Source organism: Pogoniulus pusillus, chromosome 9, assembly GCF_015220805.1.
Source record: "Pogoniulus pusillus isolate bPogPus1 chromosome 9, bPogPus1.pri, whole genome shotgun sequence".
NCBI lineage: Eukaryota > Metazoa > Chordata > Aves > Piciformes > Lybiidae > Pogoniulus > Pogoniulus pusillus.
The window spans coordinates 10,227,211-10,472,500 of record NC_087272.1 but is presented as its reverse complement, the minus strand read 5'-3'; the positions used below and the strand labels follow the sequence as shown (position 1 = coordinate 10,472,500).

At 42.6% G+C, this 245,290-nt stretch overlaps 1 long non-coding RNA gene across 4 annotated transcripts; it reads right to left on the bottom strand.

Moving 5' to 3' along the window:
• Nucleotides 1-23,724: 23,724 nt before the first annotated feature.
• On the bottom strand, nucleotides 23,725-215,404 carry LOC135178421 (uncharacterized). 4 transcript variants are annotated; one of them, XR_010303519.1, is made up of 3 exons: nucleotides 215,313-215,404; nucleotides 162,289-162,370; nucleotides 23,725-23,810 (listed from the first exon to the last, which is right to left on the bottom strand). It is a non-coding gene; the product is annotated as an uncharacterized LOC135178421 (long non-coding RNA). The 4 variants fall into 4 exon arrangements; XR_010303518.1 differs by lacking the exon at nucleotides 23,725-23,810 and adding an exon at nucleotides 110,651-110,731; XR_010303516.1 differs by lacking the exon at nucleotides 23,725-23,810 and adding an exon at nucleotides 152,809-153,187.
• Nucleotides 215,405-245,290: the final 29,886 nt, after the last annotated feature.

Genomic DNA, 245,290 nt, shown 5'->3' with positions numbered 1-245,290 from the left:
TCTCAATACAGCTACTGGAGAGAGAGCAACAGAGGGGCACGGAGAGGATGAGAAGGCACTGGAGCATCTCTCTTAGGAGGAGAGGCGGAGAGAACTGGGGCTGTTTAGCCAGCAGAAGAACAGATTGAGAGGGGATCTCAGCTTATTAATATCTAAAGGGTGGAGGTCATGAAGGTGGGGTCAGACTCTTTAAGTGGTGCTCAGTGACAGGACAAGGATCAGCGGGCACAAACTAGACCACAGGAGGTTTCACTTGACCCGAAGAAGAAACTTCTGTACTTTGAGAGTGGCAGAGCACTGACCAAGCTGCCCAGAGAAGCTGTGCAGTCTCCTTCTCTGAGGATGTTCAAAGTCTACCTGGATGTGTTCCTGGGCAAAGCACTTTAGCAGGGAGGCTCTAACAGATGATTTCCAGAGGTCACTTCCATCCCCCAGCACTCTGTGATTCTGTGCTCAGGGGTGGCCAGAGCTCTCAACAGCAACATTAAGAAACAATATTAATTCTGGAAAATATAATCTCACATCAATTAATTTCCCCTCCCCAACATCTAGGACATTAAGAATGCTGCTGTTTGACCTAATACCATACTTTGCCTTTGTAGAAGGAAATACTGTGGGACTTCAGGGTCAGACAAGTGTGGTCTCTGTGCATAATGCAGGAAACAAAGCTCATTGAGTTGAACTGTGGTTCTAAACTGTGCATGGCAGTGTCTGACCAACAAGCTCGGAGGCTGAGCGTATTTCATACAATCTTTGAACCCCTTCCAAAGCAAACAATCCAGGCAACCTTAGAATCATAGAAGCAGCCAGGTTGGAGAAGACCTCCAAGATCATCCACTCCAACCTAGCACCCAGCCCTAGCCAGTCAACTAGACCATGGCACTAAGTGCCTCAGCCAGGATTTTCTTGAACACCTCCAGGGACTCCACCACCTCCCTGGGCAGCCCATTCCAATGCCAATCACTCTCTCTGGCAACAACTTCCTCCTAACATCCAGCCTAGACTTCCCCTGGCACAGCTTGAGACTGTGTCCCCTTGTTCTGTTGCTGGTTGCCTAGCAGAAGAGACCAACCCCCACCTGACTACAGCCTCCCTTCAGGTAGTTGTAGACAGCAATGAGGTCACCCCTGAGCCTCCTCTTCTCCAGGCTAAACACCCCCAGCTCCCTCAGCCTCTACTCATAGGGTTTGTGTTCCAGGCCCCTCACCAGCGTTGTTGCACTTCTCTGTACACCTTCCAGCACCTCAACATCTCTCTTGAATTGAGGAGCCCAGAACTGGACACAGGACTCAAGGTGTGGCCTGACCAGTGCTGAGCAGGAAGGGAAGAATAACCTTCCTCATCCTACTGGCCACACTGCTCCTGATCCAGGCCAGGATGCCATTGGCTCTCTTGGCCACCTGGGCACACTGCTGGCTCATCTTCAGCTACCATCTACCAGTACTCCCAGGTCCCTTTCTTTCTGGCTGCTCTCCAGCCACTCTGTCCCCAGCCTGTAGTGCTGCTTGGGGTTGTTGTGGCCAAAGTGCAGAACCCTGCACTTGGCCTTGTTAAATCTCCTCCCATTGGTCTCTGCCCACCCATCCAGCCTGTCCAGGTCCCTCTGCAGGGCTCTCCTACCTTCAAACAGATCAGCACCTGCTCCTAGCTTGGTGTCACCTGCAAACTTACTGATGCTGGACTCAATCCCCTCATCCAGATCACCAATAAAGATGTTGAACAGGACTGTTGCCAGCACTGCTCCCTGGAGAACACCACTAGTGACTGGTGTTCCCTTAAAACATTCCCCTTCCCTTCTCCTGATGATGTGCATTATGTAGGTTCCATTTTGATGGGACCCTATCAAACAGGTAGAAAGGAGTGAATTAAAGCAGGCTCTAACAAAAGATAACCATGCATATCATGCTTTCCAGTTTAAGCAACACATCTCTTCAGACTAATGCCTCCCATGCCTGTTCAAACTACCTTAAGATTTTCTTGAATTCAACCATATTCCACTCACAGGTCTGTAAACAGGCATCATTCCTGAATGTTCTCTGCTCTATGTTCATCACTACATATCAATCCAGGGTTTTTTTTTCCCCATGTGCTGTCTGAAGTGGAAGTTTCTCTCAATTATGCCTCCATACATCCACAATTACTTAAACACGCAAAGAGCCATAACTCTATTAAAGTGACAACCTAAATTTATCCTCTGCTTATTAGACATAACCATAACACATTCCTAGATAAGAAGGGGCATTGGCTTGGCCTGGTGTGCTAGTTTGAAGCAAGCTGGAATGTTTTGGTAAAAGAACTAGATAACAGGCAGTGAAATGAAAAACAATTGTGTCTACTTCTCTCACAGTCACGCTGAGAACTCTGGGAAGAAGAAAGACTTTTTTCTCCATTTTGTTTCTCACTCTTGCTTTTGCCTTTGACCTGGTCACATCTCATTAACCCTGCTCCTACTAACCTTGCTCCCTAACCTCTTGGCTGCACCTCTTTTCTTCCTGAGAACTGGGGTAAGGTTGAGAGGGGCCGGGGGGAGGTGTTGGGGTGGTTTGAGAGCCCCTCCTGGGGACTCAGGTTTCTGGGAGGGGAGTTGTGCTTTTGTATTGTTTATCCTTTGTATATTTCTGTATATAATTGTATATAACTGTATATATTGTAAATAGCTGCTTGTAAATTCTGCTAGCTGTAAATAAATTGCTTCATCTATATTCCCAGGGTCTGTCTGAGTTAGCTGGGGCAAGTACAAAGTGTGGGGGGGGCGGGGTAACCCCCAAACCATCACATTTTTAATTGGCTTTCCCAACGTGGGGCTAGTTATTTGAGTGACTGGAAAATTAGCTCTGGGAATTAAGATGAAGCTAATCAAGCAGCTATTGTACTTGGTGGGGATTGCTGTGTGGCCTGTTTTCTGGTTTTTTGTGTACAACTGGATCAAAGATCAAATTGGTTATTTCTTGCTTCATGTAGTTTTTAAGAAGGCTAAAGTTAAGCTTTCAAACATGTTCTGGAGCTGGGGTGATTTCATTCTTGGTTATGCTGGTTTTAGTGTCACTGAGAATATTACTAGTGATATTACAAGAGTTTTTGTCAATAATGTTACAATCAATCGAGAGTCTGCTTTATCTACTGCTCTCATGAGGGTCATCCAGCCCCAAACTGAAATGCCAAATCCATGCAAGGATTTCTACTCGAAACAGAGCATGGCAGGGATGCTGGGCATTATACTGGCTCTTGTAGTTTTAAATTTCATATTAATTTTGGCATTATGTGTGAAAAATTCAAAACCAGCTTCTGTAAGAGCTAGGAAAATTTCTGTGTCTCAGAAGCAGTCTCTTTCACAGCAAAACAAGGGAACACAGTTATCGGCTTCCCCCTTGCCAGCCTCTCCACCCTCCTCTGTAGGTTCTGGGAACACAGCCAGTGTTCCCGCCACTAATGTAAACAATGATAAGGATAACCAAAACAAGCCGCAGAGTTCAGCAGGAGCCTCAGGAGCACAGGCAAATACCCAAAATCAGAATGTTCCTAGCAAAAATGAAAACAAGTCAGGGTTGGCAGGCATCCCAGGAGGACAGGCAAATAATCCCACTAATGCTAACACTACTAGTGCTAGTAACGCTAGCCCAGTCAGTCCAAATCCTAATGACACCAGCTCAGCCAATTCGAACCCCCAGCCAGTAGACCAGAACCAAAATCCTTCTGTTAAAAGCAAGGCAGATCTGAACTCAAATGCTCCAAGTCAGACCTCCAATAATTCAAATGCTCCAGGTCAGACCCCTAAGGATTCAAACCCTCCAAGTCAGACTCCTAAAGATTCAAATCCTCCAGCAGACACATCCAAGTCTGTTGCTGCTCAGGCCCTTCTGGCACCTGCTAAGGCAAAAGCTAAGACAAAGAGTGGTTCGCAGGAGGATGTAAGACAGGGGACCTCTGGTGATCAGCAGCAAGAAGAAGAGGAGGAGGAGATAGTTAGTCTGCGAGACCTTGTAGATGTGCTGAGACAACAATACTCAAGTGAGAGGAGTGCTGTGAGGTTAGCTGCCAAGAGAGAGGATGGTTCCAATGAGTTTAGGAATGCTATGAGGAAGATTGTGTTAGGCCCGGCGCCACCAGAACAACAGGAGGAAGAGGAGGAAGATGACATCCAAGGCTCCAAGGATCCACTCAGAGAGGTCAGGGAAGTTAGGAAGGAATACACAAGGGAATCAGGTGAGCCAATCCTAAGCTGGCTAGTGAGATGCCGTGGCATTGGTGCTAATGCTCTGCAGGTAGGAGACAAGTCTGCCAAGCAGCTGGGACCACTCACTAAGGAGAGTGGAGTGGACAAACACCTGGCAAGTCCTCTTGGTAGGGTTAGCTTGTGGACACGCCTTCTGTTGGCTGTGGCTATGAGATATCCTTCCCGAGATGATTTGCCATGGGCTGCCAAGAAGTGGAACACCGTTGAGCAGGGAATTAAGCTTCTGAAGGAGTTTGCTGTGAAGGAAGTGCTTTATGGAGATCATGGTACTCATGAGCCTGACGATATTCCTTTGGGAACAGGTCTCATGAAGAAGCTGATTAAGCTTGCTCCTTCATCCTATGCTAACATCTTGGCCAGTAAGTTTCTAGCAAGGAGTGATAATGGAAGATCTTTCACTGTTGGTGAGTTCACTGATCAGCTCAGGCAGATAGAGGACAGCTTGTCACATTCTGGTATAATCTGTGCCATACAAACTATGACTGCTGAAATAAAGGGCATGAAAGATGGCTTTGAGAATACCATGAAAGAACTGAAGGAGGACCTTACAACCTCAATTTCCAATCTGGTAAAGGATACCATTCCTGCATCATCTGAATGGGTGCATGTTTCTGCAGTCAGGAACAGACGCCCACCTCCTGCAAGGCAATTCCAGCCCAGGAGGAGACAAATTCCACCCAGACAGCAGCAATCACGTGCGTCACTGTGGATACTTCTGCGTGACACATACGGGGAGAACATGAACAAATGGGATGGTAAACCTACTTCAGCTCTTTCAAAGAGAGTCAAGGATCTGCAGAGTGGCAGAAACAGAGGCAATAATGCCCGAAAAGTAGCTGTCACTTCTTCAGCTCCCGAGAGCAGCTGCAATTGTTCCAACAGTTGCAGTTCCTCTCACAACACCACCAATCATTGTGTACACCCTACATGCCATGTTCAGCATTAGGGGTGCCCTGCCTCCAGCCAGGAGGAGGAAAGGGATAGTGGAGAGAACCGAATCTATTGGAATGTATTCATTAGGTGGCCTGGCAGTTCAAGAGTTCGGAAATACAGGGCTTTAGTTGACACAGGTGCTCAGTGTACTTTATTGCCATCTAATTGCAAAGGGACAGAGTCCATATCTATCTTTGGAATCACTGGTGGATCTCAAGAGTTAACTAAGGTACAGGCTGAGATCAGTTTAACTGGTAAAGAGTGGAAGACACATACTATTGTAACTGGTCCTGATGCGCCTTGCATTCTGGGAATTGACTTTTTGAGACAAGGTTGTTTCAAAGATCCTAAGGGTCATAAATGGGCTTTTGGAATAGCATCTGTAGAGATTGAGGATGATAAATTGAAATTGTCTATTAGACCTGAACTTTCTGATGAATCTGCAGTTGTGGGACATCATGACATAGAGGACCTGGAAGTGCCAATTGCAACTCAAACTGTTCATCATAGGCAGTACAGAACTAACCGTGACTCTTTGTTGCCCATTCATCAGCTGATTCGTCAATTGGAGAGTCAGGCTGTCATCGAGAAAGCTCATTCACCTTTCAACAGTCCCATCTGGCCTGTGCGTAAACCTATGGGCGACTGGAGACTGACAGTTGACTTTCGTGCCCTCAACGAGGTGACGCCACCCATGAGTGCAGCTGTGCCAGACATGCTGGAACTCCAGTACGAGCTGGAATCGAAGGAGGCTAAGTGGTATGCAACCATAGACATTGCTAATGCTTTCTTCTCTATTCCCATAGCAAAGGAGTGCAGGCCTCAGTTTGCATTCACCTGGAGAGGAATCCAGTACCAGTTCAACCGTTTGCCTCAGGGGTGGAAACACAGCTCAACCATCTGTCACTCAGTCATCCACAATGCACTGGAGAAAGGTAAAGCTCCAGAGCACATCCAGTACATCGACGACATCATTGTGTGGGGCCAAACTGCTGAGGAAGTCTTCGAGAAAGGTAACAAAATCATTGACATTCTGTTGCAAGCAGGTTTTGCCATTAAGAGAGACAAGGTCAAAGGACCTGCCAAAGAAATTCAGTTTCTGGGAGTGCGGTGGCAGGATGGTCGCCGTTACATTCCTCAGGATGTGATTAACAAAGTCTCCACCATGGCAGTTCCCACCAGTAAGAAGGACACACTTTCTTTTCTTGGTGTGGTGGGATTTTGGAGACTACACATTCCTGGTTTCAGTCAGATTGTCAAACCTCTGCATGATGTGACTCGTAAGAGAAACAATTTCGAGTGGGGACCTGAACAACAAGCAGCCTTTGATCAAATCAAACGAGAAGTGGTCCATGCAGTGGGCCTGGGACCTGTGAGATCTGGTCCGGACATTAAAAACATTCTGTACACGGCTGCCAGTGACAATGGTCCAACTTGGAGTCTCTGGCAGAGAGCTCCAAATGAGACACGTGGTCGTCCTCTTGGTTTCTGGGGACGTTGTTACAGAGGTTCAGAGACAAATTACACTGCAACAGAGAAAGAGATTCTAGCAGCCTATGAGGGAGTGAAAGCAGCTTCTGAAGTAATTGGAACTGAGTCACAATTGCTTTTAGCTCCTAGACTGCCAGTTCTAAACTGGATGTTCAAGGGCAAAGGTTCATCACCACATCATGCCACAGATGCAACCTGGTCTAAATGGATGGCTTTGATAACCCAACGAGCACGAATGGGTAATCTTGACCGACCTGGTCTGGTGGAGGTGATCACCAACTGGCCGGAAGGCACAGACTGTTCCAAACCTCCGGAGGAGAAAATAACTCGTGCTGAGGAAGCTCCTCCCTATGGTGATCTCTCTGATCAGGAAAAGAACTATGCTTTGTTCACAGATGGTTCCTGTCGTCTTGTTGGGAACAAGCGAATATGGAAGTCAGCAGTTTGGAGTCCAACCAGGAGAGTTACCGAAACGAAAGATGGCGAAGGAGAATCCAGTCAGTTTGCTGAGGTAAAAGCTGTTCAACTTGCTCTTGATGTGGCTGAACGTGAGAATTGGCCTATCCTTTACCTCTACACCGACTCGTGGATGGTAGCCAATGCTCTATGGGGTTGGCTAAAGGACTGGAAGAAGAATGGTTGGCAGAGGAAAGGAAAGCCTATTTGGTGTGCTGATCTATGGCAGGACATTGATGCACGACTGGAGAGAATTCCAGTGAAGGTGCGGCACGTAGATGCACACATGCCTAAGAGCAGAGCCACTGAGGAACATCAACATAATCAGAAGGCAGATCAAGCTGCTAAGATTGGTCAAGTTGATACCAACTCTGATCTTGACATTGACCTTGATTGGAAACACCGAGGTGAGCTGTTCTTAGCTCGGTGGGCCCATGACTCATCTGGACATCAAGGCAGAGATGGAACATACCGATGGGCTCGTGATAGGTCAATTGACTTGTCCATGGACGCTATCACCCAAGTCATCTATGACTGTGACATTTGTGCTGCTATTAAGCAGGCTAAGCGAATCAAGCCCTTATGGTATGGTGATAGATGGTCAAAGTACAAGTATGGTGAAGCCTGGCAGATTGACTACATCACTTTACCTCGATCTCGTTCTGGCAAGCAGTATGTGCTAACGATGGTAGAAGCCAGCACTGGATGGTTGGAAACCTATCCAGTTCCACATGCTACTGCACGTAACACCATTGTTGGTTTGGAGAGACAGATCTTGTGGAGACATGGAACTCCAGAGAGAATCGAATCAGACAATGGTACTCATTTCAAGAACAATCTTGTGAAAAACTGGGCCAAAGAGCATGGTATTGAATGGATCTACCACATACCCTACTATGCACCAGCTTCAGGGAAGATTGAGCGCTACAATGGTTTGCTGAAAACCACCCTAAAAGCCATGGGGGGTGGAACTCTGAAAAACTGGGACAAACATTTAGCAGAAGCTACCTGGTTGGTAAATAGTAGAGGTTCAGTAAACAGAGCAGGACCTGCACAATCAGATTTGGTCCAAACAGTAGACGGTGATAAAGTTCCTGTTGTACATGAGAAGAATCTGTTAGGGAAAACTGTTTGGGTATTTTCTCCTTCGGGCGAAGGGAAACCTGTCCGAGGGGTGGTATCTGCTGAAGGTCCTGGTCATACCTACTGGGTAATGCAGGAGAATGGTGAAATCCAGTGTATTCCACAGAGAAATTTAACCTTAGCTGAGAGAGTTTAAATTCAAGCTGTTAGGAGTTTTCTGTTCTATGTAACATCGGCGCCCAACACTGAGAAAAATCTACAGTATGTGAGCACGAACCCAACATCACCTGGGAGTCCCTGTTCTGAGCTTTTGAATCACCTACATCTGATTGAAGTGTGAACTGAACGTGTATATGTAGTTTTGGTGTAAATATTGGTTTAGATTAGATTGGATAATTCTCAGCGATACTCTGAGCGAAGTAGACAAGGGGTGGATTGTGCTAGTTTGAAGCAAGCTGGAATGTTTTGGTAAAAGAACTAGATAACAGGCAGTGAAATGAAAAACAATTGTGTCTACTTCTCTCACAGTCACGCTGAGAACTCTGGGAAGAAGAAAGACTTTTTTCTCCATTTTGTTTCTCACTCTTGCTTTTGCCTTTGACCTGGTCACATCTCATTAACCCTGCTCCTACTAACCTTGCTCCCTAACCTCTTGGCTGCACCTCTTTTCTTCCTGAGAACTGGGGTAAGGTTGAGAGGGCCGGGGGGAGGTGTTGGGGTGGTTTGAGAGCCCCTCCTGGGGACTCAGGTTTCTGGGAGGGGAGTTGTGCTTTTGTATTGTTTATCCTTTGTATATTTCTGTATATAATTGTATATAACTGTATATATTGTAAATAGCTGCTTGTAAATTCTGCTAGCTGTAAATAAATTGCTTCATCTATATTCCCAGGGTCTGTCTGAGTTAGCTGGGGCAAGTACAAAGTGTGGGGGGGCGGGGTAACCCCCAAACCATCACACCTGGTTAAAGGAGTGATATTTTTCAGTTGGTTTAACCTGACAGCACTTTTAGGCCAGAATAATGTGGCAGTTCTCTCAAACTGAAGGCTTCCAAATGGTATGTAGGCAACATGCAACTCTTTTCCCTAGTTAAGATGTTATTGATTCAGACAAACAGACACTGGAAGATATGCACCAGTCTTTATCCAGAATGACTGCTTCTGAAGTTTAGGGAAATGGCTTAGGCTTTATCAAGAGCAAATGTAAATTAATTGCATGCTTTCTGATGCTGGACAAATCACAACGTAAGTAAAATCCAAGGCAGTCTTAACACTCATTTCTCTGGAGTTGGAAGTGAATTTCCCTCTCACTGTACATATGTCTAAATCTTGGGGCATGCATACTCAGGCAGAATGCCTTGCAGGGATTTTTAGACATGAGCATAGCCTCTGAACATTCTCCATTGGGAAGTTCTTTCCCATTTTAGAGATGGGAGCATGCCAGGAAGTTAACCACCTAATGCCAAATGGCATTTTGACGCTGCAAGGAGGTGTTAAGAGAAATTTAAGTGCATGGGATAAAAACCTTTGTGAACTGCTGGTTAATTGGCACAGCTTGCTCATCTTAACCTTGTAATTCCTGAAAGGGTTGGGGCAGTGGGTGCTCTTGGAGAAGGTATACCAGCAGATCACAGCGTTATCTGTTTCTTAACGACCCCTCGTTTAGTAAGCAAAGCCCTTGTCCAGACTGCAGACTTATCTACCATTAATTCCCAGCACTGACTGAAAAAATCACTTCACAGTATCATACAGTATCACATTATCATCAAGGTTAGAAGAGACCTCACAGATCATCAAGTCCAACCCTTTACCACAGAGCTCAAGGCTAGACCATGGCACCAAGTGCCACGTCCAATCCTGCCCCGAACAGCTCCAGGGACGGCGACTCCACCACCTCCCCGGGCAGCCCATTTTCCTGGGTAAAAGATAGGGCAGGACCAGGAATTGTGACTGCAATGTCTCCAGAGTACATCTCTCTTTCCCCAAAATGGCAGCTAAACCAACAAATAATATCAGAAATTACCAGTGCTGCCTGGGAGTAGTTTTTATATATTCAGATATGGGGAGAGTTGATTATATCTTCACTTAAGGGCAAGCAGAAGGGCAAAGAAATATCTCTTTCTGCTCTCCACAAGGCAATAGAAGAATCATGGTAATTCCCCAAAGCCCATCTCCTTCAGCTCTCTCTGAAGTGATTAATACTTCTTGAGGCACACCCTTATGAATAGAATCAGGAGTGATTCTAGGCCATTCCAAGTTGGTATAGCTCAGTTTTCCCTTCTATCCATTAGCTTAGACACTACAACCACCTAGAGCCTTCTGGTCAGAAAACACATCTCAACAGATGCCCCAAGGCACAGGGTCAGAGTGGAGTCTAACTGAAGTAGGGAGCTGAGTGAAAAGTAAGGGCATGGATGGCACAGCAGCAAAGATCAGACTCCTCTCTGCAGTTGACTACTTTGCATTTCAGTGAGGCTTGTTGACTGAAGTTGCAATTCATGTTGCTCTAATGTTGTGGCTTGAGCCCATCCAGCTGGCAACTAAACACCACAAAGTCATTCACTTATTTCTACTCCATTTTGGGGAGATGGGGAGGAGAAAATACCAAAAAGAATCAAGGTCAAGATAAAAGACAGGGAGGACTCACTCACTGATTATGGTCATGAGCAAAAGACAGGCTGGGCTTGGGGAAACAAAATCAGTTTCACTTAAAGAAAACCACCACCAATTTGCCAATTGAGTCAGAGCAGGACAGCAACAAATGCAAGCAGATCTTAAAAACACCCACACCTTCTGCTCCTCCTGGCCCCAGCTCTGCTCCTGATTCTCTACCTAATGGGGGTTGTGCTCAGACTGTTCCATTTTGTTTCCCTCACTCCTTCCTCCTCTGAGGTATAACTCCTCACACTCTTCCTCTGACTAGCATGGCACCCCACTCATGGCAGGCAGTCCTGCATGAACTTCTCCCACCAACAAGGGTCTGTTCCACAGGCAGTACTCACAGTGATGGACTGCTACAGCAGAACCATGGGCTTCTTCAGCTCTCCACTGTGGGGATCTCCATGGGCTGCAGAGAGCATTCCTCTCCACCACTAAGCTCTAAGGGTTGCAAGAGCTTGGCCAGACATCTTACCATGGGCTTTCTAAAGGGGAATGGCTGCTCTGGCTGCACTCCTTCCTCACTGATGTGGGTGTCCACAACATGGTGGTCCTACTCTTCTCTTAAAACAAAAGAACCAGCCCAACCCTCTTAAATATGTTATCAAAGAAGTGCTGACCAGCCTCTCCTTGGCCAGCAGCAGCTCTCATTTGGAGCTGGGGGAGCTTCTTCTGAAGGGATATTACAGGAAGGCTGGAGAGAGGCTTTTCATAAGGGTGTCTAATGATAGGACAAAAGGGAATGGTTTGAAGCTGAGGGAGAGTAGGTTTAGATTGGGTCTTAGGAAAAGTCCCAGTGTGGTGGGACTCTGGAATAGGATGCCCAGGGAGGTTGTGGATGCCTCCTCCCTGAAGGTGTTCAAGGCCAGGTTGGATGAGTCCCTGAGCAGCCAAGTCTAGTTGAGAGGCATCCCTGCCCATGGAGTGGGGGTTGGAGAAGATGAACTCTGAAATGCTTTCCAACCTAAGCCACTCACCACTCTATGATTCTTGGTGCTTAGAGGAGCCCACACCAATAGACTCTGTCCCTGTCACCAAATTCCTGCCAGACACAAACCCTACTGAAGTACCAAAAGCAGCCCTGACAGCTGCATTTAAAACTGGATACCATTTTAATAGGTACCAATAATAGTTAATAGTATATAATATTTAATAATGTGATATATATAGAGAAGTATAAAATACTTTAAATGGATATCAGCATCTCTAGGAAGACTTTTTATTCCCTTTTTCTGAGTTCCATGCCTCGGGGAGAAGCTAGCAATTCCCAAAGCTAAGGGAAAGACATGATATGAAATGTAAATGTTTTGTTCTGGAAATCCATGAGAGATTCAGTCTGAAGTGTTGGATTTAAATTAATGCAGATTAGAGATGGATTTCTAGCCTGTTTGCTTTGAGAAGGCAGTCATTTCTTCATTAAGAGAAAATAATTTTAGTATTAAAAGCCTTCAGCTGAAAGAAAAGAGTAAACATTTAGTAAGGAGAAAGCTTTAAACCTTGGGAGATTTCATGCACTCTTCAGAGAGATGAAAGTAACATGTTTAAGTCCCAGACTCACTTAGAAACATTCTGAGGTGTGCTGTTACCACATCTCATCAGCTTTTTGCACTCCAGAGCCATTTCAGATCTTACTGTGGTATGTTTGGCGATACACTTAAAAGATTAAGTGGTAATCTAGTTAAGTAAGTTTGACTTCAAGCAAGTGTCTGTCTGTCCATCCAGCTGCTTATTACTTTTGGTTTCTTTGGCAAAGAAAGGAAATGAAAATCATTGAGGGGGGAAAAAAAAAAAGAAGAAAGAGACAACAAAGTCTGATCTTATGCAGTTTCCTTTGCAGCTGTGAATTTGACAAGACAGACCTTTTAATAGATGGATTATTGCCATTAATTCCATCGGGAACAGGACTGTCTTTGGAATGCCTCATTTTCTATGGTTGACTTTATTTCAAATGAAAAGATGTTTCTGGCTTTCATGAACTGAAGAGAGAGAAAGTTTTGCCCTCAAATTCAAAGGATGCCTAATGGAATCTGGCACACCACATTTCCAGTTACTCTGGAGATGAAGAGAGCAGGTAGAGATGCACTTTCAGAAGGTGGTAGGCAGGTAGGCACCTACAAGTATAGCATAGTTGTCTTGATGGGACAGATGTAGCTACCTCACTGCACAGCAGTCTTCTCTCAGCATTCAGAATGTAACTCTACCTAGTCCTGAGCTCAGATATGCTGTCAGTTACTGTACACCACACAAGCTTGAATTTCATTGTTCATAGAATCAACCAGGTTGGAAGAGACCTCCAAGATCATCCAGGCCAACCTAGCACCCAGCTCTAGCCAGGCAACTAGACCATGGCACTAAGTGCCTCAGCCAGGCTTTTCCTTGAGTACCTCGAGGAACAGCGACTCCACCACCTCCCTGGGCAGCCCATTCCAATGCCAATCACTCTCTCTGCCAACAACTTCCTCCTAACATCCAGCCTAGACCTCCCCTGGCACAACTTGAGACTGTGTCCCCTTGTTCTGTTGCTGGTTGTCTGGGAAAAGAGACCAACCCCTACCTGGCTACAACCTTCCTTCGGGTAGTTGTAGACAGCAATGAGGAAGTTTAAGGATATCTAACCAGACAACCTGGATTTGTACCCATAAAGCAAAGCCACCTAGAGTCTGAACCCCAGATTCTCCAGTTCCTCATGTAGCTTGCTAGATATCCCACACTTTTCATTTTGCAGCATCAGACTGACAAAAGACAGAACATAAATAGGCGAATAAAGAGAGTGACAAAATTGTACTAGAGAATGGAAGTAAGGTTTTACAGAGTATCTTAACTCCAGCATTTCTCATATATTCACCTTACACAGTTCTGTAAGGTCATGAATTTCCAAGGTTTGTGAAGCAAAAGAAGTAAAACTGGAGAAGAGGACACCGGTAGGCATGGTAGGCATCCTGGGTTGTATCAGCAACAGGGTGACCAGGATGACCACATGAAATTTCCAAGCCTTGGAAGTTGCACAATGCAGGAAATGGAAAAAAATCTTTCAGAATGGAAATTCTTATGCTACTGCTACACACTCTTCCTACATCACAAAGCTTTGTATTGAGGGAATTAAAGACAGTTAAGTTGTTAGAATGCTATTTTAAACACGGTGATTTCATTTGCATTAACAACTACCTGCGTGTGTGTGCATGGTGTGATCCCTGCTGAACTTGGTAATTGTGCTTGGCTTAGTCAGCAGTGACAGTCCAACACTGCCTGTAGGAAAAGATATGGGATTTGAAACTATTTTACTGCATCAGAACAGCAGCTTTGATTTTTTTTTTTCCTAGACAGCTTCATTTTTTGTTTCCACAGTGGATTTTGTGCATTTTATTCTTGTGGAAGGTAAAATCAACTGTGTTGCAACAGAAACACAATGGCAAACAAGTCTTTTATGCTTAGGTTTCACTCTTCTGTCACAGCCTGGAGCTTTCTTTCTACTTCTCATGTAGTGTGAGAGACATTTTCACTCTCACCTTGGAGAGCAGGTGAGCGAATGGGGATTGTTTGGTTGGGAGAAAAGGAGGCTGAAGGAAGACCTTCTCCCTCTCTAAAACTTCCTGAGAGGAGGTCAGAGCAAGGTGGGCACTGCTCTCTTCTACACAGTAACCAGTGACTTGATGAAAGGAATTGGCCTCAAGTTGAACCAGGGCAGATTTAGGCTGGATATGAGAAGCAACTTCTTGACCAAAATGGTTGTCAAAGATTGTAAAAGCCTCCATAGTGAGATGGTTGGATCCCCATCCATGGAGGTGTTTCAAACAGGCAGAGATGTGGTGCTGAGGTATAGCACCAGGTTTAGCAGAGTTAGGCAATGGTTGGAATTGATAATCTTAAAGGTCCCTTCCAACCAAAAATGATTCTGCAATTCGAAGTCGCATTCTCTCCTGTGTCTTTGCCCTAAAGAAAACCCAGTAAAGCCATCAGCTGCCTTTTACCTCTCCACCCTTTTCCACTACGTGTAACAGAAATCTGTCTTGATGTTCAACTTGGTGCATTTTCTGCCACAAAATCTCACCTAGTAATAAAGATAACATAAGAGATAGGAGGGAAGTCGAAATAGAGTGATGACACAAAATGGAAGGCTTGCATTAGCAAAGCAATGACCCTAAAATATCTTCTCTCATCTATATGCTAAACATTTGGATTTCACTTTGAGTTAACAAATTCTTGGAGCCTTCTATTGACTGTAAAAAATAAGCACCACAAATGCAGTCAAGCTAGCCCATTTAAACAAGCATGGAAATGAGACTGTTTCTTCAGGTGGGCAAACATGGTAAATATTTATGCTTGCAGGAATAATAATGGCAAAACCCTCTAGAAACCTTCTGCAGAGACTTCTCACACATGCATGTGTACATGTGTGTCACCTCTGATCCACAGTGGGTGCTAATAACAGGAGTGGATGGAATCTCAATTGCTACTGCAATTCTTATTCCAAAGCTCAAATAATAAAGGACACCAGGATCACTTATTCATGCTATCAGCTGGTAAGAGAGCACTGCTAGCTAAAATTGCTACCTTGCTAGATATAGCTTATATTGATCAGAGAATCAAACAGGTTGGAAGAGACCTCCAAGATCACCCAATCCAACCTAGCACCCAGCCCTAGCCAGTCAACCAGACCATGGCACTAAGTGCCTCAGCCAGGCTTTTCTTGAACACCTCCAGGGACGGTGACTCCACCACCTCCCTGGGCAGCCCATTCCAATGCCAATCACTCTCTCTGCCAACAACTTCCTCCTAACATCCAGCCTAGACTTCCTCTGGCACAACTTGAGACTGTGCCCCCTTGTTCTGTTGCTGGTTGCCTGGCAGAAGAGACCAACCCCCACCTAGCTACAACCTCCCTATTTCTCATGTTAACCAACAGTTCTAACCCTGCTCCTCCTCGAAAAGCCTCAGAAGAAAGCTAGAAGAACTCCTTGGGTGATGAAAAGAAGCTACTGCAGTGAAAACATGCACTGGCTTTCCCTGTCTGTAAACACATGAAAGAAATTTCTGACCCTTACCTGGAATCAGCTGGAAGCTGATTCGCAGGAATGGTGAAATTAGAGCAAGATGGCAATGAAAGGTGACACACACATCTGCTAGAGACATTTCAGCTACTCATGCCACTACTGACTGATTCCTCGTGAAGGGTTGATTGCTCCCACTTCCAGTGGCTTAGGAAGATGTCCACCTCTTTTTTGAAAGACCTCTACTTAGTATCATAGTAGCATCAGGGTTGGAAGAGACCTCACAGATCATCAAGTCCAACCCTTTACCACAGAGCTCAAGGCTAGACCATGGCACCAAGTGCCACGTCCAACCCTGCCCCGAACTGCCCCAGGGACGGCGACTCCACCACCTCCCCGGGCAGCCCATTCCAGTGTCCAATGACTCTCTCAGTGAAGAACTTTCTCCTCACCTCAAGCCCAAATCTCCCCTGGCGCAGCCTAAGGCTGTGTCCTCTCGTTCTGGCGCTGGCCACCTGAGAGAAGAGAGCAACCTCCTCCTGGCCACAACCACCCAACCATTTCTGCTAGTCAATGTTAAGAAAATATAGATGGGACTTGCTAGCAGAGAGAGATGGCTGGAAGAGATTTCTTTCTTCATGCAGCTGAGGCCAGAGTGACAGTCAAAGGCCAAAATAGTGTTTGGGGGATGTCACTTCATTTGGGAGCACTGTGTGAGCTACAGCTTATTGTGTATCTGACCTGCACCTCCTGATGAAGCCCTGCCTCCAGGTCCCTGTTTCAGTTAGCAGCAGCATCCTTGACCTGTATGGGCTAAAAAGAGGACAAAGGAGGGGGGAAGATGAATTGTCTTAGTTCCTGCGAAGACCACGAGAGGTCACTCCAGCTATCTGGACCACAGTTTCCTACTGTGCTTCAAAGGACTTGCTGGAAAGGATTGGCTGTTCCTCTCTAAGCTGTACCTGTTTCCATCACCCAGCTGCATTTCAAAGGTTATTTACAACTGATTCATAAAACAAGCAAGCTTAAGGAAAAGATTTGTATGATTTAAATACTACACTGATCAAACCAAATCAAAATAAGTCAAGGAATCTACAAATAAATATTTGGTTTTGAATTCTAACACACAGACACATAAAGGTGGCATCAAACCTTCAGACTTGAAGAACTGAAGGCTTCCCTTCCTACCTCTCTTGCTCCCTTCTCCCCTTCAGTGATACAAGTTTGAGAAGAAACAGGCTGGCAAACACAGCACTCTTCTGCTCTCTTTGCTGAGGCAAACAGGAGAGAATCATAGTCATGGAGTCATTAAGACTGGAAAATACCTCTAAACTCATCAAGTCCAATCATCAACCCAACACCACCATGCTCACTGAACCACGTCCCAGAGTCCCACGTCTACACATCTGTTGAACCCCTCCAGGGATGGTGACTCCATCGCCTCCCTGGCCAGCCTGTTGCTATGCCTGACCACTCCTGCAGGAAAGCAGCTTTTCCTAGTAGCCAATCTACATTTCCCCAGGCCATCTCCTCTTGTCCTGTGAGACATGGTGGCTGTCTGAGCAGGCTCTAGTGACTTGCAACAACTGGAAGTTTTTCCCATCAGAAGGCAATGGACAACGTTCAAATTTTATGTCTTGGAGGTGCCTGAACAGTACAAAGCTGACAAATCCTTGTAAGACTTGATCCTCTAAAAGCAAGCAAGCAAATAAATCACATTCTAAATAATTCCTGCTCAAAGTCACATCTAGAGATGCCTGGAGTTCAATTTTTGGTTTGTTAAAGCATCCCTTTGACCACCTGCTGGTTGCACTATGAATTTGCTACACTGAACAGACAGCAAAGTTAAAGTCCTCAGCTTCTGGGTCTCTGTTTATTCTGAGAAGCCTACTGTAAACAGAGCCAATGCACCACACAGCTTACTTAGAAAAACTCCCTCCTGCTACCAGGTAGTCTTTTAGTCCTGTAGCTTTCCTTACTACTGTCATTGCATCTACCTGACCCCACAGTAAGCTTTGCAATGCAATCAGTTGTTTGCTTAGAGTGACATCTCTGGTCAGCAAATAGCATGGTAATGTAGCAACACAGCTTCATAGAGCTTCAGATCAAGAGCCATGACATTGACCTCTGGCTACCTACCTAGCACGGTTTCTCTGATTTCTGACTGAGCAGACCATCAGACCTGTCTGACAGAAAGATGCCACATGGCCTGAGGTAAAATACTAAACCCCCAAAACTCTTTGTTAAAAAGCATTCATTACTCAGAGGCTGGCCATGGATCTGGGTGTGGAATCTCAGTTCCACCTCCAAATCTTGCCTTAGTTCTCTGCATAAGCCATTACAATTCTTCAGTCAGCACAATCTACCCTGATAAACCTCTCTACCCTGATAAACCTCATCAATGTTTATACATACATAAAGGCTGAGTGCCAGAAGGATGGGGCCAGGCTCTGCTCAGTGATGCCCAATGACAGGACAAAAAGCAATAGGTGGAAGTTGAGGCATAGGAAGCTTCATGTAAACACGAGGAGGATTTTTTCCCTATGAGGGTGACAGAGCACTGGAACAGGCTGCCCAGGGGGGTTGTGGAGTCTCTCCCTCTGGAGATATTCGAAACCTGCCCAGATGCATTCCTGTGTGATCTGGTGTAGGTGACTTTGCTCTGGCAGGGGAGTTGGACTGGATGAGCTCTTCAGGTCCCTTCCAGCCCATAACATTCTGTGAAACACATGGTACCTGCTGCACACCTACAGTTCTCCAAGCAAACCTGACATCAGTTAGGCACTTTTTTTTTCAAGTCAAAACAAATCAGAGGTGACCTCATTGCTGTCTACAACTACCTGAAGGGAGGTTGTAGCCAGGTGGGGGTTGGTCTCATCTCTCAGGCAACCAGCAACAGAACAAGGGGACACAGTCTCAAGTTGTGGCAGGGGAAGTATAGGCTGGATGTTAGGAGGAAGTTGTTGGCAGAGAGAGTGATTGGCATTGGAATGGGCTGCCCAGGGAGGTGGTGGAGTCACCATCCCTGGAGATCTTCAAGAAAAGCCTGGCTGAGGCACTTAGTGCCATGGTCTAGTTGACTGGCTAGGGCTGGGTGCTAGGTTGGACTGGATGATCTTGGAGGTATCTTCCAACCTGGTTGATTCTATGATTCTAAATCAATACTCTTCTTTTAAGAGAGAAAATGCCTCCAAACCAGAACAATGTAGAGAACTGCGAGTTAATGAGCTTGCACCTTCGTCACAAGATTCACATAAAAATGGATAATGAAAACAACCAGAATCTGAGCTCTCTGCCCAGCCTATTTCTGTGTAACACACTTTATACTTTGAAATAAAAATAGCTTATTTCTAATGGCAGTTATGAAGGCTCATCCATGAATGAAAATTCTCATAGAAAGGCAGATTTAGTTGTTAGGTTTTTTCTTGGAGGTAGGATCGCTCTAACTCTCCAGTGTTAGCATGAACTGTAGCAATTAATGCACACCCTGAGCATTAGCATTAGAGTGGGTGAAAGACTATAAAAAACCTGCTAGAGCTTTATTTGACAGAAGTGTTTTACTTGGTAATTCAACATCTACCACTGTTGTAGGGTTACACAATGACAAACAGATTCTGATAATAGATGTTGGAATTTTCAGTGTAAGTAGAGAAGTAGAACTTCTTTCAAGTGATACTTTTGAGCATTTTTTCCCCCCTTTGAAATTAGTTCTAATGCTTGAAGAACATTTAGTACCATGAAATGAAATGAATGAACGTGGACTTTACCAAAGGCTAAAACTCCCCATATCATATGAACTCTATATATCAAGAAGACAGCTGATGAATAACTCTGATATAGTGCATATGGTAGAAATGGCAACCACTCAACCCTGCAGCACTGGGTGAACCTCAGAATGTTTGAAAGTTTTTGTTTTGATCACCTTCCAGAAAATGAAATTATTATCTCAACACAGCCCAACCTCTTCAAGTCAATAAATCAAATGTATTATGAATAGGTTTTCTCATAACACTTGTGACACTTCCTGGTCTCAGACAAGTTGAAAATGCCATGAGAAGAGTCTTAGAATTGGCATGCTCTAGCTTTTATTTTATTGCCAATTCACACTAGAGCTCCCCATATTCATCTCATGTTGTGCAGGGCTGCAAGGAATGCAAACAGGCTTTGACTGCTGACATGTCTTTTGGCTTACGGAAGGAAAATCCTGCACAGTTTTGAATCTCTGGGTCCAGTGAAGCTCTCAGTTCTGCACTGTATCACGGAAAGGTCAAAAACAACTGCTGAGAGAAGGTGCCAATCACACCTAGCTTTGCTGTAAAAATTGTCTTTATTTTTGCCTGATAAGCAGTTAAGTTCTATTTTGAGTTTGGTGTAAGACCCTTATGCACTGGCATTTACAATAGCCAATGGACTGGATTCCTAGGAGAGTTACCTATCAGACCCAACACTTCTTCCTCCCTAGTCTCCTCATCCTCTTTTCCTACAATAGTTTGCCACTCTTAAACTAAAATGGCTAGATTTTAACTTATTCTTTAATTTCTGCAGGCTGCTCCCACTCTTGCTATTACCTGCTGCTGAGAGAAAGAGACACTTTTCCCTTTGCATTTGTGCCCAGAATCTGGACAGCTTGTGTGAATGAAGAGGAATTGTTATGCCTTTGTCAGCTGAGTTACGATAAGCTACAGTTTTCCTCTCTAGGTGTTGATCTCTTCTGAGCACTGACCAGATAATGCCCTTATTAATCAAAGAATGTGTGGATGAGTACTGATGAGGACAAGCTGTCTCATGGAGAAAGGGTAACACATCTCGCTGAGAAAGCACCAACTTAGTGCATTGTATGCAAAGATGACTTGCAGTTGCTACAGCTGTGCTAGTTTGAAGCAGGCTAGAATGTTTTGGTGAGAAGAACTAGATTACAGGCTGTGATAAGGAAAACAGAATGATGTCTACTTCACTCATAGGCTTGGTAAGAGATACAAGAAGAAGAATCAAAACATAGATAAGGTACTTCTCCCGCTGGGGAGCTCCAAGCTGCATCTCTCTCTCTAACCTCACCCTCCATTTCTCTGCCGTTTCTCTGGCTAAACTACTTTGCTTCCTAACCCCCTGCCAGACCCCCATTCTTCCTTGGAACTGGGGTAAGGTTGAGAGGGGTAGGGGGAAGGCGAAGGGATGCTTGGGAGCCCCTCCTGGGGACTCAGGTTTCTGGGAGGGCTGCTGTGTTTCTGCATTACCTTTTACCTTGTCTATTTCTGTCTATAACTGTATATACTGTAAATATCTGCTTGGATATTGTGCTAACTGTAAATATAAGCTTCATTCTATTCCAGACTCTAGTCTGGGTGATTTCCAAAGCGTGGGGGGGCAGGTAACACCCAAACCATCACAACAGCTCTAGTTTCAAAGCCACTGCTGGAGCGAGCAGATACAGGAAAATCTCTAAGAACTTTACTTTCACTAAAGCCTAAAGAACGACTACAAGATTCTGCTTTTCCTTTCTGCAGTGGATCTGCCTCTTCTTTGAATGCTCTTCAAAGGCAATGATCAGTCATACTCTGTATTTCAGAAGATGTATAAATAGCCCTGAAAAAATCTTGTGCTAATTTTGCTGTTTCCTTAGAAGGTCGAGTTCAAGGCATCTCTAAACTTTGCAGCTCGCATCTTAACCGAACGGTAACGTTTCAGCTTTTCAAGGCGTGCACAGCTGTAACCCAGCCTCTGGTTTCTAGGGACCAAAGGGTCAGCACATTAATCTGTTTAGGATAATTCAGAGAATATCTTGGGGAAAAAAGAGAAAAAAACCCAAAACATTAACATGAAAATAAGCCACGCTTCCTGAAAATGAATCAGAACATTTCGTGATATAAACCAGTATCCCAGTGATGACCTAAAAACCAATTACTTTAGTATGTTTAGGCTCAGGCTTACTCTGCTCTGTTTCACTTTAGGTAATTGTGAAGCCAATTGCTTTGTTAAGTAGGAAACAAAGCCCCAGTGAATGTTTCTGAACAGCTGTGATACGAAAATAATCAGACAGCATCACACACAGTAACAAACCCTGTAACAACAACAACAATTTGTTGTTCCTACTTCCTTTGATAATGACTGCCATTAAGTTTGCAGGGGGAGTAGGAGCTTTGTAACAAGTGGATGTTTTGAAGTGGGATGGTAGTAAAGCATTACAGAACTTTGCAGAATCCAGCCTCACTTTCTGGAAATTTGGAATGTGTCCAGAGAAGAGTGACAAAGCTGGTGAGAGGTCTGGGACACAGCCCTGTGAGGAGAGGCTGAGGTAGCTGGGGGTGTTTAGCCTGGAGAAGAGGAGGCTCGGGGGGGCCTCATTGCTGTCTACAACTACCTGAAGGGAGGTTGTAGCCAGGTGGGGGTTGGTCTCTTCTGCCAGGCAACCAGCAACAGAACAAAGGGACACAGTCTCAAGTTGTGCTGGGGGAAGTATAGGCTGGATGTTAGGAGGAAGTTCTTGCCAGAGAGAGTGATTGGCATTGGAATGGGCTGCTCAGGGAGGTGGTGGAGTCACCATCCCTGGAGGTGTTCAAGAAAATCCTGGCTGAGGCACTTAGTGCCATGGTCTAGTTGAGTGGCTAGGGCTGGGTGCTAGGTTGGCCTGGATGATCTTGGAGGTCTCTTCCAACCTGGTTGATTCTATGAACTATGAACTGTGAAACTGAAGCTGGCACACCATTTACATGGTGTAAAATAGAGCATTCTTACCGCTTCCACCTAACTCCACTGTTACACTAAGGTTTAATTATTCGCTTTGTTTTAAACCCTGCCTCTTGCTATTTCTTTACAACAATAGATGGAAGTTACTGTTCTAAGGTAAAGCAATCAAATTTCCAGGTAATGAAATAAGAGCTGCCCAGAAGTGAGCAAAAGAAGACAGAGAAGTAATCTACATGATGGTATGAGAGCAGAGAGGGGGTTTAATTTTCAGATGATGTGGTTTTGCTTGTGGCAGATTTCAGCTACCACATGCCTGTTTCAGATACTAACAGACATGGAACTGATTTAGATGTGAAGTTCATTGTTAAGCTTGGGCTTGCTGCCAAATTAACTTAGTTATTGCTCGTACTGTTAACTCCACTGATGTAAAGCTCAGAATTGAGAGCAGGAGCAAAAGATGAAGCATGTGCCTGCATGTGTGTATTTGTATCTGCTCCTGTCTGTGCAGGGGACTTCTTAACTTGTCCAAGTTTGTTTTCTCAGCTGGTGAAAGACATGTGATAGCTGTCACACTTAAACTATCCCCCCAGAAAGATTATAAATGGTCTAACTGACATCATCTCCTCTCCCCTTCTTCCCACAAATACTCAAAAAACTCCAAACCCCAAATCTGGGTGAGACACAAGACCTGGATTGACACAGGCATATGGCAGGAAGCCTAAAATATTTTAGAGGTTCTTTGGGTGAATATTCCCTTCTGACTTGCGAACTGCATCAGAAAAAATAACTTTGCTTTTAAACCATGAATCACTGTGATTTTAGTGATGCAAACAAACCCACTGCAACTTGCTAATTACCTAGACAAGCTACTTTTCATAAAGCTAAATAAAAGAAGTATGATCAGCACATTTCCAGAGCTCAGAACAATGTTACTAAGAAACCATGCAAGTTCTGAGGAACATCAAGTTGTGTGCAGGGCAGCCAGGGTCCTGGAAGAATATGCTCTGTGAATCCATCACAAATACTGTGGAAGCATTCCACGAGCATGAGTGAACTGCATTACTTGTTCAGACTTGATTAGCATGGATCCATTGTCTTCAAGGTGTTTGGCTGTGTTTTCCCTGCTATGGGTGAAGGACTGCTGAGAAGACATATTCCAGAGGAGATTTCTTCTGCTGTGCAGTACCTTCCACAGGGGATCCACTAAGTCAATGAGCATTTTGCATGGCACAGCATGGCTAAACATCTGAGCATTAATTCAGTTGCCTCGCTGTGAACTTGGTATAGCTACGAAGAGAAATGAATTGTGAAGATGTCAGAATGATCTTTTCTGAATCCCTGTGCTGTCATGCAACATGGATAAATAATGAGAAATAAGTTCTTGGCAAATGCTATGTTTGGCTCCTGAGAGTTCAGACATAATGGTAATATGATATTCAAAGAGTGCAGTGCTCAGTCAGTTAGATGAATAGCCTGGTTTTGCTCATCCTTGTCCAATAAATTTGAGAACAAATGACATTAAAGAAACCCAATTATTTCTGCAAACTAGGTACTGGAACCTGGCAGATGACTGAGGGATATTAAATGATCCTCCATAGACATGCCAGTTTGGAAGGGGGTAGCTATGTGATTGCGATGCAGTGTCAAACAAGGCAAGAAATGCCTCATATAGCTCCAGAGTTAATCCAAACCCTTGTTTTGTTGCCTTTTCTCTGCTGAAAAGCTCAGCTACTTATTAGCCCTAAATCAGACCTGCCAAAATGCAGAAACCTGTTGGTCTTTTCTGCCTAGCACTATGTGCTGTATAGAATTCCTGTTCTTGCTGCCCTAAAGATAGCACACAAATAAGCTTTAACTAATAAGGTTTGATCAATACACTTATATGAGCATGATCTTTTCCAACTGCCAGCTGCCCTAAGGCCACAAAGGGCAAGACAATATAAAAAAAACAAAATTGACTTGTGCTAATTCCATATTAATTAAGCTTCTCTTGACCTGCCTTGTGTATTCTTAAGGAGACAATGGAAGATCTTTGCATGCAGAGCAGCAAACATGCTCTTTTGGGATAATTTCAATAATCTCACTATATCAGGAAGATTCATGCCCTGAATTCATGCCCTTAATCAAGTTGCAGCATGTTAGGGCAACCTAGAAAGGGTGAATAAAGCTATTATTCATTTCTGCATGAAAGCCAATATCATAGCTTAGCACAAGGCAGAAGGTACAAATTTATATGTGCTCAGCTCTGAGCCTTTTTTTCCCCTCCACTGTACAGAATATATAACCTCCATTTCCTTACATTCTAACCCAGTTTGTTAAGGCTTGAGATGTTTTCCCTGTTTGTTCACACCTATGCTATTGTAATAAATATAACCCAAGGTTCTACCTGTCATTAGGCCAATCTCTTAAAGGTTTGTTTATGGCTGAGGTAAACACATCAGCAAACATAAGGCTGTCAGGCTTGTATGTTGCCCAAACACCACCTCTACCTGAGGTAAGGCAGTGGCCTCTTGTAGTGATTGATTTGGGCCATTAGCTGCAAATCAAAGTCAGTTTCAGTTCATCCATCTTTCTAGAGCCTCAGCAAAAATGTGATTTGAAAATAAACACTGCCTTGTCATCTCCTTTGTCAAAAGAGCAGCAGGGAGCTCTGATCAACGTGTCACTAACTACATCTCCATTACAGCTGCCACAGCAGCAGCCTCCTGGAAGCTGAGTTTAAGCATTTTGTCTACTTGCAGCCCTGGAGTGCAGGTCTGGAGGAGAAGAGACTGCACTTCTTTCCAGTAGGACTGAAATAAAAGGTTTCTTATCAAGTCTGCTGAAAGTAAAAAACAGACTTAGATACTTAATCCCTCAGTCCAGCTGACCAGCATTTGGCTCAAGATCAGGAAGTAGAGGAAAAAGGTGTTTTAAACCACTTCTGTAAACCTCTGAGTGTCAAAGCAATAGCTGCCAACAAGATAAAGCACCTGGGGGATAGCTCTTATCTACAACATGACCTTGGTCCTGCTTTGGGTGCTGGACCTGATCTAGGTGACCCTGCTCTGGCAGGACAGTTGGACTGGATGATCTCTGCAGGTCCTTTCTAACCTCCACTATTCTGTGACACGGCAACCATGGCATTACTTAGACTTGACCCACCACAGAAATCAAGGTGCTCTAAGTTAGAAGCAACTCTGCATCCCTTGAAGATTACTGCAACAAAGGAGAATCTTGCAAATGGTTGGATAAAATGGAGTCTAGCCAAGCCTGAACAGCAGCAGCAGCTCTGGCTGCCAAATCTGTCTTTGTAACAATAGACCTGCAGTGTCAAGTTTTGTTTTGTAGGTGCTTGAGTCAAGGGTTAACTCTGGAGCTGGAACTTAACAGTTGTTAATTACAGAAGTTCTGTCTGCCATACCCCTGGCAAGCCCAGAGCCAGGCTAAGTCCATCTTGGCAGAGACAGCAGCTCACCAGCCCCTCTCATGTCCTCAGGTGAGGCCTCTCTCTAAAATAGTTGTAGTTTACATGCTGTGTGATGTTCCAGACCTTCTGCTTCTTGCTCAATTTTCCTTTTAGTTTAGAAAATGTTCTCTAAAAAAATAGGCACTTTGCTGCTGCAGCACCTGCAGCTCGCTGGGGCTGGTTGTGGCTCACCTGTTTTCACAGTTAACTAGAAGACTCCTCCCAAAAAACATACCAATCAATATCAGAGTTGAGTATTCAAGTGTGTGGGATTATCCCACTGCCCTTTCTTCTCTAATATCTCCCTAATGCTGAGTTTCCATAACCTGCCTCTCTTTGACTGTCCTCCCTGCCCCAGCTCTGATCTGACTCTGTGGTGATTTGGGTATTTCCCCCCCTTCCACACCCCAACTTTGGAAATCACCCAGACTAGACTTAGACAGCTCTGGAAACTGAATCAAGCTTATTATTTACAGCTTAGCAGAATATCCAACCAGATATGTACAGTATATTCAGTTACATACAGAGATATACAAGGTAAAAGGTAATACAGAAACACAACAGCCCTCCCAGAAACCTGAGTCCCCAGGAGGGGCTCCCAACCACCCCTTCACCTTCTCCCACCCCTCTACCTTACCCCAGAAGTTGCCTTGTGCCCCAAAGGACAATGGAGGTCAGCCAGGGGGGTTAGGAAGCAAAGTGGATTAATCAGAGAGACGGAGGGTGAGGTTAGAGAGAAATGCAGCTCAGAGCCTGGACAGAGAGCGACTCCCTTATCTATGTCTGGATTCTTGTTCTTACACATCTCAGCAAGCCCATGAGTGAAGTAGACATGACCATTTGTTTCTCTTTCACAGCCTGTGATCTAATCCTTCTCACCCAAACATTCTAGCTAGCTTCAAACTAGCAGAGGCTGGAGGCAGTGAGACCTCTAGGAACTCCTTCTGCAGAGCCTTACTGCTAAGGGAGGATAATTCACACTTATGAAGGTACAGCACTTAAAATAAACATGTTTTGATGGGGCCTCATTATCATACAGCCTTCTTCCCTTTGCAGGTCTTCATCAAGAACAAATTCCCAGCTTTTCCTTTTTGTTCTGACTGGTAATGTGCATGCTTTCAAATCCAAAGAAGTTAATTATGAGTAACTTCTGGTGCAGGGAGATAAATAAACGTGATAGGGAATCCACCAAAGCTTGGCTTAAGCTTCAATGCTGTGCTCAGGAATTAGAAGGTGGCAAAAGGTTTGTGTGTACACTGTGTTGATAGCCACATGTAGTGAACTGCAGTCAGTGTGTTTAGCATTTTAGGAGCTGATTATGGTTAATGGAACACCTGCCTTGCAAGAGAAGTCTCCATGCTCTGACTTATCTTTCTGGGCTGCCTACTGGCATGTCTCAGTAGGAAGACCTGGAGAGATCTTCTCCTGCCTTCTGTAGAGACAAACCAGGATTTAGCACAAATGGAGAAGTCACTTGATGCAGAGCATCTAAAGTGAGCTCAATGTAGCTGGTGCAGCCGGCTGCAGTCCGCTGTAGCCTGCCATGCTTTGCTGGGTCAGATGCTTTGCCTTTTGTTATTTGAGCTTCCTTCTGAGAGCCTGAGCTGCCTAAAGGAGCGACAGGACATTCTCTTTCTTTGCCTTTTAATCCAATCAGAGGGGCCTAGCTTGCTCACAGAGGGCTGTGATACACACTAAGGTTAGCTGAGCAGCTGTGAAAGTGAGGTGAAGATTAAGACTTTGACTCTGATCATACATTTCAATATGAATGAAGCCAATAAAAGGGAGATTATCTTTCTTGCTACTTTTCACATTTTTTACCCATGAGGCAGCACTATTTACACGAAGCTTGATGCAGTTGACAAGATTTTGCCCTATCAGGTGCAGAAATCTTTGGTTTTCATCTTAAAAATATATTTGGGGAGAGTAGGAAGGAAGGGAGGAGAAGAAGGAAGGGAGGAGGAGAAAAAAGCGAGAGAGAGAAAGTTTTGGATGGTAGCAGATGGGAACATGTCAAGTAAGAAATGCAAAAGTATTCTTCTGGTTGCAGTCTGGCACTTCAAAGCAAGCTGAAGAGGCATTTCAAAGAGGACAGACATTATTTAAGATTCAGCTTCCTGGATGAAATGTGCTTACAATTATTAGCATGATGATAGTAGGTTTCATAAGAGAAGTTTATTATCTCTTTGTTATTGGTTCTTATTAGCAGTGGGTTCAGCCTCCTACCCTGTGTATGAACTTCCACTCTTTTTCCCCATGTGCATGTAAGGGTGAGGTGTCCAGAACTAGCTGTATCCTGTCAGTTTTGAATACAAATCAGCATCACAGAGCTCTGTCCCTGGATTTGAAAAGCATAGGCAAGTTGTACTCAGACAAAGACTTACTTACGCCTTCTCTGCATCTCTCACTGATGGATTTCTGCCTTCCTGCATGCCTAGAATTCAGTTCTTGTGATGAGGGTGGTAAAACATTGGAATAGGTTGTTCAGGGAGGCTGTAAATGCCCCATGCCCAGAAACATGGGTCAGGTTGGAGAGGACTCTGAGCAACCTGATCTGGGTGAAGATGTAGATGCTAATTGCAGGGCGTTTGGACTAGATGACCTTTAATCATAGAATCAACCAGGTTGGAAGAGACCTCCAAGATCACCCAGTCCAACATATCACCCAGCCCTATCTAGTCAACTAGATCATAGCACCAAGTGCCTTATCCAGAACACCTTTCAACCCACTTTATGGTTCTATGATGCTATGAAGACTCAACATGCACTCAGATATAGGACTTCACCTCTCACCTTACTTCCTTACACTGTCACCAACAGTTGTGACCCTCAGGGTTTTTAAACCTCCCAATTTGATTATTCACTCTTTTTAGTGACAGACCTGCTCATATTCCTGAATTTTTTCTTCAGGTCTACTGATGAGCAAGAGGGTAACTTCTTGTCTAGATAAAACAGGCAGATTCCTCACAGCTTTCTGTGGGGGCCATGTATAGAGTACGTTTGAAGCTTGGCAGGGACTTTTCACTGCCTTCACAGAGCTGAAGTGAGATATTTCCACTTAGATCACAGAAGGAACTTCATGAATTCAAAGCCTGGACATTTTGCCATGGTTCAGCTTGCAAATTATACTGCAAAAAAAAAAAAAAGTAGTTCTTCACAAATGTAAGCACCAAGTGGTGTCAAATCCTGTTCTGAGATTTTCCCCTTCAAAGCCTTTGTAGAAAATTATGAGAAGTGTGAAGACACAAAACAGAAGTTTCCATGGTCTAGTTGACTGGGTAGGGCTGGGTGCTAGGTTGGACTGGATGACCTTGGAGGTCTCTTCCAACCTGGTTGATTCTATGATTCTATAATTCTATGATTCTCAATCAGGACATTCTGCCCAGAGCCTTTCCCTTAGTGGTCAACACCAGCTCTTTTGAAAGAAGCACCTAAACTGCTGGTCACAGATAAGCCTCTGCCCCAGAAAACTGCCTCATACCCTCTGCAACTAGGTTAATATGTCCAGGCTTTTGTTTTCTAGCTTTATTTTCCTTTGTTTTACAATTGCAAATAGAAATATTTTTTAATTCAAATAATTCCTGACTTTCACTTTCTTTCTTATGGAAAGGAAGTTTCCCAGTTCAATTATAGGCTTGAATTACAAACCAACCAACCTCCAAACAACAAAAACCCCTCCTGCCTCTAAATTTACTGCCTTCTGATTCTAGGGAAGCTCCTTTACTCTGATATCAAGAAAGGAAGGACACACTTAAACTTTCTTCTCCTGTCTAAAAAGCAAGAGCATAAACTTCAGCAGTCCAAATCATCCTGGCTTGGAGTCAATGCAACTCCATGGAATATGGATTTGCTGTGGTTTTTATGATTGAAAAAAATAAGACAGTATTTAAAATGGACCTGATTCTGGATTGCTATCAACCAAATAGTAGCTTCTCCTCAAAAGTTTCACTTAATCTGCTTTGAGACATATTTTTTTCCAAACAAAAGCCAGAATAGGTTTGAAAAAAAGTTCCAACCACCCTGTTGTGACCTTAGGTAAGTCTCCATCAGAATACTTATGCAATGCCACACAAATCTATAGCCTCATGACCATTTAGAAAGCTGTGCACATCAACAGAAGCAAGGCCTGGAACACAAACCCTGTGAGGAGAGGCTGAGGGGGAGCTGGAGGTGTTTAGCCTGGAGAAGAGGAGGCTCAGGGGGGACCTCATTGCTGTCTACAACTACCTGAAGGGAGGCTGTAGCCAGGTGGGGGTTGGTCTCTTCTGCCAGGCAACCAGCAACAGAACAAGGGGACACAGTCTCAAGTTGTGCCGAGGGAGCAGGCTTTAGATAAGTGAAAGAGGCCCCTGGACTGAGATGGGAAGTTACATGAGGTTCCTGTTTCTAAGATTCCTCACTGGATCTAGACTTGTCTGGTCTCTGACTTGAAGTTCTTGGGATTCTCTGAAATATTGCTATTTTCTATGTTTACTAAGCAAATTGTGTTTAAACTCACTGGTTTCTGAGTCAGTCACAGAATCACAGAATTACCTAGATTGGAAAAGACATTTAAGATCATTGAGTCCAATCATTAGTCTCACACTGACAAGTCCTTGACTAAACCAAATCCCTCAGCACAACAGCTAACCACTAGGAATTGCTGTGGTTAGAAGGGACCGACCAGGATCATCCAATCCAGCCTTCATCCCACCATCCTTCTTCACTGGACCATAGCCTCAAGCACCACATCTGCTCTGCTTTTAAACACCTCCAGGGATGGTGACTCCACCACCTCCCTGGGCAGCCTGTTCCAGTGCCTGACCACCCACTCAGGAAAGAGCTTCCTCACAACATCCAACCTAAACCTCTCCTGATGCAACTTGAGGCCATTGCCTCTTGTCCTATCATTAGTAATTTGGGAGAAGAGAGCAGCTGCAGTCTCACTACAACCTCCTTTTAGGTAGCTGTAGAGGGCAATAAGGTCCCCTCTCAGCCTCCTCTTCTCCTGACTAAACAACCCCAGTTCCCTCAGCCACTCCTCATAGGTCATGTTTGCCAGCCCTCTCCCCAGCCTCATCACCCTTCTCTGCACCCACTCCAGCACCTCAATGTCCCTCCTATCCTGTGGTGACCAAACTGGACACAGTACTCGAGATGTGGTCTCACAAGTGCTGAGCACAGGGGCATCAGCACCTCCCCACTCCTGCTGGTCACACCATTTCTGATACAGGCCAGGATGCTGTTGGCCTTCTTGGCCACCTGGGCACACTGCTGGCTCATGTTCAGTCCTCTGTAATCAAGAGGCATTTGGAAAAAGAAGTTAAATGACCACCTAATTAGAATGGTTGGAGTGAAAGGGACCTTCAAGATCGTCTACTTCTTGGGCATTATGCTGGGAATCAGGAAGCCTCTTTTTCAAAATCTAATATTCTAAAATCTGAGAGTCCCAAATGGAAAGAATGAGAATGTGAGGCATATGGGAGGATGGACAGAAGGAGACCAATACTAATGGAATTTGTTTTCTTAGCATAGCATTTTGTCAACTCAGAGAGGGAAGAAAAAATCACTTGTCTGTGTGACTCAAAATAGCTGGATGCAAAACCACTGGTGCCATCCACTGCTTGATCCCACTGACAGATTTACTGCTGGCTGCTGAGCTCCTGCTGTTGCTGTGTGATGGAAATGGCAGGTGCACTCTGCCACAAAAGAAGATTTCTGTCTCAGACTTCATCTCCATGCACATGTGTGACTAAGAGCAGTGAGAGGTTATAGGGGGACAGCTCAGTGCTTATAGTGACTTATTAAGAAACGCTCATTTCTTTAATCTTCCCAAGGACATCTCTATGCATGTGGCCAGTAGGACAAGGGAGGTTATTCTTCCCCTGTACTCAGCACTGCTCAGGCCACACCTTGAGTCCTGTGTCCAGTTCTGGGCTCCTCAATTCAAGAGAGATGTTGAGGTGATGGAAGGTGTCCAGAGAAGGGTGACAAAGCTGGTGAGGGTCCTGGAACACAAATCCTATGAGGAGAGGCTGGGGGTGTTTAGCCTGGAGAAGAGGAGGCTCAGGGGGGACCTCATTGCTGTCTACAACTACCTGAAGGGAGGTTGTAGCCAGGTGGGGGTTGGTCTTTTCTGCCAGGCAACCAGTAACAGAACAAGGGGACACAGTCTCAAGTTGTGCCAGGGGAGGTCTAGGCTGGATGTTAGGAGGAAGTTGTTGGCAGAGAGAGTGATTGGCATTGGAATGGGCTGCCCAGGGAGGTGGTAGAGTCACCTGGAGATGTTCAAGCAAAACCTGGCTGAGGCACTTAGTGCCATGGTCTAGTTGAGTGGCTAGGGCTGGATGCTAGGATGGACTGGATGATCTTGGAGGTCTCTTCCATCCTGGTTGATTCTATGATTGTATCTCAAAGCTGAGAGACTGACCAAGGCAGTGCCAGATGAAACACACTACAAAGTAGCCTGTGGTGACAGTAGTTGGGCAGATAAACAACACACACAGTGTATTATTTACCAAAGAAAAATATCTCTCAGTTCTAATAAAGATCTGGAATATAAACCTATTAAAATAGCATACAAAAACCCCACTGGGAAAACTCTGAAACGCATTGGCTGGGGCCACACAAGCAACCTCACGTGCTGCACAGCCACAGTAATTGCTCAAGTAGACTTCAGTGGTTTAGGTTGTAAGGATTCTTTCCTGGCATTGGCATGGATGGCCTCAGGCTGCCACTGGGTAGGTTCAGACTGGACACTAGGAAATTTTTCTCTCATGGAAAGAGTGGTCAGGCACTGGAATGGGCTGCCCAGGATGGTGGTGGAGTCACCAACCCTGGGTGTGTTTAAAGATCATTTGGATATGGTGCTTGGGGATATGGTTCAGGGTGAACCTTGCAGAGTAGCGTTATAGGTTGGATTTAGTGATCCCAAGGGTCTTTTCCAACCTGAGTATTTCTGTGATTCTTTGTCCAAGTTTCCCATCCATGTGATTTTGGGGTCGTGGAGCCAATGAGGCAAAAGGAAAAGGAAAGATGATACCTAGACCAGATTGCTCAAGGTAATGCAACCCAGCCTTGAACACCTCCAGGGAGGGGGCATCCATGGTCTCCTTGGACAATCATTCCCATTGTCTCACCACCCTCACTGTAAGGAATTTCTTCCTAATGCCTTGTCTAAATCTGCCTTCCTCAAGCTTCAATCCATTCCCTCTCATGCTGCCACTACAAAGGCTTGTAAAAAGACCCTTCCCAGCTTTCATGTAGGTTCCCTTTGGGTACTGGAGGGCTACTAGAAGGTGTCCTTGGAGTCTTTTTTTTCCTCCAGGCTGAACAGGCTAAATTAGCACGAGATGGAACAACACATATAAAAGCTGATAAAAGGTGTATTGAATTCTTTACTAAATGACTTTCACTGACCTCTCTTCTTCAGGGAAAATGTATTCCTTTGTGGATAGTTTTCTACTTGCAATTAGGAAAGTTAAATATGGAAACTTTTGCAAGAGTGCATTTGAAAATCAGCATTCAGTAATGCACTGAAGACAGAGGCTAGTCCTGTGAGCAATATCGAGCACAAACATGCTGGATCTTGATCCAAGACCAGATAATCTTTACTGTGCTTAAGATTATTGGATTCTACTTTATTTCTCCTTTCCTTGGGCTTTATAACAGTAATTCATGCCCCTTGCTAACATTTGAGATACAGTTTTGGTGAAAGGAGAAAATCATGAAGTAAACAACCTTAACTGGAAAAAGAAAACCTTATTGCAAAAGCACTGAATATCACAGAAAGTTGTATGATGGGAGTAAACAGGAATTAAAAAGAAAGATGTGGAGAGACAGAGAAAATTCAAGTCTCACAGGACCAATATATAAGCATAATGAAGTGCTGGCAGCAGTTTGGCAGCTCTTTAGCTTTGGGGAATAGAAGGTTAGGGGTCTAATTCTGCTGTGGAGAGGGAAATGTCTGCAGCGTGGGGATGTTAGGAACAGCCTTAAGAGGTGAAGCAAAGGGATTAGCAAAACAACAAAGGAACCAAACAGCTAAGTAACATCATAGTTAAAGACAGTGTTCACAAAGGGCTGAGGCAAGCAGCCAGCCACTTCAATACACCTCTGTGTACCAGAGAAGGAAACAGTGAATGTACTGCCAGGGAAAGGTATCATTGGCAAAGAGCAAGAACTCTGAGATCAGAGGTGTGCAACTGGTTTAGAGAGAACCCTACATTGAGATTTAAGTGGTTAAAATATGTAGTCCTTATCCTAAGCTCCATTTATTTGCCCCATTTGCTATTAGCATTAGGAATTTGGTCTCTTTCTCCCAGGCAACCAGCCACAGAACAAGGGGACACAGACTCAAGTTGTGCCAGGAGAAGTACAGGCTGGATGTTAGGAGGAAGTTGTTGGCAGAGAGAGTGATTGCCATTGGAATGGGCTGCCCAGGGAGGTGGTGGAGTCACCGTCCCTGGGGGTGTTCAAGCAAAGCCTGGCTGAGGCACTTAGTGCCATGGTCTAGTTGATTGGCTAGGGCTGGGTGCTAGGTTGGACTGGATGATCTTGGAGGTCCCTTCCCAGCTGGCTGATTCTATGATTCTCATACTATGGTTATGACTGTTATTTACTGATCAGTGGTACTACATATGCATTGGAGATAAATGCATAAGGAGAGAAAAAGGGAGAGATATGCTTATGGAGGTTGTTACTTCTCCAGAGACGTTCTCAAGAATGTTGGTCAAGAAGTTGGTTGAAAATTGCTGGTCTCACCTTGATCTGTTCCTGTTAGAAGCTACCTGTGCTGCAGATCACAGCAACTGGAAAAAAGGCTACCTTTACATTCACTTTGGCCAGTGGCTCTGCACACAAGTTGAAAAAGGCAGTCCTGCCATTCAGTTATCCTTGACGTGCCAAGAAAATAATCATCAGCCTTAAACCTTCTCTAAAAAGGGAGTACTAGACCTGGAAGAAGCAGCTTTGTTGATTTGGAGATCTTCCACCAGCCAGTCCAAACCCATGGGCCCTTTTCCCAGAGAGATCTGGGATTTAACTCCTTTAGATTGGGAAAAACCAAAAGAAAGTCAATGTCAAGAACAGAAGCCCTCCATTATTTTTTTCCTGTTTCCCCCATCCTTTTATCTTTCCTTGGTTTAGTTTTTAATGGGTGCATCAAGCTTGATAGATGGCAGGAGTCAGAATAAGCATCTCAAATATGTAACTAGAATTCACGCTTTTTATAGCTTCATCCTATTCCCAGCTAAAAATCAGGAGGAGTTTTGCTGCTGACCTCTGCAAGAGTAGAGCAGGGCCCTCAAACTGCATAGTAAAATATTCTTTATTCCTTTCTGGTTTAATGTCTATATAAATGTAGGCTGGAGTAGGATGAAAGTGTCAGTTTTTACATTTAAGGATTTGTGCTTTATGAGCCTTGATATGTTAATGCTTCCTCTGGGGCTCTTCTGGATGAGTGCATTGCACAGGTGGCCCACTGCAATTTATAGACACAATAATTGAACAAGAGAAATAAGAGACAAGAGTGTTTTCAGCACATGGGATGCAGCTGGTTCAACTACTTTAGCAGGAGGCATAACTTTTCTATGACAGAGTCCCTTTCTAACACATAAGAAAGAGGAACTTCTTTCATGGAAACCCATGTGCTGCTTTTTGCACTTACTCCACTTGCTTTGCATACCAGAGCATGCTCTGAGATTCACTTTGTCATGCCCTTGAATGAGCAATTTAGTCTACTATAACTTATACTGCTGAGGAACTGTACTAAACCAAACATCTGTTAAACCAGGAGTTCACTTGAGAAGCACATAAGTCCCATGAACTCCCAGCATTAAACTCAGCAACATGATGACATAATGCAAAAAGCCAAACAATTGGCTATTGCAGCCACTCTTACATAAAACAAAGCTCAAACTAACATTTTCATTGTGCAGTTAATCTGGGCTTGTAGTGTTGCAACTGTCTTGACATATGAATAAGTTCCTCCTGGAAGATTTTAGTCTACAATCATTTGTTTTTCTGAAATGTAAAACTCTGAATAAGCAAACTACTGCTGCTGTTCTAGATAGAGCCTGCTAGGGAAAGAAATATACTACAGAAGGGAATGGAGTGCAAACATGGGAAGCTTCTGCTTTTTTGTTATTTAAATGAAAGCACTAATTGTAGCTCAATCTTTCTGGGGGGAAGGAGAATGGAGGGGAAGGAGAATGGAGGGGAAGGAGAATGGAGGGGAAGGAGAATGGAGGGGAAGGAGAATGGAGGGGAAGGAGAATGGAGGGGAAGGAGAATGGAGGGGAAGGAGAATGGAGGGGAAGGAGAATGGAGGGGAAGGAGAATGGAGGGGAAGGAGAATGGAGGGGAAGGAGAATGGAGGGGAAGGAGAATGGAGGGGAAGGAGAATGGAGGGGAAGGAGAATGGAGGGGAAGGAGAATGGAGGGGAAGGAGAATGGAGGGGAAGGAGAATGGAGGGGAAGGAGAATGGAGGGGAAGGAGAATGGAGGGGAAGGAGAATGGAGGGGAAGGAGAATGGAGGGGAAGGAGAATGGAGGGGAAGGAGAATGGAGGGGAAGGAGAATGGAGGGGAAGGAGAATGGAGGGGAAGGAGAATGGAGGGGAAGGAGAATGGAGGGGAAGGAGAATGGAGGGGAAGGAGAATGGAGGGGAAGGAGAATGGAGGGGAAGGAGAATGGAGGGGAAGGAGAATGGAGGGGAAGGAGAATGGAGGGGAAGGAGAATGGAGGGGAAGGAGAATGGAGGGGAAGGAGAATGGAGGGGAAGGAGAATGGAGGGGAAGGAGAATGGAGGGGAAGGAGAATGGAGGGGAAGGAGAATGGAGGGGAAGGAGAATGGAGGGGAAGGAGAATGGAGGGGAAGGAGAATGGAGGGGAAGGAGAATGGAGGGGAAGGAGAATGGAGAAGAAGGAGGAGGAAGGAGAATGGAGGAGAAGAAGGAGGAGGAAGGAGAATGGAGAAGAAGGAGGAGGAGGAAGGAGAATGGAGAAGAAGGAGGAGGAAGGAGAATGGAGAAGAAGGAGGAGGAAGGAGAATGGAGAAGAAGGAGGAGGAAGGAGAATGGAGAAGAAGGAGGAGGAAGGAGAATGGAGAAGAAGGAGGAGGAAGGAGAATGGAGAAGAAGGAGGAGGAAGGAGAATGGAGAAGAAGGAGGAGGAAGGAGAATGGAGAAGAAGGAGGAGGAAGGAGAATGGAGAAGAAGGAGGAGGAAGGAGAATGGAGAAGAAGGAGGAGGAAGGAGAATGGAGAAGAAGGAGGAGGAAGGAGAATGGAGAAGGAGAAAGAAGGAAGAAGAAGAAGAAAGTGTGATTTTACTCTATTAAACTAAAACCTACCAAACATTAATTATATCTCAATATTTCTCTGGATTAAAAAAAGAAGGAAAGAACAAAGGACAAAAGAAAAGTGTGATTTCCTCTATTAAACGACCAAAAAACTCCCAAACATTAATTATATCTCAATCTTTCTGTGGATTAAAAAAAAAAAGAGGAGAAAAGTATGTTTTGACTCTGTTAAACAGTAACAGCTAAAAGAGGGAAACCAAGTGCTTATTACCTAATAGCACACGTTCCGATACCACAAGATTTGTGGTCTTTCAGCGAGCACTTGAGGACAGAGGCAGAAATATTTTGGCCTTGCTGTGATGCAAGTATCTTTCAAATGTATTAATTCATCTCGCATGAAGGTATCCTGCTTTCAACAGATATCCCAGCCATCCCTATCTTGTGTCTTGGTGTTTACCAGATATGAGTTCTGGCTGGGATAGTTTGGAAAATAAAAACTTAGTTACCATTAACTCAGTGCTTAGTGAGTTTTTACGTTCAAAGTTACACAGATCATAGAATCAACCAGGTTGGAAGAGGCCTCCAAGATCATCCAGGCCAACCTAGCTCCCAGCCCTAGCCACTCAACTAGACCATGGCACTAAGTGCCTCAGCCAGGCTTTGCTTGAACACCTCCAGGGATGGTGACTCCATCCACCACCTCCCTGGGCAGCCCATTCCAATGCCAATCACTCTCTCTGCCAACAACTTCCTCCTAACATCCAGCCTAGACCTGCCCCAGCAGAACTTGAGACTGTGTCCCCTTGTTCTGTTGCTGGTTGCCTGGCAGAAGAGACCAACCCCCACCTACGATGCCATTTGCTCCTCAACAGCAATCTTTCCATTCTCGCATTGTCAGAAGGGCAACTGAGAGAAAATTATACTCTTAGACAATGCCCTGATCATCCACAGACCTCTGTTCTGCACCATCAGAACTGCAACTCTCTGACTTTCTGGACTGTTGTCATTTCACAGAAACAGCTTTTCACTACTCTATGCCAACTGGGCAGTAAATGCTCTATCCTTGGCAGCTGCCTTCAGAACCATCCCTGTGACTAAATATCCAGCAGCTCCAAACATCTACCTTTTCTAACCAGAAGTAACACCCAGCCTATTTCTGTGTCTCACATAGAACAGGGAAAACATGAGTCTACTTCAAGTTTTCTTTTGTTAATTACTCATTTTAATAAAGAAAAAAACCCAAACCAAATTGTGCTTGAAGGAAGTGATCTGTTGAGGTGATGCATCAGCTTCCAGGGGCATCTAGAAATGTGGTGGTGGACTCATTCAAGTTCTGCTATAAAAATGACTTGGTAAAGCTCTGCCACAACCCCAGGAAGTTCAGCACCTCGGAAATACCCAAGAAAGGCAAGTCTGTGGCACAACGATAGCGAGAAAAGTCATGTTCTATACATCTCCAAATAATTCAGTGTTGAGATCACAGTTTGATGGCATACTCAAGCAGAAGTCTACTGTTAAGCTCATGACATAAATGACACCTGTTTTGACATCTTGCTCTCTATGCAAGCTTCACCATGCAGAACAATCCTTGGCAGTGAGAGGTGCAAACTTAAACAATCACAGTTTTCCAGCCTGCCTCGTGCCTTTATACACTGTTGTCATTTCAAAGAAACAGCTTTTCACTACTCTGTGCCAACTGGGCAGTAAATGCTCTGACTATCCTTGGCAGTTGCCTTCAGAATCAATCCCTGTGACTAAATATCCAGCAGCTCCAAACGTCTACCTTTTCTAACCAGAAGTAACACCCAGCCTATTGAAAAATATATTGCCTACTATTAAGAAAAAGAATAACCCTGCACAAACAGAAACAGTGTGGCCAGTAGGACAAGGGAGGTTTTACTTCCCCTGTACTCAGCACTGGTCAGGCCACACCTTGAGTCCTGTGTCCAGTTCTGGGCCCCTCAATTCAAGAGAGATGTTGAGGTGCTGGAAGGTGTCCAGAGAAGGGCAATGAAGGTGGTGAAGGGCCTGGAACACAGCCCTGAGAAGAGAGGCTGAGGGAGCTGGGGTTGCTTAGTCTGGAGAAGAGAAGGCTCAGGGGGGATCTCATTGCTGTCTACAACTACCTGAAGGGAGGTTGTAGCCAGGTGGGGGTTGGTCTCTTCTGCCAGGCAACCAGCAACAGAACAAGGGGACACAGTCTCAAGTTGTGCCAGGGTAGGTATAGGCTGGATATTAGGAAGAAGTTCTTCACAGAGAGAGTGATTGGCATTGGAATGGGCTGCCCAGGGAGGTGGTGGAGGCACTGTCCCTGGGCGTCTTCAAGAAAAGCCTGGATGAGGCACTTAGTGCCATGGTCTAGATGACTGGCTAGGGCTGGGTGCTAGCTTGGCCTGGATGATCTTGGAGGTCTCTTCCAACCTGGTTGATTCTATGATTCTATGTGTCTCACATAGGACGGGGAAAACATGAGTCTACTTCAAGTTTTCTTCTGTTAATTATTCATTTTAATTTTATTTGGGTGCTCTTAAGCAAGGCTGAAAATTTTACCCTCTGTAGTTTGAAAAATTTACCCTTTGTGGTTTTTTTCTGCTAGACTGCAGGAGTGGAGACTAGTTTAAGACTTACTTCTACTCATTGCATGCTGAAACCCAGAAAATGTAATTTCTGGTCTGTGTTTATTACAATAAGCACTAAACCCAGCTTCACCTAAAAAACAGTGAAGAGACAAACAGAATGTAGTGGTCTGAGTGTATCTTGAACTTCTTTGAGTTCTGTACTCAGCCATAATCTTAAGCAAATGCATGCCTCTAGGTCTAAGAGTTCTTCTAATTCTAAAAATAGATTCTTCACATTCTTCCCTGTACTGCAGCAAAACACAGTCCAGTTAAAGGCTGTTTAGAGAAGAGAGGTGAAGGGAAGAAATTGCTCCATCTCTGTGCATTCCTCTTGCTCAGGCAGAAAGCAAACAATTCTGCTGTGCTCATTGATTACCAAAATAGTTTCTTGATGACTTGTTAATTTGATAGGTCAAGCAATTTATTAGGTGTTTCCTGTGTTTCCAGCTACAGTCTGCATTGCAAGGAAACAAGTAGTGTCTGTGGCATGGAAGATGAGTCTGTGTCTGATGAGAGCCATGTGTACCAAACTCCCATTTTTCATAGGTGCTGTCATTTTACAGATGTATGACCCTCTTCTCCTGGTTACAGGGCGGGGGGAGGGGGGGAAGATAATGTACAGGGTTCAGCGGAGAAACCCTTGTAGGCAGAAACACAAATCATGTCATGCAAACCAGAGCAGGCTACAGGAACATCACATCTCTTTGCAGAAGACAATAACAGATAGGACAGAGAAAGATGGAGTCTAAGATGATTAGGAAAACAGGAATGGTTAATGGATAACAGCAACGTGGCGCCAAGCAGTTCATTCCATGTCATAAAGATATGAGGCAACACAAACAGAGAGCAGGTAAAAGGTCTTTGAAATTCAGCCAATCAATGCAGATGCAGATTTGTGTCCCCGGTATATTTGACAGAGAATAATACAGCCTGTGGAAAAATTAATGTATTTCAAATTAAGTCTTTTGTTTTCTTAGCATCTTGTATTCTCAGGGTGCAGTATATCATCTCCAGTTTGAAATTACACTCTTGCTCTTGTCATTCCTTTTCTTTCTTTTTTTTTAAACCAGCTCTTCTCTCTGCAAATTCTAAGCACTTTCTTTTACCTTCAAACCCAAGGTTAACGTGTCTTAGCAACATCATTTCTCTTTTGCACTAGGCCAGTAAGCTTTAGAAACAGTCTGAAACACAGGGGATTAATTCCAGCCCACTCCTCACCTCCTGTGGAGGTCCCTACTGTATTACTATTGCTGCAGAATTGGACCGGCTCCCACTGCACAGCAAAGGCACAAAGGGATCAGTGCTGCTAAGCCCCTGAGCAAGAAGGTACTCAAAACTCTACTGCACACATATATGGGGCAAGCTAAGATATTATACTTCTTTTGAAGATTTAGAGCTAGATTATAGGCTGGATGTGAGGAGGAAGTTCTTGCCAGAGAGAGTGATTTGCCATTGGAATGGGCTGCCCAGGGAGGTGGTGGAGTCACCGTCCCTGGAGGTGTTCAAGCAAAGCCTGGCTGAGGCACTTAGTGCCATGGTCTAGTTGAGCGGCTAGGGCTGGGTGCTAGGTTGGACTGGATGATCTTGGAGGTCTCTTCCAACCTGTCTGATTCTGTGATTCTAAGAAATGAAGTGAGAGCACGACAGCACCTTTTGAATCAACCAGAACTTGTCCGGGAATCCAGTTCAAGACTTTCTGCTCTTGCTTTTCACATAGAAAATGCAGCAGTGTGTAGTTGTGAACTGACCACCAGTAAGTGGACACAAGTAACTGAAACCTGCTAGTACTGGATAGCTCTTCAAATCTAAGCAAGAGGAACAGAGCCAACAGGCACTTCAGTAATGTGCTTTCTTTTCACTAAAGCATTTGTTTTGGTTGCAAGGGTTTATCCTTACTCAGGCAAAGATTTCTTTGACTTCAGTGGAAATTCTGACTGTAGGAGGAATGCGGAATTTTTCTCCTCCTGTAAACAGAGGCTCTCTGGGATTGCAGCCTGCACATAATAAACCTCTGAAACAATTCAGACACATCATTCTCATTCACTGTGAACAGATCTTCAGTATATCTCAGTTAACAATAAACATAGCCTCTCCTCTCAGTCCTATTGAAATCTATGGCAAAACTCCCAGTGACTTCAATAGCAGCTGTGGCAGACCCTCAGGCTTTCAAAGAGCAGACATGTGGCTGGTTTAGCATTCTGCCTGCTCTAAGCACAGGTCAAACTTTTGGGTTTGTAAAACACAAAAGAGAAGAAAGAATCTATTTTCTGCCTGGTTGATGGGGAAGGAGAAAAAAAAAACAGAGTGAACCATCACTAAGAGGCGCTTATGATAAAAAGTGATACATGGAGAGCATGAACCTCATGTCACTCAAAATCAATTTTATATACTCATCCTATAATAAAATCCAGTCGATACTGTGCTTTAGCACAGGCTCCAAATCACTAAACGCCAGTTAAGTAGCACCATTCACCTCAGTCAATTACATATAAAAGCTAAATAGACACAAATAAGTTACCTCTAACCCATTATAAACCAGAGAATGTAAATGGTTGCAAGGTTAAGACTAGAATTGAACAGAAGACGATGCGGTTTGCTAGATAACTAAGTTAGGAAAGCACACAAGTAAATCTCTGTGTGCTGTGATTACATCATGTTTGATAACACTTTGTCCAAGATGCTGCTGTTTATTCTTTAGATAAATGCCCTAATCGATAGCTACACGAAGACAGAATCAGAGTAACTAGAGAGGTGTATTTGCCTCAGTATTGGTACATATGTATTGAAAGCAAATAGAATTCTCGGCAGCAAAACCTACTTCGAGTCCAATTTGCAGGTCTTCTTTTGATTTATAGCCTTTAGAAATGTCCTCTCAGGGATATGGCAAATATTCAAGCATTTGCTTAGCTAAAAGATAAAGGGCCATAAAGCCAACTGAGATATGACACAGAAAACAAGGTTTAGCACAGTATACTCAAAACTGCAGGTCACCTTTCTTCAAGACCAGAAAGAAGTAACGTGCCCCTCATTGCACAAGGGTTTGTGGAGAAAGAGTCTCTTAAATGTCTGCTGCTTCACATGACTTTTTGCTCACTGACAGCAGAGAGAATTCTACAAGCTACCACCTTTATGCCCTTCAAAAAACTCAGTGTTAATAGTGGCTTATAAGGCAAGTTTTCACACCTGAAGAGAGTGATTTGCCATTGGAATGGGCTGCCCAGGGAGGTGGTGGAGTCACCGTCCCTGGAGGTGTTCAAGCAAAGCCTGGCTGAGGCACTTAGTGCCATGGTCTAGTTGAGTGGCTAGGGCTGGGTGCTAGGTTGGACTAGATGATCTTGGAGGTCTCCTTCAACCTGCTTGATTCTATGATTCTATGTAGGTGAGATCTGATAGGGCATTTTTAAGCCTTTTCCCTCTGGCAGCAATACCACTCCAGTTCAGTTTCCTACTGCATCTACCACTTGCTGCAACTGCCTGACGAATCCTCTATAACCCAGATAGGTAAAATTATCAAGATTTAGAAAAAAAACCAAAATGCTCCTGACTAAATCTTCATCTCCCCTAAAAAAAGCCTGAGGATTTAAAACAAAATCAGGATCATTTCAGTGGCCTGCTTTATAGTCTGGCTCGAGACAGTTATCCCGACGCAAACTGTGAAGTGGGATTATGAGGCTGGAGTAAAGGAGGACAGGGAACTTCTCATAGTGGCTTTGCCACTATCAAACACACAAAAATAAACTACAACCTAAGCCTGCTTTTTTCACTTGGACAAACTATGTACTAAGCAGAAATAAGCTCAAGAAAAGACCGGATGAGGCATTTTATGCCATGGTCTAGATGACTGGCTAGGGCTGGGTGATAGGTTGGCCTGGATGATCTTGGAGGTCTCTTCCAACCTGGTTGATTCTATGATCCTACAACATTAAACACCTCTGCAGACTGCTACTTGAATATTTTGAGTTGTCTGAAAGCACCAAAGATAAAGCATGTAAAGAAAAGCTCAGCTCTGCTTAAGTCAGGGAGTTACTCGTCCCTGCAGTGAGAATTTCACCTTTCACATCTAACAGGATTTGTCTTTTGCAGCGCAGGCAGCTGAGGGTGATGGTATGTTTATTTCCTACCAGCAATGAATGCAGAGCTTTCCCTGCCCCTAAAGAAAACAGCTTCTGAAAAATCAGACACAACGTTTTCTGTTCAGTATTCCTGGAATTCTCTCCTGTTTCTTGGGGCTTCTTGACTATCTGCACCTCACAGTAGCCTATCTGTAAAGTGGGGTTTAAAATATCTCTCGTGTGCATTGCTGACAATTAATACTTATGCTGAGTGCTGAGAGATTGGAAGTCCAGAGTAAATGCTGGGTTTGTTCCAACTGTTCAGAAAAGCCTTTATAAAGCTAGCACTTTGCATTAGGGAACCTTCTGATGGACAAGGAATGAAACCAGCAAATGGAACTGCTGGTGTCACATCAAAAGAGACCCTCTAGTCACCCCATCTCCCTTATATATTTTTTTTGGCATTATCTTTTTTTCCTTCCAATCTTTCCAAGGCCCAAGGCAGCAAAATTTACATTTTCCTTGCATTTTATCCTTAAGAAGAAAAGGAGGGAGCGAGTTGGAGGGGAAAGTAAGAGAGATAAAAGGAACAAACAGCTCTGGATATCAAACAGTGTAACGAATTCCTTAAACTTAGTCTGTGCTCTTGAATATTTCATAATTTATAAACTGGAAACACATTATGCTTTGATTTTCAAACAGCAGCTGAAGTCACATGGCTGCTCTAAACCTTCTCAGGGATAAGGAAACTGACAGAGAGAAAAAATTATTCACTTGTTTTCAGATGATCCCAGTGGTGTTCCAGATTTTTGTGGCAGGTGGTGTGGAAGGATTTGGGAGGTGGTGGAGAGAAAGGATGAAAGAAATTTGGAAGGATGCTTGTGAAGGGTTTTCAATCCTATGAAAAGGAGTTAAGATTCTCCCGTTTATTATGAGAATAACATCTTTACCTGCTGCTTTTAAAAGACTTTCCAGTTTAAAGGACGAGGGAGGTTATTCTTCCCCTGTACTCAGTACTGGTCAGGCCACACCTTGAGTCCTGTGCCCAGTTCTGGGCTCCTCCATTCAAGAGAGATGTTGAGGTGCTGGAAGGTGTCCAGAGAAGGGCAACAAAGCTGGTGAAGGGCCTGGAACACAAACCCTATGAGGAGAGGCTGAGGGAGCTGGGGGTGTTTAGCCTGGAGAAGAGGAGGCTCAGGGGGGACCTCACTGCTGTCTACAACTACCTGAAGGGAGGTTGTAGCCAGGTGGGGGTTGGTCTCTTCTGCCAGGCAACCAGCAATAGAACAAGGGGACACAGTCTCAAGTTGTGCTAGGTTGGATGTTAGGAGGAAGTTGTTGGCAGAGAGAGTGATTGGCATTGGAATGGGCTGCCCAGGGAGGTGGTGGAGTCACCATCCCTGCAGGTGTTCAAGCAAAGCCTGGTTGAGGCACTTAGTGCCATGGTCTAGTTGAGTGGCTAGGGCTGGGTGCTAGGTTGGACTGGATGATCTTGGAGGTCTCTTCCAACCTGGTTGATTCTATGATTCTAAATGGTGATATAAAGCACAGTAGCTGCTGTCAGCTATGCAAAATCATAACACAGAGATTGTCTGCCTTTCTTCAACAGTGCCATTTTGGGAGGCATGGGTGCTTAAGGGCCATATCTTTAATTTGTTTGTGACGGGGAAGTGTGATCTGATTTTACTTAATAGAATAGTTTTGGTTAGGAGAGACCTTTAAGATCATCAATTTCAGCCGTTAGCCTAGCATTACTGAGTCACCACTAAACCATGTCCCTCAGCAGCACATCTACATGTCTTTTAAATACCTTTAGAGACAATGACTCCACCACTTCTCTGGGCAGCCTGTTCCAGTGCCTCACAACTCTTTTAGTGAATCATTCTTTTCTTAACATCCAATCTACATCTGCCCTGATGCAACTTGATGCAGTTTCCTCTTGTCCTGTCAGTTGCTACCTAGGAAAAGAGACCAAGCCCTATCTGCCTCCAAACTCCTTTCAGGGAATGGTAGAGAGTAATGAGATTTCACAGTATCACACACAGTATTTCCCCCCTCCCAGTCTCCTCTCCAGACCAAATAAGCCCAGTTCCCTCAGTTGCTCCTCACCAGCCTCGTTCTCCAGACCCTTCTTTTTTGCCCTTCTCTGGATGTGCTTTAGCACCTCAATGTCTCAGAGAGAGAGGAGCACCAAACGGAACACAGGTCAGTTCTGTAGTGCTCAGGATGAGCTTTAGTCCAAAATGAATTTCACTCTGTGAAGAAAGACTGCCAAAGAAACACTACACCCCTTAAAGCAGGCTGATAACACACCCATCCAAAAGAGAAAAGCAGCCAGATATTAAAGGGCTGGTGCATGCTAAGAGGATAAGCCCCTCTGCCTGTGAGCACAGCAGAACAGAAGCACTGAGCATGGCTTTACAGGCAGGATGTGAAGCAGTTGGGTCCTAACTTTCAGCCAGAGCAGCAGCCTACAAGACAAGCAGTACAGAGATACTGTGCAACTTCAGCCCTTGAATTCTGCTGTGATAAAGCAGACTCCCAGGATTAACAACCCTGTCAAGGGTAGCTCTCTGAAGTGCTTATTTGTTTAGAGGAACCACCTCATTCATCATTAAGGAGTGATAGAAATGGAAGCCCTCTGACACAATATCTGAAGCCTACCTGAATGTATGTGTTCTTGGTATTGTAGAAAGCAAGAGATAAAACTTTGCTATCTGGCTTTGGCAACACTCTAAAAAAGAATTACCTGTGTTTATAATGTCTGCTTTCCAAGATGTTTATTGCATTGCTTCTCATAGAATCACAGGGACTGTAAGCTAACTTGAAAGCCTGTACTTTCCACGCTGAGCAGAAGTTTAGCTGTAGGAACACAATCTTTTGTGCTAATTTAAGCTAAAATTAATTCACCCTTTAGGAGAAAGTTTAGTGTTTTTACTTTCCTTGAACTTTAAATAGATGTTTCTGATAATGAGCAATGGCACTTGTCTGGTCAAATCACAAAACCATGTTGGTTTGTTTTTTTCAGGCTTCATTTACATGAAAAGTGAATTCAACTAAAAAGTTGTAACATGAAAAACCTGAGCTACTCATCTAGAGATTTTTATTCCATGCAGATTTTTCATGAAGAATCCTATACTTCCAGATCAGAACCTGCTTCTCTAGTGGCTCACATTCCTCAAATCTGGGGTTTTATTCACAGCCCATCTTTCCTCTACATTATTGACTCCTCTATGTTCCACCTTAACATTATTGTGAGAAGAAAGAATCCAACAAACAACATATTTTAAGAGCTGTTGCTGACCCAAAGATATTTTCTTTGAAAGCAAGCAAGAAGACCAAAATGAGTATGGTGAGAAGCAATGGAGACTGAAGAAGACTAAAATGAGTATGGTGAGAAGCAATGGAGACTGAAGAAGACTAAAATGAGTATGGTGAGAAGCAATGGAGCCTGAAGAAGACTAAAATGAGTACGGTGAGAAGCAATGGAGATGGAAGAAGACTAAAATGAGTATGGTGAGAAGCAATGGAGCCTGAAGAAGACTAAAATGAGTACGGTGAGAAGCAATGGAGATGGAAGAAGACTAAAATGAGTATGGTGAGAAGCAATGGAGACTGGAGAAGACTAAAATGAGTACGGTGAGAAGCAATGGAGACTGGAGAAGACTAAAATGAGTACGGTGAGAAGCAATGGAGCCTGGAGAAGACTAAAATGAGTATGGTGAGAAGCAATGGAGACTGGAGAAGACTAAAATGAGTACGGTGAGAAGCAATGGAGACTGAAGACTATAAAGCACTGTAAGAAGAGCTGGGAAGCAATCCCTCACAGTTGGTGGTCTTGTAGATACTGGACTTAATTGCATGTTAGGAATTAAAGATATCTTGTTCTGTCATTTTGACAATGTGTGTAGTGAAGTGTGATGGTTTGGGTGTTCCCTGCCCCCCTACACTTTAGAAATCACCCAGACTAAACTCAGCCAGCTCTGGAAATATGAATGAAGCTTATATTTGCAGCTAGCACAATACACAAGCAGATATTTACAGTATATACAGAAACAGACAAGGTAAAAGGTAATACAGAAACACAACAGCCCTCCCAGAAACCTGAGTCCCTAGGAGGGGCTCCAAACCACTCCTTCACCTTCCCCCTACGCCTCTCAACCTTACCCCAGTCCCAAGGAAGAATGAAGGCTTGGCCAGGGGGGTTAGGAAGCAAAGTGGATTAGAAAAAGAAAATGGAGGGTGAGGTTAGAGAGTGAGATCCAGCTCGGAGCTCACCACCAGCAGCAGACTCCCTTATCTATGTTTTGCTTTTATTCTTATACATGGCAGCAAGCCTATGAGGGAAGAAGACATCACCATTGCTTTCCTTTCACAGCCTGTAATCTAGTTCTCACCAAAACATTCTAGCTAGCCTCAAACTAGCACATGAAATGAACTAGGGAAGCTCTTGCTTTACTAATATATTCTCTATTAAAATACATAGCAAACTTATTTGGCTCAGAGAATTTGCCATTTACTGTAAAGGTAAGCATAAGATTGGAATAAAATCATAGTAGGAAATGGCAATGTTTTGTTATTTGACCCTCTTACCCTCTGCTAAATGTATTTGGGAAAAAGGAAACAAACAAACAAAAAAACCCCAACAGTCCAAACAAGCATAAACCCCTTTGCATTCAGTGTTTCAGTAATTTTCACCTGTTTGTTGATTTTCTTCTGAACAAATATGCATAGGGAAAACCATTTCAAATGACGGTGCAGGATATTAGCGCACTCAGCCCACACCAGAGCAGAATTTCATGTTTCATTAAGAGGAAAAAATTACAGGGGATCACTTCAAGTCAGTACTGATGTGAGTAGGAATACTAAACCCTGACAATAATTGGGCATCAGAGTTGATGCTGGCATTGCTTTTAAAATCAGTAAGTCCTGTGTGTTGTGTATAACGTAGTGTCAGCCACTGCGCACTTCAAACCACGACAGGTTCCTTCTGCGCTTCTGATTTTGTGTGGTTTGGTTTTTAAGCACCTGATTGCCCCTGACTGTTCAAGAACCGCTCCTTTAGAAAGTGCTAATTAAGATCCTGAAGAGTCTTGCCTAATATTTATACTTCTGGTGTTGCACTGGATCATTTTGCAGTGCATGAACGGCGTCATGAAGAAGGAATTAGAAGCAGTATAGCTTTGAGCCTCGGATAATCCTTCACTGATTAGTGAGATTCGCATCATCACCTATTCTGAATGCACTCCTCTCAGGATGTTGATAAAGCCCTTCAGTATCACAATATGGACTTCCAAGCACAGCCACGGCTTTTCTACCCAATCAAAGTGAAACCCTCAGTTCACCTGGTTAAGCTAGCTAATCCTAAATCGGCTTTTAGATTGTCACTTAACAACTCTGAGGCACTCCAGAAGGATCCTGCACAAATCCTGTGGTAAATGAGGCCCAGGCTGAGTGAAAATGAACAAACAACAAAAAAATAAAAGCTTTCAGACTGGACAGAAATTTCTTTATCTAAGAGGTATTTTTATTTCTTTGGAGTGAGAATTAAGATGTTAGGAGCTGGACACTTCTGTTAAAGGGGTCTTCAAATGATGACGTGTGCCTGCTTAGATTTCAGACCATCACATATGGCTACATATTAAACTGAAAAGCAGTGCAAATAATGTGCAGAGGGCTGGGGGCTTTGCAATTTTTGAATACGTGGATGATTAATAATACAAAACCATGGGCTTAAATAAAGGATTAGAAAAGATTCAGTAGTTTGTTCAGTAGGTCGGACATTAGGCACAATTCCTTTATGGAAAGAGTGGAAAAGGCTGCCCAGGGGGGTGGTGGAGTCACTGTCCCCTGGATGTGTTTAAAAAAATGTGTAGACAAGATGGTTTAATGGCCATGGTAGTGTTGGGTTGACAACTGGAGATGATTATCTTAGAGGAGGTCTTCTCCAGCCAAAATGATTCCCTGATTCTATGACTCTCTCCATTGTTAGCTTTAAAAACACCTGAATCATTTGAATTCATTGATGCACTCCCCAGCTGCAGGAGGAAACTTTTAGCAGAAGTTACACTCCTGTGCTAATGGCTGTACCTTGCAACTTGTTTGCTCTCATCTAATTCCTAGGGCTACACACAACAGAAACAGTAGTGAAAATCTTTTCTGCTTTTGGAAGAAAATCATGCCAAGAACAGGCAGGGGACAGCTATAGACTGACAGCAGCATGGCTGTAGCTGGTGAGAGGCAAGTAGAACGTGAACAATTCCTGCATCTCTTCATAGAGAGACTATAGGTGTTGCATCTGTTCATAGAGAGACTATAGGCGTTGCACTTAGGCTTCTTGGATTTCACAGGCTGTACTTGAATCTCATACTGGAGTTTGTAGTAAGGCAGTAACCCAGCAAGTAAGCTCTGAAATTACCTTAGAATCAAGTGATAGCTGGAAATTGAACTTGTAACAGAATTACTCAAATTTAAAAGACAGAATCTTCCTCTTGCAGGGAAATGAGGGAGCAAGATTCTCAGCACGACCTGACAGGTGAAGACACTCACAGCAAGAGCTATGAGTGGCAGAGAATAAAGGTCTTGCCATCTGAAGCAGATCACTCAAGTACCAATGCTACATTAAGCAGAAAAAACACACAGAGATCTAAGTTTATTATCTTTCATACTGAATTGTTTAGAAATAATAAATAAAATACACAAACCCTATACCATGGTAGTTTATTTTGTCTTGTGGGAAGTTTTAACAGTTTCTAGGATTAAATGGCTTTCCCCTTCTGTGAAGGGTCTGATGTAAACTCTTGTACTGAGGCTTAAAGTCTTAAGGTTGTTAGAAGTTTCCATCAGTCAGTCTGTATGTCAATGGATAAAAAGTTGGTGGCTGATCTGACCTGTTCATCACTCTCTGGAAAGATGCCATCAAGCTACAGACACGTTTGGCAACGCTGGGGGAGGAGGAGGAGGAGGAGGAATGGGAGAATGAGGTTGTTTTTGGTGGGAAGAGTCAGTTCCTCTATGCATTAACATGGAACACTGAGATACAAAGCCTCTGAAATCTCCCAATAAGTTTTGTCCATGTATATGCCCAGTCTGTAATTGAGGCTTCCACTTTATAAAGCCCTAAGAATTACCTATATTTGCCTGTTTAAAATAGGAGGAAAGAAAACTTGGGGTACTTTTAATTTTTGAAACAGGTTCCAACAGCTTTTGTCATTTAACAAGCTAACTCCACGGTTTTGCAGTGCATTTGCAGAGCTATGCAGTAGCTGACTGCAGAACTGTCCAGAAAGTCTGAAAGTCTAAGATAAAAGTTGCTGTTCAGCTAAAGATTTTGGTCAGAAGAGTGAGTTCCTTCACACATTAACATGAAACACTGAGATACAGAGCCTCTGAAATCTTCCAAACAGTTTTGTCCATGTATATGCCCAGTCTGTAATTGAAGCTTCCACTTTGTAAAGCCCTAAGAATTACCTATGTTTGCCTGTTTAAAGGAGGAGGAAAGAAAACTTGGGCTACTTTCTATTTTTGAGACAGGTTCCAACAGCTTTTGTCATTTAACAGGCTAACTCCATGGTTTTGCAGTGCACTTGCAGAGTTATGCAGTAGCTCACTGCAGAACTGTCCAGAAAGTCTAGGAAAAGTGCAGTGGATAAAACTTGCTGTTCAGCTAAAGATATCTAACATCCATTCACCTGGATGAGGGTAAGAGTTACAGCACTTTTCAAATGTATTTTGAAACCATCATAAACTAATCACCTAGAATTTCAGAAGGTTGCAAATTCCTCTCACTCAAATCAGGAGTGTTATTTTTCCTCCTGTTGACATGCTATGAATTCATTTCCACTGGTGCACTGAACAGCTTTCATGCTGAGACTGTCACTGTGACTGCTTACATTGATCATTTTAGCTGCTTTTAGGTGGCTTCCCAGAAGAACTGTGTGATTTGTGGGTATCACACTGAAGTGTCTTTAATGAGACTCAGCATCTCCTACCACCTAACAAATACAAGTTGTGCTTTTGTTTTCCACTCCTTTGATCTACATGCATCACTCTCTAAATTTATACTTGCAAATACTAGAATTACCTAGGGCTCAATCCCGAAACACAATATTTAGGCAATACCCCTTTTCTGTGTTGCTGTTTGCTTGCTTGTTTGGATGTTTGGGTGTTGGTTTTTTATTCAGCGCTGGGATTTCTGTCTCAAGTAGAAGGGATTGGCAGTTTGTCTGCATTTGTGCAAAATAGGTTTCTAGCTTCTAGTGATTCCTTTAATTCAGTTGTCAGCACAGAGTATGTGTAGCAAGGATTTAACATAGAAATTGAATGGAAATCTTCTTATTCTGAAGCATGAGCAGCAGTGGCTATTACAGGCCAGACACAGAGATTAGGTTTTTACTACCCAGACACGAAGCTAAGGTACGTGTAGGTAGTTTAATGATCCACAGAACACAGCCTGTCCTTTGCATACCAGCCCTGCTCTGCAAATTTACAGCAGCCTGAAAGCACTGCTGATTTACATGCTTTAAAACATTGGCACCAGATTCAGAGGAAGCTGAAAGCACTTCTAATTTACAAATTACAAAGACAGTGGACCACATCTCGAAGAAATAAATAGAACAGCTGATATTCTGAAAATAAAACCAAAACCAACCAAGCAACAACAAAACCCACCCAATCCCAAACCCAAAACAACAACAACAAAAAGGCAGCTTAGCTTGACCAAAGGAAAAAATGCAGCAGACTCTAGAGATGTTTTCACTGTGGTCCTGTATCTTGAAGGATGTATTAATAGGCCTAGCAAAGGTTTAATGAATGGGGTCCAGCTCACCTAACTTCAGATGCTCACACTGGAGATTGGATTTCCAGCAGAGTGCCTATTTCCTCCATTGGTAGAAAGTGATGGTTTGGGTGTTCCCTGCCCCCCCCCACTTTAGAAATCACCCAGGCTAGACTCAGCCAGCTCTGGAAATTGAATGAAGCTTATATTTACAGCTGGCACAATATACCAGCAGATATTTACAGTGTATACAGTTATAGACAGAAATAGACAAGGTAAAAGGTAATACAGAAACACAACAGCCCTCCCAGAAACCTGAGTCCCCAGGAGGGGCTCCCAAGCATCCCTTCACCTTCCCCCTACCCATCTCAACCTTATCCCAGTCCCAAGGAAGAATGGAGGTTCAGCCAGGGGGGTAGGAAGAAAAGTGGATTAGCCAAAGAAAAATGGATGGTGAGGTTAGAGAGTAAGATGCAGCTCAGCCAGTTCCCCAGCAGCAGCAAGACTCCCTTATCTATGTTTCGATTCTTACTCTTATACATCTCAGCAAGCCTATGAGTAAAGTAGACATCACCATTGTTTTCCTTTCACAGCTACCAAAACATTCTAGCCTGCTTCAAACTAGCACAGTAGAGTTATAGACAACTTGCCTGCGTTATTCACCTGAAACACTTCAACAGCTATTTCAGACCAAGCTGGCCCGCACTGCACTTCCCTCTAAGCACACAGACTGCCAGCAACAACTGCTTTAGATGGAGATACTTGTATATGTTTAGTGTGTGTGGGTGCAGTATTTGCCTCCTAGTCTAAAACGGACACTAAGTCAAAAGAAGAGCACTCCTCCTTCCTGTATAGGAAGCTACAGCAGTCTGCAGAGCTATACTCTATGGTCTGCTTGGCAGACTATGCAAATCATAGCTCATCCACTGCCAAGGAAAGGTTTACTTGAGGAGAGGGACTGCCTAGTGCATGCTTTTGAAAATGGCACTTAGAAATCAGCTCTGCCTATCTGGCATATAGCAGGCACGTCACATGCCAGCAGTCGATGATGAAGGTGCTCAGGTCAGAGGTGCATCTCGTCGCGCCCTGTTTGTAGCTGACCAAAACAAGCTAATAAAAGTTAACGAGGTTAATTTTTATAGCTCTTTCTATTAGCTGAATGCAGTGGTTATCATTCAGCAGAAAGGTAGTATCATGATAGATGGAAACCAAACACTAAGCGCAGACAGCACAAACAGAAGCCAAGCATAGGTCACTGGACAATCAAATCAGGCAATGACAATGCTTTAGGAGTGACTAGGGGCATAGTTCAACACACAGGACAAACTCATTGGTTTGCATAAAGTAGAATAGTCTTTGGAGTTTTACTGATGAATCTTTGAGGGTGGTTTTTTTTTTTTTTTATTGAGGAGTCTTCTGAAACTTGTCAATAATTCATTCCTCTTGTCACATTTTGCAGAGAGAGGTGGAGAAATGCTAACACAAACCTTTGTGGTAGGTCACTCTGATAATCGGTATCTGATGGGGTGGAAAAATCACGTTACACAATAGAGTAGGTTATAACACACACACACACAAGAATCTAGTACAGACAGAAGAGGTCAAAACACAAAGAACAAAACAGCTGAAAGACTAGGCCCGAACCACATCACTGGAAAAGGTCATAAAATAAGGAATGCTTATGTCTAACAAGATAGATGTTCTTGGCCTTGATTTTCTGGGAGATTTCCCTGTATGTCAGCACTGAACCAAGCACTTTGGAACAGTGCTAGGGATTTATATCCTGAGGATGCCATAGAATCACAGAATCAACCAGGTTGGAAGAGACCTCCAAGATCATGCAGTTATAGCCTGGTGACATTACATATAAAAATGAGATTAGAAACTGCCACTGCTCTTGTGGCACTACATCACTGTTGAGCAGCACTGAATTTGCAAGGAGCTGTATTTTGTACTACATTCACAATGAAAGGCATCAGAGTATGCAGTGTACATTCCTGTTAAATGGCCATTTACAAACCACTGTTAACATTTTCTGATTTATAGAACCATAGAAACATTTTGGTTGGAAGAGATCATTAAGTCCAAGCATTATCTAGCTCTACCATGTCTGGTCCTAAACCATGCCCCTCAGCACCACATCTCCGTCTCTTTTAAACACCTACAGAGAGGGGCATTCGACCATCTCCCTGGGGAGTCTGCTCCAGTCTTTGCTTTCATCTGGTTTCAAATGTTTTCTGTTTATGAACATTCCAAGTTTCTGTGACCTGGACTAGGGTAGTTTCTTCAATAGGAAAAAAAAAAAAAAAAAAGAAAAAGAAAGAAGTATTACTGTTGTAATAGGGTTGCCTTGTCAGCAGTGCAGAGAAATGAAATCCCAGCAGAATCAGAACCTAGGACTCTCAATCTAAGAGACAACCACATTTACTATGTCTAACTGGACTTTAGTTGTAGAAATAAACTGAATGCATTGAAAAGTAAAAAGGAAGAGCTTGCAATTGCATCCAGGAAGCTGTTTTGGAACTGGTAAAAGTAAACTTGCTGATGCCATCTGTATCAGATGCTCATTTGACAGTTGCACCTTGTCTAGTTCCTATGTGCATCTGTGCATGCCTATATTTGCATTGTTCCAGCTGTTCTGAGCAAAGGTTGCTTTAAAATCAAAGATAAGCTCAGAAGCAGGGCAATCCTTTCTGTTTGATTCTTGGTTTAATATAGACTCATGGTTATCTAAACCACAAGCTGCTATTCATTTAATTCCAAGCTCCTAAGTTATGGAAAACTTAATTTCATTTATATTTAGTCCTGAATTTGTACAGAATCTAGAACCACCTCTAGCCTTTCAATGGTACTAAGATGTCAAAAAGAAGGCATTTCAAATTAGTGAGTTCTAACAAACTGGATTCCAGGTGACACTGGCTTTTCTGGAAAGCTGCTTTAAAATATGTTGGAAATGACTGCAAAAACTCACTTGGCAGCTGCTCCTGTGGTAAATTTTCCACTAACTTCTTGTGAAACCAGATTTTCTCCCTGTAACTGAATGAATCTTGGACACTCAGAATCCTCGCACCTTTATTCTCCTTGTATTTGCATCAAAAAGAAAAACGTAGCTGCAGAATGTATTTTGCAGTCTTCAGCTAAGCAGACTTCTCAGCAAAATATCTATGCACACACATATTAGCAGAGGCTGTTTCTTGTCTCTCAAGTCCACTCTGAACTGCAGCCTCCTCTGAACAATTCTACCACATGCAGCTAGCACTGCTTGACAGATCTAAATTCTGTGTCCAGCTCCTTTCCTCCTGCTTCAGCATGCTTCTCATCTTGGCCCCTGATAAAAATGGTGCTAGTGGAAAACAGTGATTTTTCCCCCTAAAGTAATAAACCTGAATCTAACCATTCTAATCACGTGCTAAGAGTCACACATCAAAAGCAAACAACCCCCAAAACAAACTAGGCACATGCCTTAGAATGGGCTTCTGATCCTAAAAGAATCTTCATTCTGCAGTAGTGTCCAGTTCTGCCCACCCCCTGACCCAGTTCAAGAGGGACCCAGAACTGCTTGAGACAGTCCAGCAATGATTAAGGGAATGGAACATCTCTCTTACAAGGAGAGACCAGGAGAGCTGCAGCTCTTTAGCTTGGAGGAGACTGAGAGGTAACCTCATCAGTGTTTATAGATACGTAAAGGTTGAAGTGTTGGAAGGATGGAGCCAGGCTATGCTCAGTGATATCAAATGGCAGGACAAGGGGCAATGGGTGGAAGCTGAGGCATAGGAAGTTCCATGTAAACATGAGGAAGAATTTTTTCTCTGTGAGGGTGACAGAACACTGGAACAGGCTGCCCAGGGGGGTTGTGGAGTCTCTCTTTCTGGAGATATTCAAGACCTGCCTGTAGGCATTCCTGTGTGATCTGGTATAGGAGATCCTGCTCTGGCAGGGGGGTTGGACTGGATGAGCTTTCAAGGTCCCTTCCAGCCCCTGACATTCTGTGATTTCATGGCCAGATTCATCAGTTCAGTGAAAACTTTCAATCTCTCAGTTAAATCCATGGTTTAGGAACCTTACTACAGCTGCTGGATTTGCCTTTTAAAAAAGAACTTCAGCTTCTAATTTTGAATCTTGAATCTACTTTACTAATTGCAACATGAGATTGTGCTGGAATGTTTTATAATCCTCTTTTTTCCAAGCAATCTCATATTCAGTGGTTCTTCAAAGAAGGAAAAAGTCCAGACACATAAAATCAAAAAAATGAAAAGGATGACAAAGGAGTGCACCTGATTTTTCAAAATCTTATAAATGATTTGAGGTTTGGCAGAAAATAGATTAATAATGGGCCTGAAGTTTGCTGGGTGCTAGGTTGGACTGGATGATCTTGGAGGTCTTTTCCAACCTGGTTGCTTCTATGATTTTGCTGATCTCTGTTTTTACCTAAGACACCACCCTCCCTAGTTATAATAAACAAGTGACATGGATCAATCAAAGAACTGTGAGAAGAAGATCTGGCAAGCCTAAATAAGAGAAATAAGAGTAAAAATTGTCCTACTGCAGGAAGGCAGAACCCTGTTTGCATCAGTGATATTCTGGAAGGTTGAAAGTACTGCCTTTCATAGGCAGCCTAACAGGCAGTACCATATGCTAGTGAACTAGCACTCGTGGGCATTTGCATGAAAGCAGGCAATGTGCCTCTGGGAAGTTTTCATGTGTTTGTGGAAGCTCATGAGCTTCCCATCATTTTCAGGCATCTGTGAGGGTTTGTTGTTTTTTTTTGGGGGGGGGAACAGTTACTTCAAAACATGCTCTTGCATCACTATGAAATGTATATTTAATTTCTCTAATCCTCTGTGGCAGTCAGAGAGGAAATCTATTTTAAAACAGATTGTATTTGCTATGTAGTTAAAGGGATAGCTTGAGCTTCTGGGCCCCTCAGTTCAAGAAGGACAGGGAACTGCCTGAAAGACTCTAGCACAGAGCCATGAAAATGATTAAGGGAGTGGAATATCTTCCTTACGAGGAGAGGCTGAGGGAGCTGGGGCTCTTTAGCTTGGAGAAGAGGAGGCTGAGAGGTGAGCTCATCAATGTTTATAAATATGTAAAAGGTGAGTGCCAGGAGGCTGGAGCCAGGCTCTGCTTGGTGATGCCCAATGGCAGGACAAGGAGCAATGAGTGGAATGGATGCATGGGAAGTTCCACGTAACCATGAGAAGGATTTTTTTCACTGTGAGGATGACAGAACACTGGAATAGGCTGCCCAGGGAGGTTGTGAAATCTCTTCCTCTTTGGAGATGTTCAAGACCCACCTGGACACATTCCTGTGTGATCTGGTATAGGTGATCCTGCTGTGGCAGGGGGGTTGGATTAGATGATCTTTCAAGGTCCCTTCCAGCCCCCAACCTTCTGTGATTCTGTGAGCTTCCTGTATGGCAACTCCAAATCTGAGACCACCTCATTAGTGACACAGAAATGGCTGCTAAGCACTGCTTTTGGTCTGTGACAGTTCCCATGTCTAGTGCTTAACACCTAGCTAAGAGCACCACCAAAAGAACAAAGGAGCAGTAAGTTTAACCTGTCTAGGCTTTTGGACACAAATGCCAGCATCAAAAGTCCAAGGAGAAGTGGTTTCAGAACATTTTATAGCACACAGCAGAGCCAGCTTCCCTCCAGCTCCATTGTGTTACATGTAGGCTACAGTAGAGCAATTTACAGCATAACCATGAAAAGGTGTGGGGTATGAAACATGAAGGAGGATGTTTTCAACTGGAAAATATTACTGATGCCAGTATGCATTACTGCCACTAGGAAAATGTTCCACTTAACAGAATATCAAATTCTTTGATTTCATTATGGAGATCTCAAGTTCTCTACAATTTTAGCTTGCACAAAACAGAAAGAAAAAAAACATCTTTCCCTCAATTTCAGCAAATTTCTGTGTCACAGAACCTGCTAGCATTAAATGTCTTACAAGCATACACAAAACGCAGGCATCAGTAGCAGTACTTCTTCAAAGTGCCTCCAGCCCCTTCATGATTTCAACACAAACTCATCACCCTGTAGGCAGAGATATCAGTAAATATGCACCTACTTGGAAAAAAGCTGTAGGATTCTCCCATATTTCTTTTTCACTTGCAGGATGCCACTTCAGGAGAAACAACTAAGCTATAGTAAAGTGTCAGACTGCAAATGTTATTCCTGTACTTCAGAGGACAGACACAGAAGCTGCATCATTTTCCTCCTCATGTTGCCAAACTTTTGGGTTGAAAAAGACCTTTAAGATCACTGAGTCCAACCATTCTCTAACTCTATCAAGTCTGGTGCTAAACCACGGCCCTCAGCACCACATCTCTGTGTCCAGGGATGGGAATTCAACCACTGCCATGGGGAGTCTGTTCCAGTCTTATAGACTGTGCCAGTCTTTCAGTAAAGAAGTTTTCTCTTATATGCAACCTAAACCTCCCCTGGGGCAGCTTGAGGCCATTTTCTCTCCTCCTGTCACTTCTTAGTAGGAAGAAGAGACCAATCCCTGCCTGGCTTCAACCTCCTTTCAAGGAGTTGTAAGGAGCAATAAGGTGTTCCCTCAGCTTCCTTTTCTCTGAACTGAAAATCCCCAATTCCCTCATGTGCTCCTCACCAGACCTGTTCTCCAGGTGCTTTATCAGCATTGTTGCCCTTCTCTGGACACACTCCTTAATGTCTTTCTTGTAGTGAGGGCCCCCATACTGAGCACAGGACTCAAAGTGTAGCCCCAGCACTGCTGAGTACAAGGGGACAATCCCTTCCCTGGTCCTGCTGGTCACAATATTGCTGATACAAGCCAGGATGCTGCTGGCCTTCCTGGCCAGCTGGCTCATCTTCAACTGTCTGTCAATAATCATCACCAAGACTACCCAGAACACACAGTTTTCCATTAACAACACACCACAGTAAAGAAAAGTGGTCATGAAAAACAGAGCCCAGGGAGAACTTGCCAAGTCATTCCATTATTTACACACTAACATATTTGTGTCTGTCAAACCAGAAGAGTAAACTCCTTTCTACTGTGTGTATTCATTTGACCATTTCAGCCTGGAACTTTGGTTCACTCATGGTTAACTGCACAAATCATTTCAGTGACGTAAAGGGGCACAACAAGGTTCAGCATGTGCAACATTATTTGCAGGCTCATCTAATCACTCATTGATAATGAGTCATCTTCATTATACCCAGAGAAATGCTACTGCTTAGCAGAGTTTTGAAACTGCCTACAAAGAATTTGGGTTTGCCATTCAGGCTTAATGTGCATAGCTACGATCTTTGAACACACAGGGATGTTTATATAGCTGCCCATATAATACACTGAGACAAGGTAAATCCCCACTTTTCTTTCTTGTCTTTCAGGTACTTTCAGTGGTTTCTTTGTGTTTGTCATTCTCTTTGGATTTTGCAATCCTAATTCTCAAAACCAGCTAAAGAGTAAACACAGGAGGCTTTGCGATGCACACAGCAGAGAGGCAGACGGACAATAACTGGTGAATAATGTGAGCTGCTGCAGCTCTTCCTTTAAGCAAAAGAAACACAGAGCAAAAGCTTTTCTCAGAGCAAGAGAAACGTTAAGGGGAAAAAAAAACAACAAACCATGCAACATGAAATAATTTTAACTGGCTAAGAAGAGGGATTCTTTGTCTTTGATGTAGGCTGAAACCCCTTAGTCATGATTCTCTGTGGTTTTCACTCACTGTCTGTGGGAATCCTCTGACTATTTTCAGTCAGTGGCTGCTGGAACAGCATCTCAGCAGCACCCATCTCTGCCTCTGCAGTCCATTCTGAGGACACTTGTCCAGTTTCTCCCGGGGCTCCCTGGAAATAAAAAGCCTACTGCTAAGTAGATCTTGCACTTGCTTTCTGCTTCTCTCTAGATGGCAGCATTTGCCTTAAGGATTTCCCTCTAGATGAAGATTTCTCAATCAAGAGTAACAACAAGGGCTCAAAATACTCAGTGGGACAGGGAAAATATTTGTCATTTGTTTGATTGTCCTACTTTTCCCTATTTCTTTTGCTGGGGTTTTCCTTTTGTTTGGGGAACATGTTTTTTCACATAGATAACTCAAGCTGTTTTAGCACTAATACTTAAAAGCTAGATGTTTCAGTACAATTGCATGCAGGGAATCAAAATAACAGTGGGACTTCAGTTAATAGAATGACAAACGACACAAATAAGTTGAAAACTTCACTCCCAACACATCCAAGACAATGTTTAAAACTAGAAAACAGTTGGGCTACCCTTGTTTGAATATTTGCTATCATTCAACATACTGAAAAATCTTGCTCTTGCATGCTCCTGGTTTTCACAGAATCACAGAATGTTAGGGGTTGGAAGCGACCTCATAGATCATCAAGTCCAACCCTTTACCACAGAGCTCAAGGCTAGACCATGGCACCAAGTGCCACATCCAATCCTGCCTTGAACAGCTCCAGGGACAGCAACTCCACCACCTCCCCGGGCAGCCCATTCCAGTGTCCAATGACTCTCTCAGTGAAGAACTTTCTCCTCACCTCAAGCCTAAATTTCCCCTGGTGCAGCTTGAGGAGTCCAACCCTCCTGCAGAATCACCTAGAGTAGTCCTCACAGAAATACATCCAGGTGGGTTCTGAAAGCCTCCAGAGACTCCACAATCCCCCATGGCAGCCTGTTTCAAACAGACCCTAGGAGTAGCAGATTTATCCTTATTTCTAAGGATGAAGACGCTTTCACATATTAAAATCAAACTCGGAATCATTTGGTATTTGCTAAAACCCTGGTTCCCCAACTCCATGCATTTAGGGATAGATCTCAGCATCTCCCTGATTTACAGGGACTAAACAGAGGTCTCTGACTGTAGGCAAGGAGACTCAATTAAGAAACAATCTTCATTGCCAGGAGGCATCAGATACAGCATAACCAGATGGTCAGCAGAGGTGATTGTTCTGCTGTATTAAGCATGGTGCGGTCATGCCTGTGAAGTTTTTGGTCCTACAATTTAAGAAGGCTGTGAAAAGGTCTTTGAATGCATTCAGAGGAGGATGACAATGCTGGTGAAAAGGCTGGAAGGCCTTAGCAGCAGCTAAGGACTTAGGGCTTGTCTGCTTCAGAGAATAGAAGGCTGAGAGGTGATGCCATGGCTCCCTGTGGATTTCTGAGAAGGAGATAGGGAGGTATTGATCTCTTTTGCCTGGGATTCAGTGACAGGATGTGTGGAAATGGCTCAAATCTGCATCAGGGAAGAGTCAGGCTGGACATTAGGAAGAATTGCTATACCAAGAAGTTAGTCAAACACTGAAAAAGTGGGGTGGTCAATATCCCAAGCCTGGCAGTGTTTAAGAGGTATTTGGATGGCCCTTAAGTTCTTCATGCCAGTCTCAGATGGAATATATGTCTTGAAAGGCTAAAATATAAGGGAAGATGACATTTCACCACTTGTCATTAAAAATTGAGAGAAGAAAGAATGCATTAAAATAAAAAAATCCTGGCTGTAGAGTGCAAATCAGCCAAGTGTTAACTCATCTAACAGAAAATGTTAAAGCAAAACCCATAAGAATGCACCGCTGCAGCAGTTTGATCCAGCCCCCCTATTTTGCCTGCTTATCTCAGCCTCATCTGATGAATGCTTAGCCATTCAAGAATTTATTGTCCTCTCCCTGTCAGAGGAAACTTCTGTAATTATTTTTAAAAATAGCATTGTGGGGACTTGGTGGCCAAATTCCTATTGATCCTGTGGAAAGATACATTCTTGTTCTGACTTCAAAGACCACAGCGCTATCCAAGGAACTAAAACTGGCAGCCCAGAATACCAAGGGAGAAATAGATAGGGGTAAGGACAGAAAGATTATATCTCAGAGTGAGGAAAAGAAAAAAAAAAACCCAAACAAAACAAAAAAACATCTTCAAACTCTCCACTTAAATTACAGCAAAGCTACAAAGCTTCTGCAGGGTGCTAAATGTGTTGGAATAACTTTTGAAGACAATAAGAATTATTCTAATAAATGGGCTATAAATCTACTTGACAATACCATCCATAAAGTCACAAAAGCAGCAGTTCTTTCTGAAGTGGATAGGAACAGAGAGGTCATGTTTAATTTAATAATCAAGCAATCCATGGCCATTAAAACGAATGGCATACTCCAGATACGTTTTCAAAGAGGGCGGAAAGAAGTAATCATATTGAAATCAGATGCCATGTGCATCACACATCATTTCTTCCTCTGCTCTGCTCCTGCCCTGTCCTGCTTTTTCCCAGCTTTAGAAAGCTGTTTCTGTTTCTTCTCGCCCAGTTGATATGATCCAGTTAAATCCAAGCTTTGGAGACACTTGCATGAAGCATCAGTGGTTACTTGAGTTCTCAGCATATAAATCTAGCTACAAACCTTACTATGCAGGACTCTCTTCCGAGGTAACTTTTCCAGTGCAACGTTTTTGCCTCAGCTGCCATCTGCCCTGGGGTCTGCATTAACCTAATGCTGTCAAATCTGAGCTCCACATAGTGTATAGTCAATTGTTTCCTCAGGACAACCTGGTACAGCATCCAAAGGATTATACAGGGCCCTTTAGCTTTTCAGGAAGCAGCTTCAATACAAGTTCAACTCCAAGGAGCTTTTAGCTTCTAAAATCAAGGCATCAAATAGCTTCTGCTAGATAGGAAGCTCTCTCCTAAGCTTGCCACTTTGTCAACTTTCCCTAGCCCTTCTCTGCTTCTCAGGACTTTTCCTACCACTTTCATACCAAGTGACAGCCCAATTGCTCCTAGCCCCTCTTCTCCCCACCTCATCTGACCCTGGCAGCAGAGATGATCAGTTAGTTGCTGAATTCATCAGGACAGGTCATATAGAGAAATAAGTTATTCAGACTAAGCACTGTTTCACCCCATATTTGCTTAGTTTTGCCTGTGTCATCACCACTTCTCACAGAGGGGAGATGGTGGAGTTGTGCCTCTGCCTTAGTTACGTTCTCCTGTTGTGTTTCCTTCTGTCCATAACGACAGCAATGTCCCCACTTGCAGATGCATCAGCCTTTTCCTGGTAAACTCAGCCTGAACTATGAGTAATACCAGATTCTCTCACATGCATTTCTTAAGCTTGCACCACCAAAAGGGATGCCCAAAAGCTGAAGTGGGAACTGAAGCTGTACAGGTTCTGCCTGTTTCTGAGGGCCCAGCCAGCCATTGGGAGAATTGCAGCACAAGTACCTGCACCAATCCCCATAAAGCCTTTTGAAGAGAGTCCTCTCTTCAGATGTTGAACTGCTGCAACCCTACCCTGCTATATTAGCAGGCAGTCAGAAAAGACCTTCAGCAGAAACTCTGATAAAGGCTTTACATATTACTGAAGTTGTTGTACTGCTCATGATGTTTCATAGAAGCATAGAAGTGACCTCTCGAGATCATCTAGTACAACACCCCTGCTAACACAGGCTCTCCTAGGGCAGGTTGCACAGGATCACATCCAGGTGGGTTCTGACAGTCTCCAGAAGAGACCCCACAAACTCTAGGCAGCCTGGTCCAGTGCTCTGGCACCCTCACAGGAAAGTTTCTCCTCAAGTTCAAGTGAAACCTCCAACGTCTAGTTTGTACCCACTGCCCCTTAATTCTATCTCTGGGCACTGCTGAAAAGAACCTGCCCCCATCGTCATCCTCTCCACCCTTTCTGTATCAATATGCACTTTGAAGACCCCCTTTCAGTCTGCTCTTCTCCAGGCTAAAACAAGCCCAGGTCTCTCAGCCTGTTTGTGTGTTGAGAACTTGCTTGCCTGTGAAGGAGGACATTGTAACATGGCATTTTGAACAGCTACTACCTATTAAACTGAATTGAAAGAAAAGCCCAAACCAACCAAAACAAAAAGGATGTTTTCCATGGCTTTATGATTTTGCTTGTTAGCCCTCCCAAGAGCTCTAATTACTAACCTTTATTGCAACTCTGAGTGAAATTTAATTATACCAGTCTACAGTTATTTGTTCAACATTATCATCATTTACACAAAAAGGAATCTTTGTATGGTTCAGTGAGCCAAGGCCAATTGTATGAGATTCAATGAGGCTGAGTGCCAGGTCCTGCACTTGGGTTACAACAGCTCCATGAATACTCCATGCTCAGGGCAGAGTGGTTGGAAAGCTGCCCAGCAAAGAAAGACCCAGGGGCTACTAGTTGACAACTGGCTGAAGAAGAGCCAGCAGTGTGCCCAGGTGGCTGAGAAGGCTAACAGCATCCTGGCATGGATCAGCAATAGTGTGACAGACAGGACCAGGGCAGTGATTACCCCCCTGTCCTCAGCACTGGTGAGGCCACACCTTGAGTCCTGCCCTCACTACAAGAAGAGGTGCTGGAGTGGGTCCAGAGAAGGGCAATAAATCTGATGAAGTGCCTGGAAAGTAGCTCTTGTGAGGAGTGTCTGAGAGAACTGAGGATGTTTAGCCTGGAGAAAAGGAGACTGTCTACAACTGGAGCAAGGTGGGTGTTGATCTCTTCTCCTTGGTAACAAGTGATAGGAGGAGAGGAAACGGACTCCCCCCCAGGGGGAGGTTTAGATTAGACATTTGAAGAAACTTCTTGACTGAAAAGGTTCTCAAAGCCTGGAGCAGGCTCCCCAGGAAGGTGGCAGAAACCCCATTTGTGGAGATGTTACAAAGATGCAGAGATGTGGTGCTGAGGAACATGACTTAGCATCAGATTTGGTAGAGCTAGGTGATGCTTGCCCTTGATGATTTTAAAAGTCTTTCCCAACTGAAAGGATGCTATGGCTCTGTGCTGCTTCATGATACATATAGACACATCCATATATACTTAGAGAAAACATGAAAGAGAAAGCTCAAGCAGTATATTTGCTTTTACACCATCCAAATAGAAGTGCTTTGGAATAACCACCTGGAGTGCTTGATACTGCACTAGAGCTGAAGACAGAAAGTGGAGTTTGCAAAGCAGCCACCTAATGAGTGCTCTTAAAATCCCCATTTGTTTGTGTCGCCTGCTCCAGAGGACTGCAGTTAGCAGACAAGGCTCTGCAGCACAGGCAGATGCGAGTTTAACACTCGGTGATCTTTACCAGATGCTCTGAACTGACTCTGGTCTTGGCCCTGTGACAGTTTCGCCTATCCACTTTCAGATGTCACCAGCCTCCACTAGGAATTAAGAGATTGTCTTTGCCTGCAAATGTATGGTTTTTACACGCTGTTTAGATGGCTGACCTTGCCAGAGCGAGAAGTGGTGCCACACCAGCGTATTCCCACTGGCTGCAAGGGAAGCAGTGTGAACAGCTCTAGGTGAGGTGGTTACTTGGCTCTCAGATGGAAATATATTCAAATGCACAGAGTTTTTCGTTTTGTCTCATCTTCTACTTCAAGTATTTTAAAAGAAATACACAGGGAAATGAAAATTCTATCAAATGTTTGTGTGCTGGCTTCTCTATTTTTAAAAAAGAAAAAGAATATTATGGAAAAAAACCCCAAACAATCCAACCCTTAACCTTAAAAGAGTCCAGAAACCAAATTGGGATGTTTTGTGTTTGATGCTTGTTCTTTTCTTCTTTTTCAGTAACAAAGACTCCTGACTTCTGCTGTGCATATCAATTATAGCACTTAGAGCGCCACATTTTCACACGCTACTTAAGGCCAGGAGAGATTTTCTTCTTCCCTTCTTCCTACTTTTCACTTAGTGAAATAGGAAAAGATAAAATAAAAACAACACAGCAAGTGCTTCTTGATTGTTGTACAAAAGGTTATTGCTTTTCAGAAGCTCTCTTTCTTTCTTCTCCTCAAAAAATAGTGAAAAATAATGTTTTCAGTACAGGGAATTTAGTATGGCAAAAACTGCAATGTATGATTACACCAAAGCATCAGCTTACTAACTTCTTCCCTTGTACTCAACACTGGTCAGGCCACACCGTGAGTCCCGTGTCCAGTTCTGGGCCCCTGAGCTCAAGAGAGATGTTGAGGTGCTGGAACGTGTCCAGAGGAGCACAATGAAGCTGGTGAGGGGCTGGAGCACAGCCCTGTGAGGAGAGACTGAGGGAGCTGGGGGTGTTTAGCCTGGAGAAGAGGAGGCTCAGGGGGGACCTCATTGCTGTCTACAACTACCTGAAGGGAGGCTGTAGCCAGGTGGGGGTTGGTCTCTTCTGCCAGACAACCAGCAACAGAACAAGGGGACACAGTCTCAAGTTGTGCCGGGGGAAGTCTAGGCTGGATGTGAGGAGGAAGTTGTTGGCAGAGAGAGTGATTGGCATTGGAATGGGCTGCCCAGGGAGGTGGTGGAGTCACCGTTCCTGGAGGTGTTCTAGCAAAGCCTGGATGAGACACTTAATGCCATGGTCTAGTTGAGTGGCTAGGGCTGGTTGCTAGGTTGGCCTGGATGATCTTGGAGGTCTCTTCCAACCTGGTTGATTCTATGATTCTAACAGCTAGCGCTCAAGAAATATTGCGATCACAGAAACACAGCAAGAGTTTTACAGACAAACAGCATGTCCCATCTCTTTCGCAGTGACTTAATCATAGAGTACAAACAATAAGGAGGCAGAAGAATTTGTTTGTAAGACCTCAAAGTTTTGAAAGAAATATTTTGATTGTCTAATGTATGCCATAAGAATTTCCACATTCCGAATCTGTTGAGCTTTTTAAAGCTACATTTTGATCACTTGATCCAGAAATTATTCACAGTAAACTGAGAACTCTGAAGCTTTGCAGCATTTCTGCCAGTAGAAATATAAGAACAAAGTACAGACCCCACTTGGCTACATTTGTCTTTTTCTCCCCCACTTTTCTTTTCTGAAGTGCTCCTTGCTCATCTTTGCCCCAGGACGTTAGGCAGCAGAGTGATGGCTGAAGTTCACATGCTTTTTATCCATTAATAGCCTAGGCCAGAAATACTTCAGCTCTTCCTAGAGCTAAGGCATAAAGGATGCCAAGAAAACAGCCTGGCTGCCTGGGTGCTCCCAATCCACCAGCAGGCTTACTAGTTTGCTTGACTCAGAATGACACTGCCCTTGCACAGTGGCTTCTCATCTCTGGCAAAAGAGGTTATCTCTGCTGCACAGAGTTTCATATCATCCTGCTTCTGAAAAAGTTCCTGTGTGTGCTGTGGTGGGGTTTGGCACAGCAGCCACAAGAACCAGGAAAACTGAAAGAGCACATCACCCTCTCTTACGCTGTCATATCAGGATTGCTTCTTACTGATGATGTCAAAGGAGAGGCCTGGTACTTCATAAGGGAAGACGACACCAATCCTTTTACTCATAAATATTAAGACAAACGGTCTTGCATTGTCCATATCCCAGCAGTCCTTTGGGTTTTGTGGGCAACAGGAAGACTGATGTGTTCCTTGTTACTTAACATGAGAAGCAAGTAGAATCACAGAATCATAGAATCAGTCAGGGTTGGAAGGCACCACAAGGATCATCTAGTTCCAACACCCTGCCACGGGCAGGGGCACCCTACCCTAGAGCAGGCTGGCCAGAGCTCCATCCAGCCTGGCCTTAAACACCTCCAGGCATGGGGCCTCAACCACCTCCCTGGGCAACCCATTCCAGGCTCTCACCACTCTCATGATGAACAGCTTCCTCCTCACGTCCACTCTCAATCTCCCCATCTCCAGCTTTGCTCCATTCCCCCTAGTCCTCTCACTCCCTGAGAGCCTAAAAAGTCCCTCTCCAGCTTTCCTGTAGGCCTCCTTCAGCTACTGGAGTAATTCAGAAGGTCACTTTGGCAACTTTTTTTTGCCCTGATGCAGTTCTAGAGATCTCCCTGACAAATGGTCACTGCCCATTCATAGAATCATAGAATCAACCAGGTTGGAAGAGATCTCCAAGATCAGCCAGGCCAACCTAGCACCCAGCCCTAGCCAGTCAACCATACCATGGCACTAAGTGCCTCATCCAGGCTTTGCTTGAACACCTCCAGGGATGGTGACTCCACCACCTCCCTGAGCAGCCCATTCCAATGCAAATCACTGTCTCTGACAAGAACTTCCTCCTGACATCCAGGCTAGATTTCCCCCAGCACAGTTTCAGACTGTGTCCCCTTGTTCTGTTGCTGGTTGTCTGGCAGAAGAGACCAACCCTCACCTGGCTACAACCTCCCTTCAGGTGGTTGTAGACAGCAATGAGGTCCCCCCTGAGCCTCCTCTTCTCCAGACTAAAAACCCCCAGCTCCCTCAGCCTCTCCTCATAGGGTTTGTGTTCCAGGCCCCTCACCAGTCTTGTTGCCCTTCTCTGGACACCTTCCAGCACCTCAACATCTCTCTTGAATTGAGGGCCCCAGAACTGGACACAGTACTCAAGGTGTGTTGTCCAGAAGATGACAGTATCTCTAATTACAAGGCATTAAATAGTTCTACAGAGAAACTCTCTGAGATCTCTCTGCTCCCTTTGCCCTTTTCCTGTCTTCATTCTCTTTATTAAAATCCATTTTCTGGCATCTAAATTTCTATGCTACATAATCCAGCAGGAGAGCGCAGACTTTTCAGGTGCACTGAGACACTCTACAGCAAATACCTGTTCACAAGGGGAAAATTCACCCTTGCCCTTTGCTTGAATTGATAGGAAATTGTTTTCATGATATATATTCTAATCCAGGCCTCTATAGGCATGGAAATTATTAGAACCCACTTTACCAAGAGCATTATTACAGAACATAAAAGCTATTGCTGCATCTTTCGACCATTCTTTTTTTTTCCTAGGCAAAAATGGGAAAATATAATGCCAATGTCTTGACAATTTCTGCATAGTTTCAAAATGCAAAGTGAGGAATGTAAGAAAATACTGTCTCACTTCATAAAACCACGATGGAGGGTGGAAACCTAGGTTCTTATTCTCCCATCCCTGTCAAGCAGGAATGATTTTCTACCTTTTCAGTCTTACTGTATCTTCAGCGTGTGGCTGCAAAGTTTGCAAGAAGCCAGTGAGGCATAAGCTATACAAACTCTGGAGTATGAACTGAATTTTTATGCCAAAGATAAGACAGTCCTTGAGCAAGAAAATTGAATTTATACTAGGAGAGGGGTGAAATTAAGGTGAGAAAGGACAGATGGAGTACAACAGCTCAGGGAGTAACCAGAAAAAAAGGCTATTTTCCCTGTTTACAAAAGTCAAAGGACTTTGCTGCAAGTGACAGTGCTTCCAGACAAATAGTTCTCTTGTTCTGGGTCACATGGCTTTTAAAAAGTCTTTTAACTCCTATTGCTTCATAATACTTCTATTTGAACACTGCCCTAAGGGAAAAGGGGCTTTGCTGTGCTGGAAGCTGCGCAAACAGAGAGCGTGCACAAACCTTCACACAGACAGCTTTACAGAAGTCAAAAACCTCTCTTGATTTAGGGCCCAATTCTGCACCCACTTACATTCACTCAAGCCCATCATTTTGTAGGTGGAGGATACAGCAGAACTAGTTACCTTGTCATAGAATCACAGAATCAAGCAGGTTGGAAGAGACCTCCAAGATCAGCCAGGCCAACCTAGCACCCAGCCCTAGCCACTCAACTAGACCATGGCACTAAGCGCCTCAGCCAGGTTTTGCTTGAACACCTCCAGGGATGGTGACTCCACCACCTCCCTGGGCAGCCCATTCCAATGCCAATCACTCTCTCTGCCAACAACTTCCTCCTAACATCCAGCCTAGACTTCCCCCGGCACAACTTGAGACTGTGTCCCCTTGTTCTGTTGCTGGTTGCCTGGGAGGAGAGACCAACCCCCACCTGGCTACACACGCACAGATGCGGTGCTGAGCGATGTGACCTAGCATCAGACTTGGCAGTTAGAGAACAGTTGGATTTGATGATCTTAAAGGTCTTTTCCAACCAAACTAGTTTTGTGGTTCTGCAATAGCTAACAAATACATTAACCAGCATTGAGTATCATTAGAAGTACCCATATGAACATGGTGGCCAAAGGGTATGCTTGCTGAGCAGCAATCGCTTTTGTGACTCCCACACCATGTCCTCATAATGGAAAAGGCCAAATTAAATCAGCAGAGGAGTTAACTCAGACTAATTATTGGGAAGCAAAGCTGTAAAAGGCAGGTGTTCTGGCTCACGATTGCCCGTGCTGGGAACTGCCCACAGAAAGCTGGAGCTCTTGTCTAGGCAATGTGCCACAGCTCATCTCCATCTGGAGTGAGTCTGGTTCACAATTGCAGAAGTGACCTCTGAGGTACATTTGGGTGTTTTAGGCCTCTTTCTGTAAATCTCAGGAAAACAACCCAGGAACAGTGTGGCCAGTAGGACAAGGGAGGTTATTATTCCCCTGTACTCAACACTGGCCAGGCCACACCTTGAGTATTGTGTCCAGTTCTGGGCTCCTCAATTCAAGAGAGATGTTGAGGTGCTGGAAGGTGTCCAGAGAAGGGCAACAAGGCTGGTGAGGGGCCTGGAACACAAACCCTGTGAGGAGAGGCTGAGGGAGCTGGGGGTGTTTAGCCTGGAGAAGAGGAGGCTTCCCTCATCAAAGTTAACATAACTTGGGGAGACTGAAGAAGTCCCAAAATCAGACTCAATTACTTTTGAGGTAGTTTGTGATGCTTTGATTCTCCACTGTGGACAAGAACAACTCTGTAATCCTGCTTCTTTCCAATATCTACCTGTTTCTGCAGGAAGGAGGTGAGCTGGAGCACCGCGAGCCCCATTTGAGCAGGAAGATACTCCAAGCAAAGCATTTCTGAGGTGGTTTTAGATGCCTTGCCTGTATCTCTGCCCATGAAGTGTGATAATCCCTGAGAAATGTCTGAAGTCACTCACTGCTGTTCTGAAATGGGATACGGCACATACAGTAGGAAAGTATGGAAAACAGAAAGGGAGAGTAAGAGAATGAGAGGGAATTTGCCACTCTCTGCCAAGTTTCCATGAAAAACACAGCGATCACACACTAAATCTTGCAAGGTCTGTCTGCTGTAAAGCTCTCAAGCAGTCCTCCTCTGCTTGTGGAGCCACAGATAAGACTGGTTTAGAACATTTTAGGTACTTCCACTATAGCCCAATAACTGAGAATATCTCCACATTTTCTCTTTATTACCATAAATTGTTGGGAAGGGAAACTCTGTTGTGTATAACAAGTAAATGTTTGACAGCCTGGAAAAAATACTCCTTCTGGGAAATAGTCATTGTGGGAGTCACTGGTGGGTGAGGTGGCTGGAAAATCATAGTATCATAGTATCATCAGGGTTGGAAGAGACCTCATAGATCATCAAGTCCAACCCTTTACCACAGAGCTCAAGGCTAGACCATGGCACCAAGTGCCACGTCCAATCCTGCCTTGAACAGCTCCAGGGACAGCGACTCCACCACCTCCCCGGGCAGCCCATTCCAGTGTTCAGTGACTCTCTCAGTGAAGAACTTTCTCCTCACCTTGAGCCTAAATTTCCCCTGGTGTAGCTTGAGGCTGTGTCCTCTCGTTCTGGCGCTGGCCACCTGAGAGAAGAGAGCAACCTCCCCCTGGCCACAACCACCCTTCAGGTAGTTGTAGACAGCACTGAACATTCACTGTCATATCTAGATCCTGTTCTGACAATAGAGGATCTTTGCTCAGAAAAATCTCACACTCCTCACAAGATCTGCTGCCCAATTTGCAATCTACACATCTGCAATACCAGACATTTGATTTCAGATCAATGCTGATTATTTAATGTATTACAACATATAGATTTCATATTCTGCACTTCCAGTTTTGTGCTCTCAAGTGCCCGTGGGCACAACACTTGGCAATTTGGCCACATCTTGATTGCTAGAGAGCTTTTAAAGTGAGGCAGACATCTTTGGCTACCCAATTAACACTATATTAATAGTATAGCTTCACAAAGACACTTAGGCAGTGAAACAGAGAGGAATAATAAACCCATTCTTGTTACTATCTTGTTGCATTTTAATCTGAGAGTAGGCATGCCAGAATCATAAAATATTTCCACCAGATTAGTAATGAAAATATTTCACATTCAATTCCCAAGATAGATGTGGTTATAGTTGGCTTTACAGACAACTAAATCAAATCAAATGCAGTTCCTTCTTACTTCAAAAATTTAGCCTCTGAATTTGGGTTTCACATTCTTGAGTAACTCTAAGATCCAATGGACTAAAACTATTTCACTCTTGAACTCTGTTGAAAATGTTGTGAATGCTAACTAAATAAGGTTATGTCTGCTTCTTTATTCCTGTATATAAGGAGGAAGTTGATTTCATTTTTCTCTATGCAAGTAGCATTCATCAATGTAAATAAAACTAGATACAGCAGCAATAGGTTGTGAGTGCCTTGCAAACTCCAGAGTCAAGCTAATTAACTTCTATACCGTGCTAGTTTGAAGCTAGCTAGAATGTTTTGCTGAGAAGAACTGGATTACAGGCTGTGAAAGGAAAACAAAGGTGACGTCTATTTCACTTATAGGCTTGCTGAGATGTATAAGAACAAGAATCAAAACACAGATAAGGCACAACTACTCCTGATGGGGCGCTCCCAGCTGCATTTCTCTCTCTAACCTCTCTGCTGTTTCTCTGATTAATCCACTTTGTTTCCTAACCCCCAGCAGAACCTCCATTCTTCCTTGGGACTGGGGTAAGGTTGAGATGGGGGTGGGGGGAGTAGGTGGGAGGGTGGTTGGAAGCCCCTCCTGGGCACTCAGGTTTCTGGGAGGGCTGCTGTGTTTCTGTATTACCTTTCACCTTGTCTATTTCTGGTATATATCTGTATATACTGTAAATACCTGCTTGTATATTGTGCTAGCTGTAAATATAAGCTTCATTCAATTTCCAGAGCCAGCTGAATCTAGTCTGGGTGATTTCCTAAGTGTGTGGAGGGTGGGTAGCACCCAAGCCATCACATATACTTTCAGCACGCATCTTCCAAGGGTGGGCTATAATGGCTACTGCATTTACAACTGGTTGGGTTCTTTTTGTTTGTTTGAGCTGCTGAGGCTCCTGATTCTTCCCAGGATTCACAGAGTGCTGGGAAAGGAGGCTCTGACCTTATCTCTTGGCTCCTCTGGGTGATCTGTGTTATCTCCAGGACTGCCCATCTTGGCAGCCAATCAGAATGGCAGTTAGCCAAACTCGAACATATTAGGTGAAGCCATTGGCTTGTTCTACCCAAATTTGGGAAAAACATAGGCCTTGCACAAGGCATACACAAGCTAAATGTGTGCATCTTGTTTACCACAAGATATAAACATGTCTGGGCAGGCCAGAGTCCTTAGACTCAGTGGCTCCAGGTTCTTTGTCCTCTTTGCTGTGGTTGCTCTCACCAAAGCAGAAGGAGGGAGAGCAGAAAAACATGTTTGGGCAAGCCAGGACATGTATAAGCCTATTTTGGCTTATTCAGGCCAACCACGACAATGCAGCCCCCTTCAGGTACTAGAAGGTCATTATTATGTCTTCCTGAAGCCTTCTCCTCTCCAGGCTGAGCAACCCCAGCTCCCTTAGTCTGTCCTCATAGCAGAGGTGTTCCAGCCCCCTGATTATTTTCATGGCCCTCCTCTGGACCAGCTCCATCAAGTCTATGTCTTTCCTGTATTGAGGCCTCCAGAGCTGGATGCACTACTCCACAGTGAGGTCTCATCAGAGCAGAACTACTTGTGTGTTTCCATTCAAGGAAGATATTGATGGTTTTGCTTTCCTTTAAGATCAGTATATAGTTTAACATTTGCATTCTCAGCAGAAGTCAAAAGGACTTCAATTTTTGAAAGCAGACTTCCTCCTCTTTCATAGAACAGGGGTGGCAAATCTGTACTGTCAAGCCACATCTGGTTTGCAAGCAATTAGGCTGCAACATTTGTGTTGAGACAAGAACATGTCATCAACAAAGAGTGGCAGCAGAGCAGACAATTTATCACTGGTAGAAGGAAACAAGCCAGCAGACACTGCTGTCACCGGATCAGGCTGGGGCTCAGCCAAACCCCCACGTTTGGCACATGTGAAATGGGCTGTGAGGCACCCATTACCATTTGCCACGCTCCTGGAATGCATACTCAATCAAGCAGAGCTCAGCCATATGAAGATCTGGTATGTGGTCTGTAAGGTCAGACAGGCCAGAGTCATCTTTGTTGCGCAAGGTTAGCGCAGTCACTGTAAAGCTGGAAGGGTTTCTAAGAAAATGTCCTTTCCCTCAGCAGTTGCACAGCTGAAGTCTGCTTTAGATTACAGGTAAAACCCAGCAGCATGCACCTCCAGCATGTCCAGGCCTGTGAGAGGGCAAACATCTCAAACCACACATGGACTCGGTATTTGAATCACAGGCTGATCGATGAACAGCACTTGCACCTTCCAACAAGAAGCAATTCTTGAAGTGAACATCTTACAGGGGGGGTTCCTCTGAAATTCCAAACAAAGAGCACTCTCTTTCCCGATCAGAGACTCAGCTTCTCTTGCCAGTGCACTCCTCTGACTGCAATAATTTAGGAGGTGAACACAGACACTAGAATATACAACTAGAATAAAGATTTGCCCCAGCACAAGGCTTACTTAAGTGGTACAGCATTAGCAAGACAGTTTTATACTCCAAATTAGCTCGGAGTAAAGCCAGGGAATGGGCATATTTAAAGAAGGTGTTTAGTTAATACTTCACCACGAAACAGCCTTCTAAGTGAGAAACAAACCCAAAAGGTATAACTGTAGTTAATCTGCATTAGTTTATGACAGAGATGGGAAATATTCCCTTGCTAGTTTGGAATCAGGGAAGAGGGGTTGTAAAGATGGAATGCAGTCATGTGTATCTGCTGAGCTCTGGTGTAGCATGCACAAATTAATGGCAAAAGAGACCCTTTTCCCCTCCAAGCCAGACTTTTGTTTTCAAACTCATATGAATTTGTTCATGAAATGGGCACCAGACTAGAACCAAGCTCAGACTCTGGATTCGCACCAACTCCAACAGATGCTGTAAATTTGCACAGAAACTATCAGAAATTTGGATTGTTTTCAAGTTCTTTGGTGTCCTTACAAATCTATCCAGATTCACCAACTATATTTACAGAACTCAACTCATTCTCATCTCCTCCCTCGGCAGTACCTACATCGTAAGTGTCATAGCACCACAACGTCCTACTGATGATGAGTTCAGGAACATCTGTTTTTTTCTCCACCTCAAGTGTCCCTAAGAGACCATTTCTCATCCAGCCCCAGGACCAGGTGGTCTGCTTCATTTTGTTCCCTGCCCTTTGAGATTTTATCTGACTATTCATTTGCTTTTGGACGAGATGTTGATAAATTATTGTTCACTATTGTAACTGAACATGTTTCAGTAGCGCTACAGGCCAGAGTTGTAGCAAAGTAAATGCAGACAAGAGAAAAACACCATTTGGAAAGAACTTAAAGTTAGGGTACTTTGCTCACAGACACCAAAATGCTTAGTAAAATAAACAAGTAAATAAGTTATTGTTCAGCTGTAGTCAGCCTCTGCTGATGTGGAGTTATACAGTAAGAAGAATGTCAGCACGTTATGACCACTGGCAGATCCCAGATACGTAAATGCAGCCTGTGAGTGTGCACACACCATCACATGATTTTGAAGGCAAATAAGGGACAGATGAGACATATGGTCACAATATTCTGCTTTTATTAATAGCTTGAGACTATCTAACTTTCAAAGGCCTGAATTAAGAAGACTGTCCATCATTTTTTTGATTCTCATCAGTTCCTTTTAATGGTAGAAAGGAAAGGCACTACTCTTTGATGTGGTAGGCTGCGAAACAGCAGTCTGCTCCACCTGCCTCATAGGGCACTTCACTAAATACTGTCCACTGCCAAAACAGTATGCTAAATCACCCAGCTTCATTCTACCTGCAGTTCCCTCCATGTTATAAATACAGGGGTTTCATTTTGGTGCAGCAAGCAAACTGTAAACATAGCTCAACCGAGGAAATAAGGTCTTTACTTTCTGTTACCAGAGAAGAAAATAATTAACAGTTGCCATGAAATGCTATCTAACAGACACTGTGGATTTAAAACAGAAATAAAAGAGATGGCAAAGGGGAAGGAAAGTGTTTGCTTTAACCACAAAGCATTAGGTAAGGCTATGTATAAATAGAGAAAAATAATTTTTCCTTTGGTATCATAGAATCAGTCAGGGTTGGAAGGGACCACAAGGATCATCTAGTTCCAACCCTCCTGCCATGAGCAGGGACACCCTACCCTAGAGCAGGCTGGCCAGAACCCCATCCAGCCTGGCCTTAAACACCTCCAGGGACAGGGCCACAACCACCTCCCTGGGCAACCCATTCCAGGCTCTCACCACTCTCATGCTGAACAACTTCCTCCTCACGTCCAGCCTGAACCTACCCATCTCCAGCTTCACTCCATTCCCCCTAGTCCTGTCACTCCCTGATAGCCTAAAAAGTCCCTCCCCAGCTTTATTGTAGACCCATTCAAGATACTGAAAGGCCACAATAAGGTCACCTCAGAGCCTACTCTTCTCCAGACTGAACAGCCCCAACTCTTTCAGGCTGTTCTCATAGGAGAGGTGCTCCTATCATATGGCTGAGTTAACAAAGCTGTGACTCTTAAATGTAAGTCTGCTTCCAGACATGGCACTAATTTCTGTCTGTTATGAGACAGATGTCTACAGAAAGAACCACCATGGTGATGGAACACCAATTACACAAATGTAATTAAAAGAAATGAAAAAAAGAAGTAAATGAATGAGTAACTAATTTGGAAAATGGGATCAAGGAAACAAGTAGAGCTTAAACTGGCAGTAAAACAGACTTAGACCTCAGAAGGAAATTCTTTTTTCATGAGCTTGGTGAGGCACTGAAACAGGTTGCTCAGAGGTATTGTGAAGACCTTAAGCCTGGAAATGTTCAAAGCCAGGTTGGGTGGAGCCTTCAGCATCCTGGTCTTGTATGAGGTGCCCCTGTCCATGACAGCAGAGATGGAACTAGACAACTTTTAAGGTGCCTTCCAACTCAAGCCACTCCATGCTTTTATAACCTCCCAGTAGAATGTCTGTAAATGTGCTAGTTTGAAGCAGGCTAGAATGTTTTGGTGAGAAGAACTAAATTACAGGCTGTGAAAGAGAAACAATGGTGATGTCTACTTCCCTCGTGGGCTTGCTAAGATGTATAAGAACAAGAATGTAAATACAGATAACACAATTGCCCTTTGCCTGGGCTTTGGGCTGCATCTCTCTCTAACCTAACCTGCCATCTGTGTGACTAATCCATCTGCTTCCTAACCCCCCTGCCCGACCCTCCAATCTTCGAACAAGGCAATGTCTGGGGTAAGGCAGGGAGGGGTGAGAGAAGGTGGAAGGGTGGTCGAGAGCCTCTCCTGGGGACTCAGGTTTCTGGGAGGGCTGTTGTGTTTCTGTATTACCTTTTACCTTGCCTATTTCTGTATACACTGTAAATCTCTGCTTGTATATTGAGCTAAGCTGTAAATAATAAGCTTCATTCAATTCCCAGAGCTGGCTGAGTCTAATCTGGGTGATTTCCAAAGCTGGGGGAGCGGGTAACACCCAAACCATCACAATAAAGAAGTTCCAGTTGAGCTCCCAATAGAAACAGTAGAAAAGACCCAAGAAGCCAAATAGCAACTACTCTTGTGGAATAGTTCTACAAACTTCAGAGATTCTTTCCCCAAAAGTAGTCAGGATGTTTGACGGCAAGAACTGAGATCTGTGAACTGCTGACTAGAACATGTAGCTAGGAATTAAGTGACTTTGTTTGCTGCAGGAATTGCAGTGCTGTGTCTCACCAACACCTCTCTTTTTAACGATTACACATTTTTTCCCCCCCAAGTTAATGGAAAGAGAAGCTTGTTATATTTTTTCTCTTTTACATCTTCCCTGTTACATACTTTTGCTTTTTAGCAGAAGAGTTTGAATTTCATAGAATCACAGAATTTCTTAAGACTGGAAAAGACCTTCAAGATCATTGAGTCCAATCATTAGTCTCACACTGATAAGTCCTTGACTAAACCAAATCCCTCAGCACAACAGCTAATCACTAGGAATTGCTGTGGTTAGAAGGGACCACCAGGATCATTGAATCCAACCTTCATTCCAGCATCCTTCATCACTGGACCATAGCCTCAAGCACCACATCTGCTCTGCTTTTAAACACCTCCAGGGATGGTGACTCCACCACCTCCCTGGGCAGCCTGTTCCAGTGTCTGACCACCCACTCAGGAAAGAGCTTCCTCACAACATCCAATCTCAAATTCCCCTGACACAACTTGAGGCCTTTGCCTCTTATCCTATCATTAGTAATTTGGGAGAAGAGACCAGCTGCAGTCTCACCACAACCTCCTTTTAGGTAGTTGTAGAGGGCAATAAGGTCCCCTCTCAGCCTCCTCTTCTCCAGACTAAACAACCCCAGTTCCCTCAGCCACTCCTCATAGGTCATGTTTGCCAGCCCTCTCCCCAGCCTCATCACCCTTCTCTGCACCTACTCCAGCACCTCAATGTCCCTCCTATCCTGTGGTGACCAAACTGGACACAGTACTTGAGATGTGGTCTCACAAGTGCTGAGCACAGGGGCATCAGCACCTCCCCACTTCTGCTGGTCACACCATTTCTGACACAGGCCAGGATGCTGTTGGCCTTCTTGGCCACCTGAGCACACTGCTGGCTCATGTTCAGCTGGCTGTCCACCAACATCCCCAGGTCCTTTTCCACCAGGCCACTCCTACCCCAGCCTGTAGGTCTGCTGGGGGTTGTTGTGGCCAAAGTACATTTCCATCTTCACCCTCTTTTGAAGGTTTTATTTCTCAGGAATAGTGCGAAAGGCACAAGGCTATAAACACAGCACTTTTGCACAGGGCTATGTTCAAAGATGTAAAGTCTAAGTTTAGGATGAATTAATTTTATATTAGGAAAAGAATTCTTCACCAAAAGTTTTTTCAAGCATTGGAATTAGCTACCCAGGGAAGTGGTGGAGTCCCTGGACTCACTGGAGGTGTTTGGAAGACCTGCAGACATGACACTTAAGAATGTGGCTTAGTGGTGCACTTGGCAGTGCTAGGCTGATGTTTGGATTTGATCTTAAAGGTCTTTCCCAACCTAAACAGTTCTGTGATTCCACAAATAAAGGAAGTTAGTTGCTTGAGGCAGTGAACAGGGTCCTGTTGTCCTTGAACATCATGCCTTGCTGTGGAAGTCTCTGAGAACTTTTGGAAGAGCTACAATTAAGTTTATTAGGCAGGAAACTGATGAATTGGCAGCATAGCTTGGGGCTTTTGGATTGTTCCATGTCCTGGCTTTGCAAGTAATCACTGAAATACAATCTTTCTATTTTGGATGCAAAGTACTTCAAAAGTTTCAGGACTGGTGATAGAACAATTTCTTCCTTCAGAAAGGATCATTTCTACTCACACAGCAGAATTCTTATACTTCTGGGTTTTCTCTTTTAAAAACATTTAATAAAGCATTTATTAAAGATATGGGAACCAGAATTTGCATTTCTTTCTTCCCAAAGAAGAAAACCCAAAGGGGTTTGAATCCCTATCATCAGGACACTGTTGTAGCAATATTTTATTAGGGAAAGGTTTTATTCCCCTTCCATTACAGATCTCTTGTGCCAAAGGCTGACAATCACTCCAGTCTAGTGATAACCATGCAGGTCAAAAAGTTATTGGGTGGAGTGGGAAGTTTTATCAGGTATATTTCATCAAGGTGCAGTATCAACTGCAGAGCATTAGAAATATTTGCTGCTGTTATCACTACTTATTCCACAGTAATTAAGGAACAGCTTAAGAAGTGGACTCGAGTTGGAAGAATTAATGTGTCTCTGAACCCAGCAACACTGGAACCTAGTCCTCCAAAAAAGCAGCAAAATCAAACAAAAGCAAAGCAACCTGAGAACCCTAAAGCCCTGAAATTTAATGCAGAAGTGTGTTATTTATGTCTTAATTCCTACTCTCTGAAGAAAAATCTGTTTGCAAAGCTGGTAGAAGAGGCAGAAAGAATAAAATGCATTAACAAGCTACTCAATTTCAAAATAAAGTAGAAGAGAAGTACTATCAAGACCTTCACTCTCTGTCTTTAGCTTCCACCACTGCAGAATGAGGACTGGATTTAAAACAGGATGCAAGTTTCTCTGGAGTCATGCAAGAGAGCTGAAGGAGTCAGACAAATAAGGGATTACAGATGAAGAGAGGGATCAGCAAGAGCCAAGGATTTCTGAAAAGCTCTTAAAAAGTTGGATTCTCTCTGGTTTAAGATCTTTTGCCTCTAGTCCTTTGAGATTCATCTGTTCTTTTTGCCCCAGTCTTTCTTTTGACACTTTCATTTCTTTCTTCTCCTTTCTACCTTATAAACCTCCAGAGGTTACAAACCTCCTCAATCTGATCTGTTGATTTATCTGGCCCTAATCTTAAACTGTGACGTGACTGATGAGGTGTACAACTCCAGCCTCTCACCTTCTCTGGTAGCTCATATCCTAATACTTGGGGGTCTTTCCTGTGGCTCTCAAGAACTAACAAGATCTGAAGACAGTAGCCTGTGCAGAGGAGATTGTCAGCCTCTCTGATACCTGAGAATGGATTTCAGCAATACAAAGGGTTAAACAGGACTACTTGAAGTTGTGGAGAGCTAGAGAGGTACTTATCTGAATTTTAATGAATAAAAAAAGTTATTTCCATTCAATTTAGTAGAATGGAGTACTTAAAAAAAAATGAGTTCATCCATATCAAATGAAAAGAACCATTAAAAAATACCATGATGGTAAGGAGCATAGCCTGAGTGATTTGGGAAGGAAAAAAAGGCACAGGAAAAAAGGGCAAACTTGCAAAGGTTTGGATAAATTTGTATGTTTAAGATAAGCATCCTGTTTGAGGAGCTCTTTCTGAATTAAACCTTTCAACCTTTTGAGTTTTGGCTGTCACAGATGTTTACTTCACCACGAAGCATGCAAAAAAAGAGAGAAAGAGAGGCAGAGAGAGGTTGATTTATGAATCTGAATTCTTTGAAGGACAAATTAATTGCACTGTGGCACTTCACTATAAACTAATATTGACTTAAAGGACAGCAGGAAAAGATGAAGACAATGGGTCCCTGCAGCACTTCCCCATCACAGAAGCTCATTAACCAAATGTGTGCAGAAGCAATAAATTCGTTTGGAAAAAATAAATGTACATCCTAGAGGTGAGTGCAGGAACAGGCATTTGACAGGAAAAAGGCTTTTGAGATTATCCTTTACACCTATTATTTATTTCTTATCATATGTTTTCTCTCCTCGTCTTTCAAAATAGTTCTTTTGGGCTCCTTTTAACTTCAGAGAGCATTAGGAAAATCCCATTCATAAAATTACTTACATTTCCCTTTACACAAAAGGTTCTGTGCTGGGCTGTTTGTGTTGGGTTACAACTGAGTGTAGTCTCCCTGGGACTCCCATAACAACAAGACGGGTGTTCCTGGCCATCTTCAGGAAGAAAACTTTGCACACAATGTTCATTTCTCAGCAGAAATGTAGGAAAAGGACTTACAAATCGATCAAAGTCAATTTGATGTGACCAGAATGAGGTCACATGGTTTGGAGAATGAGGAGGACACAAGGACTGTTCTCACTAAAAGCCTTTAGGAGTAATGCAACTGAGATGCTGGCAGGACCAAAATGGCTTGAAACATCTTGTGCACTTCAGCAGAGAGTTGGCTACTGGAGAATAGTGTTGCCTGTGCCCTTGCAGCTCTGCAACAAATGCTACAATGCAGAGCATGAGACAAATGTGCCTCTTGGAAATCATTCTCAGTAAAAACGGAAGGGCACAGGAGGTGAACCTCCATCTATAAAAGCTGATAATAAGAAAGATGAGGAAAGGAATGAGAGGAGGAGAGGGAAACAACAGCAGTCTCCTGACAATGATGGCAGCACATTTACTAGTAACATCTAATAATTCTGAAATTCAATGATAGGTGATTTCTACACTGTGTACTATTTTTGTTGTTATGCCACAAGCTATTTATCAGAATCACAGAATTAACCAGGCTGGAAAAGTCCTATCACCTAACACCTTCTAATAAACCATACCACAGCACTAAATGCCTCATCCAGTTTCCTTTTAAACACCTCCAGGAACTGTGGCTCCACCACCTCCCTAGGCAGCTCATTCCAGTGGCCAGTCAGTCCTCCCGTGAAGAACTTTTTCCTAACCTCCATCAAAGTCAAAGTCTTTTGCTTCATCATTTATGTTTATTTACCTCATTACTGTTCCCATCACCACCTGGCAGAATTTTGTCAGCCAGTTTTTCTCCTAAGGTGCTTAGGTGGTTGAGTTACTTTCCAGGAGTCCTTAACCTTTCATAGAAGTTAATTTTAACTCCACTTTAAAGTCCACTTAAGTTCACTGCAAATCTTTTTCTAAAACCAAGTAAATATTTGTGAGTGCTCACATTAAAAGGCAGATATGATCACTGTTAATGTCTCTACTCTATCTGTGCAACTGAGTCCAGCCTACCTGGCAGTTGTCACCTCCATACAAAAAAACAGATTGATAAAACTGTAACAACTATTGAGAACCAATGAATAAAAGGTAATAGATTTCATGTGTAAGTAGAAACGTGGGCATCAGAGAGAGACTTGATTGCTAATGTGAAATTTTCCACAATGCCAGGCAGCCAGAAAGTTGTGCTGGGGAAAGTCTAGGCTGGATGTTAGGAGGAAGTTCTTGCCAGAGAGAGTGATCGGCATTGGAATGGGCTGCCCAGGGAGGTGGTGGAGTCACCACCCCTGGAGGTCTTCAAGCAAAGCCTGGATGGGGCATTTAGTGCCATGGTCTAGATGACTGGATTGGGCTGGGTGCTGGGTTGATCTGGCTGATCTTGGAGGTCTCTCCCAACCTGGTTGATTCTATGAACACAAATTTGCTGCTGGAATAATTCCCTTTAGAAACAGTTAAAACACATGTATGGACTGGAATGCAGTAACTGGGCCACAGTGGGACCCAAGCACTGAAGATGTCACAATCATTGCCAATATTTTGCAAGTAAATGATGGCTTCTTGGCTTCTACTCTATTGTTTTTAAACTTTATTTAAAGTCACATAACTACCTCAAGCAAGGCCTTCACTGAGAATGGCAATGTGACCTCTGGCATTAAGCCACTCTCTACCTGGAACATTATCAAATGTGTTATTCTTCATAGGTCTTTGAGATGAGTGGAGTGGGCTGCTCACCATTCAGAATCTATCTTCCAGCCTCCATGTTGTCCCAGGTTAGGGTGGATCCCTCCCCCAGTAGAATAAACTCACCACAACACAGATTTCTTCTTTGGAAAGGTTAGGGAAAGATGAAATTGTATTCCTTATAGTGTAATTATAACAGTATAAGGAGAAATAAACTACTAGAGAAATACAGTAACCTTAATGAAGATGGGGAAGGGATCAAGCGGCGGCGAAGCAGCAAAACAGCCAAAACAGCAGAGCAGGAAGATAGCAGTGGACGCAGCCAAGGCAGCAGCAGGCAGAAGCAGCAAGGGAAAGGTACAAGCTGTGCTTCTAGACATAAAGCTCTTGATGCACCAATGAAATTATATTAACTTATCCATTGTTGCTATTATATGGCCTATCCCTAGGATGTTCACTTCTCCCCTATGTCTGAGCTAGAAATCTAGCTCAAACGGCCACACATGTGTTGTAGAAAGAAAGCTAACATAGCAGTGTCTCTATCTGCATCTGCATGGAGCTCTGAGTAAGAGACTTTGTATTCACAAGCTTTGCTTCTGACAATCAACCAAAAAGTAAAATGGCCCTGAAGCAAAAGAGGTGTCTGATTTGCTTCCCAGGTCACTATATACTTTCCCCTTCACCCTGATTTCAGCAGACTACTGAATAGGTCTGGCACAAGTAAAAGATAAAGGTCATCTAACTTTTGCCCAAGAGAAGTGTTTTATAGTGAATCAGCCATGTAGCTCATTAAAACAATTGGCTGAGAAGACATTGAACTAATGCATAATCCATGAATTTTTAAGCTACCTTGAGCCTTTCTCCTCCATGTAATTACATGGAGTGCAGCACCGCCGGTGTTAAACTCAGGGGAGCTCCTATCTTAACATTTCAATATGCTGATTAATGTTGCTCTAAAGATGCACTAACAAACTGCACAATCATTTTAGCTCCAGTGTTTTTTGCTAACGTAGCACATCAGCAGACCAATACTTGCAGACAAAGACATGCTAGTCTGTGATGAAATGTTCTTAGACATTGTCTGCTAAATCCCTATAATTAGCATGGCCCCTGGTGAATGTCACTGAGTATTTGATGAAACAGGGCATGAACTCTGCAGCAACACCCAGGGGGGTCAGTAATGCTATCCAGAACGACTCTTGGAATTTTTAACTACTAGATAGGTTCTCCTTATCTAGGAAACTCAGGGGAGAAAGGCATTTGTCCAGTGTAATGACCCCTGTTAGCAGATTTATGCCACCTCTCTCTATACAAACTGTCCTCTCCCTCCTCCTTTTGGATATTAAATTTGAGGGTAACTATACTGAAGAGTATTCTTTTTTCAGGAGGGATATGATATGGCATGAAATGGTAAGGAAAGAAATCACTCGAGTTCTTTTACCCCTTCTGTTTATTCCACTGCTCTTACTCTTTAAAATACCACAGAAGCAACAAGTTTTGCAGGTTACAAAAAGAAAGCAGCATGATTGCAGCAGGTAGATTCAAGGCTCTTACTAGAACCAAAACTACTTACTGAAAGACATCCTGTCTCGTGGGGAAAACTATTTCCTTTCGCTATCAAGAAGAGTTTTCCTTGGCTGTAGAAACACCCACAAAACTGAAAAGTGCTCCCCTCTGTGCTGTTGTCAGAGTAGTAAAATTCTTTTGAAGTATACAAAGTTCTTTTTTCTTATCGTTCCTGATTTTCTTCTGGTTCCTAAAATTTACTGGAGCTTGAGAGACAGAGAGTCCAAATCTGCAGCAAAACAGCCCCAGTTCGCTGTAGTCCAAATCAGGGTTCTTAGGTGAGCGCTCTACCAGGCACAGCGTTAGCTGTAGAGACAACCTGATTTCAAGAACAGCTCCCAAGAAACTGTCTTTCATTTTCTCTGGCACGTTTATCTCAACAGCTTTTTATTTTTTTTCCTACCATGCTGCATTTTGTAGCCTTAGGGATTTAATAATACCATCAATCTTGCTTTAGAAAAACACCGTGCACCTTCTTCGGTACTTAAATGCTGGTAATTCTTACATGAAGAATTATCTTGGAGCACCACAGAATTACTTCAAAATCATTTTCAGAGTAGTTTAATATTAATAGCATTTTCTCCATATATATATATAATCTATGATAGATTTAACCTTGCCTATCTGTACAGTTTTTGAAGTTCCATCCCTCATCCTGCAAGGGATTAATTTTGTTTCAGCTGGGTTTTGTGGGTTGGATTGAATAAGAAAGTCAATTTGGCCTTTCTCTAATTTTATGTCCTAAACAGTGCAGAGTTTCAAAAGTGATGGAATGAGCTGTAGCTAGGGTTAGGGGGCAGGAGGGAGGCTGTCTATTGTATTAAGGACTAACTCCTTGATTAAATGTAGACTCAAAACAAATAACCTCTGCGCACGTGTTAACTAGCCTAATTAATCTTCATGTTAGATTAACTTGATAAAATGTTGACCTAATTTGGGATTAAAAGATTACAAGTAACATTTTCAGCTGAAAGCTCTAACATGCCTCATGTCAACACAGTAATGACAGAATTAACCCTGCAAGCCCTCTCAAAACTCTGCACTGGATGTCACCACTTAAGTAGAGGTTGGATGACCTGTAAAGGCAGGAAGGCTGCTAGATGTAACAAAACTTCAATACTGAGGCACTGGTCCCTCACTCAGAGTCACACAGGTGTAATATATGAACAAATATCACGCAGCCAAGGGAGGAAGTAGACATGTGTCATCCACCCTTACTACTTGTACCTTCCTACAAATTCAATATACACTATGTGTATAGTACACCATGTAATTTCAAACTGGAAATGGGAAAAGGAAGTCATTATGAATGGAGAAGCTGAACCGAGACTTCTTGTTCTCTACAACTACCTGAAAAGAGGTTGGATCGAGCTTGGGGTCAGTATCCCAGGAAACAGTGATTAGGAAGAGAGGAAATGGCCTCAAGGTGCACCAGGGGAAGTCTTGATTGGATATCAGAAGAAACTTCTTAACTGAAAGGATCCTCAAAGACCAGAACAAGCTGCCCAGGGAAGCAGCTGAACCCCATCCCTGAAGGTACTTAAAAGGGACAGAGATGTGGTACAGTGGGACATATTTTTTAGCATTGGACTTGGTACAGTTAGGTAATGGTTGGACTCAGTGCTCTTAAAGGTTTTTTTCTCCAACCAATTCTATGAATTTGGTATCACTAAAAGCATCATGAAGCTGAAAAAGTATTTGAGAAATGTGGCCCACACAAGATTTAGAGGAAAATTCAAATTCAAAACCAGCAAGGCACTGCAAATTGTAGATCAGAGGAACCTGGTGGCATCCATCTGTGTGTGAACAGTGGAGATCTCCTTCCTGTGACATGTGTGGATGGTATTTCAAGCTTGCCAGCCAAAAGATATTTTTCTAATCTGAGTCAGAAAATAAATTGAGTCAGGAAAAAAAGTGAACTTGTGCAAAGTATTTTGGTGATCACTTTTCATATGAAAAAACCATGGGGAAAGAAGAGAGAAGGCGAGGCAGAAGCTATCTCACTTCTGTAACAAATGATGCTCTTAGCTCATGCTATTTTTGTCTCTTAACAAATTCATATCTGCTCTTTTCACAGATAAAACTGAGCTATCTCTCTTGTACCACCTTGCACAGCTCTGGAGTCTCAAAGATGAGCTAGGCTTTTTTTCAGCTCACAGCATCAGTAAAGCAGAGCTTCTTCCCACATATTTACTTCTGTGCTACCATTATGCTTACAAAAAACACTCTTCCACCTCACTCTGGCTCTTGGTACTAATTTTTAGATTACAGAACTCCGAGCTGGCTACTGAGAAAATAAGTGTCTTTAGCTTTTGCTTTGGGTAGTCAGATTAAATCTATACTTTTAAAAAACTGGAGCACAAAGTCACTGTGTTGCAATACTGAGCACTCACCTCGCATGTTAGGCCATAGGACCTAACTCAGATATCCTGAGAGGAGACACTTTCTCTGCAATGCTTCCTGTGAGACTACAGAGATCTTGCCTGCTCATGCAGGCTCTGCTCTCATGAGCTTCTACTGAAGCCCTGGAATTGCATTGCTGAAGTAGGGCAAATGTACCAAGCTGGTGGAAGTCAATATTCCTAACAATAATCCAGGACAAAACAGCATCCAGAAATCAGCCCTTGAAATAGCAGGGGAGAGCCTGCATTGCTGGAGAAAGCAGAATATTTGATCATCCTACTTATTAGATGTACACAGAGGTAAAAAGAGCAGATGAGAAACAGAGTGGAACCATATTCCTACCTCTGATAGCAGTTCTTATGCCTAAGAATCATCTAAAGGGACACACTAGAAGTTAGCAGGAGACTAAGTTAAAGATGCTCTGAACTGAATGCTGGGAGAGGTCTTTCTTTTGAGGTGAGGCTTGGGACAAACAAAGTAATTCAAACCTCAGAGAATCCAGGATTATACCTTGCAAACTAAAATACGATATACAAGTAATCAGCTAAGGGAAAACATAAGATTTCTGCTTACTCCTTTCCTTGCATCAGAACTTGTTAAAGCAGTGCTTGCAATACCCAAGCCATATTCCTTCAGTAGCTTGGAATGTTGGGTTTAGTTTTTTTTCCCAGTGTGCATACCTAACAAATGCTTTCATATAAATAAGTCATGCAGACTTTTATTCCCCTAGAACAGGAGGATAGATGCAACAGTTTTGTGGATTTATTTCCATTAAAACTCCATGTCCCCTGATAATTTACTGTTTCGGTCCTTCCTGTGTTATTGTTGAGCTTTCCTTATATGAAAAAGGGAACAGGATATTAAAATTTTCCTAAAGTTGCTATTGCTGATGTCACAGAAAGGAAAATTCTGAAGCTTTTTATTGTACTCTATCACTTCCCATAAATTCCTGACAGAGAAATCAATGACTAATCCAAGCCTGGTCAGACAACTTGGCCCAAAGTGAACAGGCTTAAAAGTTGAGTAACAGAATTAACAGCATAGCTTTTATCTTGTTTCCATTCCCATGCAATAATGATTTGCAACCATAGCAAGCTGGGATGTGATTCCCATCACTTCTGAAAAGTTACGCAGGCCTGGAAAGGACCAGCCTCCAGAAAGGTGTTGTGGTAGGCATGATAGACCCAAAATAGGCTTATACATGTCCTGCCTTGCCTAGGCATGTTTTTCTGCTCCACCAGAGAGGCAGGCACAGAAACGGACACAAAAGGACCTGGAGCCATAGAGGCTGGCCTGCCCAGGCTCCTGTGGTGTAAGGTACACACACTTAGCTTGTGCCTGCCTAGTGCAAGGCCTGTGCTTTGCCCAAATTAGGGAAGAGCGAGCCTGTGTCTTAGCCTAATCTGGTATAGTTTGGCTAACTGCCATCCTGACTGGCTAGTCTGTGTCCAAAGGGAAACTAATCTCAGCCCACATTGACAAAAGGAGATGTGCAGGTGCACAACCTGCTTTTGCTTCCCTGCTCTTTGCCTGCTCTCTCTGCTGTGCCCAGCCCTGCTGCCATTGCACACTGCTTTATTGCTTGCCTGCTAAACTCCACTGCCACCAGTTACCAGGAGCAGACCCTGGATGCCTGCACACGATCGACCTGTGTGGGCAGCGTGACATCGTGCTGAGACTGCACAACATCTGCCTTCTGCACCTGATGGTCCTGCCTAGAATCCATGGACATATATACAGATGGTGCAGAGAACAAGGTCAGAGATTGTCTGCATCCTTTCCCCAGAGCCTGGGAAGATTCAAGCCCCAATGTCCAACAAGACAAAGTCCCCTGAAAGCATTTGGACACTGTCTGGACTGTGGCTAAGCCTGTGAATGGGTAATAATAATCTGTAAATGCTTCAATGCCTCTTTGTAATTCTCTATTGCCTTCTGCCATAGAGCAGAAAGAGCTCCTTGAGCCCAGCTACTGGGCAAGCGGCATATGGACCACAAGTGGCATTTGACTACGGGAATAGTCTCTTCCAGTTCAATTAACATTGTTATATTTTGCTGGTTATACTAGATGTAGATATTATCCAAAGAATGTTTCCATAACTGTGTAAGAACCAAAATATTATTAAAATTAGTGGTCAAGGGTGGCAAGAGCTCTGAATAGCCACATTAAGAAACAATATTAACTTTGGAAAATATTATCTCGCATCAATTAATTTCCTCTCCCCAACAGAAGGACAAATGATAGCAATGTGCAGCTCCTGCTGGCCATTTCTTAGGTAGTCTTTCCTGAGGGAGCTTAAGAGACTGATTAATTGAAAAGATAATGCAAAATGCTGTGCTAAGAGATGGCTTTTCTCTCTGGACCGATATTGAAGTCCTGACTCTCTCTCACCATTAGATATCAGCCGATATCATTGTGAGCAGCTGTTAATTAAAATTCCTCACACACCTTAAGCTGCATCTACACCTGTAGAATCATAGAATCAACCAGGTTAGAAGAGACCTCCAAGATCATCCAGTCCAACCTAGCACCCAGCCCTAGCCACTCAACTAGACCATGGCACTAAATGCCTCATCCAGGCTTTTCTTGAACACCTCCAGGGACGGTGACTCCACCACCTCCCTGGGCAGCCCATTCCAATGCCAATCACTTTCTCTAGCAAGAACTTCCTCCTAAAGTCCAGCCTAGCACCTCATCATCTCTCTTGAATTGAGGGGCCCAGAACTGGACACAGGACTGAAGGCATATTCCTGCAGTTTCCATTCACCTTCAGCCCCCAATTATTGTGTACATTTGCCAAGTTTTCACTCTGGTTCAGCTATAAATGAAATAGCCACTTGACAGCTACAGATGCTGAAGGTGTTTATAAGCTACTTTTGAAACATGGAGGATGAAAAATATTCTAGTCCAAATACTGAAGCTTGTGGACGTGGAGATTGTGGATGTCCACAGAAACAGATTAACAAACAAGCAAATGACCTTAGTTCTTGTCTATATAAACAATGTCTATGATGGACATTATTTAAAGTTCTGAATGGGTAATGCTTATCTAAGTGGAAAAGGAGGAAAAACAATTCAAGCAAATAAGTGTTCATCGTTGTGGGCAACTGGTTACAAAATCAAAATAAACCTTTAGGGAAAGGCTCAGAGCACAAATCCTATGAGGAGAGGCTGAGGGTGCGGGGGGTGTTTAGTCTGGAGAAGAGGAGGCTCAGGGGGGACCTCATTGCTGTCTACAACTACCTGAAGGGAGGCTGTAGCCAGGTGGGGGTTGGTCTCTTCTGCCAGGCAACCAGCAATAGAACAAGGGGACACAGTCTCAAGTTGTGCCAGGGGAGGTCTAGGCTGGATGTTAGGAGGAAGTTGTTGGCAGAGAGAGTGATTGGCATTGGAATGGGCTGCCCAGGGAGGTGGTGGAGTCACTGTCCCTGGAGGTGTTCAAGCACAGCCTGGCTGAGGCACTTAGTGCCATGGTCTGGTTGACTGTCTAGGGCTAGGTGCTAGGTTGGCCTGGATGATCTTGGAGGTCTCTTCCAACCTGGTTGATTCTATGATTCTATAGCACAGCAAGTCATTTTTGTTTACCTTTTAAATATTGCTACTCGAACATTCTCTTCAGGTGACAGAAACAAAAGTGCATTGCTGCCCCAATCTAATTATCTGGTAATTTCCAATGAATTGAAAACCCCACAATTGTTGATGAATAGGCACAACTAGAACAAAGATTTATAATGTCACTAAACCCTTCATCTGGATTAAAGTTTTAGAGATGGAAGTACTATGTGACTACTTTTGAAAAGTAGTCCTCTACTTTTGTTTAGTCACAAGCACTGAAAGCTATGTACGATTACACTCTTGAACTGTTATCCAGGGGGAAAAAAAAAGATATTCCAAAGCATAATTTTTCAGTCTTTGAAACCTCTATGAAATACTGTTACTATTTTCAAGGGGATAAGAGATGCCCAGAGACATGCCATGGCTTTTACTAAACTTCCATGCATTTGGTATGGAATGAGAATACAAGGCACCAAAAGCAGTGTTTCCAGGAGCAAACCCAGTCACCCTGAGTCAGACAAGCAAAGAAGCACAAGCCTAACTAGCATTAAAAGAATATTGAATGGTTTTTAATTTGACATTCTTCTCTGTGCTGTTGTTTCCTATTAAGGAAGCAGTTCTAAAGATCTAGAGAGTCAGCCAACAGCATACACGAGGTGCCCAGACTCAGTCAAGCTGAGTTTGGGCATAAACATTTTACTTTGTTAGAGATATCTTTACTACTTGCTTACTCAGATCACCCAGCTAGCCAACTAATAACTCTAAAAGAGTATATGGAAGATAAATACCCTGAGATTCCTTTAAGCTGATGTGCATATGCACATGCATTTATGTAGCATCTAATATAAAAAACAGGAATATTGAGTTACATCATCCACTCTGCTATTTTATTGAGGGGATAAGACTGTGGCATGGGAGCAGATGTTCTTTTTTTTCCTTCCCTCTGCCAAGAGGCACTCTTCAGAAATTTCCTACGAAGACTTTATTATGAAACCAAAAAGATTTCTGTTTTCCCCCTTATTAAAGAAGGTGGTCTGTTTAATAACGGGGGAAAAAAAGCCAAGACAACAACAAACCCAAAGCAACCACTTTTATACAATGTAATCAAAACACCAACAACTAAGTATGAAACTAACGCTTTATAACTCAACAGAGATGCTTTGGTGTCTCAAGGGTCAGATGGGCTCAGTGCAGCAAGGGAAAACATAATAGCACTTAGAGGCAAAGCTGAGTTAATAAGCAGAAGCACATTCTACACGGGCAAGTAAAAGCTGGCTATGGCAATTCCTCAGGCTTTTCTACTTCTCAAGAATGAATGCTTGAGTAAATGAGACATCTGGCAAGGCTGCTTTCAACTATAACACATTTTAGGAAAATGTAATAAAACTGGGAGTGTTAGCACCAAAATGTTTCTTGTATCACTGATCAGGAGGCAGAAACTTCATGTACACTTCACACACTCGCTGAAAATCAACCCAGTTCAGCTCAGATTTGATACACCCTAATCTGCGCTCAGATGTAAACAGACCTAAATTAGCTCATAGACAACATTTTAGTCTTCCAAAACCAAATTCACACACACAAAAAAAAAGGTAGAAAAAAAAAAAAATCTATCAGATAAATGTTTTCCTGCAAATTATGTGGCTGTACTACTATGACTCTAATCCTAATAGGTTAAAGAACAGTTTTGCTTTGCTAACACCTCAGCAACAGCAGAATCCAAACAGCTGTAACTAAGGAATCATTTTCTCTCATACTAAAGATGCCATCAAATGCTCTTGGCAATTCAGGCAATCTGTGTGAAAGCTGAACAAAGCTGGTATAAACTTGACTAACAAAGATCAAACCCGCAATGCCTTTTACAGTCTTTCCCTGACTTTATTTGGTCCTTAAGCAGAGTTTATTTGCCAGCTTATATTTAATGTGCTCCTTTTTTTATTACAAAAGGATAATTTTAGAAACTCTCCCTTCCCACTGCCTGGCCCCAGCCCCTCCTTACCAGGAGGAACTGTTCTTGCACAGCCAAATAACTCACTGGTAATATTTGCAAGGACAAACACTGCTCTGATAAAGATTGATGCAATTCTTGCTAGTTAAAAAAAAGGGGTGTGTGTCTTTTTTCCCCCCCTCTCATAATTTTAAATGTTTTTCCTCTCTTGTAAAGCAATAAGTACTTCAGCAGTAAAATAATGAAATAACCAGATGAAGAAAAAGAGGAAATCAGCTGTTTTAGTTATATTGGTCATGCAACTGCTTTGCTAGAAAGAATAATGCAATCTTACTTCCAATGTTTTGAAGTAAATGATAATCACACGAATGAAATTGGAGGACAGGAAAGGTATAAAAATTACATTCAGCTTTATCTTTCACCACAAAAGGAGAGAGGAAAAAACTACCATTCTTCCCCACCCCCAATATTCCACATTAAGCAATTCCAGGTGTTATGATTTCTAGGTAATTTTCTCCTTGGTTTGGACTCTAGTATTGCAATTTCATATTTATCTTGCCATCTGTCACAAGAGAGAACAGATAGAGAACAGTGGCAAAATCATGTTAAAGAGACTGCCTTGGGATAACAAAGAGAAAAGCTAATGGACATGGATTTACAAATTATTAATGATTTTTCTTGTCATTTCTTGAAAAATGAAAGCTATGCACGCTGTCTCTCTCCCCAAACAGATTGCATTTTATTCCTCTGCAGTTTGTCCGTCAGGCTTCACTCTGACAACATAATCCAAAACTAATCCAGAGCATTCAGTTTTCCTTGTTGGCTCTCATGCACACTGCTTAGACAAATCCTGCTACCTGTCAGCCCTCCTGTGTGTGCCAAACAGGCTGCCAGGTTAACCCCTGGGGAAGCCGAGAGACCTGCTGACTTAACCCCTGCTTCCCTTCAAATAATCCACTGTAAATACATAGGACGTTAACAGGCTAACTGCTCTAATCAGGGCTGGATCCCTTAAAATCTGTTTCATACACAACCCTTAAGAACTAGGGATCTAAGCAGCACTGTTGGAAGAGGAAAGGATTGCTTCCAATAACACAAGTACTAAATAAGCAGTTGGATAGAACACACTGAAAGGTTTTAATCCCCTGAAAGAGTCTGAAAAAATATACACATCCCTTCAGTTGCTCACCTCATTGCTTATAAATTTCCCCTGATTGTCAGGACAAGATCAGAAGTAATTTAGTACACTGAAACAAAGTCTAAATTAGTTACAATTAGAGTTCTCTATGGTAAAGTTACAATTTGGGTCATGGATGGTAAACTTCCTACCCACCGCATTTGTCCGCTTCCATAAAAATTAGTTTGATATAAGTTAGCCTTTCAGAGCTCTAGGGCTTCTGCTTGCTCATTTGCATCTCCTGGAGAGCCACACTAAATGTAACAAGTCACTAGCTAAAATTGATTTGCATAAACAACACACTTTACAAATAATGACATTTCAAATGACTTTACTTTCTAAAGACACAGCATTATCTCCCGACAGTACTTAGCACAATTAACTTCTAATGCTTTAAGCCTGAAATAGAGAAAAATCTGAGTTACAAATCTTTGCAAAATACTCACTCTGTACTCAAAACCCCCAAATAAACCAACGCCTTCTCCTCATTGGAATTCAAGGCACATCACTCTATCTGCTGCTGCAGCATCAACAATCCACAGCAGAAAATAACTTGCGTAAGCACGGCATACCAGGGAACACTTAAAAGCCACACTAAGCTCAGCCACATGAGAAATGTAATAAAACATGGCACAGCTCATTTAATGTTTGGAAGGCATGATGTCCAGGTTAATATCTGAAGTGGGGGAAGGTAGAGGGAGCCACGGGGAGGGCTCCTGAACTCTGCCACAAACAAAACTGGGAAGGTCCACCGTGCCTTCTGATAAGAGCATTTATTTTGCCTCCATTAAATTTCAGGCGTTCTCTTGAGGGAGAAGAAAGGAAAATTATTCTTCCCTCCCACACACCTTCATATTGATGCTTTACATATCCATGCAAAGCACACACCTCGGTCTCAGGAGTCCTGGGAAATGTTTAAATGGTTTTATTCCTCCTTAGAAGTGCTGTGCTTGAGGCAGCTAATAAACAGACGTTATAAACGCGACAGATTCCAGAGATGTTTAAAATGCTCTTGCTGCTTTTAAATGCAGGGGGAGTTTGAAAATCCCACTGCAGAGCTCTTACTCATTCTAACACTTTTCTATTTTTTATATACAGAAGCATTACTCCTTAATGAGCTTTTAAATTTGCCCTTGTTGCTATTTTTAGATCCCCAGAAACCCTACCTAAATACCTAAGGACACTTAAACACCTAAATAGTATAGAAAGAATACAAAGCCATTACATGGGTAAAAACACAAAGTATTACATGAGGGGGGAAAAAACAATTAGTTACTTCTAAAATAAACTTATCTGAAAAATAACTAAAGCAAATGTTTTTGGTGGTGGTTTTTTTTTCTTTCCTTTCATTGTCTATGGTCTTCTTTTTTCTCCCCCAAACTCATCTCAAAACAATGAATGTTGAAAGAAAAGTTCATTAAGGTCTCAGCCAGCAGTTTGTCTTAGGGGAGCTGACAACTTCAGTTAGGGAGAAGGCAGTAGTTTAAAGGACAGATCTTATCTGTCAGGCAATTTTGCTGAAAATCAGAACTTTTTTCATTTTCTTCCCTTTAAAGTAATTTTTTTCCCACATAATTTATTCGTTATTAGTTCAAACGCATCTGTAAAGGTGAAACTGCAAATGGATTTCAGAAAACTCAGCCCACATCCAGCAATCACTTTAACTTTTGTTTTTATCAAACCCTGACTCTGCAATTCCACCACAAAATTACCACTGACTTTCACAGGACCAAGATTTTACTCCAGAAGGCGTGAGACCCCCTCAGCAATTGACTGGTATCCATAGAATCATAGAATCAACCAGGTTGGAAGAGACGTCCCAGATCATCCAGGCCAACCTAGCACCCAGCCCTAGCCAGTCAACCAGACCACGGCACTAAGTGCCTCAGCCAGGCTTTGCTTGAACACCTCCAGGGACGGTGCCTCCACCACCTCCCTGGGCAGCCCATTCCAATGGCAAAAATTCTTCTGCATCTGGCAGCATGTGCTTGTGCTTAACCTTCCAGCTACAGAAATCACAGGTAAAACACCAATGCAAAAGAAATTCCACACACTTCCATAACAAATTTCACTATCCCATCTATAGGGCATAATTTGAAGGCATTGCTTCTTCCACGCCTTGAGTGCTGTGTCCAGTTCTGGGGCCCTCAATTCAAGAGAGATGTTGAGGTGCTAGAATGTGCCCAGAGAAAGGCAACAAAGCTGGTGAGGGGCCTGGAACACAAACCCTATGAGAAGAGGCTGAGGGAGCTGGGGTTGTTTATCCTGAAGAAGAGAAGGCTCAGGGCAGACCTCATTGCTGTCTACAACTACCTGAAGGGAGGTTGTAGCCAGGTGGGGGTTGGTCTCTTCTGCCAGGCAACCAGCAACAGAACAAGGGGGGACAGTCTCAAGTTGTGCCAGAGGAGATCTAGGCTGGATGTTAGGAGGAAGTTGTTGCCAGAAAGAGTGACTTGCATTGGAATGGGCTGACCAGGGAGGTAGTGGAGTCACCATCCCTGGAGGTATTCAAGGAAAGCCTGGATGAGGCACTTAGTGCCATGGTCTAGTTGACTGGATAGGGCTGGGTACTGGGTTGATCTGGCTGATCTTGGAGGTCTTTTCCAACCTAGTTGATTCTATGGTTCTTCAAGATACTTGTAACAAATTCACATTTTCAAAATGATCTCTGGTTCCATTAAATGTAAGAGAAGTTTTAGAGAACACCACACTGTTACTGAAAACATAGTGCCAAGGAATGGCACTAGAACTTACAGAGCTGCTGCTGCTCAGGAATTTTATTGACGGTTGCCAGAAAGTCTTGAGGGATACTAGGTAGATTTGTTTGAAAACAACCATACCCCAGTGCCTTAGGAAATGCCTGCTTTTAAGCTGAAACACACCTCTCTGCTTTGGTATTTAATGTTATGAGCTGGCTTCGTAATGGCAAGCAATGTTTGAAATTGGTCTTCTAGAAAGCTGCTAAGTTTATGCTAGGGAGAAGTTCATCAGGCTACAACTTAAAGGTCTGCCATTAGACTCAGAAATGGAGTTTTAGCATGTTTGATGATCCAAATATAGATGGCTCACTGACCAACACTGCAACTGTTTAAAATGCAGTGACTAATCTGTGACTTATCAATATATTACAAACCAAGCTTGACAATGCCAGGGTCTTTGTTGATAATTTTTCCTTTATATAACACCAGCTGGAAGATGTTTCCCTATTATTGATCATGCCACTTATCAGCTATTCACAACGTATTTCTTTGTACTTGGTACAAAATCTAAACAGTGTAGACTTGCTTCATTAACCTTTGGGTATTGGGCAAAAAGGGGGAGTATGGAAGAGAGAAGAGAAGCACTAAAAGTGATTTCATTGCTATTTAGAGTTTCATTTTGGTCATCTAAAGGGCAAAAGGGCATAAGCTTTACAAGAATAAAATCGCATTCAGAACCTGGCCTGAAATCTATAGAAGCAAAAAGAAAGCCTTCTAATTTGATTTCTACTACTTCAAGTCCTGAGCAAGAAAGCAAGTTTAAAAAGCTTAAAAATAAACAATTCCCCTATCTTCTAGTGGTTTCCCAGTGGACAGATTACAAGTGGAGCACTACAAGTTGTTGTCAGGAAAATCTCAAATTGTGTCTCGCACTCTGCAAGTCAGAGCAGAAATCCTGCAACAAACCTCAGTGTGGGTTTCCACGAAGTATGAACTAAGCAACAGTTTAGGGCATTACAAAACAAACTAACCCCTCTACATAAAATTCACATGTTCAATTCAGAGTGTATTTGAAATATAATTTGTCAAGTGCAGAGTCAGACTGAAACACAAAGAATACCTGTCAGGTGAAATATTGGCATGAATGTCTGAATCCGGTAGGGCTCTTCTTGTAAGTACATATATACCAGCAAGTAAAGTGAGGAGGAAGAGAAAGAAAGGTTGTAGAGCCAAGCACAACCTTAATGCTTTTGCATTCAGTATCTTTACCTCGAACTAAAGGTATGAAGGCAGCTCACAATGATCTCATTCCCTCTAATCCTTCTGTCATTCCTCATCTCCCATTTAGCTATGCCCTGGGCTTTTCACCCCAGCACAAACCAGTGCTCAAACTTGTTGTGTGTGTGTGTGGCACTTAAAGCATGCTTGCATATAGAGAGAAACAGTGACCCATATTTTGTGCCTGGAGATTCTGTACTGTGGGAAAAGTCATTGTTTCAGTAAAAAGGAAAATTAACACACACCTGGCTCCTGTAATGTTTAATCTGAAGCATGAAGTATATCTACCTGCCAGTGCCATCAACAAGATGCATAGGAGTTGGAGTTCACTGGTTTCACATTCCTGTGTTCTCTTGATGTGGAGGAGAGCATCTACATCAGCCAATACACCCATGATGCAGGCACATAAGATGAAAGGGCTCCCCAAAGGCTCTGTATGTGGTAGGGCTCCAGCATGGATGCCAGCTCCCTCTGGAAAGTCTCTGTGCTGAACTGGTTTGGATAACACGGTCCCATCACAACAACCACTGCAGCCTTGTGTCTCCTTACCATGGCTACCCCATGACCAGCTTGAAGCAGAAGAGCATGGATAAACCTGCACCCACTCACACACAGTCTTTGAAGCACTCTGCTGCGAGGACAGGCTGAGAGAGTTTGCGTTGCTCAGCCTGGAGATGAGAAAGCTCTAGGGAAGCAGTTTTGTGGCCTTTCAGCACTTGAAGGAGGTCTATAAGAAAAATGGGGATAACCCTTTTAGCAGGGCTAAAAGATGGCAATTTAGACTAGACCCAAGGAAGAAGTTTTTGACACAGAAAGGTGAGATACTGTCCCAGATTGCTCAGAAAGGTGGTAGATGCACCATCTCTGGAACTATTCCACCTCAGGTTGTTTGGAGCTCTGAGTAACCTGCTGTAGTTGAAGAAGTCCTTGATCACTGCGGAGGGGCTGGGCTAGAAAACTTTTAAAGGTCCCTTCCAACCTTAACCATTCTATGACACTTGTGGTTTATGTCGAGCTCTCATCCCTTCCCATCTGTTACTAGCTGCTATGATAATAGAAGCAGCACTAGTGTTCAAGGTTTAGCTGAAACGTTTCCTTCCCTTATATATTCTTGTTTACAACAAAAATGTAGACTTGTAAACTGTGTTTTTTTCTTACCCCTATCAGGTCCTTAAACACAAAGCCAGGACAATCTTGGCTTATAACTAGAAGATACTCTAGAATTAAGATCTGTAACAGTGGTCATTTTGGCTTGTCAGAATGAAGCCTGAAATTTAGGTCTTGATATGTTAATAATCCAGCTCTTGCTCTGGCAAATTCCCAGTGCCTTCACCTCAATCTTGTCTGAGATACCATAGGAACAGATACAGGTTTCTCAGTTAATATGCCAAGGTAGATTTACTAGTCACTGTGGGAAAGACAGGGATACACTCTCCCTCTTCCCTCTTATTACTTCTTATCTGTATGAGTTTTAAGAACCAACAGGGCTCGCTTCCTCTGACATCCCCTAGTGCAACCCAGTACATCGGCATTAAGATATGGGAAACCACTTCAAACTCAAATCATCTTCCAGACTATCAATTTCAGTTACTCAACCCAAGTCTGGCTCCTGCCTTCTCCATTATAAATGTCTTCATTTTTCCTTCTGTGTGACTATAGTACAAGGTATAATTGTACATCTTTTAAGATCAGGTTAATGGCAGGTAAGCAGATCTATTGTGTGAAGCATGCCATTTTTTGTTTCATAATCTAATTATTAACACCTGACTGCAACTTCCTCCATTAACATGATTTGCATAAATAATATATGCAGAGCAACTTAGCATCACAGAATCACAGAATTTCTTAGATTGGAAAAGACCTTCAAGATCATTGAGTCCAATCATTAGTTTCACACTGACAAGTCCTTGACTAAACCAAATCCCTCAGCACAACAACTAATCACTAGGAATAGCTAGGGTTGGAAAGGACCACCAGGATCATTGAATCCAACCTTCATTCCAGCATCCTTCATCACTGGACCATAGCCTCAAGCACCACATCTGCTCTGCTTTTAAACACCTCCAGGGATGGCAACTCCACCACCTCCCTGGGCAGCCTGTTCCAGTGCCTGACCACCCACTCAGGAAAGAGATTCCTCACAACATCCAATCTCAAATTCCCCTGACACAACTTGAGGCCATTTCCTCTTGTCCTATCATTAGTAATTTGGGAGAAGAGAGCAGCTGCAGCCTCACTACAACCTCCTTTTAGGTAGTTGTAGAGGGCAATAAGGTCCCCTCTCAGCCTCCTCTTCTCCAGACTAAACAACTCCAGTTCCCTCAGCTGCTCCTCATAGGTCATGTTTGCCAGCCCTCTCCCCAGCCTCATTGTCCTCTGCGCTCACTCCAACTCCATCCTAGTCAGAGGTTACTCACAATTTTTATTAACTCCACTAGCACATATATGAGCCACAATTTTTTCCTAGCCATGGTCTATAAACTCATCCTGATCACATTTTTACTGACTGCACTGAAAGTAAACAAAATCAAGTGATCTATAATGAGAACCACAGAAATGGCACTTACTAAGCAGCTAAGGATTTATTTGATTAAAATGATATTATTACTTTACATTTTATGTCTACCCAGACCCACTGAATTTTGGTTTATTGTGCCACTATGAAATGACATCACAGACCTATAGCTGCTCTTGGAAATAGGCTTCTTCACCTTTTCTAGTAACTTAATGCTGATTACATAGAACACAGAATCAAACAGGCTGGTGGCGACCTCCAAGATCATCCAGTCCAGCCTAGCACCCAGCCCTAGCCAGTCAACCAGACCATGACACTAAGTGCCTCATCCAGTGAATTGTTACTTAGCAAGAAAAGCACAGCTCTTTTTTCCTTAGTTATTTAGTCATTTATACATTAGTTAGAAACCAGCAACAAATATTGCCCTGCTATTGCAATATACCACATCTATTCTGTTGTTTTGCAAATGTACTATGACTATTTAAAACACAGGAAAAACTTTAGTGTATTTCTACACTGACAAATGGTTTATCTACATTGCTATCATCATACAGTGCCCCAAAAAGTCATGGTTAAGCTACTTCCCATGCTTAACCAATGCCCCTCTATCCTGAAAATGTGATTTTAGTATTTCACCCTGGTTTTCCAATTCAGATTTTACAATGGAGGAAGGAGCAAGAGACAACCCCAAAATGTTAATGTGACCTTCAAGATACTAAAAAGCAAGTCTCTGCTGTGTTCTTTGTCTACTTCCTCTCTCCTTCCATGGGCTCTTTTTCTCTCTTTCTGGTGAAGAGAATAATAACTCTTAGAGGAAAAAAACAACCAACCAAACAAAAGAGAGAGTGCAGAAAGGCAATAATGATTACCATCATTCCGTAAGCCATGCTGGATATTAAAAGAGGCCAGAGTGTGAAAGAAGTAACAACGGCTTTAAAGCAGTAAAACAATAGCTGCAGCATGTGCTCTCTGTGGTGTCTTTCTGTTCTGAAACGTCCTCTGCATCCTTTCTGGCAACCCCCACTATTGGTAATACAAAGCTAAAGCTGCTGTTGTCACAACTTGTTCCATCCAAAAGTGGAAAGCAATTTCACTCTACAATGACACATGGACAATGTTTGGCAACCCATCTTTATGCTCAAAGCAATATCCATTCTCATGCCCTTCACCCTCTTGTCTCGGTTTGCCCTGGCCATTCATGGAGGCTGTCTGGCAGTTGTTAAGAGCCCAAGTGTCAAATTCTGGAATGAAGTTTTCCAGGACTGGGAAGCTGGTATTAATGCTGACCTATGGATTTGGCTAAGCAAAGCAATATATATCAGTTAATGTAACTGGCAGTTTCTAGTTAGTCATCTCTCTAGGCACTAATTAGATGTTTAGAGTTCCATGATATGCCATCAGTGAAAAACATTCTTAGCTAGTTAGCAAAGCTACATTAAAGAAAGGAGATGTATTATCAGCATCTTAAATTGCAGTCTGTTCCTCTTGCATCCAAAAGGAAGAACTGTATGTTCTATGGGTCATGACAGGTTTACTCCAGCTTAACTCACAGAAACTAAATGCACTGAAAAGGCCAATCAAAAGCCCTCTATGCACTACTATTCTCACTGCACTTTCCCTTGCTGTTGCAGTTCAGCTTCCATTTTATGTTCTGTAGTCTCACAGCAATACAGAACCTTTTGGCCTAAAGGCACTGGCACATTCAAATACTTATCTAAAGAATAAATAAATTACTTTTCTGACATTGGTGCAGCATACTGGACACTTAGTTTTATGGAGCAAAACATAAATGGTTTAGAATCCAAGTATTCTTGCAGATAGATTTCTGAGGAGTACTTTTATGCAAGTGGAAAAAGAAGAGGAATGGGACCCATCCATTTTAATACCCAGAACCACATTAGTGACAACAAATCTGAGAGTGTTTTAGGGGTCTGTGGATCCACAGGGGTAATCTGCAGTAACAGATGGAAGGGGGATAGAGATATGGGGTAAAATTTTACATTCCATGGTATTTGCTGTGAACTTCAGATGAGTTTTTTAGAGCGAAGGCAAGCACAAGGAGAAAGCAGTTGACTTTCCTGCAGTGGTGATTGCTATGACACTCTCATATAGATTACATAGAAAACTCAGGCCAGAGGGCCAAACTCCCAGTTTACCAGCAGTGAGGCAGGGCCATTTATTTTATGGGCTGCTACAAAATCCCTTTGGCATTTATGCTTTGGGTAAATGTCAAGGTAGCTATCAAGCACCATCTCCATTTTCACAGTAGCAATGTTGCCATTTCCATCTGGCAAGCATTGTGCAGGCTGAACTAGGTCTCTTGTACTGTATCTGTGTTATACTGGAAGTGAGAATTTGCCTTTACATCAAGGGCCATATGTTTTCAAGATTTTAAATTAAAACTGCATAGCACTGGCCATGCACAACTCTAAAGTGGTAACCACTGCTTGCTGTACCCTCTGATTGGTGTTCATGTGGATTACACTTTAATATTAGGCAGGAAGCTTAATTATAAAGGATTATTAGCAGATCATGAGAGTACTGCAGCAAGATGGGTCAGGCAGAGTAGAATATTAAGAGCTGCCTAATCCTTGACCTCTTTCCTCGTATCACTTCAGAATCATCATGCAAAGAGAACCACTCACAAAACTTTGCAAGGCATTTTTTTTCCCCTTTCCTCCCCCCTCCCCAGTTTTCTCTCAGAGGGCTATTGCTGGATCTCCTGAAGCAATCTGTTTGGCTGATAGGCTTTTTAGGACAGAGACCATGCGTGCCCTTCATATTTTTGGGGACAGGAATAGGTTTCCTTCACGCTTTAGCATCTTGCTAAACGTACCTTTGGAGTCAGACAGAAAATGCCATGCTTTGTATTGTGGAAGTCCTGCAGCAGTAAAGGCACTTTAGAGGACAGGAGATAACACGTGTGAGGGATGTTTGGAGTCAAGATAAATTATGTGTATATAGAAAGTCTATCTGAAAAGAGGTCATAATAAAATTACAGTAGAATGTAGGACTAGTAAAGGCAGTCAGGCTTTACTTTGGTTGATAGGAGTGCCTAGAATACAAGCAACTCTGTTTTTTTCTGTAAAAGGATGCAGCATGGTCTTAAAATAGCACTTATGTTGGCTTTTGTCACATTAACTGTGGGAACTCTGGTGGAAATACATTTAGGTACTTGAAGACCATAAGTTCAGAGATAAGCTTGGCTGATACCGTGAACAGCTTGCCTGAGAGGTAAATTACATGCAGAAACTAAACATGACAGCCAAAGATAAAACACTTATTATGATTAATACCAGAAGATGTAACAGGCTTTACTCACTGCAGCCCCAGGAAACCTCACTTTTACCAGATAATGTTTACAACTCCAATTGCACTCACAGGGCAACCACATGCTTTCTTAGGAGATGGTCTCTTATCTCTGAAACTTCTCACTCATGTGAATTTCAACTTCTGCATTATTCACGGGAAGGCTTCAGGAGATTTTCAAGGCGGTAAGATTTAGGCACCTATTCCAAACCTTAAAAAGCCTGACAGCATGAGAAATTGTTAAGCATGTTGTGGGTGAGGAATGTCAGTCTTCTCCTGAGAGGCTTAGGCCATGAAGACTGCTATATTAACATTAGTCATGTCGGAGGTGGCAAGTGAGGTCCTCTCCAATGTGCACACCGTCTCTTGCAAATACCTGCACAAACGACCATGCTGCAATCCTCATCTCCTATACTTATAAATGATAAAATGCAATCTCCAGGTAAAATGCTGCAAGGTGTAAGACAATATCAGAACAAACCCCTTCCAGCTTAATTTTAGCATCTCTATCAGTTCCCTTTAAGCCATCCTCGCTTAGATTTTTTAGTTCCATTCCAAAAGTGTATTTTCAATAAACAAAGTCCTGCTTGAAAGCAATCAACATCACTTCTTTCAGCTCAGCACAAAAATGCAATTACTCTCTCACATTAAATTTTGCTCCAAAAGCAGATCATAATAAGTGCCTATGCTAGAGGATTAAGATTCCAACATAAACCAGTAGGACCCATTGAGAGGATTTCCTTCCAATTTTTGTTAATGCAGCAGATAGATAATACTGATATTTTTTTTTGTTTCCTTTTTATAAAGGATGAGAGAAGGACTAACAGTGCATAAAACAGAACAAAGAAATAGTAAAACCAACAGACAACCAATATGGAGCATCAGTGGATAAAAGTAATTCCTGTATTTTGAGGCACCAGACCAATTCTACAACACTAATTCTGAGCTTTAGCTCCTGGAAGGTTAAAGGCTGGACCAGAATGGTATTTGATAATGATGAAATGAATTAAAGAAATTCATGGGAGGACTCCTGAATGTTGTTTTTAAATAATTCTTTACCTATCAAAAACCTAGTGTACCTAAATGTAAGCCAGAGAGAAGATCTCACCTTCTTCTCACACATACACATGGGAAGAACAGAAAAACATTATGTGCCAGGGGACAGACATCCTCCTAAAAATGCTTCCCAGAGCCAGGAATCTGCCCTCACTCAGCTGGGAAGACAGTGGTGACGAGACATCAGCGAACTCAAGGAGGGCAAGCTACAGCCCTTTCTGTGTGGCAAATGGGAGCAGAATGTAGATTGATAAGAATGATGCTGTCAGTCTGGGACTGCTCTCGATCAACATAACCAGTGCTTGAAAAACCACGAGCAGCTGGAGGCTGGAGACGTTACCCCTCTACCCCTTCAGCCTTCCAGCCCCCCCTGACCCCATGCTGTCCGCAGGGCATCCTGCGAGCGAGGTTTGCCTGAACCAGGGTCAGACAGGGCTGATGTCCCCATGTCACTCCTAGGCCCTGGAGAGTGGATGGGGGGCTGGTTTAGCTGATTTCAGTGTAACAAAGCTGCATATAAACCTAAGTCTTTCCCACCGGTCTCTAACAGTCTGTTTGAAACACTGAAAAATCTATCAAGAGCTGAGTGGTTTTTTTTCCTTTTTTTTTTTAAAGTGTAATAAAAATGAAATTAATTTGTTTGATCTAAAATAAATAAGATGTATTTGTTGAGGAAAACAAACAACCCAAGACCACCAACCAGTAAATTGTCTTTGACTTAACAACAACGAGAACTATTTTCCCTTGTTTTCATGTGCTTGGGATTGTCACTATCCACCTCTCTTTCAGAAAACTAAAGTACTACAAAGAATGATAGAATCCTGAAATCAAAATCCAGCAGCATGGTCACGGGCTTATCTCTTTAGTAGTCTTTCTGAAACTGAACAGGCCAAAGCTCCCCAAAGGCAACCACAATTTATTCAGGTCTTAACTGAACGGCTTCTCTGTGATCCTAACAAGGTTCTCTTTCACATTATTCTTTTCTGGCCAGTGAAATGCCTCAAAAGCCAAAAATTAACTTATGGCATTATGTAGTAGCATAATTGGATGATCTTATGACATTATGTAGTAGCAATGGAGAAAGATCTCATGAGATGGGCCCCAAAACTGTGCATACTGCCAACACCATGGTATTTCAGGGAACAAACCAAATGCAAAACCAGAGTCTATTTATCAGCTTAGAGAATTGCTTAAAAACAACACTGAACTTGTATCAAAGCCCAGATAAATAGGTCATTTCTTCTTTCAGGTACAGCCCTCAGATCACTGTCACAAAAGCAATAGATAGCAAAATCCAAACAAGTGAGTCAAGAGCCCTTTAAGATGGGTGAGTCCCACCACAATCAAATTCTACCAAGCCTGGTGTTAAATTTCATTCCTCAGCACTGCATCTCTGCATCTTTTTAATCAGCTCCAGGGACAGGGATACAGCCACCTCCCTGGGGAGACTGCTCCAGTCTTTGAGAATCCTTTTAGTCAGGAATTTTCTTCTAAGAGCCAACCTAAACCTCTCCTGGTGAAACTTGAGGTCATTGCCTTTTATCCTATCACTTGTTACTAGGGAGAAGAGAGTAACCCCCATCTCACTCCAGCCTCCTTTTAGGTAGTCATAGAGTGAGAAAGTCTCCCCCTCAGCCTCATCTTCTCCAGACTAATGAACCCAAATTACTTCAAGCCACTCCTTATGGACCTGTTCTCCAGACCCATCACCAGCTTTGTTGTCCTTCTCTCTGATTCTTTTCAGCACCTCAATGTCTTTTCTGCAGTGAGTATCCCAAAACTGAGAGGAGAAGACTGAAGGATGAGCTCATTCATGTTCATAAATATGTGAAGGGTGAGCATTGAGAGGACAGAGCCAGGCTTTTCTCAGTGACGTCCAGTGACAGCACAAAGGGCAAGGGCAAGCTGGAGCATAGGAGGTTCCACGTGAACATAAAGAGGAACTTTTTCACTGTTATGGTGACAGAGCAGTGGGGTTGTGGAATCTCCTTCACTGGGGACATTTAAAATCCACTTGGATGCATTCCAGCGTGATCTGTTCTAGGTGGTCCTACTCTAGCAGGGTGGATGATCTCTTGAAGTCCCTTCCAGCCTCTAATATTCCATGATTCGATGTGGCCACACCAGTGTTGAGTACAGGGGGACAATCACTTCCCTGCTCCTGCTGGCCATGCTATTTCTGATCCAGGCCAGGATGCTGCTGGCCACCTGAGTACACTGCTAGCTCGTGTCCAGCCAGTTGTCAATCAACACCCCCAGGTCTTTCTCTGCTAGTCAGTTTTGCAGTACTTGGCCTTGTTGAATCTCATACAAGTGGCCTTGACCCATTGATTCAGCTTGTCCAGCTCCCTCTGTAGAGTGTTCCTACCCTCAAGCAGATCAACACTCCTTCCTAGCCTAGTGTCACCTGCAAACCTAGTGACAGTGCACTCAATCTCCTGATCTAGAGCAGGGATAAAGATAGTATTTTTACCTTGATGTTTTTCCTATTACTTTTTTAACCACTTTTAACCTATTCTAATCATCTAAGAAATTGGTTAGATCAGTAGCTAGTAATGGTGGGTGGTTTGGTTTGGAGTTTGTTTCATTTTGGTTATTTTTTTTCAAACAAAAAGGGGTTTATTTTCTCCCTCCCTTTTGGAAAAGCAAGCCTGTACTCACATATGTCTGTGCAGTAGTTGCAAATTATAGTATAGGCTGGTTATTATGAGGAATTTCTTCCCAGAGAGAGTGACTGGCATTGGAATGGGCTGCCCAGGGAGGTGGTGGAGTCACCGTCCCTGGAGGTGTTCAAGCAAAGCCTGGATGAGGCACTTAGTGCCATGGTCTAGTTGAGTGGATAGGGCTGGGTGCTAGGTTGGCCTGGCAGATCTTGGAGGTCTCTTCCAACCTGGTTAATTCTATGATTTATACAAACCATTTCACTCCAAACAGAAACAACACAGTATATAATTTCCCGTCAATAACTAAACTCCAAGATTTTTTTTCCTGATTAAATTAGGCATTTAATCATTGCAGCAGATTTATTTTCCTGTTTGTGTTTTTTATTAATCAAATCTGTGCCATCTGCCTCTGTTTATCTGCTTCCTCAACCTTTCATCTAGCACTGTATGTTTATGTTTTAAATGCATATTAGCTTTCGCAATGGAGTTTTTTTTAACCAGAGAACGGTAGCTACAAAGATGATTGCTGTCAAAGGATCTCCAAATGGAGTGCAGAAAGCACCACTCCACCCAGGGAGGTGGTGGAGTTACTGTCCCTGGAGGTGTTCAAGCAAAGCCTGGATGAGGCACTTAGTGCCATGGTCTGGTTGATTGGACAGGGCTGGGTGCTAGGTTGGACTGGATGATCTTGGAGGTCTCTTCCAACCTGGTTGATTCTATGAACTCTACGAATACCATGGTACAGAAAAATAAGGCATAAAATCATGTAACAGAAGAGGTAACCAAAATAATACTTCAGGAAAGAGAAGACATCAAAGCAGAGTGGCAGAACACTTAAGAGACCTACTTCTACCCGAGCAGGGATGTGAGATTAGATATACTCACATGAATAATTCAGAACATGAAGACATTTCAGATCTGTGGGTCTAACAAATAAAACACACACTTTACTGCAGATTTCTCCCCAAATGGATATTAAATGTATTCTGTAATAGCACAGAAGTTACAAAACAGACATAGATGTATCTAATATTTATGCATAGATCACTGTGATCTGCTCTAGGTGATCCTGCTCTGGCAGAAGGGCTGGACCAGATGATCTTTCAAGGTCCCTTCTAACCCTTGAACCTATGATTCTATAGACTTCAGCTGACTCTAGTGGGTTTGTGTTGTTCCGTTTTGTGGGTTCCTTTTTGTTTGTTTGTTTTTTCCCCCTCTCAGCATGAACAAAAATCACAAAAAAATTCATTCTGAAATTCCCTATTGCACTTTTAAGTAAGTGTGTGGTGGTTTGGGTGTCAACCCCTAACACACACACTTTGGAAATCACCCAGACTAGACTCAACCAGCTCTGGAAATTGAATGAAGCTTATTATTTACAGCTTAGCTCAATATACAAGCAGAAGTGACTTATCTATGTTTGGATTCTTGTTCTTGCATCTCTCAGCAAGCCTATGAGCGAGGTAGACATCACCCTTGCTTTCCTTCCACAGCCTGTAATCTTATTCTTCTCACCAAAACACTCGAGCTAGCTTCAAACTAGCACAACGTGGATCATTAAAGGGAGTACATAAAGACCCAGACGGATTTATCCTGTCGAATTTCGGGTGGTGTTATCCTCCCCAAATGACTGAAGTTAACAGAGACTGTCTTGTAATGTGATTTCAGTATGAAAACCCCCCACAACATCTGGCAACTTTTAATGCCGAAGGAGTGGATAATAAAACTTTCTCTTCTGACTTATGTCGTGGGCTGTCATAAATTAACAACTTTCACACAGTTTTCAACTATGTTAAGATATTGGAGTTCAGTGGAAGCTACCTATTGCAAATCCAAATTTTTTACTAGAAATGGATTTGTTTGGCAACTGATTTTTACTGAAGGTACACAGGCAGATGAGACATATATCACAGTATCACCAAGGTTGGAAGAGACCTCACAGATCATCAAGTCCAACCCTTTACCACAGTGCCCAAGGCTAGACCATATGAAGAGTTTAGATCACTGTGATGCGATGCAACACAATCAAGAGCCCTCACCATCCTCTAGAGGATACAATTCCTTTCTAGAGCTACAGCTCATAGATTTTGTGGTAATAGATGAAGAAAAGGCTGTAAAGGTAGGGAATTTTTTTCCTCAAACAGTATCAATGGAACAAAAGGTGTGCAAACCACATATCCTTTCTTTCAGGCTTTTTTACATACCTCAGTGAAATTTACTTCTGATTTTATTCATTATCATGAAATCATTCTTCAAAATACCATTTTAGAGGTATTTTGAAGATCTGCAAAGATAGCACATTTTTCAGCTGAAATGCAGAAGCCTTCTCCAAAAAAAAAACCCAAACCAAACAAAAATAAACATAACAAATAACACCCCCCCCCCCAAAAAAAAAGACCCACAAATGAACCCAAATCTCTCAGCAAAATGACTGCAAAACATTAGTTTTAATGGAAAACTCACATGCAGCTCAGTTGATATTTTCACTGAGCAGCTGAGTTGCTATGAAATATTAATGAGCAAGTGCTTGGAGGTGACCAGAACAGTAAGCACACACAACAACAAAATTACCTATGAGCAACACCAACTTATCAGTCCTGCCCAACTCTTTTTCTAATGATCCTCTCCAGGCCATTTACAATAAGCCCAAATTTCTTTGCTACAGGCGACTTATTAATAATAGAGAGAGACACAGAATGAGTTTCCAGAGAGGCATTATCTATTTTTCTGTAACATCAATTGGGAGGAAAATTCCACCAAGCAAAGGCCATCCAACGGGCAATGAGCACTCTGAGCATGTTACTGGTAGAAAAATGACCTTGGTGTGTATCAAATCCATGTCTCCACGCTGATCTGGACAAAGAGGAAAGTTTAAGGGTTGTGGCTCTGGCTCTTTATCAAGTTTAAATCTTTACCAGACAAGATTCCAGTTGAAATCCAAATGCATAGGTTCTGAAGGATTGGCATTTCTTCTAAATTACTCTCAGACAGCTTGAGACAGGTCTAATTTCACTAAACAAGTGCAAGCCATCCTTTCAGCGTGCTCTTGCCATGTGTCCTGAGCTGTGATGTACATACCACAGCCACTCTCACACCCCCACTCAAAGTGTCCCACAGGTGCAGCTACAGCTCTGTTCAACAAGTCAGCCACCCAAATTCCTTCCTCCCCCCGTGCAAGGATCTTGTGCTCCTCTTGGCACATGGGATATTTCATTAGCTTGATCCAGCAGTCCATTCTGAACTGTCTTATGCTAAGTATAAAGGAAAGACAAGGTTTTGTACATCCAAGCTCTCCATCACTGGACTAACTACATCCTCAGCTCAGTTCATGTCCTCCTGGGTAAATATAGATACAGGTTTTGTTTCTGCTTACCAGATGTCTTATCTCTTCAATGTCAAACCATTTTACTTTAGGGCCTAATTCTGTAAAGATTCACCACCCTGCCTTCTGGGCCTTGCAAGACTTTGTTTTCATCATAGGCATCATAAGCCTGTCAGCAGCTCTTTGAAAAAAATGGGGGTCTGAGTAATTGGAAATTACTTGTCAAGTCTTAAAAGAGCAGCCCTGAAAATATTTCTCTTGTTGTTGTACTACTTGCAAAACCCCACATTATGAGATCTGATTTTATAAGTTAAGAATCAATTCTCTCTTCTTCATTTGAGGAAGTTCTTCAGCATGAGAGTGGTGAGAGCCTGGAATGGGTTGCCCAGGGAGGTGGTTGAGGCCAGGCTGGATGAGTCTGTGGGCACCCTGATCTAGGGTAGGGTGCCCCTGCCCATGGCAGGGGGGTTGTAACTAGATGATCCTTGTGGTCCCTTCCAACCCTGACTGATTCTATGATTCTGGATTGCATAATACACTCTTCTTCTGCTAAAAATCTCAGTTATTCATTGACTTTGGATGTCTACTATCATCTGCATTTTTATCACAGGCAAGAATAAACTGACATAGAACCTATAGCTCAAAAACCACTCCAGATCTGAAGCCAGCAAAACTTGAATCTACCTCTGGATTAGATATCGTGTGCCTTAAGCAGAGAATATTCACAATAAGAAGAAAATAGATGTAATAATTAATGTAATGATTTAGTCTAGGCTACCCTGTCCTAGCAGGGGTGTTGGACTAGATGACCTTTAGAGGCCACTTCCATCCTCTACCATTCTGTGATTAAGTGACTAGCTCTCAGCTGGGCGTGGGATTTATTCACCATTTAAATATATAAACCAGAAAAACAAACACAAAAATGCTAATAATTTCAATTTGCAGACTTCCAGGTCCCAGCTGGTGACAGAGGAATTCAGAAGCACTTAAATAGCATGTGGTCCTGCTTTCCCTCCTAGAAATGACACCTCCCCAAGTGGTTTTATGCTAACCTAGAGTTTCTTAAGCGTTACAAATGCTGAATCAGACCCTCACTGACCTCAGTGAGAGGTTGGAAAGCCAAAGGAACATTACTGACCCCAACAGGTAAGCATAAATTAGACCTACTGTATATGCACCCCCAAATTAGCCTAACACAGGGGTGTGCAAGTCACTGAATGTGGTAGGTGGAGACCGGTTCACTGCAAATCAGCCTTCTGTGCAAATGCAGGACTCTGGAGACAATCCTGCTTGGAAACCTGCAGGTTTAAGACCTGGAATACAAAACTCCCCCCCTCCTGAAGCACCCAGGGGATGCACAGTAGCTGCAACCGGCCTGACACAGCACTTGTGCACTGAAAAATCGATCACGGAGGGCTGCACGGCCTCACTACAGGGCACTGTGCCCCCCCTGTCTCAAAGGGGAACTGCTCTCAAGATGAGTAGGCATTTCTAAACTCTTTGCAGGATTATTAAAGCATGCTCTCCACACCAGATGTGAGCTCTGCAGTGGCAGCTGAACTCTGCAAGTCCACTGCAGTGTGCATTAGAAGAGTGGGAAGCTCTATGAGCACAGGAGGAATGTGGGGCTTGCCCATTTCTGCTCAATTTCAAACAGCACTTCTGTGAGTGTTTAGCAGACAGAGACATTTAGCTGTACATTTCTCTCTCTCCTCCCTTCACCCTCCCCCTCGTCTTTATTCTACTAAAGCGTTTCATGCATTTGCCACAATATTTCCTTTAACAAAATTCTTCCTGCTGCCTCAGAACCACTCACAACCTGGCACCTGGGGAACATTTTTGGCCGTTTTACCACATGCATCATGTCTAAAAGGAAATCTATGAGCTTTTTGACTACAAAGATAAAAAAAAAAAAGGTTATCCTTCCTCTGCACAGCTCTTTTTCAAACAGCAACAAAAAGGCTGCAGTGAAACACTACTGCGAAGTGTCTGCGAGTGTAAAATATCAGCTGATTCAGATCTGCCAAGTCATTTAATTCAGTCAGATCTTTGCCCAGCATTCTGGCAACAGAATCTCCTGTAACACAATCAAAACCTAAGCTAAGCAAGCTATGTTGCTTTTAATGAAGTGATGCACAACCTCTTTCTCTCTCATTCCCTGTTACAGAGTTTTTCACAATAAATTTCTTAAGATGAATGAATTTATTTCTGGACATAGTAGGTGGTTTGGGGTTGTTCTTTTTTTACTTCACATATTTACATGTCTATTAAAATACCATATGTCTGATAACACTATCTTTGTGTAGACTTCAGATTTTTGCTGACTTTTTCCTCTGAGAGCCTGGCTATCTTCACAAAGTATCCAGATAAGGAAAATTCATCATTTGTCATGACCTGAGCAGCTCACAAAAACAAGCTCTGCCAAGAGTTAAATTGAAATAGACTAATTAAAAGGGAAAAAAATCCACTTAATATAGAATATAAACAAATTGTTACACTTCAGCTTGGTCTGAAAACTAAAAGTGAGTTAATTTTCATTTGTGTTTGAGGCAGCTGATGAATCAAATGTATGGAAGCATCCTAACTTTTGCTGGATGTAAACAAAAATGAAGATTTTTCTGGGTGTTAAAAAGCAGTGCATCAGATGAGAAACTCAGGAATGATTTAGGAAGGAGGTTGCGCCTTTTAATTCCTTTCACAACCAAGCAATTCTAAATAAAAGCTCCATGGGCCCTTGCATGAATTATGGCCTTTGTCAAACATTGTACTGCCAGGTCACAGCCTGCCATGAATCAAATCGGTTTGGTGCAAGCTGTAAACTCCTATTTTACACTCCTCTGAAAAAGGGACTGGCGTGGGATGGGGGTCTACAACTAGGACATTATTTTTTGGCAATGAGACACAAACAGTCTATGCTTTGAAGGTGGAAACTGCAAATGAGAACTGTAATGTCAAGGAGTATTATAAAAGGACTAACAACTGGTTGAAGAAAATGCTACAAGGAGTCTGATTCCCCACTGCTTTACTCCATTTCCTAGTCACAGACATCGCTACAAAGCCAGTACGAAATGCTGACAAATTACTCAGGATGATGCAAGTACCACCTTGGAGGTGTTCAAAAAAAGACTGGATGAGGCACTTAGTGCCATGGTCTTGTTGACTGAACGGGTTGGACTGGATGATCTCGAAGGTCTCTTCCAACCTGGTTGATTCTATGATCATCAGTATCAGAAACAGTTTGATCAACAGGACCAGGGAAGCGATTATTCCCCTGCACTTAGCACTGATGAGGCTTGAGCATTAGTTCAGTGTTGGGGTCCTAACTACAAGACATTCAGTGAGGTTCTGAAGAGGGTCCAAAGAAGGGCAATAAAGATGGTGAAGAGTTTGGAGAGCAGGTCGGGGAAGGAGTGGCTGAGGAAACTTGGGGAGTTTAAGATGAAGAAAAGGATGCTGACAGAAGACCTTCTTGCTCTCTACAACTCCCAGAAAGGAGGTTAGCATGAGGTGGGGGTTGCTCTCTTCTCCCTAGTAACAACTGACAGGACAAGAAGAAACGGCCTGAAGTTGCTCCAGGTTTAGGTTGGATCTAAGAAGAGACCTCTTGACTGAAAGGGTTTTCAAAGACAGGAAGAGTCTCCCCAGGGAGCTGCTTGAATGCCCATGCCTGGAGGTGCTTAAAAGACACAGAGAAGTGGTGCTGAGGGACATGGTTTACCACTTAGCATGGCAGAGTTAGAGAATGGTTAGCCTCAATGATCTTAAATGCCTTTCAAACAAAACACTTCTATGACTCTATGATATACATATATATATGGTTATACAGACACATGGTTTACAGATACAAGGAAGCTATATATAGTTACACAACACAAGATGGAAATATCTACTTTTAAAATAAGTATTCACAGACTCACACATTTATTCCCCTTTTTACTACTGAAAAGTGAAGCTTTACAAAATCTTTTTTACACAAACAAATGAAGAGCAACTTGGGTAACTGGCTTTAGTCTGTATCTACTGGATAATTTCAGTATGTTTACCTCCAGTTTTAAGCCATGCTTGCATATCATTACCAGTGACAGTAAAGCACATATTTGTAGGTAATGCTCTAATCTCACAGTCAACTCCAATAATCTTGCACTGCGACAGGCTTCTAAATGAAATTGTTTTACAGTCCACGTGTCTGTGAAATACAACAGTTGTATGTGCACGGTAAAGGTTACAGTAGCACAATTTAGGTAGACTGAAAGGAAAAGGGTATGTACAGCTTTGCTGGATGTCACCAAAATTGCATGGGGAAAAAAAATGTGGTTTGCTGCAAATCCCCTATTCCTTAAGCCTCTGCCTCCATGGGGAGCTCATTCTACAGGAATTCAGTCTGACTTTCCCATGTTGCAAATAACACATACATGCTTCTTGTGTGAGCAGCTCTCTGCAGTACTTCTTTCTCTGTTTTGGAAGTGGGATTAAGCCCTACTAGTGAAATGTTGGATATAGTAATATTAAATCATAGAATCAACCAGGTTGGAAGAGACCTCCAAAATCATCCAGTCCAATCAATGCAGTGATTTTATACAACTGTCTGACTGTGGTACAGCTATTGGGAATTGAAATACTGGAACACAAGCCATGGACAGGCGAGAGTGCATGAATAGTGCTGAGCATGAGAGTGCTGAATAAAGTGGAAGGTTGGAATGACCTTAGAGAATGGCGTAACGAATATAAACAAATGTAAGGCTGGAGCCTGTGGTTTTTGCCTATCTCTGCTAACAGACTGCTCAGACAATATACGTGCTGCTGAGAGAATATGAAGAATGTCTACGCTAATTAGTGTGTAGTCCTAATGTAGTCCTAACGCATTTGTATGTAACCAATTAGAGTCTAACATGATTTGTAACCCTGTTATGTAGCCCTCTGATAGAAAGTACATAAACCCATGCTTGGGGTGCAATAAACTGGATTGGAACTTTCCTATGTTATGCGTAGCCCTGTCTCTTCTTATACCTATGGTATTGAGGCCTGTGGCAGTGAAACTAATATTATTAGGCGCGTATGTGGGGAAGCTAACACACCATAGCTGACACTGCATACATTCACAATTTGTCCAGAGGTAGAGTAACTTCCCTATGCAGAGAAAATGCAAAACCACAGAAGAGAACACAGGAAAAAAAAAAGCAACACAGAAGAGAACATAGATAATCTTCAGCCTGTATCTTTCCTTTTTGAATTCAATGCCCATTTTTCTGTACTAACTCATAGGCTTCAACCCCTTTAAGTTGTATGTGTTTTACTCACACGATCTCTTTGTTAGCAAGCAGTGTATCTTCTTTTTACTAACTGAATAAATTACAAGACTCCAACCCAGGAGAGTCTGTCATCATCACTATGTTCTGCAAAGGCTTTTGTAAGTAACTGAGTTCATATTAATAGATCTATGGACTTGCAAGAAGTGCAGCCAGATGCATAGAGTCATAGAATCAACCAGGTTGGAAGAGACCTCCAAGATCATCCAGTCCAACCTAGCACCCAGCCCTATCCAGTCAACTAAACCATGGCACTGAGTGCCTCAGCCAGGCTTTTCTTCAGCACCTCCAGGGATGGTGACTCCACCACCTCCCTGGGCAGCCCATTCCAATGGCATATCACTATCACCCTTGATCTATCTCTTTATAATATGATCCAATTCAGGATCTAGTCTGTTACATTATAAAAACCTCCCACATTGAATGATAGAATCAACCACGTTGGAAGAGACCTCCAAGATCATCCAGTCCAACCAATATTTAGTTGCTTAAATAATGAACAGAAAATACCTGTGAATATCAGGGCAGGTTCATTCTCCCCTTTATCCAAGGACCACGTTACCTATTTGTACGCAGATGACTGCAGAGTATTTACCATATCTGGAAAGCTCTCTAATCATTCATGTCAAGGAACATGCATAATCAGAGAGTGGTAGGGCATAACATAGCAGTGTTAACTAACGCACAGCAGAAACATGACACAGACCTCTAGGAATCATTCATGTACCTTCATCTAACCTGTTTGATTAATAATCTTAGGAGCATTAAGGCTAGTGTGAGACTAATTCACAGATGGAAGGCAAAAATACAACAGAAACACTTAGCAGGTTTCAATACCCTGCCTTCACACCATGTAGAAGTGGACACCAAATGTAAGAATGGCTGAGGCTGGAAGGCACTTCTGGAGGTCTGTTGTCCAGTTCTCGAGCCAAAGCTCAAGCCAGAGCAGATGGCTCAGGATCTACCTCCCCCAAGTCAATTGCTGTTCTTTTTTTATTTCCTTCCTTTCTTTCCCCCTACTCAGCCCTTTTGAATTCTCTTTATTTCCTTTCTCTTGTTATGAAACTTTAAACCACGTTCTGGTGGAAAACTGAAATCACATTCAAACCACAGAAGAAGCTTGCTAAGAATGTCCTGGAAGCTACAATTTCACTTTTTGACATTTAGAAAGCCAAACACTAGACAAATGAAATGATTTAAGGAGACTTGCAACACAGCCATGGAAAATGCAGTTAAAATAGATGGGAATTTGCATGTATTCAGTGGCCTAACTTTTGTAACTAATGCCAGTTTGTCAAGTCTCGTGTTTCGTATCACATCTCATTGGACCCAGGACACTGAAAAAAAGTATTACCTCTCACCATGTCATTGCAGTGGAAAAACTGCATGTACAAACTGGGTGGCATGGCCTCAAGTCAAAACACTCACCAGGCACTGTGAGGGTGTGGAGATAACCTCTCTTGTACTGCAAAGCTCTACCAACTTCTCCCACTTACAGAAAAAGGTTTAATTTCCTTATGTTTCACAACTGGGTAACCTTTGGTGGGCCAGCAGGTTTTGTTTGAATAAGTGAGAAGCTGTTCAGAAAGATCCCTCAGAGAGATGCTCATTCAGAGAGCTTAGAGGAAAAAAAAGGACAAGAGTAGGTTCAATATTTAACTGGATTTAGAAGAGAACACTTGTCCATAGCCAAACATGACAGTCCTAGCCCAAATTAGAATAATAATTGAAATGACACCATGATTACCATGTCATTACCTTATAGAATAAAATTATGGTATGCTAAAAATGGGGACAGTATCATTAAGTACTTGGCCAGAGGTGAAAACATGCAGGAGCACCTAATGAAATAAATGTAATTTGTTTCATATAAAAAAAAAAAAACCAATCCTCATGAGATCTTTAAGAAGCCCAAACACAATTTTTTTCCTTTGTACAAGATTTTTTCCTCCAATCCTAAAATGATTTCCTACCTCCCAATATGGCAAGGCTTTGGACAAACACAAAGACAGGTAAGAGACAAGGAAAGACCCAGTCCATGAAAGCTGCTGGCATCGGAGCAGCAACCCGCATAATGCAGTGCTTGCAGGAACTTGTGCAGATACCTAATGAGAGGATGCTACCCCAGAGGCACCACTATGGCTGGGCTAAGAGAAGCTCATTTAAGCATAGCTCATCTTGCACCTCTGTTTGTCATAAGTGCAGCTGAATTCACCATGCTGTGCCAGCCAGCGCAAGACCACAATGAAGCCTTTTCCCTGCTTGTCCTCAAAAGGGGCCAGGGCATGTCTGCAGATGCAAAGTTAGTTTCAGGGGTAGAACAGATTATCACTCCTTAGTCTCCAACTCTGCAAGGCTCCAATAACTGCTTTAACTGGTGCAGAAGGTCAGATGGACACAGGGTAACCTCAAGAACTGAAAAATACAAGCCTCCACCAATCAGTCCTCGCATCTGAGTAGAAAATTCAGCCTCAAACAAAGGTATGTGGGGGCAGAAAGGCAACAGAGAGCTTGCCAATAAGAATAAACTCTGTTAAAACCGAGTCACTTCCTTTGTTTTTCTTCCTTGCCCTGATGAAGATAATCAGATAATTATATTAATATCTATAGCTTAAAAAAGAAAAAGAAAAAAAAAGCAGAACATTTTTCAAGAGAGCTAAATGAAGCTATCTGGCATTTCTTATTTATTGATAACGAATAAGCTTGATAGTTGCTGATATAAAGCAGCAGCCCAGAACTGACATTAACCAGCACAGCCTGTGATGTCAGTGGTATAAATCATACATGGGAGTCTCGTGTTATGCAACATCCCACAAACTGGAGCACTGGCCATTTTTTAAAGTAATAAAGTTAAGGGGTAAGTAGGTGACTTATCGCTTTACAGCGCCCAGACTTCGGCTAGTACGGCGCTTAAAAATATACAGATGGACACTGGAGTCTGTAAATCAATTTGTAATTTCTGAACTGGAAATGTAGACCAAAGTCTAAAAAGTCATGTAGTCCTGAAGGAGACTTTGAGCAGGAAAACAGAAGAGGTATTGTTACATAATTATATTCAGGAGGAAGAAATGCTGTGAAATGTCGTAACAGGATTCTAAAGCTACATGTCTAGCATGAAGATTAATTGTTTTAGAGCTAGGAAAGGTTCATTGTAGTCTTAGAACTGTAGGAAACCAACATAGCATGGTTATAGCATAGTTAAGAATATGTTCTACTTCTTGAGATTCAAAGCTGGTTTCATTTACTACTTCTGCTGATAGAAGCACCCCAATGAAAACCCTCCAAACCTCCCAACCTTTCCCACTCGTGCAGGATTTATTCTATTCAGCAATTCCCTCTGCTTAATAAGCACTCACTTTCAGGTTCCAACCTGCTCATAGGCAGGAATGTGTAAAAGAGAACTATCTTTGCATTCCTGTACAGTAAAAGGGAGTAAAAGAGGAAGATGAACTAGAAAGTTCAAAAAGTAAAGTAAAGCAGCACTGATCCTTTTCTACCTGAGTATCTTCTTTACTGAGAGGGGATGAGAAGAAGGAAGAATGTGACTCCTCAGAGATTTGGCAAGAGATGCTCCAAGAGTTAAAACCCCCTACAATTTCCTATCACTCATTTCTTCAGCTTCACACAGAACCTTAGCCACAAATCTAAAACTGGCACACACCAAATGCTTGGTCTCTTCCTAAACTGATTTTACCATACACTTGGAGTCCAGGATTCCTGTGCCTGCAGATATACAGGCACTTAAAGGTGCAGGAAGTGCATGTGTAATACTAGCAAACCAAAACAACGCATCTGTGTCATGTCAGGGGCTGTCCCTGAGAACGGCTCGAATGGCAGGTGGGGGAGGTGGCATGTAGAGGAGCTGTATGCTACCAGGATATCATCTGAGGCTGTCTTTTATAAGCATAAAAAGCATCCTTCCTGTAGACAACCCTGCAGCAGAGGCTCAGCCTAATTACTACACTTATATTGTTACATTAATGATGGACTAGAACAGTAAAACAAAAAGACATTTCTTCTTGAATCAGAAATCTTGCCTCAGAAGCTTCCTACATAGTTTTCCCTGACAGCTTGAAGTTCTTGTGCGACCCTGTGAAATCCTATCCATTCACAGGCTGACAGAATGATGATTATGGAGCTATTCTTAGCCTCATGACATATCTAATGACTGCTTCAGCTAATATTGCTTTTCAAATCCTACAGCTCCATCCCCTCTAAGGCTACTGCGCTGTAAATCTCTTGCTACGAGTTTTGAAATATCTTGCAGATATTTGCTTTCCTTCTATGTAATAGTTTATAACTAAGGGATATCTAAAAAGAAAAAAAAAAAGGCTTCTAAAAAAGCATCTACTTATGTCTTGAATGATGATGATGGGATGATGCTGAGGTTTTCATTTTGGGACTAAGTGCACACTTTTGTGTCAGGGAAATCAGTGTTCATGGGATCAGCCCCTTATTATACTAAGCTGTCCTCATTATGGATACACTGAGCTGGCTGGAAAAGAGCCTGCAGATCCACTCCACCAATTAAGAACAATCCTGCAGAGGTGGTTGCACAGCCTACAATGCTCACATACTTCCTGGAGCTTCAGTGGAATTAGAGTGAAGCTCATTACTTCCCTTCTCTGAATCCCATGTTGCTATTATTTCATCACCTTAAAACAGTCTATCATTTCAGGGTATGTCTTGAAATTTCCAGTGTATTTCTTATCCAAATACACCTTTAAACCCAAGGGCTTTTCCTCAGCAAGTCCTTATAATAGATAACAGTGCCTTTGGTATCTATGTCATTTTGTGAACTTCTACTTTAAGTTCTCCACACTACCTCCAAACATAAAAACTGTTCGGATTTTTTTTTCAGCGACTCCAACTGACAAAGGTGAAATTTATTTCAGCAATTGCTTGTTCTCTTCAGATGTAGCATTTTAACTCTGCTAGAACCTCTGTAATGGGTTTTCTCAAAACAAAACTTCTTCCTACCTGCTCTGGAAGTTCCAGTCAGAGACTATAAGCAGGAAATTGGTGTTCAGTTCTCTTTCCAACCCTCTGTGCTCCACGCATGCACACACACACACTCTTTTATCCTTTTCTTATCTCTCCCATAGCTTTGGCTCATAATCCCCACTTCAGGCCACTTCCCCAAGTCTCTCAGGAAAACATGCTATTGCAAGGCTGACTTCATTCCTCTCTTTTTCCTCTGTAGCAAAAGGCTTCTCCTTGACAATTATATCAATACAGAGCCAAACATTCCTGTTTTCCACCTGGTTCTCTGATGAACACCTGTGGTTTGCATTTGATGCAGTAACAGCAGGTTTTGCTGCAAGACCCTTAAGCCTTATTTTGCTTAACTAGCAAAGCCATCTTTAATACTTCATATATAAGTATTTCTCATGAGTTGTCCAGCTGCTCTGCTCCCTGCATGCAACTTTTCTACCTCTACCACAGTTGAAACTGACAAATACAATCAGACAGTGCAAAGCGAGTTCCTGCAACAACAAAACCCCCACAAAACCCCAACGATACTAACAAAGCAACTCAGTTATAAAGAAGAGAAATAGAGGGTTAAAAATAATAAGCATTTGGGTTTAGATACCTGTTTAGTCCCACTTTACATTCTGGTCTAAATGCATAATACCAGATGCATGAAGATGCTACACCCTTAGAGTGTAATTTAGTGGAATCACAGACAGAGTTTGTAGATGCTTGTCATACTAAAGGAAAGCAGAGATAAACTTACAATCTTTTCTGAGGTAACTGCAACCATCTGCAACTGCCCTTTCATCATATAGGCCATCAAGATTAGGCACAGACCATCTCCTGGACAGCCACAGCCTATCTGTTCTGCCTGTGAAAATATTCCTTTCATTTATGGCTTTTTCAGCCCCAAATCAGACTACACCAGAAGCATTCTGCAGAACACAGAGAAAGCCCTTTCTCATCAAACACTGCTCTTCAACGTCAAAATCCCAAATGGTACTTTTGGTTGCACCTTTACCTCTTTCAGATGGCCCTGATTCCCAGGAGTATTTGTAAAGCTGAAGTCCCTGCACCACAGCTACCACTCACGGAGCTACCTCTTTTGTTAGCTCTTAGAAAGACAACTGAAGAACAATGATTTATTTTACATGGCATGGCATCCTTAGACACTCAAGTACTGTATTTCAAACTTGCAAACTAGATCTACATCAGAGCTGGCAATCTTGCACAGCCCACAGAAAGCCTTGTAAAGGCTCAATGTAAAGAAGGAGCAAAAAAGGCCTATTTGAAAGGCAGGACTAAACATGCGTATTAAAAAGAGGCACACATGAAGGCATGCTTGAAAACGAATCATATTTATGAATCTCCACATATACCTCCTAGATGGTTAACTCTCAGATCTTAAAGGCCTCATGAAATTCAGGATGTTTGTTCAGAACATCCTCATTCTTTGTGTTTCTCCCAGTGTGTATGAGGCAATATAGCTGCATTCTCCAGCCATCAGACAAAGCAAAGCTGTGCCATTGGCTGTGATCCACATTTCCCATGAGATAAACAGCACTTTGATATGTATAAAACCAGGCTGCTTAAGACTTTAGGTTAAGGCTTTTCTACATGTATTTGGGTGTAAAAGTATAAACAACTGTTCACAGAATTTATACTACAGAAACTGTGTATGCAAAGGACTATTTTTCACTGATAAGTCACTCACTTTTACATATCTTTCTTCACGTTACTTGGTTTCATTGTAAACTTCATAGAAAATATAGACCAGACTCTGTCTGCACAGACTCAATTGCTCTGGAAAGCTTTGGCAAGGCAGTGCATTACATTGGTTTTGTGATGCAGTGGCATAGCAATAAGATTGTAAACTCAAGGATATGGAAAGATTCACAAAGATATGGAAGAAATTTCATTATTCACAAGAGAAGGAAAATCAACTATGTAAAATTGGTTTTGGCTGGAGTATACCAACCAATGCAGTGTGTACCACGGCAGGTTATGCTTATTGGCAATATTCCCAGTGGGCAGGAGAGTACAGACAACAAGTTTGGGAACATTGCAGACTTCGCAGTTGTTATTGGGGTTTTCAGCTTTTATTAAAAAGAAATACTTGCAGCTATTGTGTCTGTGGAGAAGAACTTCTTGCTCAGAGCCTCATAAAACAATACCATGTATGACAATGAACACTAACCTAGAGTAAAACCATTTCTAAAGTGGATTTGCTAACCATTTATTGGCAAGAAAAACTTGTTACAGAAGACACCACATCATGCAAACTGAATTTGAATGGAGCAGAAGTACAATATTCATTAAGAATGTATGTTTTAAGACTCCTGGCTTTTGAAAACATGCAGGTGTAGATGTCATGTTTTTACTGAAAGGATATCTCCCAGGCAACCAGCAATAGAACAAGGGGACACAGTCTCAAGTTGTGCCAGGGGAGGCCTAGGCTGGATGTTAGGAGGAAGTTGTTGCCAGAGAGAGTGATTGGCATTGGAATGGGCTGCCCAGGGAGGTGGTGGAGTCACCATCCCTGGAGGGGTTCAAGAAAGACTGGATGGGGCACTTAGTGCCATGGTCTAGTTGGCTGGATAGGGCTGGGTGCTAGGTTGGACTTGGTGATGTTGGAGGTCTCTTCCAACCTGGTTGATTCTATGATTTTACCTTTTGCAGTTGCAGGAGACATAGAATCATAGAATGTCAGGGGCTGGAAGGGACCTCAAAAAAATCATCTGGTCCATCAAAATAATGGTTTTGAGAGAGGAAAATGCAGGATCAGTACTCTTCATTTCAGTGACACTTTGTTGTTGTTGTCCAAGGGCAGTAAGTATCCTTTCCTGCTGACGAGGTATTAGGACAGAAATGATGGTTCAAAATTACCAGTATTCATTTCTATTTCCCTGCTGTTTATTCACAGCTTGTGCAGAACACAGTCCCAATAGTCTTAGTCTGTTTAAATGAAATACAGGGGCAGTAGTCCCTACCCTTAAGTCTTTTAGACCAGATATAGAAGAAAGGAAAAAAAAGTAGGAGAGCAAACATAAGCAGAAGTCATTGCTAACCCCCTCCAGGTTAACTGTTTAGGTGTGTGACAGGGAAAGAATTACAATGGCCACCAAGCCTTCACAGGAGCAGTTTTACAGTCACTGTTCTGATCATCTGTGTCATATCCCCCACACTGGGCAGTCCTGGCTTTCCCTGTAACCTCTTCACAGAATCATAGAATCAACCAGGTTGGAAGAGACCTCCAAGATCATCCAGGCCAACCTAGCACCCAGCCCTAGCCAGTCAACTAGACCATGGCACTAAGTGCCTCAGCCAGGCTTTGCTTGGACACCTCCAGGGACGGTGACTCCACCACCTCTCTGGGCAGCCCATTCCAATGCCAATCACTCTCTCTGGCAAGAATTTCCTCGTAATATCCAGCCTAGACTTCCCCCAGCACAACCTGAGACTGTGTCCCCTTGTTCTGCTGCTGGTTGTCTGGGAGAAGAGACCAACCCCACAGCAAAGCAGTTAACAGACCTTCCCAAAATAAACACAGCTCTGTCAGAAGCTTTCTTTTAGAAGCCATTCACACTGGACATCAGAATGAGCAGTTGCTTCCTTGCAGTGTCTCCTTCAGGCAGATTCTAAACATTTAGCTTACACCCTTTGTATCCCAAAGGATTCAGTCAACAAAGTGTGTTCCTCTACAGGTAGCAGAAGAAATTGTCAGCTTGTCCCCTACGTCTGTGATAAGTGGGCACAAAGACCTTAGTCTGCTGTCTCATCTGCCCTGGTTGCTGGATATATCTCCTATTTTCTTTACCTGTATTTTGTATGCTTTCCTCACATGGCTCATGAGAAGTGAGGCAGACCTGTTTGACCACACTTTGTGCAGAAGTCTTATGACTGAAGGTAGCAATGAGTCATGACATTTGTGAAAGGAAGAGCAACCTCTCAGCAACATGAGTTAAACTTAGACTAGCCAATCCTATGATACAAGCACATAGCTTTTTAGGATTGCTTTGAAGAACCGCCTGGGTAGAAGTGACAGTAACAAGAGGGTGTAAGGAGGGGTGGTGGAGGGTGGGAAATCAGTTTAAATTGTTAAGGATGCAAAAAAGTCTGTGAGTAGAACAAAGACTCTTGTATCAAAAAGAAAAGTTAAACACAGATCATCATTTTGTCTAGTGATCATTATTAGCATAGTGCTTCCTGCAAGAAAAGTATACCTAGCTGGAGCTGTAAAAGCAGGAGTAGATAAAGCAGAGTGCTCACAACTTAGCAACAGCTTTGAAAGTCTTGTCAATAAAGCTAGAGAGTTTGAAACAGGGCCAAGTGATAGTACGTGATAATACTGCACAATTGAAGCAGCACTTCAGTATCTAATCTTGGGATTAGAGCAGATCTGGAGGTTCACACTATTGAAACCATGTCAAGGCTGAATTTATAGCTCTCCTTGGCAGATATAAATAACAGTTACAGATTATTGGAGGCAAACTTTGATATACTTCACAACAACAAAAAAAAGGCTATCTTAAAACCATGGAAAATTTCTTTTTCATAAATCAAACCCACCCAAACAAAATCCACTACAGCAAAAAACCAACACCACCAACAAAAAGGCAACACAAAGAATAAAACACATTGTCAGCTGCAGCAGATGCTGAGGCATCTGTTTTCCTCTATCCCTATGATTATATGAATGTTTCTAGGGATCCAGCTCTTTGATATTATGGTCTTTGATAAGTTTAGCTAAGCAGAAGACCTGACTACAAACCAGCCTTTTACGGCACACGAGGACTTCACAGGAAGAAATTCTTCCCCATGAGGATGGGTGAGGTACTGGGAACAGGTTACCCAGAGAAGTTCTGAAGGCTCCAACCCCTGAAGTGTTCAAAGCCAGGCTGAACCTTGGACAACCTGGTCTAGTAGGTGTCCCTGTCCATGTCAGAAGGGGTGGAACCAAATCACAAAGGATCACAGGACGTTAGGGGATGGAAGGGACCCAAGGAGATCATTGAGTCCAACCCTCCTGCCAGAGCAGGACAATACTATCTAACACAGATCACAGAGGAACACATCCAGACAGGCCTTGAAAGTCTCCAGAGAAGGAGACTCCACAACCTCCCTGGGGAGCCTGTGCCAGTGCTCTGTGACCCTTACAGTAAAGAAGTTCCCCCTTGTGTTGAGGCAGAACCTCTTTTGCTGCAACTTACACCCATTGCTCCTTGTCCTATCACAGGGAGCAAGTGAGCAGAGTCTGTCCCCCCACTCCTGGCAGCCTTCAGATACTTATGAACATTTATCAAATCCCCTCTAAGTCTTCTTTCCTCCAGACTAAAAAGCCCCAGCTCCCTCAGCCTCTCCCCATAAACCATGCCCTCCTGTCCCCTCGTCATCCTTGTGGCCCTATGTGGGATCCTCTCCAGCAGATCCCTGTCCCTCTTAAACTATGGAGCCCAAAACTGAACACAGTATTCAAGATGAGGTCTCAGCAGGGCAGAGTAGAGGGGGAGGAGAACCTCCCTTGATCTGCTGGACACACTCTTCCTGATACACCCCAGGATCCCATTGGCCTTCTTGGCCACAAGGGCACATTGCTGTGCCATGGGTAACTTTTTACCCACCAGGACCCCCAGGTTCCTCTCCACAGGACTGATTTCCAGCAGATCACCTCCCAGCCTGTACTGGTGCAGTCTGTTATTCTAAGTGACCCTGTTTTGGCAGGAGGGTTGGTCCCTTTCAACCTCTACCCTTCTGTCATTCTGTGTCACTCCCAGCCCAAGCCATTCTCTAAGTCTACGGTACGCAAGACACAATTGTCACATTCTCCTCTCTGAACACACAGATATTGTCAATGCTGAAGTGAAATATTTAGCATAGGCAGATAAATTCTGAAGGCACACAATCCTTTAGCACTAAGGATATTAAGTATTTATTTTTTCCTCTTCAGTTTGTTGAGGGAAAAAAAAAAAGTTGTGCAAATACACACACACAGACATATGAAGATCAAAAAGAAGCAGGACCCAAAGAGGGAATTGATTTGGAAGCCAGGAAAGCAAAACAGAAAAAGGAGGAAAATAAGCTTGGAAAAAAAATTGAGAAGATGCCATATTGGAAAGTGATCTTCTAAATGCTGCTTTTCAAGCTGTGCTTAGAAGCTGTCCATGATAGAGCCAAATAATATTCTATCTGTTGCACTAACTACCCCCTGCAGGTGATACTTTAGGTGTAAATAATGCCAGTTTTTCAACAGCTACATGAACAGAAATTGTGTATAGATTTTTGTTGCCTTTAATTTTTGTATCTGCATTTTCACAGTGAAAATTATTGCCATAACACACAGCTTTTTTTTTTCCACCCTGACTGACAGATGCATCTGCTTCAGCAAGAACAAAACTCAACTCTATTAAACCAGTAATCCTTCCATATGACACTGTCACATAGCACAGATGTCCTTTCATAGGATTTCTGTCAAGGGGATGGCTTGCCATTCCATGCTGACAGGTAGAGATGAGGATGATCAGCAAAGAGATCAGATTTTACTTAAAATGCCTCTCATCAAACTGAAACCAACCTTTATGTGATTCACTGTGGAGCAAAATTAATTACCAAACAGTAATTGCTTCCATTTATACACATCTAAATGCTACCAAAGTTTGAGAACGTGAGAGTTTCCTCACTGAACACACAGCACCTGCCATTAACTCTCAAATGCCTAAAGACTGAGGACTTCAGAGCAGTGATTAAAACTACCTTGCAAAATGTTTGCACCCTTCCCCATATCCCTGCCAAACTGGAGCCAGAGCAGCTAGGATGTCTTAGTTGAGATTAAAAGAGATGCAAAACAGTCACCAAATATTTTAGCATTTTACAGTCTTTCCTAACATAATTTTCCTATGCTGGATGCACACTACACACAGTACTATCATCTAAGGCAAAGCCTTCACTCGTTTGCATGTGCCTTACACAATTCACCTGCAGTTTCACCACTCACAAGTATTATGCCACTGTCACGAGCCCCTACTGAATAATGTATGTGTTGTTGCTTCTCTATGGATAACACAACTTTGGCACAGGTGTCAGAATGATGTCTCCAGCTGGTGTGCAAGCAGACAACACTGCAGGAGAATGCAGCGTCTCATTTAGGTATGCACTTCCTTGGTGCTCTTCAATAAGAACAAGGGTACACAGTCTCAAGCTGTGCCAGGGAAAGTATAGGCTGGATGTTAGGAGGAAGTTGTTGCCAGAGAGAGTGATTGGCATTGGAATGGGCTGCCCAGGGAGGTGGTGGAGTCACCATCCCTGGAGGGGTTCAAGAAAAGACTGGATGAGGCACTTAGTGCCATGGTCTAGTTGATTGGCTAGGGCTGGGTGCTAGGTTGGACTGGATGATGTTGGAAGTCTCTTCCAACCTGGTTGATTCTATGATTCTACCATGTGGTAGTCATGACATGAGGGGTAGAGATAGGTTGACTGCTACAGAGGTGCCTGAGCATGGACAGGTGGAATCTGACCCTAGGATTGGAGTGCAGACTGAGAAAGGAGTTCCTGAAGATCAGGGTAAGGGAAAACCAGTCAGTAAGTCAGCTCCAATAAAGGCACAACTGAAATGCCTTTGCACTAACATAAGCAGCATGGGAAACAAACAGGAAGAATTGCAAATCTGTGCAAGATGTCTTTGGCATCACTGAGAGGTGGTGGGATGGATCTCATGATTGGAGCTTGAGGATAGATGGTTACAGACTCTTCAGGAGGGACAGGCAGAGGAGAAGGGGAGGGGGTGTTGCCCTCTACATCAGTGATAAACTAGACTCCATGAAGCTCCACCTGGGACATATTGAGTTCCACCTAGGACGTGCGATGTGAAAACAGAGAGCTTATGGTTAAAGGGAAGGCAGGGGAAGGTGACATCACAGTAGGATTCTGCTGCAGATCTGCTGATCAGGAAGGTCCTGGTCCTTATGGGAGACTTAAACCACCCTGATATCTGTTGGAAAGACAACACAGCAGAGCAGCAGCAATCTATGAGGTTCTTGGAATGCACTGATGACAACTTCCTCCTCCAAGTGGTAGAGGAACCTGCAAGAAAAGGTGTTGTGCTGGACCTAGTCCTCAACAACACGGAAGGGCTGGTGAGTGAAGTGAAGCTGAAGGATAGCCTTGGTCGCAGTGACCATGAATGTAGAGTTTAAGATCCTCAAGTCAACAAGGAGGGTGCATAGCAAACTCTCTGCTCTGGACTTCAGAAAAACAGCTTTCAACCTCTTCAGGGACCTCCTCAGCAAGGTACAACAGGAAAAAACTCTGGAATGAAGGGGGGGCCCTGGAAAGCAGTTCAATGTTCAAAGATCACCTCACGCAGGCCCAGGAGCAATACATCCCAAAAAAGAGGAAAGCAGGTAAGAACACCAGGAGGCCTGCATGGATGAATAGAGAGCTCCTGAACACATTGAGGTGCAAGAAGAAAGCCTACAGAAAGCAGAAGCAAGGACAGGTAACCTGGGATGGATACAAAGATATTGTTTGTGCAACCAGAGCTCAGGTTAGGAATGCTAAAGCACAGCTAGAATTGAACTTGGCTAGGAACAGTAAGGGGAACAAGAATAACTTCTTCAGGTGTATTAGTGAGAAAATGAGGACTAAGGAGAATGTGGGACCCTTCCAGAAGGGAAATGGAGAGCTGATGACAAAACACATGGATAAGTCTGAGGTGCTCAATAACTTCTTTGCCTCAGTCTTCAATGGCAAAGCCTCCAAACACAATGTCCAAGTCCCAGAGAGGAAAAGGACAGGGAGAAGGAAGATCTGCCCACTGTAATTGAAGATCATGTTCGTGAACATCTAGGGGATCTGAACATGCAGAAGTCCATGGAGCCTGATGAGATCCACCCATGGGTCCTGAGGGAACTGGTGGATGAAGTTGCTAAACCACTGTCCATCATATTTGAAAGGTCATGGCAGACTGGAGAAGTTCCTGCTGACTGGAAAAGGGCAAACATAACACACAGCTTCAAGAAGGGAAAAAAGGATGACCCTGGGAACTACAGAGCAGTCAGTCTCACCTCTGTGCCTGAAAAGATCATGGAGCAGATCCTCCTGAAGGCTCTGCTAAGGCAAATGGAAAACTAAGCAGACCTGATTGGTGGTAACCAGCAACAGCTTCACCAAGGGCAAATCATGCTTGACAAATATAGTGGCTTTTTAGGATGAAGTCACAGCAACAGTGGACAAGGGAAGGGCAACCTGGACCTGAGTAAGGCATTTGACTCTGTCCCACATGACATCCTGGCCACCAAACTGGAACAACACAGACTTGATGGGTGGAGCACTGCTGGGTAAGGAATTGGCTGGATGGTCGCACGCATAGAGTGGTGATCGAGGGCACAATGTCCACCTGGAGACCAGTGACAAGAGGCATCCCTCAGGGGTCAGTGCTCAGACAGTGCTGTTTAACATCTTTGTCAATGATATGGACAGAGGAATCCAAGGCACACTGGACATTAAACGAGGACATTGAACTGTTGGAGCAAGTCCAGAGGAGGCCACGAAGATGATCAGAGGGCTGAAGCACCTCTGCTAAGAGGACAGGCTACAAGAGTTGGGGCTCTGCAGCCTAGAGAAGAGAAGGCTTCAAGAAGACCTTACAGTAGCCTTTCAATATCAGAAGGGGGCCTACAGGAAGGCCGGGGAGGGACTATTTACAAGGTCTTGTAATGACAGAACAAGGGGTAATGGGTTTAAACTGGCAGAGGAGAGATTTAAACTAGGTGTTAGGAAAGGGTTCTTTACAGTGAGGGTGGTGGGACACTGGAATGGGTTGCCCAGGAAAGTTGTGGCTGCTCCCTCCCTGGAGCTGTTTAAGGCCAGGCTGGATGAGACCCTGAGCAACCTGTCCTAGTGGGAGATGTCCCTCCCTATGGCGGGGGGTTGGAACTGGATGATCTCTTCCAACCTAAACCATTCTATGATTAAACAGAGAAAACCACATTTCCTTATTCTCAACAAGAAAATCTCCAGGCTAATTAAAAAAAAACTATTAAGCTTCTTTGTCACTTGGTGTAAGAGAAGAGAACTTTTTAAAAAGACACATTTCATTCATTTGCAAGAAATTAAACCCAGATCTAAAGTGTTTTCTCCAGCCTGCTACTGTTTGCCTTCTTTGGAGGGAACTTCCAGCAGTGCCAGTTCCTGAGAAGAACTTTGTCATGCCAATCCTGCAAACTTAAGGGTTCCTTGGATTTAATACTGGGATATTCATGACAAGCAGGTCTTGCCTGAAGCTCTTTGTGAAAGTTTATGTTAAGCTGCTGGCACACTCTTCTAGGGTGAGTTTCCTGTTGTTTATCCTTAAAGATGCTTAGGGCAATGCTAATCCACTTCCCAGGGCATCCCACTGAGATATAATTCATGTTATTAATGGCCAATAGTTTCCATGATTTCCAATTTGGCTGCTGAAATTTCCTGTACGGTTTTTCATTTAGGTAAATTGCTGCTGTCTAGAGAGAAAAGCTAAAACCAAAATGGGAGAACAAGAGAGTTTTCTATAGACAGCATTTTGGTACATGCCCTATGTTCTCTTAACTTTTCAGCAGGATTGTGCAAAGGGTAAGCTTGAATATATATACTATGTCCTTTGCTGCTGGATTTTTGGTCTTTTGGGAGATTCCAGCTCTCTGTGTGCACATTTGGGTATTCCAAGGCTTTTATGAAGAGGAAGCAGCATTCATTCAGGCTTTCAGTTTCAATCACCACCTCTTACTGAACTGAAGGACTGAAACTTTCAGAACATACTCAGGAAGCTGGGCAGAAGATGCCATTTCTGTCTTTGCAGCTGCTTAGCTTCATGTTTCTCAGCTTTTGAGACCTCTCCTTTGTTTACTGGACAAACCTCAGAAGATACTTCTCTGCTTCCGGGGTCTGAGACTAGGCAGAACATACTGCCTCTCCCAGTTTAGGAAGCATAGAGGCAGCAAAAGCATCAGTCAGGTCCACAACCTTTCTTTCTTCTGTTCTTTCCTTGGAAGGAAATAACTGCAGCCTTTGTTATGAACCTTATTTTGTGACCCTCGTCAGGCTAGAGATGAAGAATAACACTTCCATAGTGCCATTGGGATGAGGAGGAGGGGAAAAAAAGAGCCAAGTTTGTATATAATACCATTTGATAAACAATCCAGAATCCCTATTGTGTAGCTCTTTACTCAATGTCTCTTCACTCATATCCTCTGATCACTATTTCAGTGATCAGTGAAACCAGCTGTTGTATCAGATACAACACTGGAAAGGTGCAACTCATAGTTGCTAACAACATTAGACTCTGCAAATTCAGATATCCATGGATGTTGCTCATTTCATATGGGGAGAGTCACATACACAGAGACAGAACTCCAAATTCTCAAGACTAAGTGCTTACATGGGGTCCTCTTATCACACTAAAGGCTTTCTATCTGCATGAGATGAGGCTCCAGCTAGGCACACCTTACCATGCTACATAGTGGAGCTACACAAGCTTACAGCAACAAGGTTCTGTTTCTGCAAGCAAGAAGAGAGCACATCAAATCTCACGTCCTTATGTCAGCCATCCTTGACTCTACATCATCAGGCCCCACCACTTTTTGTCTTCAAAGTTTTGTGATCATTTGTCCTTTCAAAAGCATTTCTTTATGGGCTTTCAGGTTAAAGAGTACTGGAAGTACCATTATGTGAAATCAAGAGGGTAAGGCTGCAAGCAGGCTAAGTCAGTGCACTCATGTTTCATTATACAGCTATGACTTGTTAAAAGAGTTGCTTTGCCATAGCAATCACAGTAAATGGGATTGAATTCTCCTTTTAAATGCATTGGCTCTGCCACAGTTGTTACAGCACAACAAATTAATTTAAGCACCCCCTAGAAATCCACATGCAGAAGTATATATGCAACTCCTCTATCAAGGAAAAGGCAGAAATGAGGGATGAAAAAAAGACATTTCAAAGCCATGCTAATTATTTTTCTCAGTAAGTTTATGTTTTGGTGTTTTGTTTAGTTGGTTTTTGGTTGTTTTTTTTTCCCCAGTGAAAAAAAAAAGCATGATTGCAATTGGGCAAGCTTCCTACTGGCCTTGGGGCATTTCAGTTTGCAACTCAAGTGTAGTAGCTCCCAGATGGTCTAGTACTAAGGGTTAAAAACTTTCTTACTCATTTTGTAGCACCTTAATTTTTTTTTTTCAGAGATTGTGATGAGCTTAGTGAAAAGGAAGTTTAAAACAACACAAAACCAAAAGCCAACAACAACAAAAAAATAATCTCCAACACATTCCAGCTAGACTCAAACAGTGAATGCACTCTCGGATGACCCCTTGACATTTTCCAGTCATTGCAGAAAGGGCTGTCCCCTCTGTGGAAATAATCTAAACACTGATCCTCCTAACTGTCAGAAGAGACAGATATTATTTTAAAACAAAAAAAAAAAAAAAAAAAAAACCCACCAAACCACATCTCTATACACTTTTTTCCTGATGAACAGCCTTCTCTTAAAACTGCCAATGCAGAGCTGAGCAAAGGTTTGCTTTAACTGGTAACAAAAGAGTACCTCTCCAGGGTTACATGCCACAGAAGTAAAAGCAGACTGTGGCTATGATATGGTTATAGGGAAGAGTCTACAGAAGAGGTAGCACTGTGAAAGTCAGATTGCCACCTTAGGGTTTTTTTCCCTTTACCAGTGAAAATTTGCAATCAATACTGGTCCTCCAAGGGTCCTGAAAAAGGTTATCTTTGTTACATCAAAATTAGCACAGACACATTGCAGCGCAGGTTCTAAAGCAAACAACAGTATGAGCATAGCAACAAGTAAGAGAAGAGATAAGCAAACAATTGGGGTTCAATGCAGCCATTTGCAACTTGTACTCAGGGAAACCTAAACTCAGGAAAAAAGCTGACCTAGAACAGCACAATGCATTCTAAAACTTTGGAAGAGAAACGAACATAAAGTACAGGATGGATTAAGGCAGGGTTAGCTTTATGTTAATAATTATGCTGGTGCCTAAGGTCTGAGCAGAGAATGATAGCGGCTTTGTAACGCTGAGAAACCTAACAAAGCATTGGGAGTCATTTTTGTTGCTTCTGCCTCTCTAAAACCCTGGGATAGGTCATTAAGCAGGGGTCATGCTCATGTCTTACATGAGCTTCATTACTGTGATGTTTTGGGTGTTTCCCACCCCACTTTAGAAATCACCCAGATTAGACTCAGCAGCTCTGTAAATATGAATGAAGCTTATATTTACAGCTAGCACAATATACAAGCAGATACTTACAGTATATACAGTTATAGACAGAAATAGACAAGGTAAAAGGTAATACAGAAGCACAACTCCCCTCCCAGAAACCTGATTCCCAGGAAGGGCTCCCAACGACCCCTCCACCTTCTCTCTACCCCTCTCAACCTTACCCCAGTCCCAAGGAAGAATGGAGGTTTGGCCAGGGGGTTAGGAAGCAAAGTGGATTAGTCCAAAATGGAGAGTGAGGTTAGAGAGTAAGACACAGCTCATCCAGTTCCCCAGCATCAGCTCAAGTGAGAGAAGTGCTGAGAGTGTTATCTATGTTTTGATTTCTGGTTTTATACATCTCAGCAAGCCTATGAGTGAAGTAGACATCACCACTGTTTTCCTTTCACAGCCTGTAATCTAGTTCTTCTCACCAAAACATTCCAGCCTGCTTCAAACTAGCACACCTTTCAGCAGCAGTTTGTGCTGCAAGGCTCTCTAGTTATAAACGTTTCTAAAGACCTCTCCTAAGTCATTTAATTTGACTGTATATAGATAGACATGCTGCAAAACAGTTTTACCAACCGCAACACAGAATCTGTCTGTGCTGATTGGAAAGAAGTTTGGGGAAGTTTCCTTTGTAGAATTAATAAACTATGTTATATTTTTTTACGTTGGCCTCATTACAATTCGCTCCTAACCCAGATTCAAACCCCTCCTTAACAGGGGTGCCCTACAGCTAACACTGGACTTGTGGCTTTGGATGTGGCATTTGTGAATGAAAAGGTACATCATTCCTTCACCACGTAGCCTGAACTGCAGATTTCAGTGCTGCTGAAGTAGCATGTAGATGCTGGGAATGGTAGGACTCTTCATCACAGCATGTAGATGTTTACTTCTAAAGAAGGTAGAAAGCAGTAAAGAACACTTAGTGCCAAGAGATTTTGGGAGAGAAAAAAAACCAGAGTTGCCAGCAAATGGTTGGGTCAGCAGACAAAAAAAGTAAAAAAGGGAAGACAGATGAGACATCCATACCCTTTGTCAAATCAAAGAGGTTGGGGAAAATACCGTTTGTTAAAACACAGGCTGTAAATGGGAAATAATCAAAAGCTAGAGATGAATTATGTTTTACTTCACACCTGACTCTATGACACTATAGTTTTTTCTTCCTCTTTTTTTTCCCCTCCTTGTAGTTAGATTTTAAGAAGAGGTGTCACTTGAAAGTGGAAGTGTTATCAGGCTGTCTGGGAAACATCTGTTTGAAGGAACTGTGCTGCCTCTAAATTTTTGTCTGTTGCTGTCATCGGTGGAAGTCTCGTATCTCATCTCCAAGAATTACAAGGCAGCAGAATTATTGAAGCCAGCGTGGAAGGAAGATGGGAAAATGTCCACCTTGCAATTCATCACTTGCCTTTTTTAGAAATGTTTACACATGAAGACTTACTATCTTGTCCAGGGGAGTACCACTGAAAATATCAATGTATATTCTAAATCCTGTAAAAGGGAAAAGCGTGGGGGATCAATGTGTCTCTTGGAGACAGAGTTGGGCACAACAACCTTTCACCTTGAAACCACAGTTTAAGTCTAGTTCACTTAAAGTACTAGAGATGATTATGTTTGGAAGACTTTTCTAAAGTTCATTTGGATATCAGTTCTGGCACTTGCCCCTACCCTGCCAGCACACCCCTCAGCTGGTTACATCTTACAACAAACCTGGTGCAGAGGAAGAGACGGCAGGAAGCCTACACTGCAGGGAAGAAGTAATATTTGCAAGCCGGTGTGAGAAAACTCATAAATTGCATAAAACCAGCTTCATAAATAATCTGATTCTTCTGAAGACCTGCATGTTCCCTGAGAAATGCCAAATTCCCTGTTATAAATACATCCAGTGGATTCCCAGATCTTTGTATCAGTACCTCTAACACATTTCCACCAGCTTTTGAGCCCTTTATGAATTCAACATGCATAACTTGCTGCAAACCAACTACTTACCTGCACTTTTTTGGAAGCCACTTAAAAATAGCCTCAGAATAGTTACAAATCAGTGATTAAAACTACAACCAATTAACTTTAAAACCTAGAATTTACCTATGGTAAGATCTACAGAAAGTAAAGGTTTGCACACCAGGGGAATTGTGTGCGATCTGTAGGTACCACATAACCCCAGAGCAGAGAACAGCAGGTACGTAAATTTATGGCCCCATAGCACTTTACATTTTCAAAGTCTTCTGCAAACATTAACTAATTAATCCTCATCTACACTTGCCAAATACACTATTGTATTAAGAATTGACCTGACACAACCTTCGATGTAAAACGAAGCAACAGGCTACAGAAATGATAACGAAAAACTTACTCAGGGAGCCAAAAGGTCTCCAACTCATTGTTTGTAACACAAACATTTACTAACTTTCAAGATATTAGCCCAGCTGATCACTGGTTGGTGTATTAGGGCACTACAGTTACACCAGAGGTGAGACTGGCTCACTAACCAGCATCCACCACCCCTGAGCAACGCTGCAGCACGCTCCTTCTGCAAAGATGAGTTTGATTTAGTGACAACGGTCTCTTTGTTAGTGTTTACAGGTTTAAAGGATTACAGAGCCCTTTAGATTTCAAAACAATAGAAGATCCTGGAGGATTTCATTTTAAACTCCTGTTTATTTCTTAAAACATGAATTAATACAATTTCTGACTATGAAATACGCAGTGCTAAGTACTCTAGTGCTAAAGAAGCATCATCTGGAAAGTGAGGTTTAACAATGGAAACACTGTGATTAATCTTTGCCTCTCTTGCTCCAATTTCCTTTGAGAAGAACAAGAATCAGCTCTGATCTTCAAAAGCAAGACATTCTCTTGCACTCTGCAGCATACTAATTTTATGAACACCATATTTTACTGAAGATTGATGAAGCAAAATGTGTAGGCACAACTCAAATATTATGAAAAGATCACTATGAAGTACAAACCTCAGTTTAAGAGCACAATGGCTCCAATTTTTTATCTTAACGAGTAACAACTATTAAAAATGCCTCCAGAGACAATAGCTACAACTACAGAGCTGCAAATTCAATACACATAGGAATTTAGACATGCCTCATTTACTGTCAACACGTTAAATATCCAACCAAAAGAAAAATTACCCCAATGCATCTATTTTCTTTCCTGCAGTGTTTTCTTGTGTTTGGAATTGAATGGTGCAGGGAAAAATTAGGCTACATCCTGTCAATATTTCAAGGCTTCCTTATGCACACATCACCAGATTAAGGAGCTAGTCCAAGAATTAGTTATGACTGTTTGACTTCCAAAAAGATTATTTTGTAAGTTTCTCTAGAGTGTATTATCAGGGGAAAAAAAAAACCCCAACCCAAATCCTGCAAACATGTTGTAAAATTGTTCAAAATTACATAATCAAAACTCTGCCTCATCTTGAATATTTTAGAAGCATTTATGGGTTTCTGGAAATCAAAATGTTACACTGGAAATCAAAACACTACACTACCTCAGCAGTTTTTCAAAGGTATCTTAACGAAAGTACTTGGGTTGTTTTTTTGTTTGTTTGTTTGCTTGTTTCTGTGTGCTAGTTTGAAGCCAGCTGGGATATTTTGATGAGAGGAATTAGATTATAGGCTGTGAAAAAGAAATAACAGTGATGCCTACTTCACTCATAGGCTTGCTGAGATGTGTGAAAACAAGAACACAAACATAGTTAACAGAGTTGCTCTCTGGTTGCCTTCCTTCTCTCACTAACCTGCTGTCTGTGTGACTAATCCATCTGCTTCCTAACCTCCTGGCCCTTTCTCCCAGTTCACCTGAAACATAAGGTGAAGTCTGGGACAAGGTAGAGGGGTGGAAAGGAGTCTGAAAGGTGGTGGGGAGCTTCTCCTGGGGACTCAGGTTTCTAGGAGGGCTGTTGTGTTTCTGTATTACCTTTTTAACCTGTATATTTCTGTCTATAGCTGTATATATTGCAAATACCTGTTTGTATATTGTGCTAAGCTTGAAATATAAAGCTCCATTCTAACTTCCAGATCAGCTGAGTCTAGTCTGGGTGATTTCATAAGGGGAGGGGGGGGGAGGGAGGAGAGGAGGTAGGTGTGCTAGTTTAAAGCTAGCTAGAATGCTTTGGTGAGAAGAATTAGATTACAGGCTGTGAAAGGAAAACAAGGGTGATGTCTACTTCACTCAGAGGGTTGCTGAGAGGTACAAGAACAAGAATCCATACATAGATAAGGGAGTCATTCTTCTTCTGCTGGGGAGCGCTGAGCTGCATCTCTCTCTCTCTCTCCAGCCTTTCTGACATCTCTCTGATTAATCCGCTTTGCTTCCTAACCCCCTGGCTGAACCTCCATTCTTCCTAGGGACTGGGTTAAGGTAGAGAGGGGTGGGAGAAGGTGGAAGGGTGCTTGGGAGCCCCTCCTGGGGACTCAGGTTTCTGGGAGGGCTGTTGTGTTTCTGTATTACCTTTTACCTTGTATATTTCTGCATGTAGTGTAAATATCTGCTTGGATATTGAGCTAAGCTGTAAATATAAGCTTCATCCAACTTCCAGAGCTGGCTGAGTCTAGTCTGGGTGATTTCTAAAGTGTGTGTGTGGGGGGGGTGGGGTGGTGGGGAACACCCAAACCACCACATTCCGTTTTGCTTTTCTGTCTTTGTTTTTATATTTTCCTCTTTTTTCTTTCTCCTGATTTTCCCTCTTGGCTAGAAAGGGTAACAATCACCACTGCACCTTCCACACATTTTATGTAGTGTTTGCTCCACTGTGTCACTATAACTCACAAAGAAGTTCCTTTTGCTAAGAGACATGTCTCTCTTTTCCAATGTAATAGATAAATGAGTAACAAAAATTAAAACAACTACAGCAAATACTAGAACTGGTACAGTTCAATAAAGATTATGCTCTGATAACAGTACTACTAAACTGAGAGTAAGGGTCTTTATGATAGTATAGGTGTACAACACGAATAAGCTGGCTGGACCTTACTCAAGGTGATGTTATTAATAGCAATCAGTGATTTTTGCAACAGTATTGAAATAGGATTGCTGGAGATGGATGTTCTAGATTACACATTAGAAGGAAATTCTTTCCTGTGAGAGTAGTGAGGCACTGCAACAGGTTGCCCATAGAAGATGTGGAAGATGCAACCCTGGAAGTGTTCAAAGCCAGGTTGGATGGAGCCTTGATCAATCTGGTCTAGTAGGAGGTGTCCCTGCCTATGGCAAATTGGAACTATATGATCTTTAAGGTTCTTTCCAGCCCAAACCATTTTATGATTCTATGGTTTCCAGATTTATAATTTCAGCAAAATATTACTGATCTTGATCACCAACCTCTACCCAGCTTAATGCTGATGCTTATGAATAGTAACTTTGTCCACAGAGACAATAAGGCTGGTAGTCTGGCAGACAGAATTTCCCTTTTGGTTTCAGGACATTTTTCAGAAGGTCTGTCTGGGCTCAGAGACTGAACAGACTAGGACTGACAGAGTATGTGAGATACTCCTCTTAAAAAGAAGCCCCAACCTCAAATCATGCTAATCTTTAGTGCTTCAGCTTCAGAAAGATCTCCCTCACTTGCTCAAGTTTATTGGTGTATTGTTGTTTGCTGTGGATGCCTCCCCTTCTACATGAAAATTCTTTCCTTTGAGGATGCTTGCTCCCTGCAAAATCTATAGAAGGACCATTAATAAAACACAAGCCACAGACAGAAAGCCTAAGTCATCAACTGCTCTTCAGTAAGGGCATGCATGTTATGCATGCTTGAGACAGATGTCCTGTTTCTGCACATCTGGATTTATGTTGAGGGTTTCTTCTTCTGCCTGCTTCTAACTGTGGATAAGAACCAGGACACAAAACGAGAGAGGTACACAGACTACGTTCCTGACCCATCTGCATGTACTCTTTACATCTTCACTGTGAATAATTGGTACTACTTAGAAGTAATTAGTGTTATTCATTAATTACAGATAGTGTACAGTGGAGGTCAAAAAACTGAAGCAGATATAGAGGGAAAAATCTCAATTTACAGTAAGAGAATAGCATGGAAAAAAAATGTGGGGAAACAAAGTCAAAGCTAACAATAATCTGTTAGCTGTTTTCTATTGTCAGATAATGAGATCTGTTACAAGAGCATCAGGTTCCTGATATCTCACCTTCCTGCTTCCCCACTCATTCACCTAGGCCTAAGATATAAAGGTTCTGAATATGCCAAAGGCTCACTGACAAGCCAGCATAACTGGGCCCATGGAGGAAAGAAGTGAGATACCTGTAAAAGGATGTAGGGCACTGAAGGTACTGGAGACAAGACAAAAGCTAATAAAGAAAGAAGATTGAATTAGAGAAATAGACAGCAGGTACTGAAATAAAAACAAGAAGAGAGTGGTAGGATATGGAGGAAGTGAATGAATACTATCAGCAGACAGGAAAAATGTCTGGAATTTTCCTTTTGCATTTTTATTTTGAATATCAACCTGAAAGGATATTGTGCAGTTGCTCATGTGTTTGTAATTCATTGTCTGCTACTTCTGTCTTAGCATGAGGGGTCAGGAATCAGTCTCCTGCACTTCCTTCATGACCCTGTCTGCATCCTTGGGCACATTACATGCCTTCATTTCCTTACAAAAGATACATTACAACAGCAGTATGCAGCATTTGGGTTTAGGACTACTAATTCCCATTTCAGAAGGACTTACTTCTGAACACACACACACAGAGCACATTCAAGGTTACCTCAGTGTGAATTACTCTCTCTCTCTGTTCAACTACACTAAGAAACAAGAGGAAAAGGCTCACTCTGCACAAATCAGGAAGCCATGGAGAGATGTGGATCAGAATTAAGCTTCCACAGTCCAAGCAGAAATGGTGAGTGACCTGTTACACCACTTAGAAATGCATAAGCCTGCAGGGCTGGATCAGATCCACTTAAAGATAGAGAAGTGACAGAAGCGCTCGGCCACCACCTTCCATCATTTATCAGCAGTCCTGGCTATCTGTAGGGGTCCCAATTGATGAGATATTAGCAAATGTGATGCCCATATACAAAAAGCACTGGAAGGAAGATTCAGGGAACTATAAACCTGTCAGTTTGACCCCATAGCTGATGGAGGTCATGGAGCAGACCATCCTGAGTGTCATCATTCAGCATGTGTAACACACTCAGATGATCAGGCCCAAGCAGCATGTGTTTGCAAAAGTCATGCTTGGTGAACCTCATAGCCTTCTACAAGGTTACTCACTTAATTGACAAGCAAAAGGATATGGAGGTTGTCTGCTGAACTTTAATACCATTTCTCACAGCATCCTCCTAGAGAAACTGCCTTCTCATAGCTTGGGTGGGGTGGATGCTTCCCTGAATCAAAAGCAAACGGCTAGATGATCCAGCCCAAAGGGTGGTGGTGAATGGAGTTGCAAGTGGTGTACCCCACAGCTGGGGCCAGTTCTCCTCAGCATCAGTATCATCAATGATCTGGACAAGGGAATTTATGTACCCTCAGTAGGTTTGCAAATGACAAGTTGGATGGGAGAGTTGGTCCCTTGAGAGCATAAGGAGGGATCTATACACAGTGCCTTCACAGTGGAAAGGTGTGTGTAGAAAAGAGGTCTTACAAGTCCTTTCACCACAAGTTTGAGGTCATGACAAACTAAAAACTGGCTGACAGCTGTGTATGAAACAGTGCAGAGATTCCCCTTTCCCCAAACTGGAAATGTCTTCTGTCAGTTTAACAAAATCCTTTTCCCAAGTACTTTGGGTTTACCACATTTTCTGTAGTTTGAGAGATTTTGTAAAACACATTTTGGACTACTTAAACTAAAACAATTTAAAAATAAAAATCCAAACCTGAACTGAAATCTTTAAACTCTTAAATTAAACCTTCATATCTGCCTAGCCTCTGTTTTTCAGACTCTCTTAAGAGAACATTATAAATCTGAAGCAACTGTCCCTTCAGTGGTGCTCTCTAAAGCAATCTTCTGTTCTTGTCCTCTCCTCCAACTCTCAGGAAAAAAACTATATATATATATATATATATATATATATATATATACACATGCACATATGTATTCAAGCATATATCTCAATAAGCATATATAGCTGTGACAAATTTATTCTTACTGTCAATTTAATACATCTGTTTTCCATTCCAATTTGATATACAGCCTGGTGTTTTCTATTAGATCATATAAACAAGTATTTGATTTAAACCAGGATTTTCTTCACTGAGATTGAGAGTGGCAATAAACATCACTCTTTTCTGGGAATACAAATGAGGTGGTAATGCCATTCAATATAGTAATTAAAATAAGGAGGGGAAAAAAATTCATTAAAGAATATAAAAAAAAAAAAAAAAAAACCAAAAAACTCAGGCCTGTTTTGTCTACTGATCTTCTGGACAGAAATTGTTTCTGCATGACTGACTTCTCTAATAGATTACACCAAAATGAGACATTCTTCATGTTTTCTAGTGTGCATGCCTGGAAAGATTACTCAGTCTGCTGCTGTTAGTAGTAGCGGTGTGAAGCTCAAAGCAAAGTGCTTCGTCCCCTCTAGAGGATGAAGTCCCCTTTCTGTTCTAGATGTTTGAATCATTTCTTAGAGAGAGAAAAATATCCCCACGATACTCCCTTTTATCCTAAGGATGGTTTTGTAAAAGACAACTACAAGTCTGCAGATGTAGTTTGGAAACTTTAAAACCTTAAATTATCTGAATGAAAGCACATTGCCTACTGTGAGTCATTAGAGCTAGAATTACTTCAATGGGGAAAAAATGACCCCCAAAAGAAGCTGCATGTTCTTAAAAGGGAATAAGCTCCACTCAGAGAGGGGTATTTCATTCTCAGCATACAAAAAAGCAAAGCAAATGCAGATTGAGGCCCACAGACACCTTGTATTATACTGTCCAAGTGGCTGTCCCATGCAGGGAGAGCAAGGTGATGACACATACTACCACAGCAGCCAGCATGGCAAAAGGGAACATCTAAGCAAAGAAGACTTTGAAGCTTGAATTACAGACTGGCTCAACAAACTATACCAAATAAAATTACTTAGTTATGTGCTGATTTTGCCTTATCTCATCACTGGAAATTGTTTTACAGTGATTGTGATGCCCTACTGATCTAATTATAGAACTGTGTAGGTGGGAAAAGATCTTTAGGAGCATCGAGTCCAACTGTTAACCCAGACAAGATCACTTCTAAACCATGTCCCTAAGCACCACATCTACATGTCTTTAAAAAATACCTACAGGGATGAGGACTCAACCACTTCCCTGGGAAGCCTGTTCCAATGCTTGACAACCTTCCTGGTGAGGAAATTTTTCCTAATAGCCTATCAAAATCCAACCTGATGCAATTTGATGTCATTTCCTCTTGTCCTATCAGTTGATAGTTGGGAGAAGAGACTGATACCCACCTGACTAGAACCTCCTTTCACGTGGTTGTAGAGACCAAGAGGATCTTCCCTCAGCCTTCTTTTCTACAGACTAAACTACTTGAGTTCCCTCAGTCATTCCTCACAAAAGCTGTTCTTCAGAACAACTGGTTCTTTGAATCAACACCTTAATGTCTTCCTTTTAGTGAGGGCCTTAAAACTGAACACAATATTCAAGATTGCCAAGTACAGAGAAACAAATAATTTCCCTGGTTCTGATGGTCACACTGTTCTTGACACTAGTCAAGATGCTGCTGGTCTTCACACTGTTCTTGACACTAGTCAAGACGCTGTTGGTCTTCCTGGCTAGATGTCAACTAACACCACCAGGTCCTTTTCGGACAGACAGCTTTTCTAGAGCACTCATGGGGTTGTTGCAATGCAAGCACATTATTGAACCTCATGCAATTTGCCTCAGCCTCTCTGGAACCCACTGAAAACTGTTATTATTAGGGAGAGAAATGAAAATACAGATGGAAACGCCTTCCTAGCTAACACTAGCAGAAACTGTCCAAGTTTCCTTTGCTTCCTGGCATTATTACAAAAGTGCAAGGTGTGAGGGTAGCTGGAAACATAGGCTACATATTATAAACAATTGACTTCTCATGGAAGTAGCAAAGTCTGCTCCTTCTTTACATTCAAAGTGTTTTGACAATCAGGCTAAAAGATGTCCCACTACAAGATGCAAACTTAAAACTTTTATCATTGCTGAATCTGGAAAAAAAGAAGCCACAGAATCACAGAACTTTAGAGGTTGGAAGTGACCTCCAGAGATCATTGAGTCCAAGCTCCCTGCCAAGACAGGATCACATAGGATAGTTTACTCAGGAGACATCCAGGTGGGTTTTTAAAGCCTCCAGAGAAGGAGACTCCACAGCCTCTCTGGGCAGTCTGTTCCAGTGGTCTGTCACCCTCATTGTAAAGAAGTTTTTCCTGGTATTGAGGTGAAAACTTCTATGTTCTAATTTGTATCCATTGCTCCTTGTCTTATTGCTGCTGACTAGCACAAAGAGATTGGCCCCATAAATCTCACTGAAGCACAGCATAGTTTGATTTGGAAGGGACCTACAAAGATCATCTACTCCAACCTCACTGCAATAAACAGAGGCATATTCAGCTAGATCAAGTTGCTCAGAGCCCTCTCCAATCTGACCTGGAATGTTTCCAGGGATGGAGCATCTACCATTTCTCTAGGAAACCTGTGTGTTTCACCACCCTCATCATAAAAAGTATCCCTTCTATCTAATCTAAATCTAACCTTTTCCAATTGAAACCCATTACCCCTTGTTCCATTACTGGATATCTTACTAAAAAAGTCTGTCCCCACCAATTCTGTAGGATCTCTTTAAGTACTGAAAAGCCTCAATAAGTTCCCCCCAGACTGAACAACTCCAATTCTTCCAGTCTTTCTCCATCCCTTTGATCATCTGTGGCCCTTCTCTGAACCCACTCTAACAGTTCATGTTCAGAGCCAGACACAGCACTGCAAGTAAGGTCTCAGCAGAGTGGAATAGAGGGCAGAATGACAGCCTCTGACTTGCTGGTGACAGTGCTTTGAATGCAGCCCAGCACGCTCTAACAGGTCAGCCACTGGATCACTTTCTGTGTTACCCTTGAAGCTATTGGCATTTTGTACACTTACCACTTCATGGTCAGATGAAACCTGATGTGCACATTGTAATGCTTCCAATTAAGCAAATAAAGGTTATATAACACCACAAGACATTCTATATAACAGGTGATTAATGTTGAGTTTAACACTGGAGACAGTTTATGGTACACAGTGCATTGCACTGCTCCATTCTGCACCAAATAGCTGTTGTGGAGGGCCCATAGGCCCAAATAGGCTTATTCATGCCTTGTCTTGCCTGGACAAGTTTTTCTGCCCACACCAGAGGTAAACACATTAAAGGGACACAATACACCTGGTGCCATAAAGTCTGGCCTGCCCAGGGCCCAGGTTGTGTAAGATACACACACTTGGCTTATGCCTGCCTAGTGCAAGGCCCATGCTTTTTCCAAGTTAGGGAAAAGCAGTCTTATGGATTTTGCCTATTATGGTATGCTTTGGTTAACTGCCAAGATGATTGGTCATTTTGGTGGCCAAAGGGCCATTAATCTCAGCCCACATTTGATAAATAGGGGTACACAGGTAAACAAGGTGCTTTTGCTGATGCCTGCTTATGCTTGCCTACCTGCCTGCTCTGCTGCTATTTGCCTGTGCTATTTACTTTTCTCTATGGAAAGAGAGTCTCCCATGGGCTCCCAGCCAGCTGTGCACACCAGCACACCACTGCTGTGAGTTACCAGGGCTAGGTCCTGTCTTGCCTGCCTCTATCTACGGAGCTCAGTCTCCCGTGCAGCTGTGCACGCTATTGCATGCCTGCTGCCTTATCACTGCCAGCTAAGCGCCACTGCCGCGAGTCAGCGGGAGCAGACCCTGGATTGCCTGCACGCGATCGGCCTGTGTGGCCAGCGTGACACCGTGCTGAGACCTTACAGCATCCTGCCTCTGCACCTGAAGGTCCTGCCTAAGAACCCCTGGACATACACACAGAACATCCAGAAGAAGCCAGGAGAACAAGGTCAGAGACTGCATCCTTTTCCCTGAAGCCAGGAAGATTCTCCTTTCCCCTGAAGCCGGGAGGATTCCAGCCTCAACATCCATGGGCAGAATTCCCTGAAGATTGGACATTTATATAGGCTGTGTCACAGCCCCAGAGGGTGACTGATAATTAATAAGAATCTGTGAGTAAATGCTTTAATGCCTCTGTAATTCACTATGCCTTCTGCCAGAGAGCAGAAAGAGCTTGGGCCCATCTACTAGGCAAACGGAGTATTGACCCCAAGCATCATTTGGCCATGGGGAAATTCCTCTCTCTGTTTATAGTTTGAATGTTTGCTGGTTATTAACAAGTTACTGTCTGGTGTTATTCCCAGAATGTCTTCCATAATGGTGTTAGAACAAATATGAATATTAAAATTCAGTGGTTGGGGGTGGTGAGAGTCCAGAATATTAAAATTAATAAACTATATATTTTTATAGAATATTATCTTGCACCAATCATTAATTCCCCCTCCTCTGCAACAACAGCAAAGGCAAGTTAACATCAACACGCTTGATTTTCATGTGGTCTGAGCACAACCCTTTCTCATAGTTTAAAGATAAATGACAAGCAGCAAATAAGGCTTTTTTTAAACCAGGAGTTAGTATAAACTTGCCCAATCCTATTTGAACTGTGGTAGAGAATCTTGCTCTTCCCTTCTCCCCCAAATCAAAAAACAAAAGGGAAGGTTTAGGAAATCTACAAAGGAAAAGCCTGAAGGTGATGATGTATTAAGTTCATATGCTCCTCTTGCAAAACTACATGATTGTCATCCTGAAGTCTGAATGTGCCTTATGAAAACCTGCTGCTGAAACAGACAATTTTTGTAAATAACATTTTGAAGGGATGCAAGAGTTTGATAGAGATCTTCATATATACACATCTATTTTGTGACAAACAAGAAGCATTTTACAAGTAAGCTCAAAGAATTGCTGATGGGAGCCACATTCACACAGAAACTGAATTGGAGATAACAAAAGACACCAGGAAACTAAGGGCATTCAGCACTCTGAAGTGCATCTTAAGTGAAGTCAAAATCTACCAAACAAAAAGGACACAGCTATAAGGAATTGCACTTCTGGAAATGGAGTTCTATACTTCTCTTTTATTAAAGAGGAAAATGTATTTGATTTCCACTTCTGGAAATAAAGTTTTTATACCTCTTTTATTAAAGAGGAAAACATATTTGATTAATTACTGGGCTTTTTTCCTAGTCTCCTCACTGCTTGCAAAACCAGAATTGAGTTGACTGACACAGAAATTACCATGGATGGTTGAGAAGTTTGTTTCAGGATTTGTAGCTCTTATTTCTATTACTAAGTCTGCAGTGGTTGCATAAATTAACTTAATGTTTAATCCCACTGATAAATCTAGTCTGCACAAAAAAATACTTCTTGGTTTTTTTACCCACTTCATGCATAAAAAGTCTACTCTTACTTCAGTGGGAAAAAAACAGACATTTAGGTCTTTTTCTTCTAACTAGTCCTGCATTTATGCTGTTGAGGGTGGGCTTTATTTCTGCTTGTTCATTGGGAACACAATTGGCCACCAGGGAACTGATCTTTCAAACACATTTAGAGGTGAATGCATGAACAGTTCCACTGGCTTCAGCGGGACTACTCATATCTCAACAGCTATTCACACACACAAATCCCTATCACCTTACACTTGTGCAGAACCAGCTCAGGTTCTCTGTGTGAGTTGGCTCCCAGTTGATGATTCTTTCAGTGAAGGAGGAAAGCATAGTTTATAAGGTTGGGTGAAAATTTAGCATGACTATAAGCATCTGAGACACAACTTAAAATTGGATAATAAACTATTGTCATAAGGAAGCTTTTTTTTAATCTCTACAGGACATATAAGGTCCTGTAGTGGTACCTAGACCTCAACTGCACGAGATTCAACAGGACCAAGTGCCAGGGCTTGCACTTGGGTCACAACAACCCCAGGAACATTCCAGGCCTGGGATAGAGTGGCTGGAAAGCTGCCCAGCAGAGAAGACTTTGGGGTGCTGGCTGACAGATGGCTGAAGATACGGTAGCAGTGTGTTCCAGTGATCAAGGTCAAAGGTGTCCTGGCTTGTACTGCATTCTGTCATTCTATAACATAGATATTTTGAGAAGCAGGACCAGAGGAAATGATTGTCCCCCTCTACTCATCACTGCTGAGGCCATACACTGAATACTGGGTTCAGTTTTGGGGCTTTCATTACAAGACATTGAAGTAATGAAGAGCAATGAAGCTGGTGAAGGGTCTGGAAAGTGTGTCTTGTGAGGAGTGTCTGAGGGAATTGCAGTTGTTCAGCATGGGAAAAAAGAGGCTGAGAGGAGATCCTCTCACTTGCTGCAACTCCCTGAAAGGTAGGATCAAGGTGGAGATTGGTCTCTTCTCCCTAGTAACAAGTGATAGGAGAAGAGGAAATAGCCTCAAGGTGTACCAAGGAAGGTTTAGATTGGATAACGGAGAAATTTCTTCACTGAGTTATTAAACACTGGAAAAGGCTTTCCAAGTCCCCATCTCTGGAGATGTTTAACAGAGGCAGAGATGTGATGCTGAGGGACTTTGTAGAGTTAGACAAGAGTTGAACTCAATGATATTAAAGGTCTTTTCCAACCAAAATGATTCTATGGCTCTATGATATCACTGTGTGGAACAGAGAGACTAATTGTTTCATTAGGTGATGAAGTTGAGAGTTACACTACTTTGACCTTCCAAGTGCCTATACAGCACAGTAACAAGTTGAGACAGGTTAATTCCAAAACCTGCTGAAGGTACAGTTCTTTGCATTAGACGAGACTCCAAAATGAACCACCAGCTTCCACTTGGGAATCAGCTCTGAATGTGTCATGTAGGTAATAATTTACAGCATCCCACTTGCATTATTCGATTAAAAGTACAAATTCTGAGACGCAAAGAGTGGATCCAAATCTGACGTGCCAAGATGAATGAAACGAGATACCTTACACAAATCAGATGTGCAAGTTTAGAAGGAAAAGCAGCCAAGTGATTTGTGTAAAAGTAAAGCATACCAGGCAATTCTAGACCCTCACAGTAAATTTCTACAACTAAATCCACCAGAAGGAAAAAGTCCTAAGTGATTAGAAGAACACAAAAATGAAGCTGGTAATGTTACAAGAAATACAGTGAGGAGAAGATTTGTCTCTAGTCACTGCTAACTACCACTTTATTACACAATTTGTCTGATGTCATTACAGTTTCAGGACAGATATAAAGGTGAACACTCACATTTGAAGTATAAAGGATTTAGAGCTGCAAGAGTTACACTGGCCTGAGGCTGGATGTGAAAACACAAACAACTAAGAGGAACCTACATAAAATAACAGCAGCAAGAACAGAAATAGATCTCCCACCACCACCACCACGAAAGAGAAATAAAAGACAGATTTCAAGACTGGCTTGCTCAGATAGGCCAGAGTAAAATAGCAGTAAAAGCAGTGTGCTAGTAATCTCTGATCCTGGCAAATCCCATGCTCACACAGCAATGAATATTGTCAAATGGAAAGATGCACCAACACTTGTGGAACTCGGCGGAGGCATGGACCTGCCTGCAGGCTGATCTGCACAGATGCAGTCCTCTGCATAAACAACTGTACACATAAAACATTCTGTGTTTCTGTCCAAAGAGGCACTAAATGTAAGAATCACATCATGGTCTGAGCCCATCTCTTTCATGGCACTACACTATTCCCTCTGATAAACAAGGAGGCAATAAGGATGGCTGGCTGCCTGCCTAGGATTTGTCATTATCATCATCGGGAACCACACTTCACCAGTCTGATAGCCTTCTATGATGGCATGACTGGCTGGGTACATGAGGGAGAGCAGTGGATGTTTACCTCGATTTTAGCAAGGCATTTGACTCTTGTCTCCCAGAACATGCTCAAGAAGCACAGGTTACATGAGCGAAGAGTGAGGTGCACTGAGAAGTGGCTGGATGAAAGCACAGAGGGTTGTGATCAGCAGGACAGAGCCTTGCCAGTGGACTGTAGCTAGGGCTGGTCCCCAAGGGTCAGGACTAGGTCCAGTTTTGTTCAACATATTAACCAGTGACCTGGAAGAAGGGACAGAGTGGACACTCAGCAAGTTTGCTGATGATACAAAATTAGGATGAGTGGTTGACACCCTGTCAGGCTGTGCTGTCAATCAGTGAGACATGGACAGTCTGGAGAGTTCAGCAAAGGTGAACCTCATGAAGTTCAACAAAGGAAAGTGTAGAATGTTTCACCTGAGGAGGAATATTCCCCTGCACCAGTACAGGTAAGGGATTGACCTGCTGGAAAGCAGCTCTGCAGAGAAAGGCCTTGGAGTGCTGGTAAACGAGTCAATCATGAGCTAGCAGTGTGCTCTTGTGGCCAAGGAGCCAATGATATCTTGGAATGCATTTAAGAAAAGCCTAGCCAGCAGGTAGAGTGAGGGTCTTTTCTCCCTCTTTGCTGCCCTGGTGAGACCACATCTGGAGTACTATGTCCAGTTCTAGGCTCCCCAGATTAAGAGAGACAAGAAACTACTGGAGGCAGTCTAGCAGGGAGATGAAAAGATGATGAGGGGACTGGAACAGCTGCCTTAGAAGGAGAGGCTGACAACCTGGGGCTGTTTAGCCTGGAAAAGAGCAGGCTGAGGAGGGGATCTTCTCAATGCATGTCATAAGGACAGGACCAGACTCTTTTCGGTGGCATCCAGTGACAGGACAAGGGGCAATGGGCATGAAACAAAACACAGAAATTTCCACCTCATCATAAAGAAAAAAATCTTCCCTTTGATAAAGTGCTCCAGACAGGGTATTGGATCAGGCTGCCCAGAGAGGTTGTGGAGTCTCCTTTTCTGGAGAGATCTGCAGCCTGCCTGCATGTGATTCTAGGCATCCCACTCTGGATGACCCTGCTTTAGCAGGGTGGGTGAAATAATTTAGTGGTTTTGTGTGACCATATATTCACTGGGAGAACCAGTAGCTTTCCCATCTTAGCCAAATTTCCACACTTTAACAGTTTCCCCCCAAAAGCACAAAGATTTCAAATATTCCAGAAGGAGCAAAGACTAAACAGTCCAGTGGCAGTGGCTGACACGCTTGGATTTTGTTTCTCTTATAAACAAATGGGAAGCTGCCTGGGTATAACTTGATGTTCCCAGGTTTCCTGTTCTGAGCAGAGGGCCATTCTGAACCATCTCAAAACAGAAAAATTCAGAAGCAAATATAGAGAGTGATGAGTCAGTTCTGCAAGAGAAAAGGTTTGCCAGCTAGTAATTGGCCAGCTACAACCAAAATGTGGTGTAGTCTCTTGAACAGCACGCTGTTTCCCTATGAACTAGCACTAAAAACTGGAGGCTCTTCCAGCACATCTTTAAAAACTGAAATTCTGGGATATTGTGGTTCCAGCTCTGTTTCTCAGCTTTGCATTAGTAATGCCTGTGGTGTTCAGACAGGTGCTTGCAAAAACCATCCAAAACGTGCAGCTAACAGTACAGTTGGGTTTAAAAACTGGTGGAAAATACTCAGTGACTGAAAATGATGCTGACAGAAGACAGATGCCTAAAAGACAGGATTCTATGTACTGACAGACTCAGGGTAAATATTTTCTTAACACATTACGTGTATGAATATAGCCATCTGTGTGCTAAATGCTTACTTAGTATACCACACATTCAAATCTAATTAGAAGACTAATTAAACAAATAGCCTCGTAATCCATAAAGAGCATTTTGCAAGTGACATCGAGCTCTAAACGGCAATCATCCTGTTGGGTGTCCCAGCAGCAGCACTGCCCTACTCCGAAGCTTCTGTTGTGCAGAGAAAGGAGGCGTTTTGGGGACGGTCACCCTAGAAGATGCTTTCAGCAACTGCTGCTTTACGCCAAAGGTTCAAGAGAGGGCGGCAAAGATTTGTTACCCTGTGCAAGCACTGGCTCCGTTTTCACTAAACCAAACGACTTAAGCCATGCAGGGGCTCCCTCTGCTGTTCTTCTGGATTTGAGAACTAGGAAGAAATAATCCACTCCGTTGTTATTCACCTTTTTGAGAAGGGGGAGAAAATTCTGGCAAGCTTCCAGTACACCACAAACTCTCTTTTTCCTTCTCCTCTGTGCCAACTCAGTCTTTGAGACAACGATACCTATTTTATAGACAAGTATTTACATAGCAGAGGCTGTCAGACTGTGAAAGGAGGAAATAACAGTACACTCCTACACCAGAAGAGCTTAAAACAACATCTTCATTAAAAATGTCAGCCAGCGAATATGCCAGCACACGAGTTGGTGGTTTCAAACCATGTCTTATTCCTACAGGTATTACTAGGATTGACACTTGGGCAGCTTGATTCAGGAACCTTGACGCAGAAGTTTTACAACCAGCGCTCGTTGTGAAACCTCTCCGTGCTCTCGCTCCACACCTCCACACCTTGCGCAGTACAGAGATGCCACACCTCACACTGAAAAACCAAAACAAATAAGCACTCCTCTGGTTTTTTTAGCCATGGACAAAAACACCACCACCACAGCAGCAGCAGCAGCAGCAGCAGCAAGACTTCCTCCAAAAATAACCAGAGCTTTCTCCTCATTTCTCTTTGAAGGCAACCACCTAAATAAAGCTGCTTTCTAAACCTTTGTGTCTTTCCTTGGCATTCCTAAAGTTTCAGCTAAATTGTGTGGGAAACATCAGCATGCAACACACTCAATGTACAATCTAAATTTTTAGCCCACATAGATAATCTTTCTAAATTTCTAGTCCATAAAGAGAATCTTTCTGAATTTCTAGTCCACATCGATATTCTAAATTTTTAGTCCACACAGATAATCTTTCTGAACTTTTAGTCCATAATCTTTCTGAATTTTCAGTCCACACAGATAATCTTTCTGAATTTTTAGCCCACACAGATAATCTTTCTGAACTTTTAGTCCATTATCTTTCTGAATTTTCAGTCCACACAGATAATCTTTCTGAATTTTTAGCCCACACAGATAATCTTTCTGAATTTTTAGTCCACATAGAATCATAGAATCAACTAGGTTGGAAGAGACCTCCAAGATCATCCAGGCCAACCTAGCACCCAGCCCTATCCACTCAACTAGACCATGGCACTAAGTGCCTCAGCCAGGCTTTGCTTCAACACCTCCAGGGACGGTGACTCCACCACCTCCCTGGGCAGCCCATTCCAATGCCAATCACTCTCTCTGGCAAGAACTTCCTCCTAACATCCAGCCTAGACTTCCTCTGGCACAACTTGAGACTGTGTCCCCTTGTTCTGTTGCTGGTTGTCTGGGAGAAGAGACCAACAGTCCACACAGATAATCTTTCTAAATTTTTAGTCCATACAGATAATCTTTCTGAAATTTTAGTCCATACAGGTAACTCCATATAGGGAGTTATCTAAAGTTAACCCCAAAGACTTCTCTATGCTCATAATACAGAGATACAAAACACTAAATAAGTGCTATGTGAAGAAAGGGTCAGGACTTCCTCTTTTCATTTAAGTAGCTGGATATAAAAGATTAAGGTCTTAGTAATTCCAACAAATTTCTTTCACTGGCTGCCAGGCAAAATTAACAAAAAGGTTAAAAACAAGCAAACAAGACAGACAAACCCCCTCCAAAAATAAACAACAACCAAACAAAACAAACCCCCACATACACACAAAATCAATCCACCAAACAAAAAACCAAAACACAGAAAACCCCTGAAATATGTCCTATCCATTTCAACACACCTTTGAGTAGGTGAAAACTTACCCTTGGACTTCTACCTTAAGCAAACAGCACTGATTTTCCCTTTAAGCATAAAGCTTTTCCAAAAGCTCTATCAGGGAAGTATTGCTGTGCTGTCATTGGCTAACAGAAACTTCTGACTTTGTTTCATACAAATCACCTGCTTTTTAAAGCCCCAAAAGACAAGGACACCACCATTTCAGCATTCACACTGACAAAAATGTTCCCAAATGCCTTATCAGAGTGGTTTTCTTTCCCATCTGCCTGCTGGATTTGCTTTGCATAGAGATCTAGAGGCACAGAAGAATGCCTGTGTTTTCTTTTCCTGCCATACTGCTAAGACAGCACCTCAGGATCACAGAGCAGCCTTTTGCTGCAGCTAATCCCTCTGAATTTGGCCTAGCCTTTCAGGCTGCACTTCCTGCCCAAACCCGCCTATGTGCTCTGAAATGTGGAATGAAAAACACAATGTGCCAAAATTCGGCCAAGAGATGTTAAAAAGAGAAATTAAAAGGATAAAAAAATTCCAACCATGCAGGTTGAACTTCAAAGATCTATTTATTTAAAGAAAACACAACAGTGCAGAATCCTGATTCTTCCTTGGCTTCATCACACAAAGTAAAGGTCTTTTCTAGGATCAAGTTTGAGCTCTTAATAGTGGGAAAACTCCCACCTCTTTACAACCTTGGGATTGCCATCATCAGAGGTAAAAGTGCTTTACTGAAGCAAGGTTGGGGATTTATTTTTCCTTATGAGCAAAAACTGATTAAAAAAACCCCAAAAATCATTAAAAAGAGCAAAATTATTTTTTATTTCCCAGTTAAAATAATCAAAAAGCTGTTTCAAAAAGATGACCTTTCACAGTACCTGTTTAAATACAGAAGTAGTGACTAACTGAACTGAGTACTGCATTTAATGAGAACACACATCATTAAGAACAGCTGCAAAGCTAGGACCAGACTGACCATCCCTTAAGCTAAGTGGAACACTTCGTATTTGTGAACTCCAATTGATTCAGAGGACTCATCATCTGTACACAGCAGAATAAGGATGGGTGAACCCAGACCTCTATCTGATCCTCTGTTTTAGCTTCATTCTGTGATAACTGACAAATGCAAAGTCTTTCAAAGTCTTCAGCTGACTATTATCACAGTATCACCAAGGTTGGAAGAGACCTCACAGATCATCAAGTCCAACCCTTTGCCACAGAGCCCAAGGCGAGACCACGGCACCAAGTGCCACGTCCAACCTTGCCTTGAACTGCCCCAGGGATGGCGACTCCACCACCTCCCTGGGCAGCCCATTCCAGTAGCCAATCACACACTGTTTCAGTAATCAGGCTTTACAGAGAAACCATCAGATGAATGTCACTTTGTGAGCGCTCCCAAAAGCTCTCCCTGGTTGGAGAGGCCAGCAGACCTTTCTCTTCCTCTCAATCTATGATCCACTCATGAGACTCATCTGGCAAGCCTTGCCATAACATGGCTGACTTCCCACCCCCAATAAAAGCACCACAGTATCTCACTAGTCATTAGCATCCACAGGATGTCAATGTAAGATCTTCATTCCCAGTACAGAGAGAAAACATGGCAGTAGGCCATTGAGCAAATCATATACATTCAGAAACAACTGCTACTAAGTTGTCTATCTGCTGTTTGTATCCATATATTGTGGGTCAACAATGAAAGTGGGATACTTCTGTTTAAGGATTTTTTTTTTCAATTGGTTTGGGGTTTGTTTTGTTTAAAATAATACACCAAGATACACCTCTGCTTCCTGAATGGGACTTTTGAAGCCCAGGACACTCTGATTAGCTCCCATGGCAATACAGGTCTTCCTTCACTATTCTTTGGAAAAAGCTGATGCAAGTTTCTAGACCTTTTTTGTTTCTCATGATAGGGAGGAAAACAGTTATTCTTGCTGTGCTCTGAAGTTTTTTAAGCTTACAGAAATGTTTAGACAGTCATAGATCTGCTTTAGTTGGGAAAGAGTCAAACTATTATCTAATTCTACCAAGTCCAACTCTAAACCATGTCCCTCAGCATCACAGCTCTGCATCTTCTAAACACCTCCAGAGAGGGACATTCAAGCACCTTCCCAGAGAGCCTGTTCCAGTCTTTGACAATCCTACCAGTCTAACCCTAACCCTAAACCTCCCCTAGGAAACCTGGGGCCATTTCTTATTGTACTGCAACTTGTTACTAGGGAGAAGAGACTAACACCCACCTCACTTCGAACTGCTTTCAGGGAGAGGTTTCTCCCTCTGTGTTTCAGCACAATAAACCCCAGTTCCCTCAGCTGCTCCTCACCATACCTGTCCTACAGACCCTTCACCAGCTTTGCCATCCTTCTCTGGACTTGCTCAAGAACTTCAATGTCTTTTTCAGAGAACCCAGTACTCAATGTGTGGCCTCTCCAGCGCTGAGTACAGGGGCATGATCACTTTCTTCATCCTGCTGGTCATACTATTGCTGCTCCAGGCCAGGATGCTGTTGGCCTTCTTGGCTACTTGGGCACATGCTGGTTCATATTCAGCTGTCTGTCAATCAACACTACCAAGAGTACTGGGAACAGCTCTAGCTGTGATTACAATTCTTTAAGTTCATGTAATATGGCTGCAGGTAAAGCAAGGAAGTAGCAGGGAAAACCAAACCCAAACAAACAACAATCTGGTGACTAAGAGCATTTCTTCCTTGCAACACAGGGACACCTTTGCTCACACCACCTTTTCATCGTGTGCACTGAAGCAGGATTAGAAGCATGCTCAACCAGATTACTTAACCCTCAGAGCCTGAAGACAGAGCAACACAGAAAGTTTCTCCTGTCTCTACCTATGCCTTCAAAACCATCTCCCTTTCCGTGGCATGAAATACAATGAGGTGTTGTCCTTTCCAGTGATTTACTGGTTTGTAGAGAACTTAATCCTCCCTACTGACTCCCACATCCTTTATTGCAGAAACCCTGGACCCACTACAAACTGAAGTAATGAAGGAAAGACTTACTGAAATGAATATAGATTTGCTAATATAAAGGGAAGTGGAAGCGCTACTGCCCCTTACCTTGTCTTCACAGGGGCAGAAGTTCACTAGACATTGCATAAGCAGGCATTTCTCTATAGAATTCTTCCAGTTTTAAGATTAAAGTACTCCTTAGCAAAAAAGCTAATGAAAATAGCAAAAGTGTATGATGCAAATGTATTCTGTGATGTTGCATAGTAGTCAAAGTAGTCACTGTGCTTCACACCAGTATCTATTACACGAGGTAGAAGACAACTGGTTTTCACCTTACCTTTAAAGATAATGAGACTTTTCAATTTTACTGAAGCCCTTCTGTCTGATGAAAAAGAAATGGGATACTTCCTGCAATTGCCCAAGGACTGCCAGAGACTCATTTTGCTTGCATCACCTTACACTAATAGTTCATTAAGGTATATGCTGTTTAATATAGCATCTGGGAACTTTGTAGCTGAACTTGAAAGCCAGTGCATGCTGTAGCAAAATATGGCAAAACTATTTACAGTGATACTACAATAATAAAGATCTGAGCATAGTTTCAGAAGGGGGGGGAAAAAAATCATCCCTGAATTTTCTTCATGTTTGCCAACACTATCATTATCTAGCCTAGCATATTTATTCACAAAACACAACTTTCATTTATTCATTTTAAGGGGGAAAAAAATGGCCTTAAGCCATTTAATTCCTACAGAAAACTGAAGAGAAAAAGAAAATCCTTAAATCACGTCATAAAAAAAAACCCAAACCAAATACAAACACAGAGAGATTTTCCAAATGTGCTCTTAAACGGTCTCAGAACTTATTTACTGATTTTTTTTTTATTATTCCTTTTTGTAGAAATTGTCCTTCTGGGTTTTGGGTTTGATTTTTTTTTAACATGTGCAACACAAGTTTTAGACAGCAATGTAGTAAGCAAGTAATACACACCTACAGTACACATATACAGATATTCTACGCCACGGGAAGCACACTTTCCATGTACTTGCCATATAGCTGAATAGGTAAGCAACTAGTTGAGAGCAAAGTACTCAAGAGGAAAATAATGTCTTGCAATCTGACTGGATCATTATTTGTAGAGTCTGAAAGTCCCACTGAAGGGGGAATCATCCGCTTTACTAAGTAAACCCCTGGAATAAACACTGGATGTACAGCATTAGTCTGTAACCCAGCAAATCACTGTGATGTAGGAGCCTGTGTGGATTACAAATGTGTGTCAAATTACATATTGTTACAGATTTCCCCCCCCCTTAGGATGCACTTACTTTCCTCCTTCCTGTCTGACATGTTACCATGCTATAAAAGCCCTAATGCCCATTTCAACGATTAGCTGTACATCAACATTACTACTTCAAATCCACAAGATTCACATCAAGCATTAAATGGGATGAATATTGATCTGCTAAAGAGGATTTATTTATTTCTAGCTCTATACAAAGATCAACTACTAGCAGCTTTTGGTGGATCTGTTGAGCTCTCACAGCACAAAGCTACTGCATACATGACACTGGACTTGACATTTCAGTTCTGGAAGAAAACCAAACAGTAAATTCACTGCAATAATCCTAGATAAATGAGATGATCACTGGAAAAGCTGAGATAGTTAAGTGGTCTATCAGGAAAGTCCAAAGGATGATATTGAACTGTTGCTACGTGGTAACCTCTCTCACGACAACATGGCCCAAGATCACCATATCAGACACCGATATCTTTGCCTTAAAAACAACCCATCACATCTTCACATTATCTTGGAACACTTAACAATTACGTTCTGAGCTGAAAACTGTACCCTCAATATAAGTAGAATCAGATACATATCAGCAGCATGATATTCAGACATTCCTTCCCTTTTCTCCCCCCATCCTCTTCAGTCAATGGCACACTAATAACTGTAAAATGCATTGAAGAAATACAGATATACATTTCAATCCTCACAGCACAGCTAGGAGCTTTCTTGTAACCTTAGAGTTGCCCTTGAAACCTTCTTTTTTGGTAGATTTCAGTAGCTATCATTTTCTACTTTTTGGCACTGATAAAGTAGAAAAACATACAAATGAGTTGATGAGGATTGCAAGCAGATTAGAGATGAACTAGTCACTTGCTTTGCCTTTTATACTCAAATGGCAAGGCCACAAGAGAATGTTGTGTTTCTGCTAACTTTGACAAGGAGTGTTTGAAATGCCACAGTAAGAAGCCATGAAATTTTTGCTGTGTCACTCACACAGGAAACTGAAAGAGTCAGTCAAAACATTGCCTCAGTGCTATGATTTCATCAAGCCATATCATTCCAGTAGCTAATAACATCGTTCCAGTCCTCTGCTAAATGTTTCATTTTTATTTATCTGATTTCTCTACACCAATTTTCCCTTATAAAAGTGCGTTTAGCGCTGCAGGACACGTGGAAAAGAAACAAAGACAGTGACGCATAATGGGGGCATTTGCTACCATTACAGGTTACCTCACTTTTGGCTTTTTCTCAGACCACAGTTCTGCAACAACAAAACAACTCCCCCCCCCCAGATCATAGCCCCACACCCTGCCCAATCAGATAACTTGCTGCATAAGACAAAAAAAATATATCAAGAACAGATCTGAAAGCTCAAAACCAACGCTTTGTTTCGGTTGCTTGAACTCTCTGAATTTCTAAGTGTCCTTGCCCCAGGTAACACTCAGTTTAATTAGGTTTTTTGTCTGAAGAACAGCCTCTGCTTTGCCAAGGATGGAAAAATTTGGACCAGTTCCAAGTCTCAATGAGAGAGAAAAACATAGTTTCAAACTTAAGCCTCACATTTAGACGCACTTGAATAATCTCTCTCTCCTTTTTTTTTTTTTTTAATCTCTTCTTTTTCATCCATATATAAAATAAATCTGAATATTATCTATAAAATAAATCTGAATATTATCTATAAAATAAATCTGAATACTTGGCACTCTGCTGGTGAGAGATGCTCAAAGACATGGCAACTGTAAGAGTTTGCATGATCTATATAACGTCCTGAATAAAACAACACAAAGTGAGCTTGAAAAGATAGTCTGAAATATTTTCTGGGTGATATCTGTCTGGTTAAATATCTTTAACAGGACAACACTGCAGAGCCCTCTCAAAGTTTTCCCTTCCAACAGACTTCGTGGAAAACAAAAAACAAAAAACAAACAAACAAAAAAAACCACCCAAGAGCAAAACAAAATGAGACAGCAGAATACGGAGTAAACAGTGATAGGAGAGTCGGCTGTAGACTGCCTGAAGATTTCAGGCTATCCATATCTGGAACACATGCAACAATTCTATATTCATATGCTGAGAAACAAAAATCACTTTTCTGTCTTTTGTATTCTTGTAACACAGATCTCTATAAACCCCCTTCTAGGAACTGTGCTTAAATTTGGTAAAAAGTTAACTCAAGTCACTCTTTCCATTTTTCCCCCCTACTAAATGAATTTAAAATCATGAAATAGAAGGAAAACTTCTGTAAAAGGATAATGTTTATGAACATTTCTATAGTGTTTGTTGGGAATAGCCTTCACAAGGGAACACAATAAGAAATACTTACTTCGCTCCAGTTTAGTATGCAATGGTTTTGCCTAACAATAACTCCTTTCTTCACCAACACTTCATAACACATCAGTACAAAGCAGATAGTGATGCTTGTGGTTTGAATAGGACAGCAAAATTTCAGACGTGGCAAACCCCTGTATTCCACCTTTTATCCTCCCCACGTACTTCTGACTTCCCTACAGTAATTTCTGCCTCTTTAACAGTCTGTATTATTTAATTTCAAAAGGCATAACCTCTTTTTTCTTCCCAGCTTCCCTCGCATTCTTTGCACAAAATTCCCAAGCTATTGGAAAATGCTTGTGTTTTAAAAATGTTTTATGGTGTGTCTAAAATCAACTTTTCTTTTTCCTCTCCCTAAATTTACTTACTCCTCTTTAGAGCACATCTAATCTGTCTGTAGAAAATGAAAAGCCATGATGCCGCAAAGCAATACTCAGTGCTGAAATATAGACACTGGTCATCACTGGAATCATTACAGACGAGGGTAAGACCAAAAGCAAAACCTCCCTGCAGAGCTTCCCCCAAGTAACACGAGAAAGAGCAGCAGTTAAGTAATGCTCCACAGTGTAACTTTTTCAGGCAGCAGCATCTCTCAAACGTGCTATGTTATCACTTAAATCACAGACACTTTTGCAGGTCCTATTTCCACACAAAAGAACATTCTACTGCCCAATTCATGACTTCTCACATCCCTCTTTTGGTACAAAAATGCTAATTTATGTTTATAAGCAACTTGGTGGAAAATCTGACCATCCCGTTCCCTAGTCCCCAATTACTCAGGTTTTCAGTACTGCTCATAACCCACGCAGGGTCATATGATGCACTCCACATAAACTGCACCATGTGAATCACAGAGGAGAATTTTATAACTTATTTCTTTGTGGGCATTCTTTTACAAGTCACAAATTCTAATGCTACCTAACAAAACTCTTAGCCGCATAAAAAGATGCAATAAACCTCTCTAACAGTAGCTGATTTGTATGCAACATTGACCATAAGGGTAACTCTTCAGTAAACCTGAATCTCATATATAATGCATAGCAGTTAATAAATCATAGTAAAATCAGGTGGCTTAGAGCCAACAATACCCAACTAGTAATGGAAAGAGGGAAAAGATTTATAGAGAGACAGACTCTGTCTGGATTTTGCTTTTAGGAGGCTCACACAGTGCAGTGGGAAGATCATGCTGTGGTTTCCAAGCGGACACATCTGTATCACACTGACTCACTTTGTCTTTCCCCCAGTATTGCCCCTCACTTACCCCAGATGATGCATCTTCTCTCCAAAAATCATCCTCTTGACTTTTCACTGGTTTTCTGTCTATCTGCTCCCCAGAACAAGATCTGCAAAGAGAAGAGATCAAGAGGAGATCAGACTACTGCCCCTGAAATATCACAAAAAACATCCCACGCTAGCTTTCAAACTTAAAGGAGAATACTTTAAAAGAGCCTCTTGAAACTGTTTTCTCGACCCTTAGAAAGCCATGCTACAAAGCATCATGTGTTTCCCTGCTTCAAAATCCAGTTTTACAAAAGGGAGAAAATGTAATTTGGTGTTTATGATGGAAAGATTTTTTTTTTTTTTTTTTTTGCTTTAAATATCAGGAGCAAAACTCTTTTCTATTCTCACTGGAGATAAGGATGTCAGAGAAAATCGCTACTGCACAGACCTAGGAACAAAAGTAACAATTGTAATGTTTTTTTTAAAGACCCTGGCAATCAGAGGCCCTTAACCAGACAGAAGTGTGAGAGCAACATTAAGATGCCACACCTCAAGCTTAAGCACGCTTTTAGCCTCATCAATGGATAGTGTGATGTTAATCACACGTGTGTAAAGACTAGCATGAGGCTATTTATTTCCTAAGTTAAGCACCACGTTCTGGAGCTACACTAAGGCTAATATCACTTAGTTGTTGCAGTTACCTTCATGGGCATCGTTCACTATGACTGTGGGGGGAATATTTCATTTGATCAACGATTGTGAAGTTGGTGTTTTGTTTTCTTTCTCATCCAAAACGATTATAGGATTAAAGTTTACTATTGTCATGGCTGACAATATGCTGGTTCGGGATTTGCCTTAGGAAGCATGCAGCAAAGTGTCTAAAACGAATTAAAAGCAAATCCCCACTTGCCTGCCTACAAAAGTAAATTAGGAAATGTGTCTATTTCAGGCAGGTTTTCCAAACCCCTTTATGTAGTGTAAAACACTCGAGCGTCGCACCGACACTACTCTACCAAAAGCTCTAGAAACCCGAAGCACCCTGCAGGACGCAAACCCAACGCGCTGGAAAACCAACACCCCGCTACCAAAAGGCAAACACAGCTAAGAGACCCTCGGGGCTCAAGCCCTCCGCACAGAGAGCGAGCCTCTACCGGCTACTTCCCAGCAGCTGCGGAACGGCAGAGCGCTCCGCGCCAAGCCAGCCCGAAGCAAGCCTTCGCCGTGACCGAGCGTCGCTGCTGCCGCACGGCTGACGCGGAGGACGAAACGCCAATTTCCCCTGTTGCAAATCCCTCCTAGGGGACGCTTCTGCGGGCGAGCAGCAGAGGGGCTCGGGCAACCACTACTCCCCCCGGTTAAGGGTCGCATGCGTGGGGGAAATGCACCTCGGCGCCCGCCAGAGCGCAGCTGCGCGCCCGCACTCTCCCCAGCGTCGCGCACCGGCAGCAAAGGCCGCACCGCTGCCCGACTGTCCCCGCCGGCTGCCAGCTCGGGCGGCGATTCCCGGCCGTGGGCCGGCGAGCGGGGACGCCCGCGGGGCGCAGCGCCGTCGGTGGCACTAGATGGCAGCACCCGCTCGCGGAACGCGGAGAAACGGCGCCCGCCGCGGCGGGGCAGGGCAGGGCAGGGCCGAGAGGAGCGACCGCGGCCGCTCGGGTCCCGCTCCTTGGGCTGCAGGAACCAGCTGTAAACTTCACCTCCAGCACGTAAAGCTCGGCTGGAAGGCGAGAGCCAGGCGAGGTGGTAATAACGCCCTCAAGTACACCTGGGGGGGTACACACAATATCTAGAAATAAACTCCCGCATAGGCGCACTCCAGCCCCCAAACACAGCGGGGCTCAGACTAGAAACTAAGTCACCACAGGAAATTGGACAGAAATAACGCGAAGCCTCCTGTTGCAGAAGCAGACGAAACTTTAAGTGATAGCCTACTGCCCGGGAAGAAGACGGGATTTTTTTTTCCCCTCACTGACCTGAGGAGCAGTAGGATTGGAGTTCAAAAGTGGTGGAGTAATACATTTTTTGGAGCGTTGCTTTTGTGCGTTTTTGGTTGATACAGAAGAGGCATCTTGTCTTGTTTTGGTTTTCCTTTGAAAGACAAATTCCTTCTTCACAATCGAGGGGCAGTGTTGAGTGGCAGCAGTGATAAATCCTGCTAAATAACAGCTTTTAGCCATCACTTTTAAATGTATCTAGTTTTTGTTTTGTTTTGTTTTGTTTTTTTAAGGAATGTTTTTGTTTTCCTCTGTAGAGGACAGAGAACATCATCTCAATGCTTGTCAATAGCTAAAGGGTGATGGTCAAGAGGATTGGACCAGACTCTTTTCAGTGCTAGGACATGGGGCAACAGACACAAACTAGAGCACAGGAGGTTACATTTAAACATAAGGAAAAACTGCAAGGTTGATGAAACACTGGACCACACTGCCCTGAGACATTGTGGAGACCTTCAAAACCCAGCTGGATATTGTGATCCTGCTCTGGCTGACCCTGCTTTAAGGAGGAGCATTGGATTGGATGATCTTTGGCGGTCCCTTTCAACTCCTAACATTCTATGATTCTGTGTTAAGTATAGGAAAATGAGAATCATAGAATCAACCAGGTTGGAAGAGACCTCCAAGATCATCCAGTCCAACCTAGCACCCAGCCCTGTCCACTCAACTAGACCATGGCACTAAGTGCCTCAGCCAGGCTTTGCTTCAACACCTCCAGGGACAGTGACTCCACCAACTCCCTGGGCAGCCCCTTCCAATGCCAATCACTCTCTCTGGCAACAACTTCCTCCTAACATCCAACCTATACTTCCCCTGGCACAACTTGAGACTGTGTCCCCTTGTTCTGTTGCTGGTTGCCTGGTAGAAGAGGCCATCCCCCACCTAGCTACAGTGTCCCTTCAGGTAGTTGTAGACAGCAATGAGGTCACCTCTGAGCCTTCTCCAGGCTAAACAATCCCAGCTCCTTCAGCCTCTCCTCATAGGGTCATTCAAGTTTGTTCACTTTTTGTTTGTAATTTGATTTAGTCCAATTACTGATGACTTGATAAGTTATCATCATGGGAAGCTTATATCGTGCAGCTCACAGGGGTGCTGTTTAGAGGCAAAGAGAAGTGAAGTGAACACCCAGAAAGCAACAGCATCCACACACTGCCACTGTTAGGAAAGCATTACTGGAAGGCTTTGACAAACTGGTAACAAGGATGTACAAGCAGAGGGCAGGCACAGCAACTTCTGACTGTCTTAGCAAAGGTTTGTCATGCACTGATAGAAGCAATGTATTATGGCTTTCTGGCAAGAAACGTAAACCTCCTAGCTCTGGTCCACACCACCTTTACACATAGCCAAGAAAGTGTTATTCCAGGATTCGTAGTTAGACTTGGTAATATTTTGCAAGAACAGTCTGCTGGCAGACTCTGAGGATGTACAGTCTGTTCAGTGTCTCAGTCTGTGGTTTGACTCTCTACCTCTTAGCCAGAATATTCCACTGTCAGTCAACTCTAAACAGAAAAAGATATTGCTCTAGCAGAACATATGTGAACTAAAAAGATCAGATGAAGTAGATAGCCAAAAGTATAAAACCCAGGTTAGTTAAGTTAAAAAAACCCAAAATGTTGGAGAAATATAAATAGTATTAAACAGTATACATCTAATAATCAATAAACTTATTGTCTCTCAACAAGATCTCCAAAACTAGAATAAAGCAAAAATCCTAAACCTCTTTTGATCAAAATTCCAGTGAAAAAAATTCTTTGGTGAGCAGGAAAGGTAAAAAAACCTCAAACACAATTACTGGGTAAAAACCTGGTTCTGACCTTTTTCCTCAGCAGCTTCTGCAAGAGTCTTATGAACTCCATGTTCAAGAAGAGTGCTGATGATACTACATGAGTGCAACCGTGTCTGAAATACCTTTAATTGCTATTTCATCCCCATCTATCGCTAATGGATGAGACTCAGAGGAAATGAGGCATCCTAAAACCTGTACTTGATAGGCCAGTGTAGAGTATCAAGCAGCTATGAAAGATGCAACTGGAAAACAGAACGTTAAGATTTTGTATCAGCTCCCATTTGGTAATGGTTTGTAGTGTGTGCACTTCGAAACACTGGAACAACGTCCACAAAAGATGATGTAACATTCAATAAAGAGGGTCAGAAGTTTGGGGAGAAGCAGTGAACAGTAGCAGAGGAGCACAGCTGCTGTTACACAGTGCACAGCAACATCACAGAATAGTTTATGACAGGAAGTGAAGAAAATTCCACAATCCACCTGAAGCTACAGGGGGAATTATGTAGGCAAAATACAGTTATTAAAACTGGCATCTAACCAAGACTTCAGGGGCTAATAACCTTTTTCTTGCAAGAGATAGCAAAAAAATCCCCAAGCATCTTCATTGACCACAAACTGAGACCACAGCTTTACATCTCAATTGAAAAACATGGTTTGTTCCATGATAAATTGTCACAAGAACGTGATCTTCCTGGGATGTGATTTCCTGGCCAACAGTTTCCATTTCCTTCCATAAACTGCAGAAAGAGTTAGCAATGTTGGATAAAAAAAATCTTTTTTATACATACACATATATATGTGTGTGTGTATAAAAGAATCCACTTTAAAGCTATTGCCAATGTTTAGGAAAAAAAAACCCACAGACCAATCCCAACGAACTGTAACTTGACAGTCACAATGTGACTATTTACTGTGTCCATTAAATTTCTTTGTATTAACATTTCATCGTTTCTGGCATAGAAAGGGACTTGTTTTACAGGCCAAGTGTTCACTTGAATGAGGAATTACAGCACTTGACAGAAAAATTAAACTACACAGAGTACGTAGGGCATTTTATGTCTACATCTATTGAACACATATATACACAGATATTGGGTAGGATGTGTAAGTGCACAGGTTCTGAAAGCCCATGGGCATTAGGACCATAAATACTCCTGGAAGGAGAACACATACATATATGCAGAGTATATTTGAATACACATATGACTGCAATACATAAATATGAGTATGCCATGTGCGTATTATACATTGGAAGTTCTTTAGTGTGCTATAAAAGATTATTTTGTGAAGCAATTTGCAGCGCACGCATTTCACAGAAATCTGCGTAGAAGGAAGTTATCCAACTCATCCAAGAATTGAGCAGATAATCATAGAATCACAGAATCAACCAGGTTGGAAGAGACCTCCAACATCATCCAGGCCAACCTAGCACCCAGCCCTGTCCAATCAACTAGACCATAGCACCAAGTGCCTCAGCCAGGCTTTGCTTGAACACCTCCAGGGATGGTGACTCCACCACCTCCCTGGGCAGCCCATTCCAATGCCAATCACTCTCTCTGACAACAACTTCCTCCTAACATCCAGCCTAGACATCCCCCGGCACAACTTGAGACTGTGTCCCCTTGTTCTCTTGCTGGTTGCCTGGGAGAAGAGACCAACCCCCACCTGGCTACAGCCTCCCTTTAGGTAGTTGTAGACAGTAATGAGGTCCCCCCTGAGCTTCCTCTTCTCCAGGCTGCACACCCCCAGCTCCCTCAGCCTCTCCTCATAGGGTTTGTGTTCCAGGCCCCTCACCAGCTTTGTCGCCCTTCTCTGGACACATTCCAGCACCTCAACATCTCTCTTGAATTGAGGGGCCCAGAACTGGACACAGCACTCAAGGTGTGGCCTCACCAGTGCTGAGTACAGGGGAAGAATAACCTCCCTCATCCTACTGGCCACACTGTTCCTGATGCAGGCCAGGATGCCATTGGCTCTCTTGGCCACCTGGGCACACTGCTGCCTCATCTTCAGCTACTATCTACCAGCACCCCCAGGTCCCTTTCTTCCTGGCTGCTCTCCAGCCACTCTGTCCCCAGCCTGTAGTGCTGCTTGGGATTGTTGTGGCCAAAGTGCAGAACTCTGCACTTGGCCTTGTTGAATCTCATCCCATTGGCAATGGTTGCTGTTCCAATTTATCAGACCCATTGCATGCAATCTATGTGCTAACGATTTTTTTTGGCAGATGTTTATTTAAAAGGAAACAAACTTCTTGTATTTTGCTTCATTGAAAGACACACAACATTGCAGAGACAAAGCAGCTGTAACCCAGTATTGATTGCTATTATGCCTTGCCACATAAAAAAGCAGCATACAAGAGGGGTGGTAGGAACATAGTTATCTTTAGAAATGGCAGCTCCTCTGGGTGCATGCAGGTAACAATCACAGGTAGCTTAGAAACTTCAAAGTGCAGCCATAGTTAGGCCTGCTAAAGCAGCAGATAGAGGTTATCTTTTCCTTTCTTTCAATGTAGCAGGAATACATTAGAAAATTACTTGGAATATAAAAAGTGAGTAGTCAAAGTACTACATTTAGAACTGCTAGTCCTACTTCTGATCCTTTATGTAAATACATATATTCTTCTGATACTTTATGTGTAAATCAACTAGGTAAAATATACTACTAGAGAAATATTTTATATATAAATACTACATAGTCTTTAATTACATAAAAACATTAATTTGCTTTGTCTTATTTAGTGCTTTGAGTGACATCACCTCCCAGTGCAATTGATGCTGGACAAATGAGGAGTAGGTGAGGGAGCTGAGGTTGTTACATCTGGAGAAGCAGAGGTTGAGAACCTTCTAGCTTTCCACAACTACCGGACAGGAGGTTGGAACTCGGTGGATTTTGGTCTCTACTCCCTAGTATCAAGTGATAGGATGAGACACAGGTTGCACCACAGCCTCAGGTTGCACCAAGGGAGATTTAAATTGGATATTAGAAGAAACTTCTTGACTGAAAGGGTCCTCAGAGCCTGGAATGGGCTTTCCAGGGAGGTGTTTAGAAAACACAGAGATGAGGGACATGGTAGAGTTAGATGGTTGGACTTGGTGATTTGAAAGGTCTTTTCCACCCAAAATGGCACTGTGATTAAATGAACACATGAAATGTTAAGGATGAAAGTTGAATGCTTTAAGAAGATCTTTTTTTCCAAGATATAAGTTGAGTACATTTATAAATATTGGAACTACTTCACTGCATCATCTACCCTCACCAATTTATTGCCTTGTTCTTTTGAAAATCACTTTAAGTCCACAGTCCAGAGTATAATTTTGAAATACACAATGGAGCTGCTTTGATTTGCATCAAGCTCCAGTATCCAATGCTTGTATGTATCAGATCCACCAGGTGTGTGGTGGTGCACTCGTGCTCTGCCCTCATGCTGCCAGCTGGCAGGCAGGGTATGAGCCAGATTCTGCCCTGGACTTACATGACCACATTAGCTTTTGCTGGCACCACCCTGGGGCTTTCTGGAGCTACCTGCTTCAAGCACAAGTTTATGTTAACTACAGGTTTGAGGCTGGAGGTGGTTTGTAGCTTAGCGCAGTGGCTGTGGGAGCTCACAGTTAACATTTTCCATGTTACTTGCCTCCAAAACTGCAGCCAGAAGATGCAATTACAGATTTGTTTACAAATACACAAGAGAGTGTTAGCCCAAAGGATTCTATGTGAGAATTTGCCCTCTAGGTATAATTACTGAATGTGCCCTCCAAACTGCAGTTATCAGGAGCCTGCTGGAAGTCTGAGCTTTCTGAGCTTCTTGCTCTCAGTTCTGAAAGTTTACCCACTATGCTAACTGCTTAGGGTAGCAATACTCACTACTCATGTCCAAACTTTGCTAATGTTGTTTTGTTGTTGTTGTTATAAATAAGATAATAATTCTTTAGATGCCTTGAAAAAAGCCATAAGTAACCAGACTTCAGCTTAATTACTCAAACAATTTGTAGTTAAAGTCAGTTGGAAATTTAGCAAGAATTGTTTGTGACTATGAATTGAGAACACAAACATTTATATGACCCCGGCATTCATACAACAATTAACTATACATTCTGACTCTGCTCATGATTATTTATGGTCTGTTGTGAAGTGTAAGCACATAGAGGCTTTCATAAAGCTAACCAGAAAACCATCCACAAGTTAAAATTGCCTTAAGCAACATTCACAATATAAAAGGTCTGATCCTCTGATCCTAAGGATAGCTATTCCCCAAATAATCTGATGGAAATACAAAGGAGAGTCGGCTAAGACAAAGATTATTCACACAAGGACACATTTTGAGATTGAGCCCTACTTTGTAATTTCTTACTTTGAATTGCAAAGCACGGAGCATTAGATTTCTTTGTTAGTACTGAGCTTCATAGCCTTTGTAAGCTTTAGTTCTTTGCCTTATTCTGGCTTTTAGTTTTAATTCTTTGCTGCTGCTGTTCCCCCCCCTCCTCATACCGGTCATTCCTGTTTTCTTTACCTTTATTTTTTCCACATACCTCAAGCAGTGCTGGGATGTTTATCGATGGCAAGTACGGGGATGAGAGAATGAGCCCACACAAGAAGCAGCTTGTTGCTTCAAACAGCAAGAAAGCAAACGGTTAGCAGATTTGGACTGCTCATCACAGAGCAGAAGCCTGGACAAGATGACAGCAACAGCCTGCTCGAAAGCAGGTTGGGACCATTACTGGTAATTATAGTTAATCAGCAACAATCGTCTCGACCAAGATACAGATCAACATTGAGCACTATCCTAACAGGACCTAATGAGTGTAATGGAGGATGAAGAAAGCCTGATTAAACCTGCAAGGCACTGAATGACCCGAGCAGATGAGGCATTGTAATTCCCTGCCCCTCTCTCTCCCCTTCTACCTCCAGTCCCCAGTGCCAACGGCAACGAGTCTCGCATCTATGTGGCAGCAGCCACTGCGTTGCGATATGCTCTCAGTAGTGATTAAGGGGTCAGAAACGGGAGAAATTGAGTTCAGCCTTGCACTCAGATGTGAATAGATTTAGTGGAGTTTGGTTTTGGGGTTTAATTTATTTAAAACCACCAACCAACCAACTGCTGACTGGTTTTATGCTGTAACAATTGTACTTAAACCTAATCAATAGTGTTGTTAGCAGTCTAGGGCTATTCCAACAGCCAGAGCATTTTTTTCCCCCAAGCATTTTGCAGAGGTAATGAATATCTAAGCATGTAAACATAATTGGAAAAGGGTACATGCTCTTCTGTATCCTAATTGGTATCGCTCTTTTCATTAGAGTCTAAATTGCTCAGAAGGGTTCCCCCCCCTCCCCCTTCATGAAACTTGTGCAAGAACAATTTGAACCCTGAAGATCCTTGTTAAAAGCATAATGGTCTTGCAAAACACAGGCTGCAAGATGGGTTGGTTTTGCAGGTAAATAATTCTACATATATTTTTATCTGAAAAAAAACTTTGATTCAAAATAAACAGCTGAGAAAAAATGACCATAAAAATATTTTTGCTTTTATAGATTAAAACTATTGATACAGTAACTGCAAAACTTGCAAGTTTTTAGTTTACAGAAGGTACAGCTTTCTCAAACCATGCTGTACAAGCAGTATCTTCACAGAGGGAAAAAATTATATAAAATAATTTTGTCTTTTAATTTTTCAAGGTTAAAGAAAGTGAAGGGTGAAAAAAAGAATTTTACAACTTCTCCAGACTTTCCAAGAGTGTCAGTACAGGTGTGCAGACTGACTGCTGACACGCAGCCCTGACAAGATCCCTGGTACGTGTAAAGAAAAGTAATTTGGCCAAAAGAAAACCTGCTGTGCTAGTCTGAAGCAGGCTGGAATGTTTTGGTGAGAAGAACTAGATTACAGGCTGTGAAAGGGAAACAAGGGTGATGTCTACTTCACTCACAGGCTTCCTGAGATGTATAAAACCAAGAAATAAAAACATAATCACTCTCACTTGGGCTGCTGGCTGAGCTGCATCTCTAACCTTACTCTCCATTTTGGACTAATCCACTTTGCTTCCTACCCCCCTGGCTGAACCTCCATTCTTCCTTGGGACTGGGGTAAGGTTGAGAGGGGTAGGGGGAAGGTGGAAGGGGCAGTTGGGAGCCCATCCTGGGGACTCAGGTTTCTGGGAGGGCTGTTGTGTTTCTGTATTACCTTTTACCTTGTCTATTTCTGTGTGTAACTGTATATACTGTATCTGCTTGGATATAGAGCTAAGCTGTAAATATAAGCTTCATTCAATTTCCAGAGCTGGCTGAGTCTAGTCTGGGTGATTTCCAAAGTGTGTGTGGGGTGGGGAACACCCAAACCATCAGACCTGGGCTTCTGGTGTGACACAAGCCATCCAAACATTTCCAAGCCTGTTTTCTCAGGCCGTAATGACTCATGTCACTTGTTTCTCAGTATAACCTTATTGTCATATGTACATCACACCACTACATTCCTCACAGGAATTCTCTAGCCAGGTTCAGCAAGATTGGATAAAACCATAAAATTCCTTTGATTGAAAAAGACCTTTAAAATCTCTGACTTCAACCATTCTCTAACTCTACCAAGACTGGTGCTAAGCCATGTCTTTCAACATCAGATCTCTGCCTCTTGGAAACACCTCCAGGGATGGGGATTCAGCTACCTCTCTGCAGTTCCCATCAGGAACTGTGCCTGTGTCCCCAGTCACTCACACCTTGTATTAACCACAGAATTATTTGAATTGGCAAAGACTTTTAATCTGACTGAGTCCAATGAGTATCTAATTCTAATGAGTCTGGTGCTAAACCGTGTCCCTCAGCATCACATCTCTTGGATGGGGATTCAACCACCTCCCTGGGGAGCTTGTTCCAGTCTTTGAGAGCCCTTTCAGTCAAGAAGTTTCTTCTTATATCCAACCCAAACCTCCCCTGGGGGAACTTCAGGATGTTTCCTTTCCTCCTACCACTTTCCACTTGTGCAGCGAGCCCAACACCCAGCTGGGCCCAGCCTCCTTTCAGAGAGTTGTAGAGAGTGAGGTGCTCTCCTTTAAGCCTCTTTCTGCAGAGTGAACAACCCCAGCTCCCTCAGCCTTTCCTCACTAGACCTGTTTTTCAGATGCTACACTAGCTGCATTACTCTTCTCTGGACCTGCTCCAGCACCTCGATGTCTTTCATGTAGTGAGGAAAGCAGGTCCTTATATAGCACAGCAACTTTGCTGAATCCCAGTTTGTTGGCTGCTTTGCATTTTAGCTGATATTATTATTACTGAGTTTCTAAGCACACACAAACCAAAAGGGACAGGATTACTACTGACTGGTTCTGGAGTAAATGTACAGCGCCTGGCACAGCTAAGCCTTTCCCTGCTACACCTTTTCCTCAGTCAATAACCTCCCATTTTCCTGTCTAAACCCTGCCTGGTTGCCTGGTCTCAGAATCAGCTCTTTAGCTGTGCTTGGCCATTTGCTCTAGTAAGGCAGGTGAGAAAGTTATGGAATCAGAACACACAACTTCTCTCCCACCCTCTACTCCAGAACATCATCAAAGGAACATATTCACCTTGATCATCTTGATCAAGGTGGAGATTGTACTGTGGTAGCATGTCAAGTAGCTGGAGGAAAAAGGAGAAGAAGGGGGGGGAAAGGAGGGAGAACCCCCTTTTTAACCCCAGAGCTTATCCTACAATCGTGTTATTGGTCCTGTTGAATAAACTGTAGTCCCCACAAAACCAGAAAGTAGTGCTGTGTTTTATCTTCTGATTAAAACAAGCCAGGTTATTCCTCCCAGCATCACACTGTGCTGGAACAAGCACAGAATGAGTCTGCCAGATATATTCTTCCCACCACAGGGACAGGAGTGATTATGGAGAGACATGTGCAAGCCTATGACCACTCTCCTCTGCATCGTACACAGCTTCAGCTCACCTTTTATCCAAACAGTTCAGTAGGATCAGAACACAATTTTGGTGCAATATCCTGGCTCATGTACTGTAAGAATAGGCCATATCACAGCTCCAATTCACATGAGCCAGTGTGCTTGCTATAGGCCCCCTCTCTGCACAGATCCACTCTGGTTTTGCTGGTGATAGACCATGCTGAAATCAGTGAAGGCTAAGCAAAAGCAGCTCCAAGGAGGAAAGAATTTTGCCAGGAGGCAGCCAAAAAGCTCAATTTCAGCACTAGTTCTGGTTAGCTATGCACCTAATCTACGCTAGCCTTTTGGGCAGACTGGAAGAACAGTTCTAGAGACTGGGCAATCTTTAGTTTCAGGGGAAAAAAAGAAGGCGACTGTTATTTTAAGACTTGGGGTGAAAGAGGGGTGGTTTGTTTTTTTTTAAACCTGAACATCTCTTTCTGCATGAAATATGGACTAGAAAAAGCTGGCATCAGCTATACTGTAATTTAAAAACCCTTCAAAAAAACCTATAGGCAACATCAAGAGGTGATAAAAATTACTTGAACAGCTTGGAGAAGCTCTGAAACTACTCAACAGAATTATAAGATGGTCCAACAAACAAACAAAAAAAAAAAAAAACCACGAACCCAGTGTATTGGAGATAGCCTGAAACTCATTATGCAGCTAAGACATCCTCTGATTGTTAGCTTTATTTCATGAACTAATACCTAAAACAAGCAAAAAGCAAACAACAAAACATTTATGGCCTAGGGAACGCAGACTCATAGAATCAACCAGGTTGGAAGACACCTCCAAGATCATCCAGGCCAACCTAGCACCCAGCCCAATCCACTCAACTTGACCATGGCACTAAGTGCCTCAGCCAGGCTTTGCTTCAACACCTCCAGGGGTGGCAACTCCACCACCTCCCTGGGCAGCCCATTCCAATGCCAATCACTCTCTCTGCCAACAGCTTCCTCCTAACATCCAGCCTAGACCTCCCCTGGCACAACTTGAGACTGTGTCCCCTTGTTCTGTTGCTGGTTGCCTGGCAGAAGAGACCAACCCCCACTAGGCTACAACCTCCCTTCAGGTAGTTGTAGACAGCAATGAGGCCCCCCTTGAGCCTCCTCTTCTCCAGGCTGCACAACCCCAGCTCCCTAACCCTCTCCTCAGAGGGTTTGTCTTCCAGGCCTCTCACCAGCTTCGACACCCTTCTCTGGGCATGTTCCACATATTTTCACACACACAAACTTTCTGCAAAACCCAGACCTTTTGTCCAAAGGTCATATTTAAATATAAGATTGCTTTTTAAAAGCTATTTCCCTCCTGAATATGAAGCAAGCAAAAGAACATTGACTTTTTTGTTACTGATGAGTGTTTTTTTGACTCCAGGAAGTCATTCTCAAACCTTTGCAGTTCATTTTTATCTAGAGCATATATTTCATTCTCTCCTCGTTGTTATTCATTTTTGTGTCCTCTCTGCGCTTTCCAATTTTTCATTTCAGGTGTCCCAACACCAGAAGTGACTCAACTCCATCAGTGTCACTTTAGCATCTAGAGACTGCCAAATTCTTATCCAAAAAGAGAAATGTCCTGGGCTTTATTAAATATAGAATTTAAACATTGTAAGAGCGTGATTTAGAGGCATGAAGCTTCACTCAAAACAATTTTTAATGAAGAGACAATCCACTGCCAACTCACTTCAGTTGCTTGTGAACGGGGCTAACATGTGACATTAGTCACATTTCAGTAAGAAAAAGAACATGTAAGATATAAGAGAATTTACCCAAAAGACAGACCATAAGTCAAACAAACCTCTAATGATTTAGAGAGTCCAGTTTACTATTGGCAACATGTTACTGCCAAATATTGCACATGACCAAGGTTTCTTTCTCTGGGCTGAATGCACTTCACTCCCCAGGGTCCAAAGGAGGGAAGAATTCTCCCTGATCTTGTGGGTTTTGTGCATCTGATACCTGCAGCCATCATTCTTTTGTGTGCTTAAATTAAAGGTGGCTCTGAATGGAGTGCCAATGTTTTGGATACCATCTAAGCAAACCTGAGGAAAACCTATGCTCTTACAAGGGTTACTACAAGGCCTTATTTCCAGACATGGACAGGCTAGGAGCAGTAGCAGTCACGTTTTCTATTAAATGTTCCAACAACTTCCACATCTTTTTCATCCTGGAATTAATTATTCTCAATGCCACCTTGATTGAAATTGTACCAGCACAAGATTATTTCAGTACAATTCCTCCTGACTTGCATCACGTAAGAGAATGTCAATGTTCGCAGACTGAATTAGTTTACCTACACTGGTTTAGCATGACACACAAATGCTTGTGGGGATTGCTTCTAATAGCAGAGTTCCTCCCCAGCACATAGCACATTGATGGCATTGGAGGGGCATTATTGCAACTTTCACTTCCAAAGCATTTAGTGTATGCTGAAGTGAAAGCAGGACAAAACTAGTACATCTTACTAGTTTGGTTTTTGCTGAGATGCACTTTATTCCCAGGCTATGCTTTCAGTCTATCATTAAGTTTTAAGTTTGTTTACAAAAGAAACTAAAAGGGACAGTCTCTCTTTACTGTTTTTCAAGTATGCCTGTCTTGAACTTTAGTGCCTCTTTTTATCAAACTCCTACTTCGAATTATACGTTCTCTGAATAACCAAAAGTTTCTCACTTATACTTAAAGGAATTTCAAAGAAGATGAGGGGACTAGAACATCTCTCCTGTGAGAAAAGACTGAGAAAATTGTGTCTTTTCAGTCTGGAAAAGAGAAGACTGAGGAGAGGGAATCTTATAAATGAATCATAGAATCAACCAGGTTGGAAGAGACCTCCAAGATCATCCAGTCCAACCTAGCACCCAGCCCTAGCCAGTCATCTGGACCATGGCACTAAATGCCTCATCCAGGCTTTGCTTGAACACCTCCAGGGACAGTGACTCCACCACCTCCCTGGAATCAGTTGGCTTTAGCCTTGATAGCAAAGCCTTACAATGATGTATTTGTTGGAACATATTCAAACTTCCTTTGTGATGTTGTCCTTCCACAATGAATGTTTCACTGCACAGAACAAATAACTGAGGCACTGCATATTTAGCATAGCCAAGATGCTCAAAGATGGTTACAATCAGGGTTGCTATAGGGGAGTGGACAGGATAGGCTGACAGTAATTTTGGCTATAGGTGAACCTCAAGGATGAATTCCAAAAGGTGGGATTATTCAGATTGGATAAATCTCCAAGTCTTGGTCAAATGTCTTCTATCCTGAAGACTTATGTAGAAGTCTTTCTTTAGATGGCATCCTGTAGGATCTCAACTTAAGCCTCTCAGGGAAGGAGCAGAACCACCATTTAAACTGACGTTTTTCCCAGGAATGTCTAAGAGAAGTCAGAAATTGAGATCATAATTTTCCATGCTTTGAGAGATCAGAATGACAGAACCACTGAGTTTTTTTCCAAACCTGAACTATATTTTGAGTTCAATCCTAAACTTATCTCTGCCAAGTCCACAGCTGAAATACGTTCCCAAGCACCACACCTATGTGTGTTTTAAATGCCTACAGGAATGGTCACTGCACCACTTCTCTGGGCAGCCTGTTCCAATGCTTGACAACTCTTTTGGTGAAGACATTTTTCTTTATGTCCAACCTAAACCTTTCCACCCTCATCATGTGAAATTTCTTCCTTCTATCTAATCTAAATCCGCCCTTTTCCAGTTTGAAACCACTAACCTCATCCTGTGGCTACAGATCCTACTAAAAAGTCTGTCTTCACCTGTCTTATAAGCTTCCTTTAAGCATTGAAAGCCTTGAAAAGATCTTCCTAGAGACTTCTCATCTCCTCATCTCTCAGCCTATCCCTCTGATGATTTGTGTGGCCTCATCAGGATCCACTCCAACTTCTCCATGTCTTTACTGTGCTGAGGATTTCAGGGCTGAACACAGTACTCCAGGTAGGATTCTACCAGCACAGAACAGTGGTGCAGAGTACCCTTCTCTCGACTCGCTGGTCATGCTGCTTTGGATGCAGCCCAGGGTGTGGCATTACACTACCACATTAGGACAGCCAAATTTTCCTCTCTGGGAAGAAAAATGCTGCTATATTTATGTGAGCTTTCTAAGTTTAGTCCCCAAGAACATAATACAAACTGATCAAACCAAGAGGAAAAGGATTTCTTTCAATTCCCCTCCCCTAGACAGCTGCAACCTAAATGTTTGTTGATAAAGCATAACATTTCAAGTCATTCACCTCCTGCCACATCTCTGATTTGAAAGTAACCAATTCTGAATGTGCCCCAAAAGCACCTCCTCATTTCAAGCTTCCTATTGCCACAAGACAGGCTTACATAGAAAGACTGAACTGGTTTTGCTTGACAGTGGAGTGCTTCTCTGTCCTGCTTTGAAGTTAAAATACTAGGTCTTCATCTTTACAGCCTTTCAGAGCCTCAATGTAGTTGCTGCTACTAAGTCCCATAACCTTCTCAGGATCATTTCAAATCAGTACTGGGACACATGCAAATACTAGGTGGAGTATATACATGTTTCCTTCCCAAACATGTACATGCATCCTAGAGAAAACAGCAGGACAGAGTACAATCTAACCCCTGCAGTCTCAGAAGGACACAAATTGTCCCATCATGCTGCAGACTCATTTTTCAAATGAACTCTTACCTCAAATCCACTTCTTGGAGAGGAAATTTAGGAAGCTACAGGTTTTGTTTCTTACACAACCAATGCCAGAAGGAACATATCACATTGATGGTAAGAAAAGCCCTTTGAAGATATCTCTTGCTGTAATTTGGCCAGAACATTAATTATCCCAAAATTAGTCTGAGAAAACTGATATCCTTACTGTTTAAATGGAAATTAGTTTTAAACTGGCTGTGACCAGGGACAATACTGAGCAGTTCCCTCTGGTTCTTCCAATGACCTTACACAGGAACTAGTGGAGTCTGCTTTCCTCCTTTGGTGCAGATAGTTACAGCAAAGGAGAGCTGTGGCGAGGAGTTGTGTGAGACAGATAGCACGAGAGCACACTCTTGCATACGCACAAGAATTTTTGTCCTAAACTTCAGTGGCAACAATTCATCTTAAACCAGGCAAACAAACTGATGCACAGAGACACTCAGTCCGAGAGACCAGCAGTACACTAGAACAGCCTGCTCTGGGAGCTTTTGGAGTCCCCTTCTTTGGAGATACTCAGAACATTCCTGGTTATATGTTCCTGTGCAAACTGATCTAAGTGAACCTGCTCTTGCAGAGGGGTCAGACTCAATCTCCAGTTCCAGCTCCTCCATTCCGGGATTCTGTGATTTATGGTGAAACACTACCACTGTTTCCTAAAGGTAATTGTATGAATACACTTCTTTTATTAGTTCCTGACGAAGTCCATTGGAAATACCTGAACCAACTGTAGTGTGGTCATACCTGTCTAATACCCTCTTTATTTGGAATTAACTAACTCTAATTCCCAGAAAGGGAGAGTGCTGAATCTTCTTTTGTTTTACCTGATTTCTCCTTAAAATTATACAGGCAAACCTACTGGCTCAAAGAGATTTGGATTGCCATCTGCCAGTACTTTAATGCTACTTGCTACAGTCAGGCTCAGATGGTTCTTGGAAACATCAACTATTTTAGTGTTATTGTATCCCCACAACCTTCATGCCATAAAAGTCACCCTCAGTCTTTCTAATCTAGTTTGAGATGTCGCACAGTACAACATACATCAGAGTTTAGCTTGGTGTGGGGTCTGTAAATGTACAATTTTCAGCTGCTTCAATTGGTTTATGAAGAGGTAGACTGGGTCCAGTTGCTAATGTTCACATAACAAATGAAGAATATTCTTGGTCTTGCTCTATATGTTTCTTCCATCTGGTACATTCTACCTGAGAGCATGTTTACAACTACATTTTACAGAGCCCTCTCATAGCAAAGTTTCTGTTGATACGTTGTTGTTATTATTATATGGCCATTTATATAGACCAAACTGTGTTATTTCCAACAGTACAGAAGGGAACCTAAGAGCCTTTGAAAGTATATGCCTTAGGGAAGTACTGGGCATTAATTGAAGTTGATATATAGCTGCTGCCAAAATTGGTCAAAGCCTAAGCACTCCTTAAAATCCAAATTTATCTAAAAGAGAAAGTAGAAATACTTAGGTGAGTCACATCATTGTTAGATATACTGATTGGTTGCTGCCAACATGCATGCTGGCATGATGAACAAAGTAGTCCCAGCCAGAACGTTGCCCTCCATCCTAGCCCCAAACAGTTCTTACAGAAGAACAACTAATGGCAAGTAGAAACACAGAGGTTGCACAAACTGGGAGTACTTGTAATACAACACAGTGGGGTCTCCTTCTCTGAAGCCTTTCAAGGCCTGTCTGGATGTGTTCCTCTGTGATCTGTGTTAGATACTATTGTCCTGCTCTGGCAGGGGGATTGGACTTGATAATCTTGGGTCCCTTCCAACCCCTAACATCTTCTGATCTGTTAGCCTAGAAAGGCTTCAGGTTTGCAATGGAGTTTGCAATACCAGGGCAGCATTATCCATGTAGGAAGAGGAAAAATCACAAAACCAGGCTTCATATCCTGAAGAGTTCTCATCCATTCCAATGAGCTGTCTCAATTTGTACGCTAAGGCTTGACTAAATGACAGTGACGGAACAGGTAAGGGCAGCTGACCTGTTGTAGCAAGTCACGTGTAAACATTTTGTTCACTTCAATGGCAAGACAACATAGTTTAGTTTTTAGTAATCTGTGTGATCTTGCAGTCACAGCAGTTAGAGCAACTGGACAGAGTTGTCCAGAGCAGAATAGTTCATTAATTAGAGCATGTGTGGCCATAACCAATTGTGCCTCAGACCGCCAGCCCTCACATCACTTTAGTAAAAGGGGAAATGATACATATGCCTCTGCTGGTAATTAGTAGACCATTTCCCCCACATTTTTAAATGCCTCTCCCAGACACTTCTCTGTTTTTTTTTCCCCACAGTCATTGCTACCTCCCTGTCTTCTTTGCCAGCTCACTTACACTGTTTGGAGATTGGCTTCTATAGACATATCCTTTGAAGGTTTCAGTCACCCATTTAAGGTGAGGAATGAACTCTTGCTCCTGTGAAGTATTTCATTCACTGGTAGGCATTAACGTTCTCTACTTTTGAAAGCACTCTTTACATGTCCTTGAGCTTCTGGGCAATGCTTTAATGCACATAAATTAAGAAAAAACAAGTGGCAGAGATCAGCATCACATAGGCTGAACTAATACAATAGAGCCTAATGACTTCAAGTTTGAGGCAGACTCAACACTGTGAGAAAACTCATTCTGAGAATCTAAGAGTAGAAGACTGAAAAGACAGAGAATTTCCCAAATGCTATTAGAGAGCTTGCTTTAACTTCCATTCTATGTTATACAATGCTTCAATTGATGCTTCATGCTGTATGTCTGTGACAGAGACAGCAGCAGGCCTGGGACTTGCTGGTGATTGAAAACAGGTTCTGAAGCAGTGATTACCATATAGGAGAACTACACTTCTCCATGTGCTGCACAGAACCAGCCACTCTCTTTTCATCTGAGAGAAGAGAACCATGCATTTGAATTTTTGGCAGTTGAGCACTAAATGCACTAGTTTTCAAACTGTGCTGATATCTGCTGGATTTCCTAATCAGTAAATGCCAGCTCTGTGCTTAAGACAAACAGCTATGAGTTCCAAGGCTGTAACTCAAAGGACTGTAACACATTATGCAACTGTAAGCTAACTAAAAAGCTTCCTTCTACTTTGGCCTCCTGTCTGGTTTTCAGGAGGTGTCATTCACCATTTCTGGAGAAAGAAGTTGCAGCCTGAATTCTCTACATGGATTTTGCAAAGGTTCCTCAAAACAAATTCCTTTCCAAATTCACTAAGACCCACTTTCACTTAAATGCTCTGGAGGATGTCCTTGAAGCGGGATTCATACCTTGAGTTCAAAGCAAGAGAAACAAATAACCCCAATTTCTTTATTGGATTTGGAAGGAAGCTGCAGCTGAAAGCCTTTGGTAAGACATTTCGGAACGCAAACATTTAGGCACAGCCCTTTCTGTGAGAACCAAGTAAAGACTCCCTGTAAAGATCCAATCTCCCCTTTCAGTACAGAAGTACAGCTTGGGAACTACAAACTAAAAGTTACCTCAGTGGATGTCTGGAGACGGGACTACCAGATATTTCTTCTCTCACTTTGAGCAGCTCACAAAGCAGAGCTCTGCTCCCATCTCTGCAGAAGCAACGTTGCAGCATCCCAGTGCACTGTCTCTGTTCATTACCAATTTTAAGTGCTCACCTACCCAGTAGATAATGTCCTTTTCCCTGACAGCTCTGCAGATTTCCCTGAATGTTTGTGTTCTCCTTTTATTGCTGCTACTAGTTGGAATTTTAGACACTGAATGAGGCCATAGTTAACCTCTTAATAATGTTATTGCCACCCATGGCTGGCATGGACAGATGAAAATGAGAAAAAACTGTTGCACAGATGACACAGAAAGCCTGAACTCCCTTTCAAATCACTGCCTTGCCTTTGGAGGGCAAGCAGGATTAAAGTGTAGTAGGAATTGATTTTCTCAGAGAGGTTAGGTATTGCTATCTATGGAGCAATCAGCTTTCTGGAGCAAGAGAACATAATTTGCAGAATGATTTGATTTTTCAAGCCAGTACTGCATATATGTCTGAGCCTTTTTTGTCTTTGTCTAGTGAACAAAGAAGGTGGCAGCTGAAAGTTGAAAGCTTGATGTGTGAGATACCTTCACAGGCAACCATTGAAGAGGTCTTTTGATATGTGGATTGAGCTTTGCAACACAATTTCACGGAGGGGGAGAGTTCACACTTGTGGCCCTGAAATTCTGGCATGATTATAAACTTAAGTCCATATCAGAGTATTAATAAATTAGCATTATTTATCATTCATACTGAAATTTGTTAAACAGTTTTTATAGTCACTTGAAAATCAAGTGACTATAGTCTACAACTACCTGAAGGGAGGCTGTAGCCAGGTGGGGGTTGGTCTCTTCTGCCAGGCAACCAGCAACAGAACAAGGGGACACAGTCTCAAGTTGTGCCAGGGGAAGTATGGGCTGGATGTTAGGAGGAAGTTGTTGGCAGAGAGAGTGATTGGCATTGGAATGGGCTGCCCAGGGAGGTGGTGGAGTCACTGTCCCTGGAGGTGTTGAAGCAAAGCCTGGATGAGGCACTTAGTGCCATGGTCTAGTTGAGTGGCTAGGGCTGGGTGCTAGGTTGGCCTGGATGATCTTGGAGGTCTCTTCCAACCTGGTTAATTCTATGATTCTATTCTAAAGTTCTTCCTTATCTATTAGCATCACACAACCAACTACACTGGAGATGATTAAAATAACAGCTTTTCCAATCACTCTTAGCAGGTTAGCAAAGATACAGTATGTTATATTGCTAGCTTTTTGAATGTTTTAAAACATTAAAATATCTACTCTGAATTTTGAGTGTCTTTAAAGCCCTCTTTTACTTGCTGTTCCACTATAGAAATGCCACTTGTCTTTTTCAGGCTTTCCATTACTCTGTAGTTTTCTCTAGCTTTTAGTCATAAATCATTAATTTTGCTGGAATGAGATTAAAAGCAAATGGAAAAGTCTGCAAAACTGGATCCTCGTCACAGGATCACAGAAACATTCTGGTTGGAAAAGGCCCTCAGGATCACCAAATCCAACTGACACACAGAGTTAGTCTAAACCAATCCAGTTGCAGCTTGAGGCCATTCCTTCTTGTTCTTTCACATTTACCTGTGAGAAGAGACCAGCAGCAGCCTCTCCACAATGTCCTTTCAGGTAGCTGTAGACAGCTTCCTCTTCCTCAAACTCAATAGTCCCAGCTCCTTTAGTCACTCCTCACCAGATTTATTCTCCAGGCTGTTCACCAGCTTTCTTCACTCTCCTCTGCACTTGCTCCAGCACCTCAGCATCCCTCTCATATTGAGGTAAGCTTCTTGTAAACTTGGTTTTTGTTACCTGCTCTGAGTTTTGCAATGTGAGATCTAAGTCAGTGTGCTCAGTCTCTCAGTTTTCACAGGTTTTATTTAGTTATTTTTCTAGCTACAAGCTAGACTCTCTTTTGCAGAGGCTCATTGTTCCAGTGAGTTCTTTGGGGACCAGGCAACACTCTCACACATGGGTACCCCTCCCTCTGGGTACAGTTTCAGCACTTAATTATAGCTCAACTACTGAAACCATAAAGTGAAAGGTTTGAAGCTAGCTAGAATGTTTTGGTGAGAAGAACTAGATTACAGGCTGTGAAAGGAAAACAAGGGTGATGTCTACTTCACTTATAGGCTTGCTGAGAGGTATAAGAACAAGAATGCAAACATAGATAAGACAGCACTTTTGCTGGGGAGCTCTGAACTGCATTTCTTTCTCTAGCTTCTCTGCCATCTCTCTGATTAATCCACTTTGCTTCCTAACTCCCTGGGGCCAAACCTCCATTCTTCCTTGGGACTGGGGCGAGGTTGAGAGGGGTGGGAGAAGGTGGAAAGGCAGTTGGGAGCCTCTCCTGGGGTCTCAGGTTTCTGGGAGGGCTGTTGTGCTTCTGTATTATCTTTTACCTTGTCTAATTCTGTCTATAACTGTACATACTGTAAATATCTGCTTGGATATTGAGCTAAGCTGTAAATACAAGCTTCATTCAAATTTCCAGAGCCAGATGAGTCTAGTCTGGGTGATTGCCAAACTGGGGAGGGGGCAGGGGGGACAGACAGGACAAACCGCTACAAACTTCTGGGTAAGCCACTTAATCTTTCTATGCCTTGGTTCTCATTCTGTACAGTAAAAATAACAACACTTTACACATCTTATGTGCTTACAATGTAAGTTCTGTGGAGAAAGACTCTGTGTATTTGTATAGTGCCTGGCACAATGGGGCCCAGATAATCTGCTGGGGCCTCTGGATATCACCATTGTACAAATACATTTATGCATATAGAAATTTGCAAAGGCTCTGTCAATCTGCAGTTCCTAGAGTACTGCCTCAAACACCAGCTCTTGGTAAGTCACATCTCCCTTTTGACAGTCTCACAAATCCTTCTGATATGCATTATTCAGTTTAGCACCACTCCTGATGTACCCTGTTCTCTTGGGAACCACCTCTTAATGTCATATTTACTGACTTGCACTAAAGTATATTGAAACAGGTATCAAGCCTGCAGGTAAATGCTGCAGTGGGTTAATGCTTTAACCCTTCACATCTGCAAACCTGAGGTGAAACCCCAGTTCTCTTGACACCTACAGCAGTCTCATCTATGCCAGCAGGGCCAAGCATCAACAGCAAGGGTTCAAGCACTGCCTATGGTGAGGGGTTGGAACTGGACGATCTTTGAAGTCCCTTCCAACCTAAACCATACTATGATTCTTTGGCTTGGAGAAGAGGAGACTGAGAGGTTACCTCATCAATGCTTATAAATATGTAAAGGCTAAGTGCCAGAAGGATGGGGCCAGGCTCTGCTCAGTGATGCCCAAAGACAGGACAAGGGGTAATGGGTGGAAATCGAGGCATAGGAAGTTCCGTGTAAACATAAGGACGAATTTTTTTCACTGTGAGGGTGACAGAACACTGGAACAGGCTACCCAGGGGTGTTGTGGAGTTTCCCCTCTCAGGAGGTATTTGGAACTCTCCTGGATGTATTCCTGTGTAATCTGCTATAGGAGATCCTGCTCTGGCAGAGGGCTTGGACTGGATGATCTTTTGAAGTCACCTCCAGCCCCTGACATTCTGCGATCTGTGATTTAAGCTGTGATAGAGGAAGCACTGTTTGGAATTAAAGATTAGCATACATCAGCTTTCAGGGATGAAACAGAGGAACAGAAGCTGTGGGAAGCAATGAAACGCAAGGCAGGTTCAGAACTGCTGTCATCAGCCACACAAGGGCAGTGATGGCATCTGCAGTCAAGTATGTCAGGAAGCTGCTTGGCAGCTGCCCTGAAATATGGTTTTGAAGATACACAGACCTGTTTCTCACTTGAATAAATAATCAAGATGTTATTATTCATGCTTCTTGAAATAGTATAGCCTAGTCCTTAGTAGAGCTTTTTATCCCAAAGAATGTCTGTTTGAGAAGACTACTGCAAGTTTGCAGCCTTGCATATCTAGTTCAGCCAAGGCAGTGGTGCCTGTCCTTTTTGATATTTGATTTGTCACATTCATTTTCAGGGCATCACAATTCATTGTGGCAGAGTTACAGGACCTACCAGTAGAACACTACATGAAACTCTGTAAGGTTGGAGGTTTTTTTGACTGAAATCACCCAACTCAGATATGAAAGATGCAAAATCTGAAGCTTTCACCACTTGCCTTGGACAAGTGTATCACACCCTGATGGAGTTAACATCAATTGTCAACATGTCCCAGGACATTAGAATATTTCTGAAGAAAAAAAAGAAGGAGGACCACAAAAACCACAGAGGTTTGTATGTAACCAAATACTCCAAACTCTGCAAAAGGGAAGCTGCACAGATGGTTTGCAGACTGACTCTCAGAGGTATAACCTGGATCATTAAGCATATATAGAGCATGTTAGTAAACTGATTTCTCCTTTTTGTTTGCTTCTTTGGTTGCTGTTGGGGTTTTGCTGTTTTATTGGGTTTTGGGGCTTTTTTTGGTTTTAAATTCATGTGCTTGTCATACATCATCAAATTGCATGAACAATTTCTATTTCTCACTGAAGCCCATATGTCCACTTCCAAATCTGTGACTCCTCTCAATACCATCTGTTGAGTGTTGTAGACCAGCCACTGTACTGTAACGAACATTTGATAGAGACAAACTTTTACAAAAGGTTCTACCTCCAAAAGAACCTCAACATTTCAAGCATTGTCTTTCAGAATGCCTGAAGCAAGCGTTGGTAGTGAAGAGCTTGGCCTTGTTGCCAGAAGTCAGTAGGCATGTGATAGTTTGAAGCTAGCTAGAATATTTTGGTGAGAAGAGTTATAGGCTGTGAAAAAGAAACAATGGTGATGTCTACTTCACTCATAAGCTTGCCAAGATGGGTAAGAACAAGAACACAAACATAGATAACACGGTTGCTCTTGGGCTCTCTGGCTGCATGCACTTCTCTCCCTAACTTGCTAACTAATCCATCTGCTTCCTAACCTCCCAGCTGATTCTCCAAACTCACCTTCAACATAAGGCAAAGTCTGGGATAAGGTAGAGGGGTGGAAAGGAGGTGGAAGGGTGGTTTGGGAGCCCCCCGTGGGACTCTGGTTTTTGGGAGGGGTGTTGTATTTCTGTAGAATCACAGAATCAACCAGGTTGGAAGATACCTCCAAGATCATCCAGGCCAACCTAGCACCCAGCCCTAGCCAGTCAACTAGACCATGGCACTAAGTGCCTCATCCAGGCTTTGCTTCAACACCTCCAGGGATGGTGACTCCACCACCTCCCTGGGCAGCCCATTCCAATGCCAATCACTCTCTCTGGGAACAACTTCATCCTAACATCCAGCCTATTACCTTTTACCTTGTACATAGCTGTAAATACCTGCTTGTATATTTTGATAGCTGTAAATATAAAGCTTCATTCTTTAACTCCCAGCTGTGGGGTCTAGTCTGGGTGATTTTCTTAAGTGCATGTGTGGGGCAGGTAACACCCAAACCATAACAAGACAACTGTCTTGCATTTCAACCAGAAGACATGAGACTTTTTCACTAATCAGAAACAAACCAACAGCAGCTGGTAGAAATCAAGCAGAACATCTTACACCTGGCAGTCAAAAAGGTCATTCTATTCTGTTGTTGTTTTTTGTCGTTGGGTTTAACATACAAATTTAGCCAGCTAAATTTAACATGCATGCACTTTTGAAGTTTAGTGAAAGAAGTTGTCATTTCCAGGTTGGTTTTGTTGTTTGGTTTGTGCTCCCCCCATTTTTTGTTTAAGAATTTTATGGAGTTACTCTTTTTAATGTCTTAATACTAATCCAGTTGGGTGGTGTCTGTATAAAAGGAACACTTGATTGTGCACTAAACAAGAGTCAGTGGCATTTCTCAGTTTAACTACCTCTATTATGGGGGCTTCTATGATCCCAACTATTTTTGTCCATGCTTGCTGGCTGAGTTTAAGGACTTAAAAATGTAACAGCAATTTGTTGCTCAGCTTGTTGACTACAATTTGGGTATATAAAGTTGATTAAGACTCATAGAATATATTGGTAATTCTTTTTTTCCCCCACAGTAGAATCTGTGTAATCAGTAGAGCTTTTTATCCCAAAGAATGTTTGAGAGGAACATTACAAGTTTGCAGCCTTGCATACCTAGTTCAGCCAAGGCAGCAGTGCCTATCCTTTTTGATATTTGATTTGTTACATTCAGTTTCAGAGCATCATAATCCACTGTGGCAGAGTTACAGGACCTACCAGTAGAAAGAGGATACTACATGCAACTGAACATTAACTGAACTGCATAAGGTTGGAGATTTTGACTGAAAACCCCCAAAATCACATTTGAAAGATGCAAAATCTGAAGCTTTCACCACTTGCCTTGGGAATGTGTGTCACGCCCTGATGGAATTGACATCAATTTTCACGTCAATGGGGAGAGACCTTAAAAATGTGGGGGAAAATTGCATTACAGACTAATATCAAAGTAATCTGTATGTCTACAGAGACCAAAATTCCTGGTAGGAGTTGAGACATCTCCTCAGATCGCTGGTATTCTACAGATCTGCCTCTCCAATGGACATGACTTCACAAAAGTTTGCCCCATCTTCTTGGGAACAACTACCACATTTAAGTCAGGGAACACAGGAGCAAAGATGACTTCAACAAAAAGGTATGAATTCTGGATGGTGGGGCTGTACTTTCATCATATAAGAGGGTCTTACTGATAGTTTTTGGTCTTCAATTATGTGCTTGCATTGGTTTGTCAACTCCTTATTCTACAATGCTGTGGTAATGGTAGGTGCATGAATATCTCCTTTAATAGTTCTTGAAAGGCAACAGAAGCTAATGTTATTTTTCCATTCAGTTTAATATGTTTAATTCCTTAGTCCTTCAACTATATGTTTACCAAAATTCTCACATGCTTTGAAATACCTGCTTTAATTGACCCTACGAGGAGAGACTGAGGGAGCTGGGGTTGTTTAGCCTGGAAGAGGCTCAGGGGTGACCTCATTGCTCTCTACAGCTACCTGAATCAAGCAGGTTGGAAGAGACCTCCAAGATCATTCAGTCCAACGTATCACTCAGCCCTATCCAATCAACTAGACCATGGCACTAAGTGCCTCATCCAGGTTTTGCTTGAACACCTCCAGGGACAGTGACTCCACCACCTCCCTGGGCAGCCCCTTCCAATGCCAATCACTCTCTCTGTGAAGAGCTTCTTCCTAACATCCAGCCTGCTTCATATCCCCAGCTCTGACTGGGGATAAGGCAGATATATTATGCAAAAGATTATTTACACCCCAGCATGGAATTATAATGGTTGCAATGGTTGCCCAAGCAATCAATAGAAAAATCTCTCTCTAAAAGCATGTTTTCTATAAATAGGAAAAGAGTTTAAGGTCCTGATGAACACTGCAGCATTCTAAATATCAAAGCCCATCTCCTGACCTGTAAAGGGATTATGAAAAGAAGCAGTATCAAAATTATGCATTAACAGAGCACAGATTGTATGTTACAGAATCTTAGAATCATTTAGGTTGGAGAAGATCAAGTTTGAGATCAAGTCCAACCATTAATCCAACCAAGTCCACTACTAAGCCATATCCCCAAGCACTACATCTACAGAGTTTTTAAACACCTCCAGGGTCAATGCCTCCTTGGGCACCCTGTCCCAGTGCCTGGCAGCCCTTTCAGTGAAAGGGCTCCAGCCTAAACTTCCCCTGGTGCAGCTTGAGGCCACTCCCTCTTGTTCTGTCACTGGTTACTTGGGATAAATTCAAATCAGCCTGCTTACAATTAAACTGTATTAAGTTGGAATATGCTTATCAAATACAACTAAAAGATCACCTCTTACGTTTTATTACCTATTGATTGCCTCAAATTTGACAAGCTGTTTGCTGATAGACCTGCATATACTATATATCTATGTTTAATCCTCAGAATGAACTTTAGCACAGAGATATGCGTCGTATCATTAGAGGAAGCTGGAAACTCTTTGTTGGGTGACAAGTCTACTTCACTCTCCTATGATGCGATTTGAAAGTTACCTAAAATGGCAAATGTAGCACTTCTGCCCCAGTACCATGACTGCCATGTTGTTGATTTATATGAACATGTGACATTTTTCTAATGCTTTCCCCTCCATAAAGACATCCATGGGCAGCTGGGTGCTGTTAGCTAAGAACTAATCATAAACATCTGCTTAGTGTGCATAAATGTTGCTTTTATTCCAGATTTTCCTAAAAGAAAATATACTGTCAGGCTACATATACATATTTTAGTCATCTTTCCTTTTTAAAGTTAGTTCTTTTTTTTCCCCCCAATCACCCAAATCCATTTATATACTTCAATCTATAAAGGCACATATTATTTGATCTGACACAAAGACTAACAAGCATGCTGTTTGAGTTTTGGTTTCCCTTTCCTAGCACTTAAAGAGGTCAGATCCCTTGTATCAATCTGTCCAAAAAGGTTGACAACACCTTTTTTTTGGTGTTGTTGCTGCCAGTCCTCCCATGATGTTGAGATCTGTGGGAGGGAGAGCTGACCCACAGCCTGCACCCACTGCACACTCAGCTCCACTGGAAGTGCTCAGGTGCTTTAAAGGAAGTAGTCAGTGACTTTAGAAACCTCTATTTTAAGGGTGAAATCAGTTGTAACACTACATCAGAGAAATTCCTGAATTCTTTGTCTTAACATATTGCACATTCCTATTAAGGACTAGATCAGGCTGCTCTAAATGCTGCAGCTTCACAGCAGCCACATCTCTATCTGCATCAGCCCAGCACTGAACATGCAAGAGAAACCTTACAGCCGTAACTCTGATGGGCTTTGACTCACTTATCTAAACTTTCATGGCTCAAATCTATGGAGAAGGAAAGGTGACTTGTTACATATAAATGTGCATCCTGCTGCAGCTTCACAGCAGCCACATCTCTATCTGCATCAGCCCAGCACTGAACATGCAAGAGAAACCTTACAGCCGTAACTCTGATGGGCTTTGACTCACTTATCTAAACTTTCATGGCTCAAATCTATGGAGAAGGAAAGGTGACTTGTTACATATAAATGTGCATCCTAGGCACAACGAACTACCTTCTGCAAACACGTGCAGTAGTAACCCTAAATTTGACATCCCTGGACCTACTCTAACTGTAGGACTCCCTAATACCCAGAAATGGACCAACTGAAGTCCAGAGCGGCATTCAGATGTAGCTGCAGTGTACAAAGTCAGCTTTTCCAAGACACTTATATTTATGCTTCCAAAATTCACACTGACAAGTTTATTAAATTCTCATCCTTTGATGAGCTGGAGATTTTTCTCCTTTGCAAGCACATGGAAGAAACCTAAACCTTCCCACCTCTCTTAACTATTCCTGCCACAAAATGTGAAGACAGTATAGAGTGAGAAACTTCTTCAGGAAGACTCTTGCCAAGCAGCTAAGACATCATCTGTGTTGCAATTCCCCAATGCAGAGTGTTAACACAGTATCCTCTATTTGTTCAGGAAGAAAATCAAACATTTTTATTAACTGTTTTGCAGATCTACAAACCCAAGTTGCATTTGCCTTGTTATCAAAAACCAGGCTGGGGAGAGATAGACTAAAGGAAATGTGATATGATGTTTTACAGTTTACCTTGGTATGATTTAGAAAATAGCCTTTAGTTGAGAGAAGTTGCAGTTACTAAACCTCTTTCACCACATCTTATTGCTGAAGGTCAACCACCTCTCCTGCATCCTGCTGTCAGAGCAAAAGCATCCTTCATAGAATCAACCAGGCTGGAAGAGGCTTCCAAGATCATCCAGTCCAAGCTAGCACCCAGCCCTGTCCAGCCAACTAGACCATGACACTAAGTGCCTCATCCAGGCTTTTCTTCAACACCTCCAGGGATGGTGACTCCACCACCTCCCTGGGCAGCCCATTCCAATGCCAATCACTCTCTCTGTGAAGAACTTTCCTCCTAACATCCAGCTTATACCTCCCCTGGCACAACTTGAGACTGTGTCCCCTTCTTCTGTTGCTGGCTGCCTGGGAGAAGAGACCAACCCCCACCTGGCTACAACCTCCCTTCAGGTAGTTGTAAACAGCAATGAGGTCCCGCCCTGAGCCTCCTCTTCTCCAGGCTGCACACCCCCAGCTTCCTCAGCCTCTCCTCATAGAGCTGCACACCACCTTTTCCCAAGAATTGCCCAGTCTCTCAGAGGAAAGGAAAGCTCACTGAAACTAGAGATGAAGTGCATTTCATGCAGCCAAGTGGAAGGCTGATAGTTTTGGAGCATGACTAGAATGCAAACAGCAGCTTCTTCACCCTCAGCTGCTTTTTTGGTTTGTTCTTTAAAACTCTTCCTCACTCAAATTTCATCACTTTGCTTGAGATTAGGAATTGATACTGGTGCAGGCTTCATACAATGCATTGAGGAAGAGACATCATCTTCCACGTGTGCCTGCTTGCAGAGCAGCAGCAGTGTGAGTGTCCCTGGAAGCTCTCACACTGACCCTTCCTAATGCTGCCTTTCTCCTTAGGAGCAGAGAGTTTCAGCTTCATCCTTGTGACAGTGGCTAGCTTAGCCCCATGGAGCACAGTTATGGGCTGGTGACACACAGGTGTCTTTATTACATATAAGGAGAGCATAACAATTTCTAGAAGTGTCTAAATCTTCCCTGATGCAGAAGATTGTTGTCACCTACTAGCAAGATGCACAGAATGCATGGTTTTGCTGTATAAAATACCACTCCAGGACTTCAGGGCTGGTCAGTATCTTGGAATCAGCAAAGTGTGTTTCTGCCTACGGATGGCACACAATAAAAACTGAAACTAAAGACCTATCACAGATATATCATAGGCTTTGCTAGCTTTAGGTTTGGGACTTTTGGAAGGAAGCTTTCTGGTGGAACAAAAAGGCAGCAAATCTCCTACTCCTTTGAAATTCAATGATATCAACTTCCTTTAAAGAGCATAGCTGACAATCTTAAAGCAAGTGCTCTGTCTGAACAACTTAGAAAACTCACACAACAAGCTTGCTAAAAGTCATTCTCTGGAGAGGATTTTTATGTATTCAACAACAGAACATTTCTGATGTGTTGGATATTTTCTGAATGCCCATTTCCAGTCAAGAACTAAAAAAAAAAAAAAATCACACCAAGCCAACAACTTTCAAAGAGAACATCAAGGGCCAAATACTGATCCCCTGAAAGCACAGCAATTCTCCCACAGATATCAACAGGACTAGAATTTGGTCCTATACAAAATGTATTTCACACTTCCAACAGCTCGGGAACATTATCTATATCCAGCGAGACAGTGCTGTGAATACACTTCAGTACCACAGTTTGCATGAAATCATCAGCCAGAATTAACTAACAAGACTGTGAAAGAAAGTGAACATGTGTCCAGCTGCTTACTCTTTCCATTTGAACTTTACTTGGTGCATTCTCTTCAGTCAAATCAATTAATCAAGCACTGTAATTTGAACTGCAGGAAAATGTATGGGGAGAATTTATACAGGAGGTGCCTGCTATCAGAAAGGGCCATTCACGAAATGAGACTTGCTGAACCCATCTCTGTGTAATTCTTAGAAACCAGGGTGTGTGATGATGATTGAGTAAACATCTGTGACTCAGTGTCTAAAGCATGGTTATGACAGCCTCTGGGAGAAGTGTTACTAACTGCGCTGCCTCGACTATTTTCCTGGCCAAAAGATCACATGCCGAGTCAAACACCATGGGAAAAATTAATGAGCCTCCATGCTCCCGCGGCTTTTCCTTGCCAGTCCTAGCCCACTGGGCTTTGCACATGGAATTGGTACAATTTTGTTTACTGGTGGGTTTAAAAGCTCTCATCAGGCGACCCAAGTCCCACAGTACCTTAGAGCTGCAGGAGCAGAGCACAGAGCGCTCCAGGTGTCGTAGGGTTCACAGGAGGTGCGGGTGTTTGTCACCCTGCCAACATCTCCCCACTCTTGACACTTGCTCAGCACCACTCCAGGGTAAAGCAAATTGTGTATCCTTCCCTAGAGGCTGATTACCAGGTGAGGACAGTCAAATCACAGATTGCCTGCATCATTCCCACCCTTTCACCCTGCCATGTGATCTACTGGCCTGGGTGCTCCTGATCCACACACAAGCAAAAGGGAAAATCCCACCTCATTTAATAAAAAGGCTAACATTAGATACCAGAGGTAAGAACACTGAAGACTTCAGAAATATTTTTTTTTTAACATGACTGAAAGTGCATCTCAAGATAAATACATAATGAGAATGCTCCTGTGTAATCTGTACTTTGATTTTAAAAATCATAACATATGACAAAATGGCTTAGGTTGGAAGGGACATCAGAGATCATCTACTCCAACCTCTCTGCCATGGGCAGGGACACCTCTCAGCTAGATTTGACTGCTCAAGGTCTCATCCAGTCTGGCCTTGAACACTTCAGGGAAAGGGACATCCACAATGTCCCTGAGCAACCCATTCCAAAGTCTCACCACCCTTGTACCCTCCCTCAGCTTAAAACCAGTTCCCCTTGTCCTGTCACTAGACACTCTCACAGTGTTTCACTGAACGGCTGTGGTAGGAGTATTTTGTCCTATGAGATGCCACATACACAGCTCGACATGCTGTATGCAATAACAGCAACCCCAGCTTGCCTGTGGCTTTGCACGGGTCACACATGGCAAGGACAGTCTCTGCAGCGCTGACAGACAAGTAGCAGCCAGTCTCAAGACTGCTCACAACTCCAAGTGTGACTCATCATGCACCGTGCTGAGCAACACAAGTCAGGTCAGCACCATCTCACCCTTTGTGAAGAACAAGGTGCCACGTTCTCACTAGTCCATCCAGGAAACTGCTGTTGCTATTCCATACAGCAGACCTCAGCTTGCTTCTCTGTTCTTGGCCACAAACATCACAATCTAAAACCTGCAGCCACAGAAAGAACTACTTGAACCAAGGATGAAATCCATACGCTTGCAGTCACTACAGTGACCATTTGTCAGCTAAACGAAGCCAATTTAAGAGTAAAATGTATGGAAAAAAAGCAGATCAATCTAGAATAAGCTAAGTGTTCCATAACGTGCAGAACTGGCAAGGCCTGGACTCCTGCAGATTAGTGCTCTACACCTTCAAGAGAAACTGAGAGTGGACCTTATCAACATGTGTAAATATCTAAAGAGTGGGGGTCATGAGGATGGGGCTGGGCTCTTTTCAGTGGTGCTCAGTTGTAGGACAAAGGGCCATGGGCACAAACTAGAACACAGGAGGTTTCACTTGGACCTAGGAAAAAACTTCTTTGGAAATCTCCAGATAAGGAGACTCTACAACCTCTCTGTGCAGACTAGTCCAGTGCTCCAGCAATGTCAAAGCCCTCATGGGTGTGCTCCTGCACAGCCTAAGACAGGTTACCCTGCTTCAGCAGTGGGGTCATTTTAGATGATCACTAGAGGTCCCTTCCAACCTCCACCATTCTATAATTCAATGAAGTGATCCCCAGACTCACCCCTAACACCTCTTCCTTTTCAAAAGCTGCCACTGTTGAGCAGACAAGAGGCATGCAGGTTGCAGCTTAACAGAGGGTGCAGAATTAGAATGCCAATTTTACATTTCATTCCCTTAATTGTTCCTCACAGATTAATAGATCGTGTGCAAGCATCACCTCCAATGTATTTGGCTCTCTTATCTTGGGTCAAAACTGGCTCTTGGGTGCAAAAGTGTGTGTGCAGAGTGGAAACAAAGAGAACTGGTGTGGCACTTACCCATCCTCACTTTTTAAACAAAGAAAAAGCTTTAAAAGAAAGAAAAGAGAATTCCTGACAATGGGGCACACTATTATTAATATATAAGACTCTAACTTGTGAGTTCAGCCCTCTGTAAGTTACACAAGAAAGTAGTGTGATGGTCTTGGTGTTATCCTTCTTCGCCTGTAGCATAGCTGCTCATGCAGTCTGGCATGTGTTTACATGCCACTCTATACAGAAGAGTGAGACTGAGACAGAACAAGCTTCCCTGGCAGGATAGGCAGGAAAAAACCCACCCCAGCAGAAGTGCTGTGCCCGAGTGCTTGCTCCTTTCTCTTTCTTGCAAGCAGAAACTTGCACACTTTGCGAAAAGGGGAGACAAGTGTGCTGGTTTCTCTTGCTTGCACATTTGCAGTAAGGCTGCCCTTACACTGCATGACAAAAGAATTCTCCGAGTAACCACCTCGGCGGCTGGACTCCCTGCTATGCTGCAACTGGCTTGCTGCAGCTCTTCACTCTGCTGGGATGAAGCAAAGCAGCTGCAAGCCTGCCCGACTGGGAATGTTAAAGCTCAGGGTATGGCTAGTCTGCACTATCAGAGGTAAGCTGCTGGATCTTACCACAGGGCCTTGAACTGTTTTCCTTTTGAACTTAAGCCAAATTGTTTCCTGATTTATTACAATTGTCCAGAACAAACTGCCCTTATCCCTTCTTCATGCCTGAGTTTTCAAAAATTCCAATGCTGTCTTTCCCTTCTCCCTCTGGTTTCCAGACAACTCTTCTTTACCTACCTTGGGAAACAATTTATTTTCCAAATCAGTTGGACTTTCTTAAACTCAGTTCTTTTCATGTATAATGCCAGTAACTCAGCACCAGTTTAGAGGTGAAGATGAAGTCAAAACAAGAACACTAAATAGACTTAACTTTTCATTCATTACTCAAGCAGCAGCATATGTTGCAACACCACTGTGTAAGGTCACTTTTGCTCTAAGGAAATGTTGATGGATGGGTTCATTTTGTTCTGAGAGCCTGAGAAGGGACAATATTCATGCTCTTTTAAGTGACAAAAGGTTTTTTTCATTTTTAGATGATTGAAGACATCCTATATTTTAGCACACAAGATATTCTAATCATAGAATGGTAGGGGTTGGAAGGACCTTTGAAGACTATCGAGTCCAACCCCTCTGCCAAAGCAGGATTACCTAGAACAAGTCATACAGGAACACATCCAGGCAGGTTTTGAAAGTCTCTGGAGGAACACTATCAAACATATATGCTGGTGTTCACTAGAATCATGGAATGCATTGGGCTGGAAGGGTCCTCTAGAGCTTGTCTAGTCCAAACCCCTGCAGTAAGCAAGGACATCCCAAACTAGATCAGGTCACTCAAAGACCCTGCAAGCTTGACCTTGCGTGTCTCCAGGAATGACATCGCCACAAATTCTCTGGTCAACCTGTTCATTGTTTCACCACCCTCATAATAAAGAGCTTCTTCCTAAAACCCAATCTAAGTCTACCCTTTAACCATTGCCCCTTGTCTTAGTGATACATGATCTTGTAAACAGTCTCTCCCCAGCTCTCCTGTAGCCCCCTTCAGGTACTGGAAGGCTAACGTCTCCCTGGAGCCTTCTGTTCTCCAGTCTGAACAGTCCCAACTCTTGTCTTGATGGGAGAGGTGCTCCAGCCCTCCTCTCCAGCAGATCCATGTCTTTGTTGTGTAAAGGGCCCCAGAGCTGGACACACTACTCCAAGTGAGGTCTCACCAGGGCAGAGTGAAGTACTAGGACTCCTCTTGGCAGCTATTAAAAAGAGTTATCAGAATCTACATAGTTCTATTTGGAAGCTTGTTAAGGTATGTTTTTGTTGGGTTTTGTTCTGTTTTTTTCCTTACATCATGGGTAAAGAGGACCTGCATCTTCTTACGAAGATTCAGGTTGTGCAGGAATCCTGTATCTTCAGGCTGTGCGTAACTACAGACGAGTGGATTAGATGAAGCTAATTAATCATTTTAAGTTTAGCTTTGAATACCCAATGTTTAAATTGTCACTAACATCAGTAGGATGATTGCCACGGGGGATCATTAGCAACACACTACAAAAGAAGGATTCCAGCATCCCTACAGGACCAACTCTTCACTTTTCATCTGACTGTCATCAGAAACCACAGTGAATGCAGAATGATGAAGCATTGCCACTGCTTTCTCACTTAGGTACAATTCTTTCTGCTTTGCCATGTGCTCAGAGGGGAGGAGAGAGCTTAGTTTTTGAGAGAAATCAGACCATGAAGTCTTCATTTATGGACTGTGAACGTGGCATCTGAGCAAGCTATCCCTAACATGCTCCAAAATGTATTGAGTTTCTCCTTCAGGGAAACACCTTTAGAGTTGAAAGTTTACTTCAGATTTCCCTAGCTTATACTCAGCCTGTGACATGCACTCCTGGAAGCAACTGGAATTTTGCAGGTGATCAGAGGAGCCCAGGGTTTTGCCACCAACTTTGCTGCACCTATCCAAGTCACTCTAGAGTGACAAATGACTTCTAAAAACTTAGTAAGTTCTCTGATTCTTGCATCAGGCTACAGTTAAGCATTCCTCTGTGAAATCATCACGAGCAAACTGACCCAAGTAACCCTCCAACCCGTAACCTACAGAAAAGAGACAGATTTTTCTTCTTCATTTTCTTCTCCTTCCCAGTATTGAAACCAGTTAACAAAAGTGTATAATGCTGTTAGAGACATCAATTAGAGAAAAAGTTACTATTTAAAGAAGACAATTAAGAAAGTAAGGATGAACTCATATGGTCACACTTTTTCTTATCCACAGGTACTACTACACTTTCTCATTTAATACAAGCTCTCAGCTCATGCCTTGCCCCCTCCACCCCTCATTCATTCATTTGCAATGAAGAGCAATGGCTTGTCCTTAATATTTTCTGTGTGCAGCTTTTTACATCTCTACTGACTCTTTAGCAATATTTCTCCTCTTCCTCCATGTCCCAACAGCTAATTTTGTCTTTCAGAAAGTCCAACCATCAGCGTGTTGTGTTCTTCACAAAGAGAACACACTGCCTGTTTGAAAAAAACACCCCTGCACCTCATGAAAGCTGAACAGCCCTGTTTTGCTCAAAAATGGTAACCCGTCCCTCCCACTTAGTACAGATTCAGCAGATTCTTCCAACATATAAGCCACAGGATGCTGCCAAGATAAGTTGTAGACACAGGGAGCATCTTACCTAAAGCACTGCCATTGTTAACAAAAGGCTTACAGATCAGTAAACAAGAGCATAACTGCTGTGGAAGAAGCACCTACACATACCCGACTTCATACCAGAAACTTTGATTTGGACTCATGGCATCAATAAGGTTGCAAAATACCTCTAAGGCCAAATCCAACCATCAACTCAACACCACGATGCCCACTAAACCATGCCCCAGATTTGTTTATTCCTATGACAAGCCTACAGCCCAAAGAATGGAATGTTTCCACGGAGTGGAAACAGCTGTGAGTTGCACCAGGGGAGGTTTAATAAAGAAAATTTTCCTAATGTCCAAACTGAAAGAGAGGTCAGGTGTTGGAACAGGCTGCCCAGGGAGGTGGAGTCAGCATCTCTGGAAGTATTCAAAAGACATGTAGACATGACATCTTGGGATATGGCTTAGTGCCTATGACAGTGTTGGTTTGACATTTGGGCTTCATGATCTTAGAGATCAGAAATGAATCTGTGATGCTGTACTACAGTATCACCAGAAGGAGAAGTACCACACACGTACACTAATTTGATTTTCCTCCCTAGCATCAGTCTGAAGAACTTGGCACATTTTTCTGGTGTTCCATGTTGCTAAAATCTCCTTGTACACAGTGCAAGGAGAAAATAGACTGTAAGGGGAAAAAATAAGCAAAGATTACACTGAAAATGACATGTGAGGCTCTGCTGGAACTAGCCAATAACATAACTTTGGAAAAAGAAAAGGAGGCAGTGGGTAGGATAGATTCAGCCTCTAAAGAGTTTAATAAGTTGCCTAGCCCCATTTCTGCTGCCAGTTGTACTGCTGTATATGGGGGATCAACGCTTTGAACATCGCAGAGCTAGCTCCAGATTTAGACCTTGTGTAATAGAGAGCAGAATGCAACATAACAAATATGTGGAAAGGAAAGGATATTGCCTTTCTTATCCAATGTTATTTCAAAGTTTATGCTGGTGACTCCACAGAAGTCCATTAAAAACCTCTAAAAAAATCACAGCCCTTGCTGTAGGACTGCAATAGTTGACTTCAGTTATATTGTAAATAAAGAGCCTCAAACAGTAAATCTCTTCATAATCAATGGCTTTGGTACATGCCCAAACGAAACCTCCTGACACCTACTTATGTTCAGCTGTAATTTTCCCAACACATCCCTTCCTCCACTCCACACTTTTGGCTGATAAGGTAGCAGTGCCACTACGTGCCTTATCACACAGCTGGTTGTCTCCTCCAAAGCCCAGCAGCAGTAGTCTGTGCCATAAATGCTTCACTTCCCTCTCATTGAAGTCAATGAACCTGCTGCAGCTTTCAAAACTCTCATAGGATTACTTCATCTGGAAAAGACCTGATAGATCAAGTCAAACCATCAACCTAACACCATCACAACCATTAAACCACATCCCAATGTGCTATGCCTATACATGTGTTTCACCACCTTCAGGAATAGAGTCTCCACCATTTCCCTGGGCAGCCTGTTCCAATGTGCAACTTGAGGCCATTGCCTCTTGTTCTGTCACTTGTTACTAGGGAGAAGAGACCAACACCTAGCTGTCTCCAACCTCCTTTCAGGAAGTTGTACAGAACAATAAGGTCTCTCCTCAGCCTTCTTTTCTTTCTACTGTTGTGGAGATTTTTCTCCTCAGATTTTGGCTGGTCTGATGAGCAATTTGGCAATTATGGACATGCTGGAACATGTCCAGAGAAGGGCCACAGTCAGAGGAATGTAGCACCTCTCCTATGAGGACAGGCTGAGAGAGTTGGGGCTGTTCAGTTTGTAAAAGAGAAGGCTCTGAGGAGACCTTGTTATGGCCTTCCAGTATCTGAAGGGAGCCAACAGGAAAGCTAGCAAGAGACTTTGTAGGGTGTTGGATAGTGATAGGACTAGGAAGGACAGATCCAAGCTAGAGGAAGGGAGATTTAGATTAGACATTATGAAGAAGTTCTTCACCATGAGAGTGGTTAAGACACCTGAACTGGTTTCCCAGGGAGGTGGTGGAAGCCCCATCTGTGGATATTTTTATGTCTGGGCTGGATGTGGCTCTGGGCAACCTGATCCAATAGAGGGTGTCCTGGCCCACAGCAGGAAGGTTGGAACTGGATGATCCTTGAGGTCACTTCTAACCTTGACAATTCTGTGATTCTGTGTACTATTGTCCTCTGCATTACAACAAAAAGTCATTAACCTGTACAAAATGGCAGAGTCTCTACCCAAAACTTTGCAGTGTAAGCACAACCTCTTGCTGCACTGAGGATATATCTAACCCTCTCTAGGGTTTCCCTGGCTTCAGGGAAGTGCATGAGTGGGGAGGTAGAAAATGGTATCTTGGCTCCTGTATTTTTTTGGCCCAGGAGATGTGACCCACACTGGTTGGTAAAAAAACCCAACTATTAAGTTCTGGTTTTACAGATGGTAAAGCCCTTGTTTTCAGTAGGTCTTTCTCACCCTCTTCCCATCCAAAGCATGATGTGTGTGATTTAAACAGCCAAGAAAACATTTTGCCTACCTTTCATAACAAGTAGGCCAGCTCAGCTGCCAAAATAGTTTAGTTTCTTTGAAAGGAACTAGTGTGCAAAAAAAAAAAAAAAAAAAAAAGCATAGCACAGTGTGGCTTAGAGAATGGGAAGGAAAATTACAAAGATCAACAATAATGACATTAACATAGGGAAACTTACAATTATAGATCACAAATAGCATAGATCAACTCCTCCTCCACAGGATTTACAGGGTATTACATAGCTAGAGATAGAAAGGCATATAGGAAAGGTACATAGGAAGGCAAAACTGCATTCCATAAGCAATGTCTTCTGCATAGCCATATGAATGAGCATGTCAGTAGCCCAGTGGCATTCCTTACTAGGCATGAAGGGCAGGAGGATAAGAAAAAAGCATAGGCTATATGGTAGTTTTTCTCATTTCCCTCCTCTTCTGCTTTTGGATAGATGCTTCTGACCATCAGATGGTTCTTCTTTATGAATCTTACTGTGATGTGAGCAGATTTTGCTAGGTACTGTAATTGGTCCTCTCATGTTTTTGAAAAACAGGAATAACAAACCAACAATCACAAAAAAAACCCCAACAAAACACAGTGAAAAACACACCACCAACCAAACACTGAAATGCTCCAACACTGTGGGACCTCCACAAGTTCATCTCCAAACATAATTTCTACTGCACAAGTCAGATATCTCTTTCGTGCAATCCTGCCTAAGATCTTCCTGTGATGTCTGCTTTCAATGAATTAAAAGCAGCTTGTGCGCTGCAGTTAGAAGCCTGCTCTACCTGAAACACAGGCAAGCCACCTGAAACAAGCTCAGACAGTAATAAAAAGCTCTATTAAAATCAGCTAGTAATACATTGAGGTACTCAGTAATACATCAAGTCACAGAGAGAATAAACACAGATTAAGCACAGACTTTAAGCCTAATGATATCATGCCTCAAGTTAGAATGCAGATAAACAAACATCAGAGCTCAATCACAGACTGCTCTATCATTCTCTAAACTGTAATAAACAAAAATATTCCTTGTGTAGAGCAAGGCAAGCAGCAGTGATTCCAAGCACTGCCTTCCAGATCATAGAATCAACCAGGTTGGAAGAGACCTCCAAGATCATCCAATCCAACCTAGCACCCAGCCCTGTCCAATCAACTAGACCATGGCACTAAGTGCCTCAGCCAGGCTTTTTTTTTTAACACCTCTAGGGACAGCAACTCCACCACCTCCCTGGGCAGCCCATTCCAATGCCAATCACTCTCTCTGGGAAGAACTTCCTCCTACCATCCAGCCTAGACCTCCCCTGGTTAGACTGACCTAACAGATATGAAACTGGCTGAGTAATAAAACCAACAGGTTAAAAGAGGGAAAAAAAAACCAGAAGGCAAGCATTCCCAGTTAACAGCTATTTCTTTTCAGGGCTGTCAACTGTAGGAACTCAGAGACAGGTTTAGGCACAAAAGCTGTGAGTAATGTCATATAGATTGTGTAGCATCTAAAGGATGTTGCTCATCTGTCAGCTCTCACATCCACTTGAAACACTGACAGTGTCAGCCCAGATGAGCACTAGGGAACGCACACTTTCAGCCACTGCAAAGTGGCACTAAGGAGTTGAGCTGTGGCCTCACCAATGCTGAGTAGAGGGGTACAATCCCTTCCCTGCTGGGCATACCACTTCTGATATAGTCCAGGATGCTGTTGGCATAAATCATGATTTACCCTGAGTAAAAAATTCCTACTCCCAGCAGCTGTTTTAAACTCTTTGCTAATCGATTGTACTCTTAAGGCATGAGCTAGAGTATGTTACAAATCTACTGCTTTTTATTCCAGCATTTCTCATAACCCAAGGTTGTCCTGGTGCCTGTGAACATCTTCCCCTATTTGTACCTTTTAAACTGAAAAATGCAGGTCAGGTTATTTTGTGCCTCACGTCATTTAGTCTTGTTCTTTGTTTCATTTCTTTCCTACCATCCCAAGAAATTATTTTTCCTTTGATGATGATTTAAATTTTCAGTTTTCTGGGTTTTCTTTGGTCCTGCCCAACCCCTCCCTCCAATATGTGTGAAAAGGCTCCCTCCCACCTCTCAGTAGCTAGAACGATGCTTATGTTACCAAGACATGAATAGTTGCCTAGCTCAGGCCTGGAGGCAGGCGATTGCCAAGACTCATCTCCTGGGTCCTGGCAAGACTGGTGTTTGTTTACATTTGCTTCCCATGAAGGGAAACCCAAGTGCTGGGACCAGAAAGGTGTGAGAGATCTCCAGCACAAACCACCAGGAGGTACACCTGCCAGTTACAGTCACTGACAGTTCCTACCAGGAACCACTCCGGGGAGTGGTGTGTCATTGCTTCTCTTCTTTACAGGAGCAATGCTGACTATTATTGATTTGCATATTCGAAGGTGATCATCAGCTTCTTTATTATAACTGTACCAAATCTCTTTTACTGCTAGAGTCATGCTTAAACACTTGCCATAGCCCTGGTGGTGCCTGAACTCTTTCCTGAAAGCTTGAGTTGTGCTCACCTCAAAGCCAAAATTCAGTCACAATTCGCAGCTCAATTTTATGCATAGTCCTGTTAAACCCAGGGTAAGGGCTGTCTGACCTTGCTGGTTTGTAGCATTAATTTTACAGATTTGGTCCAAAAATCCATTTTTCTGGAAATTTGTCTTAAGGTGGTACTTCTGGCATGTTCCTTGTGACACAAAGTTTTGAGGATAGAGCATCACAAATCACCTCTACAGGGAAGTCCTACACATAAATCAACAACTGACCTTTCTCTACTGTGGTCTTGCCAGCCTTAAATGTTCTTTTTTCCTCCTCAGTTACTTCCTAGGCTTACAATTGCTCTGCAAGTTTCTGCGTCACTGTGTTTCAATTAATTTGTTATTTGGAATAGTTGATCATTTGGCAAGTTCTTCAGTCCCAACCTATTTGCCCACAGACCACCATTCTAGTTGTATATAATCAATCATTTGGACCGTCTACAGTCTAAGGATTGTAATACATTCCAATAAGGAGAATGCAACTACTCAAGTTGCACCACAGGAGATTCAGATTGAACATTCAAAGGAGCTTCTTGACTGAAAGGGTTGTCAAAGACTGGAACAGGCTGTCCAGGGAGGTGGTTGAATCCTCAAACCTCAGAGGTGTTCGAAAGACACAGAGATGTGGTGCTGAGGGACAAGTCTTAGAACCAGATGTAGTAGAGCTAGATAACAAGTGGACTTGGTGATCTTAAAGGTTGTTTCCCACTGAAACCCATCTGTGCTTCTACTGCTTTTAGTTATTCTGGGTTAAAATCTGACAATGACTGATGTTCTGATTGATACCATGGCTTTTGCTGTTGAGCAGAATGTGCATTGCTCTAATGTGTACATGAAGTGCCGATCACTGATGAGTCCAACACAGATATTGATATCTGCAGCTTCTAAACGGGACAAAAGACACTTCTACATGAACCAAACCTCTTTAAAAACCATATAGTTTGGGGTGAGTTTTTTTGATGAAAAGGGGCCTAATTATTGACCTCCCTGCCTTGACAGAGGAGCACAATGCATTTTTCTAAGTTTAACTGTAAAAGCTCAACGATGTGTAAAATGAGTCTTGAGTAAGATTATTAGATGCTATCAGCTTCTCAAAGCGGGTGTGTGACAAGATCTGATAATGCGTTGAGGATCAATGCATCTGTCCTTCTTGCATCTCTGCTCTCCTAGAGAGCAGAGCAACTGTCAGACCTAGTGAAGAGATCACAGTTGCTCAGCAACAGTAACAACACAAATACGCTCCTGGCATTGGCTTGGCAGCGGGGGCAAAAAAAAAAAAGAAAAGAATCTGTTGCAATGATAAGAACTGATAGAAAAGAGGCTGCATCACACAAACTGTGTTCACACTGAAATATTGGTTACACTTTCCATCAGAAATCCTGCTATAAATACAATAATCACATGGCAAAGTTGATTCAGATGAATAAATATCACTAGTAAACAAAAAAAGTGTTATGAGACTAAATCAGGAGAAATTAATCCGACTTCATGGACTCATAGAATTATTTCAGGTGGAAAAGACCTTTAAGATCAAGTCCAACTGTGAAATTATCCACAGAAATTACATAGAAATTATAACATGACCCAACAGAATACCATAAACCCATAAAATAAAATAGTATAATTTGTATTGGATTATATGAGGCTTTTTTCCTAGAGGATCAGCCACCACTTTGAGTTAAGCACACTAGACTTAATTTAATCAAGCCACAGGAGCTTGAAGCCCTCTGGACTAATAGCTAATTCACATTATTTGTCATCTTCATTTCAGGCAATTGCTTATCATTTTGTAATTTGTGAATTGCAGGCTGACGGACATGAACCTCCCAGAGCTTTCACTCAGCACTGCTCAGCAAATTCAAAGAGCAGGACTCATTGGCCAAATCTCCATATGCAAACCAAACAGTGGAAATTAAGTGATCTAATGTAACAAAGGGACAAAAATGAAATTATTTCTTCCAGTGTTCTTTGTTTGTCTATCCTTAACCACGATCTTAGAGAAGTGTAAATTAGGAGCTGAAATGATTTATTTCCAAAATTAAATAGAGCACAGGGCTACTTTTTTCCATTTCTTTGTGTACTTTCACTTCCTGCTTTCCTGCCTTCCCCTCAAAAGAGCTATTTCAACAAGAGCAAGTAAATGCCTATAATTGCAAAAGAAAATGTTAATATAACATTTACACAGTTCAACAGCTTCAAAGCTGTTTCGCTGAATGCATACAACAAAAAAAAACCCCAAACCCCTTACACAGAAGGCCAAAACCTGCCAAATTGCTATTTCAGTGGGAAATTCTGCTGTGAAACTTTAAATGCAGAAACAAAGCAGAGGTGAAAAAATAAATAAATCAAAGTCTTATCTTCTACCTAATTCAAACCATTTAGGAGCTCTGTGCCTAAGCCAAGGATTACCAGTGATACTATCTCCTCCAGTATGCTGCACCTAAAGAAAGCATCCCTCTTATTAAAAAAAAAAAAAGGGGGGGGGAGGGAAGTTTAAAGCCAAATAATTCAGGCTTGCATAAATCTTTAATAGGAGCTACCCTCCCAGGATTGGCTGCACTTTCTTTTCTCTGCCCAGGGGAAACACAATATGTCTTAGAAAAGAATAATAGTAACTCCATCTTGTGTGTTATATGATAGCTTCCAGTAATCCAGAGGATTTTGCCTTTGTCTGTCATAAACAAAAGGCCACCCATACATAATGTGTCCAGGCTTTTTCCAGACTCCTCACCTTAGCAGGTGACACTCAGGAGATGGACGAGGAATACTAAGCCCTCCAGTCGCTGCAGGCAACTTTACTCTCATAGCAATTTAGAAATGGGGAAGGGGAAAAAAAAAAGAAAAGAGAAGGGGAAAAAAGAAAGATCCAAGAAAAAAAAAGAAGCCCAAATTCTGCCCCTGTAAGAACAAAGCATTATTTGCACCCTGCAGATGTCCTGATTTTCCAGAGATCTATTTAGAAGTTATGCTACTGGGCCAAAAATGTGCATTCTCCTTTTGGGTTGTGTTGAGTTTGCTTGTTTCTACTGATGAAGGAATTTCCCTCTCACAAAAAAAGTACCCCCCACTTTCTACAACCTATATGTACAAACTAGAGAAGAAAACAACAGTTTAGATAGAAATTTAAGACCTTAGGATTGGCACTTAGTGATCCAGTAATTAGATCTGAAATCAATAGCAACAATCCTCCTACTGCAAAGGAAATGTGCGGGGTGCTAAACACACATCCATACCACAGTTCAATCATGAAGATGTATTGTGAAGCCTAACAGAGCATCAGTGTTCAGGACAAGCAGAAGAAGAAAGGGCACAGGAAAAGGTATAGCTTTTGAAAGGGTATAGGGGGACAGCAGCAGGAGCTGAGAAGCCCTAGGCCACACCACCCAGCAGCACACACAGCTGGAGCTCAGACAGACCCTTCCAACACCACAGGTTTTCCAAACCTGAGGCATTCCAGCCAGGAAAAAAAAACAACCCAAATGCTCCTTCGGACACTGGGCTTCCCAGGTCAGGAGAGACAGGGAGAGAGTTTAATGGAGGGCAATGAACATGATGAAGGAAGAAGAATTTCTCTTGTCTGATGAAAGGCTGAGACCTGGGGCTCTTCATCCTGGAGAAGAGGAAGCTGAGAAGGAAACTTCTCAATATCTAAAGGGTGGGGGTCTTGTCCTGTCACTGGGCACCACTGAAAAGGGTCAACAGATACAACCTGGAACACATGAGGTTTCATTTGAACATAGGGAAGAGCTTCTTTGAGTGTGACAGCACTGAAGCAGGCTGCCCATAGCAGTTGCAGAGTCTCCTTCTCTGGAGACTCTCAAAACCCAGCCAGATTTGCCTTTGTGCATCCTGCTCTGGGCAGCCCTGCTTCTGCAGGGTGGTTGGATTAGATCTCTGGGGGTCCCTTCAAACACCATTCTGTGAGGCAGGTGCTTTAAGTACTGCTCTAGTGACAGAGCTATGAGTGGTTTCTGCTAGAGAGGGATGCTGCGGGACCTGTCTGCAGAGACACAGGTGGCCGGAGTAGAACACAGAGGAGACCCTGAGAACTTTTAAAAATCAATTTGTGTAGGCATGCTAAATAATAATTGTTGTGAAATAGGCTTCATGGCTCTTTTGTTGACTAGCATTGAATGACTTGTTAAATTTTCGGTGATAGGCCCTGGCTACCAGATAGCAGCTAGGGAAATTGAGGCACATCACCCTCAGCAGCTTACATGGCAAGTGCAAACGGGCATTAATTGGAAGAGTCTTTCAGGCTGACAAAACAGAGCTTTAGCACAAGCAATGCTTGCAGCCTGTGACAATAAATCATTTTGCTCTTTATCTGGGGGTGGCTGCATTGTGTCTTGTTTGACACAAATGTGAAGAAAGTGCTGCTGTGCTGTAACCTCCAAAGGCTAAGTGTTAAACCTTCTAACACATCCAGGAGAAAACGAGTATCAGAATTCAGTTTTGTTTGGTTAATAAATGCTATCAATGCCACTAGAAACACTAACAAACTTGGACTGGACTAAGCAAATGATTTTACACATGGCTCATAGAATTACTGTGAGACTTGGCAGAGTTAGGTAATGGTTGGACTAAACGATCTTAAAGGTGGTTCCCAGCAGAAACAATCCTATGATTCCATGTATTTAGACACATACTCTCCTTACAGCATACAGAGATTTCTGTGGGCTGTTACATCTGGTGTAAACACGTGTATTGAGTAAGCGTCTCTTAGGGTAGGAAACATCAAGCATTTAAGCATGCCAATGCTCCGTACTGCTGTAAGGATTCTTGGGAAAGCATCACCAGCCGATAGAGACAGCTTTAACTGCAGACTTAGTGCTTACCCTGCTGCCTCTCACCAGGATCATTGTGCCCATACCCTACCCCTGCCCTTGCACTACATCCGCTCCCAAACACTCCACTTCTGCCAATACTCAGCCCAGACTCCTGCACTGAAACTATTTGGCACATGCCGAGCTGCAGCTGGCGGAGGGAAGACGGCGAGGCAATGGCATGCGTGCAGATGCGGTTACAGAGCTGACTTTGTTCCATGGCAGTTCTCGAGCTTTAATCTAATCAAACTTGTGCCAGAAGCCTTACTGGGCAAATATGCTGCTTGGTGAGGACCAAGAAACAAGCACCCAGAACTGACCTTACCTCAGCTGTAAGATGGGTCTCCTAGGAGCCAGCAGTGTTCTAGCATATAGTTTTTATGCGTGAGGACACTAAGATTGTAAATAGGACCATAACATCTACCTGGCTATGACAATACACATCTACACTGGGGACTTAGCATTCTTCTCTGGCTGACTCTGATCCACTGCATTGGATTTACTTGGAAAAGACAGTTAAAAACATTGAATTCAACCATTATCTAAATTCTACCAAGTCTAGTGATAAACCAGATACTTCAGTACCACATGTCTGCATTCCGCATCTCACTCCTATTAGCCACCAAGAACTGTATCTATCCACACTAAAACATTGCACTACTCACTTGTGGGTTGAGAAACACTTACTTTTGAAAAATAAAGCACAAATGTAAATCCATAGTGCTGGGAATATCAAAGGTTTGGTTGGGTTTTTGTTGTTGAGGCTAATTCCATTAAAAAATTGAATTATTGTGATATCAAGTATAATCAGTTGTTAAATGGTTAAGTCCTAGATTCATGGTCATCAAGCAGAGGCCACAAAACTTGAGGCAAGCATGCAGGCTGCTCAAACAGCCCTGAGCTCTAGCCTATTCCATGGACTGCATCTTTAAGGAATTGTTTTAAATATTGGACAAAAATGTCTCGATTGGACTGTGCTGGTTGCTACTTGTAGGAAACCAAATACATTTCCATATCAAAGGCCCAGAGTTAGTTCTACTCTTGTAGGAGTTACCTCCTACCCTTCTGACCCTTCTTTTTTCCTCCCCCAAATGACATGATGTAAGACTGCTTTGAGTCATAGAATTGTTATGGTTGGAAGAGATCACCAAGATCGAGTCCAACCTAAGACCATCAAGGTCATTAAACCATGTCCCAGAGCACCATGTCCACACCTGTCTTGAACATCTCCAGTGACAGTGACTCCACCACCTCCCTGGGCAATCTATTCCCATAAAAAGGAGGTTAGAGGAACACACTCATGACACACCAAACAAATCCTGGAATGGTTTGGAAAGGATCTCCAGAGATCAACTAGTCCAATCATCTCTGCAGTAATCAGTGGCATCCTCAGCTAGATCAGGCTGCCTAAAGCCTTGTTGAGAATGCACATCCTGTCATTGGTTTCAGATGGTTCAAGGAAGCGAGCAGTCACCAAAATATCTTCCTTGGACAATTACCTGGCTCAAGATATCTCTTCAAGTTAGCTGACTGCTGTCAGAGAGTGTAATTCTATCAGAACACAGAAATATATTCTAAAATAAAATAATAACCTAAAAGCTCACCATTTGAAAAAGAAATAAAAAGGAGCAAAACAAATAAGCTGGACTTTTCTGTACTAAAATTTTACTACCATAAATTTCCTACTTGCCCAGTCTGCCCCTCTGCACTGCCCGAGTCCATGCCCTGATAATACAACCCAGTGTAGCCAGACAGTGCCTTGCAAGGCAGACCTGCTGCCCTGTTTGCTGTGTGCTGTTTGGCAGCTAACTCCTCACCTCAGACACACACTATTGCTTTTGCTCCCAGATCGATTGACTGAACCTTTTATAAACAGGAATAGGGAACTGGAGATTGTCTTGCTAAGGTTCGTGGCATGAACCTTGCATACATCCAGGCATGTGCTACTCCACACGGACTACCAGGCAAACAAAAACACTCACATAAATGCTTACAGAAAATGTTACTGAAGCAAGTTCATCATTTGCTGGTTTTCTGTGCTATTTATCTTGTTTTTTTGTAACAACTCCCATTTGTCATAAGCAACCTAGGAGGCATGGCAAGCTTTTCAAGGCCAGCATCCACAGCACCAGTTATCTGACAGTCACCTAGCAGACATTACCAGGAGAATATCAGAACACACCTTTTTTTCCTTCTTGTTTTAAACCCAGTGTTGTACAAACCCAAGAAAGCAGCTATGTTTTAATTGTACATAAAATAGAACACCAGGGGATCAAACTGAAAATACCTGTTTATAACATTTACTGTTCTCCATTTGCCTCCCTTTCCCTCCATCTCCATTAATTCCCAAGCTTCACCGGTGGTTTCCTCTGGATTTCAAGGTTCAGCCAGTTCAGCCTGGGTGCTGGCTATAAACCCCTTCACAAGGCAGCTGAGGTTTTTCATTTCTTGCTCTAGTTTGCCTAGCAGCCACAGTAGAAGCAAAAAGAGGATCTTGGAGCCCTTCATTACTAAGTACTATGTTGTAAATAACCTCAGTCTCTTCTGATGCTGTGTTTTGTGGTTCAGGTCTCCTGAAGCTATGCCCTAAGGACAGCTACCTCCTTAGGAAGGTATTTTAGTAAGGTCTACTTTTCCTCCTGGCTTTGGAAGAAGTTACAGTGCAGGACTGCACCCTTTTTTCTTCCTGAAAAGTACCATTTTTATAGAAGTTACAGAAATTTGTTTTGGCTCTACTTGGGATCTTCACACATCTCTGTCTTCCCAGCAACTTTAACATCACTTGCATTTCGCACAACCCTATGACTTTCAGCTAAAGACCTTCCAGCACTGCAAGGGCTAATTCCATTACACAGCATAGCAGAATTCATGGACATTACTCAGGATTTACCAAACTACAATTCTGACATTTTCCTTCCAGCACCTGTGAGTTTACCACTTTGCTAGCAGGGAACAAAATCCCAAGGCAGAAACTGACCATTCTAGTTAAAGCCATATCTCCAGCAGTAGCTCCAAATCAGTGCTTTATTTACTTAGTAAGAGAAACTCTTTAGTGCAAGAAGAAACTATTTTTTTTTACCCATTCACAAAGTCATAGATCTAAAACTTGAAACTTGTAATCCAGAACTAATCTAATCCCTTTAAAAAAACAAAGTTAAAACACTCATTTTGAAACCATGTAGATGTAACATACTTGCTACATCATAGAATGGTTTGGGTTGGAAGGGACCTCCAGATGTCATCTAGTCCAACCAACCCTGCAGTAAGCAGAGGCACCCTCAACTAGCTCAGGCTGCCCTGAGCCCTGTAGAGCCTCACCTTGAATATCTCCAAGGATGGGGCCTCAACTACCTCCTGGGCAACCTGTCCCAATATTCCACTAGCCTCATGGTAAAGAACTTGTTTCTAACATCCAATCTAAATGTGCTCTTCTCTAATTTCAAACCACTGCCCCTAGTCCTACCACTCCAGGCTATTGTAAATAGCCTCTCTGCAGTTTTCTTGTAGGCCCTCTTCAGATACTGGAAGGTCACTATTAGGTCTCCCCAGAACCTTCTCTTCTCCCGGCTGAAGAACTCCACCTCCCTCAGCCTATCCTCTTCTCAGAGGTGCTCCAACCCCCCACCCCAGTAGTTTTCCTGGCCCTCCTCTGCACTCACTCCATCAGGTCTAGGTCCTTCCTGTGTCTGGAGCACCAAATCTGGACACAGTACTTCAGGTGAGGTCTTACCAGATGTTGTAAAACAATTTGGTTTATTACTTAATTGTCAGAGAAGTTCTGATCAGCATGAATCATTTTATATAACAAAAGTTCTGCTTCCCATTATGCACTTAGCATTTCTCAAAACTTCAGTGCTCCAGCCTGCCCATGAAAATTTTTTGCAGTTCTCTTTTAGTCAACAGTATTAGAAGCTTCTCTACTCCACCCAGGTGTAGATCCCAGCCCAGAAGAACAGCCTGACTGCTGTGAACCCTAGCTTCTCAATTTCTTTGCCAACTTTGTCTTTCAGAGCTAATATTACTCTTTCTAGCACTCCACTGGCGTTGTTGTAGCTGTGCACAATTGTTCTTTAAAGACCTTTAAAAGCTTTCCTTAATTCCATATTGCTACCCCACCCACCACACACATGCCTACTAAGGAATTGTCTGAGAAACTGGTATTATCTTCACCTTCTTCACATCCTGGCCTGTACCAAAAGAAGTGGAGCCAGCAAACTGGCAGAGGTGACTTTGTCACTTCGCTGTGGCGAGCAAACAACACCCTGAGTGTTGTGTCCAGCTCTGGGGTCCTCTGCACAAGAAGGGCACGGAACTGCTAGAGGACAGCCACAAAAACGATCAGAGGGGTGGAGCACCTCTCCTACGAAGACAGGCTGAGGGTGCTGGAGCTGTTCAGCCTGAAGAGAAAGCTCCGGAGGACCTTAGAGCAGGCTTCCAGTATTAGAAGGAGGCTACAGGAAAGCTGGGGAGAGACTGTTTACAAGATCATGTAGCATTAGGACAAGGGGCAATGGTTTTAAACTAGAAAAGGGCAGATTTAGATTGGACATTAGGAAGAAGTTCTTTTCTTATGAGGGTGGTGGAACACTGGGACAGGCTACGGAGACATTCAAAGTCAGGCTCCACAAGGCTCTGAGCAACCTTATCTAGTTGGCAGTGTCTCTGCTTACTGCAGAAGTATTGGACTAGATGACCTCTAGCAATCCCTTCCAACCCAATGACTCTTTGTAACACCACCTAGAGAGACCCATCATCAGTAAACTGCGACCACATGGCTCTCTTTTGCCTTTCCTTTTTCTGCACATTTTTCACCCAAAGACCAGGATTTTGAGCTTGCTGCACACCTGGTTTGAAGGTGACCTGACACTTCGGCAACAGCTTGTGCTTGCCGGCAGGCTTGCACTGTCCAGCAACAATTATTGCCCTGATGACTCAGCTATAACTGTACAAAGTCGCTAGTCTGGAAGAAGCTATTTTTTTAGTGGAGATAAACTGATGAGCTTTCAACAGACTACAGCTGTGATTAGGATCAGCTGCCACTTTTAGTCAGATCATCAAAACTGTTACCTTAGGGGATGAAAATTTGTTCACCCCAGCTAAACCTGAAACACTGCGTCTCCCTCTGTTGACGATAAAAACACTAAGTACAGAATTATTCAGATTTCTTTCACCATTTAATCTTCCTGCCTCGTCCACTTAGCCACAATGTTAAACGCTTTCTTAGGAAGACTTGCGCTACCTTGAATGCCTTTTACCTCCCTTTCCTTTCAGATGCAAACACAGAGAGGGAACACCGGCACCAGGGAACCTACTATTTTGGGGCCAGGGGAAAGCATTTAGCTGTTGATTCCTCGTGTTATTTTTGTAGTCTTTCCCCTCCCTCTCTGTCCTTCTGTAATTGGCCTCTTAAGAGCCTGCAGACGGTCTCTTTGTTCAACACTCACGTTATAAAACATCACAGAACAGTGCGTGGGCTGACATGAAACAGGCTAACTTGTTTGAAAGCTTTTTAAAAGTACAGCTCCCCCCCCCCCCCCCCTTCCCAAAACACTTAGTGGCTGTTCTGAATGCAGCGAAAACCCAGGAGGAGAGGGGTGTAAAGCATGAGCAGTGCTTGTTTGCCTTGGATCAAAGAGCTATTGCTGCAGTATTTTTCCCTCGTATTTTTTTCCCAGCGTATTTTTGCTGCCTGTGAATCTGCCACAAATCAGCGCCATGGTTCATCATACACCTATTAGTTATTTATAACAATATATCCACAGATTAACAGGAACAGTTTGGGGCTATGAAATATTCACAACATTTAATGAGCTGAACAGCACAAGAAATAGAAGCTCGACTGTTTGTCCCATAATTGAAATTTAAATGGGGAAATTACAAGTCTGGGAGCAAGCAATGCTCAAGGTTTTATCTTTTGAGAACTATTTCAGCCCATTCTTCTGCACCCCAGACAGACTCCAACAAGCCACATGCTCGCAAAACAGTGCCCGCCCTGAGAAGCTGGATGTTCTTCTGATTGCTGTAACACTTTGTAGTGCTGCCCCCAAGGTTTTCTAGCACTTAGTAACAAGGCTAAAAACTAGTTCTACACCACAAGCACTCAGAAGAACGCTCAACACGGGGTGCTGCAGAAGCTGCCATGCGTAGATGGACGGAGAGTTACAGGTGGAGGAGCTCAAACAACAGAAGGAGTTTATGATAGCAAGAAACATACACTGGAAGAGGCAACACCAATCCTGCAGCTCCCCTAAGGCAGAGACAGACTGAGAGCTGGGTACAAGCACTTTGCCAGAAGAATCGCATCTCACAGCAGAGGCAATACCTGGGGTAGGCTACAGGGAAGCATTACTGGAAAGGGTAAAACTTGCTAAAGCAAAAGCCAAAGAAAACCACTCTAGAACAGAAAACCCATCTTCCTACCTGAGGAGCAGCTCTTCATACACGTCTTCCTCCTTGGCAGAAGGCTTCTTGTGAGCACATTCAAGTCCTGAACTTTCTCCCTGACGTTTTCACCAGGGGACAACCACATCCAACCACCCCAAACCAGCAGAAGCCGGTTCTAATCACCTCTCCTTCCCACCCAGAGCAGCTGCTCTAGATCCAATCAGCAGCAGGTGCTATCGGAGACTGATTGCCCCAGCTAGCCCCATTTAAGTGCCCCTTAACAGGCTTCAGGTGTGCATAAGCAATTACTTGCAATCCCCACCAACGTTCGCTGGTTTGGGTTGGGCCAGTGCTGCTCAGCCCAAAGTGAAAACATCATGGTGGTGCTGCAGCAGCAGTGGAGAGGATCTTGACTGGCCAGAAGAAATTTCATTTTCTCCAGCTTGTTTTTTTTTTGGCAGATATGTTTTTTTTTCCTGCTTTCATATAGTTCACACACTTTCCCATACAGGCTAATCAAGGGAAAAAAGGCCATTTCCTAAGTGTGCTTCTTCTGCAGACCATATTTGAGAGGTGATTTTCTGCTGAGGCCTCACCTGGAGCATTGCATCCAGATCTGGAGCCTTCAATACAAGAAGAACATGGACCTGATGGAGCAGGTCCAGATGAGGGCCACAGATTATCAGGGGTTGGAGCACCTCTGCTATGAGGACAGGTTGAGGGAGCTGTAGTTGTTTAGCCTGGAAAAGAGAGGGCTTCAGGGGGACCTAATATTTACCTTCCAGCACCTTCAGGGGACCTACAAGAAGGATGGAGAAAGACTGTGTAGAAAGACTGGGAGTGATAGGATGAGGGGCAGTGGTGTGAAATTAGAGAAGAGCAGATTTAGATTGGATGTTAGGATCAAGTTCTTTGACATGAGGCTAGTGGAACACTGGGACAGGTTGCCCAGGAGGTAGTTGGGGCCCCATCCTTGGAGATATTCAAGGTGAGGCTCAACAGGGCTCAGGGCAGCCTGAGCTAGTTGAGGGTGCCTCTGCTTACTGCAGGCTTGGTTGGACAAGATGACGTCTGTAGGTCCCTTCCAACCCAAACCATTCTATGATTCTATATTCATTTTCAGCTTGCCACAAGTAGTCATCTGGAAAAAAAATCTATCCTTAACTGCAGGACAAGGAGCAAGCATGGATGCTGAAGTGAAAGTTGGTCTGGTCATCTAGATAGGCAACATGTGCTTCTCTAAATAGTACTTTTCATATCTTACCTTCAGGGTTATCCTCCCAGTCATAGGGTACAACCACAGCACCACTACAGCTCAGTTCAGGCTGACAGACTATGGCAGCAAGCACCACCTCAGCTTCCTAGCTTTACATTGCCTAGTGCAGGAGTGATGCTGGGACCTCACAGGGATCAGATCAAACTCTGGTCACACCAGATTTCTGAAGGTGCATCCACACTGATTCCAGCTGGAATTACCACACTCTTTATATTATATTGTCACAGAGGGGATGGGAATCAACACCACCGCTGATACTGCTGTTTTTACAGCTTTATATTTATTGAGGTGCACTATAAATAGGGAATTCTGCCCTCCTGCCTCCAGAAATGGATTTTCCTAGGGCTAGTCATCTCTGACTGTGAGACAATCATCCTTCTCCTGCTGGTCTCTTTTTAGGTAAATGATCAGATTTACTATAGTCACCCTTAAGTGTTCAGCAGGAAGGATTTCCAGACAGCTCACTGTAGTCCTCATAGCAGGCATGGGAAGCCACATTTCCCTCCAAAGCTCCTTGACAGCTTTTGTCAGGAGTGGCTAGGGATGGTCCATCTGTCATTAAAGTGTTAATTCAATTCATTAACATCAAAAATATTCACCATTTCCCACTTTGGAGGAGATGGGCTGTGCTGTCCTTTTAATAGAACTCTGCTGGAAATCAAACACAATTTTTATTCAGGGGAATGATTACTGTGTCTTGTTTAATTCTTGCCTAACAAATGTCAGCACTAATGTATTACAGATTATTCAGTCAATTTGATGGTTCCAGGTGAAAGAAAGGAACACAAATCTCTTCTTTTAGTGTAAAAAGGGTCAGCTGGATGACTTCCACTGCAGGAGCCGAGATGAGGCTTGACATGAATCAATCAAGCAGGCTCAATTTTACAGTTATAGTGCCTAATGCCTAAACATGAGCGTATGGGTGGAAATTAGCACCCGATTATGAGCATACATGATCTTCCCTTGGAAGACAATAATATTGGCATTAAGCTTCTCAAGAGGGAAGATGCTGCTGGTTTTTAATATGTCTTAAATTATGTCAGGAAAAACACTGGAACATCACACAAAAGCCACAGTCAGTGTATATTGCTATCTCATAGAGCTGGAGATCTTTACAACAATATTGACACAGGAGCAGGCAAGCAAATGTCAGCCAATATAACATATGAAATACTTAACGTAACCAATTTTCAGCTGTCAATCAGGGGGGAATAATGACTGATGCAAGGAATCAATACACCACAATTGAATTCCAGCTCACAAACTTGTTTCGTTCTGCGCTATAAAAGACTGTCAAATGTCACACCCCAAGAGATGCAACAGGATTCCAAAGATTTATTTATTTCAAGCTCTGAAGTCTATTAGCAATAGTGCTCCTTCTGCTGTTGGGAGGGGAGGGGGGGGGAAGAGCTTTGATGACATTAAATTTTCAGGCATGACAACTCATTGCATCGAGAGCCAATTAATTAGGCCATTTTGTATCATATTGCTTACTCCTCTGCCATTTTACTAAGTAATGGCACATAATTATATTTAAACAATTGTGGCTTCGAAGCTGCAGATATTTGACTGTGTTATGCAGGGTGTTATAACTTCCAAACAAGTCATTTTGTACTTTGGATAATACTATTAAAAAAAAAAAAAAGGCAGCTCTATGCTTAGATCTATTTCATTCAGATAGCTGAAAGATTTACATTAGAAGATACTTCTCTTAAATTAGAAGGTGCTTCTCTCTCTGAAAGAGTAAGATTTACTACAGGAGTGGGGAGGGCTGTGTATTATCCTGTCTATTATCCTGCTTTTTTTCCCCCCCTTTAATAAAGACAATGGAAAAAATACTCATTTTCATACTCTAAAGTATTGTGGTCTGATGAAAGGCAACAGAGATCTCAAAAGGGAAGATCGAGAGGATGCAGGAGTCATAAAACTCAAAGATTATATATATTGCCTGTATAAAACCCATGTGGATTATACCCATCACTCAAAAAGAAAAACAAAATCCATAGGAAGTTGATTGTAAAGTATCTGCAAGATTAAAATATACTTGTTCAACAACATAATCTGGGGTTGGTAATAGATGACCTATTCATTTTCATTCCTGACTTCTGCCTGTTGTACTTTTCCTTCCCCCCCCCCCCTTCCTACAATCCTTCCTTATGAAAGGAAAATGGGATGGTGGCAGCCCCTTCCTCTCTGGTTAGCCCCAGTGAAGCTGGTGAGGCTCTGTGCAAGACTAAGTACCTGTTTGCATCTGGCCCAGAGTAATTATAAAACTATTTAAATTAGCATATTTTCTTTACCTGAGGCTGAGAGTTAATTAAAAATCTGGCAGTGTAATGTATACAGAAGATAAACACGACTGTATTTTCCTTCCAATACATGGATATATAGTAATTCATTTAAGACAGAGGAGCTCATGCCGTTGAATGTGCTTATTAAAAGCAGCAAGGAAGGTCAGGGGCTGTGCTGGCTGTACCCTTCATTTGTTCTTCACCAAAAAATGATAGAACTGAACTGCAAAAGTTGAGATTGAAAAGCCGCTAGCGTGTTGTCTAATTTCAGCCACAGAAGCTGCTGTGCACTCCATGACTTTATGAGGGAATACGATTATAGGTCACAAGAGCTTCTTTATTTCCCACCTGTAGCTTCTAACAACATTTTATTAAGGATTTTCCCATCTTCTCTCTCTGACCTACAGGGGACAAAATTCTAACAGCTGTTACAGGACCTGTATGGGAGAGGCATTAACGCAGATTAGCAGTTCTGGAAAGCAGTATCCTTTTATCAGCGTGATATTTATGGCTGCTAACTAATACTTTTGCAGTGCCTGTAAGGTAAGCACAGTGTAGCATAACAAACAGGAAGAAGGCATTTAACAGAGTTACACACAATGCATCGTGCCTGCTTTGTTTGAAATCACACCCGGCTGCAGCTCGGAGGTGTAGCACTCATTCACGGACCGCTTGGGCAGCCCAGGCACACATACAGATGTGTTGCTGTTGTCTCTACGTATGGAGGGTATTGATTTCTTATTAATCAAGTAGAGTCTATGTACACTAATACACCCAAGCAGGGGCAGAACTTGTGCCAAACGTTAAGTTGCATTAATACTTGTCCAGTGTTCAACCTTCTCTTTACCACTTCAGTTTTGCTTCCCTAAGGATAGCAAGGTTAGGACCTTGCTAGTTGATTGCAGAAACAATAATCTTTGTTATCGATGCTGCTTATTATGCCAGGGGTTTTTATTCACATAGATGCAACAGAGGGAGGAAAAGAGAAAGAGGAAGAGAGAGAAGGAGGAGGAAGAGAAGAAGCAGAAGGGCAAGGATGATGAGGAGAAAGATGATGAAGAAGAGGGTGAGGAGGAGGAGAAGAAGGAGAAGGAGGAGGAGGGGAAGGAGGAGGAAGAGGAAAGAGAGAAGAAGGAGAAGAGAGGAAGGACAAAAAAAAACCCAAACCCAAACCAAATCCCAAACTGTACAATGGTGTAATAAATGTCTAAAATGATTCTTCACAACTGATCCAAAAGGAACCTATTTTTCTATCTCCCAGTCTTCAGAAGCATAACATAGATGTCAAGTATATCTACAGTGAAGCTTTTCGGCAGCTTCAGTATGTGCATTCATGGTGGAAAATCCAAACAGCTTTCTGAAAGTTTTATGAGTCATCTTGAAGGCTGTAACAGATTCTTTTTGGCATCATCAATCTAAGTGCAGCTGCTGGGATCATCAACTTGTAGTATTGTTGCACTTGAGAGTCAGGAAACTCAAGAGCTTGACTCCCAGAGTAACATCAGAAGCAAAACTAGGATGCTACATTCCCATTGCAACATTCAACTGGCCTGTTCTACCCTCCCCAGAGACCCATTTTAGCTGTCAGAAAAAATAACTTATTGGTAGTTTTCACATTACTGAGAGCAATAAAGGACCGGGAGGGGAAGTGGGTGTGTACAAACAGAGCTGCAAAGCTGCTGCACAACACAGAGTTTTTAGGATGCCACTACAACCACAGCTGAGTTCAGGTCTTATTTGGGTTACTGAGTTGGACAGACAGGTTTCAAAATATTTTGCCAGCTACCAGAATGAGACATTTTTAAACCCACCCATTGGGAGATGCCAGGTGATAGGAGCTGCTCAGTGCTTCTGAAAATCTGGCTCTATGTGCAGCCATGCTGAGTCTTTCAGTAGTTTCATAGAATCATAGAAACAACCAGGTTGGAAGAGACCTCCAAGATCATCCAGGCCAACCTAGCACCCAGCCCTATCCTGTCAACTAGACCATGGCACTCAGTGCCTTATCCAGGCTTTGCTTGAACACCTCCAGGGATGGTGACTCCACCACCTCCCTGGGCAACCCATTCCAATGCCAATCACTCTCTCTGGCAAGAACTTCCTCCTAACATCCTATCCCTGCTGGCCTTCCTGTCTGTGTGAGGACAGCCTCTTCCTGGCCATCACCTCATGGCCCCTCACCATCCTGGCCCACCCAATGCCCCTCACCCTCCTTCTTCTGGTCCTTCTGCTATCAGGGCCAGAGCAGAGCAAGGTGGAGCTCAGCATGAGAATGCAGACAAGTAACACCTAAACTGCTCTCCAGTGTATCCAGGTTTATATGGATATATAGGGACGTGAGCCACAGGCGGGACACAGGACTTGGGAAAAATGCACTAAATGCTTATTTTAATCCCAGAATCCACTCTCTCCATGCATGGACAGATAGCTCACATCTTGCTACACAAAGCAGGATTCAAGTGTCTGGAAAGAAGCTCCACAGTGTCATTTTGGGGGCTGCAAGGAGCCTCACCTGGCCTGCAGCCACTACATCAGGATGGCACTTGTGATACAAGCACCAGGAGCTACAGACCTGTCAGTCTGACCTCAGTGCCAGGGGAGGTGATGGAGTACATCAGCTTGAGCCCCCTCATGCAGCTTGTGCAGGGCAATCAGGCTGAGTCAGCATAAGTTCATGAAGGGTAGGTCCTACTTGATGAATTTGATTTCCTTTTATAACAAGGTGACCCACTTAATGAGTGAGAGAAAGACTGTGCATGTTGTTTATCTGGACTTCAGCAAAGCCATTCCCTTGACACCATTTCCCACAGCATCCTCCTGGAGAAACAGGATGCTCACAGCTTGGACGGGTGGAGGATTCATTGGGTTGAAAACTGGCTGGATGGTAGGGCACAAAGAGTGGTGGTGAATGGAGTTAACTTCAGCTGAAGGCCAGTCTCAAGTGGTGTTTCCCAGGGCTCAAACTGGGGCCAGTCCTGTTTAGTATCTTTGTCACTGGGCTGGATGAGGGGAAACAAGGCACCCACAGTAAGTTTGCAGATGACACTGAAGTAGGTGGGAGTGTTGATCTGCTCAAGGGTAGGAAGGCTCTGCAAAGCGACGTGGACAAGCTAGACCAATGGGCCAATGGCAGTTGTATGGCATTTAACAAAGTCCAGTGCTGGGTCCTCTGTGTGTGTCATGCTGAGCCCATGCAGTGCTACAAACTTGGGGCAGAGTGGCTGGAAAGTTGTCTGGTGGAAAAGGGTGTGGAGATGTTGGTTTACAGCATAGTGTTAGGCCTTATGCTATCCTGCAGCTAGTTACCAATTCTATGTATTTCTTTCAGCATAAATATATATATTTTTAAGTATGTACTTGAAATAAAACAGATTCACAGGGTGGGGTGTGCAAATGAAGAACATTTCCTCTGAGAACTGCTGAAGGACTTGCTTCTGTGGTTTTCTTTTTTTGCTTAGTTGCTGAGGTTGCTATAACATTATCACTTAGGTGAAAGAAAACTACAGCACTAGTTAAAAGTAAAAATATCATACAAAGAATCATAGAATCATAGAATGATAGAGTGGCCTAGGGTGGAAAGGACCTTAGAGATCATCTACTTCAATCTCCCCAGCATGGGTGGGAATGCCTCTGAACTAGATTTGGCTGCTCAAGACTTCATCCAACCTGGCGTTGGACACCCCCAAAGAAGAGGCATCCACAACCTCTCCAAGCAGCCTGTTTCAGAGTCCTCCCCCCACCTTCATATTGAAGAATTTCTTCTTAAGATCTGGTCTAAACCTACTTTCCCTAAGCTTAAAACCAAAGAGAGGTATTTTTGTAGCTTTGAGTAATAAAAGACACAGTTACAGTTCCAGAGGAACTATCAAAGAAGTCATAGAATCATAAAGGTTGAAAAAGACCTCCAAGACCACCAAGTCCAACCATCAACCCAACACCACCATGGCTATTAAACCATGTCCTGAATGTGCCATGTCTACATGCTTTTGAACACTTCCAGGGATGGTGACTCCCTCAATGACAAATAGAGATCACTCAGTCACAAAGTGTAACCATGTTTTAAAAAGTCAATTAGTGCAGCTGATCCTTTCACCAGAGCTTCAGCCGTTATAGTCATAAACAATTTGCATGCCCAGTCATGAATTTTAAGCATTCAGAAGACAATCCCAGTGGTCTTCCCATTGTACATTTTTCTTTAGCACTTTTGTTGGAAGGCTTTTACATCCTTAAAGGATCACCAGCTTGTTAAAAGGCCCAGCTATTTTGTAATGTGCAATGCTCAGTAAAATCATCATCATCTACGGCTCTGTGTAGGAACCATTTCACTGTGCTGGATGACTGTGTCTCCTCATAAAAGTGGGGAGAAAGGAATCACTTTTAATTTTTTTTCCTACAAGAATTGAATTAACTAGGGGAAAATTCTTGGAGCTACAGTCTCTGTTGTGGAATGGGGTTTTTTTGCATGTTGTCAAGATACACACAGTATCTTGAAAATAATTACTTTAACTTGAAAATAATTACTTTAACTACTATAGAGCAAGAATTATCCAAATAATTATAAAAAAACATAGCTCCATATATATATACACACACACATACATATATACACACATATATACGTATATATACATATATACACACATATATACATATATATATATATATATAATTAGAATCATAGAATCAACCAGGTTGGAAGAGACCTCCAAGATCATCCAGTCCAAACTAGCACCCAGCCTTATCCAGTCATTATTGTGTACAAACCCAACATGTTACGAATGGGTACATTTGCAGCCAGGACAAAAAAAATGACATAACAACAGCACTCTCTACCTTGCAAGAGCAAGAGTTATCCAAGTACAACATATTCTACTGGGTGCAAACTCAACAGCACTCTCCTACCTTGCAAGAGCAAGAGTTATCCAAGTACAACATATTTTACTGTGTGCAAACTCAACAGCATTCTCCTACCTTGCAAGAGCAAGAGTTATCCAAGTACAACATATTTTACTGTGTGCAAACTCAACATGTTATGAACAGGTACATTTGCAGCCAGGACAATAAAAAAATGACATAACAACAGCACTCTCCTACCTTGTAAGAGCAAGAGTTATCCAAGTACAACATATTCTACTGTGTGCAAACTCAACAGCACTCTCCTACCTTGCAAGAGCAAGAGTTATCCAAGTACAACATATTCTACTGTGTGCAAACTCAACAGCACTCTCCTACCTTGCAAGAGCAAGAGTTATCCAAGTACAACATATTCTACTGTGTGCAAACTCAACAGCACTCTCCTACCTTGCAAGAGCAAGAGTTATCCAAGTACAGCATATTTTACTGTGTGCAAACTCAACAGCATTCTCCTACCTTGCAAGAGCAAGAGTTATCCAAGTACAACATATTCTACTGAGTGCAAACCAAACACATTTTGCACAGGTACATTTGGACCCAGGACAAAAAGATGTCGTCCTCCTACCTTGCTTTAACAGCTTACAACTTATGTTGCAAGTTCATTCCTGGCTTCATTCATGATCTTAGGCTTGTGAAAATTGCTTGAAGAGTTCAAATGAAATATTGGCTGAGAGAATGCATGTGCAGCTTTAAAAATTATGTTCTATACTCTTTTAACTTGTCTTAGGCTACCTACTTATACCTCTTTTTTGTAATACTAGAGGGTACAATAATATATCCAGTTTTATCCTATGGGATCCAGTCACTGAAGTTGAGGAAAGAACAATGATTGACCATCTGCTCAGTGCTGGCAGATGAGATCTCTGGACTAAAGGAATTAAAACCAGAAAAAAAGTTTCCTTTTCAGATCTGCCTGTTCCAAACCATCACTCCCAGCCTTCTTTCACCCAGCTCAGGCAAGTGGAGACCATTTGTCTTTCATTGCCATGTTTAGTGACTGAGAAAACAAAGCCTAGACAAAGGCAGTAGTAGCTTACTGCTGGCTTATTCCATCTTATGGTGGGAATAATTCATCTGTTGGCTGAGCAGAAGGTTTCTGCAAACTGTAAAGCTCCAGACAGATAAAACCTGACCTGTGGACATAAACCATTTAAGTTCTCCAAGTCATCCTCCAGTGATAAATAGTAAGTAAATAAGGCATTTGTTGTTCTCTCCAGCAGCATAACTTTTTACAGTAGCACTTGCCCTCTTTCATGAAGCCAAAACCACGTGCACATACTCTATTTCATGGACCAAATAAACAGCACAGCAGATTCCTGTAAATAGTACCAAGAGCTAAAGATGACTTTCATTTTATCAGTGTCAAATACCAAACTTACCTAAGCAGGCAAGTGGAGATTCAGGACTTAACTGGCACAGTGAAATAAACGTGTTTGCACACTCTTGATTTCAGGTGTGGTGCTACATACAGGATACTTCCAGGATCACAGTAGGAAGCTGTGAACAGACATCTTTCTTGCCTGTGAAAGAAAAACCTAAAAATGAAATACAGTAAATTTAACTTACATAAAATAAAATGGCATGAAATAAAAATAAACTAATGAAATAAAATGGAATCCTGTGTCTGTTTCACTACTGTCCTGATCCTTCCTACATCTTGTCTTATTATTGCTATGGAAAAAACACACATGAGAATGATGAAGTTCCATTTTGTCAGTAGGCAGGATAAAAGCCCCTGCAAGCTTAAAAATTTACACTGCATGTGATTCAGATGAACAGAGAAAGTGTTTTCAAGGTCTGCCTAAACCAGCATCCTGGAAAACTGTTTCTGATGATCCCATTGTTTAGATTGTACACCTAGTGAATCTTGTTGCTGCTCTCCAGCTATCATCATCTTTTCCCTCCCTTTCCATACTAGCTTCAATCTTTACTGGCAGAAATACACTGATGAACAGAGAAGGTGTTTTCTAGGTCTGGCTAAACCAGCATCCTGAAAAACTGTTTCTGATGATCCCATTGTTTAGATTGTACATCTAGTGAATCTTGTTGCTGCTATCTTTTCCCTCCCTGTCCATACTAGCTTCACTCTTTACTGGCAGAAATACACCATGAGCTGAAAGAGGGAGTGAGAGATCGTTGACCAGTTCTCAAACAGATAAAAAGCTCCTTCAGTCTGGGTCTCTTCTATCAAGTGGTCATTTTCACTTGTTGAGCCTGGCTCATGAACCTCCAAGCTGTGTAATGAGGCTGTGCAGTCTATGATATTAGGCTTTTAAATTACATTTATAATTCCAGCTTTTATCCATAAAATAGAGACATTACATTGTGCAGGGGCAGGGAATAAAAAAGCTTTTTGACTTCTCTACTTACTTTCATTAACCTCAGACTTCCAGGTAAGCTTCAAGCCACTGCCTAAAGTTCTCAGTTGTGACTCCTGCAGGGCTATTTTGTTCATCATACCTTCTCTTTTTGTTCAGGTTGCTTTTAAATGGGTTTGTCCTAACCAGAAACTGCTCTTTGATACTTCTTAAAACCAGTCTACAAAAAAAGAAATAATGATTTTCACAGTGGTCCATAACATGCAAGCCATGCAATGATAATAAAATATCCAAATAGCTTTCTGATCATTGGCATTGATCAGGTATTTATCCAGCTTAGGAACAGAATATGCTTTCTTTCTTTAATTCTAAAAAATATTGACCTCAAAGCTATAAAAATTACTTTTCTTGGATCCTTGTATTGGCTTTCAAATTATTATTTAGAGTCTAAGTCCCAAAACCATGTCAAATTTCTCTCTTCTAATAAAGACCTCTCACATTCTTCTCCTTATGCCATGCATTGACTCATAAATACTAAGCAACCTTTTTTTTCCTCTTTCCTTGATATTTTGGCTCAACATTTTCTGTGCAATTTTGCCTTTCCACTTTTATTGCGTTTCATCGGCATGCTGAATATTTGAAGATAGAGTTTATGCATCCTATATTTTTTTGTTTAAGGCTGCCTTCTTGACTCTTTAAAATCATCCATGGACCTGGTGACTTATTCTGGCACATCAGCTCCTTGATCACCTGCTCCCAGCAGGAATTGTGCCTGTGTCCCCAGTCACTCACACCTTGTATTAACCATAGAATTATTTGAATTGGCAAAGACTTTTAAGCTGACTGAGTCCAATGAGTATCTAATTTTACCAAATCTGGTGCTAAACCGTGTCCCTCAGCATTACATCTCTTGGATGTTACCTGCCTGCACCTCCCTGCAAAGTAAAAACCTTTCATGACACATTGGCTGGTGCAGGCAGGTAACATGCAGCCTGCCAGTAGGGCTGTACATCCAAGCTTGCCAGAGGAGAAAATGTGAAAGCACTTGTACAGAAACAGGGACACATAAACCAATGTGATGACAGAAGACCACCAAAGTTCTGAGGGCCCACTGAACAGCAGAAAGCAGCAAGCCAGACTCCTGGGCTGTACATGAGGTAGCGCAGTGTAGGACCAACCTCATACTTACTGGACAAGGCCAGGTGTCCAGACAGATGGGCCAGTGACTTCTATGTGAATACACTTACATGTTTCTAGAACCATAGAAACGACTTGGATGGAAAAGGCATTTAAAGATCATTGAATCCAATAAGTCTGATCCTAAACCAGACCTTTAAGCAACACGTGGCTGAGTTTTGGATATTCTGATTCAAGAACTGTGGCACATGGAGGATTGTCTGGCTGAGTTGTGTCTGTACATCCTGCTTACCCCACCGAGCAGGCATCTGAAGACAGAATTTTACATCTGGGTTAAAAAAATCCATAATTTTGCCATGCCTTGTGCTTGAATAGCAAACTACATTCAGATAGTATAACAAAAGCATATATTTCAATGTATATATTTATAAAATATTTTGCATTTATTTTAATGTTAAGCCTCAGGTTTGGAAGCTTTCTACCTTTAAAAGCACTTGGAATGGTTTCACTGGTGTATTCCCATTAAAAAAGTGAATGCCTCCATAGTAGCTTCCTTACAATTTCTGATTGTAAGGTTAAATGAATAATTATAAAAGTTTAGTTATGCACTTTTCTCCTTCCCAAACACCAAAATTTGCCTTAAAAGCATCCATTAAATATGAAGAGATGATTAGCTGATCGTGAAAAATGAAATAAAATCCCATAGCTAACTTGAAATATTTTTTTTACAATGCTCCTTCTCTTCACCAGGAATCTTCATGTTATTTTTGGTGTTTATTCTGAAGGAGGAAATAGATACTAGACTGTCTTCAGAGCAAACAGTTTCCACTGTGGCTGCAAGCTGTTATCTAAAAGTGTTTTCATTTTACTTAGTCCAGAAGATGCTTTTACAAGGAATATACTACAAGTCTTTGTCAGCGACTGACATCTGATTTAGTGCTTAGAAGCACAGAGGACAGGAAGGACCAAGATCTAGGGTGACTCAAGCCACACCCTGAAAGACTTGCAGAGGAACATATACTGTTTTCTCCTGTAAGATGCAAAAGAGATGCATTTTGAATGGAATGTCTCATGGACAGCCTTATTATCTTGTCTTTACGCAGACAAATCACAGGATTATAGTGTTAGGGGCTGGAAAGGACGTCCACAGATCATTGAGTCCAACCCCCTTGCCAAACCAGGATCAACTAGAGCAGGACACACAGAAATGCATCCAGGTGGGTTTTGAAAGACTCCAGAGAAAGACACTGCTCACCCTCTTTGGGCAGCCTGTCCTAGGGCTCCATCAACCTCACAGCAGAGAAGTTTATACTCATGCTGAGGAGGAGCTTCCTGTGTTCCAGCTGATACCCGTTGTTCCTTGTCCTGTTACTGGGCACCACCTAGAAGAAACTGGCACCTTCGCCTTTATGTTCGGTGATGAACAAAACCCCTAAAAAGAAAAACTGAATTTCATAGAATCATAAAATGGTTTAGGCCACCTAGTCCACCTCCCCTGCAGTAAGCAAGGACATTTCTAACTAGATCAGGCTGCTCAGAGCCCCATCAAGCCTGACCTTGAATGTCTCCAGGGATGGGGCCTCCACCACCTCCTACTTATTTCCTCACAAAGAGATTACGACTCAACTAAATCAGAAGTTGTGCACCAAAGTCCCCAAATAGGAGAAAAAGAAAAGAAAAAAATGGTTGTTGAGCCCTCAAAATAGTCCTTGGAATCGCAAATTAAATGTCTCATCAGACCCATTTCAGGGACTTGGCATTAAAGATCTGGCCTCTAGAGCAGATTCTGTAGGGAATATTCCCAGCATGAAGCTGAGAAAGGCTAAAAATCACAGTTCACGAAATTCATGCAATCAACTTCTGCCTTTATAGTATTTTTCACTTTTGCTCTTTTAAATCATTTCATGTCAGCATTTCATAAGACTCAGAGCTCCTTTTTGTTTTGTTGTTGTTGTTGTCTGCCTTGCTTTTTGGAAAGCTTTGGCCTCCTTTCTTTGCCTTCATATTGTGTTATTTCTGACCTCTTGCTCATCTTTTATTACTCCCCAGTTCCTAGCTCTATTATTCAAGATGATATTGCAGCTGTGATTTCTATTTTTTCTTTGCCCTTTTTGGCTTTGCCAGGCATTTCATTAGCAGACTCATGGGGAGCATTTGTACTGTCTCTCTGCCATGACAGAGTTCAGTGGGATTTACTAAAACTGATTCCTTGGCTATATCTGCTTCCAGTTACGATCAGAAACCTCCTTCCGCCAAAGCGCACTGAGCAGATCAAATTCAGATCTGGTAAAAGCATGCACAAGCACAGGGAGTCACATGAGCCATCAGTGGAAGTGCAGCTTCTAAGACCACATCTCGACCTGAACCACAGCACACCAGTAAAAACCTCCCCCCAGATAACTACTTTTTAAGTCCAAACACCATTCCTGAAAGTCATCCTACAGGAGCAAACTCACGTCCCCTGCAGAATAATTTGTTGGGGTACTGCGATCCAGCAGCAGAATGCCACAGTCCTCTGAAATAACTCAGGGATGGGTTTTGACTTGCAGCTTTTCAGGTCAATATATTTATTTTGCCAAAGGAAAGCTAAAATTAGAGACTTTGCTCAGAAAGGCACGGTACCAAGACCTTGGTACATTCATCTTCTTTTTCACTTTGTGCCACATAGGTTCCTGGTTCAGCCCTCCCGTCCTACAGCTCCCCTCCTCCCATGTACCTTCATAACTTTCCTCCTGCCCTTTCTTTTTTCTTCTCCTCCACCCCCTTTGTTGCCTTTTAAGCTTACTGAAAATAATGAACTCCTGTGGCCTTCAACCTTTCTAATGTCTCTGCTTATTTCTGTAAGTTAGTTTTGGCTGTTAGGTTATGTTATAATGTTCCAGCAGAGATATTCTTTTTGTGATGACAGTAAATAAGATACACACAGACTTTTCTGTTTATTTTTTCAGCTGTTCATTTATAGTAAAATTTAATAAAAACTGTGAAACAATTTTGTTCTGTGGGGGAGGCTTGACACAAAAGCAGAACAATAATGTGCCAAAAATGCGTTGTTATGATTTTTTCAGATGGGTACTGTCACTAGGAGGGGTCTGCACTTCAGTCATTACGAACATGATAAAGTAGGAACAGTACAGCTGCAAACTCCCCTTGGATAATACTGCAAAACATATGGAAAACGTTTCCTGACTTATGTAAAATAATATTGGGGCAGAATATAGCAAAGGGACTGGGTCAAAAGGGTGTATAAAGCGTTAGCACAAACCCTAAGTGCAATCTTGCAGTCATAAATTCCCTACTAATGAAATGTATATGTAATTCTTACAGCCACTCTGTCTTTGAAAAATCTATACTGGTAAAAAAAGTGACATAGTTAGAAATCTATATGGGACCTTATCCATTCATTATTTATTTTAAGAGATGGTCCTGAATCTAAACATCCCCTTTGGGAAAATCTGAGTTGTGATTTAGGTTCAAATCCATACTTTTCTGGCTGGGACCCATTTCTGTTTCTGCTTGGTTTGCATGGCTCTGCATCACCTTGTTTCATTCATAGAAGCATAGAATCCACCAGGTTGGAAGAGACCTCCAACATCATCCAGTCCAACCTAGCACCCAGCCCTGTCCAGTCAACCAGACCATGGCACCAAGTGCCTCATACAGGCTTTGCTTGAACACCTCCAGGGACGGCAACTCCACCACCTCCCTGGGCAGCCCATTCACAGGATCACAGGCTATTAGGGGTTGGAAGGGACCCAAGGAGATCATTGAGTCCAATCCCCCTGCCAGAGCAGGACAATACTATCTAACACAGATCACAGAGGAACACATCCAGACAACCCCACACTTGATAAGTTCAGTTGATTTAACAAATGTCCTGGCTGGCTGCAGCAGCTCCCACCAGCGCTACTGCTGTCAGGATCTGGCCCCACAACAATCTCCAGCAAGAGTAAAAGCAAGCAGATAGACCTGAGGCATGGCAGGAAAGATGTGTGAAGTGAAAAAAAAACTCATTTCAGGCCTCAGAAGGACTAACCCTTTTTAATGATGATGATTGAGTATCACTTACTTGGGGTAAGAGCCACGAGGCATGGGATGTAAGCGCCTCTCTGTACTCTAAATTGACTCTGTCACCTTTCTATGGTTTTTACTTGTTTTATAATCGCTCACTTGATCCTACCAAAAATAAACTAGCACGATCAATGAAATAGGTAGACCGTGGGAGCAATGAATATCCACATGATTAAGGGGGTTTCAGGCTTAGGTCCTAAATAACCATAATTGCCACTCTATTATCTGCGGAGTTAGAGAACAGAGGAAGGTGAAGAAAGAAGTTGTTACTGGGAATTTATGATGAAAAGCCTGTCCTCACACAGGAGCAGCTACCCTCACTCTTTCAGACAGCAATAGTTAAATTTTGGTAATTGAATTAAAGTGCTAAAATGTCGGGTAAAGATCAGAAATGTAAAACACTCTTCATACTAAATTTCTGCAGCATGAAGATTCATCAAAAAGGTCAATTTTCTCCCAGACAGTTTAGTCTCTGCTACAAGTGCTGGAGCAGAAGGGAACTTTGCAAACAGACAACTGAAACGTCCAGTAACAGATTGGAGGGAGACACCATGAAGATTATGTCACCAAGGGTGAATTTTTGTCTTACTTCTGCAACAGGATTCTGTTATGGTCCTGAACTGTGGCTGCACAGGTAAGAGATCATGGAATCAACCAAGTTGGAAGAGACCTCCAAGATGATCCAGTCCAACTGCTGTATATCACAGCTGATGTGAAGTCAAAAAGCAGACACTTGAAGATGCTTACACCTTCCTGCTGTTGCTGGTGGACTCCTTCTTCCTAATCTTTTTCTCATTTATCAGATTTATTATAACTGCCCTGTGGGAAAAGAGGTGTGACAAAAGAAGAATGGGAGGTTGGATATTACCCTATATGTCACTTTTTTTTTTCAGGGTGGCAAGGGGGAAAATTTATTATCCCTTAAAGGATAATGGAATATTTTGCCCTTTACATAATTCAGAAGCATTCCTTTTTCTTGATTTTATTAAGCATCCAAATGGCCTTTAACAAAGAACTTTTTTTTTTTGCTGAAAAATGAAACAATGGTAGGGTTTAAGATAAATAATTAGCAACATTAATCAAAGTTCCAGCAAGGTTCGTAACAAGAGGATGATGAAATTAAGTCTAGTGAGATAACTGGCCTGAAGTAGGGTGAGAAACACAGTTCATGTTGCTTATTTAGTTGGATATAGAGCTGATTAGGTGCCTTGTCTTTTTTTTCAGGTGATCTTCATATGTATTCCTGATTTCACTTGCTCTTAGGCATTAATCAGGAGCATCTACCCAGCTGTGCCAGCTGTAGGACTCTGTGACAGAAAGGGTCACCCTGCTGAAGGCACAGGGTACCAGGGCTCCTCATCTTCCTCCAGAATGGTCACTACTCGATAGCAATTGACCAGTCATTTAATTGAATGGTTCACAAGGCCATGACAGGAGGAGAAAGACACAAAATCACTCTGAGAGTGAAATACTAAACCAAAATTTGTGAACTAATTCAGCCAACATGCCAAGGACAAACAGAATAATTCCTTACTTCTAGCAGACATGGAGGCAAAAAGGGTAAAATCATAAACATCTTCAGGAATATCTGCATGGTCCTCGCAGAGCCAAATGCAGCAGAGAAGCCCATCAGAAAATCAGATAGTTGTTGCAAGTGACTGTGGCCAGATCAATACACCCGGGGCCACACTAAGCTCTACTGACCGCTGCAGAAGAGAAGGGTCCCTTGAGTACCAGCTGGTGAAGAAAGGAAGCAGTGTGTGTTGCATGGAACATGGTCGCTCTTATCCACCTAGCAGCTGTCTGCCTGTTTTCAACACTGACTGCACACGTGCTGGATGTAATGACAGCCTGCTGGGTGATACCTGTGCTCCAGAATATTTGGAGAAGGAACAGCTGCTCACTTCAGAGTCAGCTCACTTCTGTTACAAGTATGACTCTCCCTGGAAGTTATTTGATCTGATTAACACACAGGTGCAAGAAGGCCACTATGGCAATTGCTTAGCCATTACCAGGAAGCTTTAGGAAGTTTAGAAAGTCTCTGAGAAGAAAAGGAAAACAACAAAAAACCCTCCCATAGATAGATAGATAGATAGAGAGAGAGAGAGAGAGAGAGAGAGATAGATATGTTAAGATACTAGAAGAAAATGCATTTGTTTCAGCAGAGCAAGTGGACAAGATAATCTTTGTCACTTAAGGATAGGTTTATGAACATGGGTTTGCAAACATCCTGTGTTCTCAAAGCAGGATGCTGAAATTCTGTGCTATATTGCCATGAGACATGAATAAAGCGTCAAACCTCAATTCCAAATCATAACACACAGGTTCCATAACACATAGGAGGCCCACACTTAAACAAAAATAGCAGAGAAGGTGCATGGGTACTTTCTTTGCCATCTCTGTTGGACCACACTAAAATGTGAACATAACTAAAAGGCCAATGTAAGAGCAGCATCGATTCGCTAATGAGTCTCTCTGTTCAGACTTGTGAAAGCCAGGAATAGCTGAAGCAGTCAGCATGCCACTGTGTTGTCATGTTCTCTGCAAGACCTGTAGAGCCTTTGCTGGGAAAAAAATGTGAGGGACAACAGCTGGAAAGCTGATTTTACCAGATGACTCAAGACCAGGGCACCAATAACCCTGAGAAGGAAATTTCAGCAAAAGAGCTTCAGGCAAAGCACTGTCTGCATGATCTAAGCACTGAAATAGGCTTCCCAAGGTGGTGGTGCTGAGTGACACAGTTTAGCATCAGACTTGGTAGAGTTAGATAATGGTTGGACTCAATGATTTTAAAGGTCTTCTCCAACCAAAACAACTCTATGATACTACATCTGCTAAGGAGCCAAGGTAATCCCTGCAGCCTAGGGCCAGAGTCTGTGACCTGTAATGCATTGCCTCACTTTTGGTTTTTATTCACAAGAGTTGTTTACAGTAATTTGCTCAGAAGATAATTTCACAATTAACATGTAACACATTAATTAGCTCCCTGTGGTCTGTAGTTTAATTAAAGAAACAGAGAAAACCAGAGGCAGCAGCTGCTGGAAGTCAAGCTCCTTTTTCTTAATACAAAACGAGCAGCCTGGCTCTTACTAGGGCAGTAGCTCTGTCTGCTACAGTTACAGCATGCTCAGGGAGCACCAGAGTTCAAAAGCATTCTGCATGGTCCTGGTGTTAGGGTGAGGATATTTGAGTCCTTGACTCCAGTCCTTATCCTTTTACAGGACCAAGGATTTCAAATGTAAGCTTCAAATAGCAATTAAAAATAGCAACTAAAAGCATTCTTTAGCTATTTCATCTTGTCCTTGCTCTTTGTCTGTTATACACCTGCCATGGAAAATGTTGGATATGAAAAGTGCAGCAAGTTTAGACAAATGATTTCTTTCTTAATTAGGGGAATGTATGGCTGACACACAAGACAAGATGGAAGCCAATGGATTGCACTTATGGACCATCCTCCAAACGCCCATAATCGGGATGAGCTTGCAGCTCTTTGTTTCACAGGTTCATGCCTGAGAGCTCTCAGAATACAGATCTCAGAGAAACAGTCCAATGTCAAATGCAGATGTGTGTTCCTTTCTCACAAGGACACATCTGTCCTTGCCATGCCAAATCATGAGGTATTTCTCCTGCTTAGGACAAAATCCAGACTTAAAGGTATATAGCAGAGGATGGATGTATTTGTTTTTCACAGCAAACTGCTGTGATAATTGATACATAGCATAGACCTGCATTTGCAGAGCTGAGTCCAACCCCACTCTTTTTGTAGATATGTAGAGATAATACATGCACACACATTTTATATATATATGTATGTATGTATGTATGTTTTTTTATCTATAAAATGATGATTTTTCTGGTCCATACGCTCTTCAAAAAGCAATATGGGGAGGGAGCCTGGTCTCTTAGTGCTTCTGCATTATGATCTACTGACCCTGAAAATAGGGTCAGAAGGAGGTCTCACTGCTAACTGGAAAACTAATCAATATAATTCTACCAAAGGGCTGGTACACACCAAGCAATATAGTCCACTCTCCCTTACCAAAAATCTGTGCCTCATTGTAAGGAATATAAACATCACAGTTTGATACTCGGGGGAAAAAGAAATACCAGCCAAACACAGAGGTTTATGCATTGTGAGGCTGAGGGCACCACCAAGCTGCATCACGATTCTGAAGTTTTAATTCTGAGCATCTTGATTGGTTATGTGTTATGGTTTGGGGTTCATTCCTTAATAAGAAATGACAGAATCATGCTTTTGTGGTTTTGTTTGGTTTGGGGGTTGTTTTTGTTTGAGTTTTGTTTGTTTTGGGTTTGGTTTGTTTTTTTTTTTTTGTGGAGGTGTTGTTTTTTGGTGTTTTTTTTTTTCCCCTACAGATAAAAATAACAATCAAATATGACAATTTTTTTTCCTCTGTCCTTTCCCTCTCCTGGTCTCCACCAATATTAAAGTTATACAATGAGCAAAAGAAGCTGGTCTTATGCTACCCTGAGTTGTACTCACAGCAATAGAGGGGTAGCTCTGTGCAGACTGGAGAGATGCCATCATACACCAGGGCTGCATTTGATTCTGGTCAGGTACTTTTGCTCAGACAGGGAGCAAGACAAAGGGTAAAAGGTCACTGGTGACTAATTTTCTGAAAACCAGCAGCTTGTGTAAGTAATAGAACATTTATTGTATTTCTCTGTCATCCCAGCAATGAGCTAGAAAATCCATAAGAATTCCCAGCACTAGCCTTTATTAAAGTATAGCCCTGGATTAGTTTAATGTCCAATTTAAAGTCACAGCCTGCACCTACTTTACTTACTTTTCTTAAAGAGAGATCTATTCTCCCAGTTACTTCCCAATGTAAGTTGCTCAAAATATCTTTTCCCTTAATAAAAAGTAAGGATTCATTTATTGTATACATATATGTATGTGTGTATGTTGAGGAAAGGAGATGTGAGTGCTGCACTGCTACATCAGAGTGATCTTCCCCACAGTGGATTATCAAGGCATAATGGGAGCAGGGCAAATACTACAAAATTCAGACACAGTCTCCCCAAAAGCAACAGCACAGGAGTCAGGAGCTCCTTTTGCAGTGTTTGCACCCCTTCCCTTTGTGCTGTGTGAATGTTCAAAGCATGATTTCCCTGAAAGGATGTTCATAAAGCTCAACTCTGTTGTGAACAACATAGAAACTGTTAATCCAAGGTCCTCATGTCCACATCCAAGCCTAAAGCTAATCCACTTGAAAAAAAAGGAGAACAATGCCCCTTCTCCAAGAAGATGCTGCCAGGTGCTTTTGATCATTGTGCTCCTTGTCTGTTATGATTTGACTGGAAGCCCTGAGTGGCTTGGTCATGATGGAGATGGCAATCAACATTTTCAGTCAATTTTCTTGACACATGCAAACACTGTCATTGGAACTTCAGTCAGATCCTTGATACACATTAACCCCACCAAGTGCAATTACCCTCTAGACTAGACCAGAACAAAAACATTTGAACACCTATTGTGTTAAGTGCTTATGTCTTCCAGAGAGTTTTATTAGGCAAATCGTATTTCAGTGGCTCAAATTTTGCTTCATCTATGCCTAGATGGATCACCTGAATCATAGTACCCTTCGAACCATGCTGTCCCAGAGTACTGTCTTAATGTGCCTCACACCTGAGAAGATGCTGCATTATCTCTACTGGCCACCAAAGTCCTTTGGAAACAAATACCTAGCTCTCTTGTACCTACAACAGTGACTGCTCTGTGTGCAATCCTGACCCGATGGGTAAAAGCCATCTGCATGGTGACTCGTGATTCTGGACCTGTTCTCCTGCTAAACAAGCCTTCAAGGCCATCCTGTGAACAGACTCTGCACTGTGCTAAGACTGACACAGCCTTTCTTGCACATTGTCCTGCACTTGTGTCTGCCAAAGTCTAGCAGACCTTTTCATCATGAGAACAGAGACAGTTGGTAAGAGCTATCAGGACAATGGAGGTCTACCACAGCAGTCAGTGTCTCATGCTGAACATTTCCAACTTCCCTCTTCACTGTTTTTCATCCTACCAGGCTTCACCAGAGCGGTCAGTACTGGAGAAGGCATGTTCTTCACTACACCTACTGTCAGTTTTGCTTTGCTCATGTGCTCAGAAACTTTGGAGAGAAGGGGAAGTCAAGAGCCTACCTTAGTGCTACGCTCTCTGCACACTCCATTTTAGGCACCAGCAGCTTTAACTCGTTGGCCAGCAGTGGTTTTTTGGTCTATGGCAGGACTAGATCACAGCAGGTTTCCTACACCTGATGGTACATCCCACTCCAGCCTGAGGTGCCAGGGATCGTGGGGCATATTCTGCTGGGGGAATAAGAAAGACAATTAGCACAAAAATTTCTTCATTTAACTCAAATTCCTGATCTAAATTCCTATATGTGTCCAGCTCATAATTCATGCTTTTGACATCACAGCTAGGAAAGGGTGGATGGGGATGGGCTCTTTTCAGTGTTGCTCACTGACAGGACAAGAAGCAATGGCTGCAAACTGGAACCCAGGATGTTTCACTTAAATATAAGGAAATTTTTTCCTGTGAGGGTGACAGAGCCTTGGACCAGGCTACACAGAGAGGATGTGGGGTCTCCTTCTCTGGAGACTTTTGAAACTTGCCTGGATATTGTGATCTTGTGCAACCTGCTCTGGGTGACGCTGATCTAGCAGGGGTGCTGGACTAGCTGCTCTCCAGAGCTACCTTCCAGCTTCTACCATTCTATGAATCTGTGAATCACAGCAGGAGAATACAAGTGCTTAATACAAAAGTTTTCCTGTAGAGCCAAAGACAGGCTTCATGGTTTACGTGCATTACCTGCAACTAGTAGACACTTTCAAATACATCTGAAACAGGATATTGTAGATTCAGAGATTCCAGATTTAATGAATGCTTTGGTTTTGTTTTGGTTGTGTTTTTTTTTCAAGCAGCAAGCCTATGAAATACTATTGAATGAAGCTGGTTGTGCTCCCATGCAAACCAGTTACTTGGCAGATGTATGATTACTCACACTTTAAGTCTATGTGGTTGATACTATTTAAAGTATAATCTTTAACTTCCCCTTTTGGGCATTTATTTAGAGGAGAGAAAAAATAAAAGTGATTGGAGCTTGTAGTCAGAAATCACAAGAACCTCAATATACAGATAAGCAGTTGCCTGTTTCAGTATATGGTGGCAATATTTCTGGGCCTTACAGTAGTTTTCAAGTGAGCAAAAGATGCAGAAGCAACAGGAATTTGTAAAGTATGGCAAGTTGTCCATTTTCAGAAGTGCTGCCACACAGAAGGAAATCCCACACAATGTTGACCTAACACTACTAGAGGCTATTTGTTTGTTTGAGGGAAAACTCAGGAAAAGTGAACCTGCCAACTTGGTGAGCTCAGAAAAGGGAAATGCCCACCAGGAAAATGTTGTTCTGATCTCATAGACAGATCACAGAAGCTGATTGCTTTGCATTTAATTTTGAACATAAAAAACTTCCATTATAAGAGACAGGAAAGTGCAGTAGTTACTCTCCTGTCCTGCCCCTTTCAAATGTCTGCTTTTCAGAGAGTGGACAAGGCAGAGAATGCGTCCAGGTGCTAAATGGAAGTGAAATTCACCAAGGCAGCAACCCCAGGAGACACTACCAGCTGGTTACAATTACCAAGGTTCAAGCCCTGAGTTAAAGGAAGTAAGATGGTAGATGGAACTGAACAGGGGGCAACAATAAACTAATATGGTTTTGAAAGGAGACAGAAAACTCAGTAGAGATGGGAGTTTTCAGGTACTGGATGTAATCTGGGGCATATTAAGTGGAAGAAATAAATCAAGCAATAGCTTTGAGCACATGGTATAGACCTGTGTTTTTCTTTATAATTTGTGACATGATAACAATTTTTGACAGAGTTTTTAAGAATCAGCTGAACACATATTGGAGATGAAGAGGTAAATCTGCAAGCCCACACCACTGAAAATCTGGAAAGGCTGACAGAAGTACCCTTACAACAGTATAAACCCTGAGTTTAAGCAGCTTCAGGCCAACATAGTGCATCCAGAGATTACTAAAGCATTAGGTATGACAGTTCCAGTTAAATGCTAACTGAAAGCAAACTCCACAGAATGCACTGTTGAAGAATGACAAAGAATTTAATTATTTAAATAATTAAATTATTGCAGTTACTAACTTTAAGTGCAAATACATTAAAATAATGTATTATAAATCAATACACTATAAAGTAATATACTATATTATACATTAATCATATATATAGTGTATTATAAAATAATGCATTAAAGGAATATTTTAAAGAGAGGAAAACACTGTATGCAAGCAGATCTGAAACATGATAGATTTTAAATGGTGTAGCAGCAGTTATATATATATGAAACTAGGGGGGAAAAAAGTGTGATTAATGCTGACAATAGAACAGCCCTTTTTAAGTACAATGTAGCACTGTTATGGACTATAGTGCTAGGTCTCTTCCAACCTGGTTGATTCTATTTTATTATTCTAGTCATGGAGCCTATTTTCCATGCTGTTGCCTCCAGCCATGCAAAGAAACTCATGAGAAAGAGATCTTAAACAGCAAAATTGTTTAAAAGTCATCTGGATGTGATGCTTGATACATGGTTTAAGAACTTTGTAGAGTAGGGATAATGGTTGGACTTGATGATCCTGAGGGTGTTTCCCAATCTGAATGTTTCTGTGCTTCCATGAAGTCCTGAGGCCACTAAATGCCCATATTTTTGGCTGTGGTGTCAACATGGACATACATGGTGTCAACGTATCCAGTGGTGTCATGGGATGGGGAGACTGCAACTGCATTTTTCAGTGGAACCATTTTATTTTTATATATATACATACATATAGTATATATTAAATATATATATAAAGTATATATGAAATATATATGTTTAATCATGTAAAGCCAGTGCTTGACTAAAGTTTTGGTAAAAAGTTGTTAAAAAAAGCAGCTAATAGCTCAATAGTTGGGGCTTACCTATTGATTCTGGGAAAGTGTTAGCCCAGTTTCTCTCCACTGGAATTTAACTTTGCACAAGCAATTATTTGACTAGAAAAAGATACACTGATCATGTAATCTAGTGATTTGGGCACTTATCTGGAATGGCACGAAGTCAGATGCTTGGTTCCATATCACATACAAGCTGCAGAACTCCAACGAGCAGTCTAGCCACTAAATTATTGATTTTACTGAATTAACCTGCATATACTGAATTAACCTTACATATATTCTCATTTGCTTTCTTAAGCTCCTGGCATTGTACTCCCAACTTGTATATTTCTCTTTAAAGTTTTTTGGTTTGCTGTGAGAGAAATAAAAATGTAGCAATTTTGCTTCGGAACACCATAAAAGGTTGTAAATAAAAGCACAAACATTAGAAGAATAGCCAGGAGTTATTATGCATGGATTTTTTTTCTTTCCTCAAGTATTTTAGAAGCAAGAGGTCACCAAGAAGATCATGAGGCCCCTTATGGCTGATGACAAGACTAATTTGTTGACAGAAGATTTAGCATTACTTAAGAATTATATGAATTCTTTTTATCAAAGGGAAGAATGGTTGATAGATACCAGAAACAGATTTATTTCCCTAAGGAGAAAGAAAAAATACTAAAGGAAATCAATATCAGATCAGAACAGGTGATTGAGAAATTGGAATGTTTCTTATTGCAGGAAAAAAAAATCATTTGAGTTTTGTTTTCTCAAAAGCACTCAATTTTGGTCTTGGCATTCTTAGAATTTGAGAGTAAAGACTAGAGAAATTCAGAAAGATGCATGCTAATTGGGCTGTGCCAGGAGCACCTCCAGATACATGATGTTTCAAAGGAGTTTAAGACAAGCTGGATGGGAGACTGCATTTCCCACTCTTTTAGCCTCTTTGTCTTATTTTAAAGAAAACAAACTAGGGTGGGAAGCTGGAAGCGTTTCACAGCAAAGGAGCTCTTGGTCTAGGGTTGTGATGTAGCAAGATCAAGAATCAAGATCTACTTTCAGCTGAGGAAGAAGCAAGCACAATCCTCATAGGCAAGCAAGCTGGAGGCAGTGGCAGTTCGCAGAGGTGGTTTGTGCTTTCTGCTCTTCATTTTGAAATCACGTGCCTAAATCATTCTCATAAGTATTTTCCTGCTTAATTTCCTTTCTCTTCCCTCAGATAATCTCCCTCCAAGTAATCTCAGGCTTTGTGCACACAGAGCAGAGAGGAGGCAAACACTAGTGTAGAAAAAATAGGAGAAAATTCATCTCATTCTTAAATAAACTTATTCTGATGAAGAGTACCAGTCCTCCAAAAAGAGGAGCATGATTTTTAGGGTCTGATTAAATTATGGTTCTGTCCAAAACAGAGCCAAGCTCTCCAAACCCCAAACCCATCACTGTTTAACATGCCTCTCCTTGTGAGTATTCAGCCTTAAGACAACTTGATCACAAGTTTTGAGCACTCTCCCATCACAGTGACTTCTCAGATCTCAGTACTGCTGAAATCTGAGAGATAGCCATCATGGGCTGAGGTCTTTGAAGAACAAATACCAGTTTTTCACACCTGGTTTTTTTAACACTTGAACAGCCCTCACAGTACAGTCTAGGAAACATCCACAGTATAGAGGTACTTCAGCCCTTGGGTTGTCTCTGGGTTGCAGAGAACCTTCTTGCAGTCATAGTGCCTCAGCTACCTGGATGAGGGATCAGCTGGAACATGCCTTGCCTCTTTTTCTCTCAGCCTATTTCACCCATGTTTCCTTTCCATGGAAATAAGGGAGGGAAAGACATCTGAGCCTTGTCCAAGTAGGGAGATGGAGGCTGGTCAGGGGGCACATCTGGAATGAGATGGCCCTCAGAGGTCCCAGAGTTCGGTCAGACTGTGTCAGAGAGGAAATGTCAGAGCACATCGATCAGATAAAGTGCAGTTTTGCTTCCCACTGCATGCTGCTTTGTAGATTTATAACTTCACAAACAATCCTAATAAAAACAAGAATTATTTCCACACTAAGCTGATCCTCAGCATGAATAAGAAAACAGGAATCAAGCTAAGTTACCCAATACGAGCTGGTGTTTCTTCAAGCATTTGGGGAGAACCAAAGGGAAAATATGTGCCCTTCAAGTGCAGCACTAATAGTGGTCTCATTACAATGAGCAGTTACAGAAAGATGGAGGGTATCAAGATGAGCTTCTTCGAGTGTTTCAAATAAATTTGGCAATATCAAGCACTAAGCCCTGCCTTAAGATGAAGAAAACGAACTAAGGAGTAGCAATTGTGGCATATTATAGAAATAACATTTCACTGGGAGATTAAAATGTAGTCTATAAAGGTGCAATTTGTCATTCAAAATTTTTGCAGGGAGACAGCATCTGAGAAGGTGGAGGCTTCAAATGAAGCTGCAGAGAAATCACAAAGTACTATTGACTTTTCCAATTTGAGCTCAGGAGAGTTTAAACACAGGAAGCAACACCAAGCCTAATGAATCAACGCTGCCGCCGAGCCAGATGCACAAACCTGGGTGTTTAAAGGCAGTTGTGCTACCTGGGCTGCAGGGAATATGGGCTTGGGGCCACTCTTCCATCACAACACAAAAGATGTTTCCAATCTGGGAAATTTATTTAAGGCAATAAATGAGACCTCACAACCTTGACACCAAGCCTACCTATCATCTGTATCTATATCCATCTATAAAGTATGTACTGCTACTTAAATAGAAACCTGCCTCTGCCTCCAACTGTTCTCATGCTGTACCAAAATGCCAGTCTCATGCAAATCTTGGATAAAAGCTTCCTTTCATGGAATCCCAGAATAGTGGGGGTTGAAAGAGACCTCTGAATATGATCTAGTCTAACCCCTGTTAGTTAACAATCACTGCTGTGAACTTTTTCCTTAGCTCATGATTCATCTCTTCTTGGTGGCAAGCTGATGGCTTGTTGAATCAAAAGTGATTCTAAACCACAAGAATAATTTGTCTTCAGCTGTTTTGACTGTAAAGATTTTTGAAGGTCAGAAGAGAAAGATCAGGACTTGCTCTTTCTTACTTATTTCAGATTGTCTCCAGACTGACTGATGGTTAATATGCAGTTACTCAAGCTTCAAAATATTTTTTTTAAAGAGTACAAATGAAACTTATAGGAAAATCTCCCTGTGAAATAAAATGCCAGGCATTTAATAGTACCTGAAACTTGAGGGTAACTCAAATGAGACTATCAAGAGTACAGCAGATGCTGCTATTACTGCCGGGTCTGCTACAGCCGGCCGTTGAACTTTGTTACCTCTGGATGATGGGGCAGCTTACCCTGTGAGAGCTTTTCACTCTGCACAAAGGATATCGGCAAGCCCTCTGTTCTTCTCATCTTTTAGAAGTCTCGAGTATTTTGACAAGACACTTCCTGTAAATACTCAGGTGCTAGATGAAAGTACCTGATCCTTGCAGAGGATCCAAGCACAGCAGAAGAGAATCCTTCTTCTCTTTCATTTCGTGGAAAACCTGGCTCTGATGCGGTGATGGACATGGATGATTGTCTTAATTTGTGCTAGGAGTACTCCTTATCCCCTATGCTAATAAACACCAAAATGAGACAAGACAGGAAAATGGCTTAATATCTTTTGTGTCTTGCTCCATTTCTTTGAAGAGCACTACAGCTTATGCTTGCACTACAGTTATTCCATTGTAACTCCATCTTCTGCTCTGCTCCCCACCTTCTTATATCCAAGAACAACATTAATAGCTGAAGATCCTTCTGACAAGAAAGTCTTTGCTACTGTTTTGATGCTATATCAAAAGGTCACATTGGCTGAAGCTGAAAGGCATTAATAGCACTATAATCTGTATTTTTGCTTGCTTTCAACACTATGTTTACCATACAGCTTGTTTGAGCTCAGCTTCAAGTCCCACATTTGCAAAAAATCACCACTAAGATATGACTAAGAGCCTGGGTGATGATGCTTCATATGAGCCAATTTGACCTCACTCTAGTAATGGCTTAGATCATTTCCCTTATTTTGTGGTTTTAATGCTGCCAGCATTCCTATCACAAAATGACCTCATTGCTATAATCCCAACATCTTGTCTTATGTGTCACCTGCTCCTCTGGCTTTCACAGGTGGAGCAGTAGCACACTAATAACCAGCACTGAGACATGATATGGACATGCATGGACAGCAATGTGCCCTTGTGGCCAAGAAGGCCAATGGGATCCTGGGGTGTATTAGGAGGAGTTTGTCCAGCAGATGCCCTGCTGAGACCTCATCTTGAATACTGTGTTCAGTTTTGGGCTCCCCAGTTCAAGAGGGACAGGGATCTGCTGGAGAGGACCCAGTGGAGGGCTATGAGGATGATTAGGGGGCAGGAGGGCATAGCTTGTGAGGAGAGGCTGAGGGAGCCGGGGCTCTTTAGTCTGGAGAAAAGAAGACTTAGAGAGGATTTGATAAATGTTTATAAGTATCTGAAGGCTGACGGGGAGGGGAGAGACGGGACACAGGCTCTGCTCACTTGCTCCCTGTGATAGGACAAGGAGCAATGGGTGTAAGTTGCAGTAAAAGATGTTCTGCCTCAACACAAAGGGGAACTTCTTTACTGTAAGGGTCACAGAGCACTGGCACAGGCTCCCCAGGGAGGTCATGGAGTCTCCTTCTCTGGAGACTTTCAAGGCCTATCTGGATCTGTTCCTCTGTGATCTGTGTTAGATAGCATTGTCCTGCTCTGGCAGGGGGGGTTGGACTCGATGATCTCCTTGCGTCCCTTCCAACCCCTAATAGCCTGTGATCCTGTGACATGGGGACGGAGCTCTGAGTGAGCAGCCAACAGCAGGAGAGGAACCCCTGTCCCATGATTCCTCTCCTTCTCTACCACCCAGGAAATAGATGAATCAAAAAAAGATCTCCTTCCTACTTGGAAATAAAAGAGTGAGGAGAGCAAAATTATTTAAAAAAATAATATTTAAGACCTGCCTTGCCTTTGCTCACTTGTTCAGGAGCTGCAGTACAGATTGTCTGCTCATCTCTTGCCATCCTGGCAGTGT